Source organism: Salmo salar, chromosome ssa09 (assembly GCF_905237065.1).
Source record: "Salmo salar chromosome ssa09, Ssal_v3.1, whole genome shotgun sequence".
NCBI lineage: Eukaryota > Metazoa > Chordata > Actinopteri > Salmoniformes > Salmonidae > Salmo > Salmo salar.
In genome coordinates this window covers 131,336,395-131,613,287 of record NC_059450.1, presented here as the reverse complement: position 1 = coordinate 131,613,287, position 276,893 = coordinate 131,336,395, and the positions used below count along the sequence as shown (strand labels likewise).

At 45.7% G+C, this 276,893-nt stretch overlaps 1 protein-coding gene and 1 long non-coding RNA gene across 2 annotated transcripts; one reads left to right on the top strand and one right to left on the bottom strand.

Annotated features, from left to right (window-relative positions):
* Positions 1-12,082: 12,082 nt before the first annotated feature.
* LOC123744739 (uncharacterized) lies at positions 12,083-50,252 on the bottom strand. Its single transcript, XR_006771170.1, has 5 exons — positions 50,191-50,252; positions 48,449-48,621; positions 47,670-47,844; positions 31,987-32,050; positions 12,083-12,203 (listed from the first exon to the last, which is right to left on the bottom strand). It is a non-coding gene; the product is annotated as an uncharacterized lncRNA (long non-coding RNA).
* A 5,669-nt stretch (positions 50,253-55,921) lies between these two features.
* On the top strand, positions 55,922-271,919 carry LOC106612932 (reticulon-4 receptor-like 1). Its single transcript, XM_014214597.2, has 3 exons — positions 55,922-57,121; positions 266,220-266,671; positions 268,035-271,919. The coding sequence occupies exons 1-3, from the start codon at positions 57,109-57,111 to the stop codon at positions 269,022-269,024; spliced, it is 1,455 nt and encodes a 484-aa protein (XP_014070072.1). The 5' UTR covers positions 55,922-57,108; the 3' UTR covers positions 269,025-271,919.
* Positions 271,920-276,893: the final 4,974 nt, after the last annotated feature.

Here is a 276,893-nt window from a genome sequence, read left to right as displayed (position 1 = left end):
CATCTGAGACATTCTTATTAATGACAGGACGACATAAACTGTATCTGGGAAAGTCTACACATTCTAGTTATCAGATTCACATGGAATTGTTGTGCAATTTAAATGTTTAAATATGAAACTATTTGTGAAAAGATTAACTGTAATTTTAGCTTCCAAATGAGAGAATTGGGTTTTCATAAGGTTAGAGCTCTGCTCAATCAGTGGCCCGCCCCTGTGAAGAGACATCGGTTATAAACTATGAAACACACCCTTCTCTCCCTCCACTATATAAGCCCTTGACGAAAATGTAACCTGCGGTTCCCGAGTACGCGAGGCCTGCAGCCTCTGCGTTAAAAGGACTCAGAAAATAAGCTGTTCCGGGTACATTAGGGCGACGGTCCGATGTCAGTAGGATTCAGATAATAAGCTGTTCCGGGTACATTAGGGCGACGGTCCGATGTCAGTAGGATTCAGATAATAAGCTGTTCCGGGTACATTAGGGCGACGGTCCGATGTCAGTAGGATTCAGATAATAAGCTGTTCCGGGTACATTAGGGCGACGGTCCGATGTCAGAAGGATTCAGATAATAAGCTGTTCCGGGTACATTAGGGCGACGGTCCGATGTCAGTAGGATTCAGATAATAAGCTGTTCCGGGTACATTAGGGCGACGGTCCGATGTCAGAAGGATTCAGATAATAAGCTGTTCCGGGTACATTAGGGCGACGGTCCGATGTCAGTAGGATTCAGATAATAAGCTGTTCCGGGTACATTAGGGCGACGGGTCCGATGTCAGTAGGATTCAGATAATAAGCTGTTCCGAGGACGTGAGGACGACGGTTCCACGTTAAAAGGACTAACATGTCAACTACAGAACTAAGCCAACCTCAGCGTGAGCTTTGGTTGCGAATGGTATGAACTTTGAACTCTTATTCACTACAGAAGTGATACCTCCTAGCCGTTGAGTTAGGAGCGGCCACTTTAAACGCGGGCTAGGAACGGACGTACGACAGATCCAGTCTAACACACAACGATATACTACAGCGTATCCAATTTACCACCAGAGACATTCTTCCGAGGACAGGAAGATCTCTGTTGGCCAACACGGCCAGCATCTACGACCAACCTACCGAAGCGCAGCTCAGAGTAAATATTTGTTGCATTTTCCTTTTCCAAATGGCCGGTAATTAAGAATGCATAAGATACTGTATTTACGATAGCATAGCTTCTCCCTTTGTTCCTCAGTCTTCCCGCACTTTCACTCAAACCCAACCCCCTTTCCTTTGTGTAACCAGCCGCCATGTCGGCTCCGTCCACCAGGGCCGTTTTCTGTATGACATAATTTGCATTCTGTGTATATGTAATTCTGTGTGATTGGTTTAATTATTTATTTACTAAATACCTAAATAAAGTTTGTATTGCTGATTCAACTTGTTAGCCAGGGTTTGTGAAGATAACCAAGAATTTACAACTTTCAGATGAGACTGAAATAAGGTGACGATTAATATTGACTGCTGTTGATGTAAAATATTACTAGGTCTTTAAGAGTTTATTCGGAAGATAACAGCTCTATAAACACTCTTTCGTGGTGCCCCGACTTTCTAGTTAATTACATTTACATGATTAGCTCAATCAATAATATTAATTACAGAGAAAGGATTTGATAGATTAGCTCAATCAATAATATTAATTACAGAGAAAGGATTTTATAGAATAGCACTTAATCATATCACTTAATCCGGCATAGCCAAAGACACGACAGCAGACAGACAGAGAGACACAGGCATACAGCTGCAGCATGTTTACAGGTGCTCCCAAAAACAAAGGGCACAGCAGTGGGATCGATCCATTCTCTGATCACATTAGCACGGCTTTCTGAGAGCACTTAGTCACTGCAATTAAAGCCACTGCCAATGAGACAGCCCCAACTCACTCTCTTTCATTTCCTCCTCCTTTCTCTTTAACACATTTTCCATCTCTATTACTCACTCCCATACACTCCTTCAATCACTCACTCACTTATACAAACACTCAATAAGACATGAGAACATCACAAACACACACACACACACGGGACAGAGAAAAAAAAGTCAGAATGAAAGATGACCGGTAGCGATAGGAAAAAAATGAAAAATAGATGGAGAGAGAGAGATAGAATGAAGAGAGGGAGAGACAGCATTTTCATGTGTCAATCAAGGAGGGCAGAGTGTCTTTAATCTCCTGCAGGTGACTGACACCTTTAGTTGTGTTGCTGATAAAGCCTCAACACTTCCACTACATGTGATGCTGACTGCTGTCAGTCATCCACAGCTATAGAGACCTCCTCCACACCTCACAGAGCAGAGAGAGCGCAGAGCGCCCACCAAGGTTGGGTTAATTCCATTTCAATTCAGCCAGTTCAGGGAGTGCTGCAAAATATGAATTGATAATGATTGGCCGTTTAGATTCTTGGAATTTGAAATTCAACCATGGTGTTTCAAGTTCAGGTTAATTTGTTCCCTTCACATGACATGTGAATTATGTGATTAATACATACAGTACCTTCAGAAAGTATTCATATCCCTTGACTTATTCCACATTTTCTCACCCATCTACACCATAATGACAAAGGGAAAACATGTTTGTTTTTTAAATGTTTGCAAATGTATTGAAAATGAAAAACAGAAATTATTCATTTACATAGGTATTCCCACCCGAGTCAATACATGTTAGAATCACCTTTTGCAGCGATTACAGCCGTAAGTCTTTCTGGGTAAGTCTCTAAGAGCTTTGCACACCTGCATTGTACAATATTGGCACATTCATATATCTTTTTTTTACTTATTCTTCAAGCTCTGTCAAGTTGGTTGTTGATCATTGCTAGAAAGCCATTTTTAAGTCTTGCCATACATTTTCAAGCCAATTTAAGTCAAAACTGTAACTAGGTCACTCAGGAACATTCAATGTCGTCTTGGTAAGCACCTACAGTGTAGATGTGGCCTTGTGTTTTAGGTTATTGTCCTGATGAAAGGTGAATTCATCTCCCAGTGTCTGTTGGAAAGCAGACTGAACCCAGTTTTCCTCTAGGAATCTGCCTGTGCTTAGCACTATTCCATTTATTTTAATCCCCCCAAAAACTCCCTAGTCCTTGACGTTTATAAGCATACCCATAACATGATGCAGCCACCACCATACTTGAAAATATGAAGCGCGGTAATCAGTGATGTGTTGTGTTTACCCCAAACATAACGCTTTGCATTCAGGTCATTAAGTTCACTTTTTGCAGTTTTACTTTAGTACCTTATCGCAAACAGGATTCATGTTTTGGAACATTTGTATTCTGTACAGACTTCCTTCTTTTCACTCCGTCATTTAGGTCAGTATTGTGGATATCATAAGGTGAATGCACCAATTTGTAAGTCGCTCTGGATAAGAGCGTCTGCTAAATGACTTAAATGTAAATGTAATGTAAATATTGTGGAGTAACTACAATGTTGTTGATCCATCCTCAGTTTTCTCCTATCACAGCCATTAAACTCTGTAACTGTTTTAAAGTCACCATTGACCTCAAGGTGAAATCCCTGAGCGGTTTCCTTCCTCTCCAGCAACTGAGTTAGGAAGGACGCCTGTATCTTTGTAGTGACTGGATGTATTGATACATCCTCCAAAGTGTAATGAATAACTTCACCATCAAATTAATATTCAATGTCTGCTTTATTACCCATCTACCAATAGGTGCCCTTCATTGCTAGGCATTGGAAAACCTCCCTGATCGTTGTGGTGAATCTGTGTTTGAAATTCATTGCTCGACTGAAGGAACTTACAGATAACTGTATGTGTGGGATTTAGAGATGAGGTAGTCATTCAAAAAAATCATGTTAAACACTATTATTGCACACAGAGTGAGTCCATGCAACTTATTATGCGACTTGTTAAGCACAGTTGTACCACTGAACTTATTTAGGCTTGCCTTAAGAAAGCTACCTACATTTTCAGATATTACACATTTCTAATATAGTCAAAAAGTCGTTTTCATTTCAAGTTAAAAGTATACTGTTAGCTAGCTAGCTAACGTTAGCTGGCTTGCTAGCTAACGTTACGTGTATGATCTGTGTAGTAATATTCTTATCTCAGAGCCATTTGCTTTGCTATTTATATCCTAATGTTAGCTAGCTAACATTGAACCTGGTTGGTCAGTACCTGCATTATGGTTCATTGTTTAGCTCGCTAGCTACATGTCTTAACTAAATACTCCACTATGCAAGTATCCATTTCAATAGAATGTTCATGATGTCACTGTGACATGACAGCTGTTGATAGACGTAGCTGGTAAAGAACCCAGAATAACTGACAAATTTACAAATGCTCAACACCAGTTGAATATGGCCGTTGGCAAAAAAACGTCAATTGTTGCCAGCAGCACAGTTGCAGTCACCAAGGCTTTGGATAACATAAAAACAGCCTAACCACTATAGACGTTGGTTCGATCCCAGGCTGTGTTGCGGCTGGCTGCGACCGGACCGGGAGACCAATGAGGCGGTGTACAATTGGCCCAGCGTCATCCGGATTAGGGGAGGGTTTGGCTGGCCAGGTTGTCCTTGTCCCATCGCGCTCTAGCGACTCCTGTGGAGGGCCGGGCGCAATGCATGCTGACACGGTCTCCAGGTTTATGGCGTTTCCTCCGACACATTGGTGCGGCTGGCTTCCAGGTTAAGCGAGCATTGTTTCAAGAAGCAGTGAGGCTTGGCGGGATCGTGTTTCGGAGGATGCTCGGCTCTTGACCTTCGCCTCTCCCGAGTCCGTACGGCAGGTGCAGCGATGGGACAAGACCGTAACTACCAATTGGATATCACGAAAATTGAGGAGAAAATGCAGTAAAAAATATATATAATAAAAAAAAAGCCTAACCAGCTCTGCTAAGGCGAGTAAAATGGTCAGTGAGCTGTTCTCTCATTTGTGTCTGGAAGTAGCTAGCCAACGTTAGCTTGGGTGCTTGATTGCGTTGTTCGGACAGAACCCTTAAAGAGATGGGTGGGGCTAAAGCTTAAGAGGGTGTGATCGATGCTGAATGGGTGTAGACAAATTAGAGCTCTCCAGTAGGTACCAAAACATTCAAAGGTCAATTTCTCAAAAGTGGGGGTGGGGTACAAGTTTATCAACTTTCAAAGCAAAATGACTTTCCATTGTTCCTGAACTTTATTGTATGATATACAATTTTCTAGCCCTGAGTCTCTACTTTTATCCAATGTAAAAAACACCATTTCAATTTTTGCTACATAAGACCGAATTGAGCCGGTTGGTCAGAATTTGATTTGAGCACTTTTATTTCCATTCTGATCAGGCGGCAGGTAGCCTAGTGGTTAGAGCGTTGGATTAGTAACCGAAAGGTTGCAAGATCGAACCCCCAGCTGACAAGGTAAAAATCTGTCGTTCTGCCCCTGAGAGGCAGTTAACCCACTGTTCCTAGGCCGTCAGTGAAAATTAGAATTTGTTCTTAACTGGCTAGCCTAGTTAAATAAAGGTAAAAATAATAATTTTCTCATGGCTCTCTCTTGTCCCTCTGCAGAAGACATATGGTGAGCAATATGTTTGGAACATCGAATTGCAATAAACTCTACTGTTCAAAAGTTTGGGGGTCACTGTTTTTTAAAGAAAAGCACATTTTTGTTCGATTAAAATAACATCAAATTGATCAGAAATACAGTGTAGACAATGTTAATATTGTAAATGACTATTGTAGCTGGAAATGGCAGATTTTTAATGGAATATCTACATAGGCGTACAGAGGCCCATTATCAACAACCATCACTCCTGTGTTCCAATGGCACGTTGTGTTAGCTAATCCAAGTTTATCATTTTAAAAGGCTAATTGATCATTAGAAAACCCTTTTGCAATTATGTTAGCACAGCTGCAAACTGTTGTGCCTATTAATGAAGCAATAAAACTGTCCATCTTTAGACTAGTTGAGTATCTGGAGCATCAGCATTTGTGGGTTCGATTACAGGCTCAAAATGGCCAGAAACAAATATCTTTCTTCTGAAACTGGTCAGTCTATTCTTGTTCTGAGAAATGAAGGCTATTCCATGTGAGAAATTGCCAAGAAACTGAAGATCTCGTACAACGCTTGTACTACTCCCTTCACAGAACAGCGCAAATAGTCTCTAACCAGAATAAAAAGAGGAATGGGAGGCCCCGGTGCACAACTGAGCAAAAGGACAAGTACATTAGAGTGTCTAGTTTGCGAAATAGACGCCTCACAAGTCCATTAAATAGTACCCGCAAAACACCAGTCTCAACGTCAACAGTGAAGAGGCGATTGCGGGATGCTGGCCTTCTAGACATGTTACATTTACATTTACATTTTAGTCATTTAGCAGACGCTCTTATCCAGAGCAACTTACAGTAGTGAATGCATACATTTCATGCATTTCTTTTTTTTTTGTACTGTTCTCTTGTATGTGAGTGCAGAAAACAGAGAGGTGTTGTGTTGTGTGTCTGTTGGTTGGTTAGAGAGTGTGTATTGTTTGCTTGTTAGTTTGTTAAAGCAGTCAGCTGGTGTATTGGATTAATATTCTTGTGGTCAGGTGTGGTATTTGGGAGAGTGAGCCTTGTTCAACTCGTTCTGCCAAGGAGATTTCACAAATATCGATTCAGCATTTCCTGCTATATTGTGCTGCAGACAGGATGAGAGCAGCGCAGAGAATGAAGGGTCCTTAAGATCTGAACAGGCTTTTCAAAGGACAGCCCTAATGCATGTTCTCCATTGATCGTCTGAGTAAATGTGCTGCTGTCCAGCCTCTAAAGGTCTGACAGGCCTTACAAAGCTGCAGCTAAGCACACATACTGAGCTATTGAGTACTACCCAGAGTCCGACACTTATAGTACAAAACCTACAATCTGTATGTGCTGCTGGCATTGATCTCACTGTTTTATAACATGCCTGGAGGCCATGGTGTCTGTCTATCATAGTTATGCCCTGAGTATGTGTGTGTGTGTGTGTGTGTGTGTGTGTGTGTGTGTGTGTGTGTGTGTGTGTGTTTCTATTCCAATGCTCAGAATGACAGAAATCACATGTAGATTATGATAATACATCTTAACAGAACATACAACTCATGTAATGAAGCAGCCAATAAAATTGCATTTTCAAACATACACTAAGGTTGGAGTCATTAAAACTCGTTTTTCAACCACACCACAAATGTCTTGTTAACAAACTATAGTTTTGGCAAGTCGGTTAGGACATCTACTTTGTGAATGACACAAGTCATTTTTCCAAACAATTGTTTACAGACAGATTATTTCACTTATAATTCACTGTATCACAATTCCAGTGGGTCAGAAGTTTACATACACTAAGTTGACTGTGCCTTCAAACAGCTTGGAAAATTCCAGAAAATGATGTCATGACTTTAGAAGCTTCTGATAGGCTATTGACATCATTTGAGTCAATTAGAGGTGTACCTGTGGATGTATTTCAAGGCCTACCTTCAAACTCAGTGCCTCTTTGCTTGACATCATGGGAAAATCTAAAGAAATCAGCCAAGACCTCAGGAAAAAAAATTGTAGACCTCCACAAGTCTGGTTCAACCTTGGGAGCAATTTCCAAACGCCTGAAGGTACCACATTCATCTGTACAAACAACAGTACGCAAGCATAGGGATGGGACCACGCAGCCGTCATACCGCTCAGGAAGGAGAAGCGTTCTGTCTCCTGGAGATTAACGTGCAAATCAATCCCAGAACAACAGCAAAGGACCTTGTGAAGATGCTGGAGGAAACAGGTACAAAAGTATCTATATCCACAGTAAAACAAGTCCTATATCGACATAACCTGAAAGGCCGCTCAGCAAGGAAGAAGCCACTGCTCCAAAACTGCCATAAAAAAGCTAGACTACGGTTTACAACTGCATATGGGGACAAAGATCATACTTTTGGAGAAATGTCCTTTGGTCTGATGAAACAAAAATAGAACTGTTTGGCCATAATAACCATTGTTAAGTTTGGAGGAAAAAGGGGGATGCTTGCAAGCCGAAGAACACCATCCCAACCCTTGAAGCACGGTGGTGGCACTGTGGGGGTGCTTTGCTGCAGGAGGGACTGGTGCACCTCACAAAATAGATAGCATCATGAGGTAGGAAAATTATGTGGATATATTGAAGCAACATCTCAAGACATCAGTCAGGAAGTTAAAGCTTGGTCACAAATGGGTCTTCCAAATTGACAATTACCCAAAGCACACTTCCAAAGTTGTGGCAAAATGGCTTAAGGACAACAAAGTCAAGGTATTGGAGTGGCCATCACAAAGCCCTGACCTCAAGCCTATAGAACATTTGTGGGCAGAACTGAAAAAGTGTGTGCGAGCATGGAGGCCTACAAACCTGACTCAGTTACACCAGCTCTGTCAGGAGGAATGGGCCAATATTCACCCAACTTATTGTGGGAAGCTTGTGGAAGGCTACCCGAAACGTTGGACCCAAGTTAAACAATTTAAAGGCAATGCTACCAAATACTAATTGAGTGTATGTAAACTTCTGACCCACTGGGAATGTGATGAAAGAAATAAAAGCTGAAATAAATCATTCTCTCTACTATTATTCTGACATTTCACATTCTTAAAATAAAGTGGTGATCCTAACTGAGCTAAGACAGGGAATGTGTACTAAGATTAAACGTCAAGAATTTGTTAAAAAACTGAGTTTAAATGTATTTGGCTAAGGTGTATGTAAAATTCTGACTCCATCCATCCATCCATCCATCCATCCATCCATCCCATACCATACATACACACATACAGTACCAGTGAAAAGTTGACACACCTACTCATTTCAAGGGTTTTTCTTCATTTTCACTACTTTCTACATTGTAGAATAATAGTGATGACATCAAAACTATGAAATAACACACATGGAATCATATTGTAAGAAAACAAAACAAAGTATATTTTAGATTCTTCAAAGTAGCCACCCTTTGCTTTGATGACAGCTTTGCATACTCTTGGCATTCTCTCAACCAGCTTCACCTGAAATGCTTGTCCAACAGTCTTGAAGGAGTTCACACATATGCTGAACACTTGTTGGCTGCTTTCCTTCACTCTGCGGTCTAAATCATCACAAACCATCTCAATTGGGTTGAGGTTGGGTGATTGTGGAGGCCAGGTCATCTGATGTCGCACCCCATCACTCTCCTTATTGGTCAAATAGCCCTTACACAGCATGGAGGAGTGTTGGGTCATTGTCCTGTTGAGAAACAAATGATAGTCCCACTAAGCGAAAACCCGATGGGATGGTGAATGCTGCAGAGTACTGTGGTAGCCATGCTGGTTAAGTGTGCCTTGAATTCTAAATAAATCACTAACAGTGTCACCAGCAAAGCACCCCCACACCACCTCCTCCATGCTTCACGGTGGGAACTACACACGCAGAGAAAATCCGTTCACCTACTCCGCGTCTCACAAAGACATGGCGGTTGGAACCAAAAATCTCACATTTGTACTCTTCAGGCCAAAAGGACAGATTTTCACTGGTCTAATGTCCATTGCTTGTGTTTCTTGGCCCAAGCAAGTCTCTTCTTATTGGTGACCTTTAGTAGTGGTTTCTTTGCAGCAATTAGACCATGAAGGCCTGATTTATGCAGTCTCCTCTGAACAGTTGATGTTGAGATGTGTCTGTTACTTGAACTCTGTGAAGCATTTATTTGGGCTGGTAACTCCAATGTACTGATCCTCTGCAGCAGAGGTAACTCTGGGTCTTCCATTCCTGTGGCGGTCCTCATGAGAGCCAGTTTCATCATGGCGCTTGATGGTTTTTGCGACTGCACTTGAAGAAACTTTCAAAGATCTTGACATTTTCCAGATTGACTGACCTTCATGTCTTAAAGTAATGATGGACTGTCGTTTCTCTTTGTTGATTTGAGCTGTTCTTTTGCCAAATAGGGCTATCTTCTACATACCAACCCTACCTTGTCACAACACAACCGATTGGCTCAAATGCATTAAGAAGGGAAGAAATTCCACAAATTAACAAGGCACACCTGTTAATTGAAATTCATTCCAGGTGACAAGTGTGCAAAGCTGTAATCAAGGTAAAGGGTGGCTACTTTTGAAGAATCTCAAATCTCAAATATATTTATTTTGTTTAACACTTTTTTACTACATGATTCCATGTGTTATTTCATAGTTTTGATGTCTTCAGTATTATTCTACAATGTAGAAAAAAGCCAAAATAAAGAAAAACCCTTGAATGAGTAGGCGTGTCCAAACTTTTGACTGGTACTGTATGTCACCAGTAGTAAATGTACTGTTAATCGGCGTAATTTGTTTACATACATTTCTGTTAATGCATGTATTAATTACAGTCATTTACCGTTCTCATTCTCAGAGTGGAAACGTTATTTGGAGAGTTCACAACCTGCTACACTTGTGAGAAACAAGCTTTGGTTTATTTCATAAGCATCATTTACGAGATTTGTCAATTTTTTTATTGTTCATTGTTTGGAGTGCTCCATGTGAGCAATAAGCATGAGTCTGGTTTCTCTGTCCTGATAATGTTGAGGGAGCACACGCACCTGAACACTCATGGAAATAAGTACCTGGTCTGCTGCATGGAAATGAAGGAAAGTGTTGTATTTTTTCCCCATCCATTGCAAATGTAATATATTAAAGCTATAGATCCTCACAGTAAGCTAGTTGATAAATCTTTCTAATAATCTCCCCCTCAATAATCACCAATCCTTAATGTGAAAGCACAACGGAGGTTATAGGCCTACTGCTGCATTGGCCTATAGGCTATGAGTTTCATGCGCTCATTTTAGCCGATAAGGCTGGTGATTTTGCATTAGTTGACTTTTAACTTTGAGATTATTTATCATTTTAATTCAGAATTTTATGATTAACTACGTGACAATTATTTTGAGAAACAAAAACGTTTGAATTGCATCCATGTTTCAATGGTGGGATTTTGCCTACAGGCTACTTTGAAACAAGGTAAGACATGCCTCCATAATATGAAATAAACATTTAGGTTTCAAACAGTGAAGTAAGTGTTGAAAAAGCATACTGCCTCCAGCTCACATTGTAAAGTGGTGTGTGACGGGTTGTTAGCCTGTTTCCTGCACTTGACTGGTGAATGGAGGCACGATTCAATTTCCAGTTGAGAAATCAAAATAGTACATATTTTTAATAGTGCACAAAACAGTTTTTAACGAGCAATTGCATTTAGAATTGTTGTGCAATGGGCGCCTCCCGAGTGGCGCAGTGGTCTAAGGCACTAGAGATCCTGGTTCGAGTCCAGGCTCTGTTGCAGCCGGCCGCGACCGGGAGACCCATGGGGTGGCCGGTAGGGATGTTCTTGTCCCATCGCGCTCTAGCGACTCCTGTGGCGGGCCGGGTGCAATGTACGGTGCTTCCTCCGACACATTGGTGTGGCTGGCTTCCGGGTTAAGCGGGCATTGTGTCAAGAAGCAGTGCAGCTTGGTTGGGTTGTGTTGTGCTTTGGAGGACGCACGGCTCTCGACCTTTGCCTCTCCCGAGTCCGTAAGGGAGTTGCAGCGATGGGACAAGACTGTAACTACCAATTGGATACCATGAAATCAGGGAGAAAAAGGGAGAAAAAATAAATACTAATAAAACATTTGTTGTGTAATGAATGGGTTTATAAAAACATGTTTACTCTGGCAGCAACCAGCTGAGGATCTGCAGGAGAAATCCAGCTCAACATAGTCTCTGTGTGCTGTGATAGTTGTGTTGGATAAATAACTAACACAAATACACATAGGCCAATTTAATTCTGCTAATTAACCTATAGACTGATAAGCATGACAGTCAAATGTATTTCCATCAATGAATAATAAGCATTATTAAGCAATGGTGTTTTTTTCCCCAGGTCATTCAACAGCTTTTCATTTGGGGGGGCAAAAGCTGGCTAATGGAAACCCTGGTGTGTGTGTATTTATGTTTGCGTATGCTTTAGGGACGGGATTCCATTACTAATGAGTAGATGCCTTGTGTCTGAGTCGTGTGTGTTTGATCTTGTGTGTGTGTGTGTGTGTGTGTGTGTGTGTGTGTGTGTGTGTGTGTGTGTGTGTGTGTGTGTGTGTGTGTGTGTGTGTGTGTGAGTGTGAGACTCACTGAGGCAGCTGTGGCCGTAGTGCACCATGAAGTCGGCCCCCCGGGCCCGAGCCGTGAAGTCGTCCACGCAGCAGGCTCCGTACGTCACATCCCTCATCACAATGGTGTCTGCCTCTGTGAACCTGGGACAGACACACCATGATAAAAACCACTCCTCTGACCGTACATGAGCACAAACTGAACTGTCCCCGTCATTCAACAAACACACACAGCTCAGTCTATTAGCCCCACTGACCTCCCCCTCTCCCGATGGTTACCATGGCGAGCGATACCCCACCCGGCTCTGAGCATCCTGATAGGGTCAGCGGGATCAATCCCCAGTCTCAGCATGTTACCATGTACTGGCTGTCTCTGACTGGGACAAGTCATTAAGTAGATCAATCCCCAGTCTCAGCATGTTACCATGTACTGGCTGTCTCTGACTTGGACAAGTCATTAAGTAGATCAATCCCCAGTCTCAGCATGTTACCATGTACTGGCTGTCTCTGACTGGGACAAGTCATTAAGTAGATCAATCCCCAGTCTCAGCATGTTACCATGTACTGGCTGTCTCTGACTGGGACAAGTCATTAAGTAGATCAATCCCCAGTCTCAGCATGTTACCATGTACTGGCTGTCTCTGACTGGGACAAGTCATTAAGTAGATCAATCCCCAGTCTCAGCATGTACCATGTACTGGCTGTCTCTGACTGGGACAAGTCATTAAGTAGATCAATCCCCAGTCTCACCATGTTACCATGTACTGGCTGTCTCTGACTGGGACAAGTCATTAAGTAGATCAATCCCCAGTCACACCATGTACTGGCTGTCTCTGACTGGGACAAGTCATTAAGTAGATCAATCCCCAGTCTCACCATGTACTGGTTGTCTCTGACTGGGACAAGTCAAGTAGGGGGATTAGGAGCGACTCATATGAGTCATATCACTCAGATATTGCTTTTCCATCCCTTTATGATTGACATGCCAAACATCAATAGGGCCTATAGAGCAGTCAGGTTGGTTGGTTGGTTGGTGGTCCCTGAACAGGAGTCAATCATCATTGAACAACAGAGCAGCAATCAGTCAGTCAGTCTGCATCAACAGATGAGATATATTAGAGGGTCAGTATAAATAGAGACTTAGTGGGGGGTAGGGGTAAGTAAGGACAAATACGGGGGAGGGGGACAGGGTAATAGGGTTCTGGCCCAAGTATGGATTTATAGCACATCTGGATGGAAACTGCAGAGGCAGGGTCAATTACAGATGATCTGTCCATCTGTGGTCTTAGCATAAACATACTTTCAACTTCCCTATCCTCAACTCCACATTACATACACCTACTACAGAAGGTCTGTTCTTAGGAGAAAGCCACAAAGCTAAAGCAGTTTTTTGTTTTTCTTTTGCTTGAATATATTAAAAGCAGTAAATTAATTCTTTCTGCATCTCATCATCCCTTCCGGGGGATTAAAATGCAAAGTAAAACTCCTTAACACTGAATAAAAGGAGTGAATGCAGAAAAGTGGGAAAGAGAGGAGTGAATGGATAAAGTACAGAGTGGGGAAAGAGAGATGAGGAGAGGGGGGTGTTGAAGTTTAGTGAGTGTGTTTTGACATATTTAGGCTAGCTAATATAGGTAGTATTAAAAGCGAGAATAAAGGTGAAAACAGGAGACTGCAACAGACAGTGTAGCCTACCCACCAACACAGTCTGACTAACAACAGCTGGCTGTCTACTACTGCCCAGTCTGCAAACTATTAGATACTGGACACAGGCTACAGATGCCATGTCCTCCCTCTCTCCCTGTTTTCATTTCTCTCTTTCACTGGTGTTCATTGTACCTTCAACCTTCAGTTTAATAAGAGATAGAGTCTGAACTTTGAACTTTCTCGTCTCTCTGTTTGCACCCATCTCCTTCTCTAATTCCCCCTCTCTTTTTATATCTATCTTTCTCTGAATCCCTGTCCCTCTCCTCTCTCTCTGTCTCTCAGTGCTCGACTACCTTCACCCTCCAGAGGGGCATGGACTCTCTTTATATTTGTTCTCTTCTCCATTTGCCTCCCTCTCTTGCTCTAATGGCTGCTCTGGTGTGAAGGACACTACAATCCACCTGAGCCTAGTAAAACACAGACACGTGGATGAAGGGAACTCATCCAGTAAATCAATATTGTCCTTCCAACATATTATTCTCTTATCCTTTCTCTCGTCAAGGTCTTGATTTCAGTGTGTGTGTGTGTGTGTGTGTGTGTGTGTGTGTGTGTGTGTGTGTGTGTGTGTGTGTGTGTGTGTGTGTGTGTGTGTGTGTGTGTGTGTGTGTGTGTGTGTGTGTGTGTGTGACAGAGAGAGAGCTGTGTAATCGAGGGATCATGATAATGGGAGACTATGATACTAAGTGTTAGTAGCTCTCTCTGAACAATAGGCTTCCTTAAATCTCATCGCAGCTGTTCTTTTAAGGCATACTAATGACATTGTTAGAGCTGCATAAATGTATGTCTCCCAGCTAAAAATATATATGGCTATCCCACAAGAATGCTGAAGAGAGATGCCCTGCAGTCTACCCACCACAGCAGCAGTCTACCCACCACAGCAGCAGTCTACCACCACAGCAGCAGTCTACCCACCACAGCAGCAGTCTACCCACCACAGCAGCAGTCTACCCACCACAGCAGCAGTCTACCCACCACAGCAGCAGTCTACCCACCACAGCAGCAGGCTACCCACCACAGCAGCAGCAGTCTACCCACCACAGCAGCAGCAGTCTACCCACCACAGCAGCAGTCTACCCACCTTAGTAGCATACTGCAATATCTACAATTCAAATGACAGCACTGCAGAATATTAGTGTACCGGTATCTGATAAAGCATCCATCTGCAAGAAATAACATTATGCCATCTTATTGGTGCTACACATCTCATTATTTCCACTGCGTGAGTACACTGAAATACCTGGGTAATAAATGCAATGAATCTGATTACAGAGCTGAGGGCCCAATGAGAGATGTGATGCTACTTGAGACCAGGAGAGGAAGTGCAGAGCAAAGAGGAGCACAATCCCCCTGTTCCACCGGAGAAGGGCTGAACGAGGGAGAGAAAGGAGGAAAGGGAGAGGGTGGAGAGAGAGAGAGATGGGGAGAGAGAGAAAGAAAGAGAACAAGAAACAGAAACATTGAGGGAGGGAGAAGAAAAAGTATAGAGAGAAAGAGAGAGAGAAAGAGAGAATAACGGCTATCAGTGTTTACAACAACCCAACCCTCAAGCCCCATCTCACCTAACCCTCAAGCCCCATCTCACCCAACCCTCAAGCCCCATCTCACCCAACCCTCAAGCCCCATCTCACCCAACCCTCAAGCCCCATCTCACACGGGACTTATGAACGATTGGCTGAGATAACACATCTCTCCCTCTCCCACACTCTCGTCTCCATTTCCTGGGCATATCAGCTGTAGTTACCATCTCTGGCTCTTGAGCTGAAACATCAGAAGTGAAATGTCATTAAGATGTCATTTAGATGACGAGAAGCCTGTGAACTCCTTGTTAATTAGGGGCCCTCTTTAGCAGACAGTTAGAACAGAGGTCATAGCTAGGTGATTGGAGAGTTGTGGTTATGTACTGCACAGACAGATGCATAAACTCAAATCAGACCCGCATCTTTGTATGCATGCATAAACACACTCACTGTACAGCTTGACTAAGGGATCACTAGTGACAATGTATCATTGTAGATCAGCGGGGGGCTTTATTTACATAGCGGATCGATACCGTTCTCTCCCACTGTCAAGGGGAATCATGAGGGTAGCATGAAAGTAGATCCATCCACTTCCTGCTGTCCTCGGGAGATGAAATCCTTGCCTGACTGCGACAGGAATTTCATCAGAGCCCAGCATGTGAGAAAGAGCTCCTCTCTCTCAGCACTGCAGCAGGCAGATTGACAAACTTCCCCATCGTCCTGAATCAGTGCACCACCACACAAACCCTCTCCCTGTCAACCTATGACAATTAATTGTTTGCGCTTTAACTAACATGCTGCTTTAATTTGTTTGATTAGGTGCTGACAGGTGTTGGGGTTGTCACTGAGCCTCTATTACGACGATTCCTGTCGCGTTGCGCTCCAGATGGATGGTGTTTTGATGCGGATGTGCATTGAAATATGTTAAGTACTTCTCCCCTCAAGACATACTTGTTGGGCATTCAATCATGTTTCAGAAACTAGTAGCCAACAGACCAAACACAAGTCTGACTGTTTACTACGGAGTCATCAAAACACCAACCTGACTTGACAGACAATACAAACAGCTGTCTGTGTGTGTGTGGCGTGTACCTCAAGTCACATCAAACTCCACCAACATTCTTCAATACGTCTGTTGTTGTTTGCGAGGGGAATGGACTAATGGAGTTGTACACAGACCACAGTGAGCACGCTTCAAAAAAGGGTCCAATCATATGAAACAAAACATTTACCAACAAATGAGCCATTGAGACAGCAGACACAGCAGACACAGCATGCTGAGATCCCTATGCTTGTCTTTAATATGGGCACATTGCTGTCGCTGTGATTTATGAACAGCAAAAATATTTGAAACTCCCAGCTGTGTGCCGCGGTCCACCCCCCCAGCCCGGGGACTGGGATTGTAAGTATAGGGGGTGTATGCATGTGCAAGGAAGGAAGAGGGAGGAGAAAAAGAGGGAGAAACAGAGGAATAAGGGAAGAAGGAGTGACCTGGCCTGCTGAGCTTACTGAGAGGAGACGAGATTCAGCAACACTTGGAGGACAATGGAATTCAATAAAAAAAAGCAGATTTATTGTTAAAAGTAGAACCAACACATTTTGGCCTTCATCAGGGTTTTACTTACTGAGAGGGCCATTCCATTCCTAAATGTCTCAAACCCTGAACAATAGCCTACTTTGTCTTACATCAGGTGGAATAAGATCTGGCTTTACAGGGTGACTCTTTTCAGACAAGGGGATGAATGCAATGCCATCATTTCTGTGAAAGTGACCCAGTTCAACCCCTTGGCGCTGGTTGGGGGCCATGTTGGACAATGGCCACCAGGATGTGTCACCCAGTAGGCCTTTCAGTCCATTAGTGAGCCGTAGCAATATGTGAAGCTAGCCATGTGTCTCTGGTGCCCATTCTAGGCCGGTGTTATAACAGTGGAGACAGGAGAGTGGTCTCAGGGGAGAGCTAGACAGCCAGATAAGCAGGAAGTGCTGACACCCTCTGACAACTTCACTGAGGAAGTGTGACAGCAGCGTCTGACCAGACAACATACAACACAGTCACATTCAGTAGAAATACCCACACACACACACACACACACACACACACACACACACACACACACACACACACACACACACACACACACACACACACACACACACACACACACACACACACACACACACACACACACACACACACAACGATAATGTAGATCACTCAGCCTCTCCTCGTACACACAATCAGGTTATGGGTGTGACATATTTATATCCTGCACCTGGTGATGGCTCATCTTTTATTTCATTACATTTCAGACAAGAGCTCCTATTCGTCCTGCGTCTGTGAGCAGGGATGGAGGGAGAATATTGGAGGAGGGGAAGAGGCACTTCCCTGGGTAATAGCAGGGCAACTCAGTGGAGAGGAAGCCTCATTATTTTCTCTTTAGAAGAATCAAGTTAGAGAGAAAGGAAAGGCAAAAAAATGGAGGGAGAGAAAATAGAGAAAAATGAAAGTCTGACTGAGTTAGTGTCAGAGTGGGAGATGAGAGAGGGAGATGCTAGAGGGAGACAAGAGAGAGATGATAGAGAGATGCTAGAGTGAGATGCTAGAGGGAGATGCTAGAGGGAAACAAGAGAGAGATGATAGAGAGAGATGCTAGAGGGAGGGAGATGCTAGAGGGAGACAAGAGAGAGATGATAGAGAGAGATGCTAGAGGGAGATGCTAGAGGGAGATGATAGAGGGCGATGATATAGAGAGATAATAGAGAGATTAGAGAGTAGGATTATAGACAGAGGGGACGATAGAGAAAGGGAGATAATAGAGAGAGATTATAGAGAGAGCGAGATGATACAGTGAGGGAAAAAAGTATTTCATCCCCTGCTGATTTTGTACGTTTGCCCACTGACAAAGAAATGATCAGTCTATAATTTTAAATGGTAGGTTTATTTGAACAGTGAGAGACAGAATAAAAATTAAAAAAAATAAAAAACACATGTCAAAAATGTTATAAATTGATTTGCATTTTAATGGAGGGAAATAAGTATTTGACCCCCTCTCAATCAGAAAGATTTCTGGCTCCCAGGTGTCTTTTATACAGGTAATGAGCTGAGATTAGGAGCACACTCTTAAAGGGAGTGCTCCTAATCTCAGTTTGTTACCTGTATAAAAGACACCTGTCCACAGAAGCAATCAATCAATCAGATTCCAAATTCTCCACCATGGCCAAGACCAAAGAGCTCTCCAAGGATGTCAGGGACAAGATTGTAGACCTACACAAGGCTGGAATGGGCTACAAGACCATCGCCAAGTAGCTTGGTGAGAAGGTGACAACAGTTGGTGCGATTATTCGCAAATGGAAAAAACACAAAAGAACTGTCAATCTCCCTCGGCCTGGGGCTCCATGCAAGATCTCACCTCGTGGAGTTGCAATGATCATGAGAACGGTGAGGAATCAGCCCAGAACTACACGGGAGGATCTTGTCAATGATCTCAAGGCTGCTGGGACCATAGTCGCCAAGAAAACAATTGGTAACACCCTACGCCATGAAGGACTGAAATCCTGCAGCGCCCGCAAGGTCCCCCTGCTCAAGAAAGCACATATACATGCCCGTCTGAAGTTTGCCAATGAACATCAATTTGTAAGTCGCTCTGGATAAGAGCGTCTGCTAAATGACTTAAATGTAAAAATGTAAAAAACATCTGAATGATTCAGAGGAGAAATGGGTGAAAGTGTTGTGGTCAGATGAGACCAAAATGGAGCTCTTTGGCATCAACTCAACTCGCCGTGTTTGGAGGAGGAGGAATGCTGCCTATGACCCCAAGAATACCATCCCCACCGTCAAACATGGAGGTGGAAACATTATGCTTTGGGGGTGTTTTTCTGCTAAGGGGACAGGCAACTTCACCGCATCAAAGGGACGATGGACGGGGCCATGTACCGTCAAATCTTGGGTGAGAACCTCCTTCCCTCAGCCAGGGCATTGAAAATGGGTCGTGGATGGGTATTCCAGCATGACAATGACCCACAACACACAGCCAAGGCAACAAAGGAGTGGCTCAAGAAGAAGCACATTAAGGTCTTGGAGTGGCCTAGCCAGTCTCCAGACCTTAATCCCAAAGAAAATCTGTGGAGGGAGCTGAAGGTTCGAGTTCCCAAACGTCAGCCTCGAAACCTTAATGACTTGAGAAGATCTGCAAAGAGGAGTGGAACAAAATCCTTCCTGAGATGTGTGCAAACCTGGTGTCCAACTACAAGAAACCTCTGATTGCCAACAAGGGTTTTGCCACCAAGTACTAAGTCATGTTTTGCAGAGGGGTCAAATACTTATTTCCCTCATTAAAATGCAAATCAATTTATAACATTTTTGACATGCGTTTTTCTGTATTTTTTTGTTGTTATTCTGTCTCTCACTGTTCAAATAAACCTACCATTAAAATTATAGACTGATCATTTCTTTGTCATTGGGCAAACGTACAAAATCAGCAGGGGATCAAATACATTTTTCCCTCACTGTAGAGGGAAAGAGATGATAGAGGGAGGGAGAGAGATGATAGAGGGAGGGAGAGAGATGATAGAGGGAGGGAGAGAGATGATAGAGGGAGGGAGAGAGATGATAGAGAGAGGGAGATGATAGAGGGAGAGAGATGATAGAGGGAGAGAGATGATAGAGGGAGGGAGATGATAGAGAGATTATAGAGGGAGGGGGACGATAGAGGGAGATGATAGAGAGAGTTGATAGAGAGAGTTGATAAAGGGAGATGATAGAGAGAGATGATAGAGAGAGAGAGAGATGATAGAGAGAGATGATAGAGAGAGATGATAGAGAGAGAGAGATGATAGAGAGAGAGAGATGATAGAGGGAGAGAGATGATAGAGGGAGATGAGTGAGGGAGAGATATTAGAGAGAGAGAGATGATAGACTCAGTGAGCATAGCCTTGCTATCGAGAAAGGCTGACGTCGGCATACCTGGCTCTCAAGAGAAGACAGGCTATGTGCACACTGCCCTCAAAATGAGGTGGAAACTGAGCTGCACTTCCTAACCTCCTGCCCAATGTATGACCATATTAGAGACACATATTTCCCTCAGATTACACAGATCCACAAAGAATTTGAAAACAAACCCGATTTGGATAAACTCCCATATCTACTGGGTGAAATACCACAGTGTGCCATCACAGCAGCAAGATTTGTGACCTGTTGCCACAAGAAAATGTCAACCAGTGAAGAACAAACACTATTGTAAATACAACCCATATTTATGTTTATTTATTTTTCCTTTTGTACATCGTTACAACACTGTATATATATACATATAATGACATTTGTAATGTCTTTATTATTTTGAAACTTCTGTGAGTGTAATGCTTACTGTTAATATGCAAAAGTGAAATAAACAAAAATGTATCTACCTCACTTGCTTTGGCAATGTTAACATATGTTTCCCATGCCAATAAAGCCCCTTGAATTGAATTGATAGAGAGAGGGAGAGAGGGAGAGAGGGGGAGAGGGGGAGAGGAGAACAATATAAGAGCAATGGAGTGAGTTTAAACATAAGGAGGTTGTGTGATGAAGGGGGTGTAAATAAGGTGGTGGAGAGAGAGGGGGCAGTGAGAGAGGAAGAGAGAAGAGATCGAGAGAGAGAGAGGAGAAGGCCTCTGCTGGCTGAGTGCATAAGGCAGATGAGCTGTTTGCTCCGGGGTTTGTAATATTAACAAATCTGATATCAGTAATCTGCTTTGCACACACAGAACACAGAAAATACCCTGACAAAAAACTCCCCTCCAAAAAGAAATCTGTCAGGGCCACCGTGTTGGATGATGATGATTAAATGTTTCTCTACTTCTTCCTCTCCCGCCTTTCTCTCTGAGCGTTTTGCTCAACAAAGCTTTCTTCCATTTAGCGTTGTCGTACAAACACTATGACTCCCACGCCCACGTCTTACACCAGGAAAATTGGAAGACAAAACACATGTGAAAATGACAGACTAATTGTAGTCATCGAGAGTGAATGGGTACATTAGATATACTGGTAACGTGGTAACATGGGCGGCAGGGAGGCAGGCAGGCGGGCAGGCAGGGAGGGAGGGAGGCAGGCAGGGAGGGAGGCAGGCAGGCAGGGAGGCAGGGAGGGAGGCGGGCAGGCAGGCAGGGAGGGAGGCAGGGAGGCGGGCAGGCAGGGAGGGAGGGAGGCGGGCAGGCAGGGAGGGAGGGAGGCGGGCAGGCAGGCAGGGAGGGAGGCAGGGAGGCGGGCAGGCAGGCAGGGAGGGAGGCAGGGAGGCGGGCAGGCAGGGAGGGAGGCAGGGAGGGAGGCAGGCAGGGAGGGAGGCAGGCAGGCAGGGAGGGAGGCGGGCAGGCAGGCAGGGAGGCAGGCAGGGAGGGAGGCAGGGAGGGAGGCGGGCAGGCAGGCAGGGAGGGAGGCGGGCAGGCAGGGAGGGAGGCAGGCAGGGAGGGAGGCAGGCAGGCGGGCGGGCAGGGATGCAGGGAGGGAGGCAGGGAGAGAGGCGGGCAGGCAGGCAGGGAGGGAGGCGGGCAGGCAGGGAGGGAGGCAGGGAGAGAGGCGGGCAGGCAGGCAGGGAGGGAGGCGGGCAGGCAGGCAGGCAGGGAGGGAGGCGGGCAGGCAGGGAGGCGGGCAGGCAGGCAGGCAGGCAGGCAGGGAGGGAGGCGGGCAGGCAGGCAGGCAGGGAGGCGGGCAGGGAGGGAGGCGGGCAGGCAGAGAGGGAGGCAGGGAGGTGGGCAGGCAGGGAGGGAGGCAGGCAGGGAGGGAGGCAGGGAGGGAGGCGGGCAGGCAGGCAGGGAGGGAGGCGGGCAGGCAGGCAGGCAGGGAGGCGGGCAGGGAGGGAGGCGGGCAGGCAGAGAGGGAGGCAGGGAGGTGGGCAGGCAGGGAGGGAGGCAGGCAGGGAGGGAGGCAGGGAGGCGGGCAGGCAGGCAGGGAGGGAGGCGGGCAGGCAGAGAGGGAGGCAGGGAGGTGGGCAGGCAGGGAGGGAGGGAGGCGGGCAGGCAGGCGGGCAGGGAGGGAGGCGGGCAGGGAGGGAGGCGGGCAGGGAGGGAGGCGGACAGGCAGGCGGGCAGGGAGGGAGGCGGGCAGGGAGGGAGGCGGGCAGGGAGGGAGGCGGGCAGGCAGGCAGGGAGGGAGGCAGGGAGGGAGGCGGGCATGCAGGCAGGGAGGGAGGGAGGCAGGGAGGCGGGCAGGCAGGGAGGGAGGCAGGCAGGGAGGGAGGCAGGCAGGCAGGCAGGGAGGGAGGCGGGCAGGCAGGCGGGCAGGGAGGGAGGCGGGCAGGGAGGGAGGCAGGCAGGCGGGCAGGCAGGGAGGCGGGCAGGGAGGGAGGCGGGCAGGGAGGGAGGCGGGCAGGGAGGGGAGGCAGGGAGGCGGGCAGGCAGAGAGGGAGGCAGGGAGGTGGGCAGGCAGGGAGGGAGGGAGGCGGGCAGGCAGGCGGGCAGGGAGGGAGGCGGGCAGGGAGGGAGGCGGGCAGGGAGGGAGGCGGGCAGGCAGGCGGGCAGGGAGGGAGGCGGGCAGGGAGGGAGGCGGGCAGGGAGGGAGGCGGGCAGGCAGGCAGGGAGGGAGGCAGGGAGGGAGGCGGGCATGCAGGCAGGGAGGGAGGGAGGCAGGGAGGCGGGCAGGCAGGGAGGGAGGCAGGCAGGGAGGGAGGCAGGCAGGCAGGCAGGGAGGGAGGCGGGCAGGCAGGCGGGCAGGGAGGGAGGCGGGCAGGGAGGGAGGCAGGCAGGCGGGCAGGCAGGGAGGCGGGCAGGCAGGGATGCAGGGAGGGAGGCAGAGAGAGAGGCGGGCAGGCAGGCAGGGAGGGAGGCAGGGAGGCAGGGAGGGAGGCGGGCAGGCAGGCGGGCAGGGAGGGAGGCGGGCAGGCAGGGAGGGAGGCAGGGAGGGAGGCGGGCAGGCAGGCAGGGAGGGAGGCAGGGAGGGAGGGAGGCGGTCAGGCAGGCAGGCAGGGAGGGAGGCGGTCAGGCAGGCAGGGAGGGAGGCAGGGAGGCGGGCAGGCAGGGAGGGAGGGAGGCAGGGAGGCGGGCAGGCAGGGAGGGAGGGAGGCAGGGAGGCGGGCAGGCAGGGAGGGAGGCAGGCAGGCAGGGAGGGAGGCGGGCAGGCAGGCGGGCAGGGAGGGAGGCGGGCAGGCAGGGAGGGAGGCAGGGAGGGAGGCGGGCAGGCAGGGAGGCGGGCAGGCAGGCAGGCAGGGAGGGAGGCGGTCAGGCAGGCAGGGAGGGAGGCAGGGAGGCGGGCAGGCAGGGAGGGAGGCAGGCAGGGAGGGAGGCAGGCAGGCAGGGAGGGAGGCGGGCAGGCAGGCAGGGAGGCAGGCAGGCAGGGAGGGAGGCAGGGAGGGAGGCGGGCAGGCAGGGAGGGAGGCAGGCAGGGAGGGAGGCGGGCAGGGAGGGAGGCAGGCAGGCGGGCAGGTAGGGAGGCGGGCAGGCAGGGATGCAGGGAGGGAGGCAGGGAGAGAGGCGGGCAGGCAGGCAGGGAGGGAGGCGGGCAGGGAGGCAGGGAGGGAGGCAGGGAGGGCAGGCAGGCAGGCAGGCAGGGAGGCAGGGAGGCGGGCAGGCAGGGAGGGAGGCAGGGAGGGAGGCGGGCAGGCAGGCAGGGAGGGAGGCGGGCAGGCAGGCAGGCAGGCAGGCAGGCAGGCAGGCAGGCAGGCAGGCAGGCAGGCAGGCAGGCAGGCAGGGAGGCAGGCAGGCAGGGAGGGAGGCAGGCAGGGAGGCAGGGAGGGAGGCAGGGAGGGAGGCAGGCAGACAGGGAGGGAGGGAGGGAGGTGGGCAGGGAGGCAGGGAGGCAGGCAGGCAGGCAGGCAGGCAGGCAAGGAGAGAGGCAGGCAGGCAGGCAGGGAGAGAGGCAGGCAGGGAGGCAGGCAGGCAGGGAAGATGGGATGAAGCTCAGACAGATGTTTTCAGTAACACCATTAGATAATCCTTTAACTCCACCAAAAACAAGATCATTACTGCTGGGTCTAGTTCGGTGAGTGTTTCTCATCTATCTGTTCTGGCAGGTTCTCAAACAGCCTGGTCATTATGTAAAAGACCACAGCTTTATCAACATACTCCACAGCACTGCATTCTGAAAGGCACTTGAATCCAATAAAAAAAACGAAACAAAATGATATGGCAACTGTTATGGGAATCCAATATATTTGTACAGAGCTGGGAGTGGAGAACCCTGATATGCTTCAATCTCATCTATAGAGAGCTTTAAAAAAAAATGCAGACATTTATTATATAATTGGGTTATCAGATGTCAGAACAAGGCGTAAAAGGAGGAACCAGTGGACAGCACAGTGGACCTGGCAGGGCTGAGGGGACATTAAAGGCTTTTAGTGGTGTTGCAGAGGGAATACAGTTTGATGGAATCTGATCTGAGGTCAGTCACTAGGCTTTAACCCCTCTGCTCAGCCAGAGATAGGATAAATCATGTCCCCCAGGTTTCTTTACATGATCCACTGGTATGGATGAACCTTTTACACCGCAGCCATTTTAAAATCATCAGCTCAGAGACAAAAAAAGGGCATGATATAAAAATGTATGGTGCTTTTCTCACTGGGATGTGCAAATACACTGTCTGCAGCAACACACACAAACTGCAATCCAAATCCCCATGCCCAAAAGGGCTATGTACAAGTGAGACAAAATGGTTACAAAGAGCTATCACTGTTGTAATTGATAGTAATATTCCGTCTCTCTCTCTTCCTACAACCTCCCTCTATTATCTGTCACTCTGTTCCCTCCAGTTATATGACAATCTCTCTCCTCCTCCTCTTTTTCCACAACTGCTCTTAATTTCAACAACTTGTTTTGGCTTCTCTCCTCCTCCTCTCTTCCCTCCCCCTCTCAACATTTCTCATTCTCTCAATCCTTGGCATAGTCCACCGCCGTGCTGCTTTCTAGACCTACTGACATTCTACTAGAATATTCTGCTCTTCTCTATCCTCCCCTGTTAGACATTACATTATTTTGCTCCCTCATCCCATAAGGTCATCCCTTCATCTTTGCCCTCCCCTCCTCCTTCACACTCTCTCCTTCAGAGGGAGCACAGGGCAGATGTGTAGCTAACCTTTACAAAGCAGGAAGCCATGTTACAAACGGCTCATTAGGTCCTACAATAGCCTCTCCACTTTATACGTGGATACTACTGATCTCTGTTCACAAGAATCTGTATTTTCACATTCAGTTCAGATACACACTGAGGTGTACAAAACATACCCCATTCAAAGGCACTTAAAACTTTTGTCTTGCCCATTCACCCTCTGAATGGCACACAAACACAATCCATGTCTCAAATGTCACATGGCTTAATAATCCTTCTTTAAACCGTCTCCTCCCCTTCATCTACAATAATTTAACAAGTGACATCAATAAGGGATCATAGCTTTCATCTGGATTCACCTGGTCAGTCAGTGTACAGTATCAACGTTCAGAGATATTAACATTGTTGCAGTGTGTCCATTTTAAACCAACGGTATTAGAACATGTAAATACATGGAACTCTAGTTTTCTATTATTCAAATACAGAATTAGCCATTGGCCCATTTCCATTTTGCTCACATTGAACTGGCTGTCAACTGCCTGCATTCACTCCAAAATAACATCTTAAAAGCCCCAAACTCATTTTAAATGTGCATGAGCATATGTCCACACATATTCATGTTCCCCTTTGAAATTGCAGGTAATATTATGCATCGCTCTCGGTGTTCAATTATGTCTGCATGTGGTGGGGCTGGAATGTACGGTTGGTCCTAAATGATTTTGCCTGGTCTGAGTTAGTGATACAGGAGTGAAATAGGAGAGAGTGGAGAGTAGGATGAAACCTTGAGTTTCCCGAGCAGAGCACTGAACACTCCGTATCTCACACACACAACGCTGGGCAGACAGACGAACGGACAGAGGAATATGTTTATTTCATTACTTCATAAATAACCAAGATTCCCTCAAAAACAGCACACTGATGAGTTCCCTACTCCGCTCCCTCCGTCTCCCAGGGTAATTAGCTACTGTGGCGTTCTGTCGTCAGCTGCTCACTCACTCATATTTCATTTAGGTGCCGATCCCAAATCACACCCTATTCCCATTATAGTGCACTACATATGACCAAATTCCATAGGGCTCTGAAAACAAGTCGTGCACTATAGGGTATAGGTTACCATTTGGGATGTACCCAGGCAGTGTGATGGAGAGACAGGGCAGACTGTCAGCCTTTCAGTCTCTCTATAAAGCCCATCAACTCCCCATGGAGTTGTCCCCCTGGACATACAGACAGCTGGGAGGGACGACTACAGTCTATATGATGCTTCATCTCTGGAGTGCATCGATTGGATTTTCAACACAGGTCAAGCAATTTCCCAGGTGTTATCTGCCAAGGCATTATATGAGAGGCAGTATATCACCAGCAGCTATCTGCCATCCTCCAGTCAGAGTGGTGATTTAGGTTGGCCAATATAACAGAGTGGTCTATAGTTTGTGGGATATGGGATACAGGTGTGGGAGGATCTTTTTCCACCTGTGACTTCCTGCAGCAGGCTGCACTTAGAGACTTCTCACTAAACCTGAAATAGCACTGGAAACTTACCTGGTCGTGGGGATGGGAGTGGGCTGGGCATACTATAGCTGCCTGGTCCAGTTGTGTCCGGATGTTTGTGTCTGCCTGTCTCTGCTCAGGGCCCTTAGACCGATGTGATTGGGCTTTTGGGAAGGTAGTGAGGGGGCTGCCAAGCAGGAGAGCTCATTAGTCAGAGAGATGCCCTGTGTCTGTCTGTCTGTCTGTGTGTGTGTGTGTGTGTGTGTGTGTGTGTGTGTGTGTGTGTGTGTGTGTGTGTGTGTGTGTGTGTGTGTGTGTGTGTGTGTGTGTGTGTGTGTGTGTGTGTGTGTGTGTGTGTGTGTGTGTGTCTCTGTGTGTGTGTGTGCGCCCACAATGGGGGCCCTGCTGCTCTCTACACCCAGTGGGAGCTTCTTATGTAATTGGTGGGGACAGAAGGCCGGGACACACACTGTCACACCCAGGCTCCCGCTACCTACTGCTCAGCTGTGCTGTGGGAGGAACGGAGAGGCTGGGGGGCGAGTGATGAGAAGAGGCCAAGGAGGCTCCTGCCAGTCTTCCTCTATAAAGGCAGGGCTGACATTTACCATGGAAGGCTGTGGGCTGAGGCTGCTTCTGCTGCTCACACATACGCTACTAAAATGAATAAAAGTGTCTGAAATTGATCAGGTTCTGGCTGATGAAGCCTCAGGATGGGGTCCAGAGAAATGATGGAGTGACCAGAAAGGTCTGAGACAGCAGGGGCTCGCTCTCTCTGTGTGAGTGTGAGAGAAAGAGAAATGAGGCTCTAAACTCCCATTTCATTCACTCTGCTGCCATGAACAGTGGCAGGTCAATCACGGCCTGTGTTTCATCTGACATGGCATACAACTGGTGAGGCTGTTGCTCTAAGTGGCGTGCTGACATGAAAATAGCCAGAATATCTAACCACTACATTTATAACAAAGGGCCAGTCAATCATAAGTAACATTCTCCTGGGCCGGCACAGTGACAAATCTATGTTTGAAAAGCCGAAATATACAAATGACTTCCTCTTTGTTTCATCCTGTGAACTGCGTGAGTGTATGAGCCACTGAATAGGGCCCTCTGTTGCATAATGCTCTCATGTCATGTACCTTCACCCCCAAGTACAAGATCCTAGTTATGTCACAAGTCAATATCTCTCTGTGTGGAGCAGGCCCATCTTTTCCGTGCCAGAGAGCAGGTGACAGAGGACATTAAATGTTACTGCCACCCCTCTCCCTCTCTACTTCTCTCTCCTTCCCAGTCTCCAGGATTAGGCCATGGATGACGACAACACAAGCCCTGGCTCTCCACTCCCGGAGCAACACAGTAAATATTAAAGGAAGTTCATCAAAGTATCATTCAAGGCTGCGGTGAAGACAGATGGCCTGGCATCAAAGGCAATGAAACATATGGCAGGATGACAACACACACCATCGCCCGCCTGTCCAAGTTAGGGATTCTTTCTGTTGTTCTGATCACTTTTTCCTCGCTTGTGTTCTTATCTGTCTGTTTACTTGTTGTGCAAGTTGAGTTATGCCTTAAGTTTCTTTGAATGGCTTTGGCAGTTATCAAGAGAGACGCTGCACCAAATGGCACCCTATCCCCTACATAGAGCCCTATGGGCCCTGGTCAAAAGTAGTGCCCTATTTAGGGCCCTGGTCAATAGTGCACTATTTAGGGAATAGGGTGCCATTTGGGATGCTGGCAGTGTGTAGCTGTATTACAGGGAAGCAGAGGATACAGTGAGAAGTTAGAGCATGCCTATTCAACTGGAGACATTACAGCAGACCTTTACAAGGTTTACTAAGTTCTTTGAGGGCCTATCAAAGCCTCTTTAAAGAACAGAAGCAGGCCTGCTGGTGGGAGACATTCTAAATGATCAGAGGAAGCGCGGTGCAGTCTCTCTACTTCTCAGTGGGAGAGAGTATGCTTACAGATGCCTGTGTGGAACAGATAGCCACATATTCTTAGTATGAGCCAATCCTCCATAGTGTGGCTGAAAAGATATATACTGTACTGTTGAAAATGAGAGCAGCTTATACAAGCCTACTACTGTCGGTTTCAGTGTGTGTCCATGCATGTACATTGCTCCTTTCATGAGCACCTCTGTCCCCTTGTGTAGGCGATCTCTCTGGCTGTATGTGAGCACTGAGCACTGTGCTGAATCTATATCCTGGAGGTGCCAGTCTCTACCTAGCCCCTGTGTTTTTGTCTGTGTGTGTGCGTGCGTGCGTGAGTGTGTGAGCGCCTGCGAGCGTGTTCACTCTCATAGCTGATGTGTATTAACTGACTGCATGGGCTAGAATTCAGAGCAGCTTGCTCTCATTAGGGCTTATAGCTGTCCATCCCACCCTCCTTACCCACGGGGCAGCTTAGCCCCTTCATCCCCACACTGATATGGACAGCTATAAAGCCCTGGCCACGCCCCAGTCCCCACACCACACTGACTGACGACCAAATCAAATCGTATTGTCACAAACACATGGTTAGCAGATGTTAATGAGTGTAGCGAAATGCTTGTGCTTCTAGTTCCGACAGTGCAGTCATATCTAACAAGTAATCTAACAATTTCACAACAACTAGCTAACACACACAACTCTAAAGGGGTGAATGAGAATATGTTCATATAAATATATGGATGAGCGATGGCCGAGAGGCATAGGCAAGGTGCAATAAATGGTATAAAATACAGTATATACATGTGATATGAGTAATGTAAGATATGTAAATATTATTAAAGTGGCATTATTTAAAGTGGCATTGTTTAAAGTGACTAGTGATCCATTTATTAAAGTGGCCAATGATTTCAAGTCTGTATGTAGGGAGCAGCCTCTCTGTGTTAGTGATGGCTGTTTAACAGTCTGATGGCCTTGAGATAGAAGATGTTTTTCAGTCTCTCGGTTCCAGCTTTGATGCACCTGTACTGACCTTGCCTTCTGGATGGTAGTGGGTTGAACAGGCAGTGGCTCGGATGGTTGTTGTCCTTGAAGATCTTTTTGGCCTTCTTGTGACATCGGGTGCTGTAGGTGTCCTGGAGGGCAGGTAGTTTGGGACGGTGATGCGTTGTGCAGACCTCACTACCCTCTAGAGAGCCGTGCGGTTGACGGCGGTTCAGTTGCCGTACCAGGCTGTGATACAGCCCGACAGGAGGCTCTCGATAATGCATCTGTAAAAGTTTGTGAGGGTTTTGGGTGACAAACCAAATTTCTTCAGCCTCCTGAGGTTGAAGAGGCGCTGTTGCACCTTCTTCACCACGCTGTCTGTGTGGGTGGACCATTTCAGTTTGTCTAGGATGTGTACACCGAGGAACTTAAAACGTTCCACCTTCTCCACTGCTGTCCCTTCTATGTGGATGGGGGGGTGCTCCCTCTGCTGTTTCCTGAAATCCACGATCAGCTTGATGGAGCCAGGCCCTGACTAGTCACTAAACATCCATATCTGACAGAGCCCTCTGCTGACCCCACAGAACAGGTCAGATACAGCATGGTGACCAGGGACACCAACTATCCAACAATCCCTCTGTAGCTAGATCCCCTATTCAAGGGCCATGCCCATTCCCTAGATGTACTGACTTCATGTAACACTTGGCCTGATCATTGGAACACAGTGAACTATTGTGACCTGGGGGTCAAATGAGGTTGCTGATGTATTTATTTATACAGAGAAGAGAAGAAACACAAACAACAACAACTGATGACAGAGGAAACTGCTCTTTATATAGACTGTAGGATCTGGATGGGGTGAGAGGGTGAGACATGCAGGAGAGAAGGGGGAGGAGAAGAGGTGTGAGGGAGGTGAGGACGTGAGGAAAGCAATCATCTGCCGTTAATTGCTCTCATTAGCTGAGATGGGCTGAGATGATGAGGTGGCTTTAGTTTAGAGAACTCTGGGATGAACACAGCGTATACAGTGTTGGTTTAAGCCCAGATATGAGAGACAGCTCTCCTGCTGATAGCAGTGCCGCTGATAAGACAGGGCCACTATCTCCTCCTCTCTCTCTGAGGGGTGGCCGTACAGGGAGTGATGGAGAGATTAGAGGGAATGAGGGAGGCGTGGCACTAGTGGTGCGATGGAGAGGGGTTAAAAGGAAAGTGGAGAGCTGGGTCGAGGAGGAGAAGAGGGGAAGAGGGGAAAGTTGAGGGAAGAGAGGGAGAAAGTCAAAGCATTCAGCCCACTGCGGTTCCTTTTCTCACCGGTCCATAACTGTGGTATGACAGGCATGGCTTCATACGAGGACACCATGAACTACGTTTCCTGTCTGAAATCAAATACGGTCTCTGATTGAAAACCATGTGGAAGCTTCCCTTCCCAAGCTCACTATCCTTTACGTCCATCAACTAACCTCATTAGTATCGAACACACACCTAGGAAAGAAATCCACTTTGGATGTGGAGTGATGCAGCCATCTTCTTTTAGATAACCCTTACAGTCGTCACAGCAGAGAGAGGGAGGCAGAGAGGGGTGAAATGAGAAGATGAAAGAAACAACCACAGAAGTCAAGAAAGCCCTTAAACACACAGAGCTCCTCTTTCAACACTTCAAATGCATATTTTAGATCTAAACGGAAGTGTTTTTCTTTGGGATTACTACTTTTTTTTCAACCAATTTATCAATGTTGCACAAACTTGTTTTGGCACGGCGTAGGCCAAAGCTCAGTGTATACAAGACAAATGACCGTGGGAAGGTTTGGCCTCCTGCATCAGTTTGTACGAGTGTGTCTGTGTGATGGAGTGTTTGTGTGCAATAGGGGTCTATGCAGCCTATAACAAGATGTAATTAACAAGAATAATGGCTGTCCCCTCCTCCAACCGTGATCGAGTGAAGCGTTGATAGCCGCTCGATCCGTGGACGCAATCGTGTCTAATTCTCTGCTGAAGACCAGATATGAGCTGGCTGCGGCAGGAAGGGAATGATAACAATGGCTGGCTTAATGACTAGAGTGGCCATGCCGGCTCAACTTCAACTTCAGCAAGAACGACGACTGCTCACCCACCCACCCACCTTCTAAAACCACCAAAACTTTAACACAAGTCAAGGGGATCCGTTTCAGGGAGAAACATCAATGTTTTTAGCTAACAACAAATAGATAGAATCAGTTTTATTTTAAAACGAGCATGAGTCACACTTTCCACCTATTAAAAACATTAGTGAGTGGTGAGTGTTTGTATGCCGTACCTACCTCTCGATGATGTCAGCGATGACACAGGCAAACATCTGCAGTCCCTCTGGTAGCTGCAGGGCCACTGAACAGAGACAGCCAGTCAGAGGTAAGGTTCAGAGGACAAACTAGCCAGCCTACACATAAAACTGCAGCTTGAGTGACAACCACGTTATTTAATACATCCTAGACAGTATATACATGTATATTGTTGCTTATGTTATTACTTCAGAGTGCTTCACTGAGACAGAAGGAAGCTGACATTTCAAGGTAATTCTCTCCTGTCCATTGCATTACTGTTGTCTTATCTTACTGAGTGATGCACAACAGGAAATGGAAGTGTATCAGCTGTGCTCTGTCTTCACACTTCCCTTTTCTCCTAGCAATCCATTAGTCACCTTTTCTCCACCTGTCTCTGTCAATGACAGCCAACAGCTTCATGAGTCACAAACACAGTCACACAAATATCCCTCTCACAACGCAGACCGCTAAGGATCAGGAAACGTTGTGCTTCTTCTCATGCAGCATTAAGATATCATGGAGAAATGGATCAAATCGCTGTGAAATGGGAATCAAGCAAATCACACAAAGGAAGGATTGGTCCTGCTGCTGATGTGAAGGGCTGAGAGCAGCATGTGTTTCCAGTAGGACCTTATTTGAGTGTGACACCAGCTAAGACGAATCAATGGGAAATGCTTTCATCAGGGGGTTGACTCATTGCCAGGGTTGAGACGCAAAATATCACACCTCTTTAAAATGATGCCAACAACTTTACATAGAAAAAATGCTGTAAAGAAAGGCCTGCTCTATCAAAATGTAGCCTAGTACAGTTTCTCAACCAATTTCCTTTTATTGTGGAGAATGTGCAGGATTTTGGTTGTAAACATCAAATAAACATGATGATGTATCAGACATAACACAAATGTTGCTGATCTAGAGATCTAGGCTACAGGACATGGAGAAACAGCTACACTTAAAGTCAGAGGAAGAGGACACGGGGTGGGGTAATATCTGCCACTGAGAAATGGCAGAAACCCTTTGGGAAAACATACAGAAAACTGGTCAGACAAACAACTTCTGTGGCGGACCACAATTAAACCCATATTTCAAACACAGACAGCGCTATACACTGACCAACATATATATATTTTTTGTCATTTTTACCCCCTTTGCTCCCCAATTTCGTGATTCTGATCTTGTCTCATCGCTGTAACTCCCCAATGGGCTCAGGAGAGGCGAAGGTCGAGTCATGCATCCTCCAAAACATGACCTGCCAAACCACACTTCATAACACCCGCTCGCTTAACCTGGAAGCCAGCTGCACCAATGTGTCAGAGGAAACACCATTCTACTGACGACTGAGGCCTGCAGTCACCCAGCCCGCCACAAGGAGTCGCTAGAGCGTGATGAGCCAAGTAAAACCCCCCGGGCAAACCCTCCCCTAACTCGGGCGATGCTGGGCCAATTGTGCGACGCCCTAATGACACAGCCTGGGATCGAACCCCAGGCTGCAGTGATGCCGCATCACTGCGATGCAGTGCCTTAGACCGCTGCACCACTCGGGAGGCCCTGAATGACCTACATTTCTAATTAACATGGTTATTTTTCTGTCATAAATTACAAATGCTGTAGCCACAGTCAACAGTAGAAGGCAAAACATACAAAATGGGGGTTATCATGTACAACATAGATTCACTCAAAACTAGGCTAGTTCATCCATCCCTGGCAAAATGCATACAGGTGTTGCAGGTTCTGCAATGTTGGCAAATGTACAACACATCACAATAGGTCTAATCCTTTTAGTTTTCAATTGATATCACATTAATTTCACATTGGAACAGATCCTTTATGAATAACAAAGAGGTTTTTTCCCCTCACATCAAGCCATTGCGTCCTCCTTGCGCAAATTGGTTATCCAGAGCTGTTGTCTTGGTAACAGACTGATGTCCTTATGTTGGCGTGGTTACATATTGTGCTATGCATACTTATGTAAAGTGCTCAGCATGAATGAATATTTAGCCTTTCTTTACTCAAATGGGATTATACCAGTGTGATATTTATGTACAAGCCGTTCGTCCACTGTCCTCTCACAAATCCCCTTGAATTTGATGTCATTTTCAGTAATTGAAGGAACACTTTAAATGTTTCCCTGCATCAAAGGTAGTGTAACCCAGTCTGCATTTCCAGTGCCTGCTGAGATCAGTGGGCTGCCTTTAGCAGACAATGGGACTCGTGGAGGCTCTGTTAAAATAAACTTTAGATACATCACGAAGAGTGTTGACAATGTTTCACTGTCAGACAGACCCTGTCACATCACCTTGATAAACCATGTGACTACAGTGAATGGAAACGTAGACTGCAGTGTTGAGAAATATTTCAGGCCCATGTTCACAGACTGCAGTGGTTTCCTACAGCAAAGACAAACAACAAAAACAGGACTGTAGACAACACTGAACAATAAAAAATGGCCTAGGAAAACTAAAAAGGCACTGACAAAAAGAAAGGATGGCCCTGAAGTGTGATGGATGGAGGAGAGGAGTGTGTCTTTCTGATGAAAGGTTAAGGGATCACTGTGCACCATGTAGACAGACAGAGACAGGTCGTTACCTGGAAAAGGGCGAGTTTATTAACCGAGAAAGGTTTCTAAGCCTCACCACAACCCTGGCTGACAGAAGCCAAGAGCTCTCTTTCCATCTGCTCTCAGTGTACAGGCTCTGCACAAGGGTTTAGAAGCATGTGTGTGTGTGTGTGTGTGTGTGTGTGTGTGTGTGTGTGTGTGTGTGTGTGTGTGTGTGTGTGTGTGTGTGTGTGTGTGTGTGTGTGTGTGTGTGTGTGTGTGTGTGTGTGTGTGTGTGTGTGTGTGTGTACACATGTGAGCTGAAATGTCATGAACGTCACAGGAGCATTATCACAAACAAAATGTCAAGAATGCTTGTGTGTTTGTCATTCATCCTCCCACGGAAACACGTACCAACATGCACATATGATAGTCTGTGATTGGTTTGAGTGTCGGCCTGTCAGAAAGGGGAGGTTCTGTCTGGGAGGTGTCAACAGAGAGTTGGTACAGCAACCCGTTTTAGAGAGTGAATGGAGAAAAAGGTCAGCTGAGGAGCTGAAAAAAACAAGTTCACTTCCGAGTCCCCAATCCTGTCTAGCCGGGCCCGAAACACTGAGATTAGTTCTGTTTCAGATTTGACTTGTGTCTAGAATAGTATTAGCATTCTATAACAGTGTGGAAGGTGCTCAGGGGGCTTGTGTTCAGTCTGAACTTCTTCAGCGTAATCATCAGTTACACTATACTGTGGGGCACACTTCATCTGCACTCAGATGTGTGCTGCCGCAGAAAATAAACGTTGCCTCAACCTCTGTCTGCAATTAGTGGCTGGCTGCTCTAATAGGACTTCTCCCAGACTTTACTTTCTAAAACCTTCTCCAAAAAACATCTGTAGACTTGTGTAGATGTAACATAAAGAATTCAGAGGCGTTAAACGAGAAGACCAGAGGGAAATCATACGCATCTGTGACTGCTACTGCTAACCTTTTTGATTATTTGCGATGCTGCTCTGTCTCTGAGAGAAACAGTTGTGTGTTTGTTTCGCAGCCCTGAGGGAAACATGTTCATGGTTCCTCCAGACACACAAGGTTGTTTTGTCTCTCTGTTCACGTTGTCCTGCCTGTTTCCTGCCTTCCACTTTCACAGGTACAATTCAGTGTGCAAGGCTGAACAACTATCGTTTGAAAGAGACTATGGCAGGCATGGAAAATTCAGCACACAGGGAAAACAAGATTTAAAAATACAAGGACAACATAGAGAGGAATTGAGGTATGATAAAGAATGTGATCAGTTAAGCTATGGCTGTAGTATTTAACAATAATGGTTGTAATATAATCATTTTGTGACTGCTTATGTTTGTCCTATTTCATTGGAAATGTTTTTTGCATATGCCAACTCCCCGAGACAACGGAGAGTGGGATCATGGCTAGGGTCAGCCATAATCAAATGCGAGCAATTAGGGTTAAGTGCCTTGCTCAAGGGCACATCGACAGATTGTTCACCTTGGCGGATTGGGGATTCCAACTAGCAACCTTTCGGCTAGAGGCCCAACGCTCTAACCGATAGGCTACATGCTGGCCCAACATGAAATTGCTCCTGCACCACTCCAAAATGTCCTATATTTGGTGAAAAGAAGAATAGAAGCATTCTGAGGATACATTTTTGAGCCTTAAAAATAATCTGTACATCCTGTTCATTTTGTTAGGGTTCGTGCAGGGTTTGTGCAGGGTTCGTGCAGAGTTCGTGCAGGGTTCGTGCAGGGTTCGTGCAGGGTTCGTGAAGGGTTCGTGCAGGGTTCGTGCAGGGTTCGTGCAGATCTCCAAGGGTTTGAGACATTCAGGAATGAGACTGACGAGGTAACAATACATTAATAGAAGACGGTAATCGATAAGATAATAAAATATCTGAAGAATTATATTCGGGAAATTTAAACTCTATAAACAACATTCCCATGGTGCCCCGACTTCCTAGTTAATTACTATTCCGTGATTAGTTTAATCACGGAATAATTACACATACAGAATTGATTTGATAATATACAGTCTTCACATTTAATGACAGCAAACGCTACGACACAGTCAAATCTGAAATTCTGACGTTTCTAAGGAGCTATGGTAACTCTCCAGAACCACATGTATGCTCACTTAGCTGTTGCTTCTGTTTACACTCAACAATTGAGGCTGGGCAGTAAAAACAATGGTGTTTGCTTGCTTCATTTCATTCCATTCCAACAGGAAGTTAAATGACCAAAACAAAGACGACAATTCAACTGAGAATGAGCGAGAGAGGCTGAGTGGAAAGGGTTCAAAGCCCAGGCAGAAACAGATGGGGAGGGAGAGAGAGAGAGGGGTAGAGTGCAACAGAGTCGATAAGGTGATCTTTGGTTTTGCGAGCCCAGAGAGAGAGAGGAAGCTCTCTAATGAAACCAACACAGAACAGAGACGGTGGTATCCTTACAGCCACCCTATCCCAAATAGTACCTAAAGGGCTCTAGTCAAAAGTAGTACACTGCATAGGGAATAGGGTGCCATTTGGGAAGTATTCGGAGAGACATAGCAAAGCTCATCTCACCCCAACTATGGGGACCAGTCAAAGACCACCCCATTCTCCCTGCACACCACTACCTGCTACTTAGCTTACAGTATGAAACGCTTGTTGATGGCTATCATTTCCATCAACAGGAGATGAGCGTTTTGCCATCCACACCCGGGTAGATACAGGACTTTAGATTTCTGGCAGCGCTGGGTGGATTACTCCCATATGTCTTTAATTAAGTTAGCATGTTTCACACCATACTGATATTGAATGCGGCTATTTTCTTCACCATCCCCTCTTGCCCCCTTCCCCTCCATTCTAGCTCTCTAGGTGTGATTGATAGATGAGAGTATCAATGCCGTCACTGTGCCCTGTATGGGTGAGTGCACTGTGCAGTAAGAATGCAGGTACTTGGGGCTGTTGAAAGTGTGTCAAAGAGTGACAGAGAATGACTCAAAAGCCACAGTGGTGAAAGTGGGGTCTCTCAACCCTCTCATCACCATCACAACCAATAACACCTCACCCCTCTCATCACCATCACAACCAATAATAACCTCACCCCTCTCATCACCATCACAACCAATAACACCTCACCCCTCTCATCACCATCACAACCAACAACACCTCACCCTCTCATCACCATCACCATCACAACCCAATAACCCCTCACCCTCTCATCACCATCACCATCACAACCCAATAACCCATCACCCTCTCATCACCATCACAACCAACAACACCTCACCCTCTCATCACCCTCACCATCACAACCCAATAACCCCTCACCCTCTCATCACCATCACCATCACAACCCAATAACCCATCACCCTCTCATCACCATCACAACCAATAACACCTCACCCCTCTCATCACCATCACAACCAATAACACCTCACCCTCTCATCACCATCACAACCAATAACACCTCACCCTCTCATCACCATCACAACCAATAACACCTCACCCTCTCATCACCATCACAACCAATAACACCTCACCCTCTCATCACCATCACAACTCACCCTCTCATCACAACCCATAACACCTCACCCTCTCAACACAACCCATAACACCTCACCCTCTCATCACAACCCATAACACCTCACCCTCTCATCACAACCCATAAATCCTCACCCTCTCATCACAACCCATAAATCCTCAACCTCTCATCACCATCACAACCCAATAACACCTCACCCTCTCATCACAACGCAATAACACCTCACCCTCTCATCACAACCCATAACACCTCACCCTCTCATCACAACCCATAACACCTCACCCTCTCATCACAACCCATAAATCCTCACCCTCTCATCACAACCCATAAATCCTCACCCTCTCATCACCATCACAACCCAATAACACCTCACCCTCTCATCACAACGCAATAACACCTCATCCTCTCATCACAACCCAAAACACCTCATCACCCTCTCATTACAACCCAATAACACCTCACCCTCTCATCACCATCACAACCCAATAACACCTCACCCTCTCATCACCATCGCAACCCAATAACACCTCACCCTCTCATCCCCCATCACAACCCATAACACCTCACCCTCTCATCAAAACCCATAACACCTCACCCTCTTGTCACAACCCATAACACCTCACCCTCTCGTCACAACCCATAACACCTCACCCTCTCGTCACAACCCACAACACCTCACCCTCTCATCACAACCCATAACACCTCACCCTCTCGTCACAACCCATAACACCTCACCCTTTCGTCACGACCCATAACACCTCACCCTCTCATCACCATCACAACCCAATAACACCTCACCCTCTCATCACAACCCAATAACACCTCACCCTCTCATCACAACCCAAATAACACCTCACCCTCTCATCACAACCCAATAACACCTCACCCTCGCATCACAACCAATAACACATCACCCTCTCATCACAACCAATAACACCTCACCCTCTCATCACAACCATAACACCTCACCCTCTCAGCACAACCCATAACACCTCTCCCTCTCATCACAACCCATAACACCTCACCCTCTCATCACAACCCATAACACCTCACCCTCTCATCACAACCCATAACACCTCACCCTCAACACAACCCATAACACATCACCCTCTCATCACAACCAATAACACCTCACCCTCTCATCACAACCCATAACACCTCACCCTCATCACAACCCATAACACCTCACCCTCTCGTCACAACCCATAACACCTCACCCTCTCATCACAACCCATAACACCTCACCCTCTCATCACAACCCATAACACCTCACCCTCTCATCACAACCCAATAACACCTCACCCTCTCATCACAACCCAATAACACCTCACCCTCTCAACACAACCCAATAACACCTCACCCTCTCAACACAACCCAATAACACCTCACCCTCTCATCACAACCCAATAACACCTCACCCTCTCATCACAACCCAATAACACCTCACCCTCTCGTCACAACCCATAACAACACACCCTCTCGTCACAACCCATAACACCACACCCTCTCGTCACAACCCATAACACCTCACCCTCTCGTTACAACCCATAACACCCCACCCTCTCGTCACAACCCATAACACCTCACCCTCTCGTCACAACCCATAACACCTCACCCTCTCGTTACAACCCATAACACCTCACCCTCTCGTCACAACCCATAACACCTCACCCTCTCATCACAACCCATAACACCTCACCCTCTCGTCACAACCCATAACACCTCACCCTCTCGTCACAACCCATAACACCCCACCCTCTCGTCACAACCCATAACACCTCACCCTCTCGTCACAACCCATAACACCTCACCCTCTCGTCACAACCCATAACACCTCACCCTCTCGTCACAACCCATAACACCTCACCCTCTCGTCACAACCCATAACACTTCACCCTCTCAACACAACCCATAACACCTCACCCTCTCTTCACAACCCATAAGACCTCACCCTCTCATCACAACCCATAACACCTCACCCTCTCATCACAACCCATAACACCTCACCCTCATCACAACCCATAACACCTCACCCTCATCACAACCCATAACACCTCACCCTCTCATCACAACCCATAACACCTCACCCTCATCACAACCCATAACACCTCACCCTCTCGTCACAACCCATAACACCTCACCCTCTCGTCACAACCCATAACACCTCACCCTCTCGTCACAACCCATAACACCTCACCCTCTCGTCACAACCCAATAACACCTCACCCTCTCATCACCATCACAACCCATAACACCTCACCCTCTCGTCACAACCCATAACACCTCACCCTCTCATCACAACCCATAACACCTCACCCTCTCTTCACAACCCATAAGACCTCACCCTCTCATCACAACCCATAACACCTCACTCTCTCATCACCATCACCATCACAACCCAATAACCCCTCACCCTCTCATCACCATCACCATCACAACCCAATAACCCCTCACCCTCTCATCACCATCACAACCAATAACACCTCACCCTCTCATCACCATCACAACCAATAACACCTCACCCTCTCATCACCATCACAACCAATAACACCTCACCCTCTCATCACCGTCACAACCCATAACACCTCACCCTCTCGTCACAACCCATAACACCTCACCCTCTCGTCACAACCCATAACACCTCACCCTCTCGTCACAACCCATAACACCTCACCCTCTCGTCACAACCCATAACACTTCACCCTCTCAACACAACCCATAACACCTCACCCTCTCTTCACAACCCATAAGACCTCACCCTCTCATCACAACCCATAACACCTCACCCTCTCATCACAACCCATAACACCTCACCCTCATCACAACCCATAACACCTCACCCTCATCACAACCCATAACACCTCACCCTCTCATCACAACCCATAACACCTCACCCTCATCACAACCCATAACACCTCACCCTCTCGTCACAACCCATAACACCTCACCCTCTCGTCACAACCCATAACACCTCACCCTCTCGTCACAACCCATAACACCTCACCCTCTCGTCACAACCCAATAACACCTCACCCTCTCATCACAACCCAATAACACCTCACCCTCTCAACACAACCCAATAACACCTCACCCTCTCAACACAACCCAATAACACCTCACCCTCTCATCACAACCCAATAACACCTCACCCTCTCATCACAACCCAATAACACCTCACCCTCTCGTCACAACCCATAACACCACACCCTCTCGTCACAACCCATAACACCACACCCTCTCGTCACAACCCATAACACCTCACCCTCTCGTTACAACCCATAACACCCCACCCTCTCGTCACAACCCATAACACCTCACCCTCTCGTCACAACCCATAACACCTCACCCTCTCGTTACAACCCATAACACCTCACCCTCTCGTCACAACCCATAACACCTCACCCTCTCATCACAACCCATAACACCTCACCCTCTCGTCACAACCCATAACACCTCACCCTCTCATCACAACCCATAACACCTCACCCTCTCGTCACAACCCATAACACTTCACCCTCTCAACACAACCCATAACACCTCACCCTCTCTTCACAACCCATAAGACCTCACCCTCTCATCACAACCCATAACACCTCACTCTCTCATCACCATCACCATCACAACCCAATAACCCCTCACCCTCTCATCACCATCACCATCACAACCCAATAACCCATCACCCTCTCATCACCATCACAACCAATAACCCCTCACCCTCTCATCACCATCACAACCAATAACACCGCACCCCTCTCATCACCATCACAACCAATAACACCTCACCCTCTCATCACCATCACAACCAATAACATCTCACCATCACAACCAATAACACCTCACCCTCTCATCACCATCACAACCAATAACACCTCATCCTCTCATCACCATCACAACCAATAACACCTCACCCTCTCATCACCATCACAACTCACCCTCTCATCACAACCCATAACACCTCATCCTCTCAACACAACCCATAACACCTCACCCTCTCATCACAACCCATAACACCTCACCCTCTCACCACAACCCATATATCCTCACCCTCTCATCACCATCACAACCCAATAACACCTCACCCTCTCATCACAACGCAATAACACCTCATCCTCTCATCACAACCCAAAACACCTCATCACCCTCTCATCACAACCCAATAACACCTCACCCTCTCATCACCATCACAACCCAATAACAACTCACCCTCTCAGCACCATCACAACCCAATAACACCTCACCCTCTCATCACAACGCAATAACACCTCATCCTCTCATCACAACCCAAAACACCTCATCACCCTCTCATCACAACCCAATAACACCTCACCCTCTCATCACTCAACACAACCCAATAACACCTCACCCTCTCAACACAACCCAATAACACCTCACCCTCTCATCACAACCCAATAACACCTCACCCTCTCATCACAACCCAATAACACCTCACCCTCTCTCTCACAACCCATAACACCACACCCTCTCGTCACAAACCATAACACCACACCCTCTCGTCTCAACCCATAACACCTCACCCTCTCGTTACAACCCATAACACCCCACCCTCTCGTCACAACCCATAACACCTCACCCTCTCGTCACAACCCATAACACCTCACCCTCTCGTTACAACCCATAACACCTCACCCTCTCGTCACAACCCATAACACCTCACCCTCTCGTCACAACCCATAACACCTCACCCTCTCGTCACAACCCATAACACCTCACCCTCTCGTCACAACCCATAACACCCCACCCTCTCGTCACAACCCATAACACCTCACCCTCTCGTCACAACCCATAACACCTCACCCTCTCGTCACAACCCATAACACCTCACCCTCTCGTCACAACCCATAACACCCCACCCTCTCGTCACAACCCATAACACCTCACCCTCTCCTCACAACCCATAACACCTCACCCTCTCGTCACAACCCATAACACCTCACCCTCTCATCACAACCCATAACACCTCACCCTCTCTTCACAACCCATAAGACCTCACCCTCTCATCACAACCCATAACACCTCACTCTCTCATCACCATCACCATCACAACCCAATAACCCCTCACCCTCTCATCACCATCACCATCACAACCCAATAACCCCTCACCCTCTCATCACCATCACAACCAATAACACCTCACCCTCTCATCACCATCACAACCAATAACACCTCACCCTCTCATCACCATCACAACCAATAACATCTCACCCTCTCATCACCATCACAACCAATAACACCTCACCCTCTCATCACCATCACAACCAATAACACCTCATCCTCTCATCACCATCACAACCAATAACACCTCACCCTCTCATCACCATCACAACTCACCCTCTCATCACAACCCATAACACCTCATCCTCTCAACACAACCCATAACACCTCACCCTCTCATCACAACCCATAACACCTCACCCTCTCATCACAACCCATATATCCTCACCCTCTCATCACCATCACAACCCAATAACACCTCACCCTCTCATCACAACGCAATAACACCTCATACTCTCATCACAATCCAAAACACCTCATCACCCTCTCATCACAACCCAATAACACCTCACCCTCTCATCACCATCACAACCCAATAACAACTCACCCTCTCATCACCATCACAACCCAATAACACCTCACCCTCTCATCACAACGCAATAACACCTCATCCTCTCATCACAACCCAAAACACCTCATCACCCTCTCATCACAACCCAATAACACCTCACCCTCTCATCACCATCACAACCCATAACACCTCACCCTCTCGTCACAACCCACAACACCTCACCCTCTCATCACAACCCATAACACCTCACCCTCTCGTCACAACCCATAACACCTCACCCTCTCGTCACAACCCATAACACCTCACCCTCTCATCACCATCACAACCCAATAACACCTCACCCTCTCATCACAACCCAATAACACCTCACCCTCTCATCACAACCCAATAACACCTCACCCTCTCATCACAACCCAATAACACCTCACCCTCGCATGACAACCCAATAACACCTCACCATCGCATCACAACCAATAACACATCACCCTCTCATCACAACCAATAACACCTCACCCTCTCATCACAACCATAACACCTCACCCTCTCAGCACAACCCATAACACCTCTCCCTCTCATCACAACCCATAACACCTCACCCTCTCATCACAACCCATAACACCTCACCCTCTCATCACAACCCATAACACCTCACCCTCATCACAACCCATAACACCTCACCCTCATCACAACCCATAACACCTCACCCTCATCACAACCCATAACACCTCACCCTCTCGTCACAACCCATAACACCTCACCCTTTCGTTACAACCCATAACACCTCACCCTCTCATCACAACCCAATAACACCTCACCCTCTCGTCACAACCCATAACACCTCACCCTCTCGTCACAACCCAATAACACCACACCCTCTCGTCACAACCCATAACACCTCACCCTCTCGTCACAACCCATAACACCTCACCCTCTCGTCACAACCCATAACACCTCACCCTCTCGTCACAACCCATAACACCTCACCCTCTCGTCACAACCCATAACACCTCACCCTCTCGTCACAACCCATAACACCTCACCATCTCGTCACAACCCATAACACCCCACCCTCTCGTCACAACCCATAACACCTCACCCTCTCGTCACAACCCATAACACCTCACCCTCTCGTCACAACCCATAACACCTCACCCTCTCGTCACAACCCATAACACCTCACCCTCTCGTCACAACCCATAACACCTCACCCTCTCGTCACAACCCATAACACCTCACCCTCTCGTCACAACCCATAACACCTCACCCTCTCATCACAACCCATAACACCTCACCCTCTCATCACAACCCATAAGACCTCACCCTCTCATCACAACCCATAACACCTCACTCTCTCATCACCATCAACATCACAACCCAATAACCCCTCACCCTCTCATCACCATCACCATCACCCTCACAACCCAATAACCCATCACCCTCTCATCACCATCACAACCAATAACCCCTCACCCTCTCATCACCATCACAACCAATAACACCTCACCCCTCTCATCACCATCACAACCAATAACACCTCACCCTCTCATCACCATCACAACCCAATAACACCCCACCCTCTCATCACCATCACAACCAATAACACCTCACCCTCTCATCACCATCACAACCAATAACACCTCACCCTCTCATCACCATCACAACCAATAACACCTCACCCTCTCATCACCATCACAACCAATAACACCTCACCCCTCTCATCACCATCACAACCCAATAACACCTCACCCTCTCATCACCATCACAACCAATAACACCTCACCCTCTCATCACCATCGCAACCAATAACACCTCACCCCTCTCATCACCATCGCAACCCAATAACACCTCACCCTCTCATCCCCCATCACAACCCATAACACCTCATCCTCTCAACACAACCCATAACACCTCACCCTCTCATCACAACCCATAACACCTCACCCTCTCATCAAAACCCATAACACCTCACCCTCTCGTCACAACCCATAACACCTCACCCTCTCATCACAACCCATAAGACCTCACCCTCTCATCACAACCCATAACACCTCACTCTCTCATCACCATCACCATCACCCATCACACCCAATAACCCATCACCCTCTCATCACCATCACAACCAATAACCCCTCACCCTCTCATCACCATCACAAACAATAACACCTCACCCTCTCATCACAACCCAATAACACCTCACCCTCTCATCACAACCAATAACACCTCACCCTCTCATCGCAACCAATAACACCTCACCCTCTCGTCAACCATCACAACCCAATAACCCCTCTCATCACCATCACAACCCAATAACCCCTCTCATCACCATGACAACCCAATAACACCTCACCCTCTCATCACCATCACAACCCAAAAACTACCCAGCCCTCTCATCACCCCAACCCAATAACCCCTCACCATCACAACCCAATAACACCTCTCCTCTCCTCACCATCACAACCCAATAACTACCCAGCTCTCTCATCATCACAACCCAATAACCCCTCTCCTCATCATCACAACCCAATAACCCCTCTCATCATCACCACAACCCAATAACTACCCAGCCCTCTCCCCACCATCACAACCCAATAACCCCTCTCCTCACCATCACAACCCAATAACCCCCCTCCTCACCATCACAACCCAATAACCCCTCTCCTCACCATCACAACCCAATAACCCCTCTCCTCACCATCACAACCCAATAACCCCTCTCCTCACCGTCACAACCCAATAACCCCTCTCCTCACCGTCACAACCCAATAACCCCTCTCCTCACCGTCACAACCCAATAACCCCTCTCCTCACCGTCACAACCCAATAACCCCTCTCCTCACCGTCACAACCCAATAACCCCTCTCCTCACCGTCACAACCCAATAACCCCTCTCCTCACCATCACAACCCAATAACCCCTCTCCTCACCGTCACAACCCAATAACCCCTCTCCTCACCATCACAACCCAATAACCCCTCTCCTCACCATCACAACCCAATAACCCCTCTCCTCACCGTCACAAATTAATAACCCTTCTCCTCACCGTCACAACCAAATAACCCCTCACCCTCACAACCAAATAACTCCTCACCATCACAACCAAATAACCCCTCACCATCACAACCAAATAACCCCTCACCATCACAACCAAATAACCCCTCACCCTCACAACCAAATAACCCCTCACAATCAAATAACCCCTCACCCTCACAACCAAATAACCCCTCACACTCACACTCACAACCAAATAACCCCTCACACTCACAACCAAATAACCCCTCAGCTTGAGACATGCCAGTTTTACAGTGGCTGTGTTTGATCATGGACAAAAATACTCTAGTCTAGCACAGGGTTCCCAAACCTGGTCCTGGGCCCCCCCGGGTGCACTTTTAGGTTTTTGACTGAGTACTACACAGCTGATTCAAATAATCAAAGCTTGATGATGAGTTGGTTATTTGAATCAGCTGTGTAGTGCTCAGGCAAAAACCTAAAAGTGCACCCAGGGGGGCCTCAGGACCGAGTTTAGGAAATGCTGCTCTAGCAGACTACATCAACTTGAGGTTCCTGAGGTTCATAGTTTAGTTTGACGTCCTCTTGCTGTGAGACAACTGCTGACAATAACGTTGACAGGCAGTATTTGAACATGGTACTCCTATGTTCTATAGTAAGAGCTGGTAAATACCACATCCTGGTAAATACCACATCAACAAAAATGACCAGAACAATAACCTTCGGGAAACATACCATTACCTATTTATTGTTTTGGTTATTGGATCTCTCATTCACTAATGGTGTCTGATCATAGATAGACATTAAAACTGCATGATAAAGCATATTTGAGTATTCAGATAGCAAGTTAACTTTATATAGCAACACTACCTATTCTGAGGTTCTCCAGGTTTAAGATTAACCTTAGCCAGGAACTGATACACACCTTACTAGTCTTTTCCAGTAAGGAGTCCACCTGTGGTAAATACTTTATCCAAGCCTTATAGATAGTAGAAATGTAATGAATAGGCCTATTCTGAGCTTACCTCTCTTAGACGTGGCCTGTGTCACCCGCCAGACTGTCTTGTGGATCTCAAAGTTGTGATTTGAAGGCAGAGCGCGGATAGCCTCCTGTAACTCTGGGTCTTGCAGGATTTCATCAGGAATTTGATTGGCCACCTGCCGTGGTCTTCGTACTTGGGGAAGAATCAAATCATTTTACTGTAGGAGAGAGTTGACAAATACAGACAAGACAGGAGGCTTCAGATAAAATACGGTGTAGGGGCATAGTCTGTTATGGTTATTGATAATACATTAAGTTACTCTTATGAGTTGTTACATATTGTTTTGATAAGTGCTTTGAAATTCCACAGTCCCTATTCCTCTTGTATAGGCCTAATTATAAAAACCACAACTCCATATACAATTACAATCCAGTCATAACAAAACGTTAATACAATGCTGTTGTATTTTATTACAGCATAACTAGGAGCAACCTATTGCGAAGCGGGGTTCCCCAACTGGTCTCCCATGTTTTCTGAGCAGATGACGAAAAGTTAGACCCAGGACCTTAAAGATATTTAAAAACGTGTTCTATAATTTTCATATATTTCGTTCATGTAGATAAGTATCAAGTAAGTTAGCTAGCTAGCTAGCTAATCACTTTTTCAAACCATTTGAGTCAGTTTTCCTTGTCATTAGCTGCATCATAATTCTTTATTCATTGTGGCAATTTATTACACTTTTTTTTCAAGCATGTCCCATACACCACGTTCTTGGTTATTTGTCGTGTGATAGCATTAATATAACAGAGACTCATATTTACCGGTTGTTTTTTTAGCTGGAACGACTTGCGTTTCGACCGTGGGCGCCGCCATATTTCCGGTACATGTGGGAGTCAGAAAGGCAGCAGTAATCTAATGCAGAAGCCATCGTTGCAGGCGGAACAATCGATGTGAGATAATCGAGCTGCGTGTCGCTGTCTGTGGATCTGAATTTCTATTGACACGAAATCATAGAAAATGTCGCATTTGTTCAGAATGGAATAGAAAATATATGCTTTTTATTTCATTAACAGTAAGCTTCATTTTTAGTAACATTATCAAATCAAACTTTGTAGGCCTACTGTTCTCTTCTCTTTCCCCATCACAAGTTACAGATGTATGATTTTAATTTGAGCCAGTGTACTGCAGCAGGAAAATAATCTTGCAGCAACAGGAAATGTGAATTATTATGTGGATTATAATTAATGGACATTTGTGTAGGGGTTGATTCATTTGTCCTTCCAGCAAATCAAGACTGAAATTTCGAAGTGGAAATTACAAACTTCAAATGCTCATTTAAAACTAAAACACACTACAAGTTTGCTAATGAGTGGTGCAGCGGTCTAAGGCACTGCATCTCAGTGCAAAAGGCATCACTACAGTCCCTGGTTCAAATCCAGGCTGTATCACATCTGGCTGTGATTGGGAGTCCAATTGGGTGGTGCACAATTGGCCCAGCGTTGCCGGGGTAGACCATCATTGTAAATAAGAATTTGCACTTAATGGACTTGTCTAGGTAAATAGCAACAAAAAGGTGATCAAATTAAGATCTTACATCTGTATGAATAGACCTCCTGTCTGTGCCATTGATGTTCAGTGAGAATCTGGCTACAAATGAGACAAGGAAGGGACAGAAATGACTCACAAAATGTTATGCCTACAAGAATTGGGATAGCTGCAGTGAAAATGACACTGCCTTATTTAGCAACAACATTTCTGATGTTCCCTGCTGCTTATTTCTTTCTTACAGTATGTAAAATAGGCCTATAGCAAGCTACCTTTCTTGAAAGAAAATGTTTAAGACAATGGTGTCAACTCCTGCATTTTCTTCCATGCTATTGAAGTCTTCCATTAATTATGTTGCAAAGTTGTAATTGTAAGTAGGGTCACAACCCACTGGGCACAGACGTCAAATCAACGTCGATTCCATCTTGGTTCAACGTAATTTCTTTGAACAATGTTGATTCAACCAGTGTGTGGCCAGTGGAAAGGCTCATGATCATGGAAACAGTGTTATCTTCTATCTGCAACCATTGTTATGAGTTCTCTTACCATTTCAACAGTAATCATTGAGACTAATTGGCTGTGAAAGTTTCTCTTCCTGGGAAAACTACAGTCAAAGTCACACTGTGGTACAGGACACCAGCAGCACAGTAACAGGCCTCCAGCCTCCAAGATCTATCAGCTGGTACCAAAGGATCATTCTAATTGTACAGTGCCTTCGGAAAGTATTCAGACCCCTTGACTTTTTCCACATCTTGTTACGTTACAGCGTTATTCTAAAATTGATTAAATAAAGCGAAAACAGGTTTTTAGACATTTTTGCTAAATTATTAAAAATAAAAAACAGAAATACCTTATTTACATAAGCATTCAGACCCATTGCTATGAGACTCGAAATTGAGCTCAGGTACATCCTGTTTCCATTGATCACCCTTGAGATGGTTCTACAACTTCTACAACTTGATTGGAGTCCACCTGTGGTAAAATCAATTGATTGGACATGATTTGGAAAGGCACACACCTGTCAAGCAAGAACCAAGCCACGAGGTCAAAGGAATTGTCCGTAGAGCACCGATACAGGATTGCGTCGAGGCACAGATCTGAGGAAGGGTACCAAAAAATGTCAGCAGCATTAAAGGTCCCCAAGAACACAGTGGCCATCATTCTTAAATGGAAGAAGTTTGGAACCACCAAGACTCTTCATAGAGCTGGCCGCCCGGCCAAACTGAGCAATCGGGGGAGAAGAGCCTTGGTTAAGGGGATGACCAAGAACCCGATGGTCACTTTTTGCCAAAAGGCACCTAAAGGACTCTCAGACCATGAGAAACAAGATTCTCTGGTCTGATGAAACCAAGATTGAACACCTTGCCCTGAATGCCAAGCGTCATGTCTGGAGGAAGCTTGGCACCATCAGTACAGTGAAGCATGGTGATGGCAGCATCATGCTGTGGGGATGTTTTTCAGTGGCAGGGACTGGGAGACTAGTCAGGATCAAGGGAAAGATGAACGGTGCAAAGTACAGACAGATCCTTGATGAAAACCTTATCCCCATCAATTCATCATGTTTTCAGTAATCACCAATCAGTCCCTATCTGATTTAGGACTAGTTTGCTCTGGCCCAATTCGATGGCAGATAAACAACCATCACCATTAAAGGGTAAGTAGCCCTACACTGCTTTCTTACCAAAACATAAAAACATAAGCTACACATTTTTCCCTGAGAGAGAGAGAGAGAAATGGCCAAGGAATTGGCACACTAGTCCTCAGATCCTCAAAAGGTTCTACAGCTGCACCATCGAGAGCATCCTGACCGGTTGCATCACTGCCTGGTATGGAAACTGTTTGGCCTCCGACCGCAAGGCACTACAGAGGGTAGTGCGAACAGACAGGAATATATTTCAGGATGTAGAAGACATCCCCCCCGGGAATATATTTCAGGATGTAGAAGACATCCCCCCAGGAATATATTTCAGTATGTAGAAGACATCCCCCCCAGGAATATATTTCAGGATGTAGAATACATCCCCCCCGGGAATATATTTCAGGATGTAGAAGACATACACCCAGGAATATATTTCAGGATGTAGAAGACAATCCCCCCCAGGAATATATTTCAGGATGTAGAAGACATCCCCTCAGGAATATATTTCAGGATGTAGAAGACAATCCCCCCAAGGAATATATTTCAGGATGTAGAAGACAATCCCCCACAGGAATATATTTCAGGATGTAGAAGACATCCCCCCAGGAATATATTTCAGGATGTAGAAGACATCCCCCCAGGAATATATTTCAGGATGTAGAAGACATCCCCCCCAGGAATATATTTCAGGATGTAGAAGACATCCCCCCAAGAATATATTTCAGGATGTAGAAGACATCCTCCCAGGAATATATTTCAGGATGTAGAAGACATCCCCCCAGGAATATATTTCAGGATGTAGAAGACATACCCCCGGGAATATATTTCAGGATGTAGAAGACATACACCCAGGAATATATTTCAGGATGTAGAAGACATCCCACACAGGAATATATTTCAGGATGTAGAAGACATCCCCCACAGGAATATATTTCAGGATGTAGAAGACATCCCCCAGGAATATATTTCAGGATGTAGAAGACACCCCCCCCCAATAATATATTTCAGGATGTAGAAGACATACACCCAGGAATATATTTCAGGATGTAGAAGACATACACCCAGAAATATTTTTCAGGATGTAGAAGACATCCCCCCTGGGAATATATTTCAGGATGTAGAAGACATCCCCCCCAGGAATATATTTCAGGATGTAGAAGACATCCCCCCCGGGAATATATTTCAGGATGTAAAAGACATCCCCCCCAGGAATATATTTCAGGATGTAGAAGACCTCCCCCCACAGGAATATATTTCAGGATGTAGAAGACATCCCCTCAGGAATATATTTCAGGATGTAGAAGACAATTCCCCCCCAGGAATATATTTCAGGATGTAGAAGACATCCCCCACAGGAATATATTTCAGGATGTAGAAGACAATCCCCCCCAGGAATATATTTCAGGATGTAGAAGACCATCCCCCCCAGGAATATATTTCAGGATGTAGAAGACATCCCCCCAGGAATATATTTCAGGATGTAGAAGACATCCCCCCGGGAATATATTTCAGGATGTAGAAGACATCCCCCCAGGAATATATTTCAGGATGTAGAAGACATCCCCCCAGGAATATATTTCAGGATGTAGAAGACATCCCCCCCAGGAATATATTTCAGGATGTAGAAGACCTCCCCCACAGGAATATATTTCAGGATGTAGAAGACATCCCCCACAGGAATATATTTCAGGATGTAGAAGACATCCTCCCAGGAATATATTTCAGGATGTAGAAGACATCCCCCCAGGAATATATTTCAGGATGTAGAAGACACCCCCCCAATAATATATTTCAGGATGTAGAAGACATACACCCAGGAATATTTTTCAGGATGTAGAAGACATCCCCCCTGGGAATATAATTCAGGCTGTAGAAGACATCCCCCCCAGGAATATATTTCAGGATGTAGAAGACATCCCCCCTGGGAATATATTTCAGGATGTAGAAGACATCCCCCCCAGGAATATATTTCAGGATGTAGAAGACCTCCCCCACAGGAATATATTTCAGGATGTAGAAGACATCCCCTCAGGAATATATTTCAGGATGTAGAAGACAATCCCCCCCAGGAATATATTTCAGGATGTAGAAGACAATCCCCCCCAGGAATATATTTCAGGATGTAGAAGACATCCCCCACAGGAATATATTTCAGGATGTAGAAGACATCCCCCCAGGAATATATTTCAGGATGTAGAAGACATCCACCCAGGAATATATTTCAGGATGTAGAAGACATCCCCCCCAGGAATATATTTCAGGATGTAGAAGACATCCCCCCCAGGAATATATTTCAGGATGTAGAAGACATCCTCCCAGGAATATATTTCAGGATGTAGAAGACATCCCCCCAGGAATATATTTCAGGATGTAGAAGACATACCCCCCAGGAATATATTTCAGGATGTAGAAGACATACACCCAGGAATATATTTCAGGATGTAGAAGACATCCCACACAGGAATATATTTCAGGATGTAGAAGACATCCCCTCAGGAATATATTTCAGGATGTAGAAGACATCCCCCCAGGAATATATTTCAGGATGTAGAAGACACCCCCCCAATAATATATTTCAGGATGTAGAAGACATACACCCAGGAATATATTTCAGGATGTAGAAGACATACACCCAGGAATATTTTTCAGGATGTAGAAGACATCCCCCCTGGGAATATATTTCAGGATGTAGAAGACATCCCCCCCAGGAATATATTTCAGGATGTAGAAGACATCCCCCCGGGAATATATTTCAGGATGTAGAAGACATCACCCCCAGGAATATATTTCAGGATGTAGAAGACCTCCCCCACAGGAATATATTTCAGGATGTAGAAGACATCCCCTCAGGAATATATTTCAGGATGTAGAAGACAATCCCCCCCCAGGAATATATTTCAGGATGTAGAAGACATCCCCCACAGGAATATATTTCAGGATGTAGAAGACATCCCCCCAGGAATATATTTCAGGATGTAGAAGACATCCCCCCGGGAATATATTTCAGGATGTAGAAGACATCCCCCCAGGAATATATTTCACGATGTAGAAGACATCCCCCCCAGGAATATATTTCAGGATGTAGAAGACATCCCCCCCAGGAATATATTTCACGATGTAGAAGACATCCTCCCAGGAATATATTTCAGGATGTAGAAGACATCCCCCCAGGAATATATTTCAGGATGTAGAAGACATCCCCCCCAGGAATATACTTCAGGATGTAGAAGACATCCCCCCAGGAATATATTTCAGGATGTAGAAGACATACCCCCAGGAATATATTTCAGGATGTAGAAGACATACCCCCCAGGAATATATTTCAGGATGTAGAAGACATACCCCCCAGGAATATATTTCAGGATGTAGAAGACCTCCCCCCAGGAATATATTTCAGGATGTAGAAGACATCCCCTCAGGAATATATTTCAAGATGTAGAAGACATCCCCCCCAAGAAGTCACAGCATGTCACATCAGCATCCAGCTCTGCAGCAGTTTGATGTATGAATTGTGTATGTAGTGTAAAAACTGTAGGAAATAGGTACCAAAAACTGTCAAGAATAATAAACAAGAAAAAGTATGAGCAATAACAATAGTGTGCTTTGCATGCTGAAAGCACAGAAATAATAATAACTTTTCATATGTTATAACAGAAAATAGGACTAATATAATATACTGAATAGCCAGCATCTTACCATCAAAACAAACACCCCATAGTTGTTTGAGAAACCTTGCTTTGATAGGCCCTGTGGTGTGAACAAGGTACACTTTTCAATTAAGGAATGACAATCAATTGGTACAGTTCAGTGGAATAATTTAAAGAAATACCTAACCTGAACATCATCTGCACCAAAAGTCCTCCAAGGTCCAGGGGACAAGATCTGAGCAATGTTTCTGTGAACACAGTGTATGTGAAAGTAAATAAAAAGTACACTTCAACAGCTTTTTATACTCCAGCACGCATAACAGTTTTCAACACCGTTGGAACTGAATTAGCCCAGAGGCTAATTCAGGGGGGGGGGGTCATAATGGGTTCAAAGAGAACTGCCCCACTGATAATGTTATCCATGGTTCTGTTTCCATCTGTTTAATGCACCGAATGGGAAATTATGTATCATACATGTATGTAATTACATACATATTTTACATAGTACATTTTACTTTAAATAAAACAGAGCCACAGATTTAAAAAATAATAATAATTGGACAAGTGGTCTAAAACTGAACTAGCACTATCCAGATGGGATGAAACCCGGTGCCCTAAAACCTGAATGGTTGGGTGTGACTTTCATCTCTCCAGCCAGTGCCATGGCAGGTTCTTGAAAGAAAATCTCCCTAGCTTGTGGCCTCAGTATCTGTTAAATGTGTTCAAATACGAACAGACACATTTTGACATACAGCTTTCAAACCTATAACATTAAAGTTGTTGGATGTATACTGAAAAACCAGAGGTAGTGGTTAATGAAACATAGTTATGACGCATATTAATTCTAGCAAAGAATAAGATCGGAAATGAGCAACTTCGTTTTACAGTAAACAAACAATAACAAAGGAAAAACTACATTTACTTACACATATTGTCCAATGTTTTTATCCGTGTAGGTTAGGTTCGTTTAAGATTCGCTTTCGTTGACGTTGCTACCTTCGACGTGAACCTCAACTTGGGTGACCTTGAATGAGAAGGGAAGGGTTAAACGCGTTTGAGTCCGCCCACATTGAGCCCGGCCCGGAACTGCACACTCCAGTCAGGGACTTGTCGACTATTTGCATTGTCCTCCCCTCTTTTACACCGCTGCTACTATCTGTTGTTATCATGTATTTTTAGTCCCTTTAATAACTCTACCTACATGTACATATTACCTCAACTAACCGGTTGCCCCACACATTGACTCTGTTCCGTACCCCCTGTATATAGTGTCGCTATTGTTATTTTACTGCTGCTCTTTAATGACTTGTTACTTTTATTTCTTAGTCTTATCCGTATTTTTTTAAACTGCATTGTTTAGGGGCTCGTAAGTAACCATTTCACTGTAAGGTCTACACTTGTATGTGTGTGACTAATACAATTTGATTTGACTAGTGGTCATTGTCATGTGTCAATCATGCATGTAACGGTACCGACCACATTTCTAAACCAAATTCCAGCATCTCTCAGAGCCTGAAGAAAATTAAGGATCTTGATGATTAGGCTAACATGCGAAGAATACAAGATATTACATTGAGTTACATAAGTTATTGTGTTTTATTTGGCACTTTTAATTTGTGTGAATAATACTGCCCCCTAAACACGGAATTGGAATGTAGGTGATAATAAGATAATTGTAATATTTTCCCTTCAAGTGGAGGGCTGAACATTCAGACTTTGCCAGCAAACACCGGAGAAAACGGAGCAAGCCAACTCAGAGACGGACGGAGAGGGTGCAATGATGAGGCAGAGCGGACCCACAGCTTTACTTTCTTTATTCTACCTTAAGCGCAGGATGGCGAAAGTCTACATTCTCTGAGGAAGTGGCGTAAATTGCAAGGTCTTCACAGATAAGACCGGAGAAAGGCAGGAATTTTACTGCAGCTCCCAAACACTACGGGAAAGCGCGGGAATATATTATTGGAGGGATTTATACGGATCGAAACGCATCAAAATCCACGTTTTTAATGAAGATTTGAGGACCCAGCGCCTAATCCAACTTCAGAAACGAAATGTGAATCTAAATAACTTATTGTGATAAGGAAAGAGTTGAACGAATATGATATGATCCATCCGACTTCGTTCGAGAAGGAATTTAGATTGCCCTTTTAAAATGATTAACTCTCTATTTGGAGACAGGCTGTGAGCACAGTCGTTTTGCCCAAAAAATTGTAATAGCTGTTTTGCATTCATTTGAAGTGAGTGTACAAATGATGGTTAACAACGATTGAAACGAGCTCTACGGTACCTCTCACAAGCCGAACAGTAGGGTATTTTGCTTTTGAAATGATATTTTCAATGCATTTGTTCGCAATGCGTAACGTTACCCTTGCGTGTTTTCCAAATCCTGCTTGAAAAGGTATGTCCCATAGACTAGCCTACTCAACGGGATGAGAGGAGACTAATGTTCGTTGACTATTTTATACATCACAACTGAATGTGTTGGCTGGACGGCAACCGCGACAAGAGGAGCAACATTAGACGCATCATAAAACAAAGAAACATTTAAAACTTTTATTTTGATAACTTCGAAAATAGAGAGCCCACGTTTAGTCTGGAATACAAGAATAGATGATTCTCAAAAGACATAGGACGACATAAATCTTCCACTATGTTCAAAGGTGGTAAGTGTGCTTTAACTTTTTATCATCATCAGTCCGATTATTATCATCATCAGTCCGAGTTATTATTATGCCAAAAACACCTTGTGGTTGTTCAGTATTTTCCTCCAATGAATAGTGCGCAAATGCTTATTTGACTACAATGTGTTATGTTATCATGTCTGCTGCTATGGGTGATGACAAATATGTTATGATGATACAGTTCACCAGCACCGTAGGCTAATGATTCTTGCAGGTAATGAGCGAGAACGTGGCAGTTTATTGCGACGATGAAATGGTTTCCAGATTTGCACAACATTAAGCCCTGTGTGCGCGAGCCTGGCGTGAATGAAATATTCAGACATAGGCCTACCACGAATACTATATTTGATATTAACGGCTGATGCCGCACTGCAGTTTATGAGTTGTGTTCAGTCTCTGTCTCTCGGATAAGCATTATGTGCCTTCTGATTATAGCATTCTTGGGCATTGATCAAGGGCTGGCTAGGTGATATGGACAAGACAGGCGCGGCATAATGCTTCATGAAGGATATATGTGGGTGGTCAGTAACCAGAATAAAATATTTTCCTTTTAAATTGACAGTTGCTCCTGACTTTATATAGAATTCAAACATTGATTTATGCTGACAATGTCACGACCTGAACCACTTCTTATTACACATGAACATACATTTAACCCCGTCTATCCCCATGGCATTCCACACACTCACTCACGCACGCACACGCACACACACACACACACACACACACACACACACACGATCTCCATATTCTCATTGAATTTGCTGCTGAAGAACAATCATATTATTTGACCCTGAGTAGCAATGGTCAAAGCATTCTTAATGCCTTAGTAATACCGTTGTAATTGGTCTGCTGGTTTTGATGCGATCTTTCTGATATTTTGCTCTCTTGATCATTTGACTCCTTTGATTGTTTCAATATGAAGATTATATACTTGAAGAAAAACAATTTCAAAAATCTTTCATCATTTTACTTCTGACAAAATGGTTCCCCTCATTTCGCCCAGCATCAATAGAAGGCCACTGTTTGGCTTTCAACTATGTGTGCCTATGCATTGCTCTCAACTCCTTTAATGCATGCAGCATTACTGTAGCTCTCCCTGACAGTCATCATCAGATTGATTATTGATCCAGGGTTGGAGATGTGATGTCTCTATGATGAACTCACATAGCCAGTAACTAACTGTCTGTGCTTCAAGGACCCTGATCATTATGTGAACTGAACAGACTCGTCAGGTTAGCTAGGAACTCCCTGTTGAGTCAGGAGATGGAGTACCCCATCCACTTAAAACAGGAGTTTACAGATGTAGGATCTTCATTTGAGCCAGATTTCTACAGGAAAATAATCCTGCCGCAAAGGAAATGTGAATTATTATGTGCATTGTATTTAATTACCTTTTTGTAGGGATTGATACATTTTTCGTAAGGGAAAATCAAGTCTGGAAAACAAACTTCAGAAGCCTTTTTAAACCTCAAATACACTACACGTTTTACATTTCCTGCATTGCAGGAAAGTTCTCCTGCAACAGGGTGATCAAATTAAAATCCTACATATGTTGTTTGAGTGAGTTAGAAGGTAGAGTGTTTTAGTGCTTAATGTATGACTGAGCTCCAGGCCACTATGCATACTGTCTGTCAGCTGCTGTTTTCATGGTCATGTAAATTGTATTTATTTTACGAGGCAAGTCAGTTAAGAACAAATTGTTATTTTCAATGACAGCCTAGGAACATTGGGTTAACTGCCTTGTTCAGGGGCAGAACGACAGATTTTTACCTTGTCAGCTCGGGGATTCGATCTTGCAACCTTTCGGTTATAAGTCCAACTCTCTAACCACTAGGCTACCTAGTGCCGCTAAAGGCTGCTCATGGTCATTGTATGGCAGTAAACACTCCAGTGCTTTACTTGGTGCTATTATTGTGGTACACTTTACAGTTGTATTTGCTGTGCAGGATACTAACACACAATGAGAACACTTCAAATAACATGCATGGCATGAATACTGTACAAACATGACCAAGATAGTCAGGATGGCTATAAAAAAAGTGTTTGTTTAGCCAAGAAACATACAATCATTTTATTGCAAATGTACTATTATTTGCAATAAAATGTAATGACAATTCAAATGATTAATTTGAAAGTTGTGTTGGAACTCTTGAATGTGCTTTCTTGCTTTTGAAGTCAGCCGGCCGTGACCGCGCACAATTGGCCCAGCGTCATCCAGGTTCGGAGAGGGTTTGGCCGGACGCGATTTTGTTGTCCCATCGCGCTCTAGCGATTCCTTGTGGAGGGTCGGGCACCTGCATGCTGACTTCGCTTGCCAACTGGACAGTGTTTCCTTCCGAGACATTGGTGCGGCTGGCTTCCGGGTTAAGCGGGCAGTGTGTCAAGAAGCAGTGTGGCTTGGCGGGGTCGTGTTTCGGAGGACGCACGGCTCTCGACCGTCACCTCTCCCGAGTCCGTAAGGGAGTTGCAGCGATGGGACAAGACTGTAACTACCAATTAGATACAACAAGATCGGGGAGAAAAATACATTAAAAAAAAGAAACTCAGTATGCCAAAAATCCCTCCAATCAGAATAGACTGTTGATGAGGCATCAGCCAGTTTTAGCAGGAACAATCCAGAAGATGTTTGGTGAGTTAGACGTACACTATACGCCCTGAACAACACGTTGTGGGGAGTCTGGCTGATGCATCCGGCCTGACATTTGGTGAGTGACACATTTCCCTTTCAAATTGAGTTATTGAGAGTTTGGCATGACAGCAGAAGCACTACTCAGGTTGACAAGAGAAGTCGTGACTAGCTGTGTAATTATTACCATGTGATTAGCCTCGGAAATGCTGGCTTCTCACGTTCTGTTTCAATAGTTGAGTCGACAAAACGAGATTTGAAAGGATGGCGCCGTGAGATTACCAAGTAATGGACTGGAGCTGAACAGGGTATTGGCATTACACATGTTTTGTCACCCAATGGATGATTTGTATGTAGCTGCACCAGAGTAGTAAGCCTACCAAGCTGATCTGAGTTTTGTTGATGTTGTATGGAATCCAAAGTAAGTCTGGTCAATAAGCCGACCTGATGTGGAAATGTTCTCTGTCTAGGCGTGCAGTACAATGTCTATGTATGCAAAGTGATGTAGGTGTGCCATGCCGGTCCTATCTGTGTGTGAACAGCATGTGTGTCTGAGTCTGCTGTCCCTGTTTTTGGTTTCTGTCCCTATCACTAATCCCTGTGTGTGTGGCCCTCTTGCTCAGTGCTAGTGGTCTGTTACCCTTCCCTGCTTCCCTGGGTTGCAGTGTCGCAGCTGGTGGGTTCTGATTACTATGCAGGTTATACAAATAAATATGTATAAACTCCCAGTAATTTATTGGTTAAACCGTCAACGTTTTGGCATCACTGTGCCTTCTTCAGGGTGACCCTGTGATCAGTGATGCCGAAACGATGGTGTTTTACCCAATAAATGACTGGGAGTTTATGTATGTAGAGCGACTCTTTATTTATTTGTATAGCTTACAGTTTATTCGCCCTTAGTCAGCACCTCTACACTAAATTATTTTATCTGGGTGTGTGCCAACTCAAGGTTTTATTATACTATGCAGGTTATACCATCTCTCTTTCTCTCTCTCTCTCTCTCTCTCTCTCTCTCTCTCTCTCTCTCTCTCTCTCTCTCTCTCTTTTCTCTCTCTCTCTCTTTCTCTCTCTCTCTTTCTTTGTCTGTCTCTCTCTCTCTCGCTTTCTCTCTCTCTCTCTTTCTCTCTCTCTCTCTTTCTCTTTCTTTGTCTGTCTGTCTCTCTCTCTTTCTCTCTCTCTCTCTCTCTCTCTCTCGCTCTCTCTCTTTCTCTTTCTCTGTCTGTCTCTCTCTCTCTCTCTCGCTCTCCATACCCAGTCATCCATGGAACAGACACGGGGAGATGTGTCAGAGTAGTGCTGCGATAGATAGAGGGAGGTGTGATGTTGACTGTATATACCCTGCTGTGATGTGCTATAATTGCTGGTGCATGTCACTCAGGCTTATAGGGGGCTGGATACAGGCTTTCCTTGGCCATTTTGAGACTTTCCTGTCTCTACGCGTTCACGATCTCCCCCACTCACCTGCACCCACACAGACAAGTACACACATGCACACACGCGGCCACTCACGCACACACACACGCACGCACACACACACACACACACACACACACACACACACACACACACACACACACACACACACACACACACACACACACACACACACACACACACACACACACACACACACACACACACACACACACACACACACACACACACACACACACACACACACTTGTCCATTGACATTCTGTAAGCACTATACCCACAGTGTTAGTTTGTACTTTTCATTTGTGTCCATCCTCTGCATAAAGAAGACATTCAGAATGACAAGGTTTTTACAAAATATCTTATTGGGAAATGTGTCTGATCAACATAAAGTACTGCTCAGACTCCAATAATGTAATGAATGTACTTTGAGAGAACAAAACATTGCAAATCTAGCAAGATGTCAGCTTGCGCAGCCTAACTGTACTCTGATGTTGAATGAATGCTAATTATTGGAAAATTGGGATAGTTCTCCCTCTCAAACACAGCATCTAAGACGAACAAAAGCCCAACGCTTCCTTCATCATTCAGCTCCATCACCACAGAATATACAGAGATAATTGTTTGAGCAATCAAATTTAGTAGCATAGAGTAATCACTCTCTGTAAATCATCTCTAATTACGTGCCAGAGTAGTAGCACATTGCCTATTGAGTTGGCCCTGTTGTTTTCCAGTACATGCAGTGCATGGTGGAGGGGACAACAGAGAGGATTTACCAATAATGAGCCCAGTGGAACACAATGTAAAGGACTAAGGAAAACACCTGTGGCCCCAGTCAGTCAGCTCTCAGTCTCCAGCCCTGCCCTGCCTACTCCCAGGGCTCACTGAGTGGGTGCTAGGGAACCCAGCTCAGCCTTACAGCTCCCACTCAGTCAGCTCTTAGCAGCACTAGGGAGACAAGCTGATCAAATAACCAACTATCAACCTCTCAGGCATCAAGAGGCCCTCCATGACTATCTGTCTGTCAGAGATGGTTTTTCACCCAGAGATAATATAATCTCCTAGACGTCACCAGTCTCCATTCTAGATACCTTCAGCAGAGGTCTAGACTCACAGTCAGGGGGAATTTACATCTATCTTTGTCACTGAAGGACAAACAGCAGTCTGGCCAGAGCTGAAATCACATAGACAGTACCCTGAGGCAAAGCCTCCTCAGAACAATGATTTGATATCACCATGGATTTACACAGCACAGTATCTGACTCTAAATACCCATCTGTCACTTTATGTGTGGAGAACATTCAGACAGCCAGACCAAATGAGGGAACTTGTTCTGTGACTTATATTTAAAGAGGCCATTTGAATAGAACATAATAATCTCCTAACATGTTGTCATGATTGCACTACGACTTATTGTGATGCAAAGTATTCCTGTGGTTGTGGATTGTGGGCTAGGTATGAGGGGTGCTGTGGGTTTAGGGTTGGGTATGAGGTGTGCTGTGGGCTATGTATGAGGGTTGCTGTGGGTTTAGGGTTGGGTATGAGGCGTGCTGTGGGCTATGTATGAGGGTTGCTGTGGGTTTAGGGTTGGTATGAGGCGTGCTGTGGGCTGTGTATGAGGGGTGCTGTGGGTTTATGGCTGGGTATGAGGCGTGCTGTGGGTTTAGGGCTGGGTATGAGGGGTGCTGTGGGTTTAGGGCTGGGTATGAGGGGTGCTGTGGGTTTAGGGCTGGGTATGAGGCGTGCTGTGGGTTTAGGGCTATGTATGAGGCGTGCTGGGGTTTAGGGCTGGGTATGAGGGGTGCTGTGGGTTTAGGGCTAGGTATGAGGCGTGCTGGGGTTTAGGGCTGGGTATGAGGTGTGCTGTGTGCTGTGTATGTGGGGTGCTGTGGGTTTAGGGCTGGGTATGAGGCATGCTGTGGGTTTATGGCTGGGTATGAGGCGTGCTGTGGGTTTAGGGCTAGATATGAGGGTTTAGGGCTGGGTATGAGGGGTGCTATGGGTTTAGGGCTAGGTATGAGGCGTGCTGTGTGTTTAGTGCTGGGTATGAGGGGTGCTGTGGGTTTAGGGCTAGGTATGAGGCGTGCTGTGGGTTTATGGCTGGGTATGAGGCATGCTGTGGGTTTATGGCTGGGTATGAGGCGTGCTGTGGGTTTATGGCTGGGTATGAGGCGTGCTATGGGTTTAGGGATAGATATGAGGCGTGCTGTGTGTTTAGTGCTGGGTATGAGGGGTGCTGTGGGTTTAGGGCTAGATATGAGGCGTGCTGTGGGTTTAGGGCTGGGTATGAGGGGTGCTGTGGGTTTAGTGCTGGGTATGAGGCGTGCTGTGGGTTTAGGGCTAGGTATGAGGGGTGCTGTGGGTTTAGGGCTATGTATGAGGCGTGCTGGGGTTTAGGGCTGGGTATGAGGGGTGCTGTGGGTTTAGGGCTAGGTATGAGGCGTGCTGGGGTTTAGGGCTGGGTATGAGGTGTGCTGTGTGCTGTGTATGTGGGGTGCTGTGGGTTTAGGGCTGGGTATGAGGCATGCTGTGGGTTTATGGCTGGGTATGAGGCGTGCTGTGGGTTTAGGGCTAGATATGAGGGTTTAGGGCTGGGTATGAGGGGTGCTATGGGTTTAGGGCTAGGTATGAGGCGTGCTGTGTGTTTAGTGCTGGGTATGAGGGGTGCTGTGGGTTTAGGGCTAGGTATGAGGCGTGCTGTGGGTTTATGGCTGGGTATGAGGCATGCTGTGGGTTTATGGCTGGGTATGAGGCGTGCTGTGGGTTTATGGCTGGGTATGAGGCGTGCTATGGGTTTAGGGATAGATATGAGGCGTGCTGTGTGTTTAGTGCTGGGTATGAGGGGTGCTGTGGGTTTAGGGCTGGGTATGAGGGGTGCTGTGGGTTTAGGGTTAGGTATGAGGCGTGCAGTGTGTTTAGTGCTGGGTATGAGGCGTGCTGTGGGTTTAGGGCTAGGTATGAGGCGTGCTGTGTGTTTAGTGCTGGGTATGAGGCGTGCTGTGGGTTTAGGGCTAGGTATGAGGCGTGCTGTGGGTTTAGGGCTGGGTATGAGGGGTGCTGTGGGTTTAGGGCTAGGTATGAGGCGTGCGGTGGGTTTAGGGCTGGGTATGAGGGGTTCTGTGGGTTTAGGGCTAGGTATGAGGCGTGCTGTGGGTTTAGGGATAGGTATGAGGGGTGCTATGGGTTTATGGCTGGGTATGAGGGGTGCTGAGGGTTTAGGGCTAGGTATGAGGCGTGCTGTGGGTTTAGGGCTGGGTATGAGGGGTTCTGGGGTTTAGGGCTATGTAGACAGGAGTGTAGGGGGGATGTGAAGAGGAGAATATAGAGTGGAGCAAAAACATAAACCTCAGACTGATCCCTTAAATCTTTCTAAGCTCCCTGAAAAACAGAAAGCGAATCCAGGGTGAGAACAGTGTTGCCAATCCTAATCTGACGCTTGTTTAAAAATGTCTATTTTAAGACTCTCTTCCTGTCTCTTTTGATAACAAAAAAAGAACACACACACACACACACACACACACACACACACACACACACACACACACACACACACACACACACACACACACACACACACACACACACACACGCACACTTGCCCATGCACACTCAAACACACACATATCAATTCTCTAATCTCCCCTTTTTAGCATACCCTCTAATACAAATCAGGGTAGGGCAATCCAAAACTTTTGAGCAGGCTGATTTGTCTATTTGTAGCCTATCTGACCCTGTCCATATGAGACATCATCTCAGGTAGTTGACTGAGTTACTACCTCTCATTGGAGAGCTGAGGCTCAATCAGTAGACTGCTCTCCTACACACCTCTGACTCTGGCAGTGCATGCCAAACACCTAATTTAGTTGAAGGAGATTCATCCAATCATAGGGCCAGTTACTGAGTGGCCGATACATGATGGTGTTACCATGGAAGCCTCTGGCACTATTCAACAGCATGATACTTAACAGAGGATGACAAATAATTGCAGAGAGAGAGCGTGAGTGGGTGTGTAGGTGTGTGTATGGGTGTGTGGGTGTGTGGGTGTGGGTGTGTGGGTGTGGGTGTGTGGGTGGGTGTGTGGGTGTGTGAATGGGTGTGGGTGTGTGGGTGGGTGTGGGTGTGTGAATGGGTGTGGGTGTGTGTATGGGTGTGTGGGTGTGGGTGCGTGTATGGGTGTGTGGGTGTGTGTATGGGTGTGTGTGTGGGTGTGGGTGTGGGTGAGACGATAGCAGCTCTGACTGGTATGCATGTCACTTATTTCATGAACTGCTGATACTCTGGAAGCCATTTTCACGCTTCCCTGTCAACCATTTCACACCAAATTAGGGCAGACGGCTCTGCATGGCTTCCAAAAGTGGATGTTCTCTTCCTACAGTATAAGGTCAAACACTCTCCTATTCATGCAGTCTAAAGAGTTATCTTGAATGATTTAATACACAGTACATTTTAACTGGGCACAGAAGCGGAAAATAAATCTACAAAATTCTCCCTTATCTCAGTTTACCCTTTAGATTCACCTGAGTCTTCAGTAAACATCATCTTCCCGTCTTTGTAATGGAAATGTGATGCAGGGCCAGGCATTACCGGATGATAATGAGGTGAAAGAGACAAACAACCTAAGCCCTGTTGGTTTTTGTAATATGAATAATTAATTTCTGATAAAGTGGCTAATTGGAGTTTAAAGGTCAATGTCAATGGGAATGCCATAGATCTTATGAGAGGAGGGGAGAGGAGGGGAGGTAGATAGATAGATAAGAGAGAAGGGAGGGACAGAGGAAAAGGAGGAGACAGTCCAGTTGACAGTAATCCCAGGTGTTCTCCTGTTACTCTGACAGCTCTTCCCGTACTGAGCCCTATTCCCTAGAATACATCACCATTGTGTGCTGAGGACAGAGATTCAGGCACAGCAGCTGCCCTCTGACCCGGGGCATCAGTCTGCCCTTTTGGCATTGAGAGTTAGCACTTCCATAACCAGATGAAAAGGCTCATCACCAGGGAAAGATGAGGAGGTGGGGGGGTTTGGATTCACCAGGTTGGAAGCCCATAGTGACAAGATACAGACATGCAGAATGCTTACATAATACACACATATTACCAACCACACACGTGCAGATATGCACACAAACACACACAAGCAAGGACACACAAATACACTGAGATATACAGTCTCGTATAGTGTATTACATTCCCTGTGTACTGATTGTGACTCCTTTTAACGATTCATCTTGTTTATTATGCCCCAGTTTAATCTCCCACTCCGCCCATGTCACATCCAGACCTCATATATCCCAAGATGGTTGACTTGAAAACAATGGGCTAATTAAGTCTCCAGTTGTAGGCTATGGTATTGGATGCAGTAATGCAATTTCACGATGGCTCCAAAATGATAGTTTCTATACTTGGATTCTCTGCTAAATTAAAAACAGTCTGCGGGGAATTCGAACCATGAAAAACACAAACCAATCTTCTAAATGCAGGAACTACTCTCTCCTCTCATTTCCTTTCCTATCCCTCTCTCTGACTAAGCCCACCTCCTACTCTCTAACTCAAATAGCTCTCGTCTCCCCCGTACTTCCCTTCCCTTAATGAGGCAGGGTGCTGTGACAGGCGTGGCTGTAAAGCGCGGAGTGGATATGTTAGGTGGAATGTTATATGTGCTCTTACCTCTTTCGGGGCTGTGGCTGTGAGGGGCCGATGGGTGTTCAGCTCAACAAAGGGCCCCAGCCTCTGCAGATGAACAGTGGTGCTGTAATGTATTCACAGAGTTGCTTATGATATTGCTGTTATACAGCACTCTCTCTCCCAACACGCACTCCCACTCAAACCTCCAGCTGGGAGAATGGGCACCAAAATGACAAGAGATGATTCATTGTGGGATGTCAATTTGAATCCTGTCCGGTTCTATGACTAAAACTAAATGATTTGGCAGGTTTGTTTAAAGGGAGTGTGGTTTGATCTCAGGTACAGAATAGAATGAATGTTCTTGGACTGCAGCAGAAAAGTGTTTTCTTCATGTGGTTAATATTTGAAGAGAGGAATGATGAGATACAGGCTCCAGATGCTGTCTTGCATAATGGCTTGAGGAGGACAAGTGGATTGTTTGTAGTTGTACACCAGAGCGTTAACTAGGGAGAGGAATCAGTCGTATGTTAAGGACAGGGCATTGGGGCTGATGGAATAGTAGTCATTACAGAATATGGACCAGTCTGTTCTCTCTAGTCCCAATGTTTTCTGTATTTAAAGCCCCCTCTATTGTTTTAGAGCAGGTCTTAGATTCAGTCATTTACCCAAGTACAATGTCTTTGTTAAGCTTAATAAAGCTCAGACTATGGATACAGAATGACATGGAATTACTGACCTCTACCCATATTCTCACGTCTGGACTGTATCACACAGAATGCGGGTTGCTAGTTTCGAGCACCTCTCAATATGCTTTTAAGTCATCCAACATTGGAGTTATATCTATTTCTGCCACAGAGACTCTCTGCATGCGTGTATACTCTGAATGAGAATTGGGTCCTTGACATTTGCCCATGTTTTCCTCTTCCAACAAGCCTTGCTCTTGTGCTGGCAAGCACTAACATTAGTCCAATAGGCGCCTGTTTGAGAGTGGTTGATTAAGACCTTGGCATCACCAACACTGGGTGGCACACACACAATGGAGGTGCCAGGTGCTGTTTTGTGCGGCTGAAGTGTTAATTAGGCCTGTGCTTGGTAAAGAACACAGGAGCCATGGCTGGGATGTGGCTGAGCGGGATGTGGCTGAGATGGGATAGGCTGGGATGTGGCTGAGATGGGCTACCTCGGATGGGCTTACTGGGATGTGGCTAAGCGGATTGTGGCTGGGATGTGGCTGGTATGCCTGCTGCAGAGAGACTGTGATGGGGTAGTGGCTGTACGAGTGATGTGTCATGTCACATCCTCTGACACCTGTACTGATGATGCGTTCTCTCTCTCTCTCTCTCGCTCTCGCTCTCGCTCTCTGTCTCTTTCTCTCCTCTCTTTCTCTCTCTCTTTCTCTCCTCTCTTTCTCTCTCGCTCTCACTCTCTCTCTCTCTCCCTCTCTCCCTCTCTCTCGCTCTCACTCTCTCTCCCTCTCGCTCTCGCTCTCTCTCTCTCTCTCTCCTCTCTTTCTCTCTCTCTTTCTCTCTCTCTCTTTCTCTCTCTCTTTCTCTCTCTCTCTCTCTCGCTCTCTTTTTCTCTCTCTCTCTTTCTCTCTCTCTCGCTTTCTCTCTCTCTCTTTCTCTCTCTCTCTTTCTCTCTCTCTCTCGCTCTCTCTCTCTCTCTCTCTCTCTCGCTCTCTCTTTCTCTCGCTCTCTGCGGGGTTAGAGGTGTGTCAAGGAAGACCCCTGCTGTCGTGTGGGAGAGGGAGAGGAGTACCATAGTAATCTAACTGTTTTACATTCCGATCACCTAAGTCCTGAGGCAGCTGTTGTGCATTATAATGAATTGCCTTCCAGTGCGCTAGGCCAGGGCTACTCTCTTGTAAAGACACAGCTACCTTTCCGTGCAGATAAAACTGCCTTGTAAAGATAAGATAAGCATTTCCTCCCAGCTATATCATCTATAGGGGTTATGTTAGATACAAGAGCATCGCTAGGTAACATACTGTACACTGAGTGTACAAAACATTAGGAACACCTTCACCCTCTGAATGGCACACATACACAATCCATGTCTCAATTGTCTCAAGGCTTAAAAATCCTTATTTAGCCTGTCTTCTCCCCTTCATCTACACTGATTGAAGTGGATTTAACAAGTGACATCAATAAGGGATCATAGCTTTCACCTGGATTCACCAATCTATTTAATGGAAAGAGCAGGTATTCCTAATGTTTTGTACACAGTGTATGTGATGAATAGACAGACATCACAGCACTGTGGTCTTGGAGGGGAGGGAGCAAGGCAAAGGCATCTCTGAAAGGGAAAGGACATAGATTTTTCTTTGGGTATCTAGAGCGGAGCAGGGTTTTGGTTGGCATTTTAATGGGGGGGGGGCAGCTCTGAGCTGTTTTTATCTCTTCTACCCATCTACAGCACCAGCATGCTGGCAGCAGGGGACCGTAAAAAAGGGCTGCATCCCGACTTGCTTCCATTCAAAAATGGTTTAGACAAGTGAGAAAAAATAAGTGTCAGGTTAATAGATAGTCAGTGGCATGCAGTCTCCGTCTCCTAGCTGCTGCTCCCAGTCAACATCTCAATCACACAGCCCTCTGTTTTCCCAGGGAGAGGAGAGGAGAGGAGAGGAGAGGAGAGGGGAGGGAGGGGGGAGGGGAGGGAGGGGAGGAGAGGAGAGGAGAGGAGAGGAGAGGGGAGGGGAGGGGAGGGGAGGGGAGGGAGGGGAGGGGAGGGAGGGGAGGAGAGGAGAGGAGAGGGGAGGGGAGGAGGGGAGGGGAGGAGAGGAGGGGAGGGGAGGGGAGAGCAGAGGGGAGGGGAGGAGAGGGGAGGAGAGGAGAGGAGAGGAGAGGGGAGGAGGGGAGGGGAGAGGAGAGGGGAGGGGAGGAGAGGAGAGGAGAGGAGAGGGGAGGGAGGAGAGGAGAGGGAGGGGAGGAGAGGAGAGGAGAGGAGAGGAGAGGAGAGGAGAGGAGAGGAGAGGAGAGGAGAGGAGAGGAGAGGGGAGGGGAGGAGAGGAGAGGAGATGGGAGGGGAGGGGAGGGGAGGAGAGGGGAGGGGAGAGGGGAAGAGGGGAGAGGGGAGGGGAGGGGAGAGGAGGGGAGGAGAGGGGAGGAGAGGGGAGGGGGGGAGAGGGGAGGAGAGGAGAGGCGAGGGGAGGAGAGGAGAGGGGAGGTGAGGGGAGAGGAGAGGAGAGGGGAGGGGAGGGGAGAGGAGAGGAGAGGGGAGGGGAGAGAGGTGGGGAGAGGAGAGGAGAGAAGAGGAGTGGAGAGGGGGGGGGGGGGACAGCCTGTGTCGGAAATGGCACCCTATTTCCTATATAGTGCACTGCTTTTGACTAAGGCCCATAGGTTGTGGTCAAAGGTAGTGCACTGTATATGGAGTAGGGTGGTTTTTGGGACGCACCCAGAGAAGTCAACAGTCTGACAAAACACACTGCAACTACACAGCTCTGCCCCAATACCCCCAATATAGGATCATATTCACTATAGAGCCACGCCTGACAGCTTTAACAGCTTTAACTCTGACTAAAATACAAGTCTCTTAGTTATAACTCCCACCATGGCAGTTAGCCACAGATCCATCTCCTCAGAAAGCAGGCTAATATGCCCTGAGCCGTTATTCACAGGCCTGACGTTAAAGTGTAGTTTGTAAATGTAACTTCATCTAGAGGGTAAATACAGCAAAAGTAATCTTCTGTTGCCTGTACGCAGAAACAATAAACAGAAAATGTTGGCAGAATGTTATATCGCTGAGCCGAGTGGGGGTTACATAAGATTTATGAAGTGTCGAGCCGTAATGATTCTATATAGCTGGGGGATTGATAGCAGTTTGGTGCTCTAGCACTTCTGGCTTGGATGTTAGTTCAGCAGATTTGTCCCTGTCTTCACTAGCACAGCCTTGTCAATTATTTAAAAGAGCAAAACAACAGGCCAGAGAAAGACAGCAGCACTTGGTGTTGGAGCATAGTCTCATTAACACATCTAGATTCCCAGGGGAGCGCTCATACGTTAAGACCTTAACAAGAACCTGTGTTGTGTTAGTTCATACCACCCTGTGTGTTGTGTTAGTTAATACCACCCTGTGTGTTGTGTTAGTTCATACCACCCTGTGTGTTGTGCTAGTTAATACCACCCTGTGTGTTGTGTTAGTTCATACCACCCTGTGTGTTGTGTTAGTTCATACCACCCTGTGTGTTGTGTTAGTTCATACCACCCTGTGTGTTGTGCTAGTTCATACCACCCTGTGTGTTGTGCTAGTTAATACCACCCTGTGTGTTGTGTTAGTTCATACCACCCTGTGTGTTGTGTTAGTTAATACCACCCTGTGTGTTGTGTTAGTTAATACCACCCTGTGTGTTGTGCTAGTTCATACCACCCTGTGTGTTGTGCTAGTTAATACCACCCTGTGTGTTGTGCTAGTTCATACCACCCTGTGTGTTGTGTTAGTTCATACCACCCTGTGTGTTGTGTTAGTTCATACCACCCTGTGTGTTGTGTTAGTTCATACCACCCTGTGTGTTGTGCTAGTTAATACATTTTTTACATTTTAGTCATTTAGCAGACGCTCTTATCCAGAGCGACTTACAAATTGGTGCATTAACCTTATAATATCCAGTGGAACAACCACTTTACAATAGTGCATCTAAATCTTTTAAGGGGGGGGGGGTTAGAAGGATTACTTTATCCTATCCCAGGTATTCCTTGAAGAGGTGGGGTTTCAGGTGTCTCCGGAAGGTGGTGATTGACTCCGCTGTCCTGGCGTCGTGAGGGAGCTTGTTCCACCATTGGGGTGCCAGAGCAGCGAACAGTTTTGACTGGGCTGAGCGGGAACTGTGCTTCCTCAGAGGTAGGGAGGCGAGCAGGCCAGAGGTGGATGAACGGAGTGCCCTTGTTTGGGTGTAGGGCCTGATCAGAGCCTGAAGGTACGGAGGTGCCGTTCCCCTCACAGCTCCGTAGGCAAGCACCATGGTCTTGTAGCGGATGCGAGCTTCGACTGGAAGCCAGTGGAGAGAGCGGAGGAGCGGGGTGACGTGAGAGAACTTGGGAAGGTTGAACACCAGACGGGCTGCGGCGTTCTGGATGAGTTGTAGGGGTTTAATGGCACAGGCAGGGAGCCCAGCCAATACCACCCTGTGTGTTGTGTTAGTTAATACCACCCTGTGTGTTGTGCTAGTTCATACCACCCTGTGTGTTGTGTTAGTTCAAACCACCCTGTGTGTTGTGTTAGTTCATACCACCCTGTGTGTTGTGTTAGTTCATACCACACTGTGTGTTGTGCTAGTTAATACCACCCTGTGTGTTGTGTTAGTTCATACCACCCTGTGTGTTGTGCTAGTTAATACCACCCTGTGTGTTGTGTTAGTTCATACCACCCTGTGTGTTGTGTTAGTTCATACCACCCTGTGTGTTGTGTTAGTTCATACCACCCTGTGTGTTGTGTTAGTTCATACCACCCTGTGTGTTGTGTTAGTTAATACCACCCTGTGTGTTGTGCTAGTTCATACCACCCTGTGTGTTGTGTTAGTTCATACCACCCTGTGTGTTGTGTTAGTTCAAACCACCCTGTGTGTTGTGTTAGTTCATACCACCCTGTGTGTTGTGTTAGTTCATACCACCCTGTGTGTTGTGTTAGTTAATACCACCCTGTGTGTTGTGTTAGTTAATACCACCCTGTGTGTTGTGTTAGTTCATACCACCCTGTGTGTTGTGTTAGTTCATACCACCCTGTGTGTTGTGCTAGTTAATACCACCCTGTGTGTTGTGTTAGTTCATACCACCCTGTGTGTTGTGCTAGTTAATACCACCCTGTGTGTTGTGTTAGTTCATACCACCCTGTGTGTTGTGTTAGTTCATACCACCCTGTGTGTTGTGTTAGTTCAAACCACCCTGTGTGTTGTGTTAGTTAATACCACCCTGTGTGTTGTGTTAGTTAATACCACCCTGTGTGTTGTGTTAGTTCATACCACCCTGTGTGTTGTGCTAGTTAATACCACCCTGTGTGTTGTGTTAGTTCATACCACCCTGTGTGTTGTGTTAGTTCAAACCACCCTGTGTGTTGTGTTAGTTAATACCACCCTGTGTGTTGTGCTAGTTCATACCACCCTGTGTGTTGTGCTAGTTCATACCACCCTGTGTGTTGTGCTAGTTCATACCACCCTGTGTGTTGTGTTAGTTCATACCACCCTGTGTGTTGTGCTAGTTCATACCACCTTGTGTGTTGTGTTAGTTCATACCACCCTGTGTGTTGTGGTAGTTCATACCACCCTGTGTGTTGTGTTAGTTCATACCACCCTGTGTGTTGTGTTAGTTCATACCACCCTGTGTGTTGTGTTAGTTCATACCACCCTGTGTGTTGTGCTAATTCATACCACCCTGTGTGTTGTGTTAGTTAATACCACCCTGTGTGTTGTGCTAGTTCATACCACCCTGTGTGTTGTGTTAGTTCATACCACCCTGTGTGTTGTGTTAGTTCATACCACCCTGTGTGTTGTGTTAGTTCATACCACCCTGTGTGTTGTGTTAGTTCATACCACCCTGTGTGTTGTGTTAGTTCATACCACCCTGTGTGTTGTGTTAGTTCATACCACCCTGTGTGTTGTGTTAGTTCATACCAACCTGTGTGTTGTGCTAATTCATACCACCCTGTGTGTTATGTTAGTTCATACCACCCTGTGTGTTGTGTTAGTTCATACCACCCTGTGTGTTGTGCTAATTCATACCACCCTGTGTGTTGTGCTAATTCATACCACCCTGTGTGTTGTGAGTCCCCTCTCTCTCCATCTCACAGAGAAGAGGAGCGAGGGATGAACAAAGAAGAGCACATTCGTAGGATGGTAACAAAAAAGATTCCTATAACATTTTTTGTTGTGTACATTCAGTACTGTCAGTGTAGAGGAAGAGAGGAAAAAAAGGTTTGTTATTGTGGTGAGTGGAGATGAGACAGGCGAAAGAGAGAGCTGAGCGAGAGAGGGAGAGAGACCGAGCAAGCGAGCAAGATCGAGAAATGGCAAGAGAGAGATAGACAAAGAGAAGGAGAGAAACAGAGAGAGAGGGAGAGATGGAGGGAGAGAGATACTGCAAGGACAGGCATTAGGCTCTGTCAGAGCTCTAATGGAAGAAGTAGGTTCTCTGTGTCATGCCTGCTACTAAGGTCTGATGGATCGGGAGGTTAACCGTCGCTGTGAGTTAGCTACACATGGAGCCTCCAGAGTCATGTTCCCACTGTGGCACAGGATCAGTAGGAGCCAGCCAATCACACCAGCCACAATCACAGGATCAGTAGGAGCCAGCCAATCACACCACCCACAGTCGCAGGATTAGCGGGACCTGTCCAATATCACCAGCCACAATCACAGGATCCAAAGGCTATATATAGATGTGTCCCAAATGGTAACCTATTCACTATATATTGTAGTGCACTATGTAGGGAAGAGGGTGCCATTTGGGATGCAGCCACTGACTCTTTCCTGAGACCACCTTCTTACCTGGGGTTTGACTGTACTTAACCCAGCTACCTGTCACCGTGGGAACGGGGCGAGGCCTGATGTATCACCCTTTGAAGATGAAATGGTGTGTTGGTGATGTTTGGAAGGTGATGGTTTACTGTAAACAGGGTTAAATCAAGTCTACTTACATCACAAGCTCCCTAGAGAATATACGTATATATGTTTGACTTTAGAAGATGGTAGTTTAACTTCCTTATGGCTCCCAATAGCATCACATTTGAAACCAAATGTCCATCTATGATACCTCAATCTCTTGCAGAGAAGGGTGTTTGCGGTGTGAAGGAGGCGAAGTTAATAGATTCAGTGACATTGTCAGGGACAGTTTTGAACAAAGCAAGTACAAAGAGAGAGAGAGTGAGAGAGAGAGAGATATAAAGAGAGAGAGACAGAGAAGAGGGGCTGTGATGATGGTAGTGTTCACTAGGTGATTAAGAGGGGGAATAATGAGGAGAGAGAGAGTGAGAGAGGGTGGCTAGATGATTAGTGGCGTTAGTGCACTGGGGGTTGTGTCATTGATAAGAGACACAGGAAGTGCAGTGACCCCTGGGATTGCTGGTGTACTCTATATTTCACAGAGAGAATGAAACTAGCCTTCCTTTGGGAAAGAGCTCCATCACCCAGACACACAAAATGCACTTAGGTGTTAACACACACACACACACACAGACACAGACACACACTTAAAACACATGAAACAGTCATGCAGACACACAGACACGGAGCTCTGTCATGCATGACGAGGAAGTAGAGGGGTTAACTCTGTGTGGCGCTATGGGGACAGCTTGAGAGAGGGATGAACGTTTCATAGTTAAAGATGAGTAACAGCAGAGGAGAACTTGGTTGCAAGGTGTGTGTTTTTTTCCCCCTTCACTTTCCAAGCCAAGGTTCTATCTCAAATAACTTCATTATTTACGTTTCTCTTCTCTTGCTCACTGCCGGAAGGTTCTGGGTAAAATAGTCGGTGAACAGATAATAAAGATTCATCCAGTTTGTAGCTGTACATATCTTGGGGCTCCTGAGTAGCGCAGCGGTCTAAGGCACTGCATCTCAGAGCTAGAGTTGTCACTACAGACACCCTGGTTTGATTCCAGGCAGTATCACAAGCAGCCGTGATTGGGAGTCCCATAGGGCGGATCACAATTGGCCCAGCGTCGTCTGGGTTTGGCAGGTGTAGGAAATAAGACATTTTTCTCAACTGACTTGCCTACCTAAATAAAACATAAATAATATATAATCTAGTGGGCTATTCTTATTTGTGAATTTAAAAAGGACTTGACTGCTGTGCTTGTATGGAAACAACAACATTTATAACAGTATGTGATATACCAAGACATCAAGTTGAAACTAGCCCAGTACGATATCTCGGTTTAGTCAATATATAAAGCCTGTAGATCGATACAGCTTAGCAGCTGGTCATATAGCAAAGATGACACAGCAGTCCATCACCTTCAGCTCCAATCAATGGAAAGCATTGTTGGTGAGCGTCACCTACCATTCATCAGTGAAGCACTCTAGTTAGACAGATAGGACCATTATCGCAGTGTGTGTGTGTGTGTGTGTGTGTGTGTGTGTGTGTGTGTGTGTGTGTGTGTGTGTGTGTGTGTGTGTGAGAGAGAGAGAGCGACAGAGAGACTTTGATGAACCCCCTTCTGGACAGATCAGTGTTTCCCCTATATTTATTTAGCAGCGGCGGGCCGTCACTGCTAAATTGTTGCCGCCACTCCAAAAGATAAGATAAAAACATATATATATATACAGTACCAGTCAAAAGTTTGGACACCTACTCATTCAAGGGTTTTTCTTTATTTGTACTATTTTCTACATTGTAGACTAATAGTGAAGACATCAAACTATGAAATAACACATATGGAATCATGTAGTAACCAACAAAGTGTAAAACAAATTAAAATATATTTTAGATTTGAGATTCTTCATATTAGCCACCCTTTGCCTTGATGACAGCTTTGCACACTCTTGGCATTCTTTCAACCAGCTTCAACTGGAATGCTTTACCAACAGTATTGAAGGAGTTCCCACATATGCTGAGACGCAAGTCTCTTCTTATTGGTGTCCTTGAGTAGTGGTTTCTTTACAGCAATTCGACCATTAAGGCCTGTTTCAAGCATTCTCCTCTGAACAGTTGATGCTAAGATGTGTCTGTTACTTGAACTCTGTGAAGAATTTATTTGGGCTGCAATTTCTGAGGCTGGTAACTCTAATGAACTGGGTCTTCTTTTCCTATGGCGGTCCTCATGAGAGACAGTTTCATCATAGCGCTTGATGGGTTTTGCAACTGCACTTGAAGAAACTTTCAAAGTTCTTGAAATGTTACGGATTGACTGACCTTCATGTCTTAAAATAATGATGGACTGTCGTTTCTTTATGCTTATTTGAGCTGTTCCTGCCATGATATGGACTTGGTCTTTTACCAAATAAAGCTATCTTCTGTATACCACCCCTACCTTGTCACAACACAACTGATTGGCTCAAACGCATTAAGAAGGAAATAAATTCCACAAATTAACTTTTAACAAGGCACACCTGTTAATTGAAATGCATTCCAGGTGACTACCTCATGAAGCTGGTTTAGAGAATGCCAATTGTGTGCAAAGCTGTCATCAAGGCAAAGGGTGGCTACTGTGAAGAATCTCAAATATAAATGACATTTTTTGTTTAACACTTCTTTGGTTACTACATGACTGCATATGTGTTATTTCATAGTTTTGATGTCTTCACTATTATTCTACAATGTAGAAAATAGTAAAAATAAAGAAAAACCCTTGAATGACTAGGTGTGTCAAATTTTTGACTGGTACTGTACCTTTTTCCCACTTATAGACTGGTTCCATCACAGCAGGCTAAAGCACAAACAGTGGGTTTATTTGTGACTGCATAGAGCACACATTTACTCAGACACTCAGCAGCACATTGCTGGGCTGTGGAGAAGGATAAGGGAACCATGTGATGATGGCACAATCATCCTGTTGATTGGAACAGTGGTGGAAAATGTACCCAATTGTCATACTTGAGTAAATGTATAGTTACCTTAACAGAAAATGACTCAAGTAAAAGTGAAAGTCACCCAGTAAAATACTTATTGAGTAAAAGTCTAAAAGTAGAGTGGCCTTTTAAATATATTTAAGTATCAAAAGTTTAAATAATTCCAAATTCCTTATATTAGGCAAACCAGACAGCATAATTGTATTTATTTTTTGGCACACTCCAACACATCATTTACAAATGAAGCATTTGTATTTAGTGAGTCCATCAGATAAGAGGCAGTAGGGATGACCAGGGATGTTCTCTGTTTAGTGAGTCCATCAGATAAGAGGCAGTAGGGATGACCAGGGATGTTCTCTGTTTAGTGAGTCCATCAGATAAGAGGCAGTAGGGATGACCAGGGATGTTCTCTGTTTAGTGAGTCCATCAGATAAGAGGCAGTAGGGATGACCAGGGATGTTCTCTGTTTAGTGAGTCCATCAGATAAGAGGCAGTAGGGATGACCAGGGATGTTCTCTGTTTAGTGAGTCCATCAGATCAGAGGCAGTAGGGATGAGCAGGGATGTTCTCTGTTTAGTGAGTCCATCAGATAAGAGGCAGTAGGGATGAGCAGGGATGTTCTCTGTTTAGTGAGTCCATCAGATAAGAGGCAGTAGGGATGACCAGGGATGTTCTCTGTTTAGTGAGTGCATCAGATCAGAGGCAGTAGGGATGAGCAGGGATGTTCTCTGTTTAGTGAGTCCATCAGATCAGAGGCAGTGGGGATGACCAGGGATGTTCTCTGTTTAGTGAGTCCATCAGATCAGAGGCAGTAGGGATGACCAGGGAGGTTCTCTGTTTAGTGAGTGCATCAGATCAGAGGCAGTAGGGATGAGCAGGGATGTTCTCTGTTTAGTGAGTCCATCAGATCAGAGGCAGTGGGGATGACCAGGGATGTTCTCTGTTTAGTGAGTCCATCAGATCAGAGGCAGTAGGGATGACCAGGGATGTTCTCTGTTTAGTGAGTCCATCAGATCAGAGGCAGTAGGGATGAGCAGGGATGTTCTCTGTTTAGTGAGTCCATCAGATCAGAGGCAGTGGGGATGACCAGGGATGTTCTCTGTTTAGTGAGTGCATCAGATCAGAGGCAGTAGGGATGAGCAGGGATGTTCTCTGTTTAGTGAGTCCATCAGATCAGAGGCAGTAGGGATGAGCAGGGATGTTCTCTGTTTAGTGAGTCCATCAGATCAGAGGCAGTAGGGATGAGCAGGGATGTTCTCTGTTTAGTGAGTCCATCAGATCAGAGGCAGTGGGGATGAGCAGGGATGTTCTCTGTTTAGTGAGTCCATCAGATCAGAGGCAGTAGGGATGAGCAGGGATGTTCTCTGTTTAGTGAGTCCATCAGATCAGAGGCAGTAGGGATGACCAGGGATGTTCTCTGTTTAGTGAGTGCATCAGATCAGAGGCAGTAGGGATGAGCAGGGATGTTCTCTGGATAACCTGTTGGGGCTACAGGTTAGCAATGAACCCCGAGTCGGGATTGCTAACAAGGCTGGAAATTCAAAACATAAAAAATCTAATAATTTCAATTTCTCAAACAATCAACTATTTTACACAATTTAAAAGATAAACATCTCCTTAATCTAACCACATTGTTCGATTTTCAAAGAGGCTTTACGGCAAAAGCATAAAGTTAGATTATGTTAGGACAGTACATAGCCACAAAAGTACAAACATCCATTTTCAATTCAAGGTCAGGCGTCACCAAAAGCAGAAACCAGCTAGAATTATGCACTAACCTTTGTCAATCTCCATCAGATGACACTCCTAGGACATTATGTTATACAATACATGCATTTTTTGTTCCATCAAGTTCATATTTATATCCAAAAACAGCATTTTACAGTAGCGTGAAATTCAGATTTTTTTCTTCTCTGAAATGCTTCCGGTGAACATAACAAAATTCCTATTTGAAAACATTGGTAAATTATAATATTGTCATTCAAAGAATAATATATTATCATCTCGTAATTGCTACCGAATGGCCAGATCTCAAAATAACTTTACTGGGAAATCACATTTTGCAATAAACGGGGTGCTATGCTAAGAACAATAAGCTATGCTATACAGTTAGCATCATCTAATATCGATAATAACATTGTAAATATCCCCTTACCTTTGATTATCTCCATCAGAAGGCACTGCCAGGAATCCCATGTCCGGAACAAATGTGGTTTCTTTTGACAAAGTTCATAATTTATGTCCAAATAACACCAAGTAGTTAGCGTTCATTATGCTCCCACAAAACGTGGTGGGGGGGTTGTAAAATCACGCCGAAAAGCTAAAAAACCTAGTAAATAATCTATTTACGTTCGTTCAAACATGTCAAACGTTGTTTAGCATTAATCTTTTGGTCCATTTTTAACGTTAAACATCAGTAATATTTTCACACAACCTATCCTATGTCTTGATAAACAATTAATGACAAACTCACGCTTCTCAGATTTATGCGCAGGCGCAAGAAAATGAAGTGACGACATGTCAACTTCCTTGCATTCTAATTTGCTCTCTGTTTATCATAGACGCTTCAAACAACTTTATAAAGATCGTTGACATCTAGTGGAAGCCGTAGGTGTTGCGAAATGAATCCTTTCTCACTATGGTATCTATAAAACAATGACACTAAATAGTACAGTCACAAAATTCACATTTTTTTTAAATCTATTTTTCACAGGTTTTTGCCTGCAATATGAGTTTTGTTATACTTACAGACACCATTCAAACTGTTTTAGAAAATTCTGAGTGTTTTCTATCCGAATGTGTTAATAATATGCATATCCTAGCTTCTGAGTTGGTGTAGGAGGCAGTTAAAAATGGGCACATATTTTTTTCAAAATTTCTCAATACTGCCCCCCGAGCCCCAACAGGATAAGTGCTGAATTGGACAATTTTCCTGTCCTGTTAAGCATTCAAAATGTAGCGAGTACTTTTGGGAGTCAGGGAAAATGTATGGAGTAAAAAGTACATTATTATCCTTAGGAATGTAGTGGAGTAAAAGTATGTTGTCTAAAATTTAAATAGTAGCCTCCCAAGTGGTGCAGTGGTCTAAGACACTGCATCCCATTACTTACTGTGCCACTAGAGAGCCTGGGCACGACCAGGAAACCCATGGGGCAGCGCACAATTGGCCCAGCGTCGTCCGGTTTAGGGGAGGGTTTGGCTGGCAGGGATGTCCTTGGGCACTAGTGACTCCTGTGGTGGTCTGGGTGCATTGCATGCTGACACTGTCACCAGGTGCACAGTGTTTCCTCTGGCACATTGGTGTGGCTGGCTTCCCAGGTTAAGTGGGCAGTGCGGCTTGGTTGGGTTGTGTTTCGGAGGATGCATGGCTCTCAACCTTTGCCTCTCCTGGGTCCATACAGGAGTTGCAGCGATGAGACAAGACTGTAACTACCAATTGGATACCATGAAAAATGGGTAAAAATATATATATATTACTAAAATAGTAATGTACAGATACACGAAAAAACGTGTATTTTTTTCTTAAGTACTTTACACCACAGGATTGGAATAGCTATTGGTGCTGTGTGGAAGAGCAGCTGGGATGATGTGGCTACAGGTGCACTGTGTGTGTGTGTGTGTGCGTGTGTGTGTGTGTTTGTGTGTGCATGTGTGTGTGTGTGTGTGTGTGTGTGTGTGTGTGCATGTGTGTGTGTGTGTGTGTGTGTGTGTGTGTGTGTGTGTGTGTGTGTGTGTGTGTGTGTGTGTGTGTGTGTGTGTGTGTGTGTGTGAGAAAGTGTGTGTTTGCATAGTTCTGGGTGTTGTTTCTGCTTTTGGCGGATTCCCATAGTTGGTATTTGCCAAACTGCTCTCTGAGGCCTCTTCAACCACAACCCAGCTAACAGGTGTAAACTCTCAGGGAGAACCAAATCAAGTGCTTCAATCCTCTCCAGCTCACACACTTCCTGGATCACGCTTCACATCTATACTGAACAAAAATACAAAAGCCACATGCAACAATGTCAAAGATTTTACTGAGTTACAGTTCATATAAGGAAATCGGTCAATTGAAATAAATAAATTAGGCCCGAATCTATGGATTTCACATGACTGGGCAGCAGAGCAGCCATGGGTGGGCTTGGGAGGGCATAGGCCCACCCACTTGGCAGCCAGGCCCAGCTAATCATAACCTACAAAAGGGCTTTATTACAGACAGAAGTACTCCTCAGTTTCATCAGCTGTCTGGGTGGCTGGTCTCAGACCATCCTGCAGGTGAAGAACCCGGATGTAGAGGTCCTGGGCTGGCGTAGTTACACGTGGTCTGCGGTTGTGAGGCCGGTTGGACGTACAGCCAAATTCTCTAAAATGACGTTCGAGGCGGTTTATGGTAGAGAAATTAACATTCAATTCTCTGGCAGTAGCTCTGGTGGACATTCCTGCAGTCAGCATGCCAATTGCATGTTGTTTCTGCTTTTGGCGGATTCCCACAGCTGTGGCATTGTGTTGTGTGACAAAACTGCACATTTTAGAGTGGCCTTTTATTGTCCCAAGCACAAGGTGCACCTGTGTAATGATCATGTTGTTTAATCAGCTTCTTGATATGCCACACCTGTCAGGTTGATGGATTATCTTGGTAAAGGAGAAGTGCTTGCTAACAGGCATATAAACAAATTTGTGCACAAAATGTGAGAGAAATAAACTTTTTGTGCATATGGAACATTTCTGTGATCTTTTATTTCAGCTCATGAAACATGGGACCAACACTTTAAATGTTGCATTTATATTTTTGTTCAGTGTAGTATGCTGCATGGCCTGCATAAATGACAGGTTGCAGATGACTGCAATACCCGTTTCTGAGGAAAGTAGAGCCTTCTAGCACAGTTTAGTGTAACACGTATTGTATTCGGTTTTTTAGCTTTTTAAATCCCCTGTTCAAACAAATGACTCAAAACAAATGCTGTTAAAAGATTACCTGTATTGGTATGTCTACTGAATATATGAATGGTGTGCTAGTTTCTGGCCCTCATTGCAGTGGGGTTACTTTAGCATTATTTACAATGTTTCCAACACATCTCTGCCAGGCAGAAATCAGCTTATCCTCCAAGTGAAAGTGTGCTGACTGAGGTAGGAAGACTGACTGAAGGCTGGCTGGCTATATTAAAAAGTCCCTTAAGCATGCCACCGTGTCACTGTTGCTCATGTCACACAAGCTAAAAATGCATGTTCACAGAAAACATCTGTCATTCAGGATAGTTCATTATTCCGTGATCTAGCCTTGAAGGTGACACCTGAGTTAGGCACCACTCACTGTCCCAATAGATTCTGGAGATGGGGCTAAACTGGAGATGTAGAGCTAGAAGACTTGTCATGTGATAAAATGTGTCAAGATAAAATAATAATAATAATCCTGACTAGGAAGAAAATAAAGTTTAGGGCTGTGTTCTAGAGTATCGGCACAAAGTGTTACCAATATTTAGTTAAGGAATTCTGTTCAAAAGAATGGCCCCATTAGATTGCCATGGGTTAAACAGAAAACAATGGAGCCTGTTGGAAATCAGACTGACCAAAGACTGAGCAGACAGAACGATGAGTGTTAAAGATTTCAAATGCCAATATCCCTCCAGACTCTCATGTACATCACAGCAATACCACTGAAAGCTCTACTGGTGCCGTCCCAGAAAAGACCAGATTAGAGGTCGACCGACTAATCGGAATGGCCGATTAACTAGGGACGATTTCAAGTTTTCATTACAATCGGTAATCGGTATTTTTGGACACCGATTTGCCGTTTTTTTTTTTTTTTAGACCTTTATTTACCTAGGCAAGTCAGTTTAGAACACATACTTATTTTCAATGACGGCCGAGGAAAGGTGGGTTAACTGCCTTGTTCAGGGGTAGAACGACAGATTTGTACCTTGTCAGTTCGGGGATTCAATCTTGCAACCTTACGGTTAACTAGTCCAACGCTCTAACCACCTGCTTTACATTGCACTCCACGAGGAGCCTGCCTGTTACGCGAATGCAGTAAGAAGCCAAGGTAAGTTGCTAGCTAGCATTAAACTTATCTTATAAAAAACAATCAATCAATAAATCATAGTCACTAGTTAACTACACATGGTTGATGATATTACTAGTTTATCTAGCCTGTCCAGCGTTGCATATAATCGATGCTGTGTGCATTCGTGAAAAAGGACTGTCATTGCTCCAACATGTACCTAACCATAAACATCAATGTCTTTTTTAAAATCAATACACAAGTATATATTTTTAAACCTGCATATTTAGCTAAAAGAAATCCAGGTTAGCAGGCAATAATAACCAGGTGAAATTGTGTCACTTCTCTTGCGTTCATTGCACGCAGAGTCAGGGTATATGCAACAGTTTGGGCCGCCTGGCACGTTGCGAACTAATTTGCCAGATTTTTACGTAATTATGACATAACACTGAAGGTTGTGCAATGTAACAGGAATATTTAGACTTAGGGATGCCACCCGTTAGATAAAATACGGAACGGTTCCGTATTTCACTGAAAGAAAAAACGTTTTGTTTTCGAGATGATAGTTTCCGGATTCGACCACATTAATGACCTAAGGCTCATATTTCTGTGTGTTTATTATATTATAATAAAGTCTATGATTTGATAGAGCAGTCTGACTGAGCGGTGCTAGGCACCAGCAGGCTCGTAAGCATTCATTCAAACAGCACTTTAGTGCGTTTTGCCAGCAGCTCTTCGCAATGCTTCAAGCATTGCGCTGTTTATGACTTCAAGCCTATCAACTCCCAAGATTAGGCTGGTGTAACCGATGTGAAATGGCTAGCTAGTTAGCGGGGTGCGTGCTAATAGCGTTTCAAACGTCACTCGCTCTGAGACTTGGAGTAGTTGTTCCCCTTGCTCTGCATGGGTAACGCTGCTTCGAGGGTGGCTGTTGTCGGTGTGTTCCTGGTTCAAGCCCAGGTAGGAGCGAGGAGAGGGACAGAAGCTATACAGTTACACTGGCAATACTAAAGTGCCTATAAGAACATCCAATAGTCAAAGGTATATGAAATACAAATCGTATAGAGTGAAATAGTCCTATAATTCCTATAATAACTACAACCTAAAACTTCTTACCTGGGAATATTGAAGACTCATGTTAAAAGGAACCACCAGCTTTCATATGTTCTCATGTTCTGAGCAAGGAACTTAAACGTTAGCTTTCTTACATGGCACATATTGCACTTTTACTTTCTTCTCCAACACTTTGTTTTTGCATTATTTAAACCAAATTGAACATGTTTCATTATTTATTTGAGGCTAAATTGATTTTATTGATGTATTATATTAAGTTAAAATAAGTGTTCATTCGGTATTGTTGTAATTGTCATTATTACAAATAAATAAATAAAATCGCTCGATAAAATCGGTACCGGTTTTTGGTCCTCCAATAATCGGTATCGGCATTGAAAAATCATAATCGGCCGACCGCTAGACCAGATCTGATGTTGTAAAATATGACAAAACAGTGTCTTCACATTGCTGTGGCAGAAGAAAACCCTTACTTTGCCTAATGTGAAATTATATTCAACAAATTATCTTTAATTAGGGATTATACAGATTTATTTTTGAGTCTAAAGACGGTTTCCATATTTTTGCATACCTATGTTGAGATAATCTGAAGAATTTGCCATGGCTGAGTGCACAAATTAGACAAGCATTAGACAAGTGCACAACATTTAGACAAGCATCAAATGTGTTCTCATCTGGGTTCTCTGCATTGGTCCATCTCCAAAACCAGCCCCTCTACGGTCTGCACACCTTCTGTTTGAAAAGAGGCATGCTGTATGCGTTCCAGCTTTCTCACCAGCACCTTGGTACTGATGCAGTGTGAGTGTGTGTGGGTGCATACGTGCCTACCTACCTGTTTGTGTGCGTGTGTGTTAAATGGGGAAAGGGCATCCCTGGAGTGTGTCTGGACAGAAAGGTTGCGACCCTGTAGCGATGCCCCCGGTGACCTGTTGGCTCAGCATGTTCAGCCCCTGCAGCACTGTAAACACACAAAGGCCAAGTTCAACCACAACAACAAACAAGAGACACTTGATAGGAGAGAGAATAAACAACGGGCTAACTACTGTGTATTCCACTGGTGGGATCCCATCCAAGGCCTCTGTTGAGACTATACAGCATACAGATCACTGTTGATTAAACAAGACATTCGTAACGCAACACACAGTAGTGCAGAGTCAGACAGACAGAACAGACAGACAGACATACAGACAGACAGACGGGTAGGCCGTCATTGTAAAACAAGAATGTGTTCTTAACTGACTTTCCTAGTTAAATAAAGGTAAACAAATATATATAATAATAACAGACAGAACAGACAGACAGAACAGACAGAACAGACATACAGACAGAACAGACATACAGAACAGACAGACAGAACAGACATACAGAACAGACAGAACAGACAGAACAGACATACAGAACAGACAGAACAGACAGACAGAACAGACAGACGGGTAGGCCGTCATTGTAAAACAAGAATGTGTTCTTAACTGACTTTCCTAGTTAAATAAAGGTAAACAAATATATATAATAATAACAGACAGAACAGACAGAACAGACAGAACAGACATACAGAACAGACAGACAGAACAGACAGACAGACATACAGAACAGACAGAACAGACAGACAGAACAGACAGAACAGACAGAACAGACAGACAGACATACAGAACAGACAGAACAGACAGAACAGACAGACAGACATACAGAACAGACAGAACAGACAGACAGAACAGACAGAACAGACATACAGAACAGACAGAACAGACAGACAGACAGAACAGACATACAGAACAGACAGAACCAGAACAGACAGAACAGACAGACAGAACAGACATACAGAACAGACATACAGAACAGACAGAACAGACAGAACAGACAGACAGACAGAACAGACAGAACAGACAGAACAGACATACAGAACAGACAGAACAGACAGACAGAACAGACATACAGAACAGACAGACAGACAGAACAGACATACAGAACAGACAGAACAGACAGACAGAACAGACATACAGAACAGACATACAGAACAGACAGAACAGACAGAACAGACAGACAGACAGAACAGACAGAACAGACAGAACAGACAGACAGAACAGACATACAGAACAGACAGACAGAACAGACAGACAGAACAGACAGAACAGACAGACAGAACAGACATATAGAACAGACAGAACAGACATATAGAACATACAGAACAGACAGACAGAACAGACAGACAGAACAGACATACAGAACAGACAGAACAGACATACAGAACAGACAGAACAGAACAGACAGAACAGAACAGACATACAGAACAGACAGAACAGAACAGACATATAGAACATACAGAACACACATACAGAACAGACAGACAGAACAGACAGAACATACAGAACAGACATACAGAACAGACAGAACAGAACAGACATATAGAACATACAGAACAGACAGACAGAACAGACATATAGAACATACAGAACAGACATACAGAACAGACATATAGAACATACAGAACAGACAGAACAGAACAGACATATAGAACATACAGAACAGACAGACAGAACAGACATACAGAACAGACATATAGAACAGAACAGACATATAGAACATACAGAACAGACATACAGAACAGACAGAACATACAGAACAGACATATAGAACATACAGAACAGACAGACAGACAGAACAGACATACAGAACATACAGAACAGACAGACAGAACAGACATACAGAACAGACAGAACAGAACAGACATATAGAACATACAGAACAGACAGACAGAACAGACATATAGAACATACAGAACAGACATACAGAACAGACATATAGAACATACAGAACAGACAGAACAGAACAGACATATAGAACATACAGAACAGACAGACAGAACAGACATACAGAACAGACATATAGAACAGAACAGACATATAGAACATACAGAACAGACAGAACATACAGAACAGAACAGACATATAGAACATACAGAACAGACAGACAGACAGAACAGACATACAGAACATACAGAACAGACAGACAGAACAGACATACAGAACAGACAGAACAGAACAGACATATAGAACATACAGAACAGACAGCACAGAACAGACATATAGAACATACAGAACAGACAGACAGAACAGACAGACAGAACAGACATACAGAACAGACAGACAGAACAGACAGACAGAACAGACAGACAGAACAGACAGACAGAACAGACAGACAGAACAGACATACAGAACAGACAGACAGAACAGACAGACAGAACAGACAGACAGAACAGACAGACAGAACAGACAGACAGAACAGACAGACAGAACAGACAGACAGAACAGACAGACAGAACAGACATACAGAACAGACAGACAGAACAGACAGACAGAACAGCCTCACACAAACAATCAGATTCATAAGCTCTTTATAAGACCTTTGTATTATTATTATTATTATTAGATTCCAAGCCGACAGAACACAGACTGTCTAGTTTCAGAAAAAACTATTTGTACACAGACAGACAGACAGACAGACAGACAGACAGAACCCACCGCAGCACTTCCTCTGGTAAAGGCCTTCTGCTAGGGCAGTGTGTGTGTGTGTGTGTGCGCGTGTGTGTGTGCGTGTGCGTGCGATGGCTCAGAATAAATTATTAATGTAAATGGAAATTGTTAGCAAGAGCGACATAATCGCAGGGACTCTGACTAATTGGGAAGTGTTTTTCACTCTCTACAACTACATTGTTGCCAGCGGAGAGAAACCCAAGGAGATGTGGTGAGGGGCAAGATGGGGGAGAAACAGGAACGCCTCGAGGATTGTTCAGTCTACGACAAAATTCAATTTGAATGTAGAATTTAACTCTCCACTAAAAGAAAAAGCATTCATTGTCAGAAAAGGCGAACAGGAAGAGCTACCCGGACAAATTAAAAAATCGAATGGGAGATAATTGTATCAGAGTCTCATTTACTTCCTTGTTTTAAAGTGTTCCGGGGAGAGATAGCAGCTGGCCATGACACCGTCCATGGTGGGTAGTTTGATTAGATTACTTTACCGTAAAATTGCCTGTAAATTCTTTAGTTAGTCAGTCAATAATAACAACCCCTCATCCTAGATAGACCATCTCTGGGAAATTAAACTTAAGCCAAATAGAGAGAAGTGGCCAACCAGGGCTCACCTTTAGCACTTCTATAATGGCTTTCCATAATGATTGGCTATTGTATGTTGATATCTATTACAGCCTTTACAGAACTGAATACACACATAATCTAAAAAGCAGGCCTGAACAGTTATTCAGCTGTTTCACCTCACTGTACAGAGAGTGCTGTAGGATTCTTCTCCTCTCTGTCATTTCCTCAGCCATCTCGCCTGCTGCAGAATTTTCTCTCCTCTATTCATACTGAATTATTAAAAAGTGTTTTGATTCCCAGTATGATTGTGAATCTAGGGCTGCATCTCTCTCTCTCTCTCTCTCTCTCTCTCTCTCTCTCTCTCTCTCTCTCTCTCTCTCTCTCTCTCTCTGTGTCTCTCTCTCTCAGCAGCACAGTCACAGTTGCTTGTTTTTCATCCTCTTCACAGTCTCTCTCTGTTTGTTCTCTTACTCTCTCACATGTCCAGGCATGATTCTGCAAATCCTCACAATGAAAGTCTCACCTGGCAGTCTGCAGGGGAATGGAGGGATTTTAGAGAATGAATAGTGAAAAAGTTATGTCTACCCTTCTCTACTATACACTGTGTGTTATTCCAGAGAATCTGTATTCAGGTCAGGGTTCTGTTCACTGAGGAGGAGTAGAGGAGGAGAGAGGGATCTTTTTCCTTCCCATCATGCACCAGCAGCAGGGCCAAAATTGGCACAGGGGGATGCGCTGTCTCTCCTGGGATAGAGATCCTGTCTCTCGCTTCACTCCCTCATAGGGGAACCTGCCAAGAAGACACACACTTTCTCTTTTCACACAACCGAACACCCAAAAGATGGCCACAGATGACCAGTCCCCCCCCACCCCCTGTCCTCCCTTCCCCTCCCATCCACACACACATCAATTCCCATGGATGTCAGGCCTGACATGCCAACAATACAGTCCCTCTCTGGCACCACTGCAGTGCCCAGAGACCACAATGTTACGAAAACAGCTGCTGGTGGGTGAAGAATTCCTGCAGCGCTACCATATTATTTGAGTAACCACCGCTCAGTGTCTCAGTGTCTCTCTGCACAGATGATAGGACAGTCAGTCCCTAGCAGCGGAGGGAGGGAGCGCATAGGTCTGGGATCTCTTTTGTCTCTGATCTGTGGGAGAATATTCATGCGGAGCCGCTGTCTGAGGAGGATCAAAACGCTCAGTAAAAAGCGGAGGGAGGTTGTAGAGGTTTTACTGTGGTGCTGGCTGGGTGTACAGGAACATAACACCTATGAGACCTTCAAATGAGACACACAGGCTGGAGAAGAACCTCTTGTTGTGTGTGTCGGAGCTGAACTACTGTCACCATAGAAGTGATTCTAAGGCTGCATCCCAAATGGCACCATATTTCCGGCCAATGTAGTGCAAAACGTTTGGGACACGTTGGCTGCGTTTAGACAGGCAGCCCAATTCTGATCTTTTTTTCACTAATTGTTCTTTTGACCAATCGTATCAGCTCTGAAAAAGATTTCACATGAAAAGATGTGACGTGATTGAAAAGCTTAAAGGTGGTCATCCTCCTTGTAATGCAAAGTGCCATCTGGAACCATAGACTGTGGTATTAACACTTGTCTGTTTTAAATGGCCCATGATGCCAAACTCTCCGCTACCAGGTTGATGTGCTGGGACTAACTGTGTCAGCAGCCCAGACCGAAGTGGAGCGGAGCGGCAGTCCCTTACTCTCTCCGATCAATGTATGGTAATGAAAGAGCGACAAGAGGTTGTCCTCAAGAAAAGGATTTGAAAATGAGCGCAGGGATACATATCGCTAAGAGAGATACAGGAAAGGAATTGACAGCATAATGATAGGTCTTTTGAATAAGCACCCACTGAGACTCAGGGTCCTCGCTCCAGCAAGTACGACCAGCAGTGGTATTATTCATGGTAATAGTATGTGGTGCTTCCCCACAGGAGATTTATGAAGTAGAATGTTCCGACCATGTGTAAGCCCATTATACAGCTTTTTGCTCTGGGGATAGCATGTTGCTTCATGCAGCGAGCTCCCAGTAAACCGGTGATTCATCCTCCATTCACAATATTTACCTAAGAGTATGTGTTGCATCTATTTATTTATAATGCCTCCATACGTCCATACACTAAACATTCAACCTTTTCCTGTTGGATGAAACGACACTATGTGATTGTGATCCCGTCTAGCCGACCACTCACGTCCTGGCCAGTGCTAGATAATATTGAGCTGTGATTATGAGAAGAGGCAGCTGCTCCAGAGGACTCTCCTCCCCAGGACGTGTCTAAAGGCTTATAGGCCTGGCTACTGGAAGTGTCCAGGGAGAGGCTCTCTGTGCTCAGGCCTGGTTCAGAGGCTGTGCCCAGGCTCCAGAGAGGCCCCAGACAGGGATGTGCTCTGGTTGTGGTGGGGGTGATTTGTAGCAGGTTGTGTCATGGTGGCGTGGCGAGGATTGGACATTGCAGTATCAGAGTCTGACCTATGGGCCATGCTGCTGCTACTCTGTCCGGGACTATGGGTGTGGTGAGTCACTCTCCAGAGCACGGTCTGAAGGACCAGTCATGCCTCACTTTCTGTTGTTTACTCTGTCTCTGTTGATCTGTTTTGGTGGAAGGACTCCCACCTACCTCCCTCCCACCTCCCTCCCACCTCCCTCCCTCCCTCCCTCCCACCTCCCTCCCTCCCACCTCCCTCCCACCTCCCTCCCTCCCACCTCCCTCCCTCCCACCTCCCTCCCTCCCACCTCCCGCTGGGTTGGACCTGATCTGGCTCCTTTTCTCCTGTTCTCCCCTCCATTCCACCTGCCTCAGACAGAGACAGAGGCATCAATCACTGAAAATGCTGGAAACAACACCTGTTTTGACATCTTACAAGAGTTATGATTACCAACTAAATGTCAGATCTCTGGAATAAAGGTGTCTGCTCTTTCGCAGAGATGTGTTTTTAGACGTTTTTGTGCGTGTGCATGCATGTATTTCTGTGTTTGTGTGTGCGTGCGATGTGTGTACGTGCATACAGAATATGCGTAGGTGGATCTAATCTACAAGTATCTTGTTGAAAGAGACAACTAGACAATTCTGGCTTACAGGATGAGTCTCACATTCATGTTGCCTTGACTCTCATGCAAATTCAGTCTTCACCATGAAATAATGAAATAATCTAATCAAAAAGCACTTTATTGTGAGTATCATAAACTGGAGCTTAATACCAGGATAATAGCCTTTTCAAATTCACACCCTTTGATGTTTCCGGAGAGAGAAGTTTAATAGGAGAGACTGGCTGTTGAATACATGATTTAATTTAAGTTTGAATTAGCCGCACATAAACATATGTCCTGCATGCCATTAAACAGTCAGACAGATCGGCTGATCACAGAAGACTTAGCCCTGCGGAATGGATGACACTAATGGAAAAGAGAGCAACTGTGTTTGACTTGGAAATGACCCGAGCCACTCCAAAAGCATGGCGGATTAATGTAGGCCCATACATCACGGCTAGCTACAGTAATGGAGGGCAGCTTGGCTTGATCATTAGTGATAGAGAGTCATAACAGCCTGTGGTTATCGGCGCTGTCTGTCTGTTCTCTCCATAAGTACATCTCAAATGCCCATAGGGTTCAGGTCATAAGTAGTGCACTACATAGGGAATAGGGTCCCACTTGGGACACATTCGAATTAGACTAGACCAGTCTGCTCTGAGTGGGGGTGACTACATGACGCTATTGGAGCATATTGATAGGAATAAATAGGCCATAGTAGCGAAGTAATTACAATTTAGCAAATTAACTCTGGAGTGATAGATGTGCAGATGATGATGTGCAAGTAGAAATACTGGTGTGCAAAAGAGCAAAAAAAGTAAATAAAAACAGTATGGATGAGGTAGGTAGTAGGTAGTAGTTGGCTGGTCTATTTAGGTAGTTGGCTGGGCTATTTACAGATGGGCTGTGTACAGCTGCAGCGATCGGTAAGCTGCTCAGATAGCTGATGCTTAAAGTACTTAGTATATCTAAAGAGATGATGTACTGATGTTTGACTTCAATACCTAGGTGCTTGATTTCAGTATCTAGGTCAGGGATGGGCAACTGGCGGCCCACGGCTGAATTATTATTCATTTATTTTGTATTTTATTTTTAGGAACTCAGTCGGGGTCTCAACTTACTGTTGAGAGATAGAATAGTAGAATACACAAGGTGCAACTTCAAAATGTGGGTGTGCATCAGCAGTTTTTCTCTTGTTATATCAGTCACTGATAGTCACCTAATTAGCCCCTTGGCTATGTGTACACAGACCCGCAAGCCACTGCAGCCCCTCATAATGATTTCAGATTTTTTGTGGCTCCCACCCCATCAAAGTTGCACATTCCTGATCTAGGTGCTGATGGAAACATATGGGTAATTTCCCTTTAAATTCACCCCCATTAATTCTGGTTCACATCTGTGAACTGCCTAATTCCTCCAGGGTGGATAGAGTATACTACCTGCTGTTTCCTCCAGGGTGGATAGAGTATACTACCTGCTGTTTCCTCCAGGGTGGATAGAGTATACTACCTGCTGTTTCCTCCAGGGTGGATAGAGTAAACTACCTGTTGTTTCCTCCAGGGTGGAGACTACCTGCTGTTTCCTCCAGGGTGGATAGAGTATACTACCTGCTGTTTCCTCCAGGGTGGATAGAGTATACTACCTGCTGTTTCCTCCAGGGTGGAGACTACCTGCTGTTTCCTCCAGGGTGGATAGAGTATACTACCTGCTGTTTCCTCCAGGGTGGATAGAGTATACTACCTGTTGTTTCCTCCAGGGTGGATAGAGTATACTACCTGCTGTTTCCTCCAGGGTGGATAGAGTATACTACCTGCTGTTTCCTCCAGGGTGGATAGAGTATACTACCTGCTGTTTCCTCCAGGGTGGATAGAGTATACTACCTGTTGTTTCCTCCAGGGTGGATAGAGTATACTACCTGCTGTTTCCTCCAGGGTGGATAGAGTATACTACCTGTTGTTTCCTCCAGGGTGGATAGAGTATACTACCTGCTGTTTCCTCCAGGGTGGATAGAGTATACTACCTGCTGTTTCCTCCAGGGTGGATAGAGTAAACTACCTGCTGTTTCCTCCAGGGTGGAGACTACCTGTTGTTTCCTCCAGGGTGGATAGAGTATACTACCTGCTGTTTCCTCCAGGGTGGATAGAGTATACTACCTGCTGTTTCCTCCAGGGTGGATAGAGTATACTACCTGCTGTTTCCTCCAGGGTGGAGACTACCTGTTGTTTCCTCCAGGGTGGATAGAGTATACTACCTGCTGTTTCCTCCAGGGTGGATAGAGTATACTACCTGCTGTTTCCTCCAGGGTGGATAGAGTATACTACCTGCTGTTTCCTCCAGGGTGGAGACTACCTGCTGTTTCCTCCAGGGTGGATAGAGTATACTACCTGCTGTTTCCTCCAGGGTGGATAGAGTATACTACCTGCTGTTTCCTCCAGGGTGGAGACTACCTGCTGTTTCCTCCAGGGTGGATAGAGTATACTACCTGCTGTTTCCTCCAGGGTGAATAGAGTATACTACCTGCTGTTTCCTCCAGGGTGGAGACTACCTGCTGTTTCCTCCAGGGTGGATAGAGTATACTACCTGCTGTTTCCTCCAGGGTGGAGACTACCTGCTGTTTCCTCCAGGGTGGAGACTACCTGCTGTTTCCTCCAGGGTGGATAGAGTATACTACCTGTTGTTTCCTCCAGGGTGGATAGAGTATACTACCTGCTGTTTCCTCCAGGGTGGATAGAGTATACTACCTGCTGTTTCCTCCAGGGTGGAGACTACCTGCTGTTTCCTCCAGGGTGGATAGAGTATACTACCTGCTGTTTCCTCCAGGGTGGAGACTACCTGCTGTTTCCTCCAGGGTGGATAGAGTATACTACCTGCTGTTTCCTCCAGGGTGGATAGAGTATACTACCTGCTGTTTCCTCCAGGGTGGATAGAGTATACTACCTGCTGTTTCCTCCAGGGTGGATAGAGTATACTACCTGCTGTTTCCTCCAGGGTGGATAGAGTAAACTACCTGCTGTTTCCTCCAGGGTGGAGACTACCTGCTGTTTCCTCCAGGGTGGATAGAGTAAACTACCTGCTGTTTCCTCCAGGGTGGATAGAGTATACTACCTGCTGTTTCCTCCAGGGTGGATAGAGTAAACTACCTGCTGTTTCCTCCAGGGTGGAGACTACCTGCTGTTTCCTCCAGGGTGGATAGAGTAAACTACCTGCTGTTTCCTCCAGGGTGGATAGAGTATACTACCTGCTGTTTCCTCCAGCGTGGATAGAGTATACTACCTGCTGTTTCCTCCAGGGTGGATAGAGTATACTACCTGCTGTTTCCTCCAGGGTGGATAGAGTATACTACCGGGTGTTCCCTCCATGGTGGATAGAGTATACTACCTGCTGTTTCCTCCAGGGTGGATAGAGTATACTACCTGCTGTTTCCTCCAGGGTGGAGACTACCTGCTGTTTCCTCCAGGGTGGAGACTACCTGCTGTTTCCTCCAGGGTGGATAGAGTATACTACCTGCTGTTTCCTCCAGGGTGGATAGAGTATACTACCTGCTGTTTCCTCCAGGGTGGATAGAGTATACTACCTGCTGTTTCCTCCAGGGTGGAGACTACCTGCTGTTTCCTCCAGGGTGGATAGAGTATACTACCTGCTGTTTCCTCCAGGGTGGATAGAGTATACTACCTGCTGTTTCCTCCAGGGTGGATAGAGTATACTACCTGCTGTTTCCTCCAGGGTGGATAGAGTATACTACCTGCTGTTTCCTCCAGGGTGGATAGAGTATACTACCTGCTGTTTCCTCCAGGGTGGAGACTACCTGCTGTTTCCTCCAGGGTGGATAGAGTATACTACCTGCTGTTTCCTTTATATTACACCAGGGAGGGTGAAAAGAAGGGCCCAGGCAGAGAGAAAGAGGCAAAGCGAGAGGGTTTAATCCGCCTAATATCTGTCTACGAAAATAATACCACAAAGTGAGACATTTCTGGCTCCCGTGTGGCGCAGCGGTCTAAGGCACTGTATCTCAGTGCAAGAGGTGTCACTACAGTACCTGGTTCAGCGGTCTGAGGCACTGCATCTCAGTGCAGGAGGTGTCACTACAGTACCTGGTTCAGCGATCTGAGGCACTGCATCTCAGTGCAAGAGGTGTCACTACAGTACCTGGTTCAGCGGTCTGAGGCACTGCATCTCAGTGCAAGAGGTGTCACTACAGTACCTGGTTCAGCGGTCTGAGGCACTGCATCTCAGTGCAAGAGGTGTCACTACAGTACCTGGTTCAGCGGTCTGAGGCACTGCATCTCAGTGCAAGAGGTGTCACTACAGTACCTGGTTCAGCGGTCTGAGGCACTGTATCTCAGTGCAAGAGGTGTCACTACAGTACCTGGTTCAGCGGTCTGAGGCACTGCATCTCAGTGCAAGAGGTGTCACTACAGTACCTGGTTCAGCGATCTGAGGCACTGCATCTCAGTGCAAGAGGTGTCACTACAGTACCTGGTTCAGCGGTCTGAGGCACTGTATCTCAGTGCAAGAGGTGTCACTACAGTACCTGGTTCAGCGATCTGAGGCACTGCATCTCAGTGCAAGAGGTGTCACTACAGTACCTGGTTCAGCGGTCTGAGGCACTGCATCTCAGTGCAAGAGGTGTCACTACAGTACCTGGTTCAGCGGTCTGAGGCACTGCATCTCAGTGCAAGAGGTGTCACTACAGTACCTGGTTCAGCGGTCTGAGGCACTGCATCTCAGTGCAGGAGGTGTCACTACAGTACCTGGTTCAGCGGTCTAAGGCACTGTATCTCAGTGCAAGAGGTGTCACTACAGTACCTGTTTCGAATCCAGGCTGTATCACATCCTGATGTGATTGGGAGTCCCATAGGGCGGCACACAATTGGCCCAGCATCTTCCGGGTTTGGTCGGGGTAGGCCGTCATTGTAGATAAGAATTTGATCTTAACTGACTTGCCTAGTTAAATAAAGGTTAATGTTAAAAGGTTAAAATAATGAGTGTCATTTGGTGAACACAAAATGTAATCATAATTTTGTGCTTGAGGCTTATTTGATGGAATAGAAGTTTCGTAATGGTTAGGTTGTAACGAATGCACTGATATAAGCAGATGAACGTGGCAGATTGGCAACTTTGAAAGAAAATACTTTATATCGGAGTTGTGCCTGTTGTTCGCACGCGTATCTGCTCTTTCATTGGCTAGAATGGTCCCACCTGATCTCGCCTCCTCCCACTTGCCATCCATCTTTGAGGACATGTATTTCCACTGTTAGAGCAGTCACTCGACCATCTTGTCAGTATACTAGATCATCTTTGGCTCAGGAGAGGAGAGGTTATATCAGATGTGTATGCTAGACACACCACACCTCTGTTTTTACTCCAGCAACAGCTGCTATTTAAAAAATGTGTGTCTTCGGGAAAGGCGGAATAAATAAAGAACTCTGATGTAAGAAGAGAACATCGGTGGCTGGGGCTTAAGGAATACTCAGAGCAAACGCAGTACTATACTCTTGAGAGAGATTAAAGACCCCTTGAGCTTAGATACACAAAACCACGCATTTAGATCTTTCTAGAAGACCTCTAGAGCATGCATACATAGCCCTGCAGATACATACATAGCCCTGCAGCCAGCACCTAGCCCATCTGAGCACTGCTCTCTGATGACTCACCCATCCTGGGTCAGATTTGTATCAGCTTTTCTGAGACCATGGTTCTCTGCTCTGACCAGATGGGTGATTGCAACACCTCATTTCCTGTCTGAGCCCAGACTGAGGGTGCTTCCCAAATGGCACCCGCTCCTCTATAGGATGGGATGGGAGGGGAGCAGATGGCGGGAGCAGCAGCCACGTCCGTGTCCGATTGTCACGGCGGGGGATGGCCGCACAACACCGTGGTGGAGACCAGGAGGGAGGGAAGGAAGGGTGTCGGCCAAGTCGGACACACACAGGCATTTCTCAAGAAGAGAGAGAGACAGAGAGAGAGACAGATACAAAGAGAGAGAGACACACACAGAGAGAGAGAGACAGAGACAAACAGAGAGAGAGAGACAGAGAGAGAGAGACAGAGACAAAGAGAGAGACACACACACAGAGAGACAGAGAGAGACACACACAGAGAGACAGAGAGAGAGAGACAGAGACAAAGAGAGAGACACACAGAGACAGAGAAAGAGAGACAGAGAGAGACAGAGACAAAGAGAGAGAGACACACAGAGAGAGAGAGACAGAGACAAAGAGAGAGACACACACAGAGAGACAGAGACAAAGAGAGAGACACACAGAGAGACAGAGACAAAGACAAAGAGAGAGACACACAGAGAGACAGACAGAGACAGAGACAAAGGGAGAGAGACACAGAGAGACAGAGACAAAGAGAGAGAGACACACAGAGAGACAGAGAGAGAGACAAAGAGAGAGAGACACACAGAGAGACAGAGAGAGGCAGAGAGAGAGAGACACAGAGAGAGAGAGACAGAGACAAAGAGAGAGAGACACACAGAGAGACAGAGAGCGAGAGAGACAGAGACAAAAAGAGAGAGATGGAGAGACATTTAAGATGGAATGCGAGACAGAGAGAGACCATGTGTTAATTTCAATACTGACTTGGCTTCCTCTGACTTCTCCTCCAGTTGTTGCTGGTGAATATCTAGTGGTTGAGCCACATGCTGTGTGTGTATCAGGTCCAGTGGCAGAGTGCTGTTGTGCTGTTGTGTTAGTGATACAGAGGAGGAAGTGTAACATAAAGGCCTACAGTGTGCTGCTGCTGTCTCTGTCTAATCAGGCTTGTGTTCTGTTAACGCACATCAGATACCGATTAATCGGCCAATTTTTACATATATATTTGTAATAATGACAATTACAACAATACTGAATGAACAATGAACACTTTTATTTTAGCTTAATATAATACATGAATAAAATCTATTTAGTCTCAAATAAATAATGAAACATGTTCAATTTGGTTTAAATAATGCAAAAACACAGTGTTGGAGAAGAAAGTAAAAGTGCAATATGTGCCATGTAAGAAAGCTAACGTTTAAGTTCCTTGCTCAGAACATGGGAACATATGAAAGCTGGTGGTTCAATATTCCCAGTTCTTCAATATTCCCAGTTCAGAAGTTTTAGGTTGTAGTTATTATAGGAATTATGATGCGTCAACTATTTCTCTCTATACCATTTGTATTTCATATACCTTTGACTATTGGATGTTCTTATAGGCACTTTAGTATTGTCAGCCTAATCTCGGGAGTTGATAGGCTTGAAGTCAAACAGCGCTGTGCTTCAAGCATTGCGAAGAGCTGCAGGCAAACGCAGTAAAGTGCTGTTTGAATGAATGCTTACGAGCCTGCTGCTGCCTACCACTGCTCAGTCAGACTGCTCTATCAAATATAAAATCATAGAATTAATTATAATATAATAAACACAGAAATACGAGCCTTTGGTCATTAATATGGTCAAATCTAGAAACTATAATTCTGAAAACAAAATGTTTATTCTTTCAGTGAAATACGGAACCGTTCCGTATTTTATCGGCCGGGTGGCATCCCTAAGTGTAAATATTTCTGTTAAATTGCACAACCTTCAATGTTATGTCATAATTATGTAAAATTCAGGCAAATTAATTACGGTCTTTGTTAGGAAGAAACACAGTTCGCAATGAGCCAGGCTTCCCAAACTGTTGCATATACCCTGACTCTGCTTGCACTGAACGCAAGAGAAGTGACACAATTTCCCTAGTTAATATTGCCTGCTAACATGCATTTATTTTAACTAAATATGCAGGTTTAAAAAAATATACTTGTGTATTGATTTTAAGAAAGGCGTTGATGTTTATGGTTAGGTACATTTGTGTAACAATTGTGCTTTTTTCGCGAATGCGCTTTTGTTAAATCATCACCCGTTTGGCGAAGTTGAAGTAGGCTGAGATTCGATGATAAATTAACAGGCACCGCATTGATTATATGCAACGCAGGACAAGCTAGTTAACCTAGTAATATCATTAACCATGTGAAGTTAACTAGTGATTATGTGAAGATTGATTGTTTTTTATAAGATAAGTTTAATGCTAGCTAGCAACATACCTTGGCTCATTGCAGCCACAAGGTCCTTTTGACGATGCACTCGCGTAACAGGTGGTCAGCCTGCCACGCAGTCTCCTCGTGGAATACAATGTAATCGGCTATAATCGGCACCCAAAAAGGCTGATTACCGATTGTTATGAAAACATGAAATCGGCCTTAATTAATCGGCCAACGCCGATTAATCGGTCGACCTCTACTCCTCACCCCAATCCACCACTCTGCTCCTGCAACCTGACAGCATAGAACAGTGCCCGACTGTCACTGTTAGCCTCATTCAACTCTCCCAGGATTAGCCTCATTCAGCTCTCCCAGGATCTCTCCTAGGACTCCCAGGAACTATGGAGCTACAGGATGTCTGTACATATCATTCCATTCTAGTCATTGAACTAAGAACACAGCCAGATGAATAGGAGTGTGAGGTCAGTGTGTTCGATACGGCCCACAACAGCTTGTGTGAAAAGGCCAAGCTAGCGGGAGATTATGGTTTATTACTGGCTCCCAGAGCATCCATACCTGCTTTTAATGAACCAGAAGGTTAGAGGATCTAGGGAAATCACATTACACCTGCACACCTTAGGATTCCGTTGGTTGGGCTGCTTTAGTGGAAATATGGCCTCCTGCCACTCCAGTTATCACTAATGGGATAGAGGGCATGATAGTCTACAACGCTACCCAACCAGAAGCGGGGACGAAGATGGAGACAGAGGAGTAGAAAGGAGAGAAGCCATGACTGACATGCAGAAAACAGAATCATACACAACCATATCCGAATGCAAATACCAACATATGCACACATGAGAAATAGAGGGATTGATAGGGATGGAAGGAATGAGAGGGAGAGAGGGAGGCAGAAAGGTCATCAAAGCATGCACTTCAAACAAGCACTTGTTATTATTTGTGAGCTTCTTTTCATTTGTTTGCTTGAAACTAGCTGGGTATTAAAATGATTCGCCTTCATCACCAAAGGCAATTCTCTCAACATTCTCTCTGTATGTCTGTCTCTCGCTCTCTTTCACACATAATATCCCCAGCATCCAGATTGCCTGGTTCTGACAAAACAACACAGTGACACATGGACAGAGACTGAAAGGGATTGTGATGGCAGCATGGCATGAGCCTCTGCAATAATGTATCTGGCAATCAAAGGTAATCAGCTGGGTGGAGTGCACAGAAAAACAGGACATGAATGCACCAGTTGACCTGAGGGTCCAGCGTTCCAGGGCTATTCAGCAGGGCCATTCTTCTGACTGACACCTCCTTTGTTTGTGAATGTTACTGCTATTATTTTGGTACAGCCTATTAGATTGCTCTGTTCCAAAGCCAGTCATACACAGAATAACATAGACTGGAGTTATTGTTTCAACCACAGAGACTGCTGCTGAGGTTTTAAACTGACTGGACTTCCTGTTGTTGATTGGGTGGGGTGGATGATTGGATTGGGGGATGAGAGGAGTAGAAATAGTGACAGTAGAGGAATAGAGAGAGAGAAAAGGGTGAAAATAGTAGGAGGTAGTTGGTGACAGCAGTGAATCAGCCAAGAGTTTTTGTGCTAATCTGTCAGACCACCTGATTAATGAATGCACAGAACAGTCCCTGTCTTGTAGCAGCAGGCCCCAGGCTCAGACACATATTAACTCCTAAACCCTGCTGAGCAGAATGTCAATACACACACACACACACACACACACACACACACACACACACACACACACACACACACACACACACACACACACACACACACACACACACACACACACACACTCTGCACATCTTTCTCTTGCTACATCCCAATTACACTGACTAAAGCCATTCACAAGGCACCCAATCAACAGGACCCTACCATGTTTTATTTCCCATCACGCCATAGATGTCTCTCTGTGCTACCAGTTAGAAATATGTTTTTCACCAGTCTGTAAAGCTGTGCTATAATAAAACCCGTATTTTTCTCTCTGCAACACCATTTAAGGATTGTTATTGCTCTATTCATTCTACTGTAACTCTTCTACTGTGACACTAAGAGGAGGAAACATGACTACACCCCCCCTCCTCTTCCTCCTCATCCTCGCCCCCTCACCCATTCCTCTACAACCAGCCACTTAAGTGCAGTTTTAGGAAATGGAAAAGGAAACCAATTAATTTCAAAGCGAAAAATACAGGCACTCACCATTCTTGATCTGTGTCCAAATGATTGAATAAGTCTGTCAGAAAAGAGCTCCCCCACAGCTGACCTCGGGACAAAGGCACTGTGTACCGCGCTGAGCTTTCATCCATCAACTCTGCTGAAGCTGGAGCTGCTCTCACGTTTTTAAACTTTTTAATGGCAGCTCCATCATACCTTACAGCACACAACAGGTTCCCTGCATCTGACTCCTCAAGGTAAAAGCTCAGCACAGGAAGAAGTAAACATGCCCTTTCCTGAAAAAATGTCCTTTTCAGAAGCCTGCAGAAGAATAGAAAATATGGAATTTCTTATAAATCAAATCAAATGTTATTTGTCACGTTTGGTAAACAACAGGTGTAGACTAACAGTGAAACGCTTACTGAAGGCCCTTCCCAACAACGCAGAGAGAAAAATAGCAACATAGTAACACAAGGAATAAATACACAATGAATAGCGATAACTTGGCTATATACACAGGGTACCAGTACCGAGTTGATGTGCAGGGGTACAAGGTAATTGAGGTAGATACACTACATGGCCAAAAGTAATTGGAAACCTGATCGTCGTACATCTCATTCCAGAATCATGGACATTAATATGGAGTTGGTCCCCCTTTACTGCTATAACAGCCTCCACTGTTCTGGGAAGGCTTTCCACTAGATGTTGGAACATTACTGCAGGGACTTGCTTCCATTCAGCCACAAGAGCATTAGTGAGGTCGGCCACTGATGTTGGGTGATTAGCCCTGGTTCGCAGTCGGCATTCCAATTCATCCCAAAGGGGTTCGATGGGGTTGAGGTCAGGGCTTTGTGCAGGCCAGTTAAGTTCTTCCACACTGATCTTGACAAACCATTTTTGTATGGACCTCGCATTGTGCACGGGGGCATTTTCATGCGCAAACAGGAAAGGGCCTTCCCCAAAAAGGTACCACAAAGTTGGAAGCACAGAATCGTCTAGCCCGAACCATGAAAAATAGCCCCGGACCATTATTCCTCCTCCACCAAACTTTACAGTTGGCACTATGCATTGGGGCAGGTAGCTTTCTCCTGGCATCCACCAAACCCAGATTTTTTCGGCGGACTGCCAGATGGTGAAGCGTATTTGATTACTCCAAGGAAAGGCGTTTCAACTGCTTCAGAGTCCAATGGGGGCGAGCTTTACACCACTCCAGCTTGACATTTCGCATGGTGATCTTATTCTTATGTGCGGCTGCTCGGCCGTGGAAACCCATTTAATGAAATTTCCGACGAACAGTTGTTGTGCTGACGTTGCTTTCAGTGTCAGTTTGGAACTCGGTAGTGGGTGTTGCAACCGAGGACATGCTACACACTTCAGCACTCGGCGGTCCCGTTCTGCGAGCTTATGTGGCCTACCACTTCGCGGCTGAGCCGTTGTTGCTCCTAAACGATTTCACGTCACAATAACAGCACTAGCAGGGCAGCTCTAGCAGGGCAGAAATTTGATGCGAACTGACTTGTTGAAGAGGTGGCATCCTATGACAGTGCCACGTTGAAAGTCACTGAGCTCTTCAGTAAGGCCATTCTACTGCCAATGTTTGTCTATAGGGATTGCATGGCTGTGTGCTCAATGTTATACACCTGTCAGCAACAGGTGTGGCTGAAATAGCAGAATCCACTAATTTAAAGGGTTAGGGTTAGGGTTAGCAGCAGCGTATGTGATGAGTCAAAAAAGTTTATATTTTTTCTTTAGGGGTGGATCAGCTTAATATTGCAGAAAGAATGTTGCTTCCATCAATGTAATTGTCTGCATAATTTCCAATCCCCCATATATTTTTTGTGTAAATATACACTGCTCAAAAAAATAAAGGGAACACTTAAACAACACAATGTAACTCCAAGTCAATCACACTTCTGTGAAATCAAACTGTCCACTTAGGAAGCAACACTGATTGACAATAAATTTCACATGCTGTTGTGCAAATGGAATAGACAACAGGTGGAAATAGGCAATAGCAAGGCAATTATAGGCAATTAGCAAGACACCCCCAATAAAGGAGTGGTTCTGCAGGTGGGGACCACAGACCACTTCTCAGTTCCTATGCTTCCTGGCTGATGTTTTGGTCACTTTTGAATGCTGGCGGTGCTTTCACTCTAGTGGTAGCATGAGACGGAGTCTACAACCCACACAAGTGGCTCAGGTAGTGCAGCTCATCTAGGATGGCACATCAATGCGAGCTGTGGCAAGAAGGTTTGCTGTGTCTGTCAGCGTAGTGTCCAGAGCATGGAGGCGCTACCAGGAGACAGGCCAGTACATCAGGAGACGTGGAGGAGGCCGTAGGAGGGCAACAACCCAGCAGCAGGACCGCTACCTCCGCCTTTGTGCAAGAAGGAGCAGGAGAAGCACTGCCAGAGCCCTGCAAAATGACCTCCAGCAGGCCACAAATGTCCATGTGTCTGCTCAAACGGTCAGAAACAGACTCCATGAGGGTGGTATGAGGGCCCGACGTCCACAGGTGGGGGTTGTGCTTACAGCCCAACACCGTGCAGGACGTTTGGCATTTGCCAGAGAACACCAAGATTGGCAAATTCGCCACTGGCACCCTGTGCTCTTCACAGATGAAAGCAGGTTCACACTGAGCACGTGACAAACGTGACAGAGGCTGGAGACGGCGTGGAGAACGTTCTGCTGCCTGCAACATCCTCCAGCATGACCGGTTTGGCGGTGGGTCAGTCATGGTGTGGGGTGGCATTTCTTTGGGGGGCCGCACAGTCCTCCATGTGCTCGCCAGAGGTAGCCTGACTGCCATTAGGTACCGAGATGAGATCCTCAGACTCCTTGTGAGACCATATGCTGGTGCGGTTGGCTCTGGGTTCCTCCTAATGCAAGACAATGCTAGACCTCATGTGGCTGGAGTGTGTCAGCAGTTCCTGCAAGAGGAAGGCATTGATGCTATGGACTGGCCCGCCCGTTCCCCAGACCTGAATCCAATTGAGCACATCTGGGACATCATGTCTCGCTCCATCCACCAACGCCACGTTGCACCACAGACTGTCCAGGAGTTGGCGGATGCTTTAGTCCAGGTCTGGGAAGAGATCCGTCAGGAGACCATCTGCCACCTCATCAGGAGCATGCCCAGGCGTTGTAGGGAGGTCATACAGGCACGTGGAGGCCACACACACTACTGAGCCTCATTTTGACTTGTTTTAAGGACATTACATCAAAGTTGGATCAGCCTGTAGTGTGGTTTTCCACTTTAATTTTGAGTGTGACTCCAAATCCAGACCTCCATGGGTTGATAAATTGGATTTCCATTGATAATTTTTTGTTTGATTTTGTTGTCAGCACATTCAACTATGTAAAGAAAAAAGTATTTAATAAGATTATTTCTTTCATTCAGATCTAGGATGTGTTGTTTAAGTGTTCCTTAAGATTATTTCTTTCATTCAGATCTAGGATGTGTTGTTTAAGTGTTCCCTTTATTTTTTTGAGCAGTATATATATCCATATACATACACGCATGCATACATATACACATATATACATACACATACCTATATAGACATACATACTTTTTTAAGAATATACCTTTATTATTCCCCGGAAACCCTACCACCGTTCCCCCAATTGGAGTAAACTAATAAACAATAACACTTAGGCTTCTACCTTCAGTTTATATATCTTATACACATTTTACAGACACAATCTATTTTACAATAGTTATATTTTGTTTGTTTTTAGTCCTTCCTCTATTTCTGATGTCCATCCAGTTTGATTTCAATTTGTAACTGTGCTATTTCACAAAACCTCTGAACCTATATACATTTTACAGACACCGTATGTTTTACATTGGTTATCTTGTTATTAGTCCCACCCTTCTGCTCCATTCAACCCCTCCCATCTATCTCTTAACACCATCCATTTGGGATTTCTATTTGCCATATATTTTTCAACTGTGCTGTGATGCTTCACAAAAGTACTGAACCTTTCTATTCTCATTCCATGTGTGTGTCAGTAAATAGCATTATTTGCTTTGTGAATTGAGTTGTATCCCCATTGTGGAAATGTTTTATGTTGAGTTTATTGTTAATGCTTTTTTGCGGTATTATATAAGTCAAATGTTTATTATATTTTGCGGTATTATATAAGTCAAATGTTTATTGTAAATGTGAAGCAGAATCAGAATCAGCAGCAGTGCTGTCAGTGAATCACATCATCCAGAGGGACTGACAGAATTCTATAGTCCATTGTTCCATATTGTTAAACCCACACAGGTTGGTAGGAATAGAACAGAATTCTATAGGCCATTGTTCCATATTGTTAAATCCACACAGGTTGGTAGGAATAGAACAGAATTCTATAGTCCATTGTTCCATATTGTTAAATCCACACAGGTTGGTAGGAATAGAACAGAATTCTATAGTCCATTGTTCCATATTGTTAAACCCACACAGGTTGGTAGGAATAGAACAGAATTCTATAGTCCATTGTTCCATATTGTTAAATCCACACAGGTTGGTAGGAATAGAACAGAATTCTATAGTCCATTGTTCCATATTGTTAAACCCACACAGGTTGGTAGGAATAGAACAGAATTCTATAGTCCATTGTTCCATATTGTTAAATCCACACAGGTTGGTAGGAATAGAACAGAATTCTATAGTCCATTGTTCCATATTGTTAAATCCACACAGGTTGGTAGGAATAGAACAGAATTCTATAGTCCATTGTTCCATATTGTTAAATCCACACAGGTTGGTAGGAATAGAACAGAATTCTATAGTCCATTGTTCCATATTGTTAAATCCACACAGGTTGGTAGGAATAGAAATGGAGGAGCGTGTGTCTTTAGGGTGCTGGGAGATGGTAGCTGGCTAAGCCCTTTGTTATGGGTTGAGACAGACTGTGGATGGGTGTACCTGTGGGGTTGAGACAGACTGTGGATGGGTGTATCTGTGGGGTTGAGACAGACTGTGGATGGGTGTATCTGTGGGGTTGAGACAGACTGTGGATGGGTGTATCTGTGGGGTTGAGACAGACTGTGGATGGGTGTATCTGTGGGGTTGAGACAGACTGTGGATGGGTGTATCTGTGGGGTTGAGACAGACTGTGGATGGGTGTATCTGTGGGGTTGAGACAGACTGTGGATGGGTGTATCTGTGGGGTTGAGACAGACTGTGGATGGCTTGGCTGCCCTGCAACAGGCATGACTGCCTTGTCTGTGCCTCAGAGCTAGAGTCATGTGGTGCAGGCCCCTCCTCTCATCCTCCTCTCCCTCTATACTCACTCTTTTCTCCCTCTCCCCATTTTCCCTCCATCGCCATGCTATTAATAGAGCCTCCAGCCTCCAGAGGACCTACACAGGGGAGAGAGAGAGAGCAGAGAAAAGAGAAAAGAGGGAGCAGAGCAGGAATAAGGGTGGAAGCAGCAGAGACAGAGGGAGGGGGAAAGAACAGGAGAGAGTGATGGGAGATGGAGCAGTAAGAGAGAGATAGGGAGTGGCTAGGAGGGGATGGGAGATGGGGTGTAGGAAGAGAGAGACAGGGAGTGGCTAGGAGGGGATGAGAGATGGGGTGTAGGAAGAGAGAGACAGGGAGTGGCTAGGAGGGGATGAGAGATGGAGCAGTAAGAGAGAGACAGGGAGTGGCTCAGAGGGGATGAGAGATGGGGTGTGGGAAGAGAGAGACAGGGAGTGGCTAGGAGGGGATGAGAGATGGGGTGTAGGAAGAGAGAGACAGGGAGTGGCTAGGAGGGGATGGGAGATGGGGTGTAGGAAGAGAGAGACAGGGAGTGGCTAGGAGGGGATGGGAGATGGGGTGTAGGAAGAGAGAGACAGGGAGTGGCTAGGAGGGGATGAGAGATGGGGTGTAGGAAGAGAGAGACAGGGAGTGGCTAGGAGGGGATGAGAGATGGGGTGTAGGAAGAGAGAGACAGGGAGTGGCTAGGAGGGGATGAGAGATGGAGCAGTAAGAGAGAGAGACAGGGAGTGGCTAGGAGGGGATGAGAGATGGGGTGTGGGAAGAGAGAGACAGGGAGTGGCTAGGAGGGGATGAGAGATGGGGTGTAGGAAGAGAGAGACAGGGAGTGGCTAGGAGGGGATGGGAGATGGGGTGTGGGAAGAGAGAGACAGGGAGTGGCTAGGAGGGGATGAGAGATGGAGCAGTAAGAGAGAGAGACAGGGAGTGGCTAGGAGGGGATGGGAGATGGGGTGTGGGAAGAGAGAGACAGGGAGTGGCTAGGAGGGGATGAGAGATGGAGCAGTAAGAGAGAGAGACAGGGAGTGGCTAGGAGGGGATGAGAGATGGGGTGTGGGAAGAGAGAGACAGGGAGTGGCTAGGAGGGGATGAGAGATGGAGCAGTAAGAGAGAGACAGGGAGTGGCTAGGAGGGGATGAGAGATGGGGTGTAGGAAGAGAGAGACAGGGAGTGGCTAGGAGGGGATGAGAGATGGAGCAGTAAGAGAGAGAGACAGGGAGTGGCTAGGAGGGGATGGGAGATGGGGTGTGGGAAGAGAGAGACAGGGAGTGGCTAGGAGGGGATGAGAGATGGAGCAGTAAGAGAGAGACAGGGAGTGGCTAGGAGGGGATGAGAGATGGGGTGTAGGAAGAGAAAGACAGGGAGTGGCTAGGAGGGGATGAGAGATGGAGCAGTAAGAGAGAGACAGGGAGTGGCTAGGAGGGGATGGGAGATGGGGTGTAGGAAGAGAAAGAGTGATAAAGTGTAAAGAGAGGGTGTGGCACTGAGAGAGGAGAGCATGAAAGGGTTAATTAATAAGGCCCCCTGCCCCTGTCATTTTAACAGTGTGTGTGTGTGTGTGTGTGTGTGTGTGTGTGTGTGTGTGTGTGTGTGTGTGTGTGTGTGTGTGTGTGTGTGTGTGTGTGTGTGTGTGTGTGTGTGTGTGTGTGTGTGTGTGTAAAGCAGCAGACAGCAGGGGTGAAACCCTAGAGGGGCTGTGGCAGGTTAGAGAGAGAGACAAACAGAGCCCTCAAGGTCATCACTAAAACCCAGCCAACCAGCCAGCTGTCATCTCAGAGTCAGCCATCATGCCGATCAACCACACAGTAGGCAGCAACACCAACACCCACACCAACACCCACACCCACACCAACACCCACACCAACACCTACACCCAAGCTAACACCCACACCACTCATAACAACAAGCACAGAGACACTCTGTTGGTTTAGGAATTGTTTACGATGTAACCCTTATTCATGTTCATTTAAAGTAGTGAGTGCTGGCAGTCCATTTTCCAACCGAGGGGACACCGAAGCCTTAGCTTCTTTAAAACCTCCATTACTCATTTTTTATGGCTTTCAAAGTCCTGTTCAAAAGCAGTGAAGGTAATTGAAAATAGCCTGTTGTTTGACAAGCTGTAAAACCAGACAGAGCCATTATCAAAGCCGTTAAGAATCATGGATTACAATTAAGTTGCTGATAAAGTCACCTAGCTGCGAGGGAGCTCAGCTGTGGTGGTGGCGGTGTGATGCAGAGCGGGGGCCGCCAGTTGTTAGCATGACACCAGTAACCTCCTCTTGTCTGCAGAGCCAATCCCCCACTGAGACATAATTACAACCACACACAGACTGCCTAACACTCTTATCTGATTCGAGATTAAGCTACTTTGACACACTTAGCAAATTGAAATGCGTTATTATTTCAGAGTTTTCTGTTTGAAATGAGTCTGTCTGGCAAAGCAATGACTGGGGTTGGGATAATGTTGTTGTACATTGGTGAAGAGAGAGGGGGGGGGTTGATTGGACACTAGATGGACATATGGTACCTAGGACCAATCAGCTGCTAATTGGCTTTATTAACAGGAAGTGATGCAGGTGATAGTTGTACTGGATCTATCGGACCCAGACAGTGAACCTGCTAGACAGTAGCTACAGTACAGGCTGCTGTAGCTATGGTCTCTATTGGCTAAACTCCCTAGCATGCATGGGACCAAGCCTTTGTGAGAAATGACTCACCTACAGTATAGCCTCTAGAGCTCCCCAACCACCAACCACCATTGGAAGGTACAAGCGTGAGTCTGTGCATGCTGGATGTAGCTGTACCAGTTAGCCAGTGCTAACTGTAGCTAACTGTAGCTCCTTGTTTTCATCTGTTCCTAAGTGCTAGCATAACAGGTAATATATTGTTATAGTACAAAGTGATTTTCTCCTCTGCTGTCGTGCAGTGTGTCGAGTCCTCCTTTAATCCTGCAACACAAACTCAAAAAAGTTCTGGGACACTGTAAAGTCCTTGGAGAATAAGAGCACCTCTTCCCAGCTGCCCACTGCACTGAGGATAGGAAACTCTGTCACCACCGATAAATCCACTATAATTGAGAATTTCAATAAGCATTTTTCTACGGCTGGCCATACTTTCCACCTGGCTACCCCTACCCCAGTCAACAGCACTGCACCCCCCACAGCAACTCACCCAACCCTTCCCCATTTCTCCTTCTACCAAATCCAGTCAGGTGATGTTCTGAAAGAGCTGCAAAATCTGGACCCCTACAAATAAGCCGGGCTAGACAATCTGGACCCTTTCTTTCTAAAATTATCTGCCGGAATTGTTGCAACCCCTATTACTAGCCTGTTCAACCTCTCTTTCGTATAGTCTGAGATTCACAAAGATTGGAAAGCAGCTGCGGTCATCCCCCTCTTCAAAGGGGGGGACACTCTTGACCCAAACTGCTACAGACCTATATCTATCCTACCCTGCCTTTCTAAGGTCTTCGAGAGCCAAGTCAACAAACAGATTACCGACCATTTCGAATCCCACCGCACCTTCTCCGCTATGCAATCTGGTTTCAGAACTGGTCATGGGTGCACCTCAGCCACGCTCAAGGTTCTAAACAATATCTTAACCGCCATCGATAAGAAACAATACTGTGCAGCCGTATTCATTGACCTGGCCAAGGCTTTCAACTCTGTCAATCACCACATCCTCATCGGCAGACTCAATAGTCTTGGTTTCTCAAATGATTGCCTCGCCTGGTTCACCAACTACTTCTCTGATAGAGTTCAGTGTGTCAAATCGGAGGGCCTGTTGTCCGGACCTCTGGCAGTCTCTATGGGGGTGCCACAGTGTTCAATTCTTGGGCCGACTCTCTTCTCTGTATACATCAATGATGTCGCTCTTGCTGCTGGTGAGTCTCTGATCCACCTCTACGCAGACGACACCATTCTGTATACTTCTGGCCCTTCTTTGGACACTGTGTTAACAACCCTCCAGACGAGCTTCATGCAGTCTATCACAGTGCCATCCGTTTTGTCAACAAAGCCCCATATACTACCCACCACTGCGACCTGTACACTCTCTTTGGCTGGCCCTCGCTTCATACTCGTCGCCAAACCCACTGGCTCCAGGTCATCTACAAGACCCTGCTAGGTAAAGTCCCCCTTATCTCAGCTCGCTGGTCACCATAACAGCACCCACCTGTAGCACACGCTCCAGCAGGTATATCTCACTGGTCACCCCCAAAGCCAATTCCTCCTTCGGCCGCCTCTCCTTCCAGTTTTCTACTGCCAATGACTGGAACAAACTACAAAAATCTATGAAACTGGAAACACTTATCTCCCTCACTAGCTTTACATAGCCCATCTACACCTGTACATAGCCCATCTATAATTTAGCCCAAACAACTACCCCTTCCCCTACTGTATTTATTTATTTTGCTCCTTTGCACCCCATTATTTCTATTTCTACTTTGCCTTTCTTCCACTACATATCTACCATTCCAGTGTTTTACTTGCTATATTGTATTTACTTCGCCACCATGGCCTTTTTTTGCCTTTACCTCCCTTATCTCACCTCATTTGCTCACATTGTATATAGACTTATTTTTCTACTGTATTATTGACTGTATGTTTGTTTTACTCCATGTGTAACTCTGTGTTGATGTATGTGTCAAACTGCTTTGCTTTATCTTGGCCAGGTCGCAATTGTAAATGAGAACTTGTTCTCAACTTGCCTACCTGGTTAAATAAAGGTGAAATAAATTAATTAAATAAAAAATTGACCTTGAAACGTCCCTCTCTGCTGCAGTAGAACTCCTCTCTGCTGCAGTAGAACCCCTCTCTGCTGCAGTAGTACCCCTCTCTGCTGCAGTAGAACCCCTCTCTGCTGCAGTAGTACCCCTCTCTGCTGCAGTAGAACCCCTCTCTGCTGCAGTAGAACCCCTCTCTGCTGCAGTAGAAACCCTCTCTGCTGCAGTAGAACCCCTCTCTGCTGCAGTAGAAACCCTCTCTGCTGCAGTAGAACCCCTCTCTGCTGCAGTAGAAACCCTCTCTGCTGCAGTAGAACCCCTCTCTGCTGCAGTAGAAACCCTCTCTGCTGCAGTAGAAACCCTCTCTGCTGCAGTAGAACCCCTCTCTGCTGCAGTAGAAACCCTCTCTGCTGCAGTAGAACCCCTCTCTGCTGCAGTAGAACCCCTCTCTGCTGCAGTAGAACCCCTCTCTGCTGCAGTAGAACCCCTCTCTGCTGCAGTAGAAACCCTCTCTGCTGCAGTAGAACCCCTCTCTGCTGCAGTAGAACCCCTCTCTGCTGCAGTAGAACATGCTCTTGTTTTATATGCAATGTAGAGTGGTGGTGAGCTGTGAGTCAGACTCATATCGTACCGCACAATTAATTATATAGACCAGGTAGAATTTAAAGAAGCAGAACTGACCATCGAAACCATTACCCTCTCGTACTCTAGAAATAACCAAAATATCCTCAAGCTCCCGCAGAGCGTTGGCAGCCTATTGGGGCTTTCTCCCAATTGAACCTTTTAATCATCAACCCAGTGAGCAAGCAGCAATCTGGGAATCATTAACTGACTGACGCTACAGTACAGCATCTGCAGTGAATCAGATAGTGGTAGCTACTTGACTCATCTGCAGTGAATCAGATATTGGCAGCTACTTGACTCATCTGCAGTGAATCAGATAGTGGCAGCTTCTTGACTCATCTTCAGTGAATCAGATAGTGGTAGCTACTTGACTCATCTGCAGTGAATCAGATAGTGGCAGCTACTTGACTCATCTGCAGTGAATCAGATATTGGCAGCTACTTGACTCATCTGCAGTGAATCAGATATTGGCAGCTACTTGACTCATCTGCAGTGAATCAGATAGTGGCAGCTTCTTGACTCATCTTCAGTGAATCAGATAGTGGTAGCTACTTGACTCATCTGCAGTGAATCAGATAGTGGCAGCTACTTGACTCATCTGCAGTGAATCAGATATTGGCAGCTACTTGACTCATCTGCAGTGAATCAGATATTGGCAGCTACTTGACTCATCTGCAGTGAATCAGATAGTGGTAGCTACTTGACTCATCTGCAGTGAATCAGATATTGGCAGCTACTTGACTCATCTGCAGTGAATCAGATAGTGGCAGCTTCTTGACTCATCTTCAGTGAATCAGATAGTGGTAGCTACTTGACTCATCTGCAGTGAATCAGATAGTGGCAGCTACTTGACTCATCTGCAGTGAATCAAGTAGTGGTAGCTACTTGACTCATCTGCAGTGAATCAGACAGTGGCATCTACTTGACTCATCTTCAGTGAATCAGATAGTGGTAGCTACTTGACTCATCTGCAATGAATCAGATAGTGGTATCTACTTGACTCATCTGCAGTGAATCAGATTGTGGTAGCTACTTGACTCATCTGCAGTGAATCAGATAGTGGTAGCTACTTGACTCATCTGCAGTGAATCAGATAGTGGCATCTACTTGACTCATCTGCAGTGAATCAGATAGTGGTAGCTACTTGACTCATTGTGATCCAATACTTGTGTTGCATTACAGCTGTGCAAAGTGTTGGCAATTGCAGATAAATAAATCATTAGCAAACACATAAATCAGCTCATCAAGGATAAACTTGCTTATCAAAACAGTTTGTGGCATGCTAACACACAACCATGCTAGCAATCAGAGGCCTGGAGTAATTCATTTCCCTTTGGGTTGGTTACAAATGGCCGCTCCTGAAATTAACTCTGTCAGGCCTGACACTGTGCTAATCTCCTCTCCATTCTGACATTCACCCTAGCTACTTCTGCTGATGAACATAGGACACCTCGGGGGACAGGACAGGGAGGAAGATGGAAGTCCAGTGCCCAGCCTCAGCCCTCCACCACCCACCCACCCAGCCAGCCACCACCCCAGTAGCCCAGCTGACCCGGCTACTAATTAAAGCCAAATCTGACACCTAATATTATTCTCTTTTTCCAATATGGAGGAGAGAGAAGGAGAGAATGAGAGGAGGAGAGGAATAGATACCCAGCATATTGACCCCAACCCCCAGTAGCAGTGGAATTAAACACACTCCACTAAGTGTGGTTCCACTCTGCCTGTCTAATGCACAAGGCCAGGGCCTGCAGACACTACCTAATAGAAAGCTCATTACTGATCAGGAAGCGTTGTAGTTCGCAGGCAGAGAATTCAGTCTGACACAGCATACTGGCTGAGGAGCGGGAGGTTTATCTCTTGCTGTCCCGTTGCACCATTCCAGTCTGGCACTGCTTCAGCATCCCAACGTCTGTACCAGAACTAGTACACACCATGTCGTGCCAAAACATGCCCTTTTCTTCACAATTATCCTTGGCATCCATGGGGAAGGGTTTTAGGGGACGGACACAGCTGACACAAATGACTGATCTGAGGGCGGACCTCGCGGCTAACTGATGACAACAGGTTGATTTTGTTTGTTCGTTTTTTTGCTCAGCTTATTTCTCTGGGTTGTATATTCATTCGGGGGTCCAGTCAAATGGAATAATTGTGGCTAATTCAGCTTGAAGCCAGTCTCTGAACCCACGCCGATGCTCTGCACGTGTTAGAATGTACACATGGTATAGAGTTAATAGGGATGGATAGGTTCAGATGGAGCTGTATAGGAACCAATCTCTTTATACTTGCTCTAAGGAAATACCCATCCTTTCTCAGACCTCTGGGACATTACACATGGAGAAAGTGCTCCAGGACTCTCTTACGCAAAATCTATTTTCCTTTAAAGAACAGTGCTACAGATCGCATGTCAATAGAGGGCTTTGTGCAGAGAGAGCAGGAGAGAGGAAGGGAGGAATAGAGAGAGAGACAGAGAGAGCAGGAGAGAAGAAGGGAGGAATAGAGAGAGAGACAGAGAGAGCAGGAGAGAGGAAGGGAGGAATAGAGAGAGACAGAGAGAGCAGGAGAGAAGAAGGGAGGAATAGAGAGAGAGACAGAGAGAGCAGGAGAGAGGAAGGGAGGAATACAGAGAGAGACAGAGAGAACAGGAGAGAGGAAGGGAGGAATACAGAGAGAGACAGAGGGAGAGAGAGGGCCAATGTCATCAGTCAGTGAGAGAGCCCTTTCATCTCCTCCTGATGTCTTCAAAGACAATAAGCCTCACCCACTGCACTCTATCCACATTAACACACACACACGAAAATAACTACATAAACATACAGCACAATGTACCCTACCCTCTCTATTAAACAAACACAGAATAATGGAGATGGGGGGGTAACAGAATAATTAGTGATGAGTCTCTCTCTTCTCTATCACTGGCATCCCCTCCATGTGTCCTCTGTGTGGCTGAATTTTACCACAGTGGGCACTATTGATAACCTGTGAGCCAGCCTCCCTTCTCCTCCGTATCTGGCTCCCTCTCCTTCTCCGTCTCCCATTGTATGTGTGTGTGTGTGTGTGTGTGTGTATTTGTGTGTGTGTGTGTGTGTGTGTGTGTGTGTGTGTGTGTGTGTGTGTGTGTGTGTGTGTGTTTGTGTGTGTGTGTGTGTCTGAGACGTCTCTCCCCTTCCATTACTCCAGTGACTGCCTCTCTGACTCTGACGGGGAAGTCAAGCACATCAAAGAGGGATTGTTGTCAAGCAAACAGGGAACGGAGGGCGGCGACTGAACACAAACCCATTTGAGGATGTAATCTGACAGCGGCAACAAATCCCATGAATGTTGTTTTGTCATTTCCCTGATTTCTATTTGTGCTTGAACAAAGCCACATTAAGTCCTTGACCTTGTCCACACAGCTAGTGTTCATTCCAGCAATCCCTTTATTCAGTCACAGTCACACACCGATGACTACACATCACTTTACCTCACATCCTTACCTAACCTTCACTGAAGTGAAGCCACAAGTATATATACATACTCTGATCTCTAATTAATGGCTTAGCAACTCAACCTCCAAAACTAATATGTGCAAATACTGCATGTGTTGTATACTTACGTGTATTCGTCCAATAACAGCGTCTGAATGCACATTAAAATGCAAGTATACATTAATGAGCAGTATGGTTTGGATTTTCCTAATGTTTCTAAACATCTAAGTGGAATTATCCATCCAATTGTAGTTGTCATGGTTGCATGTGTTTATGTAGCTTTTATTTTGTGTTTATCTCTCAGTTTCTGCTTGGGGCTCAGTGCAGTTAGCAGGGCTTGTTATTGTGAGCAAAACTCTGCTTTCGTCCAGCTATGTCTATGTGTTTGTTGCTATGACGGATGCTATGCTGTGGGGCACAACGTTTCTCTGTGTTTGTGGTTGTACGTGTGTGTGTGTGTGTGTGTGTGTGTGTGTGTGTGTGTGTGTGTGTGTGTGTGTGTGTGTGTGTGTGTGTGTGTGTGTGTGTGTGTGTGTGTGTGTGTGTGTGTGTGTGTGTGTGTGTGTGTTAGTATTTGTGACCGACCGGGTCGATTCGGACTTCCAGACACAAATGAGAGAACAGCTCACTGACCATTTTAAACTCTTTATTGTATGAGTGCCTGGGTGTGTATACATTGTGTGTGTGTGTGTGTGTGTGTGTGTGTGCGTGTGCGTCTGCATTTTACTGAGAGAGAGCAAAGATGGATATGTATATTTGTTAGAGAGAAAGAAAGAGAGAGACAGAATGAGGGATGGATGGATGGGGTGGGGGGAGTTGAGCTTACATCAGTTTGAAATGGGTCTTATGAGCAGCAAACACAGCATTTGTGGCAATAATACAGAGAATTTGCTTGCAAAGTTATTTTTCGATGGTACAGCAGACAGTTATACAGCGAGCAGATCAGCCACCACAGAGTTAGTGTTTGTCTCTTAGAGTTCTGATCATTGACAAGGCCACAGCTAGATGTTGATGTTAAGAAAATGTTTAAAACAGAGAGACAGATAAGAGACACTATAGGAGACCTTAGACCTCAGTATTGGTTTAGGATTGTTGACATTTCCTTACTATTGGAGCACAGAATGACAGTATTGAAGCCAGCTTAGTTCAGCACTGTGAGTGAGCATGCAGGCCAGGCTAATGCTAATGCTAGTGTGAGAAAGGCCTATGCATGCAGCATTAGTGAGGTGTTCTGTGCTGTGGTGTTCTCAGGGCCATTGGGCCCCTGCCAGCACTAAGCCCTCTCACTTGGCCCTGCTGGTGTGTGTTTGGGAGTGCTGGGTGGCAGTAATGGTACCTGTGTGAGCAATGAGGAACTGAGGCGAGAGGGGGCCATCTGCACCCGCTATAGTACCTAGCTACTTACCTACCGACCTACACAGAGGTCAAACTCAGAGAGGGAAACAAATCATCTCCCTGGTGTAAATGACCTCTCCTCTCATATCCCATCACATACTGAAGAGGATAATACCATCCCTCCATGTGATCCCTGCCTCCTGCAGATTGCTGCCCTATCTGGATCCACAGGGACTGCTGTTTCTACCACTCACAATGGACCTGAAGAGACTCAGCTTACTAAAAGCCCCCTGGATGAGTTTGCCATGGCAATTTGTAAAGGAAGAAGGAGTTGTTTACCTACTGTTCAATGAGGGATCTGCAGGGTCTGTAACTTAAACCAGAGTGATTTTATGTCTTTCAAACTGTCATTTGTCAAATCATAAATACAAAGAAGCATAATAATTTATGCAAAATAAATTGCATGCATTATCCTTGATGCCGTGTCAGACTGTATTAATAAACCTATGAAAGTTCAGCATTGATACATTATTATGATAAACCGCTCATACATCTCAACCTATTCATTTGCCAATAGTAATGTCATTGTAATCAATGCTGGTACAAGTCCACTGGAGTGTTATTTTATTCACATCATTTCAGTTTTCTAACGAGGACATGGATGTATCTGTAATCACTAATGCTAATTTGCTGTAAGACTCAGGACTCAGTATGTGTGCAGTGTGAGAAGGTACATGACATTTTGCTCCTAATTAGACCTGGGTGGTAAATAACAAGCTAGCAGAGCCGCAGCTCCATGACCTGGGCTGGCAGGACAGCAACGTGTCCCAAATGGCACCCTATTCCTTAAATAGTGCACTCATTTTGACAAGAGCTGTATAGGCCCTGGGCAAAAGTAGTGCACTATAAAAAAGGGAATAGGGGTGCCATTTGGGAGCCAAACCGGACAGACCTGAGGCATGCTGAGAGATTAAGGGGACAGACAGGCCATGTGGTGATCACACCACCAAGAAGCTGTTCTCTATTGTCACAGGCAGGGGATAGAGACCTGTCATATTCACACACACCCACAGTCATATCCTCTGTCATATTCACACACACCCACAGTCATATCCTCTGTCATATTCACACACACCCACAGTCATATCCTCTGTCATATTCACACACACCCACAGTCAATATCCTCTGTCATATTCACACACACCCACAGTCATATCCTCTGTCATATTCACACACACCCACAGTCATATCCTCTGTCATATTCACACACACCCACAGTCATATCCTCTGTCATATTCACACACACCCACAGTCATATCCTCTGTCATATTCACACACACCCACAGTCATATCCTCTGTCATATTCACACACACCCACAGTCATATCCTCTGTCATATTCACACACACCCACAGTCATATCCTCTGTCATATTCACACACACCCACAGTCATATCCTCTGTCATATTCACACACACCCACAGTCATATCCTCTGTCATATTCACACACACCCACAGTCAATATCCTCTGTCATATTCACTCACACCCACAGTCAATATCCTCTGTCATATTCACACACACCCACAGTCAAATCCTCTGTCATTTTCACCCACTTTCAAACCCCACCACTGATCCTGCAATTGTCACTGTGACCCGATCTGGTAAAATGAGAGAAAGTACAGTGTCTTACGTCTGGTATCCAGTCTTTAAAACAAGAGTCAGAGCAAAACAAACAAGCAGAAGCAGCATAACAACATGTCTAATGATAGCTCAGCTGCCTCTGCTCTGCCCAGCTGCCTCTTCATAGGTGCTTAGTGGTGGCAGCGGAGGAGGTAGACACAACAAAAGCCTTGTCTGTATCTAATGGGAAATCCAGGTTGATTACACATTTCAGACTTGAGTCTGTGTGACTCAGTGTGTGACACAGATTTTCCATTACCAATGTAATTACTTTCTGGGTCTGCAGAGAGGTAGGCACACTGACACTCTGAGAAAGCCCATCCGGATATACACTTCAACCATGCCTGGGTTCAAGGATGCTTCCACACACACCACTTAATGCCAGTCATCCAGTAGAGATATGTTGCTCTCCTATATGACTATGTAATTGCCTGTACCACTTCCTACAATGGTACCAGATAACACTAATCACCTAGCAGCCATTCTGCTCTTGTTTCAGACTCTATGCCATAGCTGTGCCACCTCCTATGGCACTATCTGTTGCCAATCATCTAGTAGTTACATCACATAGGAGCTGTATTCTAACTCCATGCCTGTGTTCACTGCCCTGACAGTACCAGTGCTTCCTTCCTCCCTCTGCAGCGCCAGTCAGCAGCACCGTTCAGCCCACTGCCCTGACAGTACCAGTGCTTCCTTCCTCCCTCTGCAGCGCCAGTCAGCAGCACCGTTCAGCCCACTGCCCTGACAGTACCAGTGCTTCCTTCCTCCCTCTGCAGCGCCAGTCAGCAGCACCGTTCAGCCCACTGCCCTGACAGTACTAGTGCTTCCTTCCTCCCTCTGCAGTGCCAGTCAGCAGCACCGTTCAGCCCACTGCCCTGACAGTACCAGTGCTTCCTTCCTCCCTCTGCAGCGCCAGTCAGCAGCACCGTTCAGCCCACTGCCCTGACAGTACCAGTGCTTCCTTCCTCCCTCTGCAGCGCCAGTCAGCAGCACCGTTCAGCCCACTGCCCTGACAGTACCAGTGCTTCCTTCCTCCCTCTGCAGCGCCAGTCAGCAGCACTGTTCAGCTCACTGGGCTGCAGGGCCATTTTCTCCAGGTCAGTGCCAATGTCACATACCAGCGCTCCCAGGATTCCATCTGGCCAGAGCGGAGTGTAACTGATCCTGCAGGGAGAGGAAACAGAGCCGAACTGACCCCAAAATGGACTTATCATCAGTGTGATGGCAACAGATGAGGGAGTTAAGTCCACATGGCCTCCCCCTGGTCATTAAAATGGCCTGCTGCATCTGTGGTCCTGCTGCTACCCTGCTACCACACATCTGTCAGCGCCAACTCTGTTTGTCTGCTAGCTATCGAACTCTAACTCTGTCTGTCTGCTAACTAAGTCCGTCTGTCTGCTAGCTATCTAACTCTGTCTGTCTGCTAGCTATCTAACTCTGTCTGTCTGCTAGCTATCTAACTCTGTCTGTCTGCTAACTATCTAACTCTGTCTGTCTGCTAGCTATCTAACTCTGTCTGTCTGCTAACTATCTAACTCTGTCTGTCTGCTAGCCCTCCCTCTATCTCCTAAGGGAGTGAATGTTATTTATAATAATGGTTACATGGACAAAATCGGACCTCTGAAATGAGAATGGACGGCCCTCCCTTCAGTAAAATATATTTGAACTAAACCCTCCATGAACACTTGAAGGAAAAAAGTCACCCTCCCCTCTACCCAAAATAAGAATGAAAACAAAGTGGTTAGCAGAGAACATGTCTACCGTTTACCCTCAGTTCTTGGACAGATCAGAGCCTTAGACATGCAGTTTTAGAAAGTGTTCTTCGTCTTGTAAGCCTTGCTTTACATGGCAGTGCAGGAATTTTGATAGCGCACAGGGCTGCTGGCCAGAAGGTTATGGGTTCACAGACCACCGTGGACAAGATAGGGATGGAAAGATCGAATTTATAGTAAAAGCCTTGCATGAATCTATCATCGTATTTGTAGGTCCGAGAAGAAAATTGCCTTTTATTAACACTTCATGTAATTCTACATAATTTTACATATTAGCAGAATATTTTCCAATACCACACAAATGAGAAGTTACAGGCTAAGAATGGACAGAGAGAGAGGCCTATGTGTTCATCTTATTTCTCCAATGCCAAATCAGTGTCTTGTTGCAACCAAACTGTACCTGTTTGCAAATAATTAATTCTGAGAAGTCATTAGGAATCTGAGCATGTTACTTCCAAAAGTTAAGCCTACCATTCCACCCCAGACAGAGTAGACCTTCCATTCCACCCCAGACAGAGTAGGCCTACCATTCCACCCCAGACAGAGTAGTCCTACCATTCCACCCCAGACAGAGTAGATCTACCATTCCACCCCAGACAGAGTAGACCTTCCATTCCACCCCAGACAGAGTAGGCCTTCCATTCCACCCCAGACAGAGTAGATCTACCATTCCACCCCAGACAGAGTAGACCTTCCATTCCACCCCAGACAGAGTAGACCTTCCATTCCACCCCAGACAGAGTAGACCTTCCATTCCACCCCAGACAGAGTAGACCTTCCATTCCACCCCAGACAGAGTAGGCCTTCCATTCCACCCCAGACAGAGTAGGCCTTCCATTCCACCCCAGACAGAGTAGTCCTACCATTCCAACCCAGACAGAGTAGATCTACCATTCCACCCCAGACAGAGTAGACCTTCCATTCCACCCCAGACAGAGTAGGCCTTCCATTCCACCCCAGACAGAGTAGACCTTCCATTCCACCCCAGACAGAGTAGGCTTCCATTCCACCCCAGACAGAGTAGGCCTACCATTCCACCCCAGACAGAGTAGGCCTTCCATTCCACCCCAGACAGAGTAGACCTTCCATTCCACCCAAGACAGAGTAGGCCTTCCATTCCACCCCAGACAGAGTAGTCCTACCATTCCACCCCAGACAGAGTAGATCTACCAACACAGAAAAATGTACGCTTTAACTGCTGGCTAGCCTTCATCCATGACTTAACCCAATGAGAGAAGGTCAGTGTTTCCCAAAATGTAATTAAATGTATTTATTATTTAACTTGGCACGTCAGTTAAGAACAAACTCTTATTTACAATGGTGGCCTGCCCGGCTAAACCCGGATGACGCTGGGCCAATTGTGCGCCGCCCTATGGGACACCCAATCACGGCCGGATGTGACACAGCCTGGATTTGAACAGGGTACTGTAGTGACGCCTCTTGCACTGAGATGCAGTGCCTCAGACCGCTGAACCAGGTACTGTAGTGACACCTCTTGCACTGAGATGCAGTGCCTCAGACCGCTGAACCAGGTACTGTAGTGACACCTCTTGCACTGAGATACAGTGCCTCAGACCGCTGAACCAGGTACTGTGGTGACACCTCTTGCACTGAGATGCAGTGCCTCAGACCGCTGAACCTGGTACTGTAGTGACACCTCTTGCACTGAGATACAGTGCCTTAGACCGCTGAACCAGGTACTGTAGTGACACCTCCTGCACTGAGATGCAGTGCCTCAGACCGCTGAACCAGGTACTGTAGTGACACCTCTTGCACTGAGATGCAGTGCCTCAGACCGCTGAACCAGGTACTGTAGTGACACCTCTTGCACTGAGATGCAGTGCCTCAGACCGCTGAACCAGGTACTGTAGTGACACCTCTTGCACTGAGATGCAGTGCCTCAGACCGCTGCGAACCTCGGGAGCCCTAAATGCTGTCTGAGTTTAAACATCTTCTATTGTAAAGAACGTGATTAGCTTAATCAATTGATAGTGACAGAATTAGATTACTTCCTAAGCAAAGTACATTTTTTGTCTCCTCGGCTATAGAAGGTTGTAGCTCAGCCTCAATGTCAAAGAAATCAAACAGTGATATCCCCATATGCATTGAAGTCACGTCTTTCCTGGGTATTTTACAGCTTGTTTCTAACACCAAGCATCGCGGACCAAAGCACTGTTATAGATCACTTTGTATAATCGGATCCCTTTTATTTTCTTCAAAATCTTAAGTCGGTAGGCCTATGCTTTTTACAACTTTCTGTAATAAAAGGTAGGCCTATGCTTTTTACAACTTTCTGTAATAAAAGGTAGGCCTATGCTTTTTACAACTTTCTGTAATAAAAGGTAGGCCTATGCTTTTTACAACTTTCTGTAATAAAAGGTAGGCCTATGCTTTTTACAACTTTCTGTAATAAAAGGTAGGCCTATGCTTTTTACAACTTTCTGTAATAAAAGGTAGGCCTATGCTTTTTACAACTTTCTGGAATAAAAGGTAGGCCTATGCTTTTCACAACTTTCTGTAATAAAAGGTAGGCCTATGCTTTTCACAACTTTCTGTAATAAAAGGTAGGCCTATGCTTTTTACAACTTTCTGTAATAAAAGGTAGGCCTATGCTTTTTACAACTTTCTGTAATAAAAGGTAGGCCTATGCTTTTCACAACTTTCTGTAATAAAAGGTAGGCCTATGCTTTTTACAACTTTCTGTAATAAAAGGTAGGCCTATGCTTTTTACAACTTTCTGTAATAAAAGGTAGGCCTATGCTTTTTACAACTTTCTGTAATAAAAGGTAGGCCTATGCTTTTTACAACTTTCTGTAATAAAAGGTAGGCCTATGGCATACCCTCTCATACCCCCTCAATTCAAGCCTTGTTTTTAACTTGACAGCCCTTCACTGACATGGAGGTAGGTTATTTAAAGAGTGCATGGCGGGTGGTGGAATTGACCGACAAATCTATGGATATGGCAGCCTATAGCCTAATTCTGTCTGTCAAACAGGTAGGTCTACCTCTTATTTCTTAAATAGGAAGAAACAGTCTCCAACACAAAGCCCTCTTGTTGTTAGTAATTAAAATGAAGACGGTTTAAATGGATTATGCCTACTTCAATTTGCCTGCTTTCAGCACAATGAGCTGTCCATTTCCGATTGATTGTGCCGCGGATGCTGTTTCAGCACCACAATGTAAGTTACTCGAATTTGGTCAGTAACTCTCTGATAAATACATCCTGGGCAAGAAACATCTTGTTTTTGATCAAATCTATTATAGTAGTAGAAAGCTATCAAAGTTGACCTCTAGTCCTCCTCATCCTCACGCTCTCCTTCTCAAACTGAACAGAACATAGGCTATAGGCTAGTCCACTGGCAAGATAGTGACTTTTTTGGACTAGGCCTAATCAAAAATGATTTTGGGAAGAAGCCTTTGACTCTCCTCCTGAACTGCCACCGTAGCCCTACACAGCACAGCCATTGGTTAGGCAGCACACACAAAGTGTTTTGATCAGTAAGAGCAGAGCAGGTCGAGGCTCAGGGTTGGAATATCCAATATCCAGTGTGTAATGCAGCCTAGTTGTATTTACACCATCCCAGAAGCTATCTTATTATGCTCTGTGCTTCTCCGAGCATGCACTTCATGGCCTTATAGTTCATTTTATTCAGACCACACTGAATAGCTTATAGGCGTACTTGAGATTGCGTGCTCAGCGGAGAATCAGAGATGAGGGGCAGCATCGGGCACACATCGATATATAACCTAATAAGCAATTAATTCTCATCACCTAATAAGCAACACCTCATCAATTACAAAATACATGACCCTCCCCTGGACTAGATTTAAACAATACTAAACCCTCCCCTTGACTGAAATTGAAAAAGCGTGGCATTCCCCCATTTTCCTCCAGGTAACCATTCTGTACATGTTGATCCAGCCTAACTCTGTCTGCTAGAGCTAGCTCTCTCTCTCTCTCTCTCTCTCTCTCTCTCTCTCTCTCTCTCTCTCTCTCTCTCTCTCTCTCTCTCTCTCTCTCTCTCTCTCTCTCTCTCTCTCTCTGCATACCTATCATATTTAGCCTAGAACACCAATACCTCATTCACTCACGACTGTACAGTACATGCCTAAGGCATATGTCACATTTTCAGCATGTCTCACGTAGTGTACTCCTACCAAAACCTCACAAGTATGCAATGTAGCCTATAGTACATACCTACTACATATATTGCATAACCTACATATTTCACACATTGTACTACTAATAACAGCCCACTCACTTACACTCAAATATGTGACTGCCCGTCCTATCTCGGGCTTGTCGAAAAATCCTAAATGTTTTTTTTTATATATATATTTTATTACAAAAGTTTAGTGCGAGAGAGCTCTTCTTTGTTTACGCCCATTCAGCATCGTTCACACTCTCTTAAAATATAGACCCACCCATCTCTTAAGAATTCACATGTAAACGCATGGCCAACCGTCAACACGGCCAACCGCCAACATGGACAACCGTCAACACGGCCAACCATCAGCATGGCCAACCGTCAGCACGGCCAACCATCAGCATGGCCAACCGTCAGCATGGCCAACCGTCAGCATGGCCAACCGTCAACATGGCCAACCGTCAGCATGGCCAACCGTCAACACGGCCAACCGCCAACACGGCCAACCGTCAACATGGCCAACCGTCAACACGGCCAACCGCCAACACGGCCAACCGTCAACACGGCCAACCGCCAACACGGCCAACCGTCAGCATGGCCAACCGTCAACACGGCCAACCGTCAGCACGGCCAACCGTCAACACGGCCAACCGTCAGCACGGCCAACCGTCAACACGGCCAACCGTCAACACGGTCAACCGCCAACACGGCCAACCGTCAGCACGGCCAACCGTCAACATGGTCAACCGTCAACATGGCCAACCGTCAACATGGCCAACTGCCAACATGGCCAACCGTCAACATGGCCAACCGTCAACATGGCCAACCGTCAACATGGCCAACTGTCAACACGGCCAACCGTCAACACGGCCAACCGTCAACATGGCCAACCGTCAGCATGGCCAACTGTCAGCATGGTCAACCGTCAACATGGCCAACCGTCAAAATGGCCAACTGTCAACATGGCCAACCGTCAGCATGGCCAACCGTCAGCATGGCCAACCGTCAACACGGCCAACCGTCAGCATGGTCAACCGCCAACATGGCCAACCGTCAGCACGGCCAACCGTCAACATGGTCAACCGTCAACATGGCCAACCGCCAACATGGCCAACCGTCAACATGGCCAACCGTCAACACGGCCAACCGTCAACATGGCCAACCGTCAGCATGGCCAACCGTCAACATGGCCAACTGTCAGCATGGTCAACCGTCAACATGGCCAACCGTCAAAATGGCCAACCGTCAACATGGCCAACTGTCAGCATGGCCAACCGTCAGCACGGTCAACCGCCAACATGGCCAACCGTCAACATGGCCAACCGACAACATGGCCAACCGTCAACATGGCCAAGCGTCAACATGGTCAACCGTCAAAATGGCCAACTGTCAACATGGCCAACTGTCAGCATGGCCAACCGTCAGCATGGCCAACCGTCAACATGGTCAACCGTCAAAATTGCCAACCGTCAACATGGCCAACCGTCAGCATGGCCAACTGTCAGCATGGCCAACTGTCAGCATGGCCAACCGTCAGCATGGCCAACCGTCAACATGGCCAACCGTCAGCATGGCCAACTGTCAGCATGGTCAACCGTCAACATGGTCAACCGTCAAAATGGCCAACTGTCAACATGGCCAACTGTCAGCATGGTCAACCGTCAAAATTGCCAACCGTCAACATGGTCAACCGTCAACATGGTCAACCGTCAACATGGTCAACCATCAACATGGTCAACCGTCAACATGGTCAACCGTCAACATGGCCAACCGTCAACCCCTCCATTATCTCAGCCAATAGTCATGGCTAGCTTGAAGTAGGAACTCGCAGTACACGATTGTCAACTTTAAACCTCCAGGTTCTCTCACACCTTTCCTAACACACACTGACACCTCTCACTCTACCACCTGACCTACTCACACATATCTCATACACATCTCACTCTACCACCTGATCTACTCACACATACCTCATACACATCTCACTCTACCACCTGACCTACTCACACATACCTCATACACATCTCACTCTACCACCTGACCTACTCACACATATCTCATACACATCTCACTCTACCACCTGACCTACTCACACATACCTCATACACATCTCACTCTACCACCTGACCTACTCACACATAAACCTTATGGTAGCTCTATCCACCCTCACACTCATCTCACACACATCTCACTCTCTCGCTCGCTCACTCACACAGACACACTCATACACAAAGCCATCATGTCCACAGCCCACACAATGAGGGATGCAGTGACCTTATCAACATCATAAGGGCATTGTAGATGTAGTAACATTGTGTCGTGATGGAATCAGATGTAGGCTCAAGAGAAATGACATTTGTAGTAGACAAAGTCATGTTAAATAACCTAATATTATGTGTGGTACATGGTATAACACATTTGATGTGTGTTATACATGTAAGATTTTGTTGGTATACAGGTAAATGTCAAATGTGGTAATGTTGTTGTTGGCTTCTAAGAACATTTCTCTGAATAGTATTTGTAAGTATTCAATTGTCTGTGGCGAAAGCCAGAAGCCTTTTGGCAGTGTGCTGCTCTCAGCTCCTCTCCTCAGCCCTCTCAACCAGCCTGCCTCTCCAGGAAGAACGCAGAAAGCAGCCAAACTTAGATTAAATGCATGTCCAATGTGTTTTTCAAAGTGTGGCGCAGTGGAGCGCAGGCAGCAACCCCCTGAAAAAAGCCATTCGGATTAACCTTTGCTTTACTTGCATCAAATAGACTGCTGTCTGTAGCAATCGTGTTCAAGTCCCACATTAAAGGAGTGTTTTCTAATGATGTTCCCCTTTCTAAATTGCTTTAGCAGCATTATCGTTGAACTGAACATTAGTGGCACCCACAGTCACCCAAACTCTGCCTCTCTGAGTCCAGTGAAAGACATGAAGGAGCAGTCTCTTTAGAGAGGAGTTTAGAGGAGTGGACTCTTTAGCCATAAGCCTCCATGTGTTAGGGCTTGCTCAGGATAAGCAGATAGCAGGGCTTTGCCTCTGTGTAGTTGCAGTAGCTTCACACAGTGTGTGTATGTTTACTATGTAATCTACCAGTCTACTAGACAGTGGCCATGGTTTTCCATGCAGTGTGCATGTGTTGAGCTCCGTGTGTAGGTGCTGTAATTACCTGTCCTTGCCCATGGCATACTGAGCAGACAATGAAAGGGGTGTCTGTTTTTTTTGTGTTTTTGTGTGTGTGTGTATGTGTGTGCATTCAAACAGGAGTGCTGTAGGGATTGCTTGAGGCTATTTTACTCCCCACTGTGCTCATGCTAGCTCCCTGAAGCCCAGCCCGCTCAGTGTGGTGCGGTGTAGTGGTGCAGACAACAGGACTGGGTCTGATCATCTGACCACTGCTGTTAGGGCCAGGCTGGTCAAACAGTAATGAGATGGAGCTTTAACTTGGGAAACAATGTCAAGAGGTAGCTGGCTAACTCTCCTCCCCTTTCAATGGGGATGTGCAGCTGCTGTCAGAACCACAGGAAGAGAAGAAGAGAGCCTGACAAGGAATGTTTGTTTTCTGTTACAGTGTTACGCTGCCAAGCCTTCTTCAAGGGCACCGAGCTACAGACACACTCTGTGTTCCTTCCTTTCATGCAGAGTTAGACTCGTTCTAATGGTGGATAAAAATACTAATGAGATGAGAAAAACGCCAGATGAAGACAGTGGCTCCAATTTAGCCTATTAAAATGTGCATTTTCTTAACATCATTAGAAGGATGGATAAGTGTGTGTGTTTGTGTGTGTGTGTGTGTGTGCGTCCATGCGTGCTTGTATGGATTCTTGCCTGTCCATGGATGTGAACAGGGAGAAGTCACTGAGCTTAGTGGAATAAGGTACTGGCTGTCACCAGCCTATTGGCCTCTATTGCACAATGGAAAAATAATGTGAAATATAAGTGTTGGCGTATTGCTGGAAAATGGTCCTATTTGTTCATCGTTGGGGGAAGGTAAACAGAAAGGAGATAGAAGATTGAGATGAGAGGCTGATATGTGCTGAGGAAACATAGTTCCAATATGAATTTGAGGATAAAATGACTCTAAATGTGACTACAGCGAGGGTAATAGTCGTAAAGTATGAAGTATTAAGGGCATCAGTATTTTTGCGCCAAAGCTATATTCTGCCTCCTAGCTCCAGCTGACATTTTAATGGCTCTGAGATGTGTTTGGGAAAGAGGGATGAAAGACAACAGGGAAAGTGATAGAACAATCTGAGAGGAGAAGAGGAGATGATGCACTGTGCGCAGCCTCTATTATGTCTGATGTCATTGGCATAAAAGTTCTCTCTGAACTTCACTCTTCCTCTTCCTAGAACCCACATACACTATAACCTGAAACCCCCGGCCCACTGCTAGTCCGGGCCACTGCTAGTCCGGCTCACCGCTAGTCCGGGCCACCGCTAGTCCGGGCCACCGCTAGTCCGGGCCACTGCTAGTCCGGGCCACTGCTAGTCTGCGCTTCGATATCGTCATATTGCTGTAACACACCAGTTTGACTAAGCAAAAAGGAAAGACAAGAGCAGGATGATAGGATGCAGTGTAATACTATGAAAGACTGCTCATTACCTGATACAAGACTCTATCTAGCGCTATCCATGGTGCTGAAACCCCCATACTAGACTGCGTGTGGAGCTATCCATGGTGCTGAAACCCCCATACTAGACTGCGTGTGGAGCTATCCATGGTGCTGAAACCCCCATATGAGACTGCATGTGGAGCTATCTATGGTGCTGAAACCCCCATACTAGACTGCGTGTGGAGCTATCCATGGTGCTGAAACCCCCATACTAGACTGCGTGTGGAGCTATCCATGGTGCTGAAACCCCCATACGAGACTGCGTGTGGAGCTATCCATGGTGCTGAAACCCCCATGCTAGACTGCGTGTGGAGCTATCCATGGTGCTGAAACCCCCATACTAGACTGCGTGTGGCGCTATCCGTGGTGCTGAAACCCCCATACGAGACTGCGTGTGGCGCTATCCGTGGTGCTGAAACCCCCATACTAGACTGCGTGTGGCGCTATCCGTGGTGCTGAAACCCTCATATGAGACTGTGTGTGGAGCTATCCATGGTGCTGAAACCCCCATACTATATTATGTTCAGTAGCGTCCCATAGTTCTATAGCTATCTCTGTTGCTGAAGCTGTCCGTGGTGCTGAAACAGCCCACAAAGCCTAAAAGCCCTGCAGTATTCCAGCTCTACTCTAGCTGCCTGCCCACAGCTGGCTGTGTTTTAACCACTAACATTAAGATGTTGAGCTATTCCATGTTCTGTGGCTCGTCTGCCCCCACACTGAGACAGGAGATGGAGACAGAGTGGGTGATAATAACAGAGCTAGTGGAGTTTCTATCACACACACCACACACACACACACACGCACCACACACACACGCACCCCACACACACGCACCCCAGACACACACACACACACACACACACACACACACGCACACACACACACACACACACACGCTGCTGCTCCCAGCACCTGTCACTGCCAGCACAGCAGAGATAGAGTGGCATTACTGACAGCAGCCTTTGCATAACACACCCAGACATTACATGATCACATCAAGTCAGTGGGCCAACGAAGACACTTTCCTCATCTGACTGCTGCCAACTCTGTGTCTCTGTCCCACTCTACTACTGCGACACTCAGTTAAGGTGACAGGACCGGATGGCAGGGTGGCACACACCACACGCATACCTCAACACACACAAAGAGACATTCACATTTTCAAATACATGGAGGCACCACACACACACACACGTGTGCATGACACCCATACAAACAACTACCCCACAAACACATTCACACACACAGAATCACAGACAGACACATTTGTTTATCTAATTATAACCCTGTTTCTATAATATGCTGGCCATGTCCATCTAATGGTGACAGGGCCAAGGCAATCAATTTCATTTATGTAACTGGTCTGAGTGGTGAAAATGAGCTGCTTTCATCCCTGTCATTATTGACCATCAAATTAGAAGGAAGGCCCAAATGAGGTAAGAGTAATTAAATCTGGAAAAAAGGAGAGACCAGAGTGTGTATGTGTGTGTGTGGGTTGTGTGTTTGTGTATGCTCATGCCAGCCAAGAGGTCAGTCTCTGATCATCCATCAACATGACACAGCAGAGCAGAGCACACCAAACCAAACAGCTAGGAGGACAGACCTTGCGTGATTGCTGAGAGAAAGACAGACTGTTGAGTGGCTATGAATTTCTAGAGAAGACCAGAGTGGACAAATGGAAAACAAATTGAGTGGAGAGAAATATCCAGCCCCTCCAGGAGGATGAGAGAAATATCCAGCAATCTCCAGGAGGATGAGAGAAATATTCAGCCTACTCCAGGAGGATGTGATAAATATTCAGCCTACTCCAGGAGGATGAGAGAAATATCCAGCGCTTTCCAGGAGGATGAGAGAAAATCCAGCCCCCTTCAGGAGGATAGAGAGAAAATCCAGCCCCTTCCAGGAAGTTGAGAAATTTAAAAATGACTGGAGGAGAGGGTAGGAGGAGAAGAGGGGAGGAGGAGGAGAGGAGAGGAGAGGGGTAGAGGAGTGGACCAGTAGAGCCTGGGCAGAGCCTGGGCAGAGCCTGGGCAAGACTAGATGGGTGTCCCAAATGGCACCCTATTGCCTATATAGTGAACTGCTTGCCTATATAGTGAACTGCTTTTGACCAGAGCCCTATGGTGCCATTTGGGACTTATTTTAGAGCAGGATTACAGCTGAACATGAAGGTCTCCAGACAACTGGTCTCTGATGCTACACAGCTCTGTCCTATCAGATCTCTACTGGTCTCTGATGCTACACAGCTCTGTCCTATCAGATCTCTACTGGTTATATGATACAATATAATTTTTTGGAGCTGTAAGCTATTGTTTACCCAATTGAGATCATCCATCTTTGACTGAACAGCCCAGAGCTGTGTAGCATCAGAGACCAGTAGAGATCTGATAGGACAGAGCTGTGTAGCATCAGAGACCAGTAGAGATCTGATAGGACAGAGCTGTGTAGCATCAGAGACCAGTAGAGATCTGATAGGACAGAGCTGTGTAGCATCAGAGACCAGTAGAGATCTGATAGGACAGAGCTGTGTAGCATCAGAGACATGATATACAGATGACATAGCAATTACTTAGTGTGCAGGTCATTTAACATTTACATTTTAGTCATTTAGCAGATGCTCTTATCCAGAGCGACTTACAGTAGTGAATGCATACATTTCATACATTTTTTTCTCTTTACTGGTCCCCCGTGGGAATCGAACCCACAACCCTGGCGTTGCAAACACCATGCTCTACCAACTGAGCCACACGGGACAGTAATCCTAATTAACCAGTCCTATTTTCTCCTCCACATCTTGCAAGGTATCCTAGAAGTCTATGTTTACTGGCTGTGGGCTGAATGCACATGCAGCAGTAAGGCACCATGAAATGGCCCATATCCCTGGTACTATAAATATATTCTCAGCGGCTCACAGGAAGGGTATGACTCTAAGTACAGCAGCTGAGCCTCCGTGACTGATGTCTAGCTACCCCTCGACCAGGGCTATATTCCCTATATAGTACACTACTTTAGACCAGAGCCCTGGCTTGGTCAAAAGTAATGCAGTATATAGGGAACAGTGTGTCATTTGGGACAGGTGAGGGGTAAAGGAGGTACATACAGTAGGACCTTGTGCCCAGGGTGTGAGTCCCAACGTGGCCATGTGGAGCTGTGGGGTGGACGCTGTCCATGGTACCTCCCTGCCACACGCTGCAGCCTGGCAGGATTGATGAGTGCGGGCCGGCAAGGAATCACTAGACTAGATTACAAACACAGTGCTTTGTCTTGTGGCAAGCAGTTCTTCAAAGCAAAGCAGCGCTCGTTTAATTGGTAGCACAAGCTATTCTGTCTACACACCCCTGTTCCATATTGTTCCAGCTAGGGGCGAAGGGATGGAGGGGAGGATGGACGGGGATGTTTGAGGGAGAGAGAAGATGGAGGGAGAAGAGGAAGGGGGAAGGAGGGGGGTGAGGGTGAATGTCTTCTAAAACAAACAGATTCTAGAGTCGCTAGAGCACTGTGTGTGTGTGTTTTCCAAAACAAGAGATACGATACGTTCACACATTGCACGGCCTAGATTAGAGATTTTGATTTGATTTGTTTTTGTTGGGAGAAAAAAAGCATGAAGTGCTGCTAGTTTGATCCAGTAATGATGGGTTAGAGGAGGATACCTGGCAGGGGCTCAGGGCTGCTAGTTTGATCCAGTAATGATGGGTTAGAGGAGGATACCTGGCAGGGGCTCAGGGCTGCTAGTTTGATCCAGTAATGATGGGTTAGAGGAGGATACCTGGCAGGGGCTCAGGGCTGCTAGTTTGATCCAGTAATGATGGGTTAGAGGAGGATACCTGGCAGGGGCTCAGGGCTGCTAGTTTGATCCAGTAATGATGGGTTAGAGGAGGATACCTGGCAGGGGGCTCAGGGCTGCTAGTTTGATCCAGTAATGATGGGTTAGAGGAGGATACCTGGCAGGGGCTCAGGGCTGCTAGTTTGATCCAGTAATGATGGGTTAGAGGAGGATACCTGGCAGGGGCTCAGGGCTGCTAGTTTGATCCAGTAATGATGGGTTAGAGGAGGATACCTGGCAGGGGCTCAGGGCTGCTAGAACAAGGGATGGGGGCGGACTGATTTAGCATTTGGAGAAGTGCAGAATCTAGGCTACACCTGTTATTGGGAACAACATGTGCATTATACAAGCATATGTTAACGTTGTCTTCCCTATTCCCTTCTTAATAACAGGTGAAAACTTTACACAGGTGCCAAAGTTTAGTAGATCTGGCCTGGTGAGTCTCGTGAGTATCCTAGCATCTGGAGGTGAGAGCTGGCCTGTTGGGATTTCAGGCTGGATTAAGGGCCTGGGAGAGAGACAGACACTGTGTTTAGACAGGAAGCCTAATTCTGATATTTTTTCCACTAATTGGTGTTTTGACCAATCACATCTTCAAAGCTGATCTGATTAGTCAAAAGACCAATTATTGGAAAAAAGATCAGAATTGGTCTGCCTGTCTAAACGCAGCCAGAGAAATAGAGAACTGGGCTGCTGGTCTGATATCACTGCTCTACTCTACAGACTTTACTGTGCAGACATGACTATGCCGTGGGAACCTGCTAGTTCCAGACAGCCCAAGAGCCTGGGCAGAGCCTGGGCAGAGCCTGGGGAGAGCCTGGGCAGAGCCTGGGCAGAGCCTGGGCAAGACTAGATGGGTGTCCCAAATGGCACCCTATTGCCTATATAGTGAACTGCTTGCCTATATAGTGAACTGCTTTTGACCAGAGCCCTATGGTGCCATTTGGGACTTATTTTAGAGCAGGATTACAGCTGAACATGAAGGTCTCCAGACAAAACTACTTTGATGATGTGGCTTGTTGGTTCCACTATCAGCCATCCCCTCTGATGATTACAGGCTCTGGGGGGATTCAGACAGCCAGGGAGGGTGGGACCGGGGATAGGGAGGGAGGGAGGCAGGGAGGGTGGGACCGGGGAAAGGGAGGCAGGGAGGGAGGGACCGGGGATAGGGAGGCAGTGAGGGAGGGACCGGGGATAGGGAGGCAGGGAGGGTGGGACCGGGGATAGGGAGGCAGGGAGGGAGGGACTGGGGATAGGGAGGCAGGGAGGGTGGGACCGGGGATAGGGAGGCAGGGAGGGAGGGACCGGGGATAGGGAGGCAGGGAGGGTGGGACCGGGGATAGGGAGGCAGGGAGGGAGGGACTGGGGATAGGGAGGCAGGGAGGGTGGGAGCCTCTTTGAGCATGTTCTCACTCAGCAGGGGTAGTTCGCATGTGAGTGTGTGTGTTTGTGTGAACTGTATACTGTATGTGTGTGTGTTTACTCGTGTCCGTGTTGTGCATGTGTGTTGTGTGTGAACGCTTGAGTAGTGTATGTGTCGCTGTCTGTGTGTCTGGGCATGTATCCGTGTAGGGGTGTGCCAGCATTTGTAACTGTCTCTGTGTGTGTTGGTGTCTGGCACAGCAGACGGCAGCTAATGAAGCTCAGGGGGTGTCTGGGGTGTCTGTTCCAGCCTTACAGCCTGCTCTTTATTACCCTACCCTACCCTATCTGATCCACACACAGACACCCTAAAACAGTCTCTTACAGCCTGCTCTTTATTACCCTACCCTACCCTATCTGATCCACACACAGACACCCTAAAACAGTCTCTTACAGCCTGCTCTTTATTACCCTACCCTACCCTATCTGATCCACACACAGACACCCTAAAACAGTCTCTTACAGCCTGCTCTTTATTACCCTACCCTACCCTATCTGATCCACACACAGACACCCTAAAACAGTCTCTTACAGCCTGCTCTTTATTACCCTACCCTACCCTACCTGATCCACACACAGACACCCTAAAACAGTCTCTTACAGCCTGCTCTTTATTACCCTACCCTACCCTATCTGATCCACACACAGACACCCTAAAACAGTCTCTTACAGCCTGCTCTTTATTACCCTACCCTACCCTATCTGATCCACACACAGACACCCTAAAACAGTCTCTTACAGCCTGCTCTTTATTACCCTACCCTACCCTATCTGATCCACACACAGACACCCTAAAACAGTCTCTTACAGCCTGCTCTTTATTACCCTACCCTACCCTATCTGATCTACACACAGACACCCTAAAACAGTCTCTTACAGCCTGCTCTTTATTACCCTACCCTACCCTATCTGATCCACACACAGACACCCTAAAACAGTCTCTGTCTCTCTGTGTTTCTGTCTCTCTGTCTCTCTGTGTCTCTGTGTCTCTCTCTCTCTCTGTCGCTCTCTCCCTCTCTCTCTCTCTGTCGCTCTCTCACTATCTCTCTCTGTCTCTCTGTCTGTCTCTCTTTCTCTCTCTCGCTCTGTCTGTCTCTCTCTCTGTCAATTTCAATTCATTTCAATGTCAATTTAAGGGCTTTATTGGCATATTGTAACATTGGCAAAGCAATGAAGTAGATAATAATCAAACGTGAAATTAACAATACAAATTTAACATTAAACATTACACTCACAAAAGTTCCAAAAGAATAAAGACATTTCAAATGTCATATTATGTGCAAATAGTTAAATAAATATAAATATGGGTTGTATTTACAATGGTGTTTGTCTCTCTCTGGTAGAGAGACAAAATGAGGGAGAGAGAGATATGAAAGCTAGATGGCGAGAAAGAGAGAGAGAGAGAGAGTTTATTGCGAGTGAGGGAAAGGAGTGAGGGAGAGAGTGAGGGAGGCTGACCCAGTTTGCAGACACCATGCTGAGCACCCAGCCAACACTGCAATAAATAACACAGGACAGGCTGGCATTCTAACAGCTGCCTGGTGGCTGCCTGGCCCTCCAGTGTCTCTCGCGTCCCCCTGTCACCCCTGCAGCGCCCAGCGCCCACTCCTACCCTTCTGAAAACGCAATCTCTTACACACACACACACACACACACACATACACACACACACACACACACACACACTAAAGACTGCTCTTTCCTTAGGCTTATGCTGGTATAGCCGCCACTTAGCTAAAGCGCTGTCTGTGTTATCTGTGGAAGAAAACACTCAGTTTAAAAGACATCTTAAATGTAAACATGCACTTTATAAGACACACACTATTCATGCTCTGAGCCTTTGGTGAATTTACTCTCAAAGGCAAGCATACATCAGACACATATCAAAGCCAGGTACAGTGTGTGTGTGTGTGTGTGTGTGTGTGTGTGTGTGTGTGTGTGTGTGTGTGTGTGTGTGTGTGTGTGTGTGTGTGTGTGTATGTGTGTGTCTGTGTGTGTGTCTGTGTGTGTGTGTATGTGTGTGTGTGTGTGTGTGTGTGTGTGTGTGTGTGTGTGTGTGTGTGTGTGTGTGTGTGTGTGTGTGTGTGTGTGTGTGTGTCTGTGTGTGTGTCTGTGTGTGTGTGTGTGTGTGTGTGTGCCACTTGTCCTTGTGAGGGTCATGCCCTGCTGCAGATAGTCAATCAATAAGCTGTGTGTTGTTTGGGGGTCACAGAGACAGCGGCCCTCCATCCATCACCAGAATAAGGACATCCTGTTCTAGATCAGTCAGAGGTCATCCTACAGTACCATCATCAAAACCCAGCAGGTCTAAGCTACACACACACACACACACACACACACACACACACACACGCTCAGGCATGCAGGCGCATGTGCAGACACTTACACACAACAGTGGCACCCACTGCTTAACGCCACAAGGCACAAAGTTTGGCATCGTAACAAATGCATTGTTTGAATGGGACTTCCATGGGAGAATTCAACTGGTAAATGGAAGATCACTGCAGAGAGTTCTAACACAATGACGCTTAGTGCCATCTGCATTATGGGAGAATGATTATGGTTAGATTAGTGCCATCTGCATTATGAGAGAATGATTATGGTTAGATTAGAAAGCAGGGGGAAGAACAGAGCAGAGGAGAGGAGCAGAATGCTGTGTATTGAAGCTGTCATTCATGAAATGGAGCCTTGGGTGGGAAGCCAGGATCACACACATGCACACACACACACACACACACACACACACACACACACACACACACACACACACACACACACACACACACACACACACACACGAGACACACACACGAGACACACAGACACACACACACTGTCACACACACACAAACAGAAGCCGTTGCCTTGTGAAATGTCAAGCATGACAAAGCCAGGTGGGAGAGGAGTGTAATGAATCAGCATTACCATCGTCAGTGTTGTCATTGACCCAGACACACTGAGAAGCAGCACATCAACACACACATGCACTCCAGCTGATTGAATGGAAGAGATGAGGCCTGTATGGTGCTCAAGAATCAGATGTTAGTGCCTATTGTAATGTAGTGTCTGTAGTAATGTAGTGCCTGTAGTAATGTAGTGCCCGTTGTAATGTAGTGCCTGTAGTAATGTAGTGCCTGTAGTAATGTAGTGTCTGTTGTAATGTAGTGCCCGTTGTAATGTAGTGCCTGTAGTAATGTAGTGTCTGTAGTAATGTAGTGCCCGTTGTAATGTAGTGCCCGTAGTAATGTAGTGCCTGTAGTAATGTAGTGCCCGTTGTAATGTAGTGCCCGTTGTAATGTAGTGCCTGTAGTAATGTAGTGCCCGTTGTAATGTAGTGCCCGTTGTAATGTAGTGCCCGTTGTAATCTGGTGCCCGTTGTAATGTAGTGCCTGTAGTAATGTAGTGCCCGTTGTAATGCAGTGCCCGTTGTAGTCTAGTGCCTGTTGTAGTCTAGTGCCTGTTGTAGTCTAGTGCCTGTTGTAATGTAGTGCCCGTAGTAATGTAGTGCCCGTTGTAATGCAGTGCCGTTGTAGTCTAGTGCCCGTTGTAGTCTAGTGCCTGTTGTAGTCTAGTGCCTGTTGTAGTCTAGTGCCTGTTGTAGTCTAGTGCCCGTTGTAGTCTAGTGCCCATTGTAGTCTAGTGTCTGTTGTAGTCTAGTGCCCATTGTAGTGTAGTACTTGTTGTAGTCTAGTGCCCATTGTAGTCTAGTACTTGTTGTAGTCTAGTGCCCTGTTGTAGTCTAGTACTTGTTGTAGTCTAGTACTTGTTGTAGTCTAGTGCCTGTTGTAGTCTAGTGCCTGTTGTAGTCTAGTGCCTGTTGTAGTCTAGTACTTGTTGTAGTCTAGTGCCCATTGTAGTCTAGTACTTGTTGTAGTCTAGTGCCCATTGTAGTCTAGTACTTGTTGTAGTCTAGTGCCCTGTTGTAGTCTAGTACTTGTTGTAGTCTAGTACTTGTTGTAGTCTAGTGCCTGTTGTAGTCTAGTGCCTGTTGTAGTCTAGTGCCCTGTTGTAGTCTAGTACTTGTTGTAGTCTAGTACTTGTTGTAGTCTAGTGCCTGTTGTAGTCTAGTGCCTGTTGTAGTCTAGTGCCTGTTGTAGTCTAGTGCCCATTGTAGTCTAGTACCTGTTGTAGTCTAGTGCCCATTGTAGTCTAGTACTTGTTGTAGTCTAGTGCCCTGTTGTAGTCTAGTACTTGTTGTAGTCTAGTGCCTGTTGTAGTCTAGTGCCCGTTGTAGTCTAGTGCCCGTTGTAGTGTAGTACTTGTAGTCTAGTGCCTGTTGTAGTGTAGTACTTGTTGTAGTCTAGTGCCTGTTGTAGTCTATTACCTGTTGTAGTCTAGTACCTGTTGTAGTCTAGTGCCTGTTGTAGTCTAGTACCTGTTGTAGTCTAGTGCCCTGTTGTAGTCTAGTACTTGTTGTAGTCTAGTACCTGTTGTAGTCTAGTACTTGTTGTAGTCTAGTGCCCGTTGTAGTCTAGTACCTGTTGTAGTCTAGTGCCTGTTGTAGTCTAGTACTTGTTGTAGTCTAGTACTTGTTGTAGTCTAGTGCCCGTTGTAGTGTAGTGCCCGTTGTAGTCTAGTACCTGTTGTAGTCTAGTACCTGTTGTAGTCTAGTGCCCGTTGTAGTGTAGTGCCCGTTGTAGTCTAGTACCTGTTGTAGTCTAGTACCTGTTGTAGTCTAGTGCCTGTTGTAGTCTAGTACCTGTTGTAGTCTAGTGCCTGTTGTAGTCTAGTGCCTGTTGTAGTCTAGTAACTGTTGTAGTCTAGTGCCCGTTGTAGTGTAGTACTTGTAGTCTAGTGCCTGTTGTAGTCTAGTGCCCGTTGTAGTCTAGTGCCCATTCTAGTCTAGTACTTGTAGTCTAGTGCCTGTTGTAGTCTAGTGCCTGTTGTAGTGTAGTACTTGTTGTAGTCTAGTGCCTGTTGTAGTCTAGTGCCCGTTGTAGTCTAGTGCCCGTTGTAGTCTAGTGCCCGTTGTAGTCTAGTGCCCGTTGTAGTCTAGTGCCTGTTGTAGTCTAGTACTTGTTGTAGTCTAGTGCCTGTTGTAGTCTAGTGCCCGTTGTAGTCTAGTGCCCATTCTAGTCTAGTACTTGTAGTCTAGTGCCTGTTGTAGTCTAGTGCCTGTTGTAGTGTAGTACTTGTTGTAGTCTAGTGCCTGTTGTAGTCTAGTGCCCGTTGTAGTCTAGTGCCCGTTGTAGTCTAGTGCCCGTTGTAGTCTAGTGCCCGTTGTAGTCTAGTGCCTGTTGTAGTCTAGTACTTGTTGTAGTCTAGTGCCTGTTGTAGTCTAGTGCCTGTTGTAGTCTAGTGCCTGTTGTAGTCTAGACCCGTTGTAGTCTAGTGCCCGTTGTAGTCTAGTGCCCGTTGTAGCCTAGTGCCCGTTGTAGTCTAGTGCCGTTGTAGTCTAGTACTTGTTGTAGTCTAGTGCCTGTTGTAGTCTAGTGCCCATTGTAGTCTAGTGCCTGTTGTAGTCTAGTGCCCGTTGTAGTGTAGTACTTGTTGTAGTCTAGTACTTGTTGTAGTCTAGTGCCTGTTGTAGTCAAGTGCCCGTTGTAGTCTAGTGCCCGTTGTAGTGTAGTGCCTGTTGTAGTCTAGTGCCTGTTGTAGTCTAGTGCCTGTTGTAGTCTAGTGCCTGTTGTAGTCTAGTGCCTGTTGTAGTCTAGTACTTGTTGTAGTCTAGTGCCTGTTGTAGTCTAGTGCCTGTTGTAGTGTAGTGCCCGTTGTAGTGTAGTACTTGTTGTAGTCTAGTGCCTGTTGTAGTCTAGTGCCTGTTGTAGTCTAGTGCCCGTTGTAGTGTAGTACTTGTTGTAGTCTAGTACTTGTTGTAGTCTAGTGCCTGTTGTAGTCTAGTGCCTGTTGTAGTCTAGTGCCTGTTGTAGTCTAGAGCCCGTTGTAGTGTAGTACTTGTTGTAGTCTAGTACTTGTTGTAGTCTAGTGCCTGTTGTAGTCTAGTGCCTGTTGTAGTGTAGTACTTGTTGTAGTCTAGTACTTGTTGTAGTCTAGTGCCTAATGTAGTCTAGTGCCTGTTGTAGTCTAGTGCCCGTTGTAGTGTAGTACTTGTTGTAGTCTAGTACTTGTTGTAGTCTAGTGCCCGTTGTAGTCTAGTGCCCATTGTAGTCTAGTGCCCATTGTAGTCTAGTACTTGTTGTAGTCTATTACCTGTTGTAGTCTAGTACCTGTTGTAGTCTAGTGCCTGTTGTAGTCTAGTACTTGTTGTAGTCTAGTGCCTGTTGTAGTCTAGTACTTGTAGTCTAGTGCTTGTTGTAGTCTAGTACCTGTTGTAGTCTAGTGCCTGTTGTAGTCTAGTACTTGTTGTAGTCTAGTACTTGTTGTAGTCTAGTGCCCGTTGTAGTCTAGTGCCCGTTGTAGTCTAGTGCCCGTTGTAGTGTAGTGCCCGTTGTAGTCTAGTACCTGTTGTAGTCTAGTACCTGTTGTAGTCTAGTGCCCGTTGTAGTGTAGTGCCCGTTGTAGTCTAGTACCTGTTGTAGTCTAGTACCTGTTGTAGTCTAGTGCCTGTTGTAGTCTAGTACCTGTTGTAGTCTAGTGCCTGTTGTAGTCTAGTGCCTGTTGTAGTCTAGTACCTGTTGTAGTCTAGTGCCCGTTGTAGTGTAGTACTTGTAGTCTAGTGCCTGTTGTAGTCTAGTGCCCGTTGTAGTCTACTGCCCGTTCTAGTCTAGTACTTGTAGTCTAGTGCCTGTTGTAGTCTAGTGCCTGTTGTAGAGTAGTACTTGTTGTAGTCTAGTGCCTGTTGTAGTCTAGTGCCTGTTGTAGTCTAGTGCCCGTTGTAGTCTAGTGCCCGTTGTAGTCTAGTGCTTGTTGTAGTCTAGTGCCCGTTGTAGTCTAGTGCCCGTTGTAGTCTAGTGCCTGTTGTAGTCTAGTGCCTGTTGTAGTCTAGTACTTGTTGTAGTCTAGTGCCTGTTGTAGTCTAGTGCCTGTTGTAGTCTAGTGCCCGTTGTAGTCTAGTGCCCGTTGTAGTCTAGTGCCCGTTGTAGTCTAGTGCCCGTTGTAGCCTAGTGCCCGTTGTAGCCTAGTGCCGTTGTAGTCTAGTGCCTGTTGTAGTCTAGTGCCTGTTGTAGTCTAGTGCCTGTTGTAGTCTAGTGCCCGTTGTAGTGTAGTACTTGTTGTAGTCTAGTACTTGTTGTAGTCTAGTGCCTGTTGTAGTCTAGTACTTGTTGTAGTCTAGTGCCTGTTGTAGTCTAGTGCCTGTTGTAGTGTAGTACTTGTTGTAGTCTCGTACTTGTTGTAGTCTAGTGCCTGTTGTAGTCTAGTGCCCGTTGTAGTGTAGTACTTGTTGTAGTCTAGTACTTGTTGTAGTCTAGTGCCCATTGTAGTCTAGTGCCCATTGTAGTCTAGTGCCCATTGTAGTCTAGTACTTGTTGTAGTCTATTACTTGTTGTAGTCTAGTGCCTGTTGTAGTCTAGTACCTGTTGTAGTCTAGTACCTGTTGTAGTCTAGTGCCTGTTGTAGTCTAGTACTTGTTGTAGTCTAGTGCCTGTTGTAGTCTAGTACTTGTAGTCTAGTGCTTGTTGTAGTCTAGTACCTGTTGTAGTCTAGTGCCTGTTGTAGTCTAGTGCCTGTTGTAGTCTAGTGCCTGTTGTAGTCTAGTACTTGTAGTCTAGTGCTTGTTGTAGTCTAGTACCTGTTGTAGTCTAGTGCCTGTTGTAGTCTAGTGCCTGTTGTAGTCTAGTACTTGTAGTCTAGTGCTTGTTGTAGTCTAGTACTTGTTGTAGTCTAGTGCCTGTTGTAGTCTAGTGCCTGTTGTAGTCTAGTGCTTGTTGTAGTTTAGTGCCTGTTGTAGTCTAGTGCCTGTTGTAGTCTAGTGCCCGTTGTAGTCTAGTACCCGTTGTAGTCTAGTACCTGTTGTAGTCTAGTACCTGTTGTAGTCTAGTGCCTGTTGTAGTCTAGTGCCTGTTGTAGTCTAGTGCCTGTTGTAGTCTAGTACTTGTTGTAGTCTAGTGCCCGTTGTAGTCTAGTGCCCGTTGTAGTCTAGTGCCCGTTGTAGTCTAGTGCCCGTTGTAGTCTAGTGCCCGTTGTAGTCTAGTACTTGTTGTAGTCTAGTGCCCGTTGTAGTCTAGTGCCCGTTGCAGTCTAGTGCCTGTTGTAGTCTAGTGCCTGTTGTAGTCTAGTGCTTGTTGTAGTCTAGTACCTGTTGTAGTCTAGTACCTGTTGTAGTATAGTGCCTGTTGTAGTCTAGTGCCTGTTGTAGTCTAGTACCTGTTGTAGTCTAGTACCTGTTGTAGTCCAGTGCCTGTTGTAGTCTAGTACCTGTTGTAGTCTAGTGCCTGTTGTAGTCTAGTGCCTGTTGTAGTCTAGTGCCTGTTGTAGTCTAGTACCTGTTGTAGTCCAGTACCTGTTGTAGTCTAGTACCTGTTGTAGTCTAGTGCCTGTCACAATAGCTGGTTGCAGTCGAATGGTGTAGCCTGACTCTTTGTGTGAGGCTGTAGTATTGTATCACACTGTTACATCCAATACTACATCCAATGAGAAGCAGTGAGGAGCAGTGAGGTCCAGTGAGGAGCAGTGAGGTCCAGTGAGGAGCAGTGAGGTCCAGTGAGGAGCAGTGAGGTCCAATGAGGAGCAGTGAGGTCCAGTGAGGAGCAGTGAGGTCCACTAAGTAGCAGTGAGGTCCAGTGAGGAGCAGTGAGGTCCACTGAGGGGCAGTGAGTTCCAGTGAGGAGCAGTGAGGTCCACTGAGGAGCAGTGAGGTCCACTGAGGGGCAGTGAGGTCCAGTGAGGAGCAGTGAGGTCCACTGAGGAGCAGTGAGGTCCACTGAGGAGCAGTGAGGTCCACTGAGGAGCAGTGAGGTTCAGTGAGGAGCAGTGAGGTCCACTGAGGGGCAGTGAGGTCCAGTGAGGAGCAGTGAGGTCCACTGAGGGGCAGTGAGGTCCAGTGAGGAGCAGTGAGGTCCACTGAGGAGCAGTGAGGTCCACTGAGGAGCAGTGAGGTTCAGTGAGGAGCAGTGAGGTCCACTGAGGAGCAGTGAGGTCCACTGAGGAGCAGTGAGGTTCAGTGAGGTCCAGTGAGGAGCAGTGAGGTCCACTAAGGAACAGTGAGGTCCAGTGAGATCCAGTGAGGAACAGTGAGGTCCAGTGAGGAACAGTGAGGTCCAGTGGCAGTCTTTTCATGATGATGTTATGGTATTGATGTCATGTTTGGTCACAACATATATTGGCTATCTCGACTTTTTGCTGACCATCCGTGTGTGTGTGCGTGCACATGCATAGACGTGTGTATGGTTTTGTTCTTGTGTCTGTGTTCCCCAGGCCCGGCAGGCAGGGCAGGAAGTCTGGGCTGACAGTGTCTGTCTGCTCTGCTCCTCTTCCTAGCATGGCCCTCTGGCCAGAATCCAGCGTCTATAAAACGACATGGTTTATCTCCTCCTCTCCTCCACTGATAGATAGATTTCCAAATCAAAATCAAAGTCCTTGAACTCCCTCTTTTTGTTGTGCACAATTATTTTGATTCCTATCTGTAAAAACAGCAATGTGTCAGAATGCTGCTCTCAGCCCTGTGGCTGAGGAGGCATAAATCATCCAACATGTCTGCCTCCTCCTCTGATGGATGGCCTCATTTGCGATCTGCACTCTCATATGCTGTATCAGGGATGCATATATACATTACTCCCTATACTGTACTGTTCAGAGGGCTGGCTGAGGGCTGAGTTCTGGAGGGAAGTGGAGACAGATGATGTGATCCACTGTGCTGCAGGTTAGACTGAATGTTGGCGGGGGGGAGAGAGAGAGAGAGAGAGAGAGAGAGAGAGAGAGACGGCAGCAGCCACAGACCCGGCGGAGGGGCCAATGGATCTAGAAATTAACCAACGCCACGGTGCCACCTGTGTAACGTGGCGGTGGACACCAAAAGCGGTTTTCTGCTTCCTTCATCTGCACAATAAAGCGGGATAATGAGGATAGTGTGTATTCTGCTGTGGGACCAGGGCCCTGTGGAGTGTCAGAGAGAGAGGAGAGAAACCACACCTGGGGGATAATAATCATGACAAGCAGCAAGCAGGACACAGAGAGGAACAGAAAAAGAAGAGACACAGCATCACAAACAAGACAGACAAAGAAAGAGAGGAAAAGAAAGAGGGGGGAGAGAGAGAAACCCTGAACCGTCAATAAAAAAACAGGAAGAGCGTTGCTCCATCTTCCTTCCTGCAGTAGGTCACTAATTAATACTGCAGTGCCCTTTGCAACGCATAAATCATTTCAGACCTTCTCCAGGAGCCAGTGACCCCACTGGACTTAATTGATTGAGGTTGGAGTATCTTTGCTCAAACAAATCTTTGATTAGCGTCCAAAATCAGGGCTTGTCGAAGGAGAGCAGGGCACCACAAAACTGCCAAGAGGCTAGAGGCTAAAGAGGGGAAGCTTACAGTACGTTGTTTTGCCAGAAACAATCCCTTGAGAAGGAACCCAGTGCTCAATATTGAGCAACGCCAGCAGACAGAGAGAAACTCCCAGTGCCTCAGCTTGTTGGATGGGATTCAGCTGTTGCTCCTCTAACTGGAGGCTGTTGTAATGGGTGTCGTAATGATCAGACCAAAACGCAGCGGGAACGTGTATACTCATCTTCTTTTTAATGTGAAGAAGGAAAAACAAACAAATCACGTATACAGAACGAACGAACGAACGAACGAACGACCGAACGAACGAACGAACGAACGACACTAACAGTCCTATCAGGTGCTCGGACACTAAACAGGAGACAACTACCCACAAATCCCGTTACAAAAACACCCCTCTTAAATAAGACCTTCAATTAGAAGCAACGAGAGGCAGCTGCTTCCTATTGAAGGTCAACCCCATAAACTAACATAACAAGAACATAGCCCAAAAACCCCGGAACACTCTAAACAAACACCCCTCTTACATAATACATAGCCCAACAAACCCCGAACCACATAAAACAAACACCCCCTGCCATGTCCTGACCAAACTACAATAACAAATAACCCCTTTACTGGTCAGAACGGGACAGCTGTGGTCTAGGTTGCTTCAGCTGCAACAATGTGCATGTACATTTTCTTCAAGTAGGTTAATAGATGCCAAATGACAGCTCTTAGCTGGGGTATCTAAGAAGCACTTTTTCTGGATTTAGCTACAGTCAGACAGTTCAGAGAGTTCTGTGGGGTTCTCCAGGGTTTATGTCTGTGTGGGATTTTGTGTGCGTGTTTTTTCATTTGTGTCTGTGTGTATGTGTTGCGGGGGGGGGGTTGCAGTCCTACATAGTGGACGCTGAAGGGCACCGGTGCGGTCAATCAACCAACTCTGAGCAGAGGTCATAGTGCACTCAGTCTCCCCCCCCCCTCCCCCCCGACAACTAGCAATGACCATCACCTCCAGCATTCCCCTTTCACAGAACCATGTTTGGCCAGTGATGTGTGAACACTCTCAATGTGTAAAGCTGTCTGCTGGGACCCCCCAGAGAGCCAGAGCTCTGTCTGTGATCTACCCATCTCTTTGTAATGGACTTATTGGAGTGGATGGAGGGTATGGAAGGTAGAGGGGCTTATGAGGAGGGGTTTAAAAGGTTCCGAGAAGGCCACTAACAGTTATCTCTGCAGTAGAAGCCGTCAGAGAGATCTGCTGGTGAATTCTGACTTATACAGAATGTAAAGGTTAATGCTGTATAGGGATGGAGGGAGCAGGATGGGATGAGAATACATGATGAGACAGGATAGGGAGTGAGAGAAGGAATAGAGGGGAAGAGAGAGAATGGGAGAGAGAGAAAGAGAGAGTGGGGAGAGAGTTTAAAAATTGTTTTATTGGGTCTGGGATCCCACAACACAATAAACACTCAAACAAACAAAAACATGGTTAAACACCAATTAAAAACAACATCAAATCTTCCTCCAGAGTAACTAAACACAGCAACCTCTGAATATCCCATATGCTCATAAACAGCCCAATGTTATTAACTAGTTTGTAATAGGCAAACTCAACCCTCAGTCTCGCTGCCAACATCCCCTCCAGCATGCCCACCACGTCCACAGACTCCGAATACTGTTCTTTTGTGTCTTCCAAACTGCTAATTTAACTGCCCCTGACACAAAGTTAAGTAAGAGAACTACACCCCTTCGACTAAACCTGGACTTTGGCCCAAATATAAACAGTTGGGAAGAGAAAACCTCTCCCAGAGCAGAGAACCAAGAAGTGATCAGGTCAATCATCCTGACCAACCTGGGACACTGTAAAAACAGATGTGCCAAAGTTTCAGACTCAGCACAGAATGGACACCCCTCCCCAACAGTAGGATCCAGGTGTACCAGATGCATGTTGGTGGCTATGGCTCCATGTATTATCCTCCATTGGAGATCAGCTGTTCTCTTATCAATAGGCAGTTTGTATAAAGACCACCAACAGCCTTTTGGGGAGGCACCTGGACCAAACACACCCGCCCATCTCGTCGATTTGACCCCTTCCATGGATGAAGCACGGGACACTTCTACACATATTATGTACATGGTGTTCTTTCCCACCGCTTTGAACTCCCCTAGCTCCAGGGTATCGAAGGAAAGCATTACAGGGCTGAAGCTTTAATCCAAAATTATCCAGACCAGAATAAATTGACAAGGGTCCTCTGAAGCTCTTGTATCAGGCTGTAACATCATGAATCTGTGTCACAGGGTAGAGGTGGCTAGGTTATTGGCCACCAGCTCCCTTCCCTTATAAGACAGCTGAGGCAGCACCCATTTCCACCTTGACAGTCTGGCACACACTTTCTCCACTACACCCTCCCAGTTCTTTTTCTGAAAGACATCAGAGCCTAGAAAAACCCCCAAAGTCTTCATCCCATCTCTGCCCCACTGAAGCCCCCCTGGTAACCGTGGAGTGGACCCTATCTGAAGCCCCCCTGGTAACCGTGGAGTGGACCCTATCTGAAGCCCCCCTGGTAACCGTGGAGTGGACCCTATCTGAAGCTGACCTGGTAACCGTGGAGTGGACCCTATCTGAAGCCCCCCTGGTAACCGTGGAGTGGACCCTATCTGAAGCCCCCCTGGTAACCGTGGAGTGGACCCTATCTGAAGCCCCCCTGGTAACCGTGGAGTGGACCCTATCTGAAGCTGACCTGGTAACCGTGGAGTGGACCCTATCTGAAGCCCCCCTGGTAACCGTGGAGTGGACCCTATCTGAAGCCCCCCTGGTAACCGTGGAGTGGACCCTATCTGAAGCCCCCCTGGTAACCGTGGAGTGGACCCTATCTGAAGCCCCCCTGGTAACCGTGGAGTGGACCCTATCTGAAGCCCCCTGGTAACCGTGGAGTGGACCCTATCTGAAGCTGACCTGGTAACCGTGGAGTGGACCCTATCTGAAGCTGACCTGGTAACCGTGGAGTGGACCCTATCTGAAGCCCCCCTGGTAACCGTGGAGTGGACCCTATCTGAAGCTGACCTGGTAACCGTGGAGTGGACCCTATCTGAAGCTGACCTGGTAACCGTGGAGTGGACCCTATCTGAAGCTGACCTGGTAACCGTGGAGTGGACCCTATCTGAAGCCCCCCTGGTAACCGTGGAGTGGACCCTATCTGAAGCCCCCCTGGTAACAGTGGAGTGGACCCTATCTGAAGCCCCCCTGGTAACCGTGGAGTGGACCCTATCTGAAGCCCCCCTGGTAACCGTGGAGTGGACCCTATCTGAAGCCCCCCTGGTAACTGTGGAGTGGACCCTATCTGAAGCTGACCTGGTAACCGTGGAGTGGACCCTATCTGAAGCTGACCTGGTAACCGTGGAGTGGACCCTATCTGAAGCCCCCCTGGTAACCGTGGAGTGGACCCTATCTGAAGCCCCCCTGGTAACAGTGGAGTGGACCCTATCTGAAGCCCCCCTGGTAACCGTGGAGTGGACCCTATCTGAAGCCCCCCTGGTAACAGTGGAGTGGACCCTATCTGAAGCCCCCCTGGTAACCGTGGAGTGGACCCTATCTGAAGCTGACCTGCCCACAGCGATTCACTCTTTTCCCAATTAACTCTAGCTGAGTAGACCCCCTCATACATCTTTAGAGCATCTGAGAGAAGCTTAACATCCTCACCCCCTGTAATAACAACTGTACAGCACACATAGAATCACAATCCTCCGCCTTACAGAGGGCAGAGTAGAAATCCACGGCATGTTGGCGCATCTCACCATCATCTGTGGTCACCTTCCCATCAGGGAGACGAAGGCAGACCATCTATTTGCGTTGCAATGTCGACTGCCCTAGCTATAAAAAAAAGCACAAGGAGCATACATATCCTTGAGGGTAGCAAAGCGAGACCTAATCAAGGCACCCTTCACTCTTTCATGTAAAAACGACCTCAGTTCATGTCCCCTTTCCTGTAAGTTCATGACTAGTCTGGGGTCACAAACTTATCAACATAGAAACATCTGCCAATTTAACAGATTTCCCAAAAGTCTGGTCCAGGAACCCATTTACCTCATCTAGATTGTAAATTGAATAGTCACCAGCTGCTATCATATCAACAGGGATATCAGACATGTCCATATCCTTCTCCTGATCCTCCTCAACTAAGGCCACAGACCCCAACTCCTCTGTGACACATCCCTCTCAACACTCCACACTTGCACCCCATCACTCATTCCAGGTATCTCCTCTACTACCTGGGAGACTAGCCCCACCTGAACCCCCTCCTGTACCCCATTACTCATACTGAACATCTCCTCCACTACCTGGGAGACTAGCCCCACCTGAACCCCCTCCTGTACCCCATTACTAGTAGTGGACATCTCCTCCATTACCTGGGAGACTAGCCCCACCTTAACCCCCTCCTGTACCCCATTACTCATACTGGACATCTCCTACACTACCTGGGAGACTAGCCCCACCTGTACCCCCTCCTGTACCCCATTACTCATACTGGATATCTCCTACACTACCTGGGAGACTAGCCCCACCTGAACCCCCTCCTGTACCCCATTACTAGTAGTGGACATCTCCTTTACTACCTGGGAGACTAGCCCCACCTGAACCCCCTCCTGTACCCCATTACTAGTAGTGAACATCTCCTCTACTACCTGGGAGACTAGCCCCACCGGAACCCCCTCCTGTACCCCATTACTAGTAGTGGACATCTCCTCTACTACCTGGGAGACTAGCCCCACCTGAACCCCCTCCTGTACCCCATTACTCATACTGGACATGTCCTCCACTACCTGGGAGACTAGCCCCACCTGTACCCCATTACTAGTAGTGGACATCTCCTCTACTACCTGGGAGACTAGCCCCACCTGAACCCCCTCCTGTACCCCATTACTCATACTGGACATGTCCTCCACTATCTGGGAGACTAGCCCCACCTGAATCCCCTCCTGTACCCCATAACTCATACTGGGCATCTCCTCACCAGTCTGGGGAAATGGCTCCCCTGATCCATCTTTACCTCATACAACAATATTTTTCTGCTGCACATCAAAGCTGTCATCAAGGCAAACTGTGGCTATTTGAAGAATCCCAAATATAAAATATATTTTGATTTGTTTAACACTTTTTTGGTTACTACATGATTCCATATGTGTTATTTCATAGTTTTGATGTCTTCACTACTGTTGCACAATGTAGAAAATTATCAAAATATAGAAAAACCCTTGAATGAGTAGGTGTTCCAACTGTTCTACTTTTGACCAGTAGTATATAGTGCAGTACTGAGCTCCAAAGCTTTTGACCAGTAGTATATAGCGCAGTACTGAACTCCAAAGCTTTTGACCAGTAGTATATAGCGCAGTATTGAGCTCCAAAACCTTTGACCAGTAGTATATAGCGCAGTTCTGAGCTCCAAAACTTTTGACCAGTAGTATATAGCGCAGTACTGAGCTCCAAAACTTTTGACCAGTAGTATATAGCGCAGTTCCGAGCTCCAAAGCTTTTGACCAGTAGTATATGGCGCAGTACTGAGCTCCAAAACTTTTGACCAGTAGTATATAGCGCAGTACTGAGCTCCAAAACTTTTGACCAGTAGTATATAGCGTAGTTCTGAGCTCCAAAGCTTTTGACCAGTAGTATATAGCGCAGTACTGAGCTCCAAAACTTTTGACCAGTAGTATATAGCGCAGTACTGAGCTCCAAAACTTTTGACCAGTAGTATATAGCGCAGTACTGAACTCCAAAACTTTTGACCAGTAGTATATAGCGCAGTTCTGAGCTCCAAAGCTTTTGACCAGTAGTATATAGCACAGTACTGAGCTCCAAAACTTTTGACCGGTAGTATATAGCGCAGTACTGAACTCCAAAACTTTTGACCGGTAGTATATAGCGCATTACTGAGCTCCAAAACTTTTGACCAGTAGTATATAGCGCAGTACTGAGCTCCAAAACTTTTGACCAGTAGTATATAGCGCAGTACTGAGCTCCAAAGCTTTTGTATCTCAGCACATTCCCACAGGCAATGATACAAGGTGCCTAAATGCTTTGTTACATTTAACACACAGGTCTGGGATATTAGGGTCACATTTGTGGAGCTTAACAGGGGTGATATTTGTTCTCATTATCCAATTGTAATGCAACAATCTCAGGCAGGTGTTTATTGCCTGTATCTGAGCTCTAGAGCATATCATACCCCAGTCCTCTGCTGAAGTATCTTCCTGCATATCTTGTATCCACTGAAGTCTCTTATTATCAGAGTTGTCTTTATGAGTAGCTACCATTTTCCCAGATAATGATGTCATGTGACCTCTCGCGTTTCTAAAGTTTCTAAAGCAGGTTGTAGGGCAGATTGTTTTAGACTGGAAAAAATAAAGCTTCTCAATTGTAATTAGTAGAAAAAATGCTTTTGTGCTAAGTTAAATCTTCCCTTTAGCTCTTCAAATGACATGAGCCCTTTTTCATTGTATAAGTCCATTACGTAAACAATACCTTTTCTTGCCCATTCTTTAAACCTAAAGTCATTTTTACCAGGTGTGAAATTGTCATTGCCTCAAATTTTGACAGTAAGGACAGTATCTTCCACCATGCTAATGCGTTCCTCTGCTTTGTCCAAGCGCGTGGAGTAGGCTTGAAGGTCACATCTCACTAATCCCTGTTAGGACACCTTTGAGTTTGGTGGAAAAGTCTGCCCTCATGGCAGAGATTGCTTCCAAAACCCCTTGGTTCTGGTTTAGGTCGTCGACATCGTTGGTTGTCGATTCAAAATGGATGTATTTACGCCTGTAATTGTCCAAGAAAATTGCTGTTTGTGTAACGAGGTTTTAAAATAAGAGACTAAAATCATTTAAAAGAAGTTTAGCCGAAATTGGCAGGAGAGCACAAAAAACATGTCCGCTCAGTTCAACGCCATAACCACGCCACCTTTAAGAATTACGCCATGCTCAACCATCCGATCAACAAGATCCTCTTCTTTAAGAAAAAACACCACCTCTTTATTTATCCGCGATGCATAAGCAACATTTTCATATCCTACCTTCTCTCCTACGGCAACCAGAATCTCCTCCACAGTGACAGTAGCTTCAGTAACACACCTGAAGCCGTGCCGAAGTGACAGGGACGGAGTCCCCATGTGGGTCACCAGCCCCACCAGAACCAGGAGAATTCCAACAAGAAATACAATATACCTAATTCTACCACTGAAATAAACAACCTTAATCAGCAGAACAAGGAAAACCACCAAGACAAGGAAACCAAAAATAAAACACAGGTGATTTAACTCCAGACACCACTCGCTCATACAATTCCCAGCATACACCAACACTCCCAGCATGCAGAGAGAGAGAGAGATGTGTCTGAAAGGTTAGAAGTATAGCAATGAGACTCATGTCTGGAAGAGACAGACAGGGTCCTAATGAGCAGCCAGATCCAAAGGAGGACAACAGGAAGGGACTCCAGCTGACCCCAACGGCCAGAAGGGGAAGCTCACCAGGAAAGGAGGGAAGGAGTGATTGAGGGAAAGGTAGAGTGAGGGGGAGGAATAAAACGTCTTATCAGAAAGGCAATCATAGAAGTGATGGTGAAAGTGAGGACTGTCCATTTGAAATTCCATCCCTCTGATCACACATTGGGCCGAAATGGAATGAAGGGGGGAAGAGGGAGAATGGGAGGGAGGGGGAGAGAGCATATTTCAGAGCACTGCCGCTGCCAGCATGGCCCGAAGATTACCATCTAACCCCATCGGTCCACTTTCCATGCCCACATCCTCCCAGGTCCCTTATAAAGCTATACCATCAGATAAAGTCATAGCATCAGATATAACTGATAAATAATGTTTTTGTTGTGATGGGTATACATGAGAGCTATACTAACTTTCATGTCACATATGTACAGTAATGGGATGTGGGATCTCTGACAGATTGAGATGAGGGTTACAGGGGGGGAGCTCCAATGGAACATCAGCAAATCTAAATGTAAATACTTCTATATCTTATGCATACATTTATGCATTTGTTCCAGGTCACTGGCCTGGCCTAGCTAGCTCTGTTCCAGCCAACTGTGACAGAACTGAAGGGCTTCTGACAGCAGTATTTTGTAGCCTCAAGTAATTCCCGCTACACTGTCATGTTTAAATACATTTTCCATGTACCTTCCATCTCATTCTGGAAACCCTTCAGAAATAATAACACGAAGCCATAGAAGGAATACATTCAAATCCACCCCCTTATTCTGATCCGCTAATCTCAAGTGTTAGTCTCATATAATGCAGGGCTTTTCCCCCCTCCGACTGTACAAGTGTAAAAATAATGAGTATTTTGCTCCGAGGTGCATTTTAATGTGTCCAATCTTGCATTTCGCTCGTTAATACACAGGGCCACACTTGCTATTTAATTTTGGGTTTGTATTGCCATTCACCACTTCCATTTAAAGCAGGATTCCTCTTAATTATACTGGAGTCATCAAAAATATACTGAAAAACAACCCGTGATTCAAAAGCAAAGACAAATACTGGAATGCAGAAGCCATACATAAAATGTATGTACGCATGACTAAGTCGCTTTGGATAAAAGTGTCTGCTAAATGGCATATATTATTTATTATATATTCTGATAGCTTTTTTCCATTTTGGTATTTTTCTGGGTATAAACTAAATAATACACAATGGGAAGGCAGTCTACTGTGTTTATAATGGCCTGTAGTGTAGCGTTTTTGCAGTAGTGTCTTTCTGCCGCTGTAAGCAACACTTTACAGGGCAGATGGAACGGACCCCTGTAAGCAATACTTTACAGGGCAGATGGAACGGACCCCTGTAAGCAACACTTTACAGGGCAGATGGAACGGACCCCTGTAAGCAATACTTTACAGGGCAGATGGAACGGACCCCTGTAAGCAACACTTTACAGGGCAGATGGAACGGACCCCTGTAAGCAACACTTTACAGGGCAGATGGAACGGACCCCTGTAAGCAACACTTTACAGGGCAGATGGAACGGACCCCTGTAAGCAACACTTTACAGGGCAGATGGAACGGACCCCTGTAAGCAACACTTTACAGGGCAGATGGAACGGACCCCTGTAAGCAACACTTTACAGGGCAGATGGAACGGACCCCTGTAAGCAACACTTTACAGGGCAGATGGAACGGACCCTTATAAGCAACACTTTACAGGGCAGATGGAACGGACCCCTGTAAGCAACACTTTACAGGGCAGATGGAACGGACCCCTGTAAGCAACACTTTACAGGGCAGATGGAACGGACCCCTGTAAGCAACACTTTACAGGGCAGATGGAACGGACCCCTGTAAGCAACACTTTACAGGGCAGATGGAACGGACCCCTATAAGCAACACTTTACAGGGCAGATGGAACGGACCCCTGTAAGCAACACTTTACAGGGCAGATGGAACGGACCCCTGTAAGCAACACTTTACAGGGCAGATGGAACGGACCCCTGTAAGCAACACTTTACAGGGCAGATGGAACGGACCCCTATAAGCAACACTTTACAGGGCAGATGGAACGGACCCCTGTAAGCAACACTTTACAGGGCAGATGGAACGGACCCCTGTAAGCAACACTTTACAGGGCAGATGGAACGGACCCCTGTAAGCAACACTTTACAGGGCAGATGGAACGGACCCCTGTAAGCAACACTTTACAGGGCAGATGGAACAGACCCCTATAAGCAACACTTTACAGGGCAGATGGAACGGACCCCTGTAAGCAACACTTTACAGGGCAGATGGAACGGACCCCTGTAAGCAACACTTTACAGGGCAGATGGAACGGACCCCTATAAGCAACACTTTACAGGGCAGATGGAACGGACCCCTGTAAGCAACACTTTACAGGGCAGATGGAACGGACTCCCGTCCTCATCTATTATTTATCTGTACAAGCTTCTGCTTTGATGTACCAAGGTTATCGTGTCATGCTGTGTGTGTGTGTGTGTGTGTGTGTGTGTGTGTGTGTGTGTGTGTGTGTGTGTGTGTGTGTGTGTGTGTGTGTGTGTGTGTGTGTGTGTGTGTGTGTGTGTGTGTTGATTAGCGTTAGTGATACTGTATTGGGAATACAGGGTTGGAATGCCACACACAGACTATACATATTCAATGCACGATCTCAGCCAAGGAAGGACTGCATAAGTGTGTTTGTTGACGTTGCATGCGTGGCTCTTTTATCCGTCTGCACAGCCTGATAAAACCACTCAGGTGGAGCAGCACACTTAAAGTCCACAGTATGACCAGTGGATGAGTCCTAGACGACTCTCCTATCCTCAGATGTAGCTACTGTTTTGACTGCTGTACACTCCTAGTTCTCTCTGAGTCCGTCCCAAATGGCATCCTATCCCCTCTATAATGAACCACATTTGACCAGAGGCCTAAGGAAACATATAGGGAAGGCACAATGAAGATTCCTTAGAATCACTTAGAAACACTTAGAAACAATAGCATTCCTAAACAGGCTCCAGCACATACGCCCGTCCCTGTGTTTCTGTTGACAATACTGAGAGAGAAGCCATTTAAGGAATTCTTCCTTGGCCGTGTGTACAGGAGACCAACAGCAGCGTGGGACTGTTCTGAACCAACCGAATGGTGTGGCTGTGAGTCTCTCTCTCTCTCTTGGTGTCCTGAGTCCACCTCCTCTCATCAGGGACCTCCCATTTTAATAATCACCGTTCACAGACAGCTCAGCTCCACGTGCTAGCTGCTCTATTCCTTTCCTCCCACCTCGGTGACTCAGAAGCATTTGGCAAGAGGTAGCACCTGTCTTTGTCAACACCCCATCAGACTGGGCTGCTCCGGGAGATCTGGGCTCTTTGTAGCCTGGGGCCAAGTCTAGCGCTTGCTTCAGCACAGCTGATAGCCCAGCGCGGGTTCAGGGTAGGGGGGTAGAGAGGGACGCCCAGCCCATCACCCCCTGGGCAGCTGCAGGCTCAGAAGCTCTGCTGAGGGTCTGGGGCTGTATTCTCTGTCTCTGATCTCTCCTTCACAGCCAGGGAGCAGACTGGGACATGTATATATTCTTAAGCTCTGAGGACCAACCGTGCAAAACCTTCCCAAAATAGCACCGACCTTAAAAACGTACAGTATCTCCCTCATTGTTACCTTGGCAATAGGATCATAACATGACATGGTGGATGCTTTTCTTATGTTTTCGTACAGTATGACTAATATATCACAATAATATAATAATAATAATATATGCAATTTAACAGACACTTTTATCCATAGCAATGCAGAAGCAAATGCTGTGTCTGAGAAAAAGTTGTATCTCTCTGTCTTTCTCTCTCTGCCTCCTTGACTTCTGTTGTTCCTGGCATTTAGTGTGCAGATACACGGCGATAGCAGCCAAAACACCACACCGGGGAGAAGTTGAGTTAATGATGGAAAGAGTGCTGGCTGGCCAGACTACAGCCCTCCAGAGTGGACACTGAGTGGACAGGCCCTCTGTCCCCCACAAACCCTGCCACCATGTCCCTCCCGCCCAATAAACCCTGCCATATACCATGGCAAAGCTTTGTGACTAATCTGGCCATCCAGGGTATTCATTTCATTGAATCATTTCCTTTATTTGTATTTGTTTTGCTGTTTGAGCACGGATTAATTTTATTCACTTTACAATGGCATGCAGCTGGATGGCAGTAAGCTGAAGCCTCGTTATTGACATTCTGCTGGAGACGGAGCGCGTATTTAACAAGCAACAATCTCGTTAGATTCATTTGGTTTTTTTCACGCATGATGTTCTCTCCCTGTCCAATTGGGAGAGATGAATGCAAAATGCCAATGTGTTGCATCATATCACTGCTACTCAGACCATGTCACCAATAACAACAATGTTGGAGAGGCTTAATGACTGGAACCTTTCTCAGAGCAATCATTCTCCTGAATATGTGGCTTTCCATATGTATATATAAATATACAGTGGCGAGAACAATATTTAATACACTGCCGATTTTGCTGGTTTTCCTACTTACAAAGCATGTAGAGGTCTGTACACTTCAACTGCGAGAGGCGGAATCTAAAACAAAAATCCTGAAAATCACATTGTATGATTTTTAAGTAATGAATTAGCATTTTATTGCATGACATAAATATTTGATCACCTACCAACCAGTAAGAATTCCGGCTCTCACAGACGTGTTAGTTTTTCTTTAAGAAGCCCTCCTGTTCTCCACTCATTACCTGTATTAACTGCACCTGTTTGAACTCGTTACCTGTATAAAAGACACCTGTCCACACACTCAATCAAACAGACTCCAACCTCTCCACAATGGCCAAGACCAGAGAGCTGTGTAAGGACATCAGGGATGAAATTGTAGAACTGCACAAGGCTGGGATGGGCTACAGGACAATAGGCAAGCAGCTTGGTGAGAAGGCAACAATTGTTGGCGCAATTATTAGAAAATGGAAGAAGTTCAAGATGACGGTCAATCACCCTCGGTCTGGGGCTCCATGCAAGATCTCACCTCGTGGGGCATCAATGATCATGAGGAAGGTGAGGGATCAGCCCAGAACTACACGGCAGGACCTGGTCAATGACCTGGAGAGAGCTGGAACCACAGTCTCAAAGAAAACCATTAGTAACACACTACGCCGTCATGGATTAAAATCCTGCAGCGCATGCAAGGTCCCCCTGCTCAAGCCAGCGCATGTCCAGGCCCGTCTGAAGTTTGCCAATGATCATTTGGATGATCCAGAGGAGGAATGGGAGAAGGTTATGTGATCTGATGAGACAAAGATAGAGCTTTTCGGTCTAAACTCCACTCGCCGTGTTTGGAGGAAGAAGAAGGATGAGTACAACCCCAAGAACACCATCCCAACCGTGAAGCATGGAGGTGGAAACATCATTCTTTGGGGATGCTTTTCTGCAAAGGGGACAGGACGACTGCACCGTATTGAGGGGAGGATGGATGGGGCATGTATCGCGAGATCTTGGCCAACAACCTCCTTCCCTCAGTAAGAGCATTGAAGATGGGTCGTGGCTGGGTCTTCCAGCATGACAACGACCCAAAACACACAGCCAGGGCAACTAAGGAGTGGCTCCGTAAGAAGCATCTCAAGGTCCTGGAGTGGCCTAGCCAGTCACCAGACCTGAACCCAATTGAAAATATTTGGAGGGAGCTGAAAGTCCGTATTGCCCAGCGACAGCCCCGAAACCTGAAGGATCTGGTGAAGGTCTATATGGAGGAGTGGGCCATATGCACACACTACCTGCTGCAGTGTGTGCAAAACTGATCAAGAACTACAGGAAACGTATGATCTCTGTAATTGCAAACAAAGGTTTCTGTACAAAATATTAAGTTCTGCTTTTCTGATGTATCAAATACTTATGTCATGCAATAAAATGCAAATTAATTACTTAAAAATCATACAATGTGATTTTCTGGATTTTAGATTCCGTCTCTCACAGTTGAAGTGTACCTATGATAAAAATTACAGACCTCTACATGCTTTGTAAGTAGGAAACACTGCCGATTTTGCAGGTTATCGGGTCTGGACACGGGCCTGTACACGGGCCTGGACACGGGTCTGGACATGGGTTTGGACACGGGCCTGGACATGGGCCTGGACACGGGCCTGGACACGGGCCTGGACATGAGCTAGGACACGAGCCTGGACACAGGCTAGGACACAGGTCTGTACACGGGCTAGGACACGAGCCTGGACACGGGCTAGGACACAGGTCTGGACATGGGCAAGGACACGGGTCTGGACACAGGTCTGGACACAGGTCTGGACACAGGTCTGGACATGGGCTAGGACACGGGTCTGGACACAGGTCTGGACACAGGTCTGGACATGGGCTTGGACACGAGCCTGGACACGGGCTAGGACACAGGTCTGGACATGGGCAAGGACACGGGTCTGGACACAGGCCTGGACACAGACCTAACAGTGTTATGCTTTGTAATAAAGCAGGGCCCTCATAGATTCTCTCCATGGAGGCACTACTAAAGTGGAAACTGATGTGTCCTGTAATTGAAATGAACAATCTCATACACATGGACCCTCAGTATCACAGCCTAATTGCCTCTCTCATTAAAAAACATGTGTCGCATCTTTGTGATCTGCACTAGGTTTAATATCGAGCGAGATTGGCTGCCACTGCCATGTATATTAGTATTTTCTGTCAGGTCATTTGGTGAATACATGGTAACAGTGAAATAGGGCTGGCTCTGAGTCCGCCCGTGTCCAGGCCGGTGTCCAGGCCGGTGTCCAGGCCCGTGTCCAGGCCCGTGTCCAGGCCCGTGTCCAGGCCCGTGTACAAGTTTATATTGAACAATGTCCGTTGGAAAATTAATAAAAGAAAAACAGAGGTGCTTTTTGACATCAACTGCCATGTATTTATATGTAATATATATTTATATGTAATATACACTACCGTTCAAAAGTTTGGGATCACTTAGAAATGTCCTTGTTTTTTTGTCCATTAAAATAACATAAAATTGATCAAAAATACAGTGTAGACATTGTTAATGTTGTAAATGACTATTGTAGCTGGAAACGGCTGATTTTTAATGGAATATCTACGTAGGCGTACAGAGGCCCATTATCAGCAACCATCACTCCTGTGTTCCAATGGCACGTTGTGTTAGTCAATCCAAGATTATCATTTTAAAAGGCTAATTGATCATTAGAAAACCATTTTGCAATTATATTAGCACAGCTGAAAACTGTTGAACTGCTTAAAGAAGCAATAAAACTGGCCTTCTTTAGACTAGTTGAGTATCTGGCGCATCAGCATTTGTAGATTCAATTACAGGCTCAAAATGGCCAGAAATGAAGGCTATTCCATGCGAGAAATTGCCAAGAAACTGAAGATCTCATACAATGCTGTGTACTACTCCCTTCACAGAACAGCACAAACTGGCTCTAACCAGAATAGAAAGAGGATTGGGAGGCCCCGGTGCACAACTGAGAAAAGAGGATAAGCACATTAGAGTGTCTAGTTTGAGAAACAGACACCTCACAAGTCCTCAACTGTCAGCTTCATTAAATAGTACCCGCAAAACACCAGTTTCAATGTCAACAGTGAAGAGGTGACTCCGGGATGCTGGCCTTTAAAAAGAAAAGATTAAGATGGGCAAAAGAACACAGACACTGGAAAGAGGAACTCTGCCTAGAAGGCCAGCATCCCGGAGTCGCCTCTTCACTGTTGACGTTGATACTGGTGTATCACAGCCTTCTGATAGGCCAATTTGAGTCAATTGGAGGTGTACCTGTGGATGTATTTTAAGGCCTACCTTCAAACTCAGTGCCTCTTTGCTTGACATCGTGGAAAAATCAAAAGAAATCAGCCAAGACCTCAGAAAAGACATCCACATGTCTGGTTCATCCTTGGGAGCAATTTCCAAACGTCTGAAGGTACCACGTTCATCGGTACAAACAATATTACGCAAGTATAAACACCATGGGACCATGAAGCCATCATACCGCTCAGGAAGGAGAAGCGTTCTGTCTCCTAGAGATGAACGTACTTTGGTGCGAAAAGTGCAAATCAATCCCAGAACAACAGCAAAGGACCTTGTGAAGATGCTGGAGGAAACAGGTACAAAAGTATCTATATCCACAGTAAAATGAGTCCTATATCGACATAACCTGAAAGGCCGCTCAGCAAGGAAGAATCCACTGCTCCAAAACTGCCATGAAAAAGCCAGACTACGGTTTGCAACTGCACATGGGGATAAAAATCATACTTTTTGGAGAAATGTCCTCTGGTCTGATGAAACAAAAATAGAACTGTTTGGCCATAATGACCATCGTTATGTTTGGAGGAAAAACAGGGACGCTTGCAAGCCGAAGAACACCATCCCAACCGTGAAGCACGGGGGTGGCAGCATCATGTTGTGGGGGTGCTTTGCTGCAGGAGGGACTGGTGCACTTCACAAAATAGATGGCATCATGAGGTGGGAAAACTATGTGGATATATTGAAGCAACATCTCAAGACGTCAGTCAGGAAGTTAAAGCTTGGTCACAAATTGGTCTTCCAAATGGAAAATGACCCCAAGCATACTTCCAAAGTTGTGGCAAAATGGCTTAATTAAGGACAACAAAGTCAAAGTATTGGAGTGGCCATCACAAAGCCCTGACCTCAATCCTATAGAAAATTTGTGGGCAGAACTGAAAAAGTGTGTGCGAGCAAGGAGGGCCTACAAACCTGACTCAGTTACACCAGCTCAGTCAGGGGGAATGGGCCACAATTCACCCAACTTATTGTGGGGAGCTTGTGGAAGGCTACCCAAAACGTTTGACCCAAGTTAAACAATTTAAAGGCAATGCTACCAAATACTAATTGAGTGTATGTAAACTTCTGAACCACTGGGAATGTGTTGAAAGAAATAAAAGCTGAAATAAATCATTCTCTCTACTATTACTCTGACATTTTACATTCTTAAAATAAAGTGGTGATCCTAACTGACCTAAGACAGGGAATTTTTACTACGATTAAATGTCAGGAATTGTGAAAAACTGAGTTTAAATGTATTTGGCTAAGGTGTATGTAAACTTCCGACTTTAACTGTACATATGGAAAGCCACATATTCAGGAGAATGATTGCTCTGAGAAAGGTTCCAGTCATTAAGCCTCTCCAACATTGTTGTTATTGGTGACATGGTCTGAGTAGCAGTGATATGATGCAACACATTGGCATTTTGCATAAATACATGGCATTTGATGTCAAAAAGCACCTCTGTTTTTCTTTTATTCATTTTCCAACGGACATTGTTCAATATAAACCTGGACACGGGCCTGGGCACGGGCCTGGACACGGGCCTGGACACGGGCGGACTCAGAGCCAGCCCTATTTCACTGTTATGCTGTAAATGGGGAGTTTTCACTCTTCTGATCCCATCCACTGGCCAGCCAATCCCTCTATTGTAGCTCCACTGGTCAGTCAATCCCTCTATTGTAGCTCCACTGGTCAGTCAATCCCTCTATTGTAGCTCCACTGGCCAGCCAATCCCTCTGTTGTAGCTCCACTGGCCAGCCAATCCCTCTGTTGTAGCTCCACTGGCCAGCCAATCCCTCTATTGTAGCTCCACTGGCCAGCCAATCCCTCTATTGTAGCTCCACTGGCCAGCCAATCCCTCTGTTGTAGCTCCACTGGCCAGCCAATCCCTCTATTGTAGCTCCACTGGTCAGTCAATCCCTCTGTTGTAGCTCCACTGGCCAGCCAATCCCTCTATTGTAGCTCTACTGGCCAGCCAATCCCTCTATTGTAGCTCCACTGGCCAGCCAATCCCTCTATTGTAGCTCCACTGGCCAGCCAATCCCTCTATTGTAGCTCCACTGGCCAGCCAATCCCTCTGTTGTAGCTCCTCTGGCCAGCCAATCCCTCTGTTGTAGCTCCACTGGCAGCCAATCCCTCTGTTGTAGCTCCACTGGCCAGCCAATCCCTCTGTTGTAGCTCCGCTGGCCAGCCAATCCCTCTGTTGTAGCTCCGCTGGCCAGCCAATCCCTCTGTTGTAGCTCCACTGGCAGCCAATCCCTCTGTTGTAGCTCCGCTGGCCAGCCAATCCCTCTGTTGTAGCTCCGCTGGCCAGCCAATCCCTCTGTTGTAGCGCCCCGATCGCTAGGCAATTTAATTACGGCCCTGAAAGAACTGCAATTATGTTTTGTCTCTGAGTGGGGGGGGCATAGTAAATGACTAGAACAGCGTGAAGGCTCCTATCCACGGTTTATAAAGAGGATTGAGTGAACAGGGTCGTTTGCCAATCCATTTGTGAACGTTTTTTGATAGGAAGAAAATGGTGGGAATGAAATTAGTGTTTCTCCACACAAATGAATGGGAATCATTGTATCAAATGAAGGTAGATCATGAAAGCATATAGCTAGGGTTTTAAAAAGCACATGGGGTTAGTGCCTTTTCAGAAAAGCAGGGACTTTGCTGGCAATTAGTTGAATGGTGTGAAATGGGAGTCTACTGAAACAGCCCATGAAGTTTAATAGAAAACTTAATTAAATGTCAGCCTTAGTGGCCCCAACCGGACACGCATGGTGCCGCCCACTAAGAGCTGCACAGTTGGGACACTCAATACTATGGTGCCTGTGGGACACCAACCCCAACATGAATGTCTCTGAACGGAGAGGTGCACATCAGATATTCACTACTTGCACTGTATCCTTTCTGTGGATAGCAGAGAAAACGGCAGATCATAATGATTCGTCATTTTATTTAGTTTTACTTCATTGGGTTCGACTCAATCTGTCATCTTGATGCCCTTTGTGATACATAAATAGAGGAGAGAGGTAATAAATAATGCACATTTTCCACTGAAATGTTAAAACAGGTGTCAAAATAAAATGGGTCATTGTTGTTTGAAAGTTCAGAAATGGTTGATTATCTCACTTTCAAGTTGTGCTTTTCTCACTCACAGACTGTTTGGCACTTCCTTTACTCTGTCTGTTAAATACTTAATGACACAAGCTCAGATCTCAATTATTATCCATTCTTTCAAATCCTTTAATTTTCCAATCTGTAGACAAGTACATTAAATCCTGTCATGTGTCAATTGTCATTTAGTTTGTCTGCATGTTCTGTATAATGAACAGAATGATTTCATGATTTCATGAATTGTCTTAATTTGTGTTAACTACAATAGTAACACACCAATATTGAACAATTAATGCCTCTTTTGAAGTTTGGTGAGATTTGCCTTAGCCTTAAAAAGATGGTGCAATTCTGAGTAATGTAGGGCTTTCTAAAATTGAAATAATACAGTATCTGTACTTCTAAAGTACTGTTGATTCATTGACAGACTAGTCTATCTAGTGGGACAAACTGCGGAAAGACATTTAGCCTCAATCAATCAATCACATTTATTTATAAAGCCCTTCTTACATCAGCTGATGTCACAAAGTGCTGTATAGAAACACAGCCTAAAACCCCAAACAGCAAGCAATGCAGGTGTAGAAGCATGGTGGCTAGGAAAAACTCCCTAGATTGATTGATTGATTGATTTAGCCTCAAGTCCTCCTGCAGAATGACAAATCTGTGGATGATGATGGGGACCGAGCATGAGGCATATACAATGCATTCAGAAAGTATTCAGACCCCTTGACTTTTTCCACATTCTGTTAACTTACAGCCTTATTCTAAAATGGATTAAATGTTTTTTACCCCATAATGACAAAGCAAAAACAGGTTTTTAGATTTTTTTTTGCAAATGTATAAAATAAAAATAAATGAAATATAACATTTACATAAGTATTCAGACCCTTTACTCAGTCCTTTGTTGAAGCTCCTTTGGCAGCAATTAATGCCTCGAGTCTTCTTGGGTATGACGCTACAAGCTTGGCACATCTCAAGTTCTGTCAGGTTGGATGGGGAGCGTCGCTGCACAGCTATTTCCAGGTCTCTCCAGAGATGTTCGATCGGGTTCAAGTCCGGGCTGTGGCTGGGCCAATCAAGGACATTCAGAAACGTGTCCCAAAGACACTCCTGCATTGTCTTGGCTGTGTGCTTACGGTCGTTGTCCCCTCGTCCTAGTCTGAGGTCCTGAGCGCTCTGGAGCAGGTTTTCATCAAGGATCTCTCTGTACTTTGCCCTGATCATCTTTCCCTCGAGCCTGACTAGTCTCCCAGTCCCTGCCGCTGAAAAACATCCCCACAGCATGATGCTGCCACCACCATGCTTCACTGTAGGGATGGTGCCAGGATTCCTACAGACGTGACGCTTGGCATTCAGGCTGAAACGTTCCATTTTGGTTTCATCAAACCAGATAATCTTGTTTCTCATGGTCTGAGAGTCCTTTAGGTGCCTTTTGGCAAACTCCAAGCGGGCTGTCATGTACCTTTTACTGAGGAGTGGCTTCCATCTGGCCACTCTACCATAAAGGCCTGATTGGTGGAGTGCTGCAGAGATGGTTGTCCTTCTGGAAGCTTCTCCCATCTCCACAGAGGAACTCTGGAGCTCTATCAGAGTGACGATCGGGTTCTTGGTCACCTACCTGACCAAGGCCCTTCCCCCCAAATTGCTCAGTTTGGTCGGGCAGCCAGCTCTTGGAAGAGTCTTGGTGCTTCCAAACTTCTTCCATTTAAGAATGATGGAGGCCACTGTGTTCTTGGGGACCTTCAATGCTGCAGAAATGTTTTGCTACCCTTCCCCAGATCTGTGCCTCGACACAATCCTGTCTTGGAGCTACAGACAATTCCTTCCACCTCATGGCTTGGTTTTTGCTTTGACATGCACTGTCAACGGTGGGGCCTTTTATAGACAGGTGTGTGTGCCTTTCCAAATCATGTCCAATCAATTGAATTTACCACAGGTGGACTCCAATCAAGTTGTAGAATCCTCTCAAGGAAATAGGATGCACCTGAGCTCAATTTCAAGTTTCATAGCAAAAGGTTTGAATACTTATGTAAATAAGGTATTTCTGTTTGCTTTGTCATTATCAGGTACTGTGTGTAAATTGATGAGGAAAACATTTTATTTAATACATTTTAGGATAAGGCTGTAACAAAAAAATATGGAAAAAGGGAAGGGGTCTGAATACTTTCGAAATGTACTGTAATCTATTTGTTCCCAATATATCTAGCAGAATGATATTTCATACCCCTCAACTGAACGTTATGCTCAAACTTTCAAAATCAAATCAAATGTTATTGGTCACATACACATGATTAGCAGATGTTATTGCGGGTGTAGCAAAATGCTAGTGCTTCAAGCTCCGACAGTGCAGTAATATCTAACAAGTAATATCTATCAAATTACACAACATGTAACTAATACACACAAATCTAAGTAGGAATTAATTAAGACTATATACATATGGACGAGCGATGTCAGAGCGGAACGGACTAAGATACAGTAGAATAGTATAGAATAAAGTATATACACATTAATTGAGTAATGCAAGGTATGAAAAACATTATTAAGTGACTAAGATACCGTAGAAGTATAGAAAACAGTATATACATATGAGATGAGTAATGCAAGATATGTAAACATTATTAAGTGACTAAGACACCATAGAATAGTATAGAATACAGTATATACATATGAGATGTGTAATGCCAGATATATAAACATTATTAAAGTGACTAGCGTTCCATTCCTTAAAGTGGCCAGTCATTTCTAGTCTATGCCTATAGGCAGCAGCCTCTAATGTGCTAGTGATGGCACTTCTTAGATATCAATTCCCTTTAGCGGGATCGATTTGACAACAGCCAGTGAAAGTGCCAAATTCAAACAACATTCCTCAAACATAGAAGTATTATACACCATTTTAAAGATAAACTTGTTGTTAATCCAACCACAGTGTCCGATTTCAAAAAGGCTTTACAGCGCAAGCATACCTTGTGATTATGTTAGGTCGGCGCCTAGTCACAAAAAACATAGCCATTTTCCAGCCAAAGAGAGGAGTCACAAAAAGAAGAAATAGAGATAAAATTAATCACTAACCTTTGATGATCTTCATCAGATGGCCGTCATAGGACTTCATGTTACACAATACATGTATGTTTTGTTCGATAAAGTTCATATTTATATCCAAAAATCTCAGTTTACATTGGCGTGTTATGTTCAGTAATGTTTTGCCTCCAAAATCCGGTGATTTTGCAGAGAGCCACATCAATTTACAGAAATACTCATCATAAACGTTGATTAAAGTTACAAGTGTTATGCATAGAATTAAAGGTAAACTTCTCCTTAATGCAACCACTGCGTCAGATTTCAAAAAAGCTTTATGGCGAAAGCACAACTTGCAAAGATCTGAGCACAGTGCTCAGCCACCAAAACAAGCCATACAGATACCCGCCATGTTGTGGATACAACAAAAGTCAGAAATAGCATTATAAATATTCACTTACCTTTGATGATCTTCATCGGAATGCACTCCCAGGAATCCCAGTTCCACAATAAATGTTTGTCTTGTTCGATAAAGTCCATATTTATGGCCAAATACCTCCCTTTTGTTTGCGCCTTCAGTCCAAATGCACAAGCGTCAGCACTAAGTTCAGACGAAAAGTCAAAAAAGTTAAATTACAGTTCGTAGAAACATGTCAAACGATGTATAGAATCAATCTTTAGGATGTTTTTATCATAATTCTTCAATAATATTTCAACCGGAATGCTTTCCTTTTATTAGAAATTAAAAGGAACGCATCTCGCTCTCACGGCCGTGCACGTGACTTAGCTCATGGCATTCTGCCAGACACCTGATTCCAACAGCTCTTATTCTCTCCCCATTCACAGTAGAAGCCTGAAACAATTTTCTAAAGACTGTTGACATCTAGTGGAAGCCTTAGGAAGTGCAATATGACCCCATTTACACTGTATTTTGGATAGGCAATCACTTGAAAAACTACAAACCTCAGATTTCCCACTTCCTGGTTGGATTTTTCTCAGGTTTTCGCTTGCCATATGAGTTCTGTTATACTCACAGACAACATTCAAACAGTTTTAGAAATTTCAGAGTGTTTTCTATCCAAATCTACTAATAATATGCATATCCTAGCTTCTGGGCAATTTACTCTGGGAATGCTTTTCATCCGGACTTCAAAATACTGCCCCCTAGCCCAAAGAGGTTTTAACAGTCTGATGGCCTTGGGATAGAAGCTGTTTTTCAGTCTCTCAGTCACAGTTTTGATGCAGCTGTACTGACCTCGCCTTCTGGATGATAACGGGGTGAACAGGCAGTGGCTCGGGTGGTTGATGTCCTTGAAGACCTTTTTGGCCTTCCTGTGACATCTGGTGCTGTAGGTGTCCTGGAGGGCGGGTAATTTGCCCCCGGTAATGCGTTGGGCAGACCGCACCGCCCTCTGGAGAGCCTTGTGGTTGAGGGCGGTGCAGGTTGCCGTACCAGGTGGTGATACAGCCCGACAGGATGCTTTCAATTGTGCATCTGTAAAAGTTTGTGAGGGTGAAGCCAAATTTCTTTAGCCTCCTGAGGTTGAAGAGGCCCTGTTGCGCCTTCTTCACCACACTGTCTGTGTGGGTGGTCCATTCAGTTTGTCAGCGATGTGTACGCCAAGGAACGTGAAGCTTTCCACCTTCTCCACTGCTGTCCCAGCAATGTAAATATGGGGGTGCACCCTCTGCTGTTTCCTGAAGTCCACGATCATCTCCTTTGTTTTGTTGACGTTGAGTGGGAGGTTGTTTTCCTGGCACCACACTCCCAGAGCCCCACCTCCTCCCTGTAGGTCATCTCGTCGTTGTTGGTAATCAAGCCTACTACTGTTGTGTCGTCTGCAAACTTGATGATTGAGTTGGAGGTGTGCTTGGTCATGCAGTCAAGGGTGAACATGGAGTACAGGAGGGGGCTGAGCACACACCCTTGTGGGGCCCCAGTGTTGAGGATCAGCGGAGTGGAGGTGATGTTTCCTACCTTCACCACCTGGGGGAGGCCCGACAGGAAGTCCAGGACCCAGTTGTACAGGGCGGGGTTCAGACACAGGGCCCGATCTTGATGATGAGCTTGGTGGGTACTATGGTGTTGAATGCTGAGCTATAGTCAATAAACAGCATTCTTACATATGTATTCCTCTTGTCCAGATAGGATAGGGCAGTGTGCAGAGTGATGACGATTGCATCGTCTGTGGATCTATTGGGGCAGTAAGCAAATTGAAGTGGGTCTAGGGTGGCAGGTAAGGTATAGGTGATATGATCCTTGACTAGTCTCTTAAAGCACTTCATGATGACAGAAGTGAGTGCTATGGGGCGATAGTCATTTAGTTCAGTTACCTTTGCCTTCTTAGGTACAGGAACAATGGTGGCCATATTGAAGCATGTGGGACAGATGACTGGGATAGGGAGAGATTGAATATGTCCGTAAACACACCAGCCAGCTGCTCTGAGGACGCGGCTAGGGATACCGTCTGGGCCGGCAGCCTTGCGAGGGTTAACACGTTTAAATGTTTTACTGACGTCGGCCACGGAGAAGTCCTTGGTAGCGGGCTGCGTTACAGTCCTTGGTAGCAGGCTGCGTCGGTGGCACTGTGTTATCCTCAAAGCATGTGAAGAAGGTGTTCAGCCTGTTTAGCCTCCACCGTTCTTACAGAAGTGGGAGCTGTTTTGAGCCATGCTATCAAAACATAATGAAGGGGATGAATATAATAATCTTGTCAAGGTTGGTTGATCATGGTAGACTGAAACACATGGCTCATACGTGTTTTACATAATATGATAATAGGGTCATATAATGGTAATATACAGTATTATACAGTACTGTACATACAGTATTATACTCAAAGTGTATGTATTCTCCCATGTTACCACCTGCCATTTTAAAGTACAGATATTTACAAAGTATCGACCTGATTGTTAAACCTACTGTGCCTCGTATCAGACATGGTTTCATTCAAACTGCAACTGGGAAACATATTGGGCGCATTCACACTGCGCATTAGCCCAGGGCTAAAGCTTAGCCCAGGGTTAACAAATGCTTATGTGAACACAGGCTAAGCTAGCCCAGGGCCAGTCTGGCCTGGGGCTTAGAACAATGCAGTGTAAAAAGGCCTCTGGAGAGATATCCCAGTAGGATGTATGACAACATGATATGACAGAGGTGTTATTGGCATGGTATCTAGCTGTTATGGGGTTATTTCATTACTGAGCAGTGAGTCTGCCTGCATGCCCTCAGGTTTCACTAAAGCACAAGACTACAGGACTTCTTTGATATTAGAAGAAAGTAGATTGGTTGTCTCTCAGTGAGTTTGTACCCTCTGATCTTGACAGGAGTGTGTATGTGTGTGTGTGTCTGTGTGTGCCTGCCTGTATGTCTGTGTATGTATGTGTGTGTTTGTGTGTGTGACTCACCAGACACCGTGCTCAGCGTTACGTGAGTGTTTAAATTGAACACAAACAAGGATGAGGACTGTGTGTCTTCATAGTTGAGCAGGGCAGGAGAGCACATACTACACACCACACTATTCCTCATTGCTGGGTGGATGTCTTAGAATATCTCATTCCCCCTGTACCTCGATCGCTCCCTTCCCTGGCTTTTCTTTTTCTCAGCCTTACACAGCATTTTTTCCTGTCCTGCATCTCTGTGTTTTTCCCAGCCTCCCCTCCCATTTCTCGGTGTCGGTTCAACATACTGCTGCCTGTCAGACAGGGTATCTATCCCCCTCTCGCTGTCTCTCTCCTCCTGCTCCTCTCCTCTCAGCAGCTGCCTCCATCCTCCTATTGTGATTCAGCTCACACTGCACCGTCTAATTAGAGCAGAGAGAAAGAAAAAGAGAAAGCCTCATCTTTGTCACTTCCCCTGTCCTCTCCTCCTTCTTCTCTCGATTCCTCTCTCCCTCCCTTTCTCTCTCCTCCTACCATCCGGCGGATCACAGGAAGCGACATCTAATTGATTTGTTAAGAGCCTTTAATATATCCTGACATGCTAAAGCCATTGTTTATATGAGATGGGAAGCTTTATGTTGTCAGTACACGTAAGACAAGTAGAGATGGTGCATTGGTCTTCCTACAGCTCCCATAGCTTCTTTGACGCCTGCAAAATCTTTGATGAGATTGATAGTTTGTGTGCATGGTATCTTAAATAATGTAGTGAGATATACTGTACGGTAGGCTACATAGTTTTGCAATGATTTTTTCCTTGGAAGAGGAGGAATGTTAGCTGTGTGTTCAGATATGCAAAGTTATACAACGCAACATTCCATATTTTATTTGACTGTAGTTAACACTGACTAGCAAAATAAACAGTAGCTAGCTATCAACTAGCTTCTATCAGTACCGTACAATCTATTTACGGTACCTGTCTGTGTGTTCCTCCCTCCACTGTGCAGGCTGATCAATAACTGAGTGTATTTCTACTAGAGGTCGACCGATTAATCGGAATGGGCGATTAATTAGGGCCGATTTCAAGGTTTCATAACAATCGCTAATCGGTATGTTTGGACACCGATTGTGGCTGATTTATTTATTATTTTATTTTATTTTATTTTTACCTTTATTTAACTAGGCAAGTCAGTTAAGAACACATTCTTATTTTCAATGACGGCCTAAGAACGTCAGCTCGGGGACTCGATCTTGCAACCTTCCGGTTACTAGTCCAACACTCTAACCACCTGCCTTACATTGCACTCCACGAGGAGCCTGCGTGGCAGGCTGACTACCTGTTACACGAGGGCAGCAAGAAGCTAAGGTAAGTTGCTAGCTAGCATTAAACTTATAAAAAACAATCAATCTTAGCATAATCACTAGTTAACTACACATGGTTGATGATATTACTAGTTTATCTAGCGTGCCCTGCGTTGCATATAATCGATGCGGTGCCTGTTAATTTCTCACCGAATCACAGCCAAATGGGTGATGATTTAACAAGCGCATTCGCGAAAAAAGCACTGTCGTTGCACCAATGTGTACCTAAACATCAATGCATTTCTTTAAAATCAATACAGAACTATATATTTCTAAACCTGCAAATTTAATTAATATTGCCTGCTAACATGAATTTCTTTTAACTAGGGAAATTGTGTCACTTCTCTTGCATTCCGTGCAAGCAGAGTCAGAGTATATGCAGCAGTTTGGGCCGCCTGGCTTGTTGCGAACTGTGTGAAGACCATTTATTCCTAACAAAGACCGTAATTAATTTGCCAGAATTGTACATAATTATGACATAACTTTGAAGGTTATACAATGTAACAGCAATATTTAGACTCAGGGATGCCATCCGTTAGATAAAATATGGAACAGTTCCGTATTTCACTGAAAGAATAAATGTTTTGTTTTCGAAATGATAGTTTCCGGATTTGACCATATTAATGACCTAAGGCTCGTATTTCTGTGTGTTTATTATATTATAATTAAGTCTATGATTTCATATTTGATAGAGCAGTCTGACTGAGCGGTGGTAGGCAGCAGCAGGCTCGTAAGCATTCATTCAAACAGCACTTTCATGCGTTTGCCAGCAGCTCTTCGATGTGCTTCAAGCATTGAGCTGTTTATGACTTCAAGCCTATCAACTCCCGAGATTAGGCTGGTGTAACCGATGTGAAATGGCTAGCTAGTTAGCGGGGTGCGCGCTAATAGTGTTTCAATCGGTGACGTCACTCTGAGACCTTGAAGTAGTTGTTCCCCTTGCTCTCTAAGGGCCGCGGCTTTTGTGGAGCGCTGGGTAACGATGCTTCGAGGGTGGCTGTTGTCGATGTGTTCCTGGTTCGAGCCCAGGTAGGGGCGAGGAGAGGGACGGAAGCTATACTGTTACACTGGCAATACTAAAGTGCCTATAAGAACATCCAATAGTCAAAGGTATATGAAATACAAATTGTATAGAGAGAAATAGTCCTATAATTCCTATAATAACTACAACCTAAAACATCTTACCTGGGAATATTGAAGACTCATGTTAAAAGGAACCACCAGCTTTCATATGTTCTCATGTTCTGAGCAAGGAACTTAAACGTTAGCTTTCTTACATGGCACATATTGTACTTTTACTTTCTTCTCCAACACTTTGTTCTTGCATTATTTAAACCAAATTGAACATCTTTCATTATTTATTTGAGGCTAAATTGATTTTATTGATGTATTATATTAAGTTAAAATAAGTGTTCATTCAGTATTGTTGTAATTGTCATTATTACAAATAAATAAATAAATAAATAAAATCAGCCGATTAATCGCTATCGGCTTTTTTTTTTTAAATCATAATCGGTCGACCTCTAACTTCTACGTCAGTTCCAGGTCTTTTGAGTTGCGATCTAATGAGCCTGCTACAGTACTCTAAACTCTGTCCTCTAGAGTCTAGACCGTAGTCTCAAATGGCACCCTATTCCCTCTATAGTGCACTACTTCTGACCAGGGCCCATAGGGATTTGGTCAAAAGTAGTGCACTATTTAAGGAACAGGGTGCCATTTGAGACACAATTTAGACCTCAATCCCCAGTAGGGACCCTACCCAACCATGGTAAACAGTACCATCCTACACAGCCCTTCTGGACCATGTGACTGATCCATTTACCACACCAGCTAACACAGCTGGCCAAACTGCTCCCCACACATTCCAAATCAGCCAGCTGCCCTGTGAGCTACACTCATTTATAATAGAACGTGTGTGACAGCCCCTAGCATACACACAGTTATACAGTACACACACTCACACACACACATGCACGTACACACACTCCACAGCAAACTCCCCAGCGCACTACACATTATACATTCCTTCATAATACTGTAGTGTGTATTACAGAGCTGTAGATCTGCATGGCTGGGCCCAGTCCCCATCACTGCTGCCTGCTGCCACACACCGCTCTGATCAGTCACGCTTAATAGGAGAAATTCAATCACCAGCACATCACACATGTCCTCCGCAAGGCTCCCATTGTCTGAGAGAGACACCACAGTCATACATAGAGGAGAGGAGGAAGGACAATATACAGGATGTACGCACGTCACTCATTCACATCCTATACAGCGTACAGCAATGTTTTGGCTGCATTCAATTCAAAATATATGGATTTGATATGCTGCTGGAGAGCGTATGCAATTCTGCTGAAACATTTTTCATCAAACATTTGAATCACATAAAAGACTGGATGTGAATATCCTCCTGTGGTTACTTGAAAGAGATTCACCAATTCCTTGTGCTTGCCTTGTTTGGGTAGATAGAGTGAAGGCTCCAGCTTAATGTTGTGTGTCATATTATGCAGATAAATCTTTAAATGCAATAGGTTGTTTCCATCTCAAATTGACGTCCTTAGGCAAGCATCGGAGTTTAAACAATCCAGTTTTAATTCACAGTTCTTACATTTCTTTTCAATCGCATACTATCCAGCTCTCTGCCTTCTTCCTCTCTCATCTCCTCCCTCGCTTGCTCTCACTGCCCCTTCTCCCCTCCTTCTCCCCCCCCCCACACCCCCTCTCTCCTCCCCTCCTCTCCACCACCCCTCCTTCCATCCCCTCATTCTCATTAATTGATGTTGTCTCACTTCATTAGAGCTAGTTTGCGCTGGCAGAGAATTTCAAACTCATTTTCTCAGCATGTTTCATCGCTGTTAATTTCAACCTTTACTGTCACCCATAAAAACCCATTTCAATTCACAGTCATGATCCACATCATCCCATCCTTCAGGATCACAACTCAAATGCAAACCTTTCACTGGCTGGAACTGAGCCATGCTGGTAATACTTCCTGGGCTGTGTTGGCTCATTGAGGGAACACAGCAACATTGGATCCTAACCTTACATTGTAGATTCCCCACCACAGACTTTTAAACCTGACAGATTTACCATTCATGACCCTGATTACCAACATCATCTTTAACCAGGGGTGTGGAACTAGTTGGATGTTCCAGATAAAGGACACAAATCTGCTTCCAGCATTTTATTGGATTTCTCCTCCCCCTACATAAGCCTCAGTTCGTAGGAGACAGTCACATTTGAGAAAGATTTGGGGGTATTTTAGAAGGGGAAAATGTATTGTGTGTCACATTTGCTATGCTCTATTTGTGTCTGTTAGAGAAGGTTCCACGTGTGGTCTCAGTCCTCAGAGGGAAGACTAACAGTGAAACACACCTGTCTAACACCCACATAGCAGTCAGTAGTCATAACAATATAACAAGATAGCTGCATTTCAAAATGGATGGTTTCTACCTGGCCGTGTGAATTGGAGTCATTGAAATGCTTAGACAGTCTGGGCCTAAATTGGGGCACAATGACAAACCCTGAGAAGGAAATGGTTATTGATAAATAGATTTCTTACAACAGGGGAGATGGAGAATCAGCAGGGGGTGAGGGAGGAAGGGGAGGAGGAGGAGTGTTGAAACAGGAAATATTGACCTTCACTTCCCAAACTGTGCCAATTTCTTTTGATTAAACACACAGAGGGAAGAAACACTTTAGTGCTGCCACTGTAGTCATACGTTGGGGTTTATATCTAGTCACTGGAGAGGGCTCTGTTTTCCAGTACAGCTCAAAGTCTCACTGGATACACTGCTGTGGAGAGGACATAGAGCGAATTGTGATGTTGCTGGTATGTTGTTGTCTGCGTGTGAGGGAATGATTTGAGGCAGACATGATTGTGTAGTAGCTGGGACTAGGTCATCGCCCTCCATGCATAAGAACTAACCTTGAGATCTAGGCAGTGTTTGGTTTTTAGTTTCAGCTACAGCTGTAGTATTATTTCAAACAATTCCATCACCTTGGTTTCCCCTAGAGGTGGTCATGCATTGACAAGCACAGACATCATCTTGAGTTGGGTGTGTGTTTTCTCAAGAGAGACTTCAATTAGTTAGGTTCAGAGATATCATTCTCCAAAGCAACATCACGTATCAGTTATCATAGCATAAAGGGATTAGTTTTGCATCACAGGTTAAACGTTTTTGATTCCTAATTGTCCAAATCTTGCATTTCATGCACATAAAAGAACAGACTCTTTTTGTTTACAAATCATTAAGGGAGAAAGGCTTTAACAATCTGATTAACTTCTCACCAAGCTTTGAAATAACGAACCTAGTTTTCTAATCAAAAGTATTATTAGCGCCTACAAACAAACACGAGTGAATTAACGCTGGGGCCAAGTCAAGTGCTTCCGACAGATAGACACTAATTATCGGATTAGCAACGGAATCCGATGTGTCCTCCAGCGCAATGATTAAAAGGTTCATTGAAGACACACTGTAAAGGTAAAGGCCTAATACCATTCCAGCTGCTGCTGAATCCCTTCACTAGGGCACATTCATGTAGAGGGAAGAAAGGGTAATGAAACTAAAAGGGAGAGATAAAAAACAGTCCCTGTATTGATCAGTAGAAGCGTTGCCTGACTTCAGAGTCATGTAATAGTTCAAAGCTACACAGAAGGAGAGGGTTCTCTTTGCACAGGGGGGAAAGTAAAGACCTTTTTATGGGGAACCCTTACCTAAAAAGCATGCCTGGGGGAGTGCACACGGCATTGCAGCTAGCTCAGCTCACGGTATTGAAGGCCCCAGGGGCCCTGAGCTCCATCAAACAGCAGAAACAAACAGAATCAACCACAAACACTGGGTCTGCTGCCTCAGCTGCATGCATGAGAACAGGAGATGTATACCAGGGTTGGAAGGGGATAGGTGCTCTTGGGTGTGTGTATGTGTGACTGTGCTTTTTGTTTGTGCACTTGGGCATGTGTGTGTGTCTAAAAAAGCTATGAGAATCTGTTGGTTTTGATGCTTATTAGTGCCTATCTATCTACCTCTACATGTCGGCTGGTAACATCTTGAACAGCTTTTTAAACTTTGTGGAGTGACTGACTTTGAAAAGATGAAGAGAGTTAACGGAGGAAGCTGGGGAAGAGTTGTGTCTTGGCAGTTGACAGACAGACAGAGATATGAGTTGTTAGGTTATACAGTGAGAAAAGGATCAAAGCTCAGAGTGGTTTCATTGGCAGAGAGACACCCACCCCTACCCAGCATGCTCTGTTCTCAGACTCCTCTCAGCTTTGGTGAATCCCTGTTGTTGCTGAAGGATCCCACACATAACACTCACTCCACTGTGGCCAAAAGAGCTGTGCTAAGCTGAGCTGTGCTGAGCTGAGCTGAGCTGAGCTGAGCTGTGCTGAGCTGTGCTCTGCAGACAGGCTGAGCCCCTCTCCTGGTGTGCCCATCCCTCCACCAACCCAATTTGCTGCCTGCTGTAGCCTGTGTGTGTGTGTGTGTGTGTGTGTGTGTGTGTGTGTGTGTGTGTGTGTGTGTGTGTGTGTGTGTGTGTGTGTGTGTGTGTGTGTGTGTGTGTGTGTGTGTGTGTGTGTGTGTGTGTGTGTGTGTGTGTGTGTGTGCGTGTGTGTGCGTGTGTGTGTGTGTGTGTATGTGCATTTGTGTGTGTGTGTGCATTTGTGCTGAATGCAGTGGCCTTGGGCCCAGATCTAGAGCAACCTTCACTCAGAAGCAGGGCCTAAAATATTTATTGGGGACCCGTGAAGGGGAGTGGCCTACTGGGAACTGGGAACACTAATGGAGCTCTTACAGTCACACACTGACTGAACCTGTCCTGACCAGCCGGACGCTCAGACTCTCACTACTCTTTCTTCTGCTCACATCCCTGTATAAATGGCTGTTTCCAATCAGACATGCCTGATCAGTTTGATGTAGTTTTATTATGTAGCACAGGGAGGTTTGGAGTCTAGCGTTTTATTTGACAAATCGCTTTGTCTACCTTTTTTTAATAAAATCAAATTGTATGTATCCCAAATGGCAACATTTTCCTTACGTAGTGCACTCCTTTTGACAGGGACAATAGGCCTCTGGTTAAAAGTAGTGCACTATGTAGGTAATAGGGTGCCACTTGGGATGCAGACCAGTCTACATTGTGTTTTATAACAGCAATTTAGTCCTTCATTTTCTGCTGTTAGTGTCTTGGGACTGTAGCAAGTCTGAACTTGTATTAACCTTGCCCCATTCGTAAGAGGTAAGAGACTGTGCCTCAGTATTCTACACACTCGGAGGGAGTAGAATAGCACCAGCGGTAGGAGAGGTCAGTCAGCCTGAATAAATGCATGAATCCATAAGAGTAAATGAAGCCAAACCTTTTGCCACAGTGATATTATACAGCTAGTTAATTAAAGGTGCTGGAGTGGATCGGAGTGGATTAAGTCAAGGCCTTGTGTGGGCCACTAGTTCAGTTAGAGGAGCTCCATTTGCATTGCATCCTCTTCACATGCCGTAAATGACCATATGTTTCCATTCAGAATACTTGTCCTGCTTATTCATAGTGACAAACAGTGGATAGGGTCCATATAACTCTCAATGGAACAGGAGTGGCAGGCAGCCACTCTAAACCTTCCTTTCAGTTAGATACTATGAGCTACTGTAAGTTACCTAGTGTTAATTGGATGAAATGAAGCTGTTGTCTTGTATATAGTAGAAGCATCTGGTTCTATAGCAGGGTTTTCCAAATTTGGCCCGCTAGTGATTTTATTTGGCCCTCTAAATTTTCTGAATTATTAAACATTTTTGAATTTTCATTGCTGGACATAAAAGACTGTAAAAACAGCAAGAAATGAGCTCCAAATTATTTTCATTTGGAGAATCTGTTCCCAAGTATTCCCACACGTGATTGTATACAAATGTAAGCAAGGTTTGACATGATTATGCTTTAGTCAAACATTATATCTGTTTGGGCTTCTTGCGGTCAATTTGCAGTCTACCAATAATTTGTAATAATGTTCCGGCCCCCTGACCATCCGCTCAAGAAAACATTGTCCCGAGGTTGAATCTAGTTGATGATCCCTGCCCTATAGGTTACACCTGTTGAATGTAATCATAGAACCAGCAAGGAGTTAATATACTTAAAATAGAACTGAAGACTCCAAATGTTGCACATCTCCATCTATTCGTGATATGGCAGCACTATACTATCTACCTGTCACAGATCCCTCTGGAACTTTCATTGCGCACACCTGGCCCCTATTCCCACTGATTAGTATTTGTATATATGTGCCCTTTGGTTTCCATTGGGGCTGTCGTTTATTGTTACAACGTCCGTTGGTGCGTGTGAGTACCTGTGCTGTGTGTTTTGGGCTTTCGTGCCATTGTGGATTGCGCAGATGATTACGGGTCTCATTCCGTGTGTTAATCATTGTGCGCTTGTGTATTTATTTGAGGTACTCCTCGCTCTTTTGTTTTGGGTTCAACCCTGTGTTTTGTATAGTGTTTGTTTGGTCTTCGTCCCCGTGCCTTTACACGGCACGCCGTAATTTGGGTACAATAAAAAATATATATTACGCATTCCTGCATCTGTCTCCCGAATCATTTATACCAGCGTGACACTACCTTGTTCTCTCTAACAGGAAAATAAGAAAAACAAGGCCTCTGTCAGATTATATGGAACACAAACACAACATTGATCCTGACTCTGGGAGAAATTGATGTGGGGCAAATTATAGTAGACTTGATTGAGTAGGGAGTCAACCATCCATGCAGTGCAGAGTCTGTATGCAGTGCTCGCTTTAATGAAATTTAATGCCCTCATACCCTTTAAAAAGGCAAAAGGAAGTGTTAGTCGGACAAGGCTGCCAGACATGGCAGTGAGTTGGATGAATTTCCTCATCAGAAGCTCGTCACGCGATGTGGTAGATCTTTATTGTAAACCTAACCTTCTCCATTTAAATACCTTGTTTCACAGCAGCAGGGTAAGGAGGGAGATTCGTGCTTTTAGCTGCACTACCAGGGAAAGGGAAGCTTTCCCAAACTGCTGCTTTGGCAGACTCTTCTACTCACCTGCCCATGGCCGATTGGGGAGCAACAAAACATATAGCTAGCCTAGCATAGTCTTTCCACAAGAGGAACCGTAATGAAGCCTTTCTAATGCTGCCGTGTGGTGTTAGCACTGCTCGCCGTACGCTATTAGCCATTGTAATTATATTTGTAGCGATACAGAGGGTGGAATGAAATGCATATTTAAATAGATACTATATATGGAGGTGAGTTATTAAAGGCTTGTATAAGAAATGGATCTTTTTGATTGTCTCAGCGCTGCTATCTCCTATCTGGTGTACTGGCCGGGAATGAGCACAGGCAGCGTTTTAAATCCAGATGTAATCTTTTCCATTAGAATAAATCACAGCCAAGAGACCTTGGCCAGGAGGGCATCATTTTCTTATTTGAAAAAAGAAACTTGCAGGGAAATTAAATCCCCTGGCTCTAAATGAATAACCATTTAGAAAAGAATTCAGCCCCTATCCTATCCCAGCAAGACGGTGGGCTCCATCTCTGTCTCCAATTCATAGGTTTCCACATTATTCCCCATCTCCCCCTGATGTAATATCCATCTCCTTTTCATGGAGATACTGTATGAATCGAAATGAGCCTGGCAAATGGGCAGGTGTGATGGGCACAGTGGAATGTATGTGCTGGCATGGGACCTCTAAGATGTTTACGGGGCAGAAAACTGCTGAGCACTGATGTGTGTCAAACTCTGTCTCCCTTTAATTTGCGACGAATCGCAGTACTGATGATTTTTATTAGAGAGCAGCAGCAGACTCCCAGTGCCATCTGTCAGAGACATAGAGAGAGAGAGACCAACCCCTGTGAGAGACAGGGCCTAGTCCCACAGACCCTTACCCAGGCCTACAGGGCCCAAGGCTGGGCAGGCAGGCTGGCTCTGCATGGGTGCCTCTGGAGCAGTGGTGCTTACCGTAGTGGGCTGAGGAAGAGGGATTCATCTAAGTCCACTTAAGCAGTGGGCTCTGGCACTGACACAGCCAGCCAGCCAGCCAGCCAGACACACACACACACACACACACACACACACACACACACACACACACACACACACACACACACACACACACACACACACACACACACACCTCACACACACTCACACCCAGATAAGGCTGTCAGAATTATGGCTCCTCCTGAAGAACCTCAGCAGCTTTAGCACACACCAGATGCTAACACACGTCATGCACTCCTGCATGCTCTTGAAGGGACACACACACACACACACTCATGTTAAACTCAACACCCTATTGAGAGAGTAGTTTGAGTATATGTGATTATTTTTAACTAGCATTGTTCTATATTATTTTATTTCTATCAGGGTGACGTTTCAAATACTTGATCATGGGTTCCAATGTGGGACATTGGCATTGACTCACAGTTCCAGCAATGAGAATTGAAAATAGCACAGCGACGAAATCGTCTCCATTCTGTGAGCCAAGATGACAACCTGAGCAAACATGAAACAACAGAAGTGCGAATTAAAAGAGTGACTGGCTGCTGGGAACAGAGGGAACAGTGGAACTACGGAGCACTGGGAAGACAGTGACATAAATGGAGTGTCAATAGAGAGAAAAGGAGAAACGAAGAGCAGGGAGATGTCAGATGGGAGACACGGGAGGCACGCGAGACAGAAAAGTTTTCCCACAGAGGGATGTGAGAACAGTTCCTCCCCATCAACAGTGGGAGGAACATGGAGAGGATAGAAATGTAAAAGAGCAGAGGATCAGAGGCAGCTGGGAAATGAGAGGAACGGAGGAGGAGGGGAGTCTGGAGGAGAGGCGAAAGAAATGCCACCTTTCCATGGACTGGAGCAGGGGAGAGGGGGAGTGTGAGAGGGAGGTAGTGGGCATAAAGCCCATCACTGGGAGTATTGTAAATGTCTAGATATAGTTTACATCTACGGTATACCATATGGAGAGAACCTTTCTGGTGGAATCAGACACACACAAACAATATGATTTATTGACTAGCATGGTCTAATATGTGATAGGAGTTAATGGAAGTTAGATCAGTCAGATCAACAAGGCTCAGGGGACTGCAGGTAGTCTTGACTGCAGTGTGCTCCTAGTGTGTGAATCACACCACACCTGTCAGGAGATTAAGATGATCTCTAGTGGGTTATACATGCAGCTCAAGGGTTAAAATAAGGAGTCTGTTCGATTATGAGGATGGGATTTTAAGTGAAAGTTGAGGTAAGAGTGAAGGGTTTGTAACCTCATGACTCTTGGGATTTGGATGGTTGATTGTTAATCAAGCCTCTGTGACTGACAGCAGGCGTTAGATTCATCAATGGGGTTGAACTCAAGTGGTAGTAAATTGAGGCCCTCCGTGTTGTATGGATACCGATGCCGTGTGTGGAGTACGATGAAGGGAAGGTATCCATTTTGAATGCTGAGATGATGCATAATTCAATCATCTCTAGTTAGGACAAAGACTCACACTAATGTGCATCTCAGTATATTATGATATTCAAAGTAAGAATAGATATGAATCATAGATCACCTACTGTGAGCACTCATCTATCAGGAATGGTTTGTTCTGTAAATAGACGCTAATTGGTCCCAAAGAAAGATAGTGATTTAGTCAAGTGACCAAGTGAGCGATAATCAGCCATTTTGAGAAAGGGAAGGAGAGGAATAGTTTCAACCGTCTTTCTCTTCTAGTGGAAATAACACGTTAAAAGCTCCAGAAGAAATGTTGTAGTTTAGCATGCTCTGTGTTTTCCTTTCAACCTTTATCAGACACAATTAGTGACGGGCGATCTCCCTTCATCTCCACATCACAACACACAGCAGCATCTTGTACACATCTGGAGAGAGGAGACCGGCTACTCCTCCAGGCTCATCATTACCACTGGATTGGCTCATTTGATCAGATCTCAGCCCTTCCTTTCCTCCCTGCCTTTCCCTCCATTACCACGCTCCCTCCGTCTGTTCGCCCGTGCCCGGCAGTGGATTCTGAACAGGTGAGTTCTATTTCTGGAAGACTGTCTGAAATAATGACAGGAACACTTAATAATGAACATGACAGAGAGGTAAATGGTGTGTATGTGCTTCAGGGACGTATAGAATATCCAGTAATGGATCTCAGAGGCAAACTACGAAAGAACGTTTCAGATGAAAATGTGTGGGGGGGGCAGAGAGAGACAGAGAGAGACAGAGGGGGGGGGCAGAGAGAGACAGAGAGAGGGGGGGACAGAGAGAGAGAGAGAGAGGGGGGCAGAGAGAGAGGGGGGGCAGAGCGAGAAGGAGAGAGAGAGGGGGCAGAGAGACAGGGAGAGAGAAAGATAGAGAGAGGGGGTAGAGAGAGACAGGGAGAGAGAGAGAGAGGGGGCAGAGAGCGACAGTGAGACAAGGAGAAAGAGCGAGGGGGGAGGCTGAGAGAGACAGAGAGAGAGAGTGACAGAGAGAGAGAGCTGGGAAGAGGATCGAGTCCAGAGTGAATGTTCTGTAAAGCAATAAAGCTTTAATTGAATATAAATATACTATACAGTAGGTAGCTACCGCTTAACCTGATCTGGCAGGGCCCAGGTTTCACATTGGCAGTGTCTCTCTGTGTGCCTGCCTGCACGCACTGATCAATAGCCCTGAACTCCCCCAACCCCTTTTAGCACCGTCTGGCAGTGTGTTAGCACTAACACTCCCCCTCAGAGATCATCAACTATACCTCTACCTTTCCTCTCATCTGTAGACAGGCCTATTCCCTTTAGTAAATACACTACATGGTATGTGGACACCTGCTCGTCGCACATCTCATTCCAAAATCATGGGCATTAATATGGAATTGGTCCCCCCCTTTTCTGCTATAACAGCCTCCACTCTTCTGGGAAGGATTTTCACTAGATGTTGAAACATAGCTGCTGTGAGGTTGGCCACTGATGTTGGGCAATTAGGCCTGGCTCGCAGTGTGCGTTCCAATTCATCCCGAAGGTGTTCGATGCGGTTGATGTCAGGGCTCTGTGCAGGCCAGTCAAGTTCTTCCACACCGATCTTGACAAACCATTTCTGTATGGACATTGCTTTGTGCACGGGGGTATTGTCATGCTGAAACAGGAAAGGGCCTTCCCCAAACTGTTGCCACAAAGTTGGAAGCACAGAATCGTCTAGATTGCCATTGTATGCTGTAGCGTTAAGATTTCCCTTCACTGCAACTAAGGGGCCTAGCCCGATTCATGAAAACAGCCCCAGACCATTTTTCCTCATCCACCAAACTTTACAGTTGGCACTATGCATTGGGGCAGGTAGCGTTCTCCTGGCATCCGCCAAACCTAGATTTGTCCGTTGGACTGCCAGATAGTGAAGCGTGATTCATCACTCCAGAGAACACGTTTCCACTGCTCCATAGTCTAATGGCTGCGAACTTTACACCAATCCAGCCAACGCTTGGCATTGTGAATGGTGATCTTAAGCTTGTGTGCGGCTGCTCGGCCATGGAAACCCATTTCATTAAGAACCCTAAGAACAGTCCTTGTGCTGACGTTGCTTCCAGAGGCAGTTTGGAACACAGTAGTGAGTGTTGCTGCCGAGGACAGACAATCTTTACGCTCTACACAATTCAGCACTCGGCGGTCCCGTTCTGCGAGCTTGTGTGGCCTACCACTTTGCGGCTGAGCCGTTTCTGCTCCAAGACGTTTCCACTTCACAATAACAGCACTTACAGTTGACTGGGGCAGCTCTAGCAGGGCAGAAATTTTACAAACTGACTTGTTGGAAAGGTGGCATCCTATGACGGTGCCACGTTGAACGTCACTGAGCTCTTCAGTAAGGCCATTCTACTGCCAATGTTTGTCTATGGAGATTGCATGGCTGTGTGCTCGATCTTATACACTTGTCAGCAACGGGTGTGGCTTAAATAGCCAAATCCATGAATTTGAAGGGATGTCCACATACTTTGATGCTGCGTCATGTCTTTAGAGGGAGTGTTGGATATACAGGGTGACATGTTGAAAGAACTGACCTTTAAAGGAGAGACTGCAGAGGAAAGACAAGGGGAGTGTTGTTAATATTTCATTAAGTGCGGGTGCACAGAAAGTGACCTGGTAGGCACAAGGGATCTCCTGCTCTCTCAGGAGGTGCTGTGTGCTTGGCTCCCTTCTCTCTCTCCTAGCCTCCTAGCCTCTTCTCACCTCCCACTCACAACAGTTCAACACAACTCCTCCCATCCTTTAAAAAGCACTAATGAACTTGACTCCCGGATGAACTTCATAAGAAAACCGTAAGAAAATCTTCCCTTCAGAAACGCTTTAACTTACTTCAATGGACTAATGCAGCAATCATTGTATTCATAGTGCAACGCCATTGTGAGAACCTGGGAGCTCTGGAATAATAGGGACTTAAGGACAATCATTGATTCACAAAATGTGTGCATGGTGTGCATGTCAATTCACACGTTATTAGTCAAGTCACAGTAGCTTCATCTCATGACTGTAGTCCTATAACTAGGACCTGGAGTTTACAAGGGGAAAAACTCAAGATCAGCTGCTTCCTGTCCCCTTCATCAGACAACACCAAATGAGTTCTGACTGTCCCAGTACGACTTGTGTTACCAGCCTTTTTACCAGCGTCTCCTTGGGGAACCTTCCGGTCGCTGAGGCCTTTCAGCTTTCATTCTGTTTGGATGAGCAACGTTATTGGTGCAGGGGGATCGGCTCGGTGTCAGCCCGTGTCAGCCTGATCAGTGCAGGGGGATCGGCTCGGCGTCGGCCCGTGTCAGCCTGATCAGTGCAGGGGGATCGGCTCGGCGTCAGCCCGTGTCAGCCTGATCAGTGCAGGGGGATCGGCTCGGCGTCGGCCCGTGTCAGCCTGATCAGTGCAGGGGGATCGGCTCGGTGTCGGCCCGTGTCAGCCTGATCAGTGCAGGGGGATCGGCTCGGCGTCGGCCCGTGTCAGCCTGATCAGTGCAGGGGGATCGGCTCGGCGTCGGCCCGTGTCAGCCTGATCAGTGCACGGGGATCGGCTCGGCGTCGGCCCGTGTCAGCCTGATCAGTGCAGGGGGATCGGCTCGGCGTCGGCCCGTGTCAGCCTGATCAGTGCAGGGGGATCGGCTCGGCGTCGGCCCGTGTCAGCCTGATCAGTGCAGGGGGATCAGCTCGGCGTCAGCCCGTGTCAGCCTGATCAGTGCAGGGGGATCGGCTCGGCGTCGGCCCGTGTCAGCCTGATCAGTGCAGGGGGATCGGCTCGGCGTCGGCCCGTGTCAGCCTGATCAGTGCAGGGGGATCGGCTCGGCGTCGGCCCGTGTCAGCCTGATCAGTGCAGGGGGATCGGCTCGGCGTCGGCCCGTGTCAGCCTGATCAGTGCAGGGGGATCGGCTCGGCGTCAGCCCGTGTCAGCCTGATCAGTGCAGGGGGATCGGCTCGGCGTCGGCCCGTGTCAGCCTGATCAGTGCTGTGGACTGCAGAGGAGCTGATGGGAAAATATGATAAAGGCTAATTAACTAAGCCGCTCTTTAAATATAATATCACACACACACACAAACACATACAGAGAGAGCTCTGCAGAGCACAACAGTAGCATCCGGACAGAGTACACACCCATGTTCTGCATCACACTGGCCAGCCTTTCATGGAGGGAGAATCAATCACAAGGCAAATGGATATGGCCTGATCTTTCAGGAAAGAAAGGACAGTGTTCCCAAAGCTACTTCTGAGGGATGTTTTCTGTGTTGTTTTTATAGAAAGGCTGGATATCGTGGTTGGCCGAGAAACAGTAGAATGCAGACAAGGCCTAACTGTTGTTGTGAGCTGAATAGGACAGATGTTCTAATGCCTTTGGTGTTCTGTTTCTCTTTACCTCTTGGAAGTTTCTAATGAAGTCTCTTTGGAGGTCGTGCTCGGAGAGAGGAACAAAGAGCAAATGGATGCCAGGGAAGACAGGTGTTGTGCTCTGATGTTGTCAGGAGGAGGCCATTTTAACATTGGAGCTGTGCTTGTTAAGACGAGCCGTTGGGAGGAATCAACACTGAGCAATTTAAAATGCAAACAGAACGTGAAACAAAACTAATTGTATTAGCCAGACTTTCCCTGATGAATACATATAAAGCAGAAGCGCTTAGGATGTGTCAATACACTGTCAGTAGACAGACATTTGTTTAGCGCTCATCCTTGGTTCACTCCACAAACAGACAGGCACATTGGCCTATTCAAGGCCTCTGATTCTATCCAGTGTTTCTGTCTTTATTTTATCAAAGCTATTCCCCAAATAGAAACAGGCCAGATGAACCACAACATCAGTGAACACTGTGTTTTAGTGGAATAAAATGATATCAGAAGGTCAGGTGACTGTACAACAGATGTCACCAAAGAGGAAGTGTTCTGTAGTGAAGGACACACATCATGTTTCTACAAAACAAACATGCTACAACAGGATGAACAGTGATGACTAAGCTATTTATATTCCATTGATGGGTTTTGTTTATGAGCTTTAACTATTATTAATCATTAGTTATAAAAGAGACAGATGTGCAGCCATAATGAAACTTGGGAGGGGCTGAGTGAGGGGAAAAGGATCACATGTGGCAGTACTGATAAGGGGGGGAACTGTTTGAGGCCCAGATCACTCAGCTCCCTGCCTAGCAGTAAGGATGCAATGTGTAGCGATAACGAGGAGACTCCATCCAAAGTGGGGTCTGTATACTACCACGGGTGGAACCATGTCTTTGTCTAATGCAGCTGTATTGACCCTCTGGGAAGACTAAAGTTGGTTTAAGCTTTCAGTGTCCGTGGAGTTCTTACTCTAATAATAGAACCTAACACCATGTATTTGGAGGTGAAACAGGGCTAGGATGGACCACACAGCCTTGCCTTGCGCCGTCTCCCACTCGCTCTTCTGCTCTGTATAAAACGTTATTACAGTCCCATCTCAGCATCAAAGTCACAGGTAACTCCCTATTCAGCCGTTCGTTCCCTTCTCATTTCAACTTCAATGGAATTTCATTTTCCTTATTCTCCCCTCTGCAGAAGAGGGGAATGAGAGGGATGAGAGGGTAATACAGTAATTAAGCCAGAAGACACAGTGGAATACATGTACAGTTGAACAGTAGAGTTCCCTAGTCTTATAAGGACAATGAATGACTGTGGGGAGTCTGAAGTGTGTGGAAAACTGTGTGAAATGGGCAGCAGAGCTAAAGCCCCATTAGTTCCCATCAAAATCAATGCAGGGAACATTGTGCTCCTGTTGCTGTAACGGTAGAATTGATGTTGTGTGCAATTGGCTACATCTGTTTTAAATACAAATGTGGGGAGCCAATGACTAAATGCCAATGATTGCTTGTATCTACATGGATCCCTTGTTCCGTATCGATCTTATTTAGGAACAAATAGCCTAGCTGCTGGGAGGAAGCACACCCTGGTTGCCGTATAACTGTCACGTCCTGACCAGTAAAGGGGTTATTTGTTCTTATAGTTTGGTCAGGACGTGGCAGGGGGTATTTGTTTTATGTGGTTCAGGGTGTGTTTGTGTTGTGTTCATGTATTTGGTTTATATGGTTCGGGGTGGTTGTTTATGTAGAGGGGTATTTGATTTATTAGTCCAGGGTTTTGGTTATTGTTCTATGTTAGATTAGTTCTATGTTCAGTCTAGTCGTTTGTATTTCTATGTTTAGTTAATTGGTGTTGGGGCCTTCAGTTGGAGGCAGCTGTCTATCGTTGCCTCTGATTGAAGGTCCTATAAATAGGTATGTGTTTTGTCATGGGTTTTTGTGGGAGATTGTTGCTGTGTATAGCTTTGTGCCTTACCGGCCTGGTCTTTGTCGTTGTGTTTATGTATACGTTTTTGGTTTTCCTTCTTTGTCCATTAATAAAAGAAGATGAGTATACATTTTCCCGCTGCGTCTTGGTCTAAACCCTACGACACTCGTGACCATAACAGGGGATTTGTCACGGTGGCCTGAGCTAAGCGCTAAACAGTAACACACAGCTAATTTCATTCTGAATAACTGAGGCCCTGTAGGTAGGGGGAGTAGAGAGGAAAGGTCTTAATTGTTGACAAGCAGTTGTCTCAGGCAGCTCTTGCTGTTTCATTTATGAATTAAAGGCAGAACTTGACCCATCAACAACTCATGTAGAGGTGTGACCCACTAACAGCCACAGCTAACTTCATTAGCCAGCTGTGACACGAGTCCTGTCTCCGGTGTAAAATCAGTCATTTCAGCAACTGAAAAAATAGAAAGGAATACAGAAGAAGGGAGCAACTGTTAGAAGCAGCATGTGGGGAGACAACTCTTTAAATGAGGATCACTGGGTGGCTCCATCTCCTTATAAATAGACCCAACAGTGTTGTGGATAATCAGCGTGTTATGTATACACTGCCAACTGGTTCAATAGTCTTTCTCTGCTGTGTGTTTCTGTTGATTCATAATGGCTACAGGGAGCCATAGTTACCGTGCTGTGGAGCCATGGCAGTATCCTAGAAACTGGGGACTTGACCCCCAGTGTGTGTGTGTGTGTGTGTGTGTGTGTGTGTGTGTGTGTGTGTGTGTGTGTGTGTGTGTGTGTGTGTGTGTGTGTGTGTGTGTGTGTGTGTGTGTGTGTGTGTGTGTGTGTGTGTGTGCGTGTTTGCCAGTAAGCCCATGGGTCTTGACGCAACCACCCTCCTCACCACCAAGCAGAAAGACCCCCTGATTAGAAGGCCTTGCTTTACTCACCCCTCTACCGTGAAAAAGGAGGAACCCTGTTCAACCTTACAACAGGAGAGCAGAGGGGGGAGGACCCTGTCAAAGGGCTCCAATAGGAGTGAGCTTGCACTTGGAGGGAGCTGATTGGATGATGAATGATTTAAAGACTGGGGGCTGTGTGTGCTGGATGATGGGGGGCTGAGAAGCTAGTAGGATTGGGGAGGAATTGGACCAGACAGTCACCTGGGAAACGGGGGATCTCAAGGGGAAGAAATCTAGGCTGAACACGGAGTCAGAAAGAGCTGCAAGGCTTGGCTCGATCCCACCAAGCTGCCTTCCTCTCCTCATCCATCTCTCCCTCGCCCATCTCTCAAGGGCTCTTCAAAGCAAAGAAATGTGAGGAGGATTAATCATGGACTTCTTTTCCTGTAAGGAACTAAGGTGTACTGTATGCCTGAAATGGCAATAAGAAGTATTATGTCCTTTTATTCAACTCATCCCTATCCTCCGTGGTAGCTAGCCCTCTGTTCGGATAATAGCAGAGACCCTTTATCCAATTAGGACTGATCCAGGACCTGCTTTAACATGTAAAGGTGTGGGATCCGTTATTCAAACATTATATGGTACAACATGCAGAAAATCTTACATTTGTAGCTACAGAGATGGAGAGAGAGAACGAGAGAGATAGATGGAGAGAGAGAGGAATACAAGTAGTAGTTCAGCATGTAGTTATTGACCTTGAGAGATTCCTGGCTCCTTGCTACCTTGATATAGTTTTTCTATCCAGCAACAGCGTTATTCTGACTACAGAGAAATATCATCAGAAATGCTCCACTGGATATCTATCTTACATGCTTCAATTGACAACACTATTATGACCACGATATATGAGTTATATATCCTTGACTGATCCCTTAAGGATATTTTCATAAAGTACAGCCGAGCTGAGACAACACCAATATCCCTAAGGCCATTTAGTCTAAGAATAAACATGGTATTGACCAGTTCATTTTCTCTTTTTCTGTCGTTCTGTCATTTTCTTTCCCTAGCCCTCCCTTGTTCGTCATCTCTCACCCTCTCCCTCCCACTTTCCCTCCCTCCATGTCTGTTTCTCAAACACACACACTCATTCACTCACTCACCCTCACACACTTTAAGAGACTAGTCCGAAAAGCACTCTGAAAATGTGCACTTAAAAACAACGACCACCCTTTATTTTTGTATGGCTGTTGTGATTAAATATTGAACTTACATCTCTGCTCCAGTTCATTTCATGTCAACACACCCCTCCACAAAGACCCACACTGGGGATAATATATGCCCTGAGAGCGGCCTGGGGAGAGAGGAGGACACTGGGAGGGTTGTGTGAGGCCGTGATGCGGATAGCCTGGTTGGAGCGTGGCCATGAAAGGGTTAACCCAGTGAGAGGTGTACTGTAGAGCTGCCAGTAGCAACAACACCATAACTAATTCATGGCAGTGTTCTTGTCTAGTGGGATAACGTTGCTCTTCAGATGCCCTTTTCCTCGAAATTCCCTCCCACCAGCACACTTCCCAAACACTAGACCACAATGGCAGGAGTAACCCTACACATGGGGCATTAATGATGAATGCATTTCATGTGGACAGGGGTCAGTAGCTCACTGGAGACTGACATCCATATTTTACTGTATGTTGACCAGACCAGACTAGACCAGACTAGACTAGACCAGACCAGACTAGACCAGACTAGACTAGACCAGACTAGACCAGAGGTGACTAGACCAGAGGTGACTAGACCAGACTAGACCAGAGGTGACTAGACCAGAGGTGACTAGACCAGACTAGACCAGACTAGACTAGACCAGACTAGACCAGAGGTGACTAGTCCAGAGGTGACTAGACCAGACTAGACCAGAGGTGACTAGACCAGACTAGACCAGAGGTGACTGGACTAGACTAGACCAGAGGTGACTAGACCAGACTAGACCAGAGGTGACTAGACCAGACTAGACCAGAGGTGACTAGACCAGAGGTGACTAGACCAGACTAGACCAGAGGTGACTAGACCAGAGGTGACTAGACCAGAGGTGACCAGACTAGACCAGAGGTGACTGGACTAGACTAGACCAGAGGTGACTAGACCAGACTAGACCAGAGGTGACTAGACTAGACTAGACTAGACCAGAGGTGACTAGACCAGAGGTGACTAGACCAGACTAGACCAGAGGTGACTAGACCAGAGGTGACTAGACCAGACTAGACCAGAGATGACTAGACCAGACTAGACCAGAGGTGACTGGACCAGACTAGACCAGAGGTGACTAGACCAGAGGTGACTAGACCAGAGGTGACTAGACCAGACTAGACCAGAGGTGACTGGACCAGACTAGACCAGAGGTGACTAGACCAGACTAGACCAGAGGTGACTAGACCAGACTAGACCAGAGGTGACTGGACCAGACTAGACCAGAGGTGACTAGACCAGACAAAACCAGACTAGACCAGACTAGACCAGACAAGACTAGACTAGAAAATACTAGACAATGCCACGCCAGGCTAGACCAGACTAGACTAGACTAGACTAGACTAGACTAGAACAGACCAGACTAGACTAGACCAGAGGTGACTAGACCAGACTAGACCACACAAGATCAGACTAGAACAGACCAGACTAGACTAGACCAGAGGTGACTAGACCAGACTAGACCAGAATAGACAAGACCAGAATAGACAAGACCAGACTAGACTAGACCAGACTAGACCAGACTAGAACAGACCAGACTAGACCAGACAAGACCAGACTAGACCAGAGGTGACTAGACCAGACTAGACAAGACTAGACCAGACCAGAGGTGACCAGACTAGACCAGACTAGACCAGAGGTGACTAGACCAGACCAGACTAGACCAGGGGTGACTAGACCAGACTAGAACAGACAAGACCAGAACAGACTAGATTAGACCAGAGGTGACTAGACCAGACAATACCAGACAATGCCAGACTAGACCAGACAAGACCAGACTAGACTAGACCAGAGGTGACTAGACCAGACTAGGCTAGACCAGAGGTGACTAGACCAGACAAGACTAGACCAGAGGTGACTAGACCAGACTAGACCAAACAAGACCAGACCAGACTAGACTAGACTAGACAAGACCAGACTAGACTAGACCAGAGGTAACTAGACCAGACTAGACCAGACAAGACCAGACTAGACTAGACCAGACTAGACTAGACCAGACTAGACTAGACCAGAGGTAACTAGACCAGACAAGACCAGACTAGACCAGACAAGACCAGACTAGACTAGACCAGAGGTGACTAGATCAAACTAGACCAGACTAGACCAGACTAGACCAGACCAGACTAGACCAGACCCTACAAGACCAGACTAAACTAGACCAGAGGTGACTAGATCAGACTAGACCAGACTAGACCAGACAAGACCAGACTAGACCAGACAAGACCAGACCAGACCAGACTAGACCAGAGGTGACTAGACCAGACTAGACTAGACCAGACTAGACCAGAGGTGACTAGACCAGACTAGACCAGACAAGACCAGACTAGACCAGACTAGAGTAGACTAGACTAGAGTAGACTAGACCAGACTAGACAAGACTAGACCAGAGTAGACTAGACTAGACCAGACTAGAGCTGACTAGACCAGACTAGACTAGACCAGAGGTGACTAGACCAGACAAGACCAGACCAGACTAGAGCAGACTAGACTAGAGTAGACCAGACTAGAGTAGACTAGAGTAGACTAGAGCCGACAGACTAGACTAGAGTAGAATAGACCAGACCAGACCAGAGCAGACTAGGGCAGACTAGAGTAGACTAGACCAGACTAGAGCAGACCAGAGAGCTATGGAGTGGTAGAGGGGCTTCTATTACTATTGAGATTCCTACAGGGAATAGAGATGATGATGGTCAGTCTTACCCCAGGAGAATCATCAATTAGAGACATTGTCTGTAGACAAAAGAGAAGAGAGGAAAAGAGAGGAGAGAGGCACCCTTCTGATGTCAGAGAGAAAGCTGCCGGAACAGAGGGAGAGAGGGTTAGAGATGTTTTCAACACTGTGCTCGATCTAACTCCAAAATACATTGCTCAGTCAGACAGACAGACTGACACCATCCTCTGTACATATTCATAGTCTCCTAACCTCCTGCTGTGCGTCCCTCTTTCTCACGAAACCTCCTGCTGCCTAACACAGCCTAGCTCTGAGTGCTGGGTTGGCACGCTACGAAGCGTGTTGCAATCTCAGCATACGACACCAGCTAGCCAACAGATGAGGTCTACTTCACAAGGGGAAGAAAGGATAGGAGTGAAGAGGAGTGGATTGGAGTGGAGAGGAGATGAAAGGAGAGGAGAGGAGAGGGGAGGGGATAAGAGGAGAAAGGACTGTGTCAGGATCAACGCTAGGTAGAGGAGAGGGAAGGGCATTGGGTTAATTATTTCACCAGTAGGGACATTTCTGCTACATGCCCTAGGGAGGAGGGGGGGTCTTAGCCTGCTCTCAGGCCCTGGGGAGGAGGGGGGGGTCTTAGCCTGCTCTTAGGCCCTGGGGAGGAGGGGGGGGTCTTAGCCTGCTCTCAGGCCCTGGGGAGGTGGGGGGGTCTTAGCCTGCTCTCAGGCCCTGGGGAGGAGGGGGGGTCTTAGCCTGCTCTCAGGCCCTGGGGAGGTGGGGGGGTCTTAGCCTGCTCTCAGGCCCTGGGGAGGAGGGGGGGTCTTAGCCTGCTCTCAGGCCCTGGGGAGGAGGGGGGGTCTTAGCCTGCTCTCAGGCCCTGGGGAGGAGAGACGAGGGCAGCTGGGGCACGGCAGACTCTGAGGCTCATCTCGGCAGACGCCCCATCATCACCTGCCACACGGCAGCCTGAACCATGGGTCAACCGCCATCTATTCCCATTACCCTCCTATTAGATTTCCATTTGATTTGATGGGAGCGTTTTTTAGGAGAGAGGACCCCGCTCTCCAGACACCAATTTAAAGTGCCAAAGCAAAGTAATCAATTCACAAACCGGAGACTGCAAACTGAATTACTGTGATGGGCTGGGGGGTTGAGGTAGTGATGGTGATGGTAGAAGGGGGGTGAGAGGCAGTTTCAGACATATTCATATCAAAGCCTTTCAGGGCCAGAGTGAGGAGCAGAGAGCTGCTGAATGGTAGCGGGGGCCCCTGATTAAAGATAACCTGTGCCCTGCAGGATGGCCAAACATAAACGTTGACTGTATATGAGAGCACACTGACTCACGCACATATCATCAGTTAGATTTTACTGCATGGCTTCAAGCTCCACAACCTCCATCCTATGTCACAACAAATATTGTATATCAACTTTCATTCCTGATCTATAGCTCAGAAACTTGGGCTCCACTTAGAGGAATGAAGATCACATGCATTGTGTGTGTTGGTGTTTTGCCTGGTACACATAAGAACTTTTACTCATGTGAAGTGTAATCCGTCACCCCTGCACCATGTGTACTGTAGTTTGTGTGGGTGCTTCATGCTCCGTAAAGCTGACAGATAGGATCTTCTCTCCAAACTGATATGACATGGGATGGGCATATACTGTATGTGTGGATACCAATCAGCCATCATGGCTGCTGTGTGCTAGCTAGCCTCAAGACTCTGATCTCTCTCAAAACATTCTAACATCAGGCCTCTGCCTCTCTCTCTCTTTCTACCTCTCTCTGCCTCGCTCTCTTTCTGCCTCTCTCTCCCTTTCTGCCTCTCTCCCCCCCTGCCTCTCTCTCCCCCCCTTCACTCTCTCCCTCAGTATCTCAATCCTCTCCTCTGTCTCCCCTCCTATCTCTATCACACCCCTTAGTCCATCCTCTCTCTCCCCCTCCTCGTTTCTCTCGCTCCTTCCCCGTATCTGTCTCTTTACTCCTCCCTACCCCCTCCTCCTGTTCTCTCTCTCTCTCTCTCTCTCTCTCTCTCTCTCTCTCTAACCCTCCTCACCGTGTTAGTGTGGCAGTCTGCCCATTTTGATAAGTAAATCATCCATAATTCAACGCTGCCTGCCATAAATCTTCATTAGCAGACCTGTGGAATAAGAAAATAGAGCCTTTCTCAGATACTTTAATGCTCCTTTATTATGTAAAGACCATGTCTGACGGCATGGAGAGAGCACTAATCTACACCTTGAAACTGAGTCAAGGGTGTTATTGATGCCCTCTCTGTCTCTCTACTTGTTATCGCTCTTCCTCTTTCCATCCCTCCCCTCTCTCGCACTCCCTCTCTCTCCACGTCTCTCCCACACACAGTTTACCCACTCTCTGTTCATTAGGCATCAGTTTAGAAAAAGCAGGTTACAAATGACCTTTCTCATTACCCAGCTTGGTGGGCTTTTTAAGAACCGCTTGTCAAGGCACCGGTGATATTTGCTTAACTCTCGTTAAGATACCAAGCTTTTCAAATGACCCTTTATTGATTTCATTAAAACATGAAGACCTACTGTACCACTCTGAGTATTTTTTTTTTTTAAACACACTAATGCAGCATTTTATATTTTCTTAAAGTCGGAGAGAGAAGCTTTCTTTGTCTGGATGTGACATCCATCGCTGCTTATTATCCCAGCGCCGCAGCGCATTGTAGGAGCTAAATCTGGCACACATTACATCTGGCTTGTGGATTTTTAACAATAGGTTGTTGTATTACCTAGCCTGCCACCACAGCACAGCGAGGAGGATGTCCTACTGAGCTGGATACAGATACAGCACAGAAACGGTGCAGGCATTTTAAAAAGCCAGGCCCTATCTCCCGCTCCATCTCCCCAAGCTCTTATTCAATGCATATGCTTCTGACTCCCAAGGAAGATTATTAGCATCTGATACAGTATAGGGATGTGGGGAGACTATCTCAGAAATGATTTGAAGCTGTCCATAATCCGACGAGTGACTATGTATCATGTCAGCACATTCCCTTCATATATAGAACACCATTTCACTCCGTTTCTCAGTCCCTATCTCTCTGTTGAAACATTTAAAATCGGAGACACAGCAAAAATAGTACTGATTCGAGGATCAGCGATGACGCTTATCTTAAGTGAGAGTTTCAGCGCGTATATATACCGTTGGGCCATGGAGCCTTAAGACTCTGTCGCCTTGTGTTCGAAAGTGCCAGGCAGGCAGGGAGGCAGGCAGCCCTCCATCCCAGTCCCTGTATCAGCCTCATCTCATTTCTCTTCATTACCATTACATCCAGCTGACGAACCCCTGGCTCCATCCAGCTCTTCCCTCAGGAAGGATTACTGTTCCTATTGGCCCAACCAGGCCTGGCAAATTCCCTGTGCCACTCAGGCTCCGCTCAGGCTCCGCTCAGGCCCAGTCTAGCTACGTTAGCGTCCTCCTCCCTCAGGCCCTGTCTAAGCGTGACTGATAGGGGAAACACAGGGAAACAAACACCAGGCCCAACTATAGTCTAACTTCTAATGTGATTAGAACTGGAACTGAAGAATGTCTTAGAGACAGCTCTCTCTATTCCCTGTCTCTCTATCTATGTATCTATCTACACTACATGCCCAAAAGTATGTGGACACCTGCTCGTCGAACATCTCATTCCAAAATCATGGGCATTAATTTGGAGTTGGTCCCCCCTTTGCGCCTATAACAGCATCCACATTTCTTGGAAGGCTTTCCACTAGATGTTGAAACATTGCTGCAGGGACTTGCTTCCATTCAGCCACAGGAGTAATAGTGAGGTCGGGCACTGATGTTGGGCGATTAGCCCTGGCTCACAGTGTGCATTCCAATTCATCCCAAAGGTATTCGATGGGGTAGAGGTCAGGGCTCTGTGCAGGCCAGTCAAGTTCTTCCACACAGATCTCGACAAACCATTTCTGTATGGATCTCGATTTGTGCACGGGGGCATTGTCATGCTGAAACAGGAAAGGGCCTTCCCAAACTGTTGCCACAAAGTTGGAAGCACATAATCGTCTAGAATGTCATTTTATCCTGTAGCGTTAAGATTTCCCATCACTCGAACTATGGGGCCTAGCCCGAACCATGAAAAACAGCCCCAGAGTATGATTCCTCCTCCACCAAACTTTACAGTTGACACTCTGCATTCAGGCAGGTAGTGTTCTCCTGACATCCGCCAAACCCAGATTCGTCTGTCGGACTGCCAGATGGTGTTTCCACTGCTCCAGAGTCCAATGGTGGTGAGCTTTACACCACTCCAGCTTGGCATTGTGCATGGTAATCTTAGGCTTCTGTGTGGCTGGTCGGCCATGGAAACCCATTTCATGAAGCTCCCGACGAACAGTTCTTGTGCTGACGTTGCTTCCAGTGTCAGTTTGGAACTCGGTAGTGAGTGTTGCAACCCGAGGACACGGTACACACTTCAGCACTCGGCGGTTCCGTTCTGTGAGCTTGTGTGGCCTACCACTTTGCGGCTGAGCCGTTGTTGCTCCTAGACGTTTCCACTTCACAATAACAGCACTTACAGTTGACCGTGGCAGCTCTAGCAGGGCCGAAATTTGACGAACTGACTTGTTGGAAAGGTGGCATCCTATGACGGTGCCACGTTGAACGTCACAGAGCTCTTCAGTAAGGCCATTCTACTGACAAGGTTTGTCTATGGAGATTGCATGGCTGTTTGCTTGATTTTATACACCTGTCATCAATGTCTGTGGTTGAAATATATCCGAATCCACTAATTTGAAGGGGTGTCCACATGCTTTTGTATATATCGTGTATCTCACTCAGTCTTATCTACTTAGCTAATAGCACAGCTCAGGCTTCCAACCATGATGTCGGGGCGAATTAAAAGACACAGCCGTGGATAAAAAGGACTCAAATAAATGCAAACTGAAGCCCAAATCTGAGTGGCGAACAGGCTTTATTAGCTCTGTGGTAAAGCCTGGGAGGTCAGTAAATGACTAAAGGCCATCAGCAATGGTACAGCTAATGGACTTCAACTACTGTGTTGGATCAAGCAGTGCGGCGCAGCATAACACGGAGCAGGTCTATCTAACTAACTAACCGTCTTTCAGCACTGCTGACCCAGGGCCCCGTCAGTCTGTTCTACTTCCTGTATTATTCACAGCCACCTCACAGGCAGGACATGTTATGGGGATGCACATGCATGCAGCACGCTGTGACCAAATGAGATTGGAGTTAGATTTTCAGGGGGCTCCTGAGCGCTCCTCTTACAGCACGGTAACAGCCTGGTGCTGCTTGGTCACAGTTCATTAAGATGGCCGGATCCTGCCGTGTGCCATGCTGCTCCATGCTGCTCCCATTAGCAGGCAGTCGGTGGCAGGACGGTGGGGTGGTATGGGGAGGAGTTGTACTGGGAGGGTGATGTTGGGGGGTTGGAGGCTCCAGGACTGGCCCAGGACCGGGTATAGGAGAGCTGTCTGCTACCATTAGCAGGTGGCCCGTGGTAGTTGGTGGCAGGTGGGAGGAGTGGTGCGGAGTACTGGGGGAGAGAGATGCTCCTGGTCTGAAAGTAGAGAGGCTGGGAGAGAGAAAGGCTCCCTGTCTGCCTTCTCCACCAGCTATGGGGCAGTTCTTTGAGGAAAACAACAGGCCATTTTATGAATGGTCTGAGACAGAGACTGGTTAATGTACTGACCAGACAGCTCAATGTCCATTATTGTTTGTCATCATGATAAACATTATATATTCATTTATTGAAAGGGGTGGATGTTCGTAACATTTGCTTTAGTCAGCCTGTATTTTCACCAAGTTGGTTAACCACAAAGGCCTTGAACCTGTACTGAAGGCCCGATCTATCCAGAGAGCTGTGTGTGTACTGTCTCCATCCACAGAGCTCAGTGTTCTATCTCACTCAGGCCTGCAGAGAGTACTAAAGAGCATCATCTATCCAGAAACTACGTTGTGGGTTTTAGATGTCATTTAAGCCTGAAGATTTAGCTATCAGAGGAGTGACCTCTACATTTGCATGTTCTTTAAGTACAGAGTGTGTTCTCCTCTCCTCCTGTCACTGCTTTAAGGATGTACTGTACTGGAACCTGAGAGGGAGAGGGCAATAGAGGGGATTGGCTCTGAGACCCATGCTGTTGAAGTCTCCCTCCAGAGGTCTACATCACACCAGGAGTTGGGGCCCTGTGCTCAGTTCCACTCTCCGATGACCCCTGCCTGTCTGTCTGCACTGTATCTCTCTGAGGGATAAGAAGCTTTCAGATGAAGTAGGAATTAATACTGTATGGCAACAGACAGTAGGGGTTGGGTATCATGGGGGTTTAGAAGGGTTTTATCTGACCTTAGATTCTTATGATTATGTTCTCAGTACAGTAGACTTATGCTGCACGGGGGAGAGACTTAACCATTGCTAAAAATCTATCTGGATTGGGAGGGTTAAAAAGAGAAAGGAGGATAAAGACTGATTTATTTAATCTCACATCCATTTCTTTGCATTCCAATATATTTCAGTGTATTCTGATGTGGGAAGCGATTAGATCTGACATTACACATGTGCTAGAGGTTATAAGAAAATGGTTTCTGCTTTCACCAAAAAAAAAAGAAAAAAAAAATCCAATATAGCTGAGCTGTGCCCTGGAAAGAGATGTTAAACAGACACCAGTTTTCATTTAGACTCTCCCTCTCTTTTCCTCTTCTCTCATTACCCTGCTGGCCAGAAATAAAGGGGGATGGATTATAAAAGGGGGGAGCAGACGGGCAGACAGGTGGACGGGGAGGCAGGCTGAGACCTATAGAACGGGTCGTGCCTGTGTTTTGGGCTGAGCTAGTGCAGCAACATGGAGGGAAATATGATTGTATTCATTATTCATTCCAAGGCTCCCTCTAGCTTCCACTGCATATCTTGTTTTGTTTCTCTTACCACAACAACATGCCCTCCACTGAGATGGAGTGTGTGCATTTGTGTGTGTGTGTGTGCGTGTGTACAGTATGCACATGTGCGTGTAGGTGTGTATGGGAGCACTATGTCCCTGCCGAGTGTAAGTACTGGGGGTGTTTCCAGATGGCTGCCATTGAAGCTCAGTCTTAATCATGGTCCACACCTGTCCTCTCAGGGGTAATGACAGTAAGGCACTTCTCTCTCTCCCCCATTTCATTCCTCCTTCCACTATTCCATCTGTCACTCTCCACCTCCCCTCTGCTCTGTCACTGTTTGTTTGTCTTCACCTTCAGTGCATGTGAGTTTCCTCCTCCCTGCTCATCCATCCACCCTATGTTGCTTCCTACCTGCTCCCTTCTCCCACTGACAGCAGGATACCAAGCAGCAGCATCAACTACACCTATTCATTACCTGATTAGTGCTGACATGTTGCTTACTGGATCACACTGCTCTGAAAGCCTTCTCTTAATTATGGAAATGGTGAGGAGTTATTCCTGGGTGCTGCATGGGGGAAATATCAGCTCTCCCATAGGAGTTCGATACAGAGAGAGAGAGAGAGGAGAGAGAGAGAGAGAGAGAGAGAGAGAGAGAGAGAGAGAGAGAGAGAGAGAGAGAGAGAGAGAGAGAGAGAGAACTGGACAGGACAGACATGTCAACCAGCTCAGATAGGCATTTGAAATGTCTTTTGTGGGCTTATTGTAATATAGCATATCTGAAATCTCCGTCTGTTATTATACTCTTATACACAGAGAAAATAATGTGCCAGATTTGAAGTGCCTGGGCCTCCCGAGGGGCACAGCGGTCTAAGGCACTGCATCGCAGTGCTGGAGGTGTCACTACAGACCCGGGTTCGACCCATGAGGCTTCTAGGAATCTATAGAAAATATATTGTATACTTCAGTGTATGTACAATATTTCCAAAAACTCCTATAGCAATCTCAATTCAAACAGTTAAATGACTTGTTCCACACTGATGTATGAGTCACAACTTGGAACTGTTTTTGTCTGGAACCAAAATGCCTTAAAATGGGCCCGGATTTGTTATAACATAAACACACCGTGAACATCTGTTTGTAATCACCCACGGCCATTTCACCTCTTCCCCAGTTTAATCAAGCCTTTTCATCTCAGACAATCCTTTCTTCCCATACATAACCATATCAACTGCTTGTGGACGTGACCAGAGCTTCAATCTCGCAGGGAGCCATATGGAGGTATATTAGCTACCTAAACCCAGGAGACCTAGCAGGGAGCCATAGGGAGGTATATTAGCTACCTATACCCAGGAGACCTAGCAGGGAGCCATATGGAGGTATATTAGCTACCTAAACCCAGGACACCTAGCAGGGAGCCATAGGGAGGTATATAGTTACCTAAACCCAGGAGACCTAGCAGGGAGCCATAGTGAGGTATATTAGCTACCTAAACCCAGGAGACCTAGCAGGGAGCCATAGGGAGGTATATTAGCTACCTAAACCCAGGAGACCTAGCAGGGAGCCATAGGGAGGTATATTAGCTACCTAAACCCAGGAGACCTAGCAGGGAGCCATAGGGAGGTATATTAGCTACCTAAACCCAGGAGACCTAGCAGGGAGCCATAGGGAGGTATATTAGCTACCTAAACCCAGGAGACCTAGCAGGGAGCCATATGGAGGTATATTAGCTACCTAAACCCAGGAGACCTAGCAGGGAGCCATAGGGAGGTATATTAGTTACCTAAACCCAGGAGACCTAGCAGGGAGCCATAGTGAGGTATATTAGCTACCTATACCCAGGAGACCTAGCAGGGAGCCATAGGGAGGTATATTAGCTACCTATACCCAGGAGACCTAGCAGGGAGCCATATGGAGGTATATTAGCTACCTAAACCCAGGAGACCTAGCAGGGAGCCATATGGAGGTATATTAGCTACCTAAACCCAGGAGACCTAGCAGGGAGCCATAGTGAGGAATATTAGCTACCTATACCCAGGAGACCTAGCAGGGAGCCATATGGAGGTATATTAGCTACCTAAACCCAGGAGACCTAGCAGGGAGCCATAGTGAGGAATATTAGCTACCTATACCCAGGAGACCTAGCAGGGAGCCATAGTGAGGTATATTAGCTACCTAAACCCAGGAGACCTAGCAGGGAGCCATATGGAGGTATATTAGCTACCTATACCCAGGAGGCCTAGCAGGGAGCCATATGGAGGTATATTAGTTACCTAAACCCAGGAGACCTAGCAGGGAGCCATAGGGAGGTATATTAGTTACCTAAACCCAGGAGACCTAGCAGGGAGCCATAGTGAGGAATATTAGCTACCTATACCCAGGACACCTAGCAGGGAGCCATAGTGAGGTATATTAGCTACCTAAACCCAGGAGACCTAGCAGGGAGCCATATGGAGGTATATTAGCTACCTAAACCCAGGAGACCTAGCAGGGAGCCATAGTGAGGTATATTAGCTACCTAAACCCAGGAGACCTAGCAGGGAGCCATAGTGAGGTATATTAGCTACCTAAACCCAGGAGACCTAGCAGGGAGCCATAGTGAGGTATATTAGCTACCTAAACCCAGGAGACCTAGCAGGGAGCCATATGGAGGTATATTAGCTACCTAAACCCAGGAGACCTAGCAGGGAGCCATAGTGAGGTATATTAGCTACCTAAACCCAGGAGACCTAGCAGGGAGCCATAGTGAGGTATATTAGCTACCTATACCCAGGAGACCTAGCAGGGAGCCATATGGAGGTATATTAGCTACCTATACCCAGGAGACCTAGCAGGGAGCCATATGGAGGTATATTAGCTACCTAAACCCAGGATACCTAGCAGGGAGCCATGGGGAGGTATATTAGCTACCTATACCCAGGAGGCCTAGCAGGGAGCCATAGTGAGGTATATTAGCTACCTAAACCCAGGAGACCTAGCAGGGAGCCATATGGAGGTATATTAGCTACCTAAACCCAGGAGACCTAGCAGGGAGCCATAGGGAGGTATATTAGCTACCTAAACCCCAGGAGACCTAGCAGGGAGCCATATGGAGGTATATTAGCTACCTATACCCAGGAGGCCTAGCAGGGAGCCATAGTGAGGTATATTAGCTACCTATACCCAGGAGACCAAGCAGGGAGCCATATGGAGGTATATTAGCTACCTAAACCCAGGAGAACTAGCAGGGAGCCATAGGGAGGTATATTAGCTACCTATACCCAGGAGACCAAGCAGGGAGCCATATGGAGGTATATTAGCTACCTAAACCCAGGAGAACTAGCAGGGAGCCATAGGGAGGTATATTAGCTACCTAAACCCAGGAGACCTAGCAGGAGCCATATGGAGGTATATTAGCTACCTAAACCCAGGAGACCTAGCAGGGAGCCATATGGAGGTATATTAGCTACCTAAACCCAGGAGACCTAGCAGGGAGCCATAGTGAGGTATATTAGCTACCTAAACCCAGGAGAACTAGCAGGGAGCCATATGGAGGTATATTAGCTACCTAAACCCAGGAGACCTAGCAGGGAGCCATATGGAGGTATATTAGCTACCTAAACCCAGGAGACCTAGCAGGGAGCCATAGGGAGGTATATTAGCTACCTATACCCAGGAGACCTAGCAGGGAGCCATAGGGAGGTATATTACCTACCTATACCCAGGAGACCTAGCAGGGTTAAAGCATTTCTAACAGCTCTATGAGCCGCCATGTGCATCAATAATTATTAACCGGCAGGTTAATGACAATAATGACTGTTTCCACTTCTAAACGGGCTTTAAATGAGCCTCACTGATTGGCTGATCTGTTGAGGAGGAGGGGGATGTGAGACATATTTAGGTCATGGATGGGCCGCGCCCCACCGTGTGTGTCAGGGGACAGGCTGTACAACTAACTACTGTTTGGACAGGACCCACGCCCTCCATGGCCCAGCATGCATTACTGGGGGAGGGCATGTTATATTAACTTAACGGGAAGGTGAAGAGGAGGGAGAGGAGAAAAAATCATGGCCTCTTAAATAGCAGAAAATCTGAAGAATTGAAACACCCCTTGGCAGAATTTGCTCTGGCAAAATAATTACAGTTGCTCTTTTCCGACTTCTGTGAACAAGCTGTGTTTTTCAGTGTTAATAAGCCAAGAGTGTAAATGCAGTCTGTAAAATAGCCATTAACACGGGTGTCTGTACTAACCAGCCCTATAGCCCTAGACCAGCCATTGCTTAAATATCATCTGCTGGCTTAACAGAGACGGAATTAAATGGCTGCCAATGCAGCCAGTTCAATGTGGGGAAGGTATAATATGGCCGCTGACACAGCAATCATTAGGGCTTGTCTGTAGAGGGAATATTGTGTTCCTCCTAGACCCCTGATGAGATCAGCGGGCCGTAACCAAAGCCTCTGTGCCAGGCAGAGTGTACCAGGCAGGGCTGGGATCAGGATCATAGGGCATCAGTGAGTCAGAGCTTACCGGAACAGGCAGCAGAGTGGAACCCAGCCCATATACACATTCCTTTCAGAGCCACTCTCTCACTCTTTCTCGTACTCCCCCTGCCCCATGTATCACCAAGATCCAGTCTGGCTGGGGCTGCTCTGGCAATACAACCCCCTCAGAGCCACCACTCCAACTGGTGTCCATCCCTTCTGCCTCCCCTGCCTCTCTCTCCCATCCATCTCAATCCTGGTTCCTCTCACTGGGAGTGAGGGTGGATGAGCAGCCTGGCTGTCAACAATAGGCCCAGGGCCCAGGACTGAGACAGACTCAAGTCCCTCACAGCATCACTTAACTCCCCCCATATATAGCTTCTCCACACTGTGGCCCTAGTCAAAAGTACTGCACTTAATAGGGTTTAGGTATAGGGTGCCATTTTTGACTTAAGAGATTCACACTTCCAAGAGAGAACTGTGGGCCCTTTTGCAGACAGACAGACAGACAGACAGACAGACAGACAGACAGACAGACAGACAGACAGACAGACAGACAGACAGACAGACAGACAGACAGACAGACAGACAGACAGACAGACAGACAGACAGACAGACAGACAGACAGACAGACAGACAGACAGACAGACAGACAGACAGACAGACAGACAGACAGACAGACAGACAGACAGAAACTCCCATATCTACTGGGTGAAATACCACAGTGTGCCATCACAGCAGTAAGATTTGTGACCTGTTGCCACAAGAAAAGGTCGACCAGTGAAGAACAAACACCATTTTAAATACAACCCGTATTTATGTTTATTTATTTTCCCGTTTGTACTTGAACTATTTGCTCATCGTTACAACACTGTATACCTAATATTACATTTGAAATGTCTTTATTCTTTTGGAACTTCTGTGAGTGGTGTAATGTTTACTGTTATTTTTTATTGTTTGAGAGAGAGAGAGAGAGAGAGAGAGAGAGAGAGAGACATGTCAGTGCCTGTCTCTGTCCTGTCGAAGGGGGTAAATATAAGCTGCACACCACAGTGTAAATAATACACCCGCCTCACAGTTAAAAAGGATAAACACATAAAAGATTCAACAGCTGGAACAAACCATCATGGAAGCACTGGCTGTGTGTGTATGTGCTGTGCATGCTGAAATGTGTTTGTGGGGGAGCGGTGGAAAGCCACATGCAAGTAAAATCAATATGTCACAGATGACAGTTCAAGTGCTTATTTTATTCAATTGTCTTTTAAAGCTGCAATATGTCATTTTTTGAGCGACCCTTCCAAGTTCACATAGAAATGCGAGTTATAGATAGATATGTAATTCTCATTGAAAGCTAGTCTAAGAAGCGGTAGATCTGTTCTATGTACTTCTGGTTTTGTACACCAGCTTCAAACAGCTGAAAATACAATGTTTGGTTATGGAAAATATATTTCACAGCGGTTTAGATGGTGCAATGACTATCTACACTATACTTGCTAGTTTTGTCAGAAACTAAAATTAGGTGAACTTCACTATTACAATCTTAGCAAGCAGGAAATGGCGGAGCGATTCCTGCATAATGCACCTTTGAATCTACGATATCTTACCATATCACTGACACTCAGAGTGAACTTTCATCTGTGGCTGATGAATAACAGAATATCCTAGTAAAGCTATAGGCCTCACAGGGGAGTCAGAGGAGGGGAGTCAGAGGAGACTTAACACAACCTGTCAGACAGCGTTTACTATACATTATATAACATCTCTATTTAGTCATTCTACACTAATATTGTTGCTGTTTCACAGACAGATGTGCATACTAGAGGTCGGCCGATTAGGATTTTTCAACACCGATACCGATTATTGGGGGACCAAAAGAAGCCAATACCAATCAATCGGACGATTTGTATTTATTTATTTGTAATAATGACGATTACAATACTGAATGAACACTTATTTTAACTTAATATAATACATCAATATAATACATTTTGTCTCAAATAAATAATGAAACATATTCAATTTGGTTTAAATAATGCAAAAACACAGTGTTGGAGAAGAAAGTAAAAGTGCAATATGTGCCATGTAAGAAAGCTAACGTTTAAGTTCCTTGCTCAGAACATGAGAACATATGAAAGCTGGTGGTTCCTTTTAACACGAGTCTTCAATATTCCCAGGTAAGAAGTTTTAGGTTGTAGTTATTATAGGACTATTTCTCTCTATACCATTTGTATTTCATATACCTTTGACTATTGGATGTTCTAATAGGTACTTTAGTATTGCCAGCCTAATCTCGGGAGTTGATAGGCTTGAAGTCATAAACAGTGCAATGCTTGAAGCACAGCGAAGAGCTGCTGACAAACGCAGGAAAGTGCTGTTTGAATGAATGCTTACGAGCCTGCTGCTGCCTACCACCGCTCAGTCAGACTGCTCTATCAAATATAAAATCATACACTTAATTATAATATAATAACACACAGAAATACGAGCCTTAGGTCATTAATATGGTCAAATCTGGAAATTATCATTTCGAAACCAAAATGTTTATTCTTTCAGTGAAATACGGAACCGTTCCATATTTTATCAAACGGGTGGCATCCCTAAGTCTAAATATTGCTGTTACATTGTACAACCTTCAATGTTATGTCATAATTATGTATAATTCTGGCAAATTAATTACGGTCTTTGTTAGGAAGAAATGGTCTTCACACAGTTCGCAACGAGCCAGGTGGCCCAAACTGCTGCATATACCCTGACTGCTTGCACAGAACGCAAGAGAAGTGACACAATTTCCCTAGTTAAAAGAAATTCATGTTAGCAGGCAATATTAACTAAATATGCAGGTTTAAAAAATATATACTTGTGTATTGATTTTAAGAAAGGCATTGATGTTTAGGTACACCTTGGTGCAACGACAGTGCTTTTTTCGCGAATGCGCTTGTCAAATCACCCGTTTGGCGAAGTAGGCTATGATTCAATTATAAATTAACCGGCACCGCATCGATTATATGCAACGCAGGACAAGCTAGATAAACTAGTAATATCATCAACCATGTGTAGTTAACTAGTGATTATCTTAAGATTGATTGTTTTTTATAAGATAAGTGTAATGCTAGCTAGCACCTTACCTTGGCTCCTTGCTGCACTGCATAACAGGTAGTCAGCCTGCCACGCAGTCTCCTCATGGAGTGCAATGTAATCGGCCATAATCGGTGTCCAAAAATGCCGATTACCGATTGTTATGAAAACTTGAAATTGGCCCTAATTAATCAGCCATTCCGATTAATCGGTCGACCTCTAGTGCATATGCACACACGCACGCACGCACGCACACACACACAGACACACACACACACAGACAGACAGACAGACAGACAGACAGACAGACAGACAGACAGACAGACAGACAGACAGACAGACAGACAGACAGACAGACAGACAGACAGACAGACAGACAGACAGACAGACAGACAGACAGAGACACACACACACACACACACACACTTGTTCAATTAGAGGTGCCGTCTCGTCCGTTTCCATCTCTGGCCCATCTGTCTCCCAGTGGGCCTGGCAATCAACCAGTCAGGGCTTGTCAATGTCCTTTACTATGTACTCAGCCTGTCAGCCTCACACACACACACTGAGCTACACTGTCACAGCTGGAAGAGACAAACACTGTACCACTGCACTAGACAAACAGAGATACACAGAGAGAGACACACACTGTACCACTGCACCAGACAAACAGAGATACACAGAGAGAGACACACACTGTACCACTGCACCAGACAAACTGAGATACACAGAGATACACTCCTACAGTACCCCCTCCCCCTACAGTACTTACAGTACTCCCTCCCCCCTACAGTACTCCCTCCCCTTACAATACCCCCTCCCCCTACAGTACCCCCTCCCCCCTACAGTACTCCCTCCCCCCTACAGTACTCCCTCCCCCTACAGTACCCCCTCCCCCTACAGTACTCCCTCCCCCCTACAGTACTTCCTCCCCCCTACAGAGAGTCCCTCCCCCTACAGTTCTCCCTCCCCCCTACAGTTCTCCCTCCCCCTACAGTACTCCCTCCCCCGACAGTACCCCCCTCCCCCCTACAGTACCCCTCCCCCTACAGTACTCTCTCCCCCTACAGTACCCCCCTCCCCCTACAGTACTCCCTCCCCCTACAGTACTCCCTCCCGCCTACAGTACTCCCTCCCCCCTACAGTACTCCCTCCCCCCTACAGTACTCCCTCCCCCTACAGTTCTCCCTCCCCCTACAGTACTCCCTCCCCCTACAGTACTCCCTCCCGCCTACAGTACTCCCTCCCCCCTACCGTACCCCCGTCCTCGTACAGTACCCCTCCCCTACAGTACTCCCTCCCCCTACAGTACCCCCTCCCCCATACAGTACTCCCTCCCCCTACAGTACTCCCTCCCCCCTACAGTACTCCCTCCCCCTACAGTACTCCCTCCCCCCTACAGTTCTCCCTCCCCCCTACAGTACCCCTCCCCCTACAGTACTCCCTCCCCCCTACAGTACTCCCTCCCCCCTACAGTACTCCCTCCCCCTACAGTACTCCCTCCCCCTACAGTACTCCCTCCCCCCTACAGTACTCCCTCCCCTACAGTACTGCCTCCCCCTACAGTACCCCCCTCCCCCTACAGTACTCCCTCCCCTTACAGTACTCCTCCCCCCTACAGTACTTACAGTACTCCCTCCCCCCTACAGTACTCCCCTCCAACTACAGTACTCCCTCCCACCTACAGTACTTCCTCCCACCTACAGTACTCCCTCCCCCCTACAGTACTCCCTCCCCTTATAGTACTCCTCCCCCCTACAGTACTCCCTCCCCCCTACAGTACTCCCTCCCCCTACAGTACTCCCTCCCCCCTACAGTACCCCTCTCCCTACAGTACTCCCTCCCCTTACAGTACTCCTCCCCCCTACAGTACTCCCTGCCCCCTACAGTACTCCTCCCCCCTACAGTACTCCCTCCCCCTTACAGTACCCCCTCCTCCTACAGTACTCCCTCCCCCCTACAGTACTCCCTCCCCCCTACAGTACTCCCTCCCCCCTACAGTACCCCTCTCCCTACAGTACTCCCTCCCCCCTACAGTACTCCCTCCCCTTACAGTACTCCTCCCCCCTACAGTACTCCCTCCCCACTACAGTACCCCTCCCCCTACAGTACTCCCTCCCCCCTACAGTACTCCCTCCCCCCTACAGTACCCCCTCACCCCTACAGTACCCCTCCCCTAGAGTACCCCTCCCCCTACAGTACTCCCTCCCCCTACAGTACTCCCTCCCCCTACAGTACTCCCTCCCCCCTACAGTTCTCCCTCCCCCTACAGTACTCCCTCCCCCTTACAGTACTCCCTCCCCCCTACAGTACCCCTCCCCCTACAGTACCCCTCCCCCTACAGTACTCCCTCCCCCTACAGTACTCCCTCCCCCCTACAGTACTCCCTCCCCTACAGTACTCCCTCCCCCTTACAGTACCCCTCCCCCTTACAGTACTCCCTGCCCCCTACAGTACTCCCTCCCCCCTACAGTACTCCCTCCCCCTACAGTACTCCCTCCCCCTTACAGTACCCCTCCCCCTTACAGTACTCCCTGCCCTCTACAGTACTCCCCCCTACAGTACTCCCCCCTACAGTACTCCCTCCCCCCTACAGTACCCCTCCCCTACAGTACTCCCTCCCCCTACAGTACTCCCTCCCCCCTACAGTACTCCCTCCCCCTACAGTACTCCCTCCCCCTTACAGTACCCCTCCCCTTACAGTACTCCCTGCCCCCTACAGTACTCCCTCCCCCTACAGTACTCCCTCCCCCTACAGTACTCCCTCCCCCTACAGTACTCCCTCCCCCCTACAGTACTCCCTCCCCCTACAGTACTCCCTCCCCCCTACAGTACCCCTCCCCAGCTCAGGGACCAGAGCCACTGGACCAGACTAGTGAGCTCCCCTTCTTTACTGTATAAATCACTGTAGAAGGGTTCATATCGTCTCACAACCACACAATGGATGAGGATGGGGAAATGACTGTTTGAAAAAGCCCCAAGATCAGAAAAGACATGTTTGAACGGATATAAACTGGATGGTGTGGTGGATGTAAATGTTATTGTGTCATTAATCACAGTGACAGCTGGCTGGCTCCTCTGCCCATCACACGGGGACTGTATCCCAAATGGTGCACTATTCCATTTGCCCTGGTCAAAAGTAGTGCACTATATTGGGAAAAGCGTGCCATTTGGGACAGGCTGGGGATTCTCCTGGGTGACACAAGTAGGTAGAACAGAACAGGCCCACATCACAAACAGCTGGTTTCTATTGATTGGGATGACAAAGTGTAACTGACCCCTTGTCTCCATCTATTTTCAGTTGTGCTTGTTCCAGCCCGAGGCTGTAATTTAGCCAGAGCTGTGCTGCTGCTATTTCATGTTGGCTCAGCTTGATTCTAAGGACGTTGAAGCAGCATGTCCAAAATTCAATAGAGGATAGTTTTCTAGTTTCCTGTGTCATGATTTGACATTGTTTTGTCCATGTACTGTGATTCCATTTACTATGAACTTTAAAACTGCTGTGTAGTACACGTCCCTTGGTGTTTTCTTAAATAAACCATTTAGGAGAGAATGAATCCTCTTCTACAGGTCAAGATGGTGCTTAATACTTATACTCTATTGTAGACAAAGCAAACATATTTGTTATCCACAATTACCAGACTATAGAAAGATTTCTGAAAAACAAGCTGACAACAAATTCAGTCTGTACATATATGCCCACAGTGCCATGTTGGCATTTGCTATTCAGCAATGATGTATATTTCAAACAAACCTGCCAGTGTGAAGCATCGAAGCGAGAAGTCATGGGACGTATGGAATTATAGCCCACATGCTGCCTGAGAAAAATCCATGTGATTTTGAGTGTATTGGTGTGTGTGTACAGTATGTATCTGTGTGTGTCCTCGCATGTGTAAAGCAGGTAGTGTGAGCCACTGATATTTTCAAACAAGCAATTCAGGTTGGAGGGAAGGAAATGACCTGTAGAATACAGAACAGCTAATAGCTTTAATTGCTTTAATTAATGATCAGTTTAGCAATGCTGCATACTAGTTTCACAGTAGATACAGGGCACTTTAGTCAGTCTTCCACAAGGCTCTATCCTCCGGGGTTCACCAAACACATGCATCACAGTGAAAAAAGGCCCAATGAAATGTCTATTTGAAGAATCATCATAAAAGATGAGGATAAGAGAGAGACATTCGCAGCAGCTTGCAGTAGCTCTTGCCTGCACAAAAGAAGAACAACTTGTATGCATACAGTATCTAATTAAACCAGCACAAAACATGTTGGCGTCACCACCAACTAAAACTTTTTTTAAATTCTGTAATTTCCTCTCTCCCTCCATTCTCTCCTCCCTCCTTATCCATTGTCCTTTTCCTCAGTCTGGTCAGGACAAAAGAGTGGCTATTGTGGCTCCCAGAGGCTTTCTGTGTCTCTCCTCCTGCCTCATCTCGGCGCTACCTGCCTATCGCCCCAGAGCAGAGCTCCCTTATTATGCCTCCTCTCCTTGTCATTGTGGCACCACGCCCGCCGTCAACAAAAATATCGATCAGCCACAATGACCAACCAACCGCTCCCTCAGTACTATAGAAATGATACACTCCGAAAAACTCCCAAATAAAATGGGGGAAAATTACACACACTCAGGGACAAGAGCCCAACACCTCTCTCTCTCTCTCTCTCTCTCTCTCTCTCTCTCTCTCTCTCTCTCTCTCTCTCTCTCTCTCTCTCTCTCTCTCTCTCTCTCTCTCTCTCTCTCTCTCTTCTCTCTCCTCTCTTCTCTCTCTCTCTCTCTCGCTCTCTCTCGCTCTCTTCTCTCTCTTCTCTCTCTCCTCTCTCTCTCTCTCTCTCTTCTCTCTCTCTCTCTCTCTCTCTTCTCTCTCTTCTCTCTCTTCTCTCTCTCTCTCTCTCTCTTCTCTCTCTCCTCTCTCTCTCTCTCGCTCTCTCTCTCTCTTCTCTCTCTTCTCTCTCTCCTCTCTCTCTCTCTCTTCTCTCTCTCTCTCGCTCTCTCTCTCTCTCTCTCTTCTCTCTCTCTCTCTCTCTCTCTCTCTCTCTCTCTCTCTCTCTCTCGCTCTCTCTCTCTCGCTCTCTCTCTCTCTCTTCTCTCTCTTCTCTTCTCTCTCTTCTCTCTCTCTCTTCTCTCTCTCTCTCTCTCCTCTCCCCCCTCCCTCCAGACCTTGGCTGCAGCTTTGCCTGTCCATCCAGCCGTCAGCCCCAGGCTTCCCACCTCCTCACTCTCTATCATCCCTCCTAGGCTCAATCTCAATACCCCTCCTTAGCCCTCACCCTCAAGTGTCCCTTGGTGGGGGAGTGTCCCTTGGCGGGGGAGTGTCCCTTGAAAACGGAGCAACTAGTGGAAGAGACTAGGGCGAGATAAATAACCCTAGGGAATGGCACATCACTACATCACTCGCGCACAGCAGAAGCCGCCAAAAGACAACCTACCATGCAATTGACAGCGAGCCTTGTGCTTTCCACAGTGCCTGTGCTGGTGGCAGTAATAGCTTTCATTATATTTCTCATGCAACATATACATACTTACCATATGAGCAACAAATGAGAACTGCAGAACAACAATGTGCCTGTAATGTACCCAACCTCTCTGGCTGTGGTTCAATGTGGAGTAGTAATGTACCCATCCTCTCTGGCTGTGGTTCAATGTGGAGTAGTAATGTACCCATCCTCTCTGGCTGTGGTTCAATGTGGAGTAGTAATGTACCCATCCTCTGGCTGTGGTTCAATGTGGAGTAGTAATGTACCCATCCTCTCTGGCTGTGGTTCAATGTGGAAGGGTAATGTACCCATCCTCTCTGGCTGTGGTTCAATGTGGAGTAGTAATGTACCCATCCTCTCTGGCTGTGGTTCAATGTGGAGTAGTAATGTACCCAACCTCTCTGGCTGTGGTTCAATGTGGAAGGGTAATGTACCCATCCTCTCTGGCTGTGGTTCAATGTGGAAGGGTAATGTACCCATCCTCTCTGGCTGTGGTTCAATGTGGAGTAGTAATGTACCCATCCTCTCTGGCTGTGGTTCAATGTGGAGTAGTAATGTACCCATCCTCTCTGGCTGTGGTTCAATGTGGAGTAGTAATGTACCCATCCTCTCTGGCTGTGGTTCAATGTGGAAGGGTAATGTACCCATCCTCTCTGGCTGTGGTTCAATGTGGAGTAGTAATGTACCCATCCTCTCTGGCTGTGGTTCAATGTGGAGTAGTAATGTACCCAACCTCTCTGGCTGTGGTTCAATGTGGAAGGGTAATGTACCCATCCTCTCTGGCTGTGGTTCAATGTGGAAGGGTAATGTACCCATCCTCTCTGGCTGTGGTTCAATGTGGGGTAGTAATGTACCCATCCTCTCTGGCTGTGGTTCAATGTGGAGTAGTAATGTACCCATCCTCTCTGGCTGTGGTTCAATGTGGAGTAGTAATGTACCCATCCTCTCTGGCTGTGGTTCAATGTGAAGCAGGACTTCCATTCCATAAAATCAGTTTGACATGTCACATTTCCTTCTCTGACATTTTCTGCAATTTCTTAGGGATTAATGATTAACCAGTGGAAGCATTTAAAACCACTGTTCTAAAATAATATTTATACCAAACCTTTTAAATGTATAGCTAGCTGGCTAATGTTAGATAGCCAGATAGCTTGTTAAATAGGGATTTTTGTAAATTAACTTTATGATAAAAAATGGTTTGTCTCTCAATGAACTAACAGCTTTGGGAACCATTCAATAGGAAGTCTGCTTCTCGATTTGTTTCATTTGGAGGGCCAAATAGAGTGCTGAAAAGGCACTACGCCTTGCTCAAAGTTGAATTGGGATACCACTCTGACTCAATGGGGATTGCGCAAATTGGAGGGGACGGGCTCAGGGGGTATTGGGATTGAGTCGCAGGTAGACGTTTATTGTCATAAATCTTCCCCTGGAGGCAGAGCTGAACGGTAGGCCAGCTGCAAAATCAAATTTGGCTATATTGTATAATGTCATGAAAACAAAAATGGGTTATGCATTAGCGTTAGCATTGTGGTTATGGTTAAGATCAGGGTTAGGTTTAAAATGAGATTTTATGACTTTTGGCTGTGCCAGCTAGTGACCACTCTGCAGAGCTGCCTCCAGTACGAGTCATCCCAATAAATGCCAACCTGCGATTGAGTCCTACTCACCTTTCCTCCCTCCTCCTCACCCCCCCACCCCACCCCCCCCACCCCCCTCGCTCACCCCCCCGAGTCAGTCAACCTTGTGTTGCCTCGCTCCCTGCATCCACAAACAGGAGGCCATTCCAACAAACAACACCACTCTGCATTTTAGCACAGCCATTTACAAATATTAGCATTAATGAAAAATGCATATTGAATAAGTAAATGGGGATGAAGATGGTGTGTGTGTTATTCTCCCTCCCTGGACAGTATAGTTATCTCCGCAGTGAGGAGGTTGGCTGGTCGGTATAGTTATATCTGTAGTGAGGAGGTTGACTGGACAGCATAATTATCTCCACAGTGAGGAGGTTGAGTGGAGAGCATAGTTATCTCACAGTGAGGAGGTTGAGTGGACAGTATTGTTATCTCCTACGTGAGGAGGTTGACTTGAGAGCATAGTTATCTCCACAGTGAGGAGGTTGACTGGACAGTATGAATATCTCCGCAATGAGGAGGTTGAGTGACAGTATAGTTACAGTATCTCCACAGTGAGGAGGTTGACTGGCCAGTATAGCTATCTACACAGTGAGGAGGTTGACTGGTCAGTATAGTTATCTCTGCAGTGAGGAGGTTGATGGGACAGAATAGTTACTGTATCTCCACAGTGAGGAGGTTGACTGGACAGTATAGTTATCTCCACAGTGATGAGGTTGACTGGACAGTATAGTTATCTCCACAGTGAGGAGGTTGACTGGAGAGCATAGTTATCTCCACAGTGAGGAGGTTGAGTGGACAGCATAGTTATCTCCACAGTGAGGAGGTTGAGTGGACAGTAAAGTTACAGTATCTCCACTGTGAGCAGGTTGACTGGCCAGTACAGTTATCTCCAGAGTGTGGAGGTTGAGTGGGCAGTATAGTAATCTACATATTGAGGAGGTTGGCTGGACAGCATAGGTATCTCCACATTGAGGAGGTTGAGTGGACAGTATAGTTACAGTTTCTCCGCAGTGAGGAGAATGACTGGCCAGTATAGCTATCTACACAATGAGGAGGTTGACTGGACAGTATCGTTATCTCCGCAGTGAGGAGGTTGACTGGACAGCATCTTTATCTCCACAGTGAGAAGGTTGACTGGACAGTATAAATATCTCCGCAGTGAGGAGGTTGACTGGACAGTATAGTTATCTCCACAGTGAAGTGGTTAAGTGGACAGTATGGTTACAGTATCTCCACAGTGAGGAGGTTGACTTGCTAGTATAGTTCTCTCCACAGTGAGGAGGTTGACTGCATAGTGTAAATATCTCTGCTGTGAGGAGGTTGACTGGTCTGTATAGTTATCTCTGCAGTGAGGAGGTTGACTGGACAGCATAATTATCTCCACAGTGAGGAGGTTGAGTGGACAGTATAGTTACAGTATCTCCACAGTGAGGAGGTTGAGTGGACAGTATAGTTACAGTATCTCCACAGTGAGGAGGTTGACTTGACAGTATCGTTATCTCCACAGTGCTGCGGTTGACTGGACAGCATAATTATCTCCACAGTGTGGAGGTTGAGTGGACAGTATCGTTATCTCCACAGTGAGGCGGTTGACTGGACAGTACAGTTATCTTCACAGTAAGGAGTTTGACAGGAGAGCATAGTGTCATGATGTTGGCCTGTGGGTAAGGTTTATGACCCCCCCATAAATACCTTTCTCCCTTCCCTCTCTCTCTGACTCTACTGAAGGACTCTTTAATAGCCTTTGTTAAACATAGAGAGTCTGGGAACATCAAACAAGTGGGGGGAAAGGAACCATATTTCGGTAATAGAACCAGTTGAAAATATGCGTTGGTACTTAATGAATATGATGTCTGTTCGGTGGTCATCTGAGACATTATGACTGATGACAGGATGACATAAACTGTACCTGGGAAAGTCTACACATTCTAGTTATCAGATTCACATGGAATTGTTGTGCAAATTAAATGTTTTAATATGAAACTATTTGTGATAAGATTAAATGTAATTTTAGCTTCCAAATGAGAGAATTGGGTTTTCATAAGGTCTGCTCAATCAGTGGCCCGCCCCTGTGAAGAGACATGGGTTATAAACTATGAAACACACCCTTCTCTCCCTCCACTATATAAGCCCTTGACGAAAATGTAACCTCCTGTTCCGGGTACGTGAGGTCTGCAGCCTCACATTAAAAAGGACTAACATGTCAAGTACAGAACAAAGCCAACCTCAGCGTGAGCTTTGGTTGGGAATGGTATGAACTTTGAACTCTTATTCACCACAGAAGTGATACTTCCTAGCCGTTGAGTTAGCAGCGGCCTCTGTAAACGTGGGCTAGGAAAGGACGGACGACGTTTCCAGTCTAACACACAACGAAGATACTACAACATATCCAATTTACCACCAGAGACATTCTTCCGAGGACAGGAAGATCTCTGTTGGCCAACACGGCCAGCATCTACGACCAACCTACCGAAGCGCAGCTCAGAGTAAATATTTATTGCATTTTCCTTTTCCAAATGGGCGGTAATTTAGAATGCATAAGATACTGTATTTACGATAGCATAGCTTCTCCCTTTGTTCCTCAGTCTTCCCGCTCTTTCATTCAAGCCCAACCCCCTCTCTTTGTGTAACAAATGTCGGCTCCGTCCACCAGGGACGTTTTCTGTATGACATAATTTGTATATGTGTATATGTAATTCTGTGTGAGTTAGGTATTTGGTAAATAAATAATTAAACCCAATTTTGTATTGCTGATTCAACTTGTTAGCCAGGGTTCGTGAAGATAACCAAGAATTTACCACTTTCATTATGAGACTGAATAAGGTGACGATTAATATTGACTGCTATTGATGTAAAATATTACTAGGTCTTTAAGAGTTTATTCGGAAGATAACAGCTCTATAAACATTATTTCGTGGTGCCCCAACTTTCTAGTTAATTACATTTACATGATTAGCTTAATCAGGTAATATGAATTACCGAGAAAGGATTTCATAGAATGGCATGTCATATCACTTAATCCGGCATAGCCAAAGACACGACAATAGTTATCTCCACAGTGAGAGGGTTGAGTGGACAGTATAGTTACAGTATCTCCAGTGAGGAGGTTGACTGGATGACAGGGGGAGTAGAACAGGGGGGTACTGAGAGAAATTAAGAGGAGACTGGAGTCTGTGAGAGGTGGGATACATACTGAGGAGGAGATGTGATGCGTGTGTGTGTGTGTGTGTGTGTGTGTGTGTGTGTGTGTGTGTGTGTGTGTGTGTGTGTGTGTGTGTGTGTGTGTGTGTGTGTGTGTGTGTGTGTGTGTACTCAAAATGTATATGCTGTAAAGGTGTGGCTTGTTGATCAACAGCCAATGATATTATCAATAAGATAGGAACAGCTGTGTGTGTATTAATGCGGTCAACAACTCCAACACAGCGTTAACGTTCTGAGTGACCCGGCTTTATGGTGGTCCTTTATCTGTTGTTGATTGAACTGGTGTCTGTAAAAGCTTAACTAAGACATATTATAAGGGTCTACTGGCCATGGTTTCTTTGTGTGCCTGCTTGCACATGCTGATTATTAGGAGTGCGTTGTATAACATGCGAGTACTTGTAGTGAAGCAGATTTAGACAAGGGTAGGAGAGAAGGCCAGAATGGAGGCGAGCAGCTCATCAAAGTCCTTGTTGTCATACACTTCAGCACTCACAAGGGTGCATACACTCATACACACACTGATAAAGGGACACACTTGACACAGTTGGTCGTGCCAGACCTCACACTAACATGCTTTGGACACAGACTCATTGCCTCCACTGCCAACCTGGCACAAAGTCATAGAGAGAGAGAGAGAGCCTGAGAGAAAGAGGAACAGAGAGACACACAAACACTCAGGGTGAGGGAGAGGGTGAAGGAGGGAACATGTTAGCCAGAAGAGAGCAAGAACAGAATTTGGGAAGGAGGGCTGGGTAAATCCCAGGGTGCATTAGGTCGACAGTGTTTATTTTTTCTTCAATGAAGAGATGTGGCTTTCCCAGAAACACAGAACACAAATCTACTGCACAACTCGGCAGTTTTTTTTCCTTCTTCCCCCACTTTCTCTACAGACTGTACCAACTACACCCAGGGCCCTGTTGCATAAAACCTCTTAAGGATCCGCCCCTTTTTTTCAATTTTTGCCTAAAATGACATTCCCAAATCTAACTGCCTGTAGCTCAGGCCCTGAAGCAAGGATATGCATATTATTGGTACCATTTGAATGGAAACACTTTGAAGTTTGTGGAAATGTGAAAGGAATGTAGGAGAATATAACACAATAGATTTGGTAAAAGATAATACAAAGAAAAATACAACCATTCTTTTTTGTACCATCATCTTTGAAATGCAAGAGAATGGCCATAATGTATTATTCCAGCCCAGGTGCAATTTAGATTTTGGCCACTAGATGGCAGCAGTGTATGTGCAAAGTTTTAGACTGATCCAATGATGCATTGCATTTCTGTTAAAAATGTTGTATCAAGACTGCCCACATGTGCCTAATTTGTTTATTAATAACTTTCATGTTCAAAATTGTGCACTCTCCTCAAACAATAGCATGGTATTCTTTCATTGTAATAGCTACCGATTAACAAGAATTTAAGCTTTCTGCCAATATCAGATATGTCTATGTCCTGTGAAATTTTCTCGTTACTTACACCCTCATGCTAATTGCATTAGCCTACGTTAGCACAACCGTCCCGTGGAAGGGACACTGATACCGAATAAGTTTTTAAGTGTTCTCTTTAAGTGAGGAGGTTGACTGGACAAAGGGAATTGTTTAAGGGTGTTGCATAGAGCCCCTCAAACATTTCCTTAGGTAAGGGCATCATTTAAGGGTTTTATGGTAGTTTGAAGTCATGTATAGCAGAAAGAGTCTCTGGTTATCATGGAGACAGACTGATTCACTGACTGAATGTCTTGTCAAAGATATTGTATTTATTTTGGAAGATTGTAAAATAGAACCTCTACATTCAAGACAGGAGAAACAAATTGATTCAGAAGATAATAGAACACCTTTATTTTAGTAACTTCTATTACATTCTAGCACGTCAATTTAACTTACAGAGTATGTAGCTAGATAGACAGCTAGATTTGTAGCCATGGATTGTGCATGAGTACCTTCCATTATTAAGCTAAGTAGCTAGCTAGTCTGCAAGCTATTTGGTGGATGTTTTGCTTTTGAAACCAGGGCAGAGAAAAGGAACATTCACCTCCACAAATGCTGTTTACATTGAATCCATACTGAATGAAGCACTTAAGGGATGTCATGGGCACCCTTAACTTTTAAACTTAATTTAAGCGGGACATTTGCCTTAAAATGTTTTGTGCAGCTTACTTAAAGTTAAGGAAACCTTCAGGGAAATGATATGGGGGAAATTAACTTAAGATGTTTTATGCAACCAGGCCCAGATCCTTAGCAGAAGGTATTTTCTCTAGATGCCCCTATGTTGTATTCTGATGCTGTGAATATTCTGGACGTCAAGCACACACATCCATCACTCTGAGGCTTTTCATAATGTAGGCAAACTACTGCAGGGCCGCGGGACACAAAGCATGATTCACTGATAACATTGGACGGGCCATGTGAAAGGGTTGCCATTGCTGCCTTTCATAGATACTGAAGCTGGTGGACAAAGTGCGAGATGTGAGTGACAACTGTAATTTTATAAGATTTCCAGAAGGCCCATTGTCATGCAAGGTTGGTGCAGGGTAGGTCCAAAAGCCAAAGCCCCCAGATGGGTGAGCATATATTCAAGGATTTACTCAAAGGTGCTTATGAGAACCTTAACGACCTTGTACCTAGCTGGTGGGAATTCCAGTGGAGTACCCCATCCAGGTAGTGGCAGTGCTGGCAACACTGGCTGCAGTAACCCAGGGGGGGGAGTCACACTCTGACAATCAGAGAGGGGGCATATTATTGTGGCCCTAGCAGCAGAGAATAATCAAACGGTTTGACTGCACAGAGGTGCTTGGGAAGATGGGTCACAATGGGGGACCAGTGTCTGTGGGTGTTGGGGGGTAGGGACGTATCCAAGCTCCATCAGCTAGGACTAGATATTGGTTAATCAACTTCCTATTCCTGCTCAATTTAGCCATTTGGCATGCCTTCTTAAACAGCCAAACTGTATACTCATTCACACATCAAGTCTTCTCTTGAGTTGGGCTCAAGCCTCCGTAGAAGTGCTTATATTATTACGCATATTATTCGTTAATTGTGGGAATAAATATGCAAGATTTTTTCATATATCTTTATGTAGTAAAACCGAGGCAAAGGCGTTAGAAATGATGTTGGCTGCGGATCTGGTTCTGTACTGTAGGTGGCACCATGTGCTCTTTTTAAAGGATGGGCCCCTATCTCAGGCCCTAAGATCCATGTGTACAGGGTTGGTCAGCCAGTCACTGGAACATCAACCCAACTTGGGATGGGGGGAGGTTTTAGTGGGTGTAATATTGGAGGACAATTAGAGGTTCACAGTGTATTTGGAAAGTATTCAGACCCCTTCACTTTTTCCACATTTTGTTTACGTTACATCCTTATTCTAAAATGGATGAAATAAAAAATGTTCTTCATCAATCTACACACAATACCTCATAATTCCAAAGTGAAAACAGGTTGATAGACATTCTTACAAATGTATTAAAAATAAAAAACATAAATACCTTATTTAGATAAGTATTCAGACCCTTTGCTATGAGAGAAATTGAGCTCAGGTGCATCCTGTTTCCATTGATCATCCATGAGATGTTTCTACAACTTGATTGGAGTCCACCTGTGGTAAATTCAATTGATTGGACAATCTATATAAGGTTCCACAGTTGAGAGTGCATGTCAGAGTAAAAACCAAGCCATGAGGTCAAAGGAAAGGTCCGTAAAACTCCGAGACAGGATTGTGTCGAGGCACAGATCTGGGGAAGGGTACCAAAAAATGTCTGCAGCATTGAAGGTCCCGAAGCACATGGTGGCCTCCATCATTCTTAAATGGAAGAAGTTTTGAACCACCAAGACTCTTCCTAGAGCTGGCCGCCTGGCCAAACTGAGAAATCTGGGGAGAAGAGCCTTGGTCAGGGAGGTCACTCTGACAGAGCTCCGGAGTTACTCTGCGGAGATAGGAGAACCTTCCAGAAGGACAACCATCTTTGCAGAACTCCACCAATCAGGCCTTTAGGTTGAGTGGCCAGATGGAAGCGACTCCTCAGTAAAAGGCACATGACAGCCCATTTGGAATTTGCCAAAAGGCACCTAAAGGACTCACAGACCATGAGAAACAAGATTCTCTGGTCTAAGGAAACCAAGATTGAACTATTTGGCCTAAATGCCAAGCGTCACGTCTGGAGGAAACCTGGCACCATCCCTACGGTGAAGCATGGTGGTGGCAGCATCATGCTGTGGGGATGTTTTTCAGTGGCAGGGACTAGGAGACTAGTCAGGATCCAGGGAAAGATGAACGGAGGAAAGTACAGAGAGATCCTTGATGAAAACCTGCTCCAGAGCGCTCAGGATCTCAGACTGGGGCAAAGGTTCACCTTCCAACAGGACAACGATCCTAAGCACACAGCCAAGACAACGCAGGAGTGGCTTTGAGACAAGTCTCTGAATGTCCTTGAGTGGCCCAGCCAATGCCCGGACTTGAACCCGATCGAACATCTCTGGAGATACCTGAAAATAGCTGTGCAGCGAAGCTCCCATCCAACCTGACAGAGCTTGAGAGGATCTGCAGAGAAGAATGGGAGAAACTCCCCAAATACAGGTGTGCCAAGCTTGTAGCGTCATACCCAAGAAGACTTGAGGCTGTAATCACAGCCAAAGGTGCTTCCACAAAGTACTGAGCAAAGGGTCTGGATACTTATGTAAATGTCTTATTTCAGTTTTTCTTTATGTTTTTATTCTAAAAACCTGTTTTTGCTTTGTCATTATGGAGTATTGAGTGTAGATTGAGGAGGGAAAAATACAATTTAATCTATTTTATAAATACAGCTATAACGTAACAAAATGTGGAAAAGTGAAGGGGACTGAATACTTTCCGAATGCACTGTACTTAGTCGCAGCTGCAGTATGCTTAACAGTGCAAACATCATGGTACAGCTATATGGACACTCAATTATTCATGGTACTTTTTAATGGTAAGTTTAGAAACATATATTATGGTAAGTATAATCAAAACTTGTATCTCATATGGTAAGTGGTAAAATAAGTATAGCTAATTATAATTGTAAAGCCTTAGCAGATAATAAGAAAAGATGATCTGGCTGGATTACCTGGCTAAAAGAGAAGGAATGTAATATCTATTGTTTACAGGAAACTCATTCTACACCTTTCAACGAAGTTGAATGGAAAAAGGACGGGTGGGGGGCAAATTATATGCACTTCTTTAAAAATATATATAATAATTTATCGAGCTTACAGGAAATACATGACTAAATTATTATGGTGGTAGATTATAATAGGGTTTCAAGTACCTCAATGGACTGTAAAGGAAATCACACTACAAAATCTAACACTCTTGCACTTAAGGAAATTACGAATATTATGGATATATTGGAACTAGTGGATATATGGAGGTTTAATATCCTGACCTAGTGAGATATACATGGCGGAGGCTCAATCAAGCTAGTCGTCTTGATTACTTTCTTATGTCATTCTCGCCAGCACCAAAAGCTAATTGTGTTGATAGGGGACAGAATGCGGACGGACCATCAAATAATTGGTAGACACATTACTCTTACAGAATTTCAGTGTGGGCGAGGATATTGGAAATGTAATCAAAGCCTACTGGATGACAACTTGTTTTTAATAAGACAGAAGAATTTAGAACCTTACTTTTTCCTAAATAAAATAGGTACAGCATATCCCCTTATTATATGGGACACTTTTAAATGTGCCTTTAGAGGCCATACAGTTCAATACTCATCTTTAAAACAAAAACTATTTAGGTCAAAAGAGTTCATCTTAAAAAAGGAAATAGAGGAACTAACATTACAGATAGATAGCAATAAAAACTGTAACATAAAAGCACAGAATAAGTTAGAGGAGAAACTAAAATAAATGGAGGAAGTTGTTCAAGAAAGATGAAGTGTAATATATTATAGAAATAAAGCAAAGTGTAATATATTATAGAAATAAAGCAAACTGGATGGAATATGGGTAAAAATGCACCAAAATGTTTTTTAATCTTCAACATTAAAATGCTATGAAAAATAATGTATAGAAACTTGTTACAAATGAATCATCCATGATTCACCAAATTATATTTTTAAAGAGGAAGCAAAGTCTCCTCCATCTCCACTAAGTGAAGTTAATTGTAAGGATTTGTTTTCTATTAATAGTGTAAAATTAACAGCTACACAGAAAGACTTATGGAGGAGGTGGAACTTCTAGATAAAATTAAAGCCTTCAAGTCCTGGGAAAACTCCAGGGCTGGATGGCATACCAGTTGAGGTATATCAAATATTTTTTGATATCCGTTTTTAACATGTTTTAACCACTCCTATAAAAATGGTACACTATTAGATACTCAGCAAGAAGGTCTGCTTTCACTATTACTGAAACAGGACCCAGGTGTTCAACAAAAAACTGTAAAACCCCTAACACTTCAGTATCGTGATGCCAAAAAGGTATTGTCAGATATTATTGATCCTAATCAGACAAGTTTTTTTTACATGGATGATACATTGGAGAAAATATAAAACAAGTACTGGAAACAATAGAACACTATGAAAAATCTGGGAAACCAGGCCTGGTATTCATAGCTGACTTTGAAAAGGTCTTAGATAAAGTATGACTGGAATTTAAATATAAATGGCTGGACTATTTTAATTTTGGAGAATCTCTTATAAAATGGATTAAAGTTATGTATAGTAACCTTAGGTGTAAAATAGTAAATAATGGCTACATCTCCGAAAGTTTTAAACTGTCAAGAGGAGTAAAACAAGGTTGTCCACTATCGGCACATCTATTTATTATGGCCATTGAATTGTTAGCTATTAAAATCAGATCCAACAATAATATCAAGGTGCTAGGGCTTAAAAATAAAGGTGTCATTGTATGCTGACATTCATGTTTTCTTTAAAATCCACAATTTGGATCCCTGCACAGCCTCATGGAGGATCTAGATCATTTTTCTAACCTCTCTAGACTAAAACCGAATTATGAAAAGTGCATAATTTTACGTATTGGGTGGCAAAAAAATACAACTTTTACATTACCATGTAATTTACCAATAAAATGGTCAGACGGTGAAGTGGACATACTCGGTATTCATATCCCGAAAGAAAGAAATGATCTCACTACAATAAATTTGTATAGAAAGTTAGCCAAATTAGACAATATTTTGCTACCATGGAAAGGACAACACCTGTCTAATTTTGGAAAAATCACCCTGATTAATTCTTTAGTCATATCCCAATTTCCCTATTTACTTATGGCCCTGCCGACACCTAACAACTTGTTTTTTAAATTATGTGAGCAAAAATTTTCCACTTTATTTGGAACGGCAAGCCTGACAAAATTAAACATGCCTATTTATATAATGAATATGAATTCGGAGGGCAGAAATGTTTTAATATTAAGCATTGGACCTCTCACTAAAGGCTTCAGTCATATAAAAACTATACTTAAATCTGAACTGGTTGTGTAGAATGTTCAAGAATGGCCTTTTTCCCTTCATTCAGATTACAACCTTTCTTGTGGGGAAAAAAACAGTATAATCTTTGTGAATGATAATAATAGGACTGGTGGAGTTATGTGTCACATGCAGTTAACCAAAATAAATTCAGCAAAAACAGAAATTGCCCTTTTTCAGGACCCTGTCTTTCAAAGATAATTCGTAAAAATCCAAATAACTTCACAGATCTTCATTGTAAAGGGTTTAAACACAGTTTCTCATGCTTGTTCAATGAACCATAAACAATTAATGAACATGCACCTGTTGAACGGTCGTTAAGACACTAACAGCTTACAGACAGTAGGCAATTAAGGTCACAGTTATGAAAACTTAGGACACTAAAGAGGCCCTTCTACTGACTCTGACAAACACCAAAAGAAAGATGCCCAGGGTCCCTGCTCATCTGCGTGAACGTGCCTTAGGCAGGCTGCAAGGAAGCATGAGGACTGCAGATGTGGCCAGGGCAATAAATTGCAATGCCCGTACTGTGAGACGCCTAAGACAGCGCTACAGGGAGACAGGACGGACAGCTGATCGTCCTCGCAGTGGCAGACCACGTGTAACAACACCTGCACCGGATCGGTACATCACCCCTGCAGGACAAGTACAGGATGACAACAACAACTGCCCGAGTTACACCAGGAACGCACAATCCCTCCATCAGTGCTCAGACTGTCCGCAATAGGCTGAGACAGGCTGGACAGAGGGCTTGAAGGCCTGTTGTAAGGCAGGTCCTCACAAGATATCACCGGCAACAACGTCGCTTATGGGTACAAACCCACCGTCGCTGGACCAGACAGGACTGGCAAAAAGTGCTCTTCACTGACGAGTCACAGTTTTGTCTCACCAGGGGTGAGGGTCAGATTCACGTTTATCGTCAAAGGAATGAGCGTTACACCGAGGCCCGTACTCTGGAGTGGGATTGATTTGGAGGTGGAGGGTCCGTCATGGTCTGGGGCGGTCACAGCATCATCTGACTGAGCTTGTTGTCATTGCAGGCAATCTCAATGCTGTGAGTTACAGGGAAGACATCCTCCTCCCTCATGTGGTACCCTTCCTGCAGGCTCATCCTGACATGACCCTCCAGCATGACCATGCCACCAGCCATACTGCTCGTTCTGTGCGTGATTTCCTGCAAGACAGGAATGTCAGTGTTCCGCCATGGCCAGTGAAGAGCCCGGATCTCAATCCCATTGAGCACGTCTGGGACCTGTTGGATCGGATGGTGAGGGCTAGGGCCATTCCCCCCCCCCCTTTGTTCAGGGACACATTATTCCATTTCTGTTAGTCACATGTCTGTGGAACTTGTTCAGTTTATGTCTCAGCTGTTGAATCTTGTTATGTTCATACAAATATTTACACTTGTTAAGTTTGCTGAAAATAAAAGCAGTTGACAGTGAGAGGACATTTCTTTTTTTGCTGAGTTCATATGGAAATATCTGCTCTATCCACAACTACAACCAACTGATTGCAGCATTACCGCACAAATGGAGGAGGGAAGGTAAGGAATTTGTCTGTCGGCCCTGCATTAAAGACCAAAATTGGCTAAAGAAAACTGTGATAAATAAAAAAGATACCAGTTTCATTTAAGGACCAAAACAATTACAGATGTGCCATACAGGTTGGAAAATAGTTGGGAGATTTTCGATATACCGATTCTTTGGCACATGGTTTATGAAATGATGCACAAAATGACGCCAGATTCAAAACTTAGTTGTTAAATTAAAATTATTATACAACATTCTTGCAACCAATAGAATGTTATATATGGGGCATAACCTATCTGCAGAGTCATTAGATCACTTGTTTTGTTTAGCCCATATATAACTTGTTTTTGGTCGCAGGTTTAGGAATGGCTGAAAAATGGAGCTAACTCTGCAAATAGCAGTGCTGGATGATTTGAAAAGTCATAATCAATCGATAGAATAGAAAGGTTCAGAACTTTTGTGAAACATCACAGCACAGTGGAAAAATACAGTATATGGCTGCTATGGTCTTCAGAAATAGATGGGAGGGGTTGAGGGTAGCTGAAGACTGGGACTAAAAACAAACAAAAAATAACTCATGTAAAATATACTGTCTGTAAAATGCTGTCCATCAGTTTACTACAATTAGGGGAGGGATGGTAGGGTTAGGGTTAAATAATAAAGGAAAATATATATAAAAATATATATATTTAAAATAAAATATATATATTTATCAAAGATATATATATATATATATATATATATATATATATATATATATATATATGGGGGAATGTAAATTATGCAGACAATTACATTGATAGAAGCCACAATCTATCCACAAAATAAAGCTGATCTACTCCCCAAAAATACAAAATAAAAAAGTTAGCGCAGAAGTGTAGAAATTGTTAAACTATTTGAACTTTTTTCATATTTGTTAAATAACATTGAACTAGGATCAAGTTCAGGAGCACTATCCCAGCTTTTGTGATACACTCTACCTAATACCCACTCCCCTTCAGAACCTCTGCTCCACTGCTGCTTGGATAACAATAGTTATTGCAGCATGAAGACATTTTTACACTTATAATGTGAAACTTGCATAACTCATTGGCTTCCACACACACTTCCATACAAACCGGTTCCTGGATATTGACTTCTGCAAGACTCAATTCTGATTGTTCCATTCCAACCAAAACTAGTCAGTACCTTACTATACTGCAATAGGAATGCACACATTGTAGAAGAATTATATAGCTTACAGATGCTGGCAGATAGCAGAATCTAGTCATGGAAAAATGCAACACAAGGAACTGGGGATGGACTACACAATAGCTGACTAAGGGACAGTTCTAAATTTACTAAGGTGGGAGGTGGGCTGGTCCAAAATAGGGGAGAGTTGTCTAACTTTTTATTTTGCTTTGTGGAGCATTGTGGGAACAAAAGGCAAAAAACTAAAATAATCCACTACCCTCCCCTGTGCCCAATAAAAAAATTGTTATATTTTTGTTCTATTACATTTTTTCTTCCACTTTTTACCCCTTTTTCTCCCCAATTTAGTGGTATCCAATTGGTATTTACAGTCTTATCCCTATTGATCTTGTTTAGACCATAAACATTTGATTTACTATATAACGATGCCCCTCTTCACATTTCTGAAAATAGTATAAAAAAAGTAAAATTGTGATTAATTTAATTAATATGAAACTAATATTTTTAAATAATAATTTTTTACGAATTCAATGATGTGCTTCACCATTGTAGTAGTTGGGGTTTGGTTAAATAGCAGTGAATCGAATCATGGGAATCAAAATAATTATTTCAAACAATAAAAGGAAAAAATGTAGCTGTAGCCTTCCTTTCGAATTGTGTCGCTGCAAAAGTCATTTTGTATATACTTTAAATTGATTTGGACATTAAATTCATGGGAAATTGCAACTCAATAGATGCTAGTAGTCAGCCTGAAGTAAACACTTCTGAAGGTACGATATATAGCCTATCACCTCTATAAAATCCGCAATGCATGTTGAAACAGTCATTAACCCTAATTGCTCCTGTAAGTCACTCATGATAACAGCGTCTACCTAAAATGTAAATGTAATGATATTATTCCTACCAAGTGGGTTAACCGTATTGGCAAGATGCATAGGGTGTTTGCCTTTCACACCAGTGACCTGGTTTTACTACCTTGTCCTGCCATTTTGTACTTTGTTGTCAGTGGGATGGCGGCCATCGGAACACACCACTCGGACATGCTAGGGGGCTGAGTAGTCGAAGTACATGGATGTACCTTCACAGTCCCGTGTAGCTCAGTTGGTAGAGCATGGTGTTTGCAACACCAGGGTTGTGGGTTCAATTCCCACGGGGGACCAGTATGGAGAACAAATGTATGAAATGTATGCATTCACTACTGTAACTCGCTCTGGATAAGAGCGTCTGCTAAATGACTAAAATGTAAAAAAAAATGTAAGTATGGTAGCAAACCTCGCTATATGAGCCAAGTTACAATTTCCAGCAAGTGGTGTTTGTCTTTCACGCCAGTGACCCAAGTTGTATTCCCTGCACCACGGTTTACTACAATACCAAAAGGCAAAAATCTCTTGGTGAGGTTGCTAGGTGTTGTAGAAAGGTTGTTTAGTATTATTACAAGGGGTACAAAATTTATTTAAAAAAATATATATATACAGTACCAGTCAAAAGTTTGGACACCTACTCATTCAAGGGTTTTTCTTTATTTTTTACTATTTTCTACATTGTTGAATAATAGTGAAGACATTCATCTATGAAATAACACATGAAATCATGTAGTAACCAAAAGAGTGTTTAACAAATCAAAATATATTTTAGATTTGAGATTCTTTAAAGTAGCCACCCTTTGCCTTGATAACAGCTTTACAAACCCTTGGCATTCTCTCAACCAGCTTCAACTGGAGTGCTTTTCCAACAGTCTTGAAGGAGTTCCTATGTATGCTGAGCACTTTTTGGCTGATTTTCCTTCATTCTGCGGTCCAACTCATCCCAAACTATCTCAATTGGGTTGAGGTCGGGTGATTGTGGAGGCCAGGTCATCTGATGCAGCACTCCATCACTCTCCTTCTTGGTCAAATAGCCCTTACACAGCCTGGAGGTGTGTTGGGTCATTGTCCTGTGGAAAAACAAATGATAGTCCCAAACCAGATGGGATGGCGTATCGCTGCAGAATGCTGTGGTAGACATGCGGGTTAAGTGTGCCTTGAATTCTAAATAAATCACAGACAGTGTCACCAGCAAAGCACCCACACACCATGACACCTCCTCCTCCATGCTTCACGGTGGGAACCACACATGCGGAGACCATCCATTCTCCTACTCTGCGTCTCACAAAGACACAGCGGTTGGAACCAAAAATCTCAAATTTGGACTCATCAGACTAAAGGACAGATTTCCACCGGTCTAATGTCCATTGCTTATGTTTCTTGGCCCAAACAAGTCTCTTCTTATTGGTGTCCTTTAGCAGTGGTTTCTTTGCAGCAATTCAACCATGAAGGCCGGATTCATGCAGTCTCCTCTGAACAGTTGATGTTGAGATGTGTCTGTTTCTTGAACTCTGTGAGGTATTTATTTGGGCTGCAATCTGAGGTGCAGTTAACTCTAATGAACTTATCCTCTGCAGCAGATGTAACTCTGGGTCTTCCTTTCCAGTAGCGGCCCTCATGAGAGCCAGTATCATCATAGGGCTTGATGGTTTTTGCGAATGCACTTCAAGAAACTTTCAGTTCATGTTTTAAAATAATGACTGTAATTTCTCTTTTTTTTTGTTTGTTCTTGCCATAATATGGACTTGGTCTTTTACCAAATAGGGCTATATTCTGTATACCAGCCCTACCTTGTCACATCACAACTGATTGGCTCAAACGCATTAACTGAAATGCATTGCAGGTGACTACCTCTGAAGCTGGTTGAGAGAATACCAAAAGTGTGCGAAGCTTTCATCAAGGCAAAGGGTTCCAACTTTGAAGAATCTCAAATATAAAATATATTTTGATTTATTTAACACTTTTTGGTAACTACATGATTCATTATGTGCTGTTTCATAGTTTTGATGTCTTCACTATTATTGTACAATGGGTACAAAATTATTTAAAAAATAAATATATACAGTACCAGTCAAAAGTTTGGACACCTACTCATTCAAGGGTTTTTCTTTATTTTTTACTATTTTCTACATTGTTGAATAATAGTGAAGACATTCATCTATGAAATAACACATGAAATCATGTAGTAACCAAAAGAGTGTTTAACAAATCAAAATATATTTTAGATTTGAGATTCTTTAAAGTAGCCACCCTTTGCCTTGATAACAGCTTTACAAACCCTTGGCATTCTCTCAACCAGCTTCAACTGGAGTGCTTTTCCAACAGTCTTGAAGGAGTTCCTATGTATGCTGAGCACTTTTTGGCTGATTTTCCTTCATTCTGCGGTCCAACTCATCCCAAACTATCTCAATTGGGTTGAGGTCGGGTGATTGTGGAGGCCAGGTCATCTGATGCAGCACTCCATCACTCTCCTTCTTGGTCAAATAGCCCTTACACAGCCTGGAGGTGTGTTGGGTCATTGTCCTGTGGAAAAACAAATGATAGTCCCAAACCAGATGGGATGGCGTATCGCTGCAGAATGCTGTGGTAGACATGCGGGTTAAGTGTGCCTTGAATTCTAAATAAATCACAGACAGTGTCACCAGCAAAGCACCCACACACCATGACACCTCCTCCTCCATGCTTCACGGTGGGAACCACACATGCGGAGACCATCCATTCTCCTACTCTGCGTCTCACAAAGACACAGCGGTTGGAACCAAAAATCTCAAATTTGGACTCATCAGACTAAAGGACAGATTTCCACCGGTCTAATGTCCATTGCTTATGTTTCTTGGCCCAAACAAGTCTCTTCTTATTGGTGTCCTTTAGCAGTGGTTTCTTTGCAGCAATTCAACCATGAAGGCCGGATTCATGCAGTCTCCTCTGAACAGTTGATGTTGAGATGTGTCTGTTTCTTGAACTCTGTGAGGTATTTATTTGGGCTGCAATCTGAGGTGCAGTTAACTCTAATGAACTTATCCTCTGCAGCAGATGTAACTCTGGGTCTTCCTTTCCAGTAGCGGCCCTCATGAGAGCCAGTATCATCATAGGGCTTGATGGTTTTTGCGAATGCACTTCAAGAAACTTTCAGTTCATGTTTTAAAATAATGACTGTAATTTCTCTCTTCTTTTTTTGTTTGTTCTTGCCATAATATGGACTTGGTCTTTTACCAAATAGGGCTATATTCTGTATACCAGCCCTACCTTGTCACATCACAACTGATTGGCTCAAACGCATTAACTGAAATGCATTGCAGGTGACTACCTCTGAAGCTGGTTGAGAGAATACCAAAAGTGTGCGAAGCTTTCATCAAGGCAAAGGGTTCCAACTTTGAAGAATCTCAAATATAAAATATATTTTGATTTATTTAACACTTTTTTGGTAACTACATGATTCATTATGTGCTGTTTCATAGTTTTGATGTCTTCACTAATATTGTACAATGTAGAAAATAGTAAAAAATAAAGAAAAACCCTTGAATGAGTAGGTGTGTCCAAACTTTTGACTGGTACTGTATATTTTTTGCTGTCTCCTCACTTTTCCCCAAAATGAATTTGTTATACAGTTAATACAATTTCCATGTCTTTAGGGACAACACAATGATCCTACCTAGACTAGCCTACAACACCACAATGCAATTCATATTTGCATTATTGTTTTCAAGTGAGTCAAGTTTAGTAAAATTCTAAAGGCTGTAAACTGCAGTGAATTTTTAGTTGTTGAATAATGGCACAAAAGCCCTGTTATTTGAATGTTTCTTTCCATTAATTCCATTTGGATCCTTTGTAGGTCTACTCTTGATCTATTTTTACTTCTGATAATGATGCGCTGTCTATTGCCGATCATCAGTCTCCCAAGTCGACCTATTTAGTGTAGCCACATAGGCCTATGCTCCCAGCAGGCCTAGTTATTCAGGAAAGCTTAACGTGCCTTCTGCCTCCTTTCCGATCGAAGCGGCTATTCCTCGACCTAGAACCTAATGCTTTATTATAGCTTAAATATTCGTCATTACCTTTTATCTCTGGCATAAACACAACCAGTCACAATGTTTTCATCTGATCAGGCTACTTCAGAAGTCTCCTGTAGGCTATCTGCGCACGTTCATCCACTCCACTCTAAGATAATTCCAGCTTCCAAACCGTGAACCAGCCATTTGATGAATGGAAAGAGACATCTGTTACAAAACCCCAAAACGTTCAGAGATTGTCAAGCCAAGCCTTCGACACTGAGTAGGGAGGGATATATTTTCTGTTTGTCCAGATTGAAAACTTCTTCTTGATTGTGGTGTTGAGATTGTCAATACTGAGTAGGGAGGGATGTTTATTTATTTATTTCACTTTTATTTAACCAGGTAGGCAAGTTGAGAACAAGTTCTCATTTACAATTGCGACCTGGCCAAGAGAAAGCAAAGCAGTTCGACACATACAACAACACAGAGTTACACATGGAGTAAAACAAACATACAGTCAATAATATAGTAGAAAAATAAGTCTATATACAATGTGAGCAAATGAGGTGAGAAAAGGGAGGTAAAGGCAAAAAAGGCCATGGTGGCAAAGTAAATACAATATAGCAAGTAAAACACTGGAATGGTAGATTTGTAGTGGAAGAAAGTGCAAAGTAGAAATATAAATAATGGGGTGCAAAGGAGCAAAATAAATAAATAAATACAGTAGGGGAAGTGGTGTGGGCTAATTACAGATGGGCTATGTACAGGTGCAGTGATCTGTGAGCTGCTCTGACAGCTGGTGCTTAAAGCTAGTGAGGGAGATAAGTGTTTCCAGTTTCAGAGATTTTTGTAGTTCGTTCCAGTCATTGGCAGCATGTATTTTCTGTTTGTCAAGATTGAAAACTTCTACTTGATTGTGGTGTTGAAAATGCAAACCATGAAGAAGCACTCAAAGTCAATAATCGGTATGCCGTTTTGTGTTGATTATTGGTTGTGTGTGGTGCATTGGCACAGAAACCTGTTGATGGAAAATAGTTGCATATACATTATTATTATGGCATCATAATGTTGAAAATCTGATTTCCCCCTACACTCTTAGAAAAAACGGTTCCAAAAGGGTAATTCAGCTGTCCCTATAAGAGAACCCTTTTTGGTTCCAGGTAGAACCTTTTTTAGTTAAAGGTAGAACTCTTTTTTGTTCCATGTAGAACTCTCTGTGGAAAGGGTTCTACCTGGAACCAAAAATGGTTATTCAAAGGGTTCTCCTATGGGGACAGCTGTAGAAGCATTTTAGGTTCTAGATATCACCTTCTTTGTAAGAGTGTAGCTGATCATTGCCAGCTCTGATCATAGCGTAAAGAGACAGGCAGGGAGCGTGAGCTCGTCCGTGGTGGTCGGTGGACCCTCAACCTTCTGGCCCGTAGCCCTGCGTGGTGCCGACTCTGCCACAAAACCATGTTGAAGTGGTCAAGTTGATGTACATGTTTATAAACACAGGATTGCTACAGTTATTGTTATTTGTCTATTATTAACGTTGACCAACCCCCCCCCATCCCGTCCCTAACACCCACTGGAGATGAGTTGGCTAAATCAGGCTGAGGAACGGTAGCAAGGCCTCCTTGATCAATGTTTGATATCAGAAATAAATACATGGAACTGTTTGCCTGCCATTGTGAAGAAGACCCAGGTGCAGGGAGGCGACTCACAGATTAAAATGAAATGTTGCATCTCTGCTCTGGATATGGGAAAAGCACCTACAGAATTTATGTCACAACAGAAAAGGAGCACAAAAGCACTTCCCCCTTTTCCTTCTTTGTTTTATTCCCCGTTTTTATTTTGTGTCTTGTTGAAGTGTTTGCCAATGGAGAATTGAGGGCGGAAAACACCAGAGCTATCAAGAAGCAATCATGGCTTGATGGAGTGGGGCTCTGGGCCACAGACAAATGGGACAAAAGCAAATGACAGGCTGGTGGAGGAAAATAAAGAAGGGAGGGAGAGAAAGATGGGGTGAGAGAGAGAAAGAGAAAGGAAAAACCGCCTACATGCATAAAGTGCCTCAACTGAATGATCAGTTTTATACCTTTCAACCCATCATAGGACAATATAGCAGACTGTTACATATTCTCCACACACCTGCATCACTGTGCCTGTCCATCACGGCTGTGAAGTGATTTTCTATCTATCTATGAATCAAATGGTGTGGTTGAAAATAATTTTTTGTTATTTGTGTGGATTTTTGTAACTGTAAAAAAGGAAATATTCAACATAAACATGTAGTGAGATTTAGTCTGTTGCTTGGCAGTAGCTAGCGCCATCCATTTTCCTCTAGATGAGGTGATTTAGGGATTAGTAGGTATAACACATAAAGTGAAGATAAGCTATATAATTATACTGAACAAAAATAAATGCAACATGCAACAATTTCAATGATTTTACTGAGTTACCGTTCATATAAGGAAATCAGTTCATTTAAATCAATTCATTAGGCCCTAATCTATTGATTTTACATGACTGGGCAGGGTCTGGGAGGGCATAGGCCCACCCATTTGGGAACCGGGCCCACCCACTGGGAAGCCAGGCCCAGGGGGTAGTTTTTCCCCCACAAAAGGGAGATCACGCAGGGGAAGAAGCAGGATGTGGAAGTCCTGGGCTGACGTGGTTACACGTGGTCTGTGGTTGTGAGGTCGGTTGGACTTACTGCCAAATTGTCTAAAATGACGTTGGAGGCGGCTTATGGTAGAAAAATTAACATTCAATTCTCTGGCAACAGCTCTGGTGGACATTTATGCGGTCAGCATGCCAATTGCACGCTCCCTCAAACTTGAGACATCTGTGGAATTGTGTTGTGTGACAAAACTGCACATTTTAGAGGGGACTTTTATTGTCCCCAGCACAATGTACACCTGTGTAATGATCATGTTGTTTAATCAGCTTCTTGATATGCCACTCCTGTCAGGTGGATGGATTATCTTGGCAAAGTAGAAATGCTCACAGGGATGTAAACAAATTTGTGCACAAAATGTGAGAGAAATAAGCTTTTTGTGCTTTTTATGCGTTTTATTTCAGCTCATGACACATGGGGCCAACACTTTACATGTTGCGTTTATATTTTTGTTCAGTATATGACCTTATAAACCATGAGATTAATGCAATTTATAGTAAAATAGTTTTGATCTAAAATGATGCTACAATCTAAAAACAGAACATTAAAAAAAATGACAATTCTTTTGCCCGCCTCTCTCTGTGACTCAATCCCTTGTTAGTGTAAATGGCCCACCAGTGTCAGGTTATATTGGTATCATTAGACCACCATGCTATATCAAACACAGCAAGTTTCCTAACAAATACATTTTGTAGCACTACTTCAAATCCACCCACTCTCTTTTTCTGGATCAGAGAAAGGCGATCCCGTCTGCGTTTTAGCCCCCCCCCCCACACACACACACACACACACACACACACACACACACACACACACACACACACACACACACACACACACACACACACACTATCTCCGCCCCACACACAGTCCCCCAGCTCAGTCTCTGGGGACACTGACCGTGGAGGTGTTGTGTTAGACGGAGGGTCTTGATTGTGGTGGGAGGTGTGAAGAAGGCCCGTGCCATCAGGCATCTCTCTCCCTCTTCTGGTCTCAGCCATTTTGGTAGACATATGCTCTGTGGCACACCAGGGTCCCCCGTTTCATACCCAGGCTCAGACCAGATGCCTGTGTGTGTGTTCTCCTGGTAGGGTGTGATCAGTGTGTGTGATGCTTCACTGATAAGGAGGGAAAGATCGACAGACACGGGGAAGACATGGGGAAGGGCTCTAGACAACAGGGGGACAGGGGATCACCTAATACCTTTTTTGCACTATTGGTTAGAGCCTGTAAGTAAGGATTTCACTGTAAGGTATTGTTGTATTCGGCGCACGTGACAAATAAACTTTGATTTGATTTGATTCTGGGGAAAGTAAAGCATGCACAGCCACATCCACCTGCCTGTGTCACAGCTTCTCTCAGTATGTTTGGTATGACCTTTTATGTATTTATCAACTGTAGGTATTTTCATGGTGCAAGGCAGAGTAATATACCAGTATATTATTATTACCCATACTATACCTATATCGGTATAGTACTGGTGTCCAACGGCAGGTGGACAGGCCTATACAATAAATGCAATGTCACAGGTGGCCAATAACAAAAGATTGAATACAGATAGAGACCTATTCAGAGATGGAAGGAAGAAATGAGGTCAGGCGAAAGCAGATCATGATTATTCTCTGTGTGGGTGCCACGTTTAGGGAAATGAAAGTAAACTTACCACGCAGTGCACTGTAATATAGGGCTGTTTTTCACACTCCGCTTTGAGATAGTGTACCGCAGAGGAAGGGGAAGAGCTAACAGTGTGAAATGTGATGTGAAAGCCATTGTAAAGTCATGCAAGTCATATAAATCCTAAGAATGGAACATTATACTAACTTGTGAGAACACTTTGAAGTGTTGCTGTTATATAACTGTTCTAATATATAGCCTACTTCACATGATTACTGGATAGGGGCTACATGGGCAAGACGTGGAATACTGGATCACCTGGGACTAGGAATAATACATTGATCTGTACCATACATTAGATGTGTGTACATTAGCTCTGTGTACATTAGCTATGTGTCATCCATTAAAGCTACAATACTTCACTTTTTGGGTGACCCAACCAAATTCACATAGAAATGTCATTTTCATTGAAAGCAAGTCTAAGAAGCTGTAGATATGTTCTATGTGCGCTATTTCAATACTTCCCGTTTCATTTCTGTGTCTTTTACTTTTGGTTTTGTACACCAGCTTCAAAAAGCTGAAAATACTATATGTTTGGTTATGGAAAATATATTCCACAGCGGTATACAGTAGATGGTACAATGATTCGCTTGTTTTGTCACATACTGTAAACTGAAATTAGGCGTATTTTAGCAGCTAGGAAATGACAGAGCGACTTCTGCATAGTGCATATTTAACTAATAGATGACTTGGTATAGACTGGTTTGTTGCTTAGCAACAGAACGATACGTGCGCAACTATGGGGCAAAACAGACGGGGTTGGCTTAGATTGTGACAACATGTAAACTATATTTCGTCTCCAATGTTTATTGAAAACAAATGAATGTGCACAATGAGCACTTGTCTCTCAAATACATTGTTACAGTTGTTGGTTAGCTAGCGAATTTGAGCTACATTAGCATTGACATGAAATCAGTCAAAACACCTCAAAACAAGACATGGTGTAAAGAACAAGATGAAACGCGCTGAAACGAGCCACTTACTAATCCCCACATGGAAGTTTCTTGTCATTGTTGCTAGCTACTGTATCTGGCCGTCCAGAATCACAACAACACACTGACCTCTGCCCCATTGAAGCGAGCGCATTGTTTTCCTGACCTGTCACGTCCTGACCATAGAAAGCTTTTATTTTTCTATGGTAGAGTAGGTCAGGGCGTGACAGAGGGTTTTGTCTAGTTTATTTATGTCTATGTTGGTTCTAGTTTCTTTTTCTATGTTGGGGGTTTTGTCTAGTTTATGTATTTCTATGTGGGGTTCTAGTTTTTGTATTTCTATGTTGTTGTTTTTTGGGATGATCTCCAATTAGAGGCAGCTGGTCATCGTTGTCTCTAATTGGGGATCATATTTAAGTTGATGTTTTTCCCACAAGGTTTTGTGGGAGATTATTTGAGTAAGTGTATGTTGCACCTCTTCGTCACGGTTTGTTGTTTTGTTCATTAGTTTATTTGTATGTCTTGCATAGTTTCACAGTTATAATAAATGTGGAACGATACACACGCTGCGCTTTGGTCCCATTCTTCAGACAGCCATGACATGACCTTGTCAGCTAATCTTAAAGTAAGGATGGTCTGTGGTTTCCTTTTGCTTATTTGAGCTGTAATATGGACCTGGTATTTTACCAAATAGGGGATATCTTCTGTATACCCCCCTACATTGTCACAACACAACTGATTGGCTCAAACGCATTAAGAAGGAAAGAAATTCCACAAATTAACTTTAAACAAGGCACACCTGTTAATTGAAATGCATTCCAGGTGACAACCTCATGAAGCTGGTTGAGAGAATGCCAAGAGTTTGCAGAGCTGTCATCAAGGCAAAGGGTGGCTATTTTGAATAATCTCAAATATAACATTTTGATTTGTTTAACACTTTTTTGGTTACAACATGATTCCATATGTGTTATTTCATATTTTTTATGTCTTCACTATTATTCTACAATGTAGAAAATAGTAGAAATAAAGAAAACCGGTACCCCCTGTTACTTTTTAGTTTAGTTTTCACTTTAGTTTATTTAGTAAATATTTTCTTAACTCTATTTCTTGACCTGCATTGTTGGTTAAGGGCTCCTGAGTAAGCATTTGATTTGATTTGCTTGCGTACACGTCTGTTTGTGTCCACATGTGTAAGGAAGCAGGTTGCCAGCCGTCAGGAGTACAGGTTGCAGTAGTCAGTCAGGGGGAATGGGCTGTTCAAGCTGCCAGTCAGACCCAGGCAGGACTACAACTACAGCCACACCAGCCCCTACAGTAATGATGATGGGGGAGCAAATCCTGCAATACAGGAGCTCATTAAGGGAGTTTGTTAATAACAGTCCTCAGGCTGTCTGAGGGGAGACAGGTGTTGCTCCAGGTTTGGGAAGAGAAAGGAAGACAGGCTGGGAAGACACAATCACATTGCAGAGCTTCCATCTAGCCCCACAGAAATGAGGGATAGCCCTACTGAACGAGGGACTCCTTCTGGGGAGAGAGGGATACTTAAGCAATAAGACACGAGAGGGTGTGGTATATGGCCATTATACCACGGCTAAAGGCTGTACTCTGAAACGCGGAGTGCTTGGATACAGCCATTAGTCGTGGTATATTGGCCAAATACCACAAACGCACGAGGCGCTTTATTGCTATTATAAACTGGTCACCAATGTAGTTAGTGCAGTAGAAAGAAAGGTTTTGTTTTACCTGTGGTATACGGTCTGATATACCACTGCTTTCAGCCAATCAGCATTCAGAGCTCAAACCACCCAGTTTATAATGAACAATATACACTGGTATATACAGATATATAGTAAAGAATATACTGTGTGGTAGGGTACTGATGTAAAAGACCACTCAGAGTACATGCATGCATTAGCATAATGCAATCCCACACAGCCGATACAGGCAGGTTCACACAGATAACAGTAAATTGAACACATATACAGTACCAGTCAAAGGTTTGGACACACCTACTCATTCCAGGGTTTTTCTGTATTTTAAACTATTTTCTGCATTGTAGAATAATAATTAAGACATGAAACTATGAAATAACACATGGAATCATGTAGTAACCAAAAAAGTTTCATATTTGATATTCTTAAAACCCTTTGCCTTGATGACAGCTTTGCACACTCTTGGCATTATCTCAACCAGATTCATGATGTAGTCACCTGGAATGCATTTCAATTAACAGGTGTGCCTTTAAGTTAATTTGTGGAATTTCTTTCCTTCTTAATGCGTTTGAGCCAATCAGTTGTGTTGTGACAAGGTAGGGGTGGTCAGTAAATCCAGAAAATGTCAAGAACTTTCTTCAAGTGCCGTTTGCAAAACCCATCAAGCGCTATGATGAAACTGGCTCTCATGAGGACCGCCACAGGAAAGGAAGACCCAGAGTTACCTCTGCTCCAGAGGATACGTTTATTAGAGTTACCAGCCTCAGAAATTGCAGCCCAAATAAATGCTTCACAGAGTTCAAGTAAAAGACACATCTCAACATCAACTGTTCAGAGGAGACTGCTTGAATCAGGCCTTCATGGTCAAATTGCTGCAAAGAAACCACTACTAAAGGACACCAATAAGAAGAAGACTTGCTTGGGCCAAGAAACGCGAGCAATGGACATTAGACCGGTGGAAATCTGTCCTTTGGTCTGATGGTTCCAACCACCATGTCTTTGTGAGACGCAGAGTAGGTGAACGGATGATCTCTGCATGTGTGGTTCCCACCGTGAAGCATGGAGGAAAGGGAAAGGGAAAGGGTGATACCTAGTCAGTTGTCCAACTGAATGTATTCAACTGAAATGTCTCATTAAACTAACCCCTCTGAATTAGAGAGGTGCGGGGAGGAGGTGTGATAGTGCTTTGCTGGTGATACTGTCAGTGATTTATTTAGAAATCAAGGCACACTTAACCAGCATGGCATCTACAGTACTCTGCAGCGATACGCCATCCCATCTGGTTTGCACTTAGTGGGACTATCATTTGTTTTACAACAGGACAATGACCCAACACACCTCCAGGCTGTGTAAGGGCTATTTGACCAAGAAGGAGAGTGATGGAGTGCTGCATCAGATGACCTGGCCTCCACAATCACCCGACCTCAACCCAATTGAGATGGTTTGGGATGAGTTGGACCGCAGAGTGAAGTTAAAGCAGCCAACAAGTGCTCAGCATGTGGGAACTTTTAGAAAAGCATTCCAGTTGAAGCTGGTTGAGAGAATGCCAAGAGTGTGCAAAGCTGTCATCAAGGCAAAGGGTGGCTGCTTTGAAGAATCTCAAATATAAAATATATTTTGATTTGTTAAACACTTTTATTTTGTTACTACATGATTCCATATGTGTTATTCATGTCTTCAGTATTATTCTACAATGTAGAAAATAGTAAAAATAAAGAAAAACCCTTCAATGAGTAGGTGTGTCCAACATTTTAAATGGTACTGTAGGTAGCCACGTACATCTCATCTCAACCACATCCTCTGAGTTGATTGCAGATGGGAGTTTTTTGGAGTGAACCTCCAACTCCTCCAAGTTGCTGTGCAGTCAATACTTAAAACATTTACATTCTTACACCCTAACGTGTACCTATGTTTGACATCTGTTGTTGTGTGCCTTTCTTTCTTTGCTGAAATCCATACTTTTTAATTAAACGTTATTAAAATACAACCACTGACTGCTTCCTTGTTGCTGTTGCTCTAAAATGGCAACTCAGCGTGAATGCACATGTGCCGATTGAATCTCAACAAGGAAACAGTCACTGGTTGTATTTGATTGACGTATTTTATTAAAGAGTATGGATTTCAGGCACACAACAACAGATGTCAAACATAGGTACACGTTAGGGTGTAAGAATGTACATCGACTGCACAGCAACTTGAGGAGTCGGAGGTTCACTCCAAAAAGTCCTGTCTGCGGTCAACTCCTCGGACGTTGTATCATGGAGTTGAGATATACTGCACTTGGCTAACATATAGGGAGCTAGCTGAATTCCATTAACATTAGAGGAGTCCAGAACATGAGATTAAATTCCATTCATTAAGTTCTACTTGTAGTTTGTGGAAACACTAATTGTGAGGAAGAGCTTATCAATATTCCAGTTGGTGGGGAAATAAAGTTCTCACGTACACACAGGCAAATGAATCCTGACAGTCCGGCTCCCTGCCGTTAATGATATACATTCACAGTCGAGCGGAAAAGCATCTCATCTCTGCTTGGCTTCACAGTATAAACCTCGACTCACACTGAGGAAATGCAGCACACAAGTTTCAGCCAGCCTGGCCATTAAAAACACCATTCAACCATCTCACTCATCAGTTTCCACTTCCCCCTGTCACTATAATTTCTCACCATTGAAATAGATAGAGCCTCTCACACACAGTATAAAATGCCTCTTCTCATTCCCCGCGTTTAGTCAAGGCTGAAAATCACCATAATTACTGCCGCTCTCGCTGTGGATGAGCGCCACAGTTAGGGAAGCACAGGGAATCATTTGATGCTGCAATCTAAAATTAAACACAACACACTTAAACACAAACATAATAGGGGAAACATGCAATTACTGGTAATTAAAGAGCAGGGCTCTTCTGCAGCGAGGTCAATCAATCTCTCTGGGGCTGGAAAGAGAACCAACGCCAGATCACAAGCTTAGGCCAAAATGACATTTCTCTCCCCTCTGCCACATCCAGCGGTGCCAGTAGAGAGAGTTGCGTTGCGTGCCACCGCAGCACAGAGTTCTGATTTGATATTCCCCAGCTCATTATTTCATATTCATGGTGACAAATCTCCCTTTAAATAACATAAGGAATGAGAATGCAGTTTTTATTCTTTTTTGGGAAGAAAAGTGGCGGTTCTGACTGAATTCCAGTAGCATGAGATTATGCTAAACTAATAGGCATTAAAGAGCCTAATCCTCCTTAATGTCTGAGAGTGGAGTCGCATGTCGTCTGTTGAATACCGTGTCTGCCCCCTAGTTGGTTCACATGTTCCCATGGCAGACTGGGTTAGATCATCCAACTGCCAGCTTTAGGGAGGGAACCTCACACCCTTACCAACAAACTCACTAAGTGACTTGACTCATCAAAAAAGGATCACATTTACATTTGATATTTTAGTCATTTAGCAGGTGCCCTTATCCAGAGTGATTTACGCATGCAAGTACACACATACGCAAGTACACACATACGCAAGTACACACATACGCAAGTACACACATACGCAAGTACACACGACTTACAGTTACAGATTAGACCTGCATCACTCAGACGGTTTCAGTTTCCAGTTATTTTGAATCAGCATACTGTAGTGTGTGTATGAACGTGATAGTTCAAGTTTTCTCAGAAAAGGGGGCACATTGGGTCACATAGCTCAGCCTGACACGTGGCCTACTTGTACTTTGTACAACATGGCTGAAAAGATACCATAAGCAGTCAGTGTTACTTTTTGCAGTTGTGGATTATCTCTCAGATTATAATGGATGAGTACTATATGTTCAGGTCAAACAGAAATGTGCCATGTGTGAACCTGCCTAGCATACAGTGGTAACATTAACCTAGCAGGCAGCGTGCTGTGGATCCTGCAGATGTGAACCCACAGAAAGAACAGGACTAGTCACCTCACACACTGCAGAGAACAGGACTAGTCACCTCACACACTGCAGAGAACAGGACTAGTCACCTCACACACTGCAGAGAACAGGACTAGTCACCTCACACACTGCAGAGAACAGGACTAGTCACCTCACACACTGCAGAGAACAGGACTAGTCACCTCACACACTGCAGAGAACAGGACTAGTCACCTCACACACTACAGAGAACAGGACTAGTCACCTCACACACTGCAGAGAACAGGACTAGTCACCTCACACACTGCAGAGAACAGGACTAGTCACCTCACACACTGCAGAGAACAGGACTAGTCACCTCACACACTGCAGAGAACAGGACTAGTCACCTCACACACTGCAGAGAACAGGACTAGTCACCTCACACACTGCAGAGAACAGGACTAGTCACCTCACACACTGCAGAGAACAGGACTAGTCACCTCACACACTGCAGAGAACAGGACTAGTCACCTCACACACTGCAGAGAACAGGACTAGTCACCTCACACACTGCAGAGAACAGGACTAGTCACCTCACACACTGCAGAGAACAGGACTAGTCACCTCACACACTGCAGAGAACAGGACTAGTCACCTCACACACTGCAGAGAACAGGACTAGTCACCTCACACACTGCAGAGAACAGGACTAGTCACCTCACACTGCAGAGAACAGGACTAGTCACCTCACACACTGCAGAGAACAGGACTAGTCACCTCACACACTGCAGAGAACAGGACTAGTCACCTCACACACTGCAGAGAACAGGACTAGTCACCTCACACACTGCAGAGAACAGGACTAGTCACCTCACACACTGCAGAGAACAGGACTAGTCACCTCACACACTGCAGAGAACAGGACTAGTCACCTCACACACTGCAGAGAACAGGACTAGTCACCTCACACACTGCAGAGAACAGGACTAGTCACCTCACACACTGCAGAGAACAGGACTAGTCACCGCACACACTGCAGAGAACAGGACTAGTCACCTCACACACTGCAGAGAACAGGACTAGTCACCTCACACACTGCAGAGAACAGGACTAGTCACCTCACACACTGCAGAGAACAGGACTAGTCACCTCACACACTGCAGAGAACAGGACTAGTCACCTCACACAGAGCACTTCTGGTCTCCACAAGTATAGTTAAACACGTCAACATGTACATGTGTGTTTATGTGAGTGTGTGTGTTTGCATGTGAGTCAAGTGAAGTGACTTGCACTTTCTATGAATATCCCCCAAAAGTATATTGGATGAAACCAATAACTTTATGACAGAGTAGGACACAGCCACTGGTAATTCACACTCTGTCTTAGACCAGACAGGCCAATTCTTCAAATTAGATTAGAAAAGATGGTTCCGTAAGATAAAAACACTGCAATCAGGAGCCATCTGACTCACTGTCTCTCATCAAGAGTATCAGACAAACATTCATTTACAACATTCCCTTTGATAAGATTCACCAGTGCAGATCTATCTGGTGAAAGATTAGAGACATGAATAAGTCATTACAGAGAGAGGCCCAGTAACAGAAGTTGTGTGTGTGTCAGTGTGTGTCAGTGTGTGTGTGGTGTGTGTGTCAGTGTGTGTGTGTGGTATGTGTGTCAGTGTGTGTGTGTGGTGTGTGCGTGCGTGCGTGTGCATGTGTGTGTGTGGAGTGTGTGGGTTTCTCTTTTGTGTCTTTGGACAGTAAAAATAAAGAAAGTTGTACACTGTAATTATAATCCCAAACATTTAATGGGTATAGCAACAAATGTTGCAACACAGGGTTGCATGTTAAATGCTTGAACCAGGTTATGTAGAAGTATTCCTTCATAACCTAGATCAAGCATTTACCATGTAATGCTGAAGAAGGAAGGCACTGTGTGCTGAAACGTTGGTTGCTACTGTATAGCCATTCCATTTTTGGGAGCATCGTTAAAGTACATTTAAATAGTTTTCTCTCAGTTAGTCAGCAGGTCTATAAAAATGTTATGGGTGTGCGTCAGCTTCTACCTTTTACCACACATTTATAAAAAGTGTGGAGCATAAAGAGAGTGGGTGTCCAGATATAGTGGAGCTGTGATAACACTGCATTTTGTGAATGAGCCTGGCTGGAGTCCTCAGATCACTAACGTGGAGCTCATTTACAACATAGTTGACTGCAACAGAAAAGGTTGTATTATCGGCAGCTTAGCAGAGAGCATATTTCAGTGATAATGCAACAGGTTTATAGACGTGTTGATGGATTGAAGATATCTGAGATCTGTCTATGATCTGTAACATAACATATAGTACAAGCAGTGTTGCTGTGGGGCCATAGAGTTCCAGTTACTTTTAAAAGTGAATGTTCTTATCAGTTTTAGGGTCCCAAATGGCACCTTACTATCCTCTATGGCCTTAATGACCCTGGTCAAAAGTAGTGCACTATATAGGGAATAAGGTGCTATTCGGGATACAACTTTAGGCTCATCATAGCCATCATTCCCCATCTCCATGGGCTAGGTGGACCATCACATCTAAAATAGCTGTAGTAATCTCCATGGGCTAGGTGGACCATCACATCTGTAATAGCTGTAGTAATCTCCATGTAGCGTGTTGTTCCATCGCTCAACACATCAACCAACCAAATTTCTCTGACACACCACGGCCCCACACCAGTTATTTCTGTAGGAAAAATATGCTTCCAATTTCTGTTTTGTCACTTCTAACTGGAGCAATCCACTGAATAAATTCCCATCAGAGTACCAGAAAAAAGTACATATCAAAGAGAGAGAGAGAGCGAGACAGAGAGAGGGAGAGAGAGAAGAAAAATCAGCTACACTTAACAGGACGTTCTTCATCTCCAGTGAAAAGCGTTTGCTGCACATTTGTCCCTCCATCTTTATTTCTCTCACTCCTCCAAGGTCATTAGTCTCTGAGGGAGAAAAAAGGTTCATTTTCTCCTTGGCTCTAAGTACAGGGTGCAGTGCATTATCTCTCCTTAGAATTACACTTTCAAACACCATGCCTGTCTGTCACTGTCGTTAAGGAGAGAATGAGCAGCCTCAGGCTAACAATACCCGAGTACTGAACAACAGGAATCTCTCTCTCTTACTCACTCACTCACTACTACTCGCTCGCTCAATCACACAAATCTATGTCAGTCTCTAATGAACGAACAAGCCAAGCTTCACAATCATTGCCTTACCTAATGAGCCAATGAAAACATTGATTTGAAGTCTTCTACCCAATTGTTTTCTTCAGATTCTGCTTCTATACATGTGTAATGTAGGGGTATGCATGTGTGTGCGTGCGTGCGTGGCTGCCTGCAGGCCAGCATGTGTGTTAATGTTATATTGAAGAAGGTTATAGGAACGATGGAAATGATCTATTATATCATCAGGGTAGCTCATAAAGGGGGAACGATGTACCGATAAACGTCAGGTAAGATTGTGAAATAGTCATATCCTTAACCAAAGCCTATACAGTGGTATGTTAATGACTGCATGACAATGTCACAGGGCATGCATGGAAATTGTATTTGAAAAATGAATGGGAAACATGGGAAATCATACAAGCGCAGCAAGGCTGACATACTCTATCAGTCAGAACAGTATCCTCCTCCTAGCTTCAAACTTCCTGCCTCTCTTGTTAGGAACCGTCATATTCTGAGATTCTTTATACAAAATATTACAAGCCAATATTGTAATATACAGATTTAAAAAATATATTTTATTATCATACCATAAAATGTCCATCCTGTTCCACCTCTAATTAGCTGTGATATATTCTACTTCTCCTTCTCTCTCTCTACCCCCAAGACTAGCTCATACATTCAGCACATTTCTGTTATCACTTTAGGCAAGCCTCCATTGTACCATTCCTATCATGTAGGTGTGGCAGGTAGCCTAGCGGTTAGAGCGTTGGGCCAGTACCCGAAAGGTCGCTGGCTCGAATCCCCGGGCCGACTAGTTGACAAATCTGTTGATGTTCCCTTGAGCAAGGCACTTAACCCAAATTGCTCCTGTATGTCACTCTAAATGCCTAAAATGTAAAGTAGGGTGCTGTAACTACTACCCAGGTCATTGCTGTAAATGAGAATGTGTTCTCAGTCAACTTACCTGGTAAAATAAAAAATGTATAACACATTATCATTGGAAGAGTGGAGAGTAGAGAAACACTCCTCTGTGTTCTACCCCTTTGTTGACTAGACGTGTTACATAAGCTAATGACAGAACATTGCTGTCACACTGGTATTAATGAGTGATCTTCATCTCCTATTCTGCACAGCATGTCTCTCTCCAGAGGAGAATTCACTCTCCTCATCCTATTGTCCCAGCTGCTGCTCTAGTTCCGGTGAGAGTGGAGGGGTGTGCCGTCAACTGGAGCACCGAGCCAAGTGCACAAAAGCCCATCAGAAAAGAATCATTTCGTCAAACTTGCCGTGTTTGAGTTTGGGCTTTGCCGTCTCTGTACCCGAGGTGAACAGGGCTGAGGCTGCTGAGCCTGTCCCCCATGGGAGAACTGCCTAGAGCGAGGGCAGAGGTGGTGAGGAGAGAGGGGAGAGGCAGGGATGGAGAGAGGTATAGAGGGAAAGAGAGAGGGGCAGAGGGGTGGTTGGTGGTGGAAGAGCACAGAGGTATGAAGATAATAGCCCAAATGGGGAGATATGCACAGCGCTTCACGAGGCTAAGTCAGTCTTGTGTGAAGTCTTGCATGACACACACAGAAAATGCAAGGAATTATCTTCAGCTCATTCCCCTCAGCCTTTCTGCTCTCTGCTGGTGCTTTCACATTCCCCATTTCAACTCGTTTTTCTCTCTGAAATTTTACTCATACATTTTAGTGTAAACAAACCGTCTGTCTCTCTCCGCCACTGAGTCCTTGGCTCTCCTTCTCGTTATCCGTCATCAAGGAGACGAGCAGAGTGAAACGGGGGAATCTGATTTCGTCCTCTTGCCTCATGAACAGAATAGCCTCCTCTGTTAATTTCTTTTAACGAGGACTCATCTTTATCAGTGCATGGTTGCCTGGTGGGTTTTCGGGGTGTCTTATGCCTTGGTGTCAGACAGTTCAAGAGACTAAGTCATTATAAGCAGTGAAATGAATCCCTCACCATCACTGTGGAAAACATAACCACATATCCCCAGAGCGTCTGGACCGAGGCGGGCGCACAGCGTCATAAGGTGAGAGAGGATTGGGAGCACTCAGAAATTAAGAGGATGCATGCTGAACGAGGAGGACTGGAGGAAGAGGAGCCGAGTTCGAGAGGCCTCAGGTTTACAATAGGAGAGGAGGGAGGCAAAATACTGTAGAAAATTTCAAATGGCAATTAAATGAAGCAAATACGCCCTTCTCAATGGTGCAATGATGAAACGTTCAGAAGCATGTCTAAGGAAAAGATCATCAAGTGATTTGTCATGATCCTCAAATCCCTCTTTTTGGATAAAAAATTGGGAGTCTTCCTCTAAGTAGTAAGAATAAGAAAGTAATTGTTGGATCAAGCTTTTTGAAGGCTTGATGATGGGGAGGACTTTGATGTGAGTGTAGTATTTCTCTCAGTGACTCAGTGAATCCCATAAGCTGCTGTACTATCTCAAACAGACAGACTGGGCCCTCTTTAATCACCACTGGGCAGGGACTGTGTTTTATCCAGTGAAGCCTCCTGCGTTGTGGAACGGCAAAACAAAAACAGAGTGAACAGCAAGGGGGAAGTGACACGTAAGGAGAGGGAGGGGGAGAGAGAGAGAGGGGAGGAGGAGTTCAATGAATGGGAGAAAAAGAGAGAGAGAGACACAATCAACATTTTGCACATAGGCAGCGGCCTACACATGCTGACAATTCTCCCAAGAACAGGTTTGGAAGTGAAGATGAGTGCAAAATATTTGTGTTAAACACTGAACTGGCAGGAACAGCAGTCGTGGTAGTCCCAGAAGAGCGTGTGTAGACACTGACTACCCACCCACAAAAGACAGGGGGAGATGATGGGCTAAAATGGAGGTAGAGCAGTCTGAGCAGAGAGAGGAGAGAGAGAGAGAGGAGAGAGAGAGAGAGAGAGAGAGAGAGGAGAACAGACACTCAAGGACAGCCACTCTAATGTGCTGAGGAGAATTGGGAGAATGAGAAGATCATCACTCGTCATTTGAGAGCCAAAGCAATATGAGACCCAAGTCAGATTGAATGAAGACACAAACAAGCTGAAAATAATAGGAAAAATGGAAGATGCATACAGAGAAATGGATTGATAAGGCGTGGAGGAAGATGCACAATGGTGCGTGGCATAGGAAAGTGGTTGAATTATTTTCTCCTATTCCAGCAGAAGGGGAGTAGTACAGTGAGAGTGTGAGTTGAGAGTGTCAGCACGATAAGGCATGTTGAGGCCCAGTGTAGTTAATGAATTGACATTACAACATGATCAATGGTGAAGCTCTGAGGGTCTGAAAAAGTGCAGTTAATGAAAAGATTACTCTCTTAAGATGAAGGTCTCTTACCCCTCCCCCTCTATCTCTCTCCCCTCCCCCTCTATCTCTCTCCCCTCCGCCTCTATCTCTCTCCCCTCCCCCTCTATCTCTCTCCCCTCCCTACCCCTCCTTTTCCATTCCCTCCCTCATGTCCTCTCTTCACTGTACTCCATATCCTCCCATATTCACACAAACATGTACATGCACACACCCACAGATACAGCTATGTATGTATAGATGTATACTATTTTCCCTAAACACAGACTAATCAGTATGATGTTTGTTGTAAGTAATTGCAAACAACTATATTCATGTCTATGCATAAAACTTGTTTTTGTGGGGAAGGCTCTCTCAGAGCTCATTCGTTGAAGAGTGGGCATTTTGTATATTTTTCTGTTATTGCAGTGGACTTACAGTATATATAGTTATGTGCACTCTGATGGTTGATGAGAGAGTGCACGTCTGTGTGTGTGTGTATGCTGTTCAGGTAGGTCTTGTCTTATAGCTGCAGGGACAGGGCCACCTCCCTCTAGGTTCCGTGTCAGCTCAGATCACTCCTCTACCAGACTCTGCCCTGCTCCTCTCAGTCAGACCACTCTCTTCCCCTAATGAGCAACAATGGACTGTTGTTTACACCTCACTTTCTGCTTGATTTCAGATTTCTGGTTGAATCTACTGTTGACATGGCTCTGGCTTGCTCTGTGTGTGTGTGTGTGTGTGTGTGGGTTGTGCAGTATTTTTATTTATTTATTTAACCTTTATTTAATTGGGCAAGTCAGTTAAGACAAATTCTTATTTTATAATGACAGCCTTCCCCGGCCAAACCCTTCCCTAACCCGGACGACGCTGGGCCAATTGGGCACCGCCCTACGCTACTCCCGATCACGGCCAGTTGTGATAAAGCCCGGGATCGAACCAGCGTCTGTAGTGATGCCTCTAGCACTGAGATGCATTGCCTTAGACCGACGCGCCACTCGGGAGCTATACAGTGTGTGTGTGTGTGTGTGTGTGTGTGTGTGTGTGTGTGTGTGTGTGTGTGTGTGTGTGTGTGTGTGTGTGTGTGTGTGTGTGTGTGTGTGTGTGTGTGTGTGTGTGTGTGTGTGTGTGTGTGTGTGTACTAGTGTGTGTGTACTAGTGTGTGCATACGATTGTGTATGTCTTCAAAAACATTTCATGCTCAGAGAACCGAACTCACCTGCACTGAATAATTGATCTGTAAAATCTAGGGCGCATAAATGGTTTGTATGCAAGGCAGCTGCTGTAAGCATGCATCTATTAAAGCAGCAAGCAGCTAGGTTCTTTAAGGGAAGGGATGACATGGGTAGGAGGGATGACATAGGTAGGAAAGGAATGACATGGGTAGGAGGGATGACATGGGTAGGAAGGGATGACATGGGTAGGAAAGGAATGACATGGGTAGGAAGGGATGACATGTGTAGGAAAGGAATGACATGGGTAGGAGGGATGACTTGTGTAGGAGGGATGACATGGGTAGGAGGGGTAGACATGAGTAGGAAAGGAATGACATGGGTAGAAGGAATGACATGGGTAGGAGGGGTAGACATGAGTAGGAAAGGAATGACATGGGTAGAAGGAATGACATGGGTAGGAGGAATGACAAGGGTTGGAAGGGATGGCATGGGTAGGATGGGATGACATGGGTAGGAAGGGATGACATGGGTAGGAGGGGTAGACATGGGTAGGAAAGGAATGACAAGGGTAGGAGGGATGACATGGGTAGCATGGGATGACATGTGTAGGAAAGGAATGACATGGGCAGGAAGGGATGACATGGGTAGGAAGGGATGACATGTGTTGGAAGGAAGCAAGCTGGAAAATGGTCTCATTCAGCTCAAGGATGTGTGGCTTAAGTCCCTTGACCTGATTGGTGGTGAGAGATGCACGCATCAAGTTCTCAATCATTCATCTGAAAAGCTTTTACTGACCTTTCATTCAGATAGAGGAGAGACCATGATGTCCAGTGTTAGTCAAGGACTTTCATTCAGATAGAGGAGAGACCATAATGTCCAGTGTTAGTCAAGGACTTTCATTCAGATAGAGAAGACACCATAATGTCCAGTGTTAGTCAAGGACTTTCATTCAGATAGAGGAGAGACCATAATGTCCAGTGTTAGTCAAATACTTTTATCTCCACTTAACACAAATAGACTTCCTAGTTAGATGGACTGGATTTAATTGACGAGAGAGACACAAGGGATTGTGATGATCAATAGGAAGTACCAGAGATATATATAGAGAGAGTTGGGCCAGGTTTTAGAACGGTTGCCATGTTAGCGCATTTATTCTCCTGTTGGTGATGGACCAATACCAGAGCAGTTCCCTGTGAAATGACCTGACAGTTCTGACACTTCCCTGTGAAATGACCTGACAGTTCTGACAGTTCCCTGTGAAATGACCCGACAGTTCTGACAGTTCCCTGTGAAATGACCCGACAGTTCTGACAGTTCCCTGTGAGATGACCCGACAGTTCTGACACTTCCCTGTGAAATGACCTGACAGTTCTGACAGTTCCCTGTGAAATGACCTGACAGTTCTGACAGTTCCCTGTGAAATGACCTGACAGTTCTGACACTTCCCTGTGAAATGACCTGACAGTTCTGACAGTTCCCTGTGAAATGACCTGACAGTTCTGACAGTTCCCTGTGGGATGACCCGACAGTTCTGACACTTCCCTGTGAAATGACCTGACAGTTCTGACAGTTCCCTGTGAAATGACCCGACAGTTCTGACAGTTCCCTGTGAAATGACCCGACAGTTCTGACACTTCCCTGTGAAATGACCTGACAGTTCTGACAGTTCCCTGTGAAATGACCCGACAGTTCTGACAGTTCCCTGTGAAATGACCCGACAGTTCTGACAGTTCCCTGTGAAATGACCCGACAGTTCTGACAGTTCCCTGTGAGATGACCCGACAGTTCTGACAGTTCCCTGTGAAATGACCCGACAGTTCTGACACTTCCCTGTGAAATGACCTGACAGTTCTGACAGTTCCCTGTGAAATGACCCGACAGTTCTGACAGTTCCCTGTGAAATGACCCGACAGTTCTGACAGTTCCCTGTGAGATGACCCGACAGTTCTGACACTTCCCTGTGAAATGACCTGACAGTTCTGACAGTTCCCTGTGAAATGACCCGACAGTTCTGACAGTTCCCTGTGAAATGACCCGACAGTTCTGACACTTCCCTGTGAAATGACCTGACAGTTCTGACACTTCCCTGTGAAATGACCCGACAGTTCTGACAGTTCCCTGTGAAATGACCCGACAGTTCTGACAGTTCCCTGTGAAATGACCTGACAGTTCTGACAGTTCCCTGTGAAATGACCCGACAGTTCTGACAGTTCCCTGTGAAATGACCCGACAGTTCTGACAGTTCCCTGTGAAATGACCCGACAGTTCTGACAGTTCCCTGTGAAATGACCCGACAGTTCTGACAGTTCCCTGTGAAATGACCCGACAGTTCTGACACTTCCCTGTGAAATGACCCGACAGTTCTGACAGTTCCCTGTGAAATGACCCGACAGTTCTGACAGTTCCCTGTGAAATGACCTGACAGTTCTGACAGTTCCCTGTGAAATGACCCGACAGTTCTGACACTTCCCTGTGAAATGACCCGACAGTTCTGACAGTTCCCTGTGAAATGACCCGACAGTTCTGACAGTTCCCTGTGAAATGACCCGCTGTAAACAAGCAAGACAGAGCAGCGAATTGAACAGATGTTTTTACTGATTAAATCAAATCAAACTTTATTTGTCACATGTGCCGAATACAACAAATGTAGACCTTACCGTGAAATGCTTACTTACAAGCCCTTAACCAACAGTGCAGTTCAAGAAGAGTTGAGAAAATATTGACCAAATAAACTAAAGTAAAAAATAAAATAAAAAAAATATTAAAAAGTAACACAATAACATAACAATAATGATGCTATATACAGGGGGTACCGGTACCGAGTCAGTGTGCGGTGGTACAGGTTAGTTGAGGTAATTTGTAATTTGATTAATTGTTCAGCAGTCTTATGTCTTGGGGGTAGAAACACCTCTACAGGATCGGTGTTGAGCGGGACGGTTGAGCTAACGTAGGCTAATACGATTAGCATGAGGTTGTAAGTAACAACAACATTTCCCAGGACATAGACATATCTGATATTGGCAGAAAGCTTAAGTTCTTGTTACTCTAACTGCACTGTCCAATTTACAGTAGATATTACAGTGAAAGAATACCATGCTATTGTTTGAGGAGAGTGCACAAGTTATGAACTTGAAAATGTATTAATGAACTAGGCACCCATGTCAAATCTTTTTAGTCTCCTGAGGGGGAAAAGGTTTTGTCGTGCTCTCTTCACAACTGTCTTGGTGTGTTTGGACCATGATAGTTCATTGGTGAGGTGGACACCAAGTAATTTGAATCTCTCGACCCACTCCACTACAGCCCCGTTGTCACGTCCTGACCAGTATAAGGGTTATTTGTTATTGTAGTTTGGTCAGGACGTGGCAGAGGGTATTTTGTTTATGTGGTTCAGGGTGGTGATTTATTTAGTAGGGTGTTGGTTTAGTTAGTTCCGGGTTTTTGGGGTTATGTTCTAGGTTTGTATTTCTATGTGGTCTCTAGTCTTTTGTATTTCTATGTCTAGTTTATTGGGGTTGGACTCTCAATTGGAGGCAGGTGTTTTCTAGTTGCCTCTGATTGAGAGTCCTATATATGGGTATGTGTTTGGTTAAGTGTTTGTGGGAGATTGTTTCTTGTTTTGCCTGTATGAGCCTGACAAGACTGTTTTGTTGTTCGTGAGTTCTTCGTTTTGTTATTTTGGTGTTCTCTTTATTTAAAAATAAATACAAGATGAGCATCCACATTCCTGCTGCGTTTTGGTCCTCTATCCCCGACGACAACCGTTACACCTGTTGATGTTAATGGGGGCCTGTTCGGCCTGCCTTTTCCTGTAATCCATGACCAGGTCACCCCCAAAGCTAATTCCTCCTTCGGCAGCAGTTCCCTGCTGCCAATGACTGGAACGAACTACAAAAATCTCAAACTGGAAACACTTATCTCCCTCACTAGCTTTAAGCACCAGCTGTCAGAGCAGCTCACATTTTACTGCACCTGTTCATAGCCCATCTATAATTTAGCCCCAAACAACTACCTCTTCCCCTACTGTATTTATTTATTTTGCTCCTTTGCACCCCATTATTTCTATTTCTACTTTGCACTTTCTTCCACTGCAAATCTACCATTCCAGTGTTTTACTTGCTATATTGTATTTACTTTGCCACCATGGCCTTTTTGCCTTTACCTCCCTTATCTCACCTCATTTGCTCACTTTGTATATAGACTTATTTTTCTACTGTATTATTGACTGTATGTTTGTTTTACTCCATGTGTAACTCTGTGTTGTTGTATGTGTCAAACTGCTTGCTTTATCTTGGACAGGTCGCAATTGTAAATGAGAACTTGTTCTCAACTTGCCTACCTGGTTAAATAAAGGTGAAATAAAAATTAAATAAATCAGCTCCTTTGTCTTGCTGACATTGAGGGAGAGATTGTTGTCCTGGCACCACACTGCCAGTTCTCTGACCTCCTCCCTATAGGCTGTCTCATCATTGTCAGTATCAGGCCTACCACCGTTGTGTCGTCAGCAAACTTAATGATGGTGTTGGAGTCGTGTTTGGCCACGCAGTCATGGGTGAACAGGGAGTACAGGAGGGGACTAAGTACACACCTCTGAGGGGCCCCAGTGTTGAGGATCAGCGTGGCAGGCGTGTTGTTGCCTACCCTTACCACCTGGGGTGGCCCGTCAGGAAGTCCAGGATCCAGTTGCAGAGGGAGGTGTTTAGTCCCAGGGTCCTTAGCTTATTGATGAGCTTCATGGGCACTATGGTGTTGAACGCTGAGCTGTAGTCAATGAACAGCATTCTCGCATAGGTGTTCCTTTTGTCCAGGTGGGAAAGGGCAGTGTGGATTGCGATTAAGATTGTATCATCTGTGGATCTGTTGGCGCAGTATGCAAATTGGAGTGGTATGCGAATTGGAGTGGGTCTAGGGTATCTGGGAGGATGCTGTTGATGTGAGCCATAACCAGCCTTTCAACGCACTTCATGGCTACAGACATGTGTGCTACGGGTCGGTAATCATTTAGGCAGGTTACCTTGGTTTTCTTGGGCACAGGGACCATGGTGGTCCGCTTGAAACATGTAGGTATTACAGATTCAGTCAGGGAGAGGTTGAAAATGTCAGTGAAGACACTTGCATTCAGAATAATGTGTATCCAAGTTGGTACTATGTTATTGGTACTGTGGTGTTGGTATTGTGGTGTTGGTACTGTGGTGTCAAAAAAAACTGCATTTTCACTGGACATCTTCATAGGTTTAGAATACTATCAGAAATAAACAGCACAACGCGGAAGCGTCATTTATCACTTAGCAACAGCTATGGGGGAGAAAACTGTATTGGCCCAACTCTCTATGTATGACTGGAAGGCTCATGTTTCAGGTGTTGTGTAGGTGGAGGAACACAGCACCTTTAGAAGTCACTCCATGCTATAGAGAGGAATGGTTGGAAGTGATTGTGTACAGGTTGCGTAATGGTTCACGGAACACTCGCTAACACAAATTGCTCTTTTTACCGCTCGGTAACCAAGTAACAACTCTGTAACCAATCAGGGATCCAGGCTGGGCATAAATGTGTGCAGTATGTAACATAGGCTATGCTGGTGGAGGTGCCTGGGAAATAATTCATGTTAGTGGGGACATTGTTTATTCATAGAGTAAATTGCTCACAGGCAGTCACATTATCCTTAGTATTCAAGCTGACTGGTCTATGGGCCGGAAACAAGCTTAAAGCTACAGTGGTGAATGGCCAACAACCCTACATCTACATATTGGAACCTCTAATCTTGGCAATTTGGCTGGTAAACTGATTTATTTCTATGTCCACCGTGCCCCTGTCCCCATCATACCTCAGACCCTACCATATGACTCTGTACAGGGACCAAACTACTGCTATGTCATCAACTCACTCCCAACACTGAAACCCAACAATCAGTGCTCACAGTGCTCACAGTGCTCACAGTGCTCACAGTGCACACACAATATGAGAATTAAATGACACATTCCCTGTATCACTTTGCAGGAAATGCATGAAGTACATATATCTACACAGTAGATGATTTATATGGTCTTGGTCAAGCCATTAGTTTCGATTGGCCGGTTGCAGTGTGATACCGCCACAGGGAACGCAATGTGTTTGAATCATTTAGCTTCATGCTGTCATGATAAATGAATGTAGTTTGTGGCTGATAGCCTGGCTTCATCCTTAGAGCATTGGGCTAGTTGAGTGCTGCCACTGCACACTCACACACTACATTACCCAGTCAGCAGTGGGAAGCTAAGTGTGGAGCTAAAACCTCTACCTGGGACAATGAGGCAGTCAATATAATGTGAATATAATATGCAAAAATAATTACCATCTAAAAGACTTCCATTAGAGTGTGTTAATTAAATTGCAGGTATTAAACAGCTGTGGTTGGCTCAGCCTGCCTGCCTCTGTTTCTGCCTCACTGCACCTTTAAATTCCATCTTAATAACTAATGGCCTTTCCTTTATTCATACTCACACTCTCCCACAAATCCTCCCCTTTATTCCTACATGCTCCATATGGTGCCTGGCTTGTTTATGTTTTTGGAGCATCTGATTCCTCAACTTTAAAAACGCTGCTGTCACTTGTGTCATCGTCTCTCCCTTCTTCTTCTCTCTCATGTTCTCTCGCTGTTTATTTGTTTATGCGTCGAGACACAGAGCTGTCATTGTAATCTTCATCAGGCCTCTGCTCAGTTCAGCTGAGGAGACCTCTCTGTCACAGGTACCTTCAGTTCAGCTGAGGAGACCTCTCTGTCACAGGTACCTTCAGTTCAGCTGAGGAGACCTCTCTGTCACAGGTACCTTCAGTTCAGCTGAGGAGACCTCTCTGTCACAGGTACCTTCAGTTCAGCTGAGGAGACCTCTCAGTCGCAGGTAGCTTCAGTTCAGCTGAGGAGACCTCTCAGTCGCAGGTACCTTCAGTTCAGCTGAGGAGACCTCTCAGTCGTAGGTACCTTCAGTTCAGCTGAGGAGACCTCTCAGTCGTAGGTACCTTCAGTTCAGCTGAGGAGACCTCTCTGTCACAGGTACCTTCAGTTCAGCTGAGGAGACCTCTCAGTCACAGGTACCTTCAGTTCAGCTGAGGAGACCTCTCTGTCACAGGTACCTTCAGTTCAGCTGAGGAGACCTCTCAGTCGCAGGTAGCTTCAGTTCAGCTGAGGAGACCTCTCAGTCGCAGGTACCTTCAGTTCAGCTGAGGAGACCTCTCAGTCGTAGGTACCTTCAGTTCAGCTGAGGAGACCTCTCAGTCGTAGGTACCTTCAGTTCAGCTGAGGAGACCTCTCTGTCACAGGTACCTTCAGTTCAGCTGAGGAGACCTCTCAGTCACAGGTACCTTCAGTTCAGCTGAGGAGACCTCTCTGTCACAGGTACCTTCAGTTCAGCTGAGGAGACCTCTCTGTCACAGGTACCTTCAGTTCAGCTGAGGAGACCTCTCAGTCGCAGGTAGCTTCAGTTCAGCTGAGGAGACCTCTCTGTCACAGGTACCTTCAGTTCAGCTGAGGAGACCTCTCTGTCACAGGTACCTTCAGTTCAGCTGAGGAGACCTCTCAGTCGCAGGTAGCTTCAGTTCAGCTGAGGAGACCTCTCAGTCACAGGTACCTTCAGTTCAGCTGAGGAGACCTCTCTGTCACAGGTACCTTCAGTTCAGCTGAGGAGACCTCTCAGTCGTAGGTACCTTCAGTTCAGCTGAGGAGACCTCTCTGTCACAGGTACCTTCAGTTCAGCTGAGGAGACCTCTCTGCCTGACGCCAGTGTGCTTGCATGTGATGAGAGCGCTAATCGTGGCCCACACACTGGACGACATCATACCACATGAATCAATGAGTTCCTTTACCTTACACTCCCACTCTGATCATTGAGACATAAGAGGGTGGATACTAAGAGGTTCTCTTCAGTGAATGTCAATACACTGACATTGGTCCCCAGCCTCCCATTCCCTCTTATCCACTATCTAGGCCTATCATTTTTCACATCATGAATATGCTGATATCTAAGTGTTCCCCTTATCTATCCTCAAGCTTGAGATGCTGGATGAGAATAACAGCAATCATTTAAAATGATCACTAGGATCTAGTCAACAGATCACAGAGAGCAAACTACAGGGTAATGGGCAGACTACAGGGTAATGGGCAGACTACAGGGTAATGGGCAGACTACAGGGTAATGGGCAGACTACAGGGTAATGGGCAAACTACAGGGTAATGGGCAGACTACAGGGTAATGGGCAGACTACAGGGTAATGGGCAGACTACAGGGTAATGGGCAGACTACAGGGTAATGGGCAAACTACAGGGTAATGGGCAGACTACAGGGTAATGGGCAAACTACAGGGTAATGGGCAAACTACAGGGTAATGGGCAGACTACAGGGTAATGGGCAAACTACAGGGTAATGGGCAGACTACGGGGTGATGTGAGTGCTTCTTTATCCTCTGGTCAGTGCTTCAGTAGTAGCCCTCTACAGACTCAGTCCTCACAGCTTTAGTGAAGTGTGGGGATCATGGAGCCTACACTGGCTACTCTGTCACTGGGTTGGGAAAGGTCAAACTAACACGCGCCCTCTCGGACCCTAGGAAGCCATTTGTCATGTGTTCTAGAGCTGTCACTAGGAGGAAATTACTGGAAGAGTGTATCACAGTTCTTTATCAGGAGCAACCTGCTACTGCAGCCTGTAATTCACTGTTCACCACGACATCAACTGACCCACGTATGATGCCACTGACTGAGCAGTCAGTAATAATGATATGCTATTAAAGTATGCTGATTACATGAGCAGTGCAGTACACAGTCACTTTCATTAAAAAAACGCATTCACCTACACAATGTCTTATCAAGGCAAAACATCACGGAGCTCCACAGAGTGCTAATTATATACAGAGCCTTTCTTCCCCTCCATGTTTTTCAGCTAACGCTCTACAGCTAAGAATGAGCCTGTTCAAACAATAGCTTAGTTTATTGCTTTGCCATTACTAAAGTGGTCCAACTCGCTGTGTATCTATGACCATGACTGTACACTTTTATGGAGGAAATCAGGCTAAGCCGTGATTTATGGTCAGGCAATAGCAGGGGACGCTTATCAAGGGTCCTTGGAGAGAAACAGGAAATTGAGTTTGTCCAGTGTAATGGTGGGTAGAGAGACAGGCAGACCGATCCCTTCCTATTAGCAGAGATGTGTTATTCATGAGGGCAAATTTAGTGTGAACTATGTTTCATTGATATTCTACACAGTCACTTCTCACTGTCTAGGGACCAGAGACATTTTATTTTCTTCATTTATTTATCTATTTTCCCCTCGGTGACGGCTAAGAATAATGGGACTGGGTGACCGCAGGGTCACATGGTCAACCGTCAGGACCAATAGCGGGCTGTTAAATCATTCTCCCCAGTAACGAACTATTAACAGCATCTGTCATCAGCAACCAGGGAGAGAGACGGGCCTGGGAGGGTGGGGAGGGTAGGGGGGAGAGATGGGCCTGCGAGGGTGGGGAGAGAGACGGGCCCTGGGAGGGTGGGGAGAGAGAATGGTCCTAGGAGGGTGGAGAGAGAGATGGGCCTGTGAGCGTGGGGAGAGAGATGGGCCTGGGAGGGTGGGGAGAGAGATGGGCCTGGGAGGGTGGGGAGAGAGATGGGCCTGGGAGGGTGGAGAGAGAGATGGGCCTGGGAGGGTGGGGAGAGAGATGGGCCTGGGAGGGTGGGGAGAGAGATGGGCCTGGGAGGGTGGGGAGAGAGATGGGCCTGGGAGGGTGGGGAGAGAGACGGGCCTGTGAGGGTGGGGAGAGAGATGGGCATGGGAGGGTGGGGAGGGTAGGGGGGAGAGATGGGCCTGCGAGGGTGGGGAGAGAGATGGGCCTGGGAGGGTGGGGAGAGAGATGGGCCTGGGAGGGTGGGGAGAGAGATGGGCCTGGGAGGGTGCGGAGAGAGATGGGCATGGGAGGGTGGGGAGGGTAGGGGGGAGAGATGGGCCTGCGAGGGTGGGGAGAGAGATGGGCCTGCGAGGGTGGGGAGAGAGATGGGCCTGTGAGGGTGGGGAGAGAGATGGGCCTGGGAGGGTGGGGAGAGAGATGGGCCTGGGAGGGTGGAGAGAGAGAGACGGGCCTGGGAGGGTGGGGAGAGAGACGGGCCTGTGAGGGTGGGGAGAGAGACTGGTCCTAGGAGGGTGGGGAGAGAGACGGGCCTGTGAGGGTGGGGAGAGAGATGGGCCTGGGAGGGTGGGGAGAGAGACGGGCCTGGGAGGGTGGGGAGAGAGACGGGCCTGGGAGGGTGGGGAGAGAGACTGGTCCTAGGAGGGTGGGGAGAGAGACTGGTCCTAGGAGGGTGGGGAGAGAGACTGGTCCTAGGTGGGTGGAGAGAGAGACTGGTCCTAGGAGGGTGGGGAGAGAGACTGGTCCTAGGAGGGTGGGGAGAGAGACGGGCCCTGTGAGGGTGGGGAGAGAGACTGGTCCTAGGAGGGTGGGGAGAGAGACTGGTCCTAGGAGGGTGGGGAGAGAGACGGGCCCTGTGAGGGTGGGGAGAGAGACTGGTCCTAGGAGGGTGGGGAGAGAGACTGGTCCTAGGAGGGTGGGGAGAGAGACGGGCCCTGTGAGGGTGGGGAGAGAGACTGGTCCTAGGAGGGTGGAGAGAGAGACGGGCCCTGTGAGGGTGGGGAGAGAGACTGGTCCTAGGAGGGTGGAGAGAGAGACGGGCCCTGTGAGGGTGGGGAGAGAGACTGGTCCTAGGAGGTTGGAGAGAGAGACGGGCCCTGTGAGGGTGGGGAGAGAGACTGGTCCTAGGAGGGTGGGGAGAGAGACGGGCCCTGTGAGGGTGGGGAGAGAGACTGGTCCTAGGAGGGTGGGGAGAGAGACGGGCCCTGTGAGGGTGGGGAGAGAGACTGGTCCTAGGAGGGTGGGGAGAGAGACTGGTCCTAGGAGGGTGGGGAGAGAGACTGGTCCTAGGAGGGTGGGGAGAGAGACGGGCCCTGTGAGGGTGGGGAGAGAGACTGGTCCTAGGAGGGTGGGGAGAGAGACGGGCCCTGTGAGGGTGGGGAGAGAGACTGGTCCTAGGAGGGTGGGGAGAGAGACTGGTCCTAGGAGGGTGGGGAGAGAGACGGGCCCTGTGAGGGTGGGGAGAGAGACTGGTCCTAGGAGGGTGGGGAGAGAGACTGGTCCTAGGAGGGTGGGGAGAGAGACGGGCCCTGTGAGGGTGGGGAGAGAGACTGGTCCTAGGAGGGTGGAGAGAGAGACGGGCCCTGTGAGGGTGGGGAGAGAGACTGGTCCTAGGAGGGTGGAGAGAGAGACGGGCCCTGTGAGGGTGGGGAGAGAGACTGGTCCTAGGAGGGTGGAGAGAGAGACGGGCCCTGTGAGGGTGGGGAGAGAGACTGGTCCTAGGAGGGTGGGGAGAGAGACGGGCCCTGTGAGGGTGGGGAGAGAGACTGGTCCTAGGAGGGTGGGGAGAGAGACGGGCCCTGTGAGGGTGGGGAGAGAGACTGGTCCTAGGAGGGTGGGGAGAGAGACTGGTCCTAGGAGGGTGGGGAGAGAGACTGGTCCTAGGACGGTGGGGAGAGAGACGGGCCCTGTGAGGGTGGGGAGAGAGACTGGTCCTAGGAGGGTGGGGAGAGAGACGGGCCCTGTGAGGGTGGGGAGAGAGACTGGTCCTAGGAGGGTGGAGAGGAAGATGGGCCCTAGGAGGGTGGGGAGAGAGACGGGCCCTGTGAGGGTGGGGAGAGAGACTGGTCCTAGGAGGGTGGAGTCAGCAGGGAGGGGGGAGGGAGGGAGTGACAAGAGTCAGCACCAGAAATAGCTGCGATGCCACATTTCCAGAAACACATTATCTCTCTTTCAGAACCTCTTTTATTCTGCTGCATTCAAATAGGCATTATTGGCATATCTACACTTGTGTGTGTCCAAAGCTATTTATATAATACAACTTAGGCTGAATGGCTTATTGTGTGAGCAAACAATGCCGTTATGATTATGAAACATTCATTTCTTGCATTTTTATTTGATGACGGCTGCACTACACCGTCCTCATGTACCTCCTCTCAGTTTAAATCAATCTGTCTGTCAATAGCTCACCTAACAAACATTTCTCAACTCTGACTATAACTACTTGATCTGTCTCAGTCATTCCTACACAACCTTTTCTATCTACCTGTTGTGTGTGAATGCATGTATGTGTGTGCCTGCATGTTGTGTATCCACAATGGCTCGGGGGGTGATGAGATCAGTGAGGTGGCAGGTGTGACGCTCCAGGTCTCTAGTGGCAGTAGTCTAGCTGATGCCAGCTGCGGAGGAGACAGCCACCGTGCCATGCCACTGTGCCGTAGTATGCCGCTGTGCCCTGAAAGTAGGGCGAGGGTGGAGCTCACACGTTCCCTCCCGTCTCTCACACCGGAGACACAGACAAGCTTAGTGGTTATTTTAAGCAGCTCCATGGCATCTACATCACCAGCTGCTGTCTCCCCCTGCTACAGGAGAGGAGGGATGCTAAACAGGAACAGATCCTGGTCCAAGGGGAGGTTGTGAAAGGAGAGGACAGGAGATATAATGTTAAGCCACTCTACTGTACTGTTTGCTTTTCTCTACACATTATCTGAGGCGTGGATAGAGAAAATGAATAAGATGGTAGACGCAGTAATTTAAGGGAACAGATTAATCTGAGTAAAGAATCAATTACTGGGTTCTGACATGCTGGGGAAGGGGGGGGAGACGAGGGAGAGGGGAGGGGGATTTTTCCATAAAAAACTTGATTAGCATCTGGCCCCGATTCAAATTGTTTCCCTATCTAAGTAGGATCTACGCCTCTCTCGCTTTATCTCACTCTCATCATCTTCCAGTGTCATGGTTGATACCAAGTTCAATTAAAGACATGCACAAAGCAAAATGTAAATAAAGAAAAGCAAGGCACGGACAAGTTGAATCACAGGCCTTAGTGTGACGGCAGCTCTGATAGGTGAAAGGAAGAGGTACTGGATGGATAATGGAACAGATAAGGAAACCATCTACCTTGGCCATTCAATGATTCATGAACATAGTTTCTCTTAAGTAAATGGCATCCAAAAGCAGTGTAGTACACAAAGTGGAGTAGGGTGAAACTGTAGTATGACATAAACAGTGCTGTTTGTGTTAGGAGATAAATGCCAATAACATGTGTATGAAGTACAGTATACATTATAATGGTAAAAGGCGAGCCAAAGAACAGTTGGTAAATAGGAAAGATGTCAATATTATGAATATAAAGCTGTTTTTCAAATAAGCTGCAATGTGATACATTGAAATATTCCTTAAACAGGGTGATCCATTGACTGTGTCTGAGTCTGTGTATTTGTTTGATACATCCTCCCAACCTTTATTTCCCGGGAGCATCCAGCATGTTTCCAACCATTTAGTCAAGTGCCATGTTCAATACATCTCCATGTAAATAGAATAGTGAAAGAGAAAATAGGGAGAGAGAAATAAACAAACAGAAAGAGTGGAATGTAAAGTGGAAGTAAAGTGACCACTATTTGATTGGGAATTGTCCTCTCACAACAATTGAATACATTTTAGAGAAAGGAATAAGAATAACCCTTTCTAATTGTCTGGAAGTGTTTTGTCCTTTTTGTAATCCTCTTGTTTTCCTCTAAGACATTCCTCTTGGCTTTGTGAAAGGTCCCTGTATAGTGCTTCACTGGCAGGCCTACAGTAGTGGGAGATGTGTGCCCCAATGCAGTGAACCATCTAATATGTCCCGACACTGATTCCACTCTCGTGCAAGAGCAGAGATGGCAGTGGCTGTGCCGTGTCCCCTGACCAAAGTGCATAGTCCTTTCCCCTCCGGCACTATGGCACCAAATGCACCTGTGTATGACACATGACTATCAAGGACTCTTCGAAATCTTGTAATCAGTGTACTCTGATACTGTTGAACAGTTTTACACACAGTTGAACCTTGAGAGGACCTGTATTCGGGAGCATGTTTGCATGGTGGATTGGGAGGATGCATGGTTGTCACCCATCTGCATAGTTGACAAACAGGATTACAGGGCCAGCTCTGGGGAGCGAAGAGGCTTCTGCCCCTGTTAAAGTAACAAGATGCACGGCACAGCACTCCTTTCCTCTTCTCCGCTACGGTCACCAGACCAGACACACTGAGAAGGTCTGTGAAGACAGACGCTGAATGTCACAGCTTAAACACAGTTTGGGGAGGAGGAGGAATATTCAGATAAATACATCTGTCTATGCTGTCTCCTGTCCTTAAAGAGACTTTCCCTGCTCCTGAATTCCAGTGTAGTAGCCCTGGGATTAGGTAGCAGCAAGTTAAAAGGCAACAGAAACATATCGATTAGAGGGAGTGAATGAGCGCCATGATGCCTTGAATAATAAATTGAAGGGAACACAGCCACCGCTTGTCAAATGTCATTACGAGGGGATAGACTCCTGCTTTTCTCCTGTTGGTTGATTCCCCCTGTAGATCAGCAGATGGATAAGTCACACAACGGGGCCATGGAAGCGTGTCACCAAACAGCAGGAAGTCTGACTGTCTCTGAGAAACTTAACATAAGTTTAAGTGAGCGTTCCACATCCCATTTATCCCCCCTGCTTTCACAGGTGTGCTTTGACAGGTATTTTCTAATCCTTGCCGTAAAGGACTGGTTAATGAGAGGGGATTTACAACACACACACACACGTCTCTCTCTCTCTGGCTATGGTTCTGAGTATAGTAGAGTTGTAGTGAGCTGACGGACACAGATTAACTTCCTCTTATGGCTACTATCTCCCAGAGGTGAGGAAATATTGGAAAACTGAGAAAACAAATGTTGTGTGTGCAGGAGGTGTACCTGTAATATAGATCCAATCAGACTTCCTGAGATACTAGATACAGCGAACAACTGAAGCTCATGTTATTGTTTGGACGGATCTTGAACAGACTCTAAGACTCATTCTGGAACAGACTTAGACACCGGAGGATTTGGAGTTGTGGATACTGAGCCAAGAGCGTAATGCAATGTCCACATTTGTATTGAGTGGCTCAATAGCAGCAGAATTCCTCAAAGGCCCAATGCCACGCCGTGAAGCCAGAAAATCTATGATAGCAACAGGTCACTTGGCATGAGTCATCTATCAGGACAGAATCTGTTTTTCTCTGTAATATAAATATATCTGACAGTCTCTCTCTGGTTTAGCCTCCCTACATCATCTCTCATACTGTTTACTCCTGACCTGGCTGTCTCCATATCTCCCATCTCTTTATCATCCTACCCCCTTGCCCTTCCTTCTTCCTAGTCAATATCTCACTCTTTTATCACTTTGATTCCACTTACAGTATTTCTCCTCTCCCCCAATTTATCTTTCTCGACTTCATTGAAAATAATATTCCAAAAACCATTCTTCTTTCCTTTCAAGTCCCGAAGTGGACATCAAAGTCGGACGGCAGAATTTAAATTCAGAATCAAATCCCCAGACTAAATGTAGCTATGTCCTCTCATACATGTTCCTCTCTCTGTCCTCTCTCCAGGCTGCGGGCTAGAGTTCCTGCTGGTTCTCTGTGGTCTGGAGCTTTCCTGGTCCTGCCCACATCACTGTATCTGCTACACCGCGCCCAGTACCGTCAGCTGCCAGGCACACAACTTCCTGTCCGTCCCCGAAGGCATTCCTCCGCACAGCGAGCGCATCTTCCTGCAGAACAACAAGATCCACCGGCTGCTGCAGGGCCACTTCAGCCCCACCACGGTCACACTGTGGATCTACTCCAACAACATCACCTACATCGAGCCGTCCACCTTCCACGGCTTTGCCCAGCTGGAGGAGCTGGACCTGGGGGACAACCGTCACCTGCGCTCCCTGGCTGCAGACACCTTCCATGGGCTGGGCCGGCTCCATGCTCTGCACCTGTACCGCTGTGGGCTCAGTGCGCTGCCCAGTAACATCTTCCAGGGGCTACGCAACCTGCAGTATCTCTACCTACAGGTACACTAGGGCTCTATGGCACTCTGAGTCAAACGAAACAATTTTGCATTTTACATTAGAATTAAAAAAATAAAAATACATATATACACTACCGAAAAGTTTGGGGTCACTTAGAAATGCCCTTGTTTTTCAAAGAAAAGCTAATTTTTTGACCATTAAAATAACATCAAATTGATCAGAAATACAGTGTAGACATTGTTCATGTTGTAAATTACTATTGTAGCTGGAAACGGCTGATTTTTTATGGAATATCTACATAGGCGTACAGAGGCTCGTTATCAGCAACCATCACTCCTGTGTTCCAATGGTATATTGTGTTAGCTAATCCAAGTTTATCATTTTTAAAGGCTAATTGATCATTAGAAAACCCTTTTGCAATTAACAGTGAAGAGGCGACTCCGGGATGCTGGCCTTCTAGGCAGAGTTGCAAAGAAAAGGCCATATCTCAGACTGGCCAATAAAAAGAAAAGATTAAGATGGGCAAAAGAACACAGACACTGGACAGAGGAACTCTGCCTAGAAGGCCAGCATCCCGGAGTCGCCTCACCAACTGCTCTGGCTCTGAGTCTCTGCACCAGAGCAAGACCGGGGCCGGGACTGAGACTGGTGTTTTGCGGTACTATTTAATGAAGCTGACACAACGTGCCATTGGAACACAGGAGTGATGGTTGTTGATAATGGGCCTCTGTACGCCTATGTAGATATTCTGTCACGTCCTGACCCTTGTAAGAGGTCATTTTCCATAGTAGAGTGGTCAGGGCGTGACAGGTGGTGGTTTTGGGTTTTCTGTTTATATGTGGTCTTTTTCTAGATTTCTATTTCTATGTTTTGTTTTCTATGTTTTGGCCGGGTATGGTTTCCAATCAGAGGCAGGTGTCTATCGTTGTCTCTGATTGGAAGCCATACTTAGGCAGACTGTTTTTCCTTTGGGTTTTGTGGGTAGTTGTTTTCCGTTTTGTCAGAGTGTCCTTACGGAACTGTTGTCAGTCGTTTATTTGTTTTGGTTAGTGTCTTCATTAAAAGTTAAAAGATGAGCACTATACACGCTGCGCCTTGGTCTACTCATTTCAACGCCTGTGACATATCCCATAAAAAAATCTGCCGTTTCCAGCTACAATAGTCATTTACAACATTAACAATGTCTACACTGTATTTCTGATCAATTTGATGTTATTTTAATTGAAAAACAAGGATATTTCTAAGTGACCCAAATATTTCTAAGTGACCCAGGGCTGTTAAGCTGTGGTTTCTCTGTCCTACTTTATAGTAGCCACATACCTTATAACCAAACAACATAGGTACAGTGTTACAGAGTGCTGTAGGTGTATAACCTCTCCATTTTGCTGTGTTTGGCTGTTCTCAGGATAATCACCTGGAGTTCCTGCAGGATGACATATTTGTGGACCTCCATAACCTGAGCCACCTGTTCCTGCATGGGAACCGTCTGTGGTCGCTGCACCAGAACACCTTCCGGGGGCTGGGGGCCCTGGACCGCCTGCTGCTGCACCACAACCAGCTGCAGTGGGTGGACCGCCTGGCCTTCCACGACCTGCGTCGCCTCACCACCCTCTACCTGTTTAACAACTCACTAACCGAGCTGTCTGGAGACTGCCTGGCACTGCTGCCTGCGCTGGAGTACCTGCGCCTCAACGACAACCCCTGGGAGTGTGACTGCAAGGCCCTGTCGCTGTGGGACTGGCTCAAACGCTTCAGAGGTTCTACTTCGTCCGTAGGCTGTCAGGCCCCGGCCGAGCTGGCTGGGAAGGACCTCAAGCAGCTCCGCAAGGAGGACTTCCCCAACTGCTCTGGCTCTGAGTCTCTGCACCAGAGCAAGACCGGGGCCGGGACTGATAAGGTGTCTCTGAAAAAGGAGCCACACCCGGTGCCACCGGCTCACTCCCACCCCCACCGCCCTCACCACAATGAGGCGCCACACTACCCCTCGCCGCTTTCGCCTCTGCCCCATCCGCCCCCGTCCATAAGCGGGGAGGCCCCGAGATCAGAGGGACAGCCTGGGGTTGCGCCCCCTCAGAGGCCAGGCCGTGCTCGGAACTGCACCCGCCAGCGTGTCAGGGGAGGCAAGGGGAAGGGGCAGAACGAGGTGCATACCTTAAAGGAGATGGCTGATAAGGAGTATTCCTCGCCTGATTTTGAAGGGGGCAAATATGACCACACGTCCCCGGATGGCACCATCACGCGGAGGAAGCATAAGTGCCCTCCCCGGACCACTGTTCGCCCCCCTAGTGGGGTGCAACAAGCCACCAATAGGGCCATGTTCTCCCAGCCCTTAGTGCATCTCAGCACCATACTGGGAGCTTTGTTGCCCATGACCATTGTCCATATTCTCCGCTGACCTAGAGAGGGGGAAATAGATACTGGCTAAACAACAGCAGTGCAGTCCTCAGACCTGCTCTAGCTCCTGCACAACAAGGCCTGTGTGTATGTGTGTACTTTGTGTGTGTGTGTGGTTGTGTGTGTAAAACATTGTGTAGGGAGCTTCGCTGTTTAGACTCTGAAATAGACTTTCAATCATCAACATAAAATGTGAAAAGACTCACGATGCTGTGTGAGGGACAGGGATGTGTGAGGGACAGGGAGTGAGGAAAGACAAAAGGAAAACACAGAACACACTTGCACTGCCACTGTTGCCATTATGTTGTCATTTCCTGTTGTCTTGGTCTCTTTCTGTCTGAGTTCGGTCTTCTACTCTCCTGGAGTGCAGATAACCAAACTTTTTTGGAAAAGAAAGAGACGTTGCAAATGCAGCGATTTAGCTATGAGACAGATAGACTCTAAGGAAAAAGTGTTGGAGCCAGCTTTAATTATCAGTTCACAGTTTATAAATCCCTATTGAGGGGCGAAATAGAAAACAGATGACATGGTGAACGAAACCATCACATACAGAGAAGTCTAGCCCAATCTTGTGTTTCATATTATTTGCCAAATGTTTTTTTTATTACATTCATTGCCAATAGCTGCTCCATAGAATTGGGCCGCCGAGGTATCCGAGGGTATTGCTCATCAACAGGGAGATAAGCAGGAAGATGCCCGGTCATAAATCATAATTCCATATCAGAACAGGAATGTGCAACGCTCACTTCTTAGCAGAAGTAATGGAAAACTATAGAAACAGCAATTCAAAGAGCAGCACACAAACAGACCAGTCAGGTCCAGATACAGTATGTAACTAGGTAACTTCTGCTCCATGTCCAGGTAACATTGACCCCGAGCTACATAGCTAGGTATACATCTTCTACCTACTTTACAGTATTTCTACAATATTTACATCCTGCTTTATTAATTCTGAATGTCTTGTCTTTCTACCTGCTCCTTTTCATTTTCTACATGTGCTACTACATATTAAGCTAATATACCCAAGCTGCTAATTATCTGTATGGAGGTGAGTGGGACTGTGGTCCACTCCCATCTCCTTCAAAAACCATACCCCCCCCCCAGGAGAAGAAAGCTGTGAATATTGATGGATCTGTCTATTTCTTGTCTCAAATGTTGTTTGTTTGATTTTGCCAAGACGTAAAGAGGACCAAGAGATGGAGCCCTATACAGGGTACAGAGCCTTAGGGGTTAAGGGTCAGATTGGGTATTCTCAGTTTCCCAGTGAGGCTTTGGGCTTTGCTGAACAGAATGCTCTTTAGTGTGGACATCCCTTCCTCATTGGAATGTGAGGAACATTTATATATTGTCCTAATCAATGGACATCAAAGGAAAACAACTGTCCAACAAGACTAGAGAAGAAACAAAAACAATATGTGTACCTTAAATGACTTCTGTAATGAATAAAATATTAGAAGAATAAAAACATTTTCAATCGAGCATGGCAAAACTTGGACCTCTCTCTTGGAAATAATAGAACTGCTAAAATGTCTCTCTCTACAATGACTGCTGTTCTTGTCAATGGATGTGGGGAACCAAGAGAAAGACAATCACTTCTAAAGTAGCAGGAGATTAACAGGACCATGGACAGACAAACAGACAGACAGACTACTGCTGGACTGCTAGCCCTCTGGACTACTGGAGATTTTGTGCCTCGGGAAAATAATACGCTAAGGTGACGATGTTTGTAATATTAATGATGTGAACTGTACCATTAACAATGACAACAAGAGGACTAACTAACTGCAGTTCTAATATTAATCATTTATTATGAGAATAACAATATTAATGACATCATCAAAAATGAAAACAGGGTTTCTGCTCCCCTGATGAGGGGACAATCCTTCTTTAAATTAATTTACCATTACATTCTTTTGTTTGTTTACTAAAAATAAAAAAAATTATTTCCTTTTTTTGTTACATCCTCTTAACCTCTTTATCTGATAAAACAATGCACAATTCAGTCCCCCCTCCTACTGTTCCCCATCTATCTCCTGTCTCCTACTGTTCCCATATATCTCCTGTCTCCTACTGTTCCCATCTATCTCCTGCCTCCTACTGTTCCCATCTATCTCCTGTCTCCTACTGTTCCCATCTATCTCCTGTCTCCTACTGTTCCCATCTATCTCCTATCTCCTACTGTTCCCCATCTATCTCCTGTCTCCTACTGTTCCCATCTATCTCCTGTCTCCTACTGTTCCCCATCTATCTCCTGTCTCCTACTGTTCCCATCTATCTCCTGTCTCCTACTGTTCCCATCTATCTCCTGTCTCCTACTGTTTCCATCTATCTCCTGTCTCCTACTGTTCCCATCTATCTCCTGTCTCCTACTGTTCCCCATCTATCTCCTGTCTCCTACTGTTCCCATCTATCTCCTGTCTCCTACTGTTCCCATCTATCTCCTGCCTCCTACTGTTCCCATCTATCTCCTGTCTCCTACTGTTCCCATCTATCTCCTATCTCCTACTGTTCCCATCTATCTCCTGTCTCCTACTGTTCCCATCTATCTCCTGTCTCCTACTGTTCCATCTATCTCCTGTCTCCTACTGTTCCCCATCTATCTCCTGTCTCCTACTGTTCCCATCTATCTCCTGTCTCCTACTGTTCCCCATCTATCTCCTGTCTCCTACTGTTCCCCATCTATCTCCTGTCTCCTACTGTTCCCATCTATCTCCTGTCTCCTACTGTTCCCATCTATCTCCTGTCTCCTACTGTTCCCCATCTATCTCCTGTCTCCTAATGTTCACCAACAATCTCCTGTCTTTGCCATGACTGAATGGTTCAATAAGTCGTTATCAAAGAACAACAGTATAAAATGTTTATAAAGATATTAAAGTCTATATCTTCTTATGTTAAAGATGACTGTTTGACTGTGTTTATTTAGTATTCAGACACTGTCTTACACAAGGCTGTGCAGTAGGCCCTGGAGAAGCTGGGAGTCAGGCTTGATCCCCCCAACCTTTCTCTTTATTAGGAATTTAAAGCTGAAATTGGCTCTGTCAGCAAGTTTGTCTTTTTCCTCCCTGTTTTCCCCTCAGTATGTGCACTACTTTGCAATCTGTCTCGCCTCATCAGACACTGCAGGCTAAACTGGCTGCTTTCTACAAATAGAGACATCTCCCTGGCTCAACACTTGGCTTTGTATACATATGCAACACACACATCAATAAGAAATATATTTTATTTGAGAGAAATTGACCAAAGAATGCAGGCCCAAAGCATTACAGTAAGTGACATGTATGGACCAAAAACACAAAAAGAAACACAGTAGGCCTACATGCTGACAGAGTTCTGGACAGAGTCAGTGGAACACATATCTCAGTATGATACACTGGAGTTCAAGAAATCATTTAAAGGGCACTAAGGGTATTTGTGTCCCAGTGAATCTGTAGATATTCAGTGTTATTATCAATAACATTTCCTCATCCATACCCCTCTCACCATGATGGAAATTGATCCACAAGTAAGTGTGCAATGTTTTTTTAATATATATAATTATTCTCTGTTAAACGAAAAAGGGGGGACATATGCATTGTTGAGGATGGCTGCGGAATTACATTTAAACTGTTGAGTAGCTCTGGCATCTAACAGCATTGGGCTCAACTCCATCAAACCCATCTCTCCTGTCCTCTCTCTCTTTTTCCCTCTCTGTCTCTCCTGTCCTCTCTCTCTTTTTCCCTCTCTGTCTCTACTGTCATCTCTCTCTCCGTCTCTGTCTCTACTGTCCTCTCTTTCTCTCTCCCTCTCTGTCTCTCCTGTCCTCTCTCTCCCGCTCTGTCTCTCCTGTCCTTTCTCTCCTTTTCCCTATCCGTCCTCTCTCCCTCTTCCGTCAAACCCCTCTCTCTCTTTCTCACACACATCTCTCTCCTAACATAACACCCTAAAAGCCCCTCCCCAGACCTCAATACTATACTAAGATGGACATTGAGCTCTCCAATCATGTACAGTGGCAGAAAAAGTATGTGAACCCTTTGGAATTACCTGAATTTCTGCATAAATTGGTCATCAAATTTGATCTGATCTTCATCTAAGTCACAACAATAAACAAACATAGTGTGCTTAAACTAATAACACACAGGCAAGTAAAAAAAAAGTATGTGAACCCCTAGGCTAATGACTTTTCCAAAAGCTAATTGGAGTCAGGAGTTAGCTAACCTGGAGTCCAATCAATGAGATGAGAATGGAGATGTTGGTTAGAGCTGCATGGCCCTATAAAAAACACTTACAAAATGTGAGTTTGCTATTCACAAGAAGCATTGCCTGATGTGCACCATGCCTCGAACAAAAGAGATCTTAGAAGACCAAAGATTAAGAATTGTTGACTTGCATAAAGCTGGAAAGGGTGTCACGTCCTGGCCAGTATAAGGTTAATTGTTTTTGTAGTTTGGTCAGGACGTGGCAGAGGGTATTTGTTTTATGTGGTTCGGGGTGGTGTGTTTGTGTAAAGGGTGTTTGATTTAGTATTTCCGGGTTTTTGGTTGATAGTCTAGTGTGTGTGTTTCTATGTTTGGTTAATTGGGGTTGGGACTCTCAGTTGAAGGCAGGTGTTGTCTATCTGCCTTTGATTGAGAGTCCCATATATTAGGGTGTGTTTGTGTGTGTGATTTGTGGGTGATTGTTCTGTGTTGAGCCTATGCTTTGCAGACTGTTAGTTTATCGTTCAGTTTCTTGTTTGTTGTTTTTGTATTCGTGTTGATTTCATTAAATGTTCAAAATGAACAACTGCACACCTGCTGCGTATTGGTCTACCTTTTCCGATGACGATTTCGCATTATCGTCAGAAGACGAAGATACTTGTGACAGAATCACCCACCACTCAAGGACCAAGCAGCAGAAGAAGGAGCAGAGGGAATTCGAGTTGGACTGGCGGGAGAAATGGACCTGGGAGGAAGTTCTGGACGGGGCCGGACCTTGGCACCAGGCCGGGGATTATCGACGCCCGCAGTGGGAAATTGAGGCAGCCAAGGCAGAGAGGCGGTGGTACGAGGCCATGGACGTGCTGAAGGAGAAGCACGAGGCACCACCAAGAATTTTTTTGGGGGGGGCACACGGGTAGTTTGGCTAGGCGTAAGAAGAGCCGGAAGCCAGCTACCCGTGGTTATATGGAGGAGCGTATGGGGTGGAGAGCGCTATGTTTCGCTGAGGAGCGCACTATCTCACCCATACGCACGCACAGTCCGGTGCGCGTTATTCCAGCCCCTCGCAGGTGCCGTGCTAGAGCGGGCATCCAGCCTGGTAGGAGGATGCCTGCGCAGCGCATCTGGTCGCCGGTACGCCTCCGAGGACCAGGCTACCCAACTCCCGCTCTACGCACGGCTACCATCAGGCCCCTGCACAGCCCAGTCAAATCAAATCAAATTTATTTTTATATAGCCCTTCGTACATCAGCTGATATTCTCAAAGTGCTGTACAGAAACCCAGCCTAAAACCCCAAACAGCAAGCAAAGCATGTGAAAGAAGCACGGTGGCTAGGAAAAACTCCCTAGGAAAAACTCCCTAGAAAGGCCAAAAACCTAGGAAGAAACCTAGAGAGGAACCAGGCTATGAGGGGTGGCCAGTCCTCTTCTGGCTGTGCAGGGTGGATATTAAAACAGAACATGGTCAAAATGTTAAAATGTTAAAATGTTCATAAATGACCAGCATGGTCAAATAATAATAATCATAGTAGTTGTCGAGGGTGCAACAAGCACGTCCGGTGAACAGGTCAGGGTTCCATAGCCGCAGGCAGAACAGTTGAAACTGGAGCAGCAGCACGGCCAGGTGGACTGGGGACAGCAAGGAGTCATCATACCAGGTAGTCCTGAGGCATGGTCCTAGGGCTCAGGTCCTCCGAGAGAAAGACAGAAAGAGAGAAAGAGAGAATTAGAGAGAGCATATTTAAATACACACAGGACACCGGATAAGACAAGAGAAATACTCCAGATGTAACAGACTGACCCTAGCCCCCCGACACATAAACTACTGCAGCATAAATACTGGAGGCTGAGACAGGAGGGATCAGAAGACACTGTGGCCCCATCCGATGATACCCCCGGACAGGGCCAAACAGGCAGGATATAACCCCACCCACTTTGCCAAAGCACAGCCCCCACACCACTAGAGGGATGTCTCCAACCACCAACCCCGCTCGTACAGGGCTACTAGTTCCATCCAGCCAAGGCGGGTTGTGCAGGAGGTAAGATCTAGACCGACTGTGCGCCTCCATAGCCCTGGGTTTCCAGCTCCTGTCTCTCGTGCGGACCCGGAAGTGCGTCAACCCAGTCCGACTCGTCCTGTTCCCGCTCCCCGCACTAGCCTGGAGGTGCGTGTTCATAATCTGGTAAGCCCAGTACCAGCACCACGCACCAGGCTACAAGTGCGTCAACCCAGCCACGCCAGTCAACAGTCACCAGAGCTGCCCGCCAGTCAACAGTCGTCATCAGAGCTGCCCGCCAGTCAACAGTCGTCATCAGAGCTGCCCGCCAGTCAACAGTCGTCATCAGAGCTGCCCGCCAGTCAACAGTCGTCAGAGCTGCCCGCCAGTCAACAGTCGTCAGAGCTGCCCGCCAGTAAACAGTCGTCAGAGCTGCCCGCCAGTCAACAGTCGTCAGAGCTGCCCGCCAGTCAACAGTCGCCAGAGAGGTCAGACTGCGCTGAACTGCCGGAGTGGCCAGACTGCGCTGAACTGCCGGAGTGGCCAGACTGCGCTGAACTGCCGGAGTGGCCAGACTGCGCTGAACTGCCGGAGTGGCCAGACTGCGCTGAACTGCCGGAGTGGCCAGACTGCGCTGAACTGCCGGAGTGGCCAGGCTGCCCTGAACTGCCGGAGTGGCCAGGCTGCCCTGAACTGCCGGAGTGGCCAGGCTGCCCTGAACTGCCGGAGTGGCCAGGCTGCCCTGAACTGCCGGAGTGGCCAGGCTGCCCTGAACTGCCGGAGTGGCCAGACTGCCCTGAACTGCCGGAGTGGCCAGACTGCCCTGAACTGCCGGAGTGGCCAGACTGCCCTGAACTGCCGGAGTGGCCAGACTGCCCTGAACTGCCGGAGTGGCCAGACGGTCCAGACTGTCCCGAGTTGCCAGACTGTCCCGAGTTGCCAGACTGCCCAGACTGTCCCGAGTTGCCAGACTGCCCAGACTGTCCCGAGTTGCCAGACTGTCCCGAGCTGCCAGACTGCCCAGACTGTCCCGAGCTGCCAGACTGCCCAGACTGTCCCGAGCTGCCAGACTGCCCAGACTGTCCCGAGCTGCCAGACTGCCCAGACTGTCCCGAGCTGCCAGACTGCCCCGACAGCCTGGAACGGCCTGAGCCGGAGCCACCTCCAGAAATAGGTGGGTTGGGGAGGGGGGGTGTAGCACAGTGCCGTCGTTGACGGCAGCCACCCTCCCTTCCCTCCCTTTAGAAAAGGGGAATTTTTTTGGTGTTGCTTGGGGTTATTTTTTTGTTAAGGTGCTTCTGGGGTAGCACCTTTAGAGGGGGTACTGTCACGTCCTGGCCAGTATAAGGTTAATTGTTTTTGTAGTTTGGTCAGGACGTGGCAGAGGGTATTTGTTTTATGTGGTTCGGGGTGGTGTGTTTGTGTAAAGGGTGTTTGATTTAGTATTTCCGGGTTTTTGGTTGATAGTCTAGTGTGTGTGTTTCTATGTTTGGTTAATTGGGGTTGGGACTCTCAGTTGAAGGCAGGTGTTGTCTATCTGCCTTTGATTGAGAGTCCCATATATTAGGGTGTGTTTGTGTGTGTGATTTGTGGGTGATTGTTCTGTGTTGAGCCTTGTGCCTTGCAGACTGTCAGTTTATCGTTCGGTTTCTTGTTTGTTGTTTTTGTATTCGTGTTGATTTCATTAAATGTTCAAAA

Coding starts and splice junctions, on each gene's coding strand:
- LOC106612932 (XM_014214597.2), top strand. Junction 266,672..268,034: donor TGCAGTATCTCTACCTACAG/GTACACTAGGGC, acceptor GGCTGTTCTCAG/GATAATCACCTGGAGTTCCT.